The sequence below is a fragment of the Rhinolophus ferrumequinum genome, chromosome 22 (genome assembly GCF_004115265.2).
Source record: "Rhinolophus ferrumequinum isolate MPI-CBG mRhiFer1 chromosome 22, mRhiFer1_v1.p, whole genome shotgun sequence".
Classification (NCBI taxonomy): domain Eukaryota; kingdom Metazoa; phylum Chordata; class Mammalia; order Chiroptera; family Rhinolophidae; genus Rhinolophus; species Rhinolophus ferrumequinum.
Window position 1 is genome coordinate 18,155,842 of NC_046305.1, and position 243,822 is coordinate 18,399,663.

Genomic DNA, 243,822 nt, shown 5'->3' on the forward strand with positions numbered 1-243,822 from the left:
AGCTGGAAAATACCACATACTGGTATCCTTGCTGATATGAATTAATGGGGACACGTCCTGTGGTAGGCACTGGCTGGACATGGTAGATAGTATTCCCGTATAATCTTCATGACTCACATTCCAAGCTATGTCTTTTAATATAACTGACTATGTTCACTACATACACTAGTATCACTGGTTAAAACAGTTTTACTTTTGCAAGAGGTTGTTGAAGTTGGCAAGACATGGTACCCACACTCACAGTGCACTCATTCTGAGGAATCATTTTCACAGAATACACAAGTGATTTTTTTTTTATTAGAACAAAATGCCATATTTAAATACAAGATTACCATTTGTGAGAAAGCGCACCAAACTGGCCTTTAAAAAAAAACCATTACCATGACAGAAAACTTGACATATTACACCTTGGAGGAGCCTGTAACCCGGCTACATGGAAATAAACACACAACTCCCACCACTACACACACAAATATGTACAAGTTGGATAAGCAAAGGTTTAGAGAACACATTGGAAGAGAAGGGCAAACACACCCATGTGTGTACATGTGTGTGTGTTTTCCTTAAAAACAACATGGTTTTTCTTCATTTTACTCAGCTCAAAGAAATTCTCCATCTACAACTGTTTCGTGCTAACACGACACATAGAGAACATAAAGCGGAAGTTTACATTTTCCTGGGAGCTGTTAACTGGAAGTATAAAATGTGTTTTGCCTTTTTGTAGTGTAAAATACACACGCAAACGGAAGTTGTTATATAATGCCTCCCAGTTAAGTGTAACATTACCCAAGAGCTTTCTACACTACTGTTTACATTACGGAAAGGGCTGTCAAAGACGACCAGGTGATTAGGGCTTCCGAACTTACTTCTAACACTTCCAACGGGAGATCTAGAGTACTACGCATTTAGATCTGTGAGGAACTGTTTTCTTCCCACTGATCATGTGCTCCCTGACTAACGACAAGACCCTGGAGGCACCCTGCTTTCTAGTCAACTACTGCCACCGGCCAGGGGTCCTGACACATGAGGTCTCCTCTACTGGACCCTACAGTTCTCAGTGGACCCGGGGCCAGCTTCTGGGCTGGGCGCCAGCCGGCCTCGCTTGGCCCTCAGGCTCTCCCTGGGGCTGTCAGCCAAACTTCTCTCAGGAAGGTTACTGACGGAGAGCGATCTCGTGGTAGGTTCTCGGAAGGTGGTGCCCGAATCTGCTGGGCTTTGTTGGGTGACCTTGACCTGCAACACAAGCATCTTTGTTAGAGGTTTCAATCACGTGCACTTTTCTCCAACATGAAAAATACTTTATTTTTTCATCAAATCTTCTTCTTTAAAAACTATAGTTTTACTATTTCTTCTTCGCAAAGAACAGGCCCCACCTAACAGAGAAGCTAGGGGAATGTCTTGACACAACCTCTGACGTGTCACCTTGCAAACCTTCCTTGACACTTCTGATGGCCAGAGACGTGCTCCCAAGGCAGTGTGACATTCTCAGACCAGAGGGGAAACTCTTTGAAGGCAAAGACTATGTCCTCTTTACCTGTGCGTCTCTAGTGCTCAGAATATGCTTGACTACCTGGCAAATATTCAATATCCGCCTAAAAGAGAACCCAAACAAATTGAGCCCCTGCTTTCATTCAATTGAATATAATCCAAATGAGTAACACCACCATCGTAAGGTGGAAGCTTTATTTACAACATTTGAAAGACCTAACCTGTTCCTCATATAACAGCATTTCAATAATTCTCCTTACATTGCTGTTTTGTTTCCATATTGGATTTGGATTACAGCAAAAGGGCAGCTGTCTAATAATAAAATCCAGTGAGAGGAAATCCCCTTGCTGATGTTCTGTCTTTTAAAAGAAAGAAGGTGCTTTGAAAATGTGAGACAGAAGAAGCAGATGAGAAGGTGTGGTAGCTGGTAGAGTCAAGGTTTTTTGAGGTTTACATAGGAGTGAAAGATACGGGGTTCAAAAGAGAAAGAGGAGCAAGACAGATGAAGTACACAAAAGCTACACTTAACCCAAGTTAAAGGTAAGAGTTGATGATTCAAGAAGGAAGATCTTGAAAGGGAAAGAGAGAGAGAGCGCGCTTCCTTCACAAGGGCAGTACGTGTTCAGTACCGGTGCTGAGAGTAGCTATGTGACAGATTGCTTCCTGAGCAACTGACCTCCTGAAACAGTTAAAAAAAAAAAAAAAAAGAATGGAAATTATTTCCCTATTTATATTCTTTCCATAGGAAGTATGTGGTTTTAAAAGGCAGCTAAATACTTTTCATTTACAGAAAGCATAGCAAATCTGGCCAACAGATCAAATCCCGGGACAGCTTGCCTCTATCTCAGATTATGTGCAGGACACTTAAAAGGAACAGCCTTGAAGGATCAGGACTTAATGGAAAATTACTGTCCATGGAAAATTGAAGGGAAAAATAAAACACACAGTTTTACTGGTACTTTTTTTTAAGTAGAAAGTGATATGAAAGACAGGTGTTTCCCTTGAACCCATCAGATGCAGGAGAGTCAAATCTTTAGGTTCACCATTAAAAAAAGAGAGCAAGAGAAAGATCACACTGGGAAAAAGAATTTGAACTACTGAAACTGCTTATCCCAATGAAATAGCCCAATTCCACCCCTTGACGTCCACCTCTAGATTCAATTTCTCAGAGACTAAACCGAGGCACCTGTCATCTGTGATCAGAGTTTCCATAGTGGACTTGCCCCTCCTGTTGGGTAGTTAGCATCAGACGGATCTATAACGAGACGCCACCCAGTACTAAACGATCAAGGGCACCTCTACCCTAACGGTCTTACAAACCTCGTCGGCAGCCACAGTGGCGACAAGGTGAGTAAGCAGGTGGCTCAGAGAACGTAAACCTCATTAGTAGGGGGGGAAAAAACCGCAAGACCACACCAAACTGATGACTGGCCGATGCCGTGGTGATGGCATCACTGTCGTCCTCTATGATGGAGTGGCCGGGCCTCCGGCACTGACCACCAACCCCATGGTCAGATCCAGGGTACACACAATCATGATCCCTTGTGCCCAGCAGACTAGGAGCTCCTGGGTTCATTCATCCCAGAGACAGAACAGAATGATCCTCACCTAGTCTGCATTTTACCCATTTCCCCCTTGGAACTTGTCAGATGTCACTCAGGGTCCTGCTAAACGACCGAGGGAATGATCACACTCCAAACCCAGCCAGTCACTTCAGGTGAAGGCTCATAATCCTGAGTTTCTAAGCACGTGTGTTAGGAAATGATGCCTGGCTCTCTATTTTTTCAAACTGAATGTGAAATATGCTTCACAGATGAGGCAAGCATTTTAAAAGGCAGCTCAGAAAATGCTGAATTGAATTAAAAATCAATAGGCTGGGTTTTGAAGAGTTTGCATCTAATCACAGGGTCTCCTATCACTTCCTCTCTAGAGGAACCCCCCCATTCATTTGCACAAGTATGCAGAATTGCTTAGTATTTTATAACCGATGGTGCCTACTGCTGCCTGCAGTTCGTACAATGAGCACAAACCCACAGGAAACCATGGCTACGACTCTGTACTCAACAGATTCAACAGTGTGGAGAGCAGGCCCCCTAGTGTGCAAAGCCCTTTTTCCTAGAGAATAAGTCTGAACTCTACATGCAAACTGCCTTACCATCAATTTCTCAGAGGGGAAGGGAAAAATGACCCCTGTGGTGATTTCATGAGATGATTTCCTAACACACCTTTAAACCATCTATGGTTGCAATCACTTCAGGACATCAACAGCTCCATTCATTCAACAAGTATCTGTTGCATGTGTTAGACATGAGGACACAAGTAAACCAGGAACCTCACAGAACTCATACTGCAACACAGAAGGCAGATTTTGAAGCAAGTAATTACAGCGAAGTGAACTGGCGTAAAAGAGTGCAAGTACAGGTACTTACTACCTATGTTTCGTGATTTTCTGTTTTAATAGAGCTAGATAAATACCTGATCCCCACAAGAGTAAGACCAGCAGGAATGGATGTTAGTAAGAACTGAGCAGTAAGAAGTGGCTCCCAGTCACTGGCCTAAGGCGGTGGCCCCGCCCACATCAGAATCTAAATGTGACTCCTCCTGGATTACAGGCCAGGGGTTAGCTGGTGGTTAACAGTTCTAGTCAAGCTTGGAAGTTTCACTCTTTAGGGGCACTACTGCTTTATGGAAAAGAAACTGTTTTATGGTTACTGGAAAGTTAAGACCTACTCTATCAGAATACTCTCTTCAGTGTTTTGTTACCAGCTTGCAAAAGTTAAAACCAAATGTGGTGTGTGTGTGTGTGTGTGTGTGTGTGTGAGAGAGAGAGAGAGAGAGAGAGAGAGAGAAAAAGAGAGAGAGAGAGAGAGAGAGAGAGAGAGAGAGAGAGAGAGAGGGGGGGAATTGATGGGAGAAAATTTGCACAAAATCATAGAATATTTCTAATACAAGTAATGGATGTTCCTCACCCATATTTAAAACAATTTATTGTAATGTAAGTTATGAACAAACTTAATACTAGGTATAAATTCTTTAATGCTTGAAGCTCCTATATATCAACATAACTTTGCAACCATGTTCTTGTTTTGATCCAACTAATCACCAATGTCAGTGTATTTTGGTGCCCAAAACCCCAATGAGGAGACAACCTATTCATTTAAGAATTATTGCATTACACAAATAGGGGTTACTACACTTTCAAGGCTTCTTTTGCTGCTTCAAAGTAATCAGATTGCATACTTAATTAAACTCTGACAAGTATGCAAAAATTACAAAAGTTTAAAAATTCTTAAAGCGATTCTAGCAACTTCCAACAATCTTCCTGTGACCCCTAGTTTGCAAAAAACAAAAGAGCAAGACTGTGGTGCTAAGAGAGAACAGGCTTTAACTCTGGGCAGGGTAACTCTTCATGAGATTTATTTTCTTCATCCTTTTATAATACTGCTTACAGTGAGGGTTCAATAAAATGACAAAATAAAATGTGAGAGTTCGATAAAATGCATACACTTTGCATACATAAATGGCAATTCCTGCTGTGGATTACAGTAATGGAACAAAGATTTGTCAAGCAAATCTGTGTGCTTTAAGTAACATTTACCGGGCTGTTTACAAGGTACCGAGAAATCACTACAGTCTGAGCCCTCCCCACAACAATACAAAACAGCAAAATCCATAAACAGAGTTTCTCACTCAAGACATCTACTGAAACACGTGCTTTCTGCAGAAAGTAAAGGACAAATGATGAAAGACAAAGAGTCGGGGCTGGAGGTGAGAGCAGATAAGTAAGAGGAAAAAGCATGAAAGAGTAATGACCAATGCCTATGCCAAGAGAAAAACTACCTCCTCAAATCCTTCAAAGGGAATGCTTGAAACTTCCTTCTACGTCCTATGAGTACTGACCTAACAATGCCATTTCCCACCAGACTCGTTCTCAGTGGCCTGCTGGGTCGAGGACATGATTGGGCAGCAGGATAACATAATGCTTACCCTCGGGTCTGCTCACTACTGACTTATTTACCCTGCATGGAGGACAGACTTGAGAGAACTCCTGAGTCAGAGGGCGCAGGTTCAAACCCTGGCCCAGAGAAGGCTGTCATTTCCTGGATTTCAGACTGTAGATACTTTTTCACAGGCGTTTACCTTTTGTGATCTGCTGCCACCAGCTGTTGACTTGGAGGGCTCGGCGTTATTTTCTTTGTGGAGGCTCAGCGGGGATGGCACTAACTTCTGTGCAGCAAGGCGGGGGCTGGTCCGAGTTGCCATGGTTGTTCTTCGCAGGACGTAGGGGCTTGTCTTTCCTGTTGGGATATCAGCAAACCCTAAGGGCAAAAAAGCTGCCTGTCAACACTGCTAGGTCCCATTTTATCTACCATGGAAATGGTGTTCATTAGGTAAAGTTTCAACCAAGAGAAGTGTAACTCCCAAAACGATGTCTGCTAGCCACAGTGGGCAGGGATTCACTTCACGATACCCCTGGGAGTTGTCAAATTGAATAAATAACAGATTGTCTCTTATTAGAAACATAAAAAACCACAATGGGAAAGGAAGGGGAAAACAATATTAAACAGAAAAATTTGTTCCTGCTTCTTCTATGTGGATATATTAACTCGCTTTTTCTGAGATCTGAAGAACATACCAGCAGGCCCTCCTGTAAAATTTGGATTAGAGTGTAAAAAAAAAAAAAAATGAGAGGGTAAAGAGGAAAGGAAAAATAAAAAAGGCCAGCTCTTGTTTAAAGGGGGGGAAATGTAAAATGGTAACGGCTACCTCAGGTGACTCCTCTCATTTAGAGACTAGGCGTGGGGAGAGATCTGACCTTGCTAAGAGAGATTTCACTCTACACCCATCATCTCCTTCTGTCGAGGGAACTGGCATGACTCGTGATGACCAAGAGGATCAAGTCAAGCCCCAGGAAACTCAAAGTCAGCATATAACGTACACTTCAGCGCAGCATTAATGGCTAACTAAAGCAGCGCTTGTTTTTCATTTTGGTTTTAACCCTTTAACTACAAACAAAACCCAATAATGCAAAAGAGCTAATTTTTTGGTGGCTACTCTTTCTAAGGGAGTGACTCAGAACAGTGCTTCTCAAACCATCTATGGCAAAGAATCCGTTTTGATCATTTGGGGAAGGGGAGCAATAGAGCGTAACTTCTAATCTGCTGTGGAATGATAATTTTGTACAATGCAATGAGTCAATAGAAAAATGATTATGTCCTTGGATGTTGCTACAATGTCAAATTGCTATGAAAACTTTAAACTCTTACTCTTGATTTCTGGATTTTTTTTTTTTTTTGGGGTCAAGAACCAACAGTTCCTAGACTGGCCCCAGTCCTTGAGCAACCCTTGGGAGACCACTGGGGTTTAAAAAAAAAAAGTGGTAAGTGGCTCCAGCCAGGGGCCAGCATCATTCAGCCCATCCTCCAGCTTACCAGGGTCGGACGCGACCAAAGACAGGGAAGCTTGAAGGATGTCTTGATTTGGGGATTTTACAGCACAAAAGTGACAAAATCTGAACAGGTTTTTGACAGTCATGTTTCAAATGTCCCAGCACTTTCTGTAGTGTGACATGAGTAATTAGATCCTAGCCATTCTCTCATGGCGTAAAGGAAAATAAAGACCTTACCAATTTAAAAGTAGGCCATTGCTTCTGAAGCTGAGTTAGTGGCCGTTGCTTCTGAAGCTGAGTTAGTGCTGTTATGCAATAACCTAAAAACTAATCTTTTTGCACGTGAATTTTTATGTGGACTTTCAAAAGAACCCAAATAATTCTGTTTTTAAATTACGCACACCTTTCTTTACAACTTCCGGAAGTCCCTCAGGCTCAAACTCGGTATCTTCTGCAGCCTCCGCAGGGTGAACTTCACTTTTGACTGCTTTCTTGCTTTTTTTAGAAAATGACTCTGGTGTAGAAGACGCTGTTCCTCCTCCACTCTCCCGAATCCCACTGGACCTCTGTCGTTTGCCTGAAGCTTTATTTTGGCTGGATGGTAACTTCTTCTCAGTAACAAAAGGAGCTAGAGATGATCCTGGAACAACTGAATTCAGCAAAGGAGAACTCTGGAGATTAAGTTTAGATTGCTGTGAACTCAAACGAGCAACTTGTGTTTCTAACGTCTCTTTGGCTCGCTCCAACTTCTCATGGCTTATCAGTAGGGAACAGTACTTATCCAAGTATTCGTCTGCCTCCTTGCTTTTTTCTTCAAGGCTTTCCTTCAGTTCTTTTACCTCGGTCATTAATTCATCTACATTGGCATCCACAACAGTACCTGTCAAAAATAAAGCAACACATCATGTCCCCTGATGCTTCCCTAGTTGACACTGGGCACAATCAAGCAGGAAACTTTAGATGTGTTCTTTGATTTTTTTGTTTGCTTTTGGAGAAGTTGGGAAAATATAGCTACACACATTCTGATAGTTCAAAGAACTATCATTTGGGCGGTATCATATCAAGGTACATATTCTAGTTGTTTCCATACCTCTTAATAGGACAACTTAAGTAAAATCTACCAAAATCTCAAACTTGTATTTCAGCCAACCCATCACACTTTCTTGTAGTTATTCATGAGGTCAAATGAATTTAGCACATCCTTTATTTCACCCTGTCCATTCTTTCCATCGTAAGTGAATGAACAATAAAAGCAGGTAAACAATATGAAGTCCCAGTGGTAATGGCTTTGGGAGACAGAAGGGGACCAGTGACAAGTTAAGTCCAAAGAAGCTCTGAAAACCATCTGGAAACAATGGAGGATCTGGTGGACAAAAGCTTGGAGGACACTATAAAGGTGGGAGTCGTGGTCAACTTGTAGCTGCCATGACTGGTGTTCAATCCATTAGAAAAGCTCCCGGGAGCCCCACTACAGTCTGAGTTCTCTTCTCAGCAGGCAACATCACTGACATGGATGGACCCACAGGGCATTATGCTAAGTGAAGTAAGACCCTGCCAAGCTATGGTCCAGAAGACCCACACGTACACTTGCCATCACCTTTCCATTCGGTAAGAGCATTCCATTCTGGGGGCACAAGTACAGAAAAGTGACAAGGACTTTTGTCACTGCTTTTCTTTATTTTACCTCCACACCCCAAAATATAGCCCCCTCAACCTTTCCATTTAGTTGACCCACAAGGATGTGCCAAGGAAACCGGAATCAGCTGTTCATAAATTCCTACTGCCAGCTCAGATGCCAATCGGTATTCGACGTAGAACCAGGTAGGTGGGGACATCCATACGAAAAACTCTTCTTAGAATGGCTCATGAGTAAAATATGCTGCCAGTTTTTTGTGTGTGTTACAGAACAGAAGATGTGATTATTCTATTTCAAAATGCAGGCTTCCTTCCTAATCGTCGTATTAATGACCCCAAGCTGAGCACAGAATTCGGAAACTGGAAAAAGGATAACTGCTGAAAATCAGCACGCCATAATAGAACAGAGACTCCAAATACTTCCTGTGTACACCACCAGGATGTCACCAGAGGAACATGGTTTTGGCTCACTGATGTGCCCAGGTGACTCCCACCTGTTTTCTGTTTCTCTTGTGCAGCTTCTTCAAGGTGAGACAGCTCTTTTTGTAGCATTTCCTTTGCCTCCTCCAGCTGTTTACTCGATTTGATCAACAACTTTATTTTCTCCTGTAAACGTTCATTGTCCTTCTTCAGTTGATTTGCGTATTTTAGATTGTCCGTCTATAAAACAAAACCTTGAATTTAAAACCTTGAATTTCTCTTTATGAGCAAAAAAATAACTGACAAGATACAATTAAGAATCACATATTGTAAATTTAAGAATTACTATATTCAAAATAAAATATCAAAAGATGCATAAAACAATTCACCTTCTCCACTCAGTTTCCTAAGTTTCCCAGATAGACGATGGTGTCCTCACTCCCCTTCTTATTATCAGCAAGCATAAAGCATGGTTCCTAAGATAATGTTCTATTAAGTTGCCCACTGCCTGTGTTTATCCAATGAGAATCACATAGGGGGTGAGGTTAGGGGTCCGAGGACACAGTCTTTTTTATTTTAATTTTCAATTACGGTTGGTATTCAATATTATCAGTTTCATGTGTACCACATGGTGGTTAGACATTGACATACCTTACTGAGTGATTCCCCTGATAATCTAGTACCCACCTGGCACCATACATACTTATGACAATATTATTGACTATATTCCTTATGCTACATCCTACATCCCCATGACTACTGTGTGACGGCAAATTTGTACTTTTTAATCCCTTCATCTTTTTCAGCCATACCCCTAACCCCCCTTCCATCAGGCAACCATTAGTTTGTTCTCTATATCTATGAGTTTGTTTTGTTGGTTATTTTGTTTTTCAGATCTACATACAAGGGAAATCATATAGTATTTATTTGTCTTTCTCTCTCTTACTTATTTCACTTAGCATAATACCCTGTAGGTCCATCCATGTTATCACAAATGGTAAGATTTCATTCTTTTTCATGTCCAAGTAATATTCCATTGTATACATGTACCACCTCCTCTTGGTCCAGTTGTCTACTGATGGACATTTAGGTTGCTTCCATATTTTGGCTATTGTAAATAATGCTGCAATGAACATAGGGATGCATATATCTTTTTGAATTAGTGTTTCTGATTTCTTTGGATACATACCCAGAAGTGGAATTGCTGGGTCATAAGGTAGTTCTATTTTTAATTTTTTGGAAACCTCCATACTGTTTTCCATAGTGGCTGCACCAATTTGCAATCCCACCAACAGTACACGAGGCTTCCCTTTACACCACATCCTCGGCAACACTTGTTGTTTGCTGATTTATTGATGATAGCCATTCTGATAGGTGCAAGGTGATATCTCATTGTGGTTTTTATTTGCATTTCCTTGATGATTAGTGATGCTGAGCATCTTTTCATGTGTTTGCTGGCCGTCTGTATGTCCTCTTTGGAAAAATGTCTATTCAGGTCCTCTGTCCATTTTTTAATTGGATTGCTTGGGGGTTTTTTGTTGTTAAATATATTAGTTCTTTATAAATTTTGGATATTAACCACTTATCATATGTATCATTGGTGAATATCTTCTCCTATTCGGTAGGTTGTCTTTTCATTTTGTTGATGGTTTCCTTTGCTGTGCAAAACTTTTTAGTTTGATGTAGTCCCATTTGTTTATTTTTTCTTTTGTTTCTCTTGCCAAGGAGATATACCCACCAAAAAATATTACTAAGAGCACTGTCAGAGTATGCTGCCTATGCTTTCTTCTAGGAGTTTTATGATTTCTGTTCTTATATTTAAGTCTTTAATCTATTTTGAGTTTCTTTTTGTATATGGGGTAAGAAAGTGGTCTAGCTTCATTTTTTTTGTATGTATCTGTCCAGTTTTTCCAACACAATTTATTGAAGAGACTGTCTTTACCCCACTTTATATGCCCATGGTCATATTCTTGGTGAGTCAAAATTTCTCAATGAGAGAACTATGTTCCCATTTATAACCTTGTGCTGTGGCAAAATTTCAGTGTCTAAGACGGCATTCATTTTAATCGCACCAAGTGAAGGCTAAACAATATTATGGCTCACAATACAAATTTAAATTTTATAAGTAACTCAAACAGAAAGTAAATAGAATGTTGGGAGAACTGTGGCATTATACACTTCTTAGTAGTAAAAGTTCACAGTTCCTTAACGAAAAAAACAAAAAAAAAAAACCTTGAAAATAATTTAGAGGGAAAACTTGACCTGAACAGACATGCAGGTATTTATAGTCTTTATCCCACCTTGTGAGAATATTCATACATTTTGCTACAGAAATATGAATTTGTATGAAGTATTATCCCAGATCCTACTGGGATATTATATAATACGTGGCATATCCATTGTATTATGTAATATCTAAAAATTGCAGAATTCTGAAACAACCTAGTTCTAAGAGTTTGTGGAAAGAAATCATGAACAGGTAAAGGCAAACCAAACTATTTCAAAAAACAAAACAAAACATGAGCATCATATTCATGTTGCTAGTGATTTCATTTTTGTATATTTCATCTTAAGATATTTTATTAGCAATGTTGCAGTAAATCTGCACTTTTGAAATTTTCTATTTCTGATTCCAACCATAATTGGATTAGAGATTGATTTAATTCAATTTCAACAATGCTTATCAAATGGCAGCTCATTAAAATTACAAGCGACCTGGATACTCAACTAAAAATGCACCATTTTGTACCCGGTGTGTGTACACACACACACACACACACACACACACACACACACAGATTCCCCACAGTAAAACTGTCAAAGATTAACAAGGTAGAAACTGAGTAAATAAAAACGTATTTTTATACCTGCAGCTACTTCTTTCTAATATCTCTCATTTTGTAGCAGCAAAAGATTACTGATCATTAATGTTATTTTGAATTTTATTAGTTTTGTATTTTATTGGTATATTTTCTTCACCTTGATAATTGTATAACAGGTATAAACATAAGAAATTTATGCCTAGTTTTCAGTTTGAATATATTCAACATACAATTAAGATCACAATTTTAAACATTTAAATCACCCTGTAAGTAAAAACCTTTACTGGAAGGTATTTATTTTCCAGGTTCATTATTATACATTCTGGATGATATCCATTTTCTGAAAAATAGCTGTAAGAATCAAAACGGTCTCCCTTCCCACGTAGAATTACTGTAGTACCATCTACAGTCTAACAACCCTGAGATTAGGGTTTGCCTTCTTTTTTTCTTAAAGAAAAAAGTTTTATGATCGTTGCATGGGGAGAAAGAGGAGAATGTGCACGTATGTATGCCTGACCAGGTGCTTTGTCACACCTTGATCTCCTAAGAAGCCACAGGAAAGTGGGTTTGGTGATAGCAGTGAACTTGGAGACCAATCAAGCAAGACTTTGGAATTGCCCACCAAACTGTTACTTACAGCTGAGGGGTCTACCCTAGTCTGTTCTCGTCTTCATCTTCATGTCCATCTCGAGAAGGCTTTAACATCCTTTAATTTGAGGATTCACTAAGTAGTGGATAAAGTTTATTCAAGACTGCAGGCCATCTGCTGATTTTTAAAAACAACTCAGTAGAGAATTGATGACTATTATTTATGACTACAAAAAACCTCTTTCATGAAAATTAAAATGAAAGCTCGTAATTCAGTATCACTAAAACCACTATTATTCTGTATATACCATTCTAAGTCATGAAGTAATGAGAAGTAAACACACCTTGGTTTTCTTCAATCCTTCTAAAATCTCAGTGGTTGCTTTCAAAGAATTATTGAGTTCTTCTTTACTGGACTTCAAGAGGTCCATCTCCACTTTCTGTGAGCGGAGGCATTCTTCTTTAGAAGTCAGTTTCTCTCGATATGTCTGGATTTCCATTTCATGCTAGGGCAGAAAAATGGTACTTTAGCCAGGAGGCTCGGCTACTAACATTGTAAGGAAAACAAACAAAAAATAAAACTGCTGTTCCAAGGACCATTTCAAATGGTCTTTGAGACTCTCCTACCATGTTTCCCCGAAAATTAGACCTAGCTGGCCCATCAGCTCTAATGCATCTTTTGGAGCAAAAATTAATATAAGACCCGGTATTCTATTCTATTCTATTCCATATGTATTATATTATATTATATTATACCAGGTCTTATATTAAAATAAGACCAACCCGGTCTTATATTATAGTAAAATAAGACCGGGTCGTATATTATATTAAAAAAAGACCAGGTCTTATTTTATAGTAAAATAAGACTGGGTATTACATTATTATTATTATATTATATATTATATTATATTATATTATATTATATTATATTATATTATATTATATTATATTATATTATATTAAAATAAGACCAGGTCTTATAGTAAAATAAGACTGGGTCTTATATTAACTTTTGTTCCAAAAGACGCATTGGAACTGATGGTCCGGCTAGGTCTTATTTTGGGGGAAACACGATACTATTCTACTTAAAAATACTACCCAGGTGGGAACGTATTCTTAAAAATTAAGTTGTAAAATGAGACATGCAGGTAACTGGGGGAAGATAGTGAAGTTAACACGATGGGACCCTTCCTGAGGTCACATAGCACAGTCATAATGCAGAACTTTGACCTTCTTGCAAAAAATGCCACATTATCATCAACACACACTCTCCAGCCAGTCCCATAACCAAACCCAACGTTTTACCTGTTTGTTTGTATCTAGCAGCAAAGCCTGATGTTTCTTTTCAGCTTCCTGAAGCTGTCGCTGATATTCAGCTATTCTTCTCTCATCTTCTCTTGCTTTTCCATCTGGTCTTTGTGTACGCAATCCAAGCTCTTTTCAGTTCACTATTTTCTAGCATGAACTCCTTCAATTGACCCTAATGAGGAAATAATAAATCACAGAAAAGAATTAAGAACCTGGATCTGTATCTTAGGAAATATTGAGTACTGAGATGGGGGAAAAAATAGTTTACGGGAAGGACAAAACCTATACAGAACAGTGCTATAATCCTCAGCAATGTATTCACATTAAATTGAGGCCTCATCTCTAGTGACAATTTCCTCTGCTCCAGCCTAGCCACCCCCAAAGTCATATCCACTGGGACCACAGAATCTCTGAAACCTCAACTCCTGGCACCGTACCCTCCTAGGCTACTAGGTTTGCTTAAGTACTCCCACTGCAATAATTCCTTGACCTCATCAACAGCCCTGCCATCAGGACCTTCACGTTCAAGCCCTTCCAGACTTTGTTTTCTTCCTAGACCAACTTAGTTTCCACGTCCTAAGAATTTCCTTCCAAACTCCCCCAACCCTTCACTGTGCAGGGCTGACCCCAGCCCTGGAGGCATCTGCCTTCTCCGTGCCCAATCCCAAATAAGTGTTTCTATATGTGTCTGAATACGTGCTCTGTCCACTTCCTCATCTGACATTCGTTCAGCCACTCCAACCTGATTTCGTCCCATCTCCTCCTGAAATAGCTTTTCATGGCATCATCACCTCCACGTTGCAAATCTGAGGAGCACTCTTCAGTCCTCATCTCCTCTGACCTCTAAGTAGGTCTGAGGCGGCTGACCACTCCTTCCGTCCTCAGGCAGCCTTCGCTCTTGGCGTCTAGGACACAGCACTGGTATGCCTCCTCATATCTCCACATTTTCCTTGCTAGCTCTTCCCCTCCATCTCACCCTGCAGGCTGGAGGTCCTCTGGGCTCGGCCCTGAGCCACCTTCTCTTCTCCGTCTGTATTTTCGACCACTCCTATAATTTTTAAATACTACCTATGTTCTGAACTAGCCAAGTGAACATATCCACCCCAAATCTTTCCTTTAAACTCCAGCCTCATGTATTTGGCGTCACTTCAGATTTTATTGTGTTTCCGTACTATGGCCTTCCTTCCTCTCCAATTTTTTTCCTATCATTTTCCACCTGATTCCAGTCACATGACTTCTTTCTGATGTCTAAAACATACAAAGATCTTTCTGATCTCAAAGACTTTACCACACCGCTCTCTAGACCCAGAAGACTCCGTCCTCTGCCTGGTCCTGTGCAGGGCTGACTCCTCATCCTTCAGGCGAGTCTCTGACCACCTATCCAAATTTGGTTGTTGCCTTTCCCCACACCCCACTCGCCAACTATTCTCCAGTGAAGAATCTTGTTTCCTTTCTAACAGTTAACAGTTTATTATTTCATATGTTTCCTGTTGAATGATTTCTCATGTGTCTAGACTGTAAGCTCTATGAGTACAAGAACCACAGAATAGCTATGGTTCAACATTCTATCCTCTGACCTCAGTAAGGCTTATTATTTGCAGAATGAATGAATGAATGAAGCCATTGTAAACTACAACACATGTATGTATAAACTTGAGGCTGAACGCCTTGCTTTTCTTTTAAGTAGACCCTAAAAGTGAAATACAAATAACAATATACTTGAGATAGTCCCAAGCTGCTCTGTACCAAGAGATTTCAGCAGACGCAATACTTGAATACCATCCCTAAGAATTTCTTCCACACAGCATTGCCAGAAAATTCCTTAAGTCAATTGCTGAGATTAAATGCCAAACCTTAAGTTTTCATTAGCTTAAATGCAGTCTTAACAAAAAGCACCAATTTCCCCAATTTCTTCTAAAAGTATCAATTCAACTTTTTGTGATTACTCAGCATCATAATCACAACTATACTTTGCTATCCTTTTCGAAGTATTACTTGGGGGTGAAACTGCACGAGGACAATACATAAATACAGGAATGTTTACCATTTAAATGGGTTTGGCAAACAGGTTTTGTTGTATCTGTCAGCCCTGCACACGAAGTAGCTACCACCTGGACTCAGTGTTAAGAGATTCAGGAGAAAGGGAGGCGGCACAAATGAGCGGTCTGCTCTGGGGACAGCAGTGGGGAGCAGCAGCCCACATGCTATTGATCCGCCACATTAACCCTGCCCTAAAAACAGCACCCCTATACTGCTCTAACCTTGCATTTTCCTGAGGCTTCCTTTCTGCTATTTGGTTAGTTCTTAGCAAGATCAGTGCATCCGTCTCTAGCAACATTCTGGCTTGTAATCTGTGGCAGGCTAGGAAAGCAGCCTACTAAAATCTATTTCTGACGGGAGTGACTCTAATGCAAGGGACCTCTTCTATGAGAAACTATCTGGGCTCTGTGACAGGTACATTCATGTGTTCAGAGACCTCTCGTAACTCTTGGGCCCGTGACAGTGCTGGATGGTCAAGGTTACTCCAAGCCTGATCATGACATAAGTGTGGGCTTAATTTTTTCTAAAGCTAAAAAAAGTTTGATACATTACAGGTCTTACGAAAACAAACACGGAGAGAGTGCACACTGAATTACCAGTGTAATGAATCGGTCACAGATTAACTTACTTTGCTGCTCTTCGTTTCTTCCGACATCAAATTTAATTCTTCCGTTAGCCTATTTTTCTCCCTACTAAATTCTTCTTTCAACTCTGTCGTTTTCTGTACCATCGCCTGCATTTCCCTCTGCAGCTCAGTTTCCTTCGAGGTCATTGCGGTTACCTAAAAAGTAATCTTCCGTTAGAATCTGCTTTTGGTTGTGTTTTGATCAAATTAATCACTCTGATACAACATAGTCGTGACAGCACTTCAGCCTTCAATAATAACGGAACCTGACTAATCCTCCCTCTACTGTCCACTCAACTAATATTCTCAATACCTATCGGTGAGCTTACCTTTTCATCTCAGCAAAGAATAAAAGACGGCAATAAGGAAAGGAATGACAAGGAAAGATAATATTACTAAGTCTTAAAATCCTTCATAAAGGTATTAATTTGAATTAAACTTAAAAAAATCAGAGAATAGTATTTGAGGCAGCGTCTTAGATTTTTATCAGTTCTTGGATCTCTACTAATCCTCAATGCCATAGTAATCGGTAAGAAACATCCCTATAATCAGTAAAAGATCTATTGTTTGCATGTGCTCCCTGAAGTCGAAAGAGCGTGGTGTCATTTTTCTAATCATCTCCACCATAACTGCCATCTCTTGCAAGCTATCCAAAAGCTTAAAATTCTTGGAATGCAGTTATGATAGATCACATTTTCTTGACACTCCCTTTTCCTTTTAATATTTGCCCAGTAAAATTTTAATTTGAAGGAATCACTTTCCTCGATCAGTAAGCAAGCATATAGGACAAAAACCACAATTTTTCATTAATAATTGAGCCTCTTGATGGCAGATCTTCCCTTTAATCATCAGCTGACAAAACAGGAGACGGCACAAAGAAAAGGTACCAAAGAGGGAGCTGAAAGCACAAAATCCCCAGGACATACCCTTTGGAGCCATGAGGGTTCTCTTGGTGACAATTATATCACTATCTTTAATATTCTTTCTCCTAAAGGCAAAAAAAGGTAGGGCAGGGGCAAAGGGGATCCCGTCTGACGCTTACTAATACCTGTTAAACTCTCTATAGAAGTGGTTCTCACCTGGGTACCGGGAGGCTACTATTTTGCTGTAATGCAAGAAAGGCAAGTATAATTAGAACTAGGTAATGCACAACCCAGAGTTTCTCCTACGTCCAGGTGCCACAATGAAAAGTTGGGCCAACCCACACAAGTGCCCTGTGTAAATGTGTGCCAAAGCAAAGAAAGCATCACTACACTGCTGGAGCCAACCCAATGTCCCCAAAGTTTCAAGACCCCATAAACTTCAAGCCTTTACAAAAAATGGTCCAGGACTGCAAACATCACCCAGAAGGAAATACAATTCACACGGTGGTTTCCCTCCCTCCTGACAACATATACAGATGTAGATGAAGCTACTTACTTTTTCAACAAAGGATATTTTTTCCATTTTTGTCAATTCAAGCTCTTTCTCCAGATCTTTGTAAGAACTCTGCAGTGATTCCAAGGTATCTTGCAAAGTGTCCTTTGTGGACTGTAACACTTGGATCTTCTGCTCCAATTCCACCGTCAGATTCTCCAGTTCTGTTTTTTGCTTCTTCCAAACTTGCTGCTCTCCTTCCACCTGGGACAGTTTAGAGACAAGCTGCTCTCGGTCTTGAATTTGAGATTTTAATACACTGATTTCTTCATCCTTCTTCTCTAGTTTCCGTTTGCCATCTTCTACTTCTTGAATGAAGCTATCCACAGAAGACTGCAAAATAACGTAATTACTTTTGGCCTCCTCAAGGCCTTGCAGCAACTGAGCCTTTTCAAGTTCAAGATAATCTACTTGACCACTCAGATTCTGTTCTTTGACCTTCCAGGTCTCTTGATCATCACACAAGACTGCCACCTTCTCATTTAGCTCTTTTAATTGTGTTTGAAGGTTCTCCACTGCAATCTTAGATTCTTCTGTCATCTGTACTTTTTCTTGCAAGAGATTTTCAATTGAGGAATTTATTTTTTCTAATTCAGATACTCGTCCTTGCTCTTTTTGTAATTCTTTCATCAGGTGTTCTTTTTCTGACCTCATACCGGCAAGATGCAATTCCAAATCTCTCAGACTCGGGGACATCTCCTCTACTTTTGCCTTTAGGGTCTCCACCTCTGCTTTGGCATTCTCAGCCTCCAAAATCACATGCTCGTGGTTTTTTCTTGATATCTCTAGTTCTCTTTCAAGGTTCTCAACTCTGTCCTTAAGCAAATCTGCATGATGCTCACTTTCCTTCAGTTTCTCTAAGACATGGAGCTGCTTCTTTTCATCAGTTTCTAGGTGGACTTTCAGCTTTTCAATGCTGTTTCTCAGCTGATGCACTTCCTGCACTGGGGAACCCAGGCACTCTGGTTCTTTGACCTTGCCGGTCTCTTGGTCATCACACAAAGCTACCACTTCCTCGTTTAGCTCTTTCAATTCTGTTTGGAGCATCTCCACTGCAGCTTTAGATTCTTGTGTCATCTGTATTTTCTCTTGTTCCTTTTCTTCTAACAGATTTTTAAATGAAGAGAGTAACGTGTCTAACTCAGACAGTTGACCTTGTTTTTCTTGTAGCTGTTTTGTCAGATTTTCTTTTTCAGACCTTACCTCGACAAGGTCTAACTCTAAAGCTTTCAGGTGTTCGGTCATCAATTCCGTTTGTGTTTTTAGGGTCTCTACCTCTGCTTTGGCATTCTCAGCATCAAGAATCATCGTCTCTTGGTTTTCTTCTGACATCTGCAATTCTCTTTCAAGATTCTCAACTTTATCCTGAAGCGAGTCAATCTTACGCTCACGTTCCTTCAGTTTCTCTGAGACATGAAGATGTTTCTTTTCATCGGCCTCGATGCGGACCCTCAGTTTCTCGATACCACTTCTCAGATGATGCACCTCCTCCTGAGTTGAGCTCAGCCTCACTGCAACCTCGCCTTTTTCCATCAGGGCTGTTTCCAAGGCCGTAGCAACATTCAGCTTCTCCTGTTGCAGTTCACAGAATTTGGTCTGCAGGCTTTCGGATTCTCTGACAAGCAACTCTTTCTCTGTCTTCAATGGTCCGATTTGGTTTTCCAGCTCGCTTTTTGCCAATGACAGTGCCTGTGACTCCTTTTCTAAACTCTGCAGTTGCCCCTGGAGATGAGCTTTCTCTTTCGACAGCTCGCTTATGTCGCAGGACAGAGTCTGAAGGAGCTGTGTTTTGTCCTTCATCTTAGCTTCCAGCACGTTGATGTGATGTTGACACTTCTCTAGATGGGATTCGAGATCTTGTATTTGCTCCTTCATCTTTTCAGACATCAGATCCAGTTCTTTATTTTCTTTTGACAAAGTATCTAATTCTCCACGAAGGTGATCTCTCTCACTTGTGACCATGGAGAGTTCTTCCTCAAGACAGGTTATAACTTGCTGCTTCTTTTCATTGTCTTTTTCTAAACATAGCTTCTCTGTGTGAACTACCTCTAAGTCAGCTTCCACAGAGTGGGCATGACGCTCAACGTTGCCTTTCTCAGACTTGACCCTCTTCAGCTCATTTTCCACATCGAGAAATCTCTCTCTCCAATTGTCCATCACTTTGACTACACTGTCTTCAATAACTTCATGGGACAATTCGTTTGTACCCATTTCTGAACTAGAGTCGAGGCCTTCCGAACTTCCCACTCTCTGGCAGAACCCCTTACTATCACAAGAAAAGGATTCCAATTTTTCAATTAAATCTGATTTTTCTTTCTTAAGCTCCTCAACAATTTTCTCCAGTTCCATGCATGTTTCATTCTTGGTAGTTAGTTGCACTTCCTGTAAATTGAGTTTTGAGTCTAACTGTTTTATTTCACTTAGCAAAATTTCAACATTTTTGCCACGTTCCTCTATAATATGAAGTAGTCTCTGATTCTCACTTGATGTCTCTTTTACGTGCAGTTGGAGATTCTGAATGGTTACCTGATTCTCCAGAAGATCTATAGGTACCAAAGCATTAGGACCAGGAAGTGACGATTCAGAAATGCATTCTGAAAAGTCCTGGGCTTTGTCTTCCACTGGGGACTCAGAACTGGTTTCTGGGGACTGCTCCCTTGAACATTCTCCTGCAAGTTCACTTGCACCAGTCTTGGTTATTTCCTCCATCTGTCGACTGAGGTCCTGAACATCTTTTTCAAAAATATGATCAATGAGCTCCTTTAGTGCTCTCTCTTTAGTTTCTGAAGCACATTCTTCTGATTCTTTGATGTCACAGCCATCGTTTCCATGCTGAATATCCTGTAGCTGTAATATATAACGAGAATGCATTTTATTTTTCAAGAAGAATCGAAATACAAGAAATAGGCTTAAATACTACTTTATCGAAATTGGCCTCTTGTGTCTGCTAAACACATCATTTCAAATGACATATTTCCCACCAGTCTCTTCTCTCCATCCAAATATTCAACACAAACAAACATTCAGTAAGGGTTCTCTATGAGCAAGGCACTGGGTAAGGTATTTATCGTGAAGCCAAACTCTTCAGTTATTTGACCATCTACCCGGGGATACATTTAAATGTCATGTTTTTTTCTTGCTAGGAATAGTCGAGGTAGCCTAAATGTAAAATTTCTCCTTGTGACTATCAAATAAGAGACTAACAGATTCCACAGAAAATGTTCAGCTGCCACCTTCAGCATTTCTGAAATTCTTCAAGATGAAAAGGCAGGAATGTGTTGACCAGATTGCCAACCCAAGGACTTAAGCACAGGGCCAGCACTTACTATTTGTATTCTTAGATAATTTGCATGTCTGGATGTCACTTTCCTCTCATCTGTAAAATGGGGATCAGCTGCAGTGACTACAAATGCTGCCACTTCACCACCTGCCCTCTGACCTCACACAAGCAGAGAGAATGAAGTGACACTCGTCCATGGTACATGGTTAGTTTACCTGGTAGACTAGAAGGACTAAGTTATAAGTAACCAACCAATGTCACATTCAATAACAAAAAGAAATGTCTTCAAACAACTCATACCAAATCATAAGTTTGAATAAGAGCAAATTGTTAAAAATGACTTAATATGTAATAAACTCCTATGTTTACTTTCATGACTATAACACTGTAACATTAAAAATAGTCTGAAATGCAAAGAGGAAAAACTGAGGGTTGCTAGATGGGCGGGGGTGTGGGGGTAAAGGGGAAGGTGAGGGGATTAGAAAAGTCAGTAACCACAAGATGGCCACGGGGTTTTGAAAATTAATCTGGGGAACGTAATCAATAATGTTGTAAAGATTTTGTAGGGTATCCGATGGACACGTGTCCCATTTGGGAGACCACCTCAAGGATGATGTAGATGCCTGATCACTGCACTGTACACCTGAAGCTGAACAATAATGAATGCCAACTATACTTTTATATATATATATATGTATTATATGTATGTATACACTTACAAGAGGCGGAGTACAGCATTGGGAGTGGAGACAGTGGAAATGGGATGGCTCGGTGCGATGTCAGAGGGATTGTGGATGGGGGGTGGGGGGGGTCCACAGTGTGAGGGATATAAATGATAAACGTCTAAGTATTACTTTGTCTTGTGCACCTAAAACTAGTAAAAAAGAGAACTTAGAAAGATGGCCAGATAGAAGATAAGCAGTCGAAACTCATTATTTTTCCTGTATCCCAGTAACAGTCAACTGGAAATTTAATGGGATAAAATATATCTAAAAGAAAAAAAAAATCATTAAATATGTAGAAATAAACTAGATAAGACATGTGTGAGACCTATATAAAGAAAATGCTAGCTACAGAAAAACAAGATGTTCTAAATAATTGAAATGCTTCTGGAACTAAGGATCAATACTGTAAAGAGGACAATCTCTCCCAATTTATCTATTAATTCATTGTTATTTCAATTAAAACTGTGAGTAGGAATGGAGGAATAAAGAAATGGAACAAAAGAACAAAATAGAGAACCCATAAAGAGACTCAGGTATATAAGGAGATTTAGTATTTGACACAGGTAGAAAAATGGTGATTTGTATTATTGAATAAATGCCATTAAAACAAAAAAAAAAAACAAAAATAAAATAGTCTGAAATGGGCAAGAGAGGTTAAAATTCCCATCACATTATCATTCATAAGCTCTAACTTAATATTTAAGTGTGCTTTATTAACTCACAAAAATTGAAAGCATACAACATATGTACCCTGAAGATGACGTTCTGACTCCATCATACAATTTTCTCCAAGTGATTTTGAAAAACATTTTTAGTAATTTCCCATAATAGTGTTAAAATGAAATCACTGTAGCAATTACCACCCCACCCCAAAAAATGGTTTACTCATGTCCTAAAGTTCTGGTTTTTTTTTTAAAAAAACATTGGTATATTTTGTTTTTACGTCCTTGAAGCCTAAAAGTATTTTCAGTTCGATTCATTGTTGATTTCAGTTCAATCAACATTTACATGAGTGGCTAGTAGGCATGTAATTAGAGAAAGAGCATGTAAATCCATGTACTTACATCTTCGACGTCGGTGCCAAGCAAAGAACGAGTGCTTAAGTCCAGACCTTGCAGCTGGAGTCGTGCAACTTCGAGCTCCAGTGACAGGTGTTCTCTCTGTTTCTTTTCTGCAGCCAGCTTGGACTCCATCTCCACAGTCATGCTTGTCAGCTTCTCTTGCCACTGTTCATTTTCTGATAAGTGCTGCTTCTGAAGGCAGTCAAGCTCTTTCCTTTGAGAACTTAGTAACTGTCTGAGGTCTTCAATTTCCTTATTTTTCATCATCTCTTGACTTTTCATTTGCTCTTCCAGCTTCTTGAGGGACTGTAGGTACATCTGACAGAGAGCCTCAGGTTTTTCAGTGCTGTTCTCCGGGGCCGCTGGGAATGCTTTCAAAGTCAGATTCTCCTCCTCCAGACTGCTGCAAGGTACCTCCTCAACGATGGACTGGTTTGCGGAAACATTCCCTTCTAAATTATTGAAAAGGGATGTCTCTCCTATCTGTTCTAAGAGATCTTTGTAAAAAGACGAATCTCCCAAACTTGGAAGGCTAGGGCTGTCAGCCACATATGAGAATGACAGTGACAGTGAATGCCCTTCCCTGGGTTCCGGCATCGCTTCCTTTACCAAGTCACCTTGAGAGTTTCTCAGATTAATTAACAGGACTGAATTTTCGGCCTTTAACATGTCAACATAGGACTGGAGCTCTGACATCTTAGAGCTCATCTGACTGTGCTGATCGTGTAAAATCTTGTGTTCGCTTTGTAAACATGAGAATTTCTCCTGTAATTCAGCAAAGTGCATTTGGACTTCTTTGTTTGACAATGTCAAGTGCTCATAGAAATGACTGTCGTCCACAGGATTTAAGGGCTCAGACTTCTTTTCCTTTTGTTGCTCACCCAGCTCACCTTCTGGCATTTCTTCCACTAACTCGGCTTGACAAAGACCATTTTCATCATTTGATACTTTAACTTCATTGACTAGTTTATCTACATCTTCTGCCATTTTACTAGTTTCTGTGATACATTCTGATCTTGAATCATTCAGCTCAGACACTAGTTCAAACTTCTCGACCTGCAGCATTTCACACATTTTCTCTAGCTCGTTCAGCTTGCTCATCGCCGTTTGTAGGGAGCATTGTAGCTGCGCATTGTCATTTTGACTTGTTGACAGCTCTTGAAGCACTGAAATATATTTTCTTCTGCATCTACCTCACAGTCTTTAAGGGCACTAATTTCTTGTGACTGGGTATTTCCCTGAACGTTTCTAGTTTCTAATTCTCTTCTAATTGTCTGTAATTCCTGCTGCAGGCACTCCTTCTCCTCCTCACTTTCCTGAAGTTTTAATTCCATTTTTCTTATCTTAGCTTCTAATTGTTCCAAGTGTGCATTATAACTGTCTAGAGAAGTATCTTTATCTTCAAGTGCCATCGGAAGTTGACCATGACATTTATTTATCTCACTCTCTCTTTCTTTCACAGAGTCACTAACCAGTTCCAATTCTAGATTTTGATGCTCATGTTTTGTCTTCGTTAATTGCATCAGGCGCGCATTCTCTTGTAATAAGGCATTAACTTCCTTTAGCATCTTGCTGTGTTCTTCCTTTAAAGTCACAATTTCTTGCTTTAAACCATCAGCCTCGCTCTTGCAATTGGTCTGAATATCTGTAATCTCAGATCTCAAATCTTGCTGCAGTGCCCACAATTCTTGTATTAGATTCTGTTTTCTCTCTTCAGCTAAAGCTAATTTTGTTACAAATTCTTGGCGTTCCTCTGCAAATGTTTCCTTTAGCTGTTCCAATTCATTTGTTCTATTTTCACAAACACTAGTGCATTCATTTAGCAAGCATTCTAATTTAGAGTTCTTTTCTTGCACTGTTTTATATTTTTCACTAAGATCTTCAAATGCCTTTCCTGTTTCTTCACATCTTTGTAGTAAAATAAGTTTTTCTTGCTTGTACTGATTAGATAAATCTGAAATACTTTCCTCCCTTTCAACTATACACTCTGAAAAGCTCTCAGTTTTTTGGATTAAGTCCATCTTCTCTTGATTTAAGGTTGCATTTATTTCCTTGAGAGTCCCATTCTCTCGGGTCAGCTCTTCAATTTCCTTTTTTTTTAGAGAAAGGATAGAACTCATTTCTTTTTTCTCCAAGCTCAGAGTTTCAGACAAAAGCTGTAGCTCCTTTAGAGAATCCTGAAGTAAATGGTTGCTCTTTTTAAATTCTTGAATCTCTGCTTGCTCAGTTTCTAATTTTTCATTCAAAAGTTGCAGCTCTCTTTCCTTGTTCTCCAGGGCAACCAAAGTTTCAGCAACGACATTCCGATGAACGGAAGTGTCTTCCTGTAACTTACTAAGGCGTTGGCTTGTTTCAGCCACAAAACTTTGATGCACCTGTTCTGCTTTGACAAGATTTTCTTCTATTTCTCCTCTGATTTGCACCAACTCTTCACACTGCTTTTGCAGATCTGAGTTCATCTGCTTTTGAGACGCTAATGAAAATTCAAGAGAAACGACTCTGTTTTGTAAGATGGCTGATTTTTTTGGACTTTGGTCCACTTCTCCATGGCACTTGCTCCTTTCTGAAGGCAGGCTTCCTTGTCCTACAATTGTATTTGCAAAGGAATTATTCATTGAAGACTGCTGCTCAAAAGCCAAAAGACTTCTGTGCAGAGCCTCATTTGTCACCAAAGAATCACTGGATTTTAGCAGATCCTTGAAGCTCTGATATTCAGCGTGCAAGACTTGGTAACGTTGGTCTTTGTCCGTTATTTCACTTGACAGTAATTGAAGCTTCTGTCCTAGCTCTTCAACTTGTTCAGTAAGCTCAGAAATTCTTAAACCCATATTTTCTATTTCCTTCTTATGTTTCTGATCTGAGAACTCGGCTTTCTGCTGTAGTTTTACATAAGCTTGTTTCTGTGTCTCTACCTCCACGGTCCTGCTGTCAATCACGTTGTGAAGGTTTCTCATCTCAACATTTAGGTTTTCTCTTTCCATCTCTAGTGTCCTTATTCGCTCAGTGAACTCGTTGCTTTTTATTTGTTGTGTCTTAAGACAAGTTTCCAAGTGACTGATCTTACTCTGCAAGCTTTCCTTTTCTGATTCCATCTGCTTTAAAAGTGGTTCGTTTTCACTTTTCCAATGAGCAAACAGAGTTTTCTCTTCTTTCAATTCTTCATATTCTTTCTTTTGTAACTCCAAAGCACTCAATAAAGCTTCAGACTCTCTCTGTGTTTTGCTTAACTTTTCGCTCAGTTGTTCAATGTGATGTTCCCTTTTCTTCAAAAGGTCTTGAGAACAATCTCGTTGCTTTTCCAGATCAGCTATGGCAAGCTTCAGTTTCTGTAAAGTCAAGGAGTTCTCTTGCTGATTTATTTTTTCTTGAAGATCTCTTAACATGGTTTCCTGGAAGGTATTCTTAGCTATTAAAAGTAAAAAAAGAAAACAAAACAAAAAAAACATTGTCAATGTTTTAAATATTTATTCTATGAGAATTCTCAACTCAGGGGGGAAAAAAATCTAAACAAACAGCTTCTCAAGCCCTGTAAAAACTGACATTATTGCTCAATATTCCTATTATTCCTGACAATTATCTATGCTTATATGAAGACAATAATAGGGTCCTTTTAGGGATGGTAATACATTTGTTCATCTTTCAAAGCAGCTTAATAAAATGTTGTATAAAATACCAAAGGAGTATTTTCCTAAACACTTGAAACTTTCTTTTCTTCTTTTTCTTTGTATGTGTTTATGTATCTGTGTATGTTGTGGGTTTTACAAACTGAAGGCAGAACGCTTCCACCAGCAAAAAGATTACAACTCACTTTATTGCGGTAACTTACTCTATTGCGGTGGTCTGGAAGTGAACCTGCAATATCTCTGAGGTCTGCCTATATTTTTCATCTCTTTTGAAATACTTATTCAAAGAGAGAAAACTGTGACAAAAGCAGTACTGAAATGGAAATAATTCTGATTTCCCAGAAAAGGAATTCTGATTTCCCAGAACCATTTTAGCCAAAAACCCACAAGACTGAGCTTAAGTATAAAACAATAAAAGATCCCGTATCAGTAACTCCTGAGGCCTATATGTGAGTATAATTGAGGAACAACATCACCCTCATCCCAGCCCTTCACGGTAAGGGTGGTGCCTACGAATGTGAGAATCATCTGGAAGCTTTTTCAAACTCTATTACCACCTTGTGTTCTGCCCAATAACTCACCTCTACCCACTGGTCCCACCTAGTTGAGAATAACCTCAATGGTTTCATTCACCAGTGCTGGGAAGGCTTCCTCAAGTGTATTGAGGGAGAATAAAAGTCGAGAACCTACTAGTAGATGATAAAGGCAGCATGTATCCTAAATGCAAATATTACAATAAGTAGAAAACCACTCCTATTTTTAACCCACTAAGCTTAGTCTACTTACTGAGTGAAGGCTCTCAGTAGCCCACAAGGACTATCAATCACCTCTGCTTATGAGGACTTCCAACAATGGCACTGGGGACCAACACTGAAAAACGCCTGAATCCTGCCTTGTCCTGTGGTTTTCTTTCAAGAAAGAATGACATCTCTACCTGCTTCTGTGGACAAACTGAAAGCTATCTGGGTGAGATTGGAATTTAAAAAAGAAAACAGTCACAGAGAAGTGTAACGCACAATCCACAGGTCAGGTTAAGAGCAATCCTAGATGTGCAAATACCCGAGGTGAGAAACTACCTTTAAGTAAAAGACATATCGTATACACAAATAAACGTGAAACAATGGATTCATTTGGTGTGTATAGCATAATTCTTTGGCTTTAACGTAAAGAAATAAAATCATTCAGTCAAGTAAGTCATCAAAAAACAATGGTCATTATCATTTAAGGGCTGGGACAACATGCATTTAATATAGGGAGTTTCCATTATAGGGGGGTTGTAATGAGTGAGGAGCTGAGCTGTCGGGATGTAACTAACACACTGGAGACACACAGAATAGCGCTCTGGGGCAAGAGACAGCACTGACAATTTACTAAATTGTGGAAAATATTTACCCTTCTGGTTTCAAAGTGCTGAAAACCAGGCATCTGGGGACTCGATGTGTTCCAATAAAAAACAAATGTCCAACTCTCACTCTGGAAACTACAAAGGAGGGAAAACTTTCTCCACATTGACTGAGGACATCTTTCTGGGAGAATACATGGAAAAATTCAAAGAAGTTTCTAATGCCATCCATCCTCCCTCCTGGGAACATGAGTTCGAGAAGTAGCTCTAAAACACTAAGTTCACGTACCCCTCATTTCTTCTGCAAAATTCTGGCTCTGACTCAAACACTGTTTGGCCTTCTTCAGTTCCTCCTGCAGGTGGCAGACTTCTCTGGCACTTTGCTCTGTCTGAGTTTTCAGGCAGCTGTTTTCATTCTTCATTTCCTAAAGCGCACATTTACTTGGTTATAATCAAAACAAAGGCTCAAGCAAATGATGACTTCTGCCTTAGTAAGGGTCCCTAGTGGAACTGTTTTGTGTATATTACAGGGGGGAGGAATCACGCTTTCCCTTTGAGTCCTTAAGGAAATTACACATTCTTACTTAAGCCAAGTGATTTTATGAATAGAAGTTACAACAAAAGCACAAAACCCAAATCTGATGATAATCTTTTCCCTTCAAGAAATATGTTTCTTTGAACTTTCTAGTTGTCCCTAAGCTTGTTAAAGAGTTAGCTCATAAGGAAAATCCTATTTACACAAGCTCCAAGTTCCTGAATGATCTAGTAGATCTTTGCAAAGACGTGCTAAGGAACCAAAGAAATTCTCGTGACAAATTTTTACTTTTCACCCTAAAACCATCTTAAGGTTCACTGTTATGAGGATATCTTTACGGGTAAAATTACCTTCAGTAAATGTTTATCAAGAAAATCTACAGTGGGCAAGATGCTGAATGGGCATTATAAAAGATGTGAATGTGAATATAAGTAAGACAAAGTCTTTGCCCTCGGGCCAGGGATCCCCTCTCCTCTCACCCGGTGGGGGCAGATGTGATACACACCAGGGTATACTACGTACTGAAGAGAGGCTGAGTGCACTGTGGGAAGGCTGGAGCACAGAAGGAAGAATTCATTCTAGATGGGGGAATCTGAGCTTTCGCAGTGAAAAACAGGTTCTTTGGGCACCTGATTAAATGAAGTATCCATGCATCGAAGTGCAAATCACGTAACAGAGACACATATGCAGTCCCATTGTAACATGTAGGGAGACACGTATGTTTTTCTGAATCTTAAAACCAATTAATATTTGCATGCCAAATAAAGATACCAGTGCTGATTAACCACACAATAAATATCATAAATCCTCTATTTCCTCAACCTGTTTTTCAACCTTCAATGATTTTATAAGTACCTCAGCCTGTATTATATGCCACCTTCTGGACCACAAGAAATTGACATAAATCATTACAAACTGAGACAAAAAAGCACCTCACATCCTTGGGGGGTTAGGGGGGGTGAATTCATAAGGCTAACTTTTTAAAAACCACACTGAGAAGTCGGGGACATTTTTGAATCTTAAAGAAACAATTAAGAGCCATCCTCCAAAACCCTACTGCACCGTTATTAAACAGATGGCCCTGGCAGGGCTGTGCTGGAAGGCTGCCTTCAATTATCAGTCTGGTTACTACCAGCAGATGGGTACCGAGGTAGCAAAGCCAAATTCAAGAAGAGGGAGAATCTGGCGAGTAGAAAATACTTGAAAACTTGCTGGCAGCTGCTGTGTTCATGTATATATGTTCATTTCATCATCAGAACAAGTAGTAGCTCTACTCCTGTCTCCTTTGTCCTAATCCTGCCTCCCTTCCACAAGCTCAGTGAAGGGGCCGCTCCACCTGATCTCAGGGCTGAGAGGCTGACACGCACATCTCAGGGCTGAGAGGCTGACACGCACACCAGTCCGTGTTCAGTTCTGCAAAGAAGGATCATGAAGGTGCAACAACGTTACTGACTTAACACCACCATCAGTAAGCTTCGGACTGTAATCGCTTGTTTGCTCTTTGAGCTCACGATAATCACCAGGTCACAGATGTGAAAGGAAAAATACCTCAAAGCACTTTCATAAGAGGAATAATGGGGGCATTATTAGTATGTCTTCCAAAAATATAACAGCAGACAGACCTGATCATTGCTGTCAGCTGATGAGTTCACTGTAAGAGAGTAACTGGAATTTCACCTCCGGGGTTGACTTAGCATTATTACTTTGCAACTTATAAAAGATTTTCTTACCCTAAAAAAAAAAAATCTATCAAATCAAATGGCATCTCCATCTGGAGGCATGACAAGAAAGCTGAGAAGACACCATGGGCAAAGCTGGGTGCACCCCAGAGAGGGAGTGGGGGCAACTTATGTTTATGTGTCTGTTGATCTCCATCCACCTCTGTCCATAAATGGAGACATTTAAATGAATAGCAAGTTAAATGAAAAGATTAACACGTCTTCTCTATTCTGGCATTAGCTCCATAAATGTTTATTTCTAACGAAGAAAAGTTCAGCCAATCCTTGGACCCCGCAGGCTTCTAATGCTACATCTATGACCAACCCAAGAATTTTAAAAGGCCAGAATTTAGAAAATGAACATCTGAAAACGGAGCTGTAGGCTGCCACCCATTAGCACTTAGTTTGCTGCTAGGCTACAGCCACTTAAGACTTGATTGGATAGCTCATTATCAACAATGAGTTAAGCACGCAAGGATACATTCTCCTATGCATCTCTTACATCCGCACGTGATTTACAAAACTGGGCACTAGTCTGGAAAAATGCAACCAAAATCCCCATAGCCACAAGCCAGAATTGGAGCTTAGCAAGCTCTTCCACCCAGATCAGCTTTGGTTTAGGAGCAGCAAGGGGGCATCATTTCCTAGGGCCAGACAAAACAACTTTCAGTTACTGCGTGGTATTTCGTGATCCCATCCACGAACGAAGCTTAACGTGTCCCCTGCTGAGGCAGTCTATATCGTGAACAAGGAAGGGATGGCTACAAAGGATCCATCTCCTATCTCATTATTCTTGCCTGCCAGACCAAGCTCCTTAGAGGACCCCATGCTCGGGAAGGTCCGCAGGCGAGTGTTCCCTCACCTTGGCTGTCACATGATGGAATATTGTGGCCTAACCCCAAAGCGACGGGGCTGGCACTGGATGTTGGACGAGCACTTTATCTAAAACCTCCATTCACTTTGATACTAAATGTTAACTTTACCCTTGACTGGGCCATTAAGTCACGTTTCCACAACCGATCATTTCTCATTGTGAGCCGCATGTTAGTTTGCTAAACACGATCAGGGAAAATGTCAGTACAACTGTCACATTATTTCGGCATCCAAAACCTATCAGCGTGCTAAGCTTGTTTGTACTTACTTATAATTAGATACAAAAAGATACCCAGAGTGATAGAATAGAACCGGCACAATTTTAAATGTGAAAAATCTCAAATGCACTGTCCCCTGCTCATCATTCTCTGTGCCTATGGGTGACAGCAGACAGGTCATAACAGATGTGAAAACCGAGGCAACGAGCAGGTGGGCTGTAATAATTTACCGAGGTCTAAGCACTTCACATACAATATTGATTTAATCATTAATGGAGCTTTGGAAAGGAAAAGTATTATTAGTCCCCAATGCAGAGGAGGAGCGTCAGACTCAGAAAGAGCAAGTCATGGTCCCAAGGTCACACAGCAGGTAGTGGAAGAACGGCGATACAATTTCAATCTCGCTCAAGTCTCAAAGCCAACCAACACTGTACCATTACGTTATACCACCACCCTTACTGGGTATATCACTTTTCTGATTCCTAATCCGACTTCAAATGCAAGAGCCAGCTATCGTCCTCAAAGACGAAGAAACACATACACACACTGTTAAGACAAATACGAACCAACTACCTGGCCCTGTGCTGGGCACATCTACACGGACTGCCCTCATTGGCCACAGAAATCAATGAAATATAGGCAACAGGGTAGACATTTAACTCCGCTACAGGTGATACTGCTCCGTGGACCGCTCTACAGCTAAACGCCAGACCCTGCGGGAGTGGACACGTTCCTCAGAAACACCGGCAAGACAACGTCCAGGCCCACTACGGTGCCTCGGCCAACAGACAGTTTTCAAAGTGTTTGAACCCTCTTAACCAGGCGATTGCTTTTACAAAATGCTTCCACCAGGCAGCGAGTGGGTCGCGGGGAGTTCCTGGCTGAAAGGACGCTCACAGAGGGAAGAGCTCGGTGCCCAGTCTGCCTGTGGAAATGTCAGCAGAAGCATCTGTTGGTTGGTCCCCCAATGGCCAAAAGGCAAACATTTGTTTTTGCTGAAACAAAACACTTTCATTTGAAAACGTTCGCTGATGAAACCATCATCTGATATGAAGTTCTCTTCCACTGGGTTGGGGAGCTGTGGCGTCCTATCTCCAGCAGCATTAGCCCTCTGGGGTAAGCTGTGTTAACAGTTACTTCTTTGCTACTGACAGATGTTCTGATTTTACAATCATGCAACACTCTTCAAAGCTGGGGGGATAAATACATTTAGACTTTCCCTATGTACATAACTGTTCTTTAGAGAGAATTCAACATCTTTACAGTCTAAAAAAGTGACTGCAAAATAATCAAAGAATAAGTAGGAAATGGTCTTTCCTGTGACATTTGATGGAGCAGAAACATCTACCAGTCTGCTGTGCTTCTGCGTAAAATTACAGCACTGACTTATGGCTCTAATCAAATTGTTTCAGTCTATTACTACGCATCCCTACATGGTCCTTAATTAGTCCCTCTAAAAATAAACTCGAGTACACAACATAACTTCAGAGAGAAGCCAAATTAAAGTAAGTATGGATAAAATCCTATCAAGAAGCAACATGAGGTTAACCCTTGTATCCAACCCCACTGGAGGCACCTTGTCCACGCTTTGCATAAAAAACATAAATCTACAAAGACACCGTCAACCATCCTTGCAGATGCTCAACGCTAAGGCTAGTGTTGAAGCCAGAGTGACGTGATTTACAATTACTTGATGTTTTTGTAACAAGTGGAAATCTAGAAACCCTTCATCTGTCATGACTTTTGTTTATTTAAATCTATGACTTTCCACAAGGATTTTAATATTTGATGACTCAAAAACCAACCTTTGGGAAAGGGATTTACATTATATACCTCGTCACCAATTTTGTTTCTAGAAAATTCCTTGTTTCCTTCCCTTCTTGCACGGTAGTAATTATATTAGAATAGAAAGTTAAAAAAAAAAAAAGCACTGTGTCCTATGTCATAGGTTATATACAAAATATTTTGTAATACTTCTGGCAAATAAAAAACTACCGTGTTTCCCCAAAAATAAGACCTAGCCAGACAATCAGGTCTAATGCACCGTTTGGAGCAAAAATTAATATAAGACCCGGTCTTATTTTACTATGATGTAAGATTGGATATAATATAATATAATATAATGTAATATAATATGAGACTGGGTCTTATTTTACTATAATTTAAGACCGGGTCTTATATTAATTTTTGCTCCAAAAGACACATTAGAGCTGATTGTCCAGCTAGGTCTTATTTTCGGGGAAACAGGGTATATATGGTCATGATAAGCTACTGAAAAACGGTGTAGGAATTCTCTCTGACCCTCCAACTTCATCCTGAGCAGAAGTTGATAATTTATCAGCTCTGCTTCTCACGTACCTCACTGCTTCTCCTCAGCTCATTTTCCTTGGTCTGACTCGCCTGTAATGCGTGTTCGGTTCTGCAGAACGCTTGCTTAAACTCTTCCAAATTTTTTTCTAGCTGGTGCTTTACTGATGTGACCTACAAAGAGAAAATAAGGCCAAGTTTCAGTTTTCTGTTCTTTACTTTTTAAATAATCAGGTACTCTTCTGTAATAAAAAAATAATCATGGAATAAAAGAGTCGATGCCATCGACTTTGGTTGCGACTATCACACTGAGAGACGGAGAGAGTTTCAGGCAGAGGAGTGACGAGATCTGACTTAGACATTGAAAGACTCACACCAGCCACTGGTTGAAAACAGACTGAGGAAGAAGAAGTGCAGAACAGGGAGACCGGTGAGGAGGCTAAAACAGTAACCCCAGTGGGAGATGAGGTCATCTTAGATCAGATACAGCAGCAGGGACGGTGAAAGCAGTCATTCAATATAAAATACAGATAGACGTAAAAGTCAGGTTCGTCCTTAGGGAGGCATGTAGCACGAGAAGCATTTCTGGGATGGCTGACAACATTCTACCCCTGACATAGATTATGCTTATAAGAGAGCATACCTGATAATAATTTATTGTTAAACATTTATTCTATAGAGATGTGTTTTAACACAAACAAGTTTAAATATACTTTACACATAATGCACACACACAAACACACATGTGCACCAATATACATATGCACACACATATACACAGATACACACACAGGCGCGTGTGTGTAAAATAAAGATACAGTTGGTGGAGTTTTAATGGATAACTTCGAGGTGTGAGAGAACAAGAGATGAAGAGGACCCAGAGGTTTTGGCCTGAGACATGTGAAGAACAGACCTGTTATTTACTGGGATGAGAAAGACAAAAGGAGGAGCAAGTTTGAAAAAAGTAGCCGGAGTTCCATTGTTAACATGTTAAGTGTGAGAAGCCTGTCACACATGCAAGTGCAAGTATCAGGTACACACCCATGAGTCTCAAGTTCAGAACAGGCGTCCAGGCTGCAGATGTAAATGCAGAAGTCATCAGTATATGGACAGTGTGTGAAGCCATAAAACTGAATGAGATCATTTTTGAATAGTGTTAACTAAGTAAACAGATTATAATTTCCAGTGCTTTGACAATTTGGGGGCATAAATTACTTGGGATCCCATTCGCTGACATGACTAAGAACCACCTGAATATTAGAGACCTCCAATCATTCAGATCTGGGGACCTCATTCGCTCTGCTCTTTCTCTAAATGAGAGAACCCAGACCCAGGGAAGTTCAGCTTGCTCTCCTCTTTGATAAGTAAGGAAAGGGAGGATAGAGCATGTTTTCCTTAAAAGTATCCCATGTCATCTGTGGTGGGGAAATAACATGTATAAGGAAAGAAAGGGTTACTAAGGGGAGAGAAGAAGTTAGCACCCTACTTTATCCAGTTCCGCCTGGAGGATATTGTGCGTGTTCTTGGCTTGCTGTAACTCCTGTGTGAGTTTGCCTTTCATCTGAGTGCACTCTTGGTCCAGTGTTTGGAAGGAGCGCTGCTGACGAGACACCTCCTAAAAAAGCAAGACACACACATCAGACTGTCGGTGGTGAACAGGCAGATTCCAGGATGAGCTGCAAAGATCCTACAGGAAATGCTATAGCGACAGTGTAGGAAACAACACGGAGCCAAGCGGACCATGCTCTTAACGAATCCGCCTTAGCAGTGATCCCGGTAATTAAATCCAGGTCTCACAGGGGTGGGGGAAGGAATCCGCCCGTTGACCACACGGAGGGGGGCCTGTCTCCACCTCACCCCTACTCTTACATCAATCATTTCTGTTTTGACGTCTCCAGGGACAAAAGAGTAGAGCTGACCTGCCACTATCACACTTCGGCTGAGAAATCAAACACTCAAAAATGGGGCTTACCATTTCAAACACCATATACCACTTACATTGAGAACGATAGAAAGCACGTGCCACCAATGAACTCTGGTAACTGCATTAGGATACCTGATTAACATTTGCAGTCGCTCTTACTGGAAGACTATACACCCTCAGTCCATGTGACACACTTTCAGGCTAACTCACGGGACACTGGCAGCTATACCTACGGGAGGGCATCCTCAGCCCTAACTTGTCTGCCAACATCTTCCCCCTCACACCAACTACTGTTCTCATGGATTTGCCAACCCTCGGGCTTAAAAAACAGCCAGAAATTGCCTTCACAATAGAAGGAAAAACAGAAATGTGATCCTCTCCTACTCAGTATCGAATCTCAAACAAATCAGAAAATATGGATGAAAAAGAACATTCTGACTACTAAGTTCCTTCTCCGATCAAAAACGGAAAAGATGGAAAATGTGATGGAAAAAATACAGTGACCTTTTCTTAACAAAGCGTTTCCCCTCTGGTAGAATATCCCAAATAATGACCAACAGCTCTTCTTTTAGAATGATGAAACTATGAAATGCCCCCAAGAGCCTTCCGGACAAACTCCCCATGAATCCATTCATCTTACCTCTTGAAACTCCTTTTCTTTTTCCTTGATTTTTTGTTCCAGAGAACATCTGGCACTTTCTGCATTTTGTCGCTGGCAACTCAAATCTTCAGTTAATTTTTTCAGTTTTTGTTCCAATGCAGTACACTAACAACAAATAAAAATGTGCGATACAAAACAAAATTAGTCACAGAAAGAAGCAATATTTTGAATTTTAGAAAAATTAGTCCCAAGTTCTGGTTCAAGTTCACCATTGTGTTTTGACAGTTTTATTTTTTCATAAAAAAATGGGGTGTAAAACTATAAGCCATATACCAAAACCACTATAATTATTTTTGCATACATAAAATTTACGTTAGGGAAATATTAGGAAAGATGTAAAGCATTAGACTATTTAAATAAATACGTCATAATCTGCACTATGAAAAAAGCAATCAGTACATCTGAATAAAGATTCATGTAGCAGTCTGTTGCACGGATATGAGATTAAAACGCAGCAATGCTCACCTATGTACTAAGTTAAAGACTGCAAACCATCACAAGGTTCCCATTACTCTCGTATGGTAGTCAAGGATAATAGATTTTGTGGAAAATTGTGAATATTAAAATGCTTCTTTCCACAATGCACTCACTATGCCATTTTAAATTTCTGGAGGTTCACAGCACTCCAGAGAAAATCATAACTGGTTTTTAACCAAGCTGCCATAAGCGACACAAAGTACTTTCTTTTGCTTTTTCATAGAGTCAATTATCCTTAAAATATTTTTTTAAACTATGAACTACATCAACATTTAGGATACTCTTCTAAAATTAAACTGGAACAAAGTGGTCTAAAGTCTTCAAGCGTTAAAACCCATTCCTCTAACTTCCCCACGATGTTCCTATCCCTAATCTGCCCTACAAAACAACTTTGAAGTTCTAAGGAAGAACAAGAACACGTCACAAGGGTGGAGGAGAACTCCCTGGTTCAAAAGAAATGTGCCCCAATTTAGCAAATCTCTCTATTAATGTATGTTTCTGAGACTCATTATAGTTTTATTTAAAACTATTAGAAATCTAACAGAGAATTGGGAGAAAAAGAAAACACTATGTAATACTTTGCCAGAAGACCGATCAGATACCAATTATTAATGAACCAAAAATGAAGAAAGCAAAACTGGTCATTAATGACTAAATGATTTTGTAAATATCACGCTTTTAAAAATACCAAACTCAAAAAGTAAAATATTGAGCCAGTGGTTCAAATTAATCCACTACCTTAAACAAGACACCTTTGTCATTATCCATATTGTTCTTGAATTTTTAAATCCCCAAGGAAAAGTATTACACAAATTATTTATAATAATAATACATATGAATTCAATAAATATTAATTGAGGGCCTACTATATGTCAAGCACTGTGCTAGGCAATGAGGATACAATACAGCAGTAAACAACTCAGATAAAAACCACTGCCCAGGGCTGGCCCGGTGGCTCAGGCGGTTAGAGCTCCGTGCTCCTAACTCCGAAGGCTGCCAGTTCAATTCCCACCTGGGCCAGGGGGCTCTCGACCACAAGATTTGCCGGTTTGACTCCTCGACTCCCGCAAGGGATGGTGGGCTCTGCCCCCTGCAACTAAGATTGAACATGGCACCTTGCTGCTGAGCTCCCAGATGGAGCTGGCTCAGTTGGTTGGAGCATGTTCTCTCAAATACAAGGTTGCCGGTTCGACTCCCATATGGGATGGTGGGCTGCTCCCCTGCAACTAGCAACGGGCAACTGAACCTGGAGCTGAGCTGCGCCCTCTATAACTAAGATTGAAAGGACAACAACTTGACTTGGAAAGTCCTGGAAGTACACACTGTTCCCCCAATAAAGTCCTGTTCCCCTTCCCCAATTAAATCTTTAAAAACAAACAAACAAAAAAAAAACCACTGCCCAAACTATCACCCAAAATTTTGATGTTTGACAATTCTCAGGGGAAAAACCCACGTAGTACGGTAGGGTAGATCAATGTACATTTGGCGCACTCTGCTGGCCTTCCTTCAAACTGCAACACCTTCCATTAAAGGGTCTCAGCATCAACAAATTTTTTCTTACTAGAAACAGTAAGGTAAAAAAGAGCTTTGGGGGGTATTTATATTTTATTTAAAATTTTTAATGACACTCTGATATTGATGATGCACAATCCATGTACGAGTAGCTGACCACTAGGTGTCATGAATGTTCCATAAGATTTTAAAATAGTGTCCAGTGCTCAAGTCCTTGAAAATATGTACCACATGACCACGGCACTCAGCACTCTGGGCCTGAGTTTTTCATCTGTAAAATGTGGGTGTTGAACTTCAGGTTTGCTGCCAGCCCTAATGCTCTGTTTCTACATGAGCTCAGCTGCTTTTGTATCCGATATAGTTTATAAATACTTGGAAAAGAAGCATACCAGGCACAGCATGTGTTCACTAAAGAATACGGTATTGATTTGGTAAAATTAGTCCATTTTATTTAATAGGTAATTCTAATGGTAGCTCAGGGAACAGCATAAACAACACATAATTTGATTCCAGCAACATATTGACAAAGTCATACTGTCCTTACAGGCATGACAGAGAAAGGTAGGCTGAATTTTCAGTTAGGTGGATTTGTAGCTCACTGGAAACACGGAAACCAGAAAACAATGAACAAATGAGTCTTAAGAACCTGGAGCCAATACAAAGAAAGCCAGAGCTGTGTTCTCAGAACTGCTCTAGTCAAATATTTTAATTCATGATCTACTAAGAAGAGACCTCATCACATATGTTAGACAGAACAAGGATTCAGTGATCTTGTCACAACAAAACCAACAAAACAAAATGTGAAAGGATAGGAAGGCCTGATAGAAATGCAACAAAGCTGAACTGACAAGGAACTTGATGTAATAATAAGTAATATTATTTTAAGTTCACCATATGCCAAGGCACTATGCTAAAGCTGTTACAGAAACGATCTCAGTCTTTACAATGGTCCAATGACACGGGCATTAACACAATTTTATTGATTGGGCAACTGAGGCTCAGAAGTTAAATAGCTCCAAAAGCAACATAATTGGGATGTGGTAGAGCCAAGGCTCAAATCCAAGTCTTTTTAACTTAGAAAACCAGTTTACTAACTCAGATGGCATGAAGAGAGTAACTATATGGATCAAGGTAGGTCACGGTCCCATTGACTCTTCCTCCACTGCACCTTCATACAGCTGGTCAATATGTATCAAGAATCTCTCTGTGCAAACCACTGCACTATGAGAATATCTAAAAACAAACCTGGACTACCACTTCCAGGAAGACAGAAGAGATGTACATTTCCTTATTCCTCCAATCAAGAATAATTAAAAACCCTGAATGTTAAACAGACATAAGAAAGTTCTGAAAGGAGAAGAGACTGATTGGCTGGGACTTCAGGAACCAAGGGAAAAACATAACGCTGCTGAAAGAAAAGAACTGTCAACCCAGAATCCTTATACCCTGAAGAAGTATCTTCCAGGAATGAAGAAGAAATCAAGATATTCTCAGAGAAAAAAATACTAAGAATGTGGCTAGTAGACCAACCCTAAAAGAATGGTTAAAGGAAACTTCCTTTCTCTAAACCAAAAGGAAATGATGAAAGAAGGAAACCTGGAATGAATCAGGAAGAAAGGGGAAGGTAAGCAAAAATATTAGTATTTCCTTCTCCTCTTCAGTTTTCTTAATTATGTTTTGATGGTTGAAGCAAAAATTAGAACACTGTCTGATGTGGTTCTAAACATATGTAGAGAAACCACTTAAAATTATATTATAAGTGGGGGAGGATAAAAAGATGCAAGGAAGTAAATTTTCTGTAATTCATTACAGCTGGTAAAATGACAACACCAACAGACTGTGATAAATTGTGTGTACATATAATGTAATATCTAGAATAATTATAAAAACTCTACAAAGAAATACACTCAAAAAAGCTATAGATAAATCAAAATGGAATTCTAAAAAATGTTCACGCAACACACAGGAAGGCAGGAGGAAAAAAAACAGAAATGGAAAAAAAAAGAAACAGAAAACAAAAATTAAGATGGCAAACTAAAGCCAGGACCTATCAATGATTACACTAAAAGTAAATGGTTTAAATATGCAAGTTAAAGTACAGATCTGGAAGACTGAAAGAGTGAATTAAAAAATATATCCAACTATCTGTTATCCACGTGAAACTCATTTTAAATATAATAATATAGATAACCTGAAAGTAAAAAGATTAAAAAAAATACATCATGCAAACATTAATCAGGTAAAGTAGACTTCAGAATAATGAATATTAGCAGGGACACTGAGAGATATCATATAATAAGGATCAATCCACCAAGAAGACAATGCAATCCTAAATGTCTATGAACTGAACAACAACTACAAAATATCTAAAGCAAAAACTGATAGACCTGAAGTGAGAAGTAGATAAGTAACAATTATGCGACTTTCAACTTCCGTCTCTTAACAACTGATAGAACAACTGGACAGGAAATCAGGAAGACACAAATATCAGAAACAAACAGGGAATATCACCTGACCTACATACTTCAAAAGAATAATGAAATACTACAAAAAACTCTATAAACATAAATTTGTATTTATGAAGAATTCAACAACACCATCAACCAACGGGACCTAATGACACTTTTAGAACTCTCCACTCAACAACAGAATACACTTATTTTTCAAGCCCATGAAACATACATCAAGATAGACCATGTCGTAGGCTATAAAACAAACCCAAACAAATTTAAACGAATTGGAACCATAGAGTATGTTCTCCAAACACAATGGAAACAAATTTAAAAGAATTGAAACCATAGAGTATGTTCTCCAAACACAATGGAGTGAAATGGAGTCAAACTAAAAGTCAAAAACAGAAAGAGGAAAATCTCTAAACACTTGTAAACTACACAAGGTATTTCTAAATAATCCATGGGTCAAAGAGGAACTCTCAAGGAAAATTTTAAAAAATATATTGAACTGAATAAAAATTAAAATACAATATACCAAAATTTATAGAACAGTACTGAGAGGGAAACCTACAGCATTAAATGCCTACATCAGAAAAGAAGAAAAGTCTCAAATCAATAATCTAAGCTCCCCATCTCAACAACTTAGGAAAAGAAGAGCAAAATAAAGCCAAAGCAAGCAGGAAATGAAAAGCAAAATTCAATGAAATTGAACACAAAAAAATAATAAATAAAACCGATGAATGAAAGAGCTGATTCATTGGAAAGATCAATAAAAGATCAACAAAACTGACAAATCTCTAGCAAAACTGGAAAAAAGAAAAAAAGATTAGACACAAACATCAGAAACAAACAGGGAATATCACCTGACCTACACAGTTCAAAAGAATAATGAAATACTACAAAAAAACTATACATATAAATTTAACACTTTAGATGAAATGGACCATTTCCTCTAAAACTACACCTAACTCATCCAATAGGAAATAATTTTAATGAACTTGCAATTTTAAAACATTCCCTCAAAATATCTCCAGGTCCAGATGGTTTCATGGATTTATACATTCTACCAAATGTATAAAGAGGTAACACCAATTCTACACAATCTCTTCAAAAATTGAAGGGGCAAGAACGCTTCCCAATTCATTTTATAAAGTACCTCTGATACAAATATCAAAGACAGTATGAGAAAAAGAAAATAGCTGACCAATTTCCCTCATGAGTAGACACAAAAATCTTTAACAAATTATTAGCAAATAAAATTCAGAAATATATAAAAAGAATTATACACGTGGCCAAGCAGGGTTTATTCCAAGGATACAAAGCTCATTCAAATATTTAAACGCAATCAATGTAATCCACCATATTAAAAGTATTATTTTGTATAACTATATATGAATTTACAGTTATGTTAAAAAGATTTTTTAAAAAGAAAAGAACCTGCCTCCAGGAAGCCAATAGGAGATATAGGTCTACATACTATAGTGTTTTTTACCTACTGCCTTAGAAATATCTAAAGAGTTTATTAAAAGTTAATTTCTTAAATCTAACAGGATTAACTTTGCAAGGTTCTCAGTGATTCTGACAATTAGCCAATGTGGGAACACAAATAACGACAATAAAAGGGTCTTTAGGGGACGCCAGGAGAAAAGATCTCACCGCATTAAGAGACGAGGGAAGCAGCTCACAGGATGAGGAACATGTTAACAGTATTCCAAGAGGAAGGTATGCCAAGCGAAAGGCAAATGGGGGCAAAACACTGGGCCCACATAAAGATTAGGCTCAGGAAACACTGAACAAACACAGATGGTCCTGGAAGGCAATTCATGTTTCCCCACACTTATCCCCATGTGTCATACTGTCTACGTGATTTATGTATCTATGTTACATTCCTCATTCCTCAATGCTCCATCCCCACGTCTAGATCCCGACATATAATAGATCGTGAATATGTGAATGAATGAATGAATGAATAGAAAAAAGAAAATACCAGAGAGGTAGGTTGGGGCCAAAGAAAAAGCAACACCCTAACCATCCCCAAATAAAAAACCTCAAACAACGAGCTGAGAAGCTTGGCCTTAATTGAAGCCTTAGGATTAAATGTGAGAAGTACACATACTGGATCCCACGAGTAGATCAATTACATTCTATCACAACTCCTAACCCTCTTTTAAAGCTCCATTACTTTAAGTGCCTATTCTATGTGCCAGGCACTGTACCAGGTGCCGTATATACATAATCTTTATTCTTCACTACCCTCTGAGATGTAAGAGATCAGTAACTTGCTCAAGTCACTTGGCAGGAAAAATGTGCAGTCCAGAATTGACCCAATCTACCCAACTGGAAAAGAACTTACCAGTTCAACTGCAACATGCCTAGTATATGTTAATAAAGTTCATTACAAACATTTACTTCATAATTTAAAGTATAAAGTACTCTTCCCAAAGAATTGCATGATTAAAACTGGAGATTTTTCAATAACTCATGAAAGTCAAGTACCTTGGTTGATGCCTGGTCATACTGTGCTGTCATTCTCACAAGCTCATCCCTACTTTTATTCAAAACTTTCTCCTTTTCATTTAATTCCATTTTCACTTTCTCCAGTTGGAGCTGTAATTCTTGACATTTATTCACTTGGCCTTTCATTTCTTTTTCTTGTCCTTGCAGACGTAGTTCCAACTCATTCATCTTGTTCCTTAGCTCTTAAATCACAAACAAAACCCACACTTCAATTAATACATATTTTTCACAAAAAATTTTACAACTAAATTCAGAATATATCATTTATGTAACTCTGCTCCAAAATCTTTGGTGAGCCAAATATGTCAATTAACATTAAATACAGAAGCTACTTTAATTGAATTTAACTTCAATGTGTAGTCTCTATCATTGTTTGTATTCGAATATCTGATAGAAAGCAGGAGAAACAAATCCTGTTATCACAGAGAAACTTGGGGGAAAAAAATGCTTTCCTAAAATCGAGACTATTACCTGATCAGGGATGCAAAAAGTGCATCACTTATAAAACCCTTATTTAAATTACCACTTGGTTTTATACACTGGCAGACTAATGTTTGTTTTGTGCCCATATCAATGTAAATAAGTGATAAGCAGTGAAAAATTCACCCTCCCCTATTCTCGGGTAGCCTTACCTCCAGTAAAGATCACGACAGTAGGAGCCTGTTATACTGCCAAAATTAACAATAATTTTTTTTCATTTTTTTCCCCCCACATACACACAATATTGGTTCCAATGGCATTGGCAGTGTGACAGCTCTCACCAGTGAACACTGACGGTGATTTTCAATATATCATAGCACTGGAAATTATCGCAATCTGCAGACTAGATTCCAAAACACCACCTGGTACCCTTGGCTGTCAGCTGCAGTGTAGTACAACGGCCAAGGTTACAGGTTTGCTCCCATATGGACAACCTGGCAATGCAGAGCAAAGCTGTTGTGCAGACAGACACACAGGCCACACCTCGGGCCAAAACTGGCCAGAACACAGGCTTTTTCCAAGGGGCACAAGAGGAGACAAAGAAGGTGGGAGTTTGTCAACTGTAACCAACTTACTCGCCCTGCTTCTGGAAGGACAAGTCAAAGCCACTCATCCTACTTTGGAAGGCTTCAGGGCACCAGCTTTTTAGTACAAATAAAGGTGCACTCCAAAATTGTGGTATCTTTTCTCATTATCAAAAAGACAGAAGTTCACATCACCAGAATGGAACGTTGACCACTGACGTGTTTAACAAAACATATAAGCACTTTCTAGGATTAAAAATGTCTGCAATCACCTCTGAAATTCTCTCGGGAAAACGTAAACTTGAACTCAAGAAATTACCTTGATTCTGGGCTTTTAATTGATCCAAAAGGTTAGAACTGCTAGAATTATCACAGAAGCTGCCATTAGCATCTCTTTGCCCTACTTGCAAAGTTGACCTGCTTGGAGTCACGTCTTGGTCCCCAGAAAAGTGAGATGCAGAAAACTCCCTCCTACTCGGAGTTTGTAGGGCACTGGATGAAAGACGACTTGGGGTCTTTTCCTGTTGCCATGAGAACACAGACGATGAGGCCTGGTGTCGGGCAATGTCCCGGTGATTCATGGTGTTTTGGGGGAAAGCCTGGCTCGCTTTCTGTAAAGACAGGCACTCTTTAGACCTTTCTAGAAGTCACAATATTCAAGACTACTTATTTTCAAATAGAACATAAAGCCGTGCCAAGAAGTTAATGCTTCCACTGTGTACCAAGAAAGAACCTTCATCCAGTCAGGGGAACGAGTGAGTCCCAGCATACCCAGAGAGATTTTCTAGTGGTCAGACTTCAGCACTAAAGGGTTAAGCCAGTACCAATGAGACTCAACTTATTTTAAATGGGTTCAGTTTTTGTATATATTCTGTATCCCTCAAATACTCCATTAAACATGCGCTGAGTATTCACTGCCATTTTGAGGTCTAAAATTTTATTTTCCTGGGCCTACCCTGGGTCACCTCTCCCTGTGGCTTTGCCCAATGAGAATCAAAATTGAATATTAACCTAAAAAACTATTTCAAAAATCTCACTTTCCACCATACCACTCCCCCCAAAAATGTCATGTAAGGTATTTCATGTTATGTAATATGCATTTGTGGATATTCTACTGCTTTGAGTTCTTCTTTTGTTCTTTTTCTGCCTCCATTCTGACAAAGAGGTGGCTGTAGTCGCTGCATTATATTTTTATAGCAAGTGCGTTTCTTGCCACAGGGAGAGGCTTAATGTTTATTGAGACTCACATTCCTCCACAAAATAACTCTGGGAATCAAGGTCAGGGGCAGAATTGGCACAAATGACTGAACTGGATAACGAAACACATATTTTTAGGACAAACCAGAGAATTACTCTTTAATTTTTATTCACCTTGATAAGCAATGTGTTTGCTATACATCAAAATTCTGTGACCTCAAAACAAAGGTTAAAGGCACAAAAAGAATCAAAATTGTTAAATCTCTAATAGATACTTTTGATCTTCAATATTTAGGTATCTACTTACAAATTCAGCCTTAAACTGTTGGCTGAATTTTGCCATCTCTTCAAGTTCTTATGTTTATTAGAAATACAATATGAAGTGCCAAACTGGATTTTTTCATAAGCAAATAACATCCTGTGAGAAGAAGTGGTAAAGGAAAATTCTGTAGATACCAGGTATTTTCGGGGTCAGTCGCTAAACTAGAAACAGAGGTTTCTAAAACCCTGTATTTTGTTGACTAAGCAAATTTTTTCACCTGCCTCTCGCTGCTTATTTACCCATGTCAAAATGGAGCTTAAAACTCTTGTCAGCAACTTATTCAAAAGAATTGGGGAGATTATGTTGATGACAGTCTCCTCTGAAATACACATTTCATAAATAAGGATTCTCAAACCCCAGATCCCTGGTAGCAATCACCACAGTCCATCAGAAGAACTGAACAATTTCCTCCATGTGACAAAGCCAAAGGGTGTCAGGACTGACTGGTCCAACCCTCTCCAAACGTGTTTCTTATCATTAGCTCTTAACAGAGAAGTAATTATATTGCTAGTGTCCATGGAAGTTGGTGAACATGTAACATTTAGGGATAAAATAATCTCCCCACTCCACTTTACTCACTCTTTGTCTATTTTTAAATTAAGAAATATCATAACCGATGACCGGGAACTTGATTTTATCAGTGTAAGAAAAATGTGCCATCTCTATGTAAAGCAGATTTTTCTCTTAACTTTGTTCTATCTTATATCAATGTATTATACTTCTTCAACTGCATATTCCGTGAGAAGGCCCATAATTAACTTACTTTTGCTTGCAAGGCTTTCACCTCTGCCTCTAATCTTTTTCGTTCTTCAACTTCTTTATTATATTTTTCTTTTAGATCTTCATATTTGGAACCTAAACACAGACAAGGAGATAGTTTTATTTCAATCATTAATTTAATGAAGGAATTCACAGATTAATAATCATGACAACAGTCTAGAAATGATTATCTTAGTACACCAGAAGGAGAGAACACTTATTAGGGTAACAGATATCAAATTATTCAAGCTTCAACATACATGGAAACACAGGTGTTTTGAATACTCTGAAATGTATCGCAGAAAAATAGAGAAGAGTTTTAAAGGCTGAACCTAATGGTACAACGCAGTTCAACAGATACACAAATGTATATAACCAGTAGTTGCATTTTCTTTTTTTAATGCCCAAATTAGGAGTTGAATTCAAATTGATAATTCCTTTGGGAGAATTAAAATCTCTGTAAAAGAGCTATTCACACAAACAGAAAATATCCTTACCACTGTAATATTGACTTGGGGTTAGCGGAGTTGTAAAAATTTTTTGTGGTGTACTGCATGGATTCAGAGACACATCTGCAGACTGTGCAGCTTGTTGGCTTCTTTCAAGTTCAGATTTACACCTGTTAGAAAAGGACCCAAGAGGATGATGCCAAATCAGAACAAAAGCTACAGAACACCAACGCCACGCGTTCCCAGAGAGCAATAAGCTTACAGAAAACCCACCTTCTAAGAATTCTTAACTCTTCATTCACCCAACAGACATTTAATAAGAACTAACTTATGTGACATAAACTCAATCCAGTCTTCAAAGGAACTCAGTCTAGTTAGGGAAACACATATAAACCAATAATTACAGTTATAATAAAGGCTATAATGAAGAGCTGACACACTCACTATAGTACAGAGAAGAGGAGGGGAAGTTGGGGATAATATATTCCAAGCAAATTTTGTATTCTAAGCCAAAGAAAGACACAGGGATATAAAAGAACCCAGAACTTCAGAAACATAAGAAGAAGCTGGTGTCCCTGCAGCGTGGGCTCAAATCACAGACGTGGACGGCATCACTTAAGATATTAAGTCATGACAAAAGCATAGACCTGAATATACATACCGTGTATTTTATGACATTTTTAAAACACAGATATGAACATCAAGTTAACATAATGCATCTAGAAAATAGATCGCTGGAAACAGTTCCAAGGAAATGGGGAAAGTAAGCTATATATTGTATATGTGCACAGAATATCCCTACCATTTAAGCTCTGAACACCTTTCAGAATCAAACAACCGAAGTTAACAGAGGATTCAATCCTTACAAGTCTCTAGCGTCTCCGAGTTTGGCTTAACCCAAGAAATAAAACGAACACCCTCTCAGTATGGTAATGACGAGCACCACTGTCCTTCCGCAAAGAAAGAAGTGCAGAAAGCGCCTTAGTGCCCTAGCTCCCTGCAGCCGCAAATTCAATCTGGGCAGAAAGAAGCAACGTATGAGCTGAAAATGACTACTCGGCAAATCAAAATATCACAATCAAGGAGGTAACAGCACTGTCCAAGAGAAATGTTCCATTAACAGGAAAAAAAGGAACACGAAATAAGAGAATTTCATCTTAACATTTTATTTAACTCAATGTTTTCAAAATACTATCATTTTAACTGGTGAGCAATAACTCTGTTTTCAAAATACTGCCATTTCAACTTGTAATCAATACAATGTTATTAAAATGCTTTACTTTTTTGTACGAAATCTTCAGAATTTGGTGTGCACTGTGTACTTACACCACATGTCAGTTCGCACTAGCCACATTTCAAGTGTCCAATAGCCACATGTAGTCAGTGGCTGCCATATATGTATAATGCAGGTTCAGACCACCAAACGTGTAACAAGAATGGTGATACTAGAGATGAATTTTGAACCTTGCAAAATTGGTGTTTCTTCTCCTTCTCAAATTCACCTCTGCCTTTCTCTTCCCTATTCTTTCATTTAAAAAAATAAATAAAAGTTCACTATTTTCAGTATTAAATAAAAGTATACCCTATTATTTTTGTAAGTTTCTTTTCTTCTTTTTCCTAGGGAGAAAAATACAAACTTCTACCACCAAAAAAAGCACTATATTAAGCTGTTTTCTATTAGGTTTAACTAGACGAGATTGCCCGTACTCAACAGTTTTCGACAAACAGTTCAACCTCACTTGTTTGAGACGTTTCTAAAACCGAATCTGTGGCCGCTGATGGAGAATTTTACAAACTATACTCACCAGTTTTTGTAGTCCATAGTTTTTATACTCTTAATAGTTTCTATACTATAGAAAACCATACTCCTAATAGATGTTATAGTCTAAAATATATTAACATATAGTTTATAAACTTAGATAAACATCTGCACCCACATCATAGATAATAAGAATATTTTTAAACTAAATGTGCTATGGGGGCATCCTAACTCCATGATGATGATGATGATGATAACTAATAACAGATAATAATAATGCTAACATTTAACGGTCGCTATATATCATGTACAACCCTGAGCACTGTATACCAGCAAGTCGTGCTACCAACTGGCATTTCACAATGAAATATACAAACATATACAAAGTATCTTTTCCTTAAATGTTAAAATAAGTGTTCCTTAAATGTTACTTAAATGTGTTCATTAATAAGTGTTCTTTAAATGTTAAAAAATACAAACATTTCTGTCTAAATTATTAAAACCAGTATTTCTAAAACCAGCAGCCAAAATGTGCTTTCCAAAAAAATAATTACTCCAGCATACTGAGGCGAGTTTCCTATTTCCCTAGCACCTGTTTTCCAAAATGAATACCTACCTTTCATTCATTCAATAAATCTCTGAGGACCTACAACTGCCAGGTGGTAAGGATAGTGAGGAACAAGACAGACGAGATTCCTGTTCTACAGAGTTTGGGATGGCAGACAATGAACAAGAAAACAAAAAAACTCAACAAGATAGAAGTGTATTTATCATTCTAACATGCACCTGATAGTCACCTTCCTACGTGGACAGGAAACAAAATTAGAAAAAGAGTTGAAACTAAGAAAGCATCAACTAAAGGCAAGTGGAATTCTGGGTCAGATCCTGGAACAGAAAAAAGCCGTTACTGGAAAAACTAGTGAAATTCTAATAAAGTCAGTAGTTCATAGTATTGAATCTGGTTTGGTCATTGTCCTTGAGTTGTATAAGATGTTAACAACTGTTTCTGTAAGTCTACAGTTACTTCAAAATAATTTTGTTTTAAATTTCTGGATGTGCATTTGCAAACTCAACAATGGAGCAATTCCTCAAGTCCTTTTTGCTTTGAGCCTTTATGACTCCTTGTTATTTTGACAAAATGCCACTATTAAAACACGATACCATTCATAATCTAGCAGTGTTTGGGTCCCACTAAGTTTGATAATGCCTCTAGTGTTTTGGGGGATTTTTTTCTTTTAATGGAAAAATAGCAATAAGCACCTTTTCATTGCTTCAATATGGTACCGAAACTGGCAGATTGACTATGTAATGATTCAGATCCCTCTCAGATGGGGATCTCAGGAGGAACCTCTGCCTGCCTTCGCTTCCCTCCCTTTCCAGCTTAGATTCCATGGCACAGGACTTTACCCACTCTCTTCCCAATATCCGCATGCATTCCACTGTCTTCTATCCCATTGCTCCAGCCCAAAACAACCCTAAGTCAATCCCGTTCACCGTCTCAGCATTTACATCCCAAAAGCAAAGGGGAAAAAAAACCACATCCAACTCTGTAGATTGGTCCCATTATAAATTCCTGGTCTCCAACTTCCACTGGGCCCTCAGGGTTCCTCAGTCCTTTCGTAATTCTCTAGTTCTCTCTTTCTCTACAACAGCGTTTCCACTCAGAGAAAACATAAGCCACCTGGATAAGCCATGCTTTAACTTCCCTCCATCTTTCCAGCAACCACTGTGGATAGCTTTGGTATTATCTATTATTGTATTACCTGGTAACACCATGTCTGGCACATGAAGCAGCTTAATAAACACATACTGGATGAATAAATAAGTGAACAACCATTTCATCAATTCATATTGTACTGAGCCATGCAGTGATAGGACTGAATTATACAAGAAAATAATTTCCCTCAGATTGTTTATTCCACTGGAAAAAATATATATACAGAGGGTGCCAAAAAAAAGTATACATATTTTAAGAAAGGAAAACTGTATTAAAATTGTAATACTCAATATATACCGATTAACAAAAAATGAATACAAGTCACGTCTGACTTCTGCAATTACCAGAGGTGCTCAAAGTGGTTACCATCAATGTCCAGACACTTCTGATTACGGCGAACTACTGCTTGAGCAATGGTGACCAAAGCGTTCACTTGTATACATTTTTTTGGCACCCCATTTATATAATCACAATGTATAATAATTACAGCATTAAAGGAAAAGATAAATGCATCTGAATACATACAAAGACATCTGTACAAATACCATTAAAAAAAATTTACCTTTTAAGTTCCTGTTCCAGTTTTTCTATTTGTTTTTTGCTTGAATTCAGTTGTCCTTCCTGGAAATTTACTTGAGACTCCTTGACTTGAAGTTCATGAGAAATCTTCTGCTTAGCCTTCTCCAGATTTTCACATATTTCCATCAAGCTTTGGTTCTCCCTTTTCAGGTTTGTACCCTCAGTTTTTTCATTCTCAACCTAATGGGGAGTGTTCGAAAAGGAAAGAGGTCCCTTATTTTGTTAATTTACTAAGTATTATTTGTAAATCTGAGTTTAACACTGACAATCAATTTTCTGATATGGCTGTAATAATCCAGCTATCCATGCTTGATGAATGCAGATATTTAAGATGACCTCACTTTAAAGCCTGTAGAGAGAAAAGTTCTACAAAGTTATGTGTTATTTTATTTGTGATCAGGGCTACATATACCCGTCCTAGAAAAAGAGGTTTTGATATACATTTCAGAATTTAAAAAATAAAATAAGCCCTATAAATCTCCCTTAGCAATTCATCACCAAATTTGACTACTAAAGCCATTTATTGTCAGAAACTGGAAAATACTCCCACTAGCAAAACCATTTTAGAAGCAGTGATTGTATCACTACTTTGTTAGTTAATGCAAAGGGAAGAAAGAAGTACTGTTTAAGTTTTCATTTACTAGTCCTAAGGAGACATGGTCTGGGAATATCAAGGTGAAAAGCCCACTCCCAGGAAGTGAGAGCCATTTGGACTGCAAAGTGTAGTAATACTGTCCCCCAGAGCCCCTGTTGGTATGGAATGCGAAAGCAATTCCCAATTCACGGAAGTTACAATGGAACTCAGCAGCTGTAAACATTAGCAGGTAAACAGAAATGAGGAAAGAGGATAGAGAAAATGAGATAATTAAAATGACTCAAAAAAGGAGGGGGTCATTACCACCCAAAGATAGCAAAATCATTGTTCTCTACATTTAAAATGAAACAATCCAAAGAATGAGTGAACAGTGTTACTGAACTGTTTTATTGAAATACCAGCATTTCAATGGTACCTTCTGTTTTTGCTTCTGCAGTGCAGCCTCCAGACTTTCAAGCTGAAACTGCCTTTGCTGCCTTTCTTTCTTCAGTTTGTCAAGCTGTCCTTCGAGCTCTTGAATTTTCTGAAGAGCTCTTGTAGGCAGGCCTTCTTTCCATTCTTCCAAAGCCCAGCTCATTTTGCTCTCCTTTCTTTATGAGTCAAACATTTGTAAATAAACTGAAAAGAATAACAGACCGTTGGTTTTACTATACTGTATAGTAAAAGGAAACTTAAAGCAAGTCTACAGAACCACCCCTAAGAATCAAGTTTGAAAACTTCACATTTCAGAAGATAACCAAGTATATCATCTATCTTCTCCATCCTCTGAAAGGTGATTACCAATAACTCTGATTGTGAACCACATCCTATGCTTGTTTGGGGTCCCCTTGCTTTGAATTTTTCTTATTTCTCATTTTTGACTTCCTACTTATATGGCTACCTGCTTTCTACTGCTCAGTTTGTTTTCATTACACAAAACATGGATATTTTGCCATAAAGTTTCCGGTAAAATAGGTCCTATAAACAAATAAAATGCATGGCAAGTTATTTTGCAAATGTCCCTTTCCCCTCTTCGTATACTTAATTCCCAGCGGCTCTTGGTCCCTCTTCCTCATGGGAAGCCTTCCCTGGGGAGATCCATAATCTGGTCATATCTCCTGGTCACAGTCTCTCATGGCACAGGTACCCCACTGCCTTCCAAGAATTAATGCATGAATGAACCAAGGGTGAAAGTCATATTAGTACTAGAATCACTACAAAATGTGGCAAAGTCATGCTCCGGACAGACCTTGACCAGAAACAGGTGTATAGCCTCAGTGATTCAAACCTCAGCTCAGCCACCTACAAGATCTGTGACCTTGGGCATGTTGTTTAACTGCTTTGTGCCTTGGTTTCCTCATTTGCAAAACGGGGGTAATAGTGGTGACACCTTCCGAAAGCCTTAGAAGGATATCTCCTGATAAGCTATGTGTTAGCTATCATATTAGTCCTTAAAAACACTTTTTCATATCTACATTTCAGCCTATGGTACCAAGAGGAAAGTGGCCTACCTCTTTCTCTGCCGCATCTTAGGAAATTTAAATCAGCTGGGAGAAAAAGCATGGCAATTGTTCTTTATTCATTAGCCTTTAGCACTTAAGTAAAAGAAAAAGCGTTCATTTTCCAGTTATTCTGGCAACAAGGTGAGAATCCACTTTTTACTAAATGAAGTCCACAACTATTTCAGTGTTGTTTCAATTGAATTTATCAATGAAACTTTTTATCAAAACTAATAAATAGTTGATGAAAGTACTCAGAGTGATAAAAAGATTTTCAAAAATTAAGAGACAGAAGCAAAGACCTTAGAAAACATAATTTAGATATCAAGCTTTGGAAAGCTGTGTTTTTTCTGCTGCCTTAATTTCTTTGTTTCCAGATGTCAGTTCTTTGAACACAGCATCTGAAACTCCCTCCTATTTGCCCAAAGACTACTGAAGCGAGTCTCAAGCCTTTCCACCAACCAAAGGACAATTTACACTGTCCCAACAGGCTGTTGCATCCGTTCCAATCTAACTTACTCATTCAGGGTTGGGAATACAGTACCCCAAAGGCACACAGCTATAACTGACATCAACAATCCTGCCAGTCACTGAAATCATTACATTGACTTCATAGCTAACCAAATTTATTTAAAAATAAAAAAAAGGAGCAATTGAGAAAGATAAAGAGAAATAGAAGACTGGCACGTTTCCATTCCAGGCTAAGACACAGCTATAAATAAGTGGTTAAAGCAATTGTCAGACAAAGCTAATTTTGATTAGAGCAGACTTTGACTGATTAAGGCATCAATCGTAAAGAATCTGTATGGAGCTCCTGGGGCAAAAGGACAAAAAAAAAAAAAAAGTAAACCAAAAGTAAGGTATGAGGGGCAAAGCACGGAAAGAGGGTGGGGGAGATGGTGAAGAAAAGCCCTGGGAGTCAAGGTTCCTGCAAGTAGGATTTGCAGGACTATGGTCCTTTACAGAAAATGCCCTAAGTTTCTGTCTCAAATACGGGCAGGACACTCTTCATGCCCATATCCCCCAACCCTGTAAAATCCCCGAGGAAGCTCTAGTGTTAGTCAACCACCCCCAGCACCGCAGGCCGCTTTTCACTCTTTCCCTTTATTATAATCCCCACTCTCCCCAAGAAACCCGGGTCCCCGCCTACAGTCATCCCTGAGCCAGTTAACGAAAACTCTGCCCTGCTCCTCTACACCAGGCTAGGACAGGGCGCAGATCATTTATTTCTGGGCCCTCATAACATAGCAAAGCAAGGCGCACAGACGCTTCCCAGTGAAAGGCAAGAGCAAGGCAAGAGAGAAACACTCTCGCGACTAAGGCACACCAACCCGCCGCCTAGACCAAAATCCCAAGCTTGCGTTTCCTCCGTGCAACAAAGGACCGATGTCCACATTGCAAACAGGAGCCACTGGTTCCTGGACCTGGAAAGCTGCTAGGCAATACCTGATCTCCAATTATTTTACCTGACAGGGTTGGAAACTGATCCCCCCCAAGGTGCGAGTTCGCGATTTAGCAGGGTCTCCGGACACTGGTGCGAGAATAACTTTACTGGGACCAGATTCTCCCGTCGGGTCAGGTGGGAGGGGGCGGTTCGCGATACCTTCAGGACCGGGTAGGGCCATCCCACAAACACCTCCGCCCACTATCCTGCGGCAGAAGGCCAGCGGTTCCCCCACGCCCGTAGCCGGAGCCGGGACCCAGGCAGGAGGCTCACCTTGCCAGCCGGGAACGGAAAATACCCCTTAGAGAGTCGGGTTCCGGTGAAGCCCCCGCGGCTTGGAGCCCAGGTTCCAATTCAAACGGCCCGCGGCCGCCACCCGTTTCTGATTCGCCCACTTCCGGTTCCGACGAAACTCGCCTCCACGCCTATTGGTCACTGTGAGCAGCGGTGGGCCAATCCGCTTCCGCGCACTCGGACTGCCGCCTTTGATTGGCCGTTTCGGATGGATTTAAAAATCAAGTCCTCACCACCTGAGGTGCCGGCGCCGGAGTTACAGAGCTTTTTTGTTGTTGGGAGGAGGCGGAGACCACGTGCTTTTGCTAAGGCTGAGGGAAGTTTTGAACCGCTATTTCCGCCAAAGCCCAGAAACTGGGCGGCTGACTGGGAGGGTGTGGTCTATCGCCCAGAGCCAGCGGGAGGGTGCTCTCTGGTGAAAACTCTTAATACGGCACATACATTTCGACTTATTTATTAAATATGTAAGTTAGGGCGGAGATACTGGGTGCTGTGCTGGCTATGCCTTCTTCATCCAGTGGCATTCTTAAAAATCTTTTCAGGTAAGTCTTCTAATTTATTTGAAAGTTAACTGCGGCACATAGAAGCTATGGAATGTGAAATTAAACCTAAAACCTGAAGGACCTCTTAACTACTGTCCTCTGCTGATCATTTTCTAAAGAGTGATTTAGGAACACTTGTTAGCTGAGGTTCCACGGCAGGACTTTGTTAACCAAACTGGATGTAATCTCTCCCTTTTATGAAGCCCACTGTTCTGTGTGTATTTACATACTTCTATTTCCCTATTCAACTAAAAAGAAGCTTCTAAAGGCAAAAGCAAATTAATACTATATATCTGATGCTGTTGTCTCCTGGCTAGATTCCAAACTTAACATAAACCTCTCTGTACCTTTCATTAGATGGTCCCTACCTTTCACTGAAATTCTGCTCCTTCGGTACCTAATTCAACTTTCTTCTAAAACCTCCCTATTCTCATCCACCCCTTAGAAATAATTATTTCCTAGAAATATAATGCTTATACATTGTATTTGGATCTATGTCTGCCTACCCCATCAGACTCAAAAATACCTGCAGAGTAAAATCTGTTTTAATTCACCCTCGCATCTCTAGTAACTACCTATACTTTGCACATAGAAATTTAAATATAAGGCCATCTTGGCAGGTAAAACTACCATCTGGAGAAAAGCCTTGTTTTCTACTATACTTGACTCCCCAAGGAAAAAGAGGAGGGAGCAGGTAGGAGAGAAGAACTTTTATTGGACACTGCCTTGATCGGTTTAGTAGCTGGTCATTCTGGGATTTGAACCAAATTCTGACTCCAATACCAATTATAGTTCCATTGCTTCCCCAGGTCAATTATTCAACTATTTATCAGCTGCCTAAGGAGAGCATAACTGGAAAGACATGTAATAGAGGATTTTGAAGGTTTGAATGAGAAGTTTACATTTACTAGTTCATTCATTCATTCATTCATTCATTCATGTAGCAGATATCTATTGAATGGCTACTGTATAGCCAAGCCTGTGCTACATTCTTCTATAATAAACAATAAAGAAATACATTCACTTCTTGAACAAGGGAATCATGTGATGAAGACTGTTCTAGCAACTAATGTGATATTTCTGTGATTTCAATTTTATGGTTCCCTCTATTTTTCCCAGTTTTGTTTTTTGTTTTGTTTTAGGGGCTGAAGGGGGTGAATCCCATTCAACCAAATGTAGATGTCTTCTGAGAGTCCATTTTCAGCTCTCTGCCCTTCTCTTTTTAAATCCACTCTCTCACTAAGCCAGTCTACTTTCTCTGTACTGTTCATACACCATCTCTACTTTCTGCCTGTGAATCAGTGCTCTTTGGTTCCAGCACCAGGCAAATAAATTAGACCAGTTGATGCTGGCCAAGGATGGGGAAATCCAGAATGGGTGGTAGAGCAGAGAATTGATGAGTATGAGTCCTGGCCTCGGGACCAGTTGTAATAGCAGGGATTCTTATTCCACTAATTTTCCTGTACAGTCTTTTTTAGAGATTGTGGCCACCACGTTGAAGGTACAATGACAGAGTGAACTTAATACAGGGACAAGTGGATCTAAGCAGGCTAAAGTGTGGTCTACAGCAAGTACTTTTATGACGTCCCCGTGGTCCACCTTGATAGCAGCCACAGCTGTCGTAGGTAGACTGTTCTGTGTGGGCTCTGACTCTTTCTACCTCAAGTGCAAGCCATGGATCTGCTTCTGCAAAGCTGAAGGAGGCTGCGAAGCCAGTACACAACAACAACCAGGAAATGTGGGGGCAGTTACAGCTTCTGGGGCAATCCTCAATGAATGGGTCAGGAACTAGGAGATAAATGAGTACCTCCTAGTGTTACATCTTTCACATGGGCAATTCTGAGATATCCTGGAAGAATCAAACCCCTGGCACCTACTGCAACAATTGTGAAATGGCACCCTTCTCCTGGCTTTTCCTCCTTCCCTGTCTCATTCTCCCTGCTCCCCACTTTGCTTCCTGGAATCACCACCCAAATAAACTTCCCCAAATCTTTATCTGTCTCTGCTTTGGGGAGAACCCAAACTAAACAGGAGGTATCATACACATGTGATTTATTATTTTTGGCAAGTGAAAAATCCATCTTGGTTTTCCAAATGTTTGAAAAGCTTCTGTTATGTAGGTGAAACCTCAGCTACCTCATTTGTGAAATTAGAAGTGTAACCATAATGCCTTGTGCTGGTGGTTTTAGACTGGGGGTTTCTGGAAGATCAGGGTCATGCTTTCATGCTTGTTTTGTGCATATCTGGGCTTCTTTTGACTACAGAACCATGAATTTAACACATTCTTTGGGACAAGAATGTCAAAGCTTGATATTAAGGGATTTTTTTTAATCTCTCTAGGAAAGAAAGGGTGTAAATATTACATAACATATTATTATAGTATGATTTAAATAAAGTTGATTACAAGAAAATAAATATTCAACATCTTGGTATGTTTTGAGTAAATTAATTCAAACGATGTGGACACTACTCAGTGGTATGGACTAAAGCACAAGAAAAAAGATCTTAAACTTTTAAAAAGCTTTTTCTATTCCCACCACTAGGTGATTCCCTATGCCTTGGAAAATCTTTAAAATTAGCTACTGTCCTACAGTACATACCCTGACTCACTGAATTCTCTTTTCTAGCTCCCTCTGTCCCTTCCCTCAGTGTATCTAATGTCCTTGTTTACGCTCTTTAAAATAACATTTGCTTGTTTAAAATAGAGGAAAATAACAGAAAAAATAATGGTCATTATCTTTTTTTTTAATTAAAGTTTATTGGGGTGACAATTGTTAGTAAAGTTACATAGATCAGGTGTACAATTCTGTATAATGGTCAATATCCTAATGCTTATATAATCTTTCTTATCAACAAAACAGTACAATAATAATAACACATGTACATAATAAGAAATCCCAAACATTTCAAAAAGATATAAAAGATGAATTTGGGAAAACAGAGTGAACATTAGATATCCACTAGATTACAATCCTCACTTTGTAGCTGAGGTCAGTGAGATTAAGATATTTCTAAAAATTCACACAAGTTACGGGCCAAAAACAAATAAGGAAAGCAGTTTAATCAGATAAACCTCATCATTCTGGGATCAATTACCTTACAGAAATTCAAAACACATTCTAATGACCCTTGCAATAGTAATTTTTATGAATGAAGTAAAATAGTTTGTATAGTTTTAAACTTTCAGTACCATTTTCTGAAAAAAAATGCTTATCTAGTGCTTATTTCTTCTAAAGTATTACAATCAACGTTCATTGTATTTTCTATTCCTGTTTGAAACCTGATTCTCAAAGAAAGTGGCTAATACAGATGCAGGTTTCCAAAAACACAATGATACAGCCACAAATAAATCTCCCAACTTGCATGACAAGTTTGCTCAAGGAGATGATAGTATTTATTATGACATGAATAAATTTCAGTTCAATAATAGTTTGGATGCAGGTTAGTTAGGTTAGCCATGAAATAAAGTGTATGATTCTCCTAACCTCTATGATCAGGTGTTTGACACCTTGGAATAAAAGATGAAGGAATTCTCTAAGCTAGGAATAAAACTTTAGTGTCCCAAAGAATATTAAGGAAAGCTTTTCTAAAATGCAAATTTTGAAGCTATACGTAGTTCTAATTTAAAACTTTGGGGTGGAGTACAGAAATACCTTTATGAATCACCCTGTGGTCGACAGATAAGGTGAATATATTGTCCTGGCATGTCTGTTTTAACGTGTTCCAGAGTTGTTGTTGTTATTGTTGCTTTTAACAGAATATTATTATCAATAGTTGTATTAAAATAAGCCAACATGGGTTCGGTACATCACTTTGTACTGCCACATTCTACCATGGTCTTCTCCAGTACTGTGTGAGATACATATGGAGTAGGCAGAGGTCAACATGTAACAAGTGGTTAAATCTGAACTATCAGTGATAACCCCTCTTACATTTTCAAAACCTTTCTTGACACAGGAAACTAACTCCTCCACTTTAAGGATGGCATAGAGGATGCTGGCTGATAAACTGATTGTGTTTAGGTGGCTTGAGACAACTAACTAACTCCTAGTCCCAGGTGATGAGGGAGAAGTGTTTGTTGTTGCTGCCCCTAGTGGCCATCTGGTGTATGAGTCACTTGCGCCTTAGTCCAGAGTGGGGCCTGCAAGATGATGAAGTCGTTAGTCCGCCAGTGGGCCAGTCCATGGGATCACTGAAAAGTGGGAAATTAGAAATTTGGTGAATGTGAAATATACATGGGAAGTGAGGGTTAAGCATGCCTGCATAGAGCTTTAGAGTGTGGTGTAAACAATCTTGCTAAAATGGTTTTGTCATAGTCTAGATAACATAAATCTACAACTATTTACTTTATTGTTTGTTTATTATTGTTTATTATTGTTTAATCTTTTTAAAGATTGTACAATGAATCCTCTTAGCAGCAATGAGCTCAAGAAACAAAACAATAAAACAAAAATGCATGTTTACAGAAAAATTAAGTACACAATTTTCATTTCTCAGTAAAGTTTGTGATGAGTATAGAATGTATATAAAATGTTTGCCAACATTTACCATTCACCATGGGACCGGTAGTAATGGAAACTGCAATTTATAAATATACTATAGAGGCCCCAGAATTTACTTTAAATCTTAGACATTATTTTAGACAAGTATGCAATATGAAGCAATAGCTATTAATGTATTTGGTTTAATTAGCAGAACTCTACAGACAGCTAAATGACTCTTTTTATGTATCAACAGATGCTTCAAATTAAAAATTAATTCCAATAATCAATATTTTCATAAAATCAAAATTAAAAAAGTTTATCTGACCTTATTGTGAATGCTATATAAATTCAGTTAAAATATTTAACATTGAAGATAAAATTATTTGTTTTGTGAGACTCATATTAAAACAAATTCTGCATATACTCCTCTTCTTGTCAATAAATTTCTTGCTAAATAAAAAAATCTACAGAGCAGAAATGTTCTATGAAATTTTTAGAGAATTGTAGTTATTAAAACAAAATCGGGGCCTACAAGAGATTCACTTCAGATCGAAAGACACACACACACAGAAAGTAAAAAATGGAAAAAGATATTTCATGAAAATGGAAACAAAATAAAAAGCTGGGGTAGCAATACTTATACCAGACAAAGTAGACTTTAAAACAAAGGCTACAACAAGAGACAAAGAAGGACCTCGTAATCCCACTTCTGGGTATTTATCTGAAGAAACCCAAAACACTACTTCAAAGGGACATGTGCATCCATATGTTCATTGCAGCATGTACAATAGCCAGGATATGGAGGCAACCTGGGTGTCCATCAGTGGATGAATGGATAAAGAAGAGGTGGTACATATATGCAATGGAATATTACTCAGCCATAAAACAGAATCAAATCTTGCAGTTGTTGCCATCTGCAACAACATGGATGGACCTAGAGTATTGTGCTGAATGGAGTAAGTCAGGCAGAGAAAGACAAATGTCATATGATTTCACTTATATGTAGAATCTAAAGAACAAAATGAACAAAACAGAAACAAACTCATAGATGCAGAGAACATTTTGATGGTTGTCTGATGGGAGGGGGGTTGGAGAAGGTGGGAGAAGGTGGGGAAGGGATTAAGAAGTATAAATTGGTAGTTACAAAATAGTCGGGGGTGTAAAGTACAGCATAAGGAATATAGCCAATAATATTGTAATAACTATGTATGGTGTCAGATGTGTACCAGATTTAACAGGGTGATCACTTTGTAAGTTATATAAATGTGTAATCACTATGTTGTACCCCTGAAACTAATATAATATTGTATGTCAACTATAATTGAAAATTTTTTTAAATTTATTCAAAAAAACTAAAAAAAATTGTACAGAAACTTTTAGCACTGTAATCACAATAAAGATCAGGAATTAAAAGAAGTTCAAATGTGTAGCTTACCCTCAAGTTCATTCATTTCAATAAACATTGTTTGAATCCCATTAAAGAAAAAGAAAAAAAAATTGGAAACGGGGAGATACTGAAATTTATCCTATAAAAAGAAAAAAAAATTGAATATGTTAAACACCGAAAGCTTAATTAATTTAATTTTGAAATAATATAATTGTGCCTTGGACTATCCATACTTGTGGAATAATATTTTGATAGGGCTTCTTCTTTTTATTTCATAAATGTATATTCTGTCCCTGAATGGAATGAAATTGTGAAAGCTAACAATTTTGAAGCATCTAAATTATACACAATATTTTAAAGAAATATAAATAGAGACAACTCACTGACAAGTTTTGTCTTGTAAATGCATTTGTTTAAGAAAATCTGCTCTGAATGGAGGCAAACATAAGGCATCTGTGAAAATACCTCAGCTGAAGTATTTACACATTTCAAAATAAAAAGAACAGAATTGAGAATCTCCATTTAGCTGGATTTGTTCTGAGCTTACCATAAACCTCACCACCTGAAGAGCACTTTCTCAGTTGGAAATATTGTGGGTTACAGAGAAGAGTCAAATGAAAAAAATGTGGCAAATTTATTTAAAAAAAAAAAAAAAAATATATATATATATATATATATATATATATATATATATATATATATACACACACATATATATATATAAAATAAAACCATATTGAAACAACACAGTCTTCAGAAATATCTCAGTAACAGAGTATTAGCAAATGATAAAGCTAAAAAACTGAATAAAGTATGTACATATATACCAACAAGAATTATTCTGCTTATGTTATTTTTAATATTCAGATAATATAAATATGTTTCTAAGTTTTGCTTTAATATACATAAATATATATTTTTTTAAAAGAATTCTACTTTTGAAAATAGTTTTTACTGGAACTATGTTATAGCTACAACAACATAAAAAATGTGTTAGTAGGGGCGGCTGGATAGCTCAGTTGGTTAGAGCGCAACCTCTCAACAAAAAGGTTGCCAGTACAACTTCCCACGTGGGATGGTGGGCTGCGCCCCCTGCAACTAAAGATTGAAAACGGCGACTAGACTTGGAGCTGAGCTGCGCCCTCCACAACTAGATTGAAGGGCAACGACTTGGAGCTGACGGACCCTGGAGAAACACACTGTCCCCCAATATTCCCCAATAAAATTCAAAAAAAAAATTGTTAGTCACTAAATGTGTTAAAAAATATAAGGTTTTAATAATTTAGCCCTTTATTTTATTCTAAAAAAATATCTTAACTTGGCAACTAAATTGCATATCACTCTATTTTAAGCCCAAATTTGAGAAACAATTAAATCCTTTATGCCCTAAATTGGTGAGAATAGATCTGGAATATTTTTAAATGGATAGAGGCTCTTTTGTTGTTATTTTAGGATATGGGACGTTGAGAAAAGACCTGAGAATGTAACATTTTAAAACTGTCTCAGCTGATTCTAAACAAAATATAACCTTACATGTCAAGGTTGCATAGGCTTAGCGCGTTGAATTTCAAGGAGCAATTAGGATGACCAATATGACCACTGTCCAGGAGTAATGGGCTTGCCAGGATATGGGACTTTCAGTGTAAAAACTATGACAGTCTCACACAAGCTGAGATTGATGGTCTCCCTACATCTATTACATGAATTCAGATCCCAGTGTGTTTAAGTGAGGCCTGTTGGCACGTGGAGAAGGGAAATCATAAATACTGAGCCTCTGAGTTATGGTTTCAGAAAAAGTACTCATTACTTTCAGTACGTCACAAAATAAATAGATGGCAAATTTTGTGGCTCCCGTGTATCCCATCCTCACTTCTTAAGCCAGCAAACCGCTAGATGAATATCTTATGCTTCGCTTCCTTCCCCTCTCTCCCCAGGCAAGTGCTGACTTCAGCTTCTTCACACTCGCAACCCTAAAACTACTCCTGATACTGAGAGTAGATGCAATATTTCAACAGCGTCTGGGGCCTGCCTGACGTCATAGGAATCCAGTTCTCTGTGTAACCACTGAAAACAAAAGAGAGCATTGAATCCTAATGCCTAGTTCAATGCCCAGCGCATAGCAAATTTTCAGTAAATATATGTAGAATTTGTGAGTGGTAGATCAAAGGGTCCCCAAATAGTGGAAACCCGTCAAATTATACTTTCCCAGCTAACTGGTGAAAATCATCAGGAAGGAAGGGAGAGAAAAAGTTGGAGAATAACGATTTCCCTTTCTGCCCCACCCAAGAGCTCAGTGGATGAGGTGAAGCGCAAATGACCCACAAAGGAACTGAGAAAAACTGCAGTGTTTCCCGAAAATAAGATCTAGCTGGATAATCAGCTCTAATGAGTCTTTTGGAGCAAAAATTAGTATAAGTATGGTAAAATAAGACCGGTCTATGATATGATATGATATGATATGATATGATATGATATGATATGATATGATATGATATGATATAATATAATATGATGTAATATAATACCCGGTCTTATGTAAGACCCGGTCTTATATTAATTTTTGCTCCAAAAGATGCATTAGAACTGATTGTCTGGCTAGGTCTTATTTTCGGGGAAACAAGGTGTTTTTTCCTGTCTTTGCCTCTTGGAAGTTGGAGAAAGAGGAGCAGCTGAAGGAATCTAGTTTTTCTCTCTTCGCTGGTATCCATGAGCCAGATACCTGAGAGATAAAGGGTATAAAATTACCCCTTACACTTTCCCTTCCAGGAGAACTGGCTTTTGAGATCCTAGAACCAGACGACAGGAACCCTGGCCTGTTTATAAAACAGGTAATCAACACTTTTCAGAGTTGCATCTGATTCTGTAATAACCAACAGAAAATGTATTATTTCATGAACGTCAGACATGACAGAAGATATATTCAGGATGTATAGAGGTGACCTGTTGACCACAGCAATGAGAAGTGTGTTCCCTGTCATCTAGATTCCTATGTTATCTGATAACCAAAAGATCGTGTGGTGAAGGGATGTAGGTATCAAGCCAAAGAAAATCCTAGCCCCACCACTTACCAGCTGTGAGATGAGCAAATTAACCTCTTTACCCTAGGGTTGTTTTGAGGATTAAGTGAAATAATCTGCTTGTATGTAAATCTCTCATCACCATGCTACATGGTAAGTCTCAAAAGATAGCTATTGGTACTATTCTGGATAGGTTGTGTCATCTAATCACCTGTAATTACTGCTGGAAAAACTAAGGTAATTTTTACACCTCATAGTAAGTTTATAAGGTATATTAATCACAAGAAAGGTTATATGATAAATTGGTGGTTGCCTAATTTGATGAGTCAGGTTGTTTTTTTCACTTGTGTTGGTAATAGAAATTTAGGTCAAAGTTTTGCTTGAGGCAGGAAAGCCTTCTTAGTTCGTTACCTGCCTGAAATAAGCAAGTAACACTTCATAATGTTTGGCCGCGTCTCCAGCCTCATGACTGATATTTGGGAATCTGAAGCAGGAGTCTTGAGACAGAGTCTGTGGCTCTTAAGCCAGGAAGTACAGACTAAAATTTAATTTAGAGTCTTCTATCTCCAAGCCCACCTGAATTGAAATATTTTACAACCCAGAACACCAGAATTCTTTGGTATTTAATAGATGATTGTGGGGACAGAGCCCCAGAAAGCAGTTTCCAGGCTCTCGGCCTCACATAGAAAGGTGCTGGCTCAGGTAGTAAATGGCCGTCGACTGTGATCAAATGGCCATCAGCTGTGGCTAGTTGGCCGTCAGCTGTAACCAGTGAGCCATTGGGCGTTAATATAACTGTCGTGGCTAGGCTAGCAGAAAAAGGGGGAGCTAGCAAGAAGATGGTGGCTGAGTCTGCAAGCGGCACAGTGAGGGTTGAGAATTGTGTTGCTCCTGGTTCCTGTGTCTCCAACCCAACCGCCAGTGAGAATATAGTGGTATGACTCCCCTCCCTACCTATGGCTCCGTGGGTGTTCCTTTTTGGCCTAGCCATGTCATGCGTTTTTATGTGGGGAGCGGGAGCAGAGACCCCGCCTGGCACCCCGCACGACAATGATCTATGGTTGTGGATGGTTACACCAGAGTAGCGCTCATTACTTCACTCGCCTAGGGGTGCAGTGTCAGGAAAGGCAGAAGAGAAGGCATTTGATAGAAATCTCGAGGGTTATGGGAACATCCAAAGTGGTGTTCCTACTAAGAGCTAATCTAAAGAATTGCTCTGATAGGTTTCTTGGTTGCTAATGACCGTATAGCCCTAATCAGCAGTAAATGAGCACCTGTGTAATTGACCCATAGTCCTAAGGTAGCAAGGTGAAGTGCCCTATGTCATTACCACTAAGTGAAATAACTTAACATTGGCAGATTTTCATTTTCCCAATGTTCTCCTTGGTGCATGAAACTGGGTGCAGGCTTAATAACCTCAGGCCATAAAGTACTGGAGCATGTTAGCTCATGCTGGGTGGCAATAGGTTTGTTTTCCATGATTATGTAATCTGAATTTCTTTTCCAAGAAAGGATTTGGAAATGAGCTTGTTAAATTGAATTGCCAGGAAGCATATAGTCTAAATGCACGTCTCTGTTACCTACGGTAAACTCAGACCCTTACTGTCAAATGGGCCCCTCACCCCTATATGAATCTATAAACTGTGAGTCAAGTGTGACCCACGAGCAATGTTGTCCTGTAGCTGACTGAGGTTTGCATAAGGCATTCAAATGCCTCCTAAGGCTTTTTAGAGGGTATTTGATCTGCTCAGTCTTAAATAGCGACCTAATCAGCCAGGCGACCTGGGCATTCTGTACCCATATTAGATTGGCTTTAAAAACTAATATGATGTTAACACATTGCATAAAGGGTGCGCTGGAATGAATTCAAAGACTTTAGGTGCTAGATGGGTATTTATTGACTAGAATGCTGTGGAGAAGAGAGTTCACATTGTTATTAATTGCCAGGACAAAGCTTAAAACCACAGCAAGTAATTGCTTGGGGGTTTGCATTCCATCGTCCTAGATTCACAGGCAAGCTTCCTGGTCCCTACAGGCTGGCTGACCGAAGGGCAGATGATGAATGGTTTGATTCTTATAGTTGGAGAATCTACTCTGGCTTTCTGCCCTTAAGGTTCTGGGTGCCAGACCAGGTGTTTGTGTGTGTTTTTTAAGTTCCTCCTAGAGATTTGGATTGGACTTGAAGATAACAGCAGAACAGAATTAGGTATTTGGGCAAAGACCATATCTAATAAAGATCCACACACCCATGGATATCCCAAAAAAGGAGTGTTTCAGAATCAACAAGAACAAAACCTGGACAACTCTTATCATTCTCTGAGATCTTCTTGGTCGGTTTCAGGAATTAAAAGGGAAAAAAAAAAACGAAGAACAATACAAGATTCTTGGGCCAACATGATTTTTTTTCCTGGGGGAAATGGCATATATATTTTAAGTGGTATGCTAATTCTGTGATTTCCTCCGCAACTTGTGTACACAGCCATATTTTACTGTGAGCAGAAAGTCAAATGCTAAGATTTCCTCCACTGCCTTCGCCAACCAGTGCTATTAAATGGGCCCCAGGTCAGAACCTACTGGAAACTGTGAGTGACGGAGATAGGCTGTAACTCTGTCTGCGTGTGTGTGTGTGTGTGTGTGTGTGTGTGTGTGTAACAAAGAGAAAGAGAAAGAGAGAATTCCAGAACTTGTCACTGTATGGAGTAGTTATGAGTCTGCTTTGAATTTTAAGTGGAAAACAAATCAAGAGAATACTAGAATACTGGTTGTTTAAATTATTTGTTCAGGAAAAATGTTAACCTTTTCTTCTCTCCCTCATTATTCTAGCAACTTTAGAGGTCTTATGGCCAAAGGACAGGATCTTGAAGGGGTGGAAGTGGTGAGGTGAGTTGAATTTTAACTCAGCAGAACTGGGGACTAATTTCCTTGGCAATTCAAAAGCCTTCTTAATGAAGGTTTTCTGCCAGACAGAACCAGAGCAGGCCACTACGCAGTCACGCGAAGGCCTGTCCCTAACCCTCCTTCAGAGAAGAGGAGGCTGCATCCTTCTCCTCTGAGACAGCCCCTCCCTTGGGGAAGGCAGACAACTTTCCTCAGTGCCCCCACCCAGCACCACTGTGCTCATTCCGATTTTTGTGTCCCCTTTCAAACTCTGCTTGGAATTCTCTCTCCCCACCTCTCTTCAACCCAACCAACCTTTCACCTCCTTCCAGGCCCAACTCTAGGTCCTCCAAATATACCCAACAAAGGACCTCCACCCAATGGCACTCTCCTTACCATAAGCCATCATCAAGCTGCCAGTGTTCACTTCTGGTAGAATCTTTGAGCTCGTAGATGGTCAACTAGAGACAAAAGTCCTTCTCTTTTATTTCCTGGCTATCCTTTTCTTTCTTTTCTTAAAGCAAAACAAAACAAAACAATTTTATGATCTCTCCGCTTTTGTCATAATTTACTGTTCCCACAGCAGAGGTAGAACGTGACTGACTTTCACTGCTGTTGCATCCAGGCACAATGCTATTTCGACTTTTCAGTCCACTGCACATCAACCCAAGCCCATATTTGGTTTTGCAGTTCTCCGACGTTAGAATTTAAAAGCATTCCGAAAGAATGGAATCTATTTCTCCAAAGGAGGAACTGAGGAAGAAATTGGTACATAGATGGTATGTTATGTTACTTACATTCTTCTGCTCTGGGGAACATATGCAGTGAAGTAACATGGAGGGACTTTTCAGAAATATGGTTCAAAGACATTAGGGAAAACCCCTTCTCTATGAACAAAAATGTCTTCAAGGCTTTTTATAAGAAACAGAAAGTAGAAATGTTTTTCTACTTAGGCTTCCCTAAGTTTTTTAATCTCCCTTAAAAATAATAGAGGTGGATACAGGGCATAGATCTTCCAAAAGAGAGAAGTAATTCTTTCTCATGAGTTTAGACTTCTCCACCCAGGGGAGTCGAAAGGAAATTGAGAGCAGTCAACCTGCAAGGGTGTGCAGAGATCGTTGAAATGCACTGATAATTCAGAATCTCATTTCTGCTTCATTAATTCCAACCCCTGTTCCCTTCTGTTGGTACTTCTAAAGAAAGTAAGGTAGACCAAACTGAAGATAATATCCTGTTCCCACTCCTGCTTTCCCTCCCCACCCCCGAGGTGCTCAGTCAGTGGGGTGGAAGAACATTATCCAGAGCAGGAGGCAAAATGAGTGGCCCACATGATTCACAACCCAGCTAGTCTCCCCTCCATCCCTTAACTGTGCAAAGACTGCAGGTGATTGTCACTTCTTTAATACTGACGAGAATTAATATAAAAATCATTTCTGGCCTTGATATGTTTCCCATTGGTCCATACCCTAGGTTTTGCCAAGTTTGGGAACCTGCGCATAGTTATGGCTCTAGAAGTCACTTGATTACAGTTAGTGAACTTGTGCCTTTTTATCTCCCCTACACCCATTCTTTGGGGAGGGTGGCATTTTGTATCGTTTTCAGTAAGATATGCCTATGAATGATTGCCTACATTGGAAAGTCATGGAGGCTCTGTCTCTTCCAAATGTTTTCCTCTATCACTTTACAATGTATACTGTTCTTACTATTGTGCAAGAAGAAGGGTGCTTTACTAAGTCATTTATATGGAAAAAAAACCTATTTTCTTGCAAGGAAAATTTCAGGATTCACAAATACTAGCTAACATCTGGATGCTGATTTGGGGAATATGAGACATTAACTAACTATTCTGGAATAATCAGCTCAAGTGCAAAACAGAATATTCATAGGAAGCTGTGGTGAAGAGAGGAGGAAATTAAAGCAAAGATATAAGCGTAAGAACCAGAAGGGAAAAAGGGTCAGAGAAGGTAGTTTTCTGTGACAGTCAGAATAAGTCCTACTCAAAACTGTGCAGCAAACCTCACTTTCCCCTTTCCCTTTCCTTACCAAGACCAGCTTAGGATTTCCAATAGTAGAATAATTATGACTACTACTTATACAGTTTACATTTTGAAAGTATTTGACACTTAAATATTATTGTTAATTGGCAAAAGTTTAGACTGGAAAAATCCAGGTGAGGGGGGATTTGTGGGAGCAGTAACCTAGCCCAGAAATTTTATCACATATCAAGAGCGCCTCAGACCCACCCTGGAAATAGTAATGAGGAAAAAAATTCTAGACCCTTATCAAGGTACCTGGTGTGAGGACACAAGATGCATACGCCAACCACATAAAAGTAAAGATGAAAAAGAGTCAAATACTTCTAGAAGGGTGTGATAGTTTTTGGTGTCAATTTAATTGGGTTATTTTTCAATTAAACACTAATCGAACTGTTGCTGTGGAGGTATTTTAACCTGTAGATGTTAACCCCATCTACAATCAGTTGACTTTAAGTAAAGGAGATAATGCTGGATAATGAGGGTGGGCCTCATCCAATCAGTTGAAAGGCCTAAGAGTAAAACTAAGATTGCACTAAGAAAGATAAGAAATTTGGCCTCACGACTGCAGAATCCGCTCCTGCCAGGGCTGACCTACAGATTTCAGACTTGCTCCCCCCACCAACACACACACACACACACACACACACACACACACACACGTGTCTATCTACCTACTGATGGGCCCCTCTCTCTCTGTCTCTGTCTCTCTGTCTCTCTGTCTCTCTGTCTCTCTGTCTCTCTGTCTCTCTGTCTCTCTCTCTCTCTCTCTCTCTCTCTCTCTCTCTCTCTCTCTCATCTCTTATTGGTTCTGTTTCTGTAGAACCTTGATACAGAGAGTAATCAGGGAAGGCCCGAGGAGGTAATATTAAACTGAGCCTCAATGAATAAGGAGCTAACTACATGAAAAGTGGAGGTTAATATGTCCTTTGCATAAGGAAGAGCATAACCAAAGGCCCTGAGATAAGAAAGAGCTTGACATAAATAAGGAAGTGAACAGGAAGTGAGGGTGTTTTAGGCACAGTGAGCAAAAGAAAGATGGCCCAAGACGAAGCTGGAGAGCTTTGCAGAGGTTAGATCATGTCGGACCCCTAGTAAAATATTTCAACTTACTTTTCAAACTGCTGTAAGAGGCCATTTAAGGATTTTAACCTGGAAAAAAGGTGGCTGCTGTGTGGAGAAGAGGATGTAGGGAGACAAACACTTAGAAGGTGCCTGTAGGGGTCCAGGTGGGAAACGATAATAGTCAGTGTTTTGGCAGAGGAGACCGGAAGCTGTGAGCTGATTCAAGGTTATATGATAGAATGGATGAAGAGGGTGGGAGGTGAGGGTGTCAAGAAGGCTCCTATGTTTCTGGCTTGTACCATTAGGTGGATGGTGGTGTTACTAAATACAGTAGCATAGACAGGATTGAAGAATGTAAATTAAGAGTTTAGTTTAGAAGAGATTTCAGTGTGAGATATAAATTCAGGAGGCATCATTGACAGATGGCATTTGAAGCCACATGAATGGACATGATTAATCATGAAGAGAAGGAGCCTACTCAGGGCAGAGAGTGCCCACGACTGACCCTTGAGTAATTCCAACATTTAGAGAATTACAGATAGTGGGGAGAATGAGTGGCTAGAAAGATGGCAGATGGGGTGGGAAATAAGAGTGTGCCAAGAGGGGTTGTGTTTCAAGAAAGAGGTCGTAGTCAACGCTGTGAAATGCTGCCAAGAAGCCAATACAGAAAAACAAACAGAGAGTTTGGGACCATGGCCCAGCACCCTGAGTCCTGATGTCTAGTATATATGCTTATTTACTTGATGCTTTCTCACTTAACCATTCACAACACAATTATAATAGGCAGACCACTATCACTGCTACTAGTTCCAGGGGACACTGGATCGCTTAGGTATTGGTTTTCATAATTGGATGTACAAGGGGGCCTATTTCTTTTGTTTGTCTATCTGTTTTTTCTGAAGAAGGAAAAGAAAAAAGAAGTTGGTACCTGGCACCTGGGGATGAGGAAGGAAGAGAAAAGAGAGAGGGAAAAAGGAAGGACAGGATGTGCTGCATTCCCCAGCCTGGCTTCAGAGATCACTGATCTCCAAGAAGCACCTGACATAAAAGATGAACTGGGAGCAGCTGCACGGCTCAGTTGGTTAGAGCAAGAGCTCTCAACAACAAGGTTGCCAGTTCAATTCCCACTGCACCCTCCACAACTAGATTGAACGACAACCACTTGGAGCTGATGGGCCCTGGAAAAACACACCGTTCCCCAATATTCCCCAATAAAAAATTTCTTGAAAAAAAAAATGATGAATTGTTTGAAGATTCAAGTACATCAAATTCTAGGTTAGGAGACATATTCTCTCTCTTAATATTGTTTTTCCCTTTTATTATATCTAGCACAATTTATAATTATGAATACTTTTGGTATAATAATTTACTTAATATTTATCTGCACTAGCTGTAACTTTCATGACACAAAGAGCCTACCTGATATCCTCTTGTATCTAGTGTTCAGGTCAAGGCCTGGCACATGGTTCAAGATATAGGTGCTGAATTAATAAATGATAATAGTTTATGTAGGAATAAAAATTACAGGTTTTGTAGATTCATTAGTGTTGAACCAGTGCTTTCTCATGTGTCAATTCTTTGTATATGCTTTCTTTTCAGATGTATTAAACAAACAAACACCCTTCAAAAAATTATAGCTTTAAGTTTATAGGCATAAATAAATTAATGAACTTAAAGTCAATGATTTTCTATGTTTTTTCATATATATTAATTTGCTACTTGTTCATACTGCTATCTTCCACTAATAGACAGGTGGTAGCAGGCACTGGAAATTTAAGAAACTATATGGGAGAAACACAGGAAATTGAGAAAGTTTTACATACCAACTTGTTTTTTTCAGAGATTTTAGAAAAGACAACCATTATTATATTTTACCTGTAGAATACCTCAGTAATTACATAGAATTCTGTACTGGTGTTTGAGGATTGAAAGATTAATTTGTATTGATCCAGATGTCCAATAACCATAGCTCTAGAACCACAGGAGCTCTATCACTTATGTAGTTCCTGGAGCATTGGTCAAAACTATTACTTCTCCATTACTTTCTAAATGGGAGCTTTGGGGAAGGGACATATGAGGGAACTGTATGAATTTCTCATGCCACTGATCCACAAGAAGAAGATATCTTAGAGAACTATCAGAGAATCATTCAATTTTAGAGGTAAAAGAGGTTTAAGGCCAATTTCCCTTACTGTATAGTTTGGGAAACACAGGCCTATAAATGAATTGTAGTCACACTGCCTGTTGTTACAACTTGTAATAACCTCATGTCTGACCTCGGGTCCTGATCTTAAATTGTGTGTGTGTGTGTGTGTGTGTGTGTGTGTGTGTGTGTGTATTTAAATTTGTGTAAATATTGAATTCTTACTTATAATCAGTACTGGTGCACATAATTAAACAAGCTTATGGTTATAGCTTTGGTGATTTACCTTGAATGAGAAACCACCCCAAATATACTTATTTCATAAGTTTGGAATTTTTAATATTAGGTTTTCTTTCAAGTGAGGCACAGCTGAACTACTCTGATGAAATCCCAATTTTAGTACAAGTGAAAATGTCACTTTCTCCCCTTACAAATGCTTGCTAAGATATTGGTGAGCTCACCATGTGTCACACAGTTAGGTCAGAGCCACGTGCTGCAGTGGCCCAGGCATGGCTACCAACAGCTGAAGAGGAGGGTCTCTTATACATGAATCATATATTGCCATCCTGCCAATTTTTTATGACTTGCTTATTTTTGTGCATTTTAAAGGAAATTGATAGTTTTGTAAAGGCCATATGTTCTTATTTACTTTCTTAGTAACAGAATTTGGTTAAGAAATGACTGATCCTCCACAAATATAGGGAATTTTCTCAGATTTTTTTTCTAGAATACTTGCTTTCTACACTAAAATTGGTATGAATTGCTTTGCTGGCTGCAAGTCAATAAAAACAAGTATTTGGTCCTGTATAAAACACACATAAAGATGTAACTCACTTTGCTTCAGAACAGCTACTATTTAGATTAAAACATTTTGTTCCTTATTTTACCATTTTTATTCCTTTGTCTGATTTTCAAATTTTAGGAATGTTAAAGTTAGAATCCATTTATATCCATTTATAGATCTTACAGAAAAGTGCTATTTTAGCCAAAAATGGTGTTTCCCTGCTCCTTCTAAGAATTGCTTTCTTAACTCTTAGTCCTGTTTTCAAGATTTGATGATGTCTCATAATAGTTTTTGAAGTTTTATGCCAATATCATTAAATTTGAACAATTTTTAAAATTAAATAATACAGAAAATGTGGTAATGCTCTCTCAAGAAAACTAGCTATTGACCATTTTCCCCATATTCTATATTTTAAAAGCCACACCCTTCGTCTTTATCAAAAAGCATGTATTCACTCAAAATTCTGTGTTAAATACAGGAAGGTATCAGTCTAAATATGGAAGGTGTTTAAAAAGTTCCCCCTAAAACATGTTTTACTCAACTGTCTATTATCAGCACTCAGCAAACAGTAGGAGTTTATTAAATGTTTTTGAATTAATGTTAATATCAACTATGTACAGAGTAAAGAATAATACTCAATAGTCATCTGTACATAGACTATAATATGTAAGATTAAATTCTACACCAATACCGTCATATAAGTGTTTATAAGGAGGTTGTAGAAAAACTGAGTAGAAAAGATGCTCTCCTTAATTGGAACAAAAATTCACAAAAAGATTGCATTGATTTTATAGAACATATGGAGTTGGCTTGGCAGATGGGTGGGAGTAGGTGGTTCCTGGCATGCAGAGGGGCCCTATGAGTCCATCTTCCTGCTTTTTGTCAGTAGAGAGAGAATAAGATGGATGTACATACGAAGTGTTTCTCTGTTTTCAAATAAAGGTCCCTGAAGCTATGAGACGTGGTCTCTATAGTTTTTTTCCTTGCTGAGTTTTCTTTTTTCCTCTCTTTCCTGGACTAATTTACTGTGGTTAACTTATCAGCTAGTTTAATGGAATAATTCTAACTGAAAAATATGGTTTAAAAACTGAACGGCGAGGAATGACCAGTTATTTTGGTGCCCTGTACAGAGCTTAGCTAAAGACTCAGGTCTCCTGCCTTCAAATCCAGGTCATGGACCACGGGGTGTGTACATGTGTGTACGTTTGGAAAGTTATGTATAAATTTAATAAAATTTAAAAATCCAAATCGGTAGTAGTATTCACAGTTAAAGACATCCCTGGTTACACTAGGGATGGTTAATTGTTTTTAGTGACGATTCCTTCTACCGAATCCAAAACAAATGTGTTTCTGAAGCTTGGAATTTTTATATTGTGTTTTCTCCATAAAGAATCTTTGAACTTACTCTGATAGGTTCAAATCCCAAATTTGGTACAAGTTAAAATGTTATTTTTTCCTTCTCTATTGTTAACAGTTTGGTATATATACTTCCAGACTTAAAAAAAAAATGTGTACGTGTATATGTCCCACCCAAAATGTAGGATGATGACAGTCAGCATTTTGTAGTAGCTAATGCTTAAAAAGCTCAGTTCTTTTTTGTTCTTAAAAAATATGTATACGTCTGTGTGTATATAAACATAAAATAACACTATGTATGTATGTATGTGTATCTATATATATGCAATAACATTATATATATAAAAAATAACACATAAAACCTTTGTCAGTATCAGTACAGAATTAAAGTGATTACCTCTGGGCAATGTTAAGATGGAAATGGGATATGAAAACAGACAACCCACCTTTTAATTATATACTTCAATATTGTTTGAAATGAGAACATATTATTTTTGTAATATATTTTTCTTGTTTAAACTTTTTATTATTATGAGGGTTTTAACTTTATTACTTTGTATGAATACAAAATTAACCAGAATAGTATAATGAACTTCCACATACCCACCACCTAGCTTCAACAACCATAAACTCATTGCCAACCTTGTTTTATCTATATTCCTATCCATTTTCCACCTCCTGTCTTATTTGGAAGCAAAACCCAGATACTATATTTCAACTGTAACTATTTCAATACTTAATTCTAAAAGAGGACTCTGTTTTGAACACAAACACAGCATCAGTTATCACATCTTAAATGGTTCATAATGATTCCTTAATATTGAATCGATATTCAAAGGTCCTCAGAAATGGCATAGACAGCTTTTTTATTTCAGTTTGTTTATTTGAGTTAGGAGTATTCTCTCCCAGAGAGATGCCACAGGAGATGAGGGACCTCAGAACTGTCTGTGCTCAGCAATCAGCTGCAGATAGAAGTAGATCCGGTCCACTGGCAGGGAAGCTGGCCAGGGGTGGGGCGGGCCTGGGGTCACAGATAGGGACCAGGTTTGGGGGAAAAATGTTGTAGTTCTGCCCCTTCCCTCTCCCTGGATTGCCTTAGGGAGATTTCCCCTCCTTTTGGAACTGCGGAGGCTGGATATGAGAGTACAGGCTAGAAGCTGTGTGGCAACTTCAAAGCAGAGCTTTGAGCTGGAATGACTATGAGCAGATGGCAAGGAATGTAGCTGGTCTGCCCAGTCCCTGGAATCCCCCCTCCACACACATCCTGCTGCCAGCCCCATGTGGGCATCCATTATAATACAGAGTGCTTGCCTCCAATAAAAGATGATTGGGAGATTCTTCTGAGACCTGTTTGAGCACAATACCCTGCCTCTCCCACAAACGCACCCAGCAACAAACATATGAAGTGTGATCAAAAAATACAGTGAATGTTTAAATTAAAAAAATTTATTACAGGAAAAGACACATTTCCATTAATCCCCCTCAAAATACTCCCCCTCGCTTTGAGCACACTTATCCCATCATTCTTGCCACTTTCTGAAGCACTTCTGGAACTTCTCTCCTGTGAGTGTCTTTATTTCATCCTCCATCCTGACAACGCTCTGTGTCACACATCATTTCTGGTATGGTAATTTCTGTCAAGTAAAAACATTACGGTGTGCCCTCATCTACCTTATTCACCAGATCTGGCACCGTGAGACTTCTGGTTTTTTCCCAAAGTTAAAATGATGCGGGATATCCACGCAGCCACAGCAGTGCAACTAAAGACACTCACAAAAGAGGACTTCCAGAGCTGCTTCAGAAAGTGCCAGGAATGATGGGATAAGTGTGTTCAGAGCAAGAGGGCGTATTTTGAGGGGACTAATGGCAATGTGCCTTTTACTGTAAAACATTCTTTTTTTATTTAAACATTCATCTTATTGTTTGATTACACCTCGTACATACCAATTCGCCTGGAGAAGCACAAGCTTACTGGACCTCTGCCCATACCCACAGGTGCATTTTACTTATCAGGACAGCTCGAGGTCCTGCAGGAACGTGGAGGAACTCAGAGGGCAAGTTCTGAGAACGGTAAGCTTGAGGAACAACAAACTGGGCACCCTATACCAGAGAATGCAAAACTTATGGAAATCAGAAAAGGAATTTAAAACTAGAATAACAAATTATGCTTGAAGAGATGAAAGAAGGTACTGGAAACATGAAGTGACAATATGTAGTTCAGTAAAAAAATTAGAAATAGTAAGCATGAATCCTGCCAGACAAAGACAAATACTGCATGGTATCACTTAGAAGTGGAATCTATAATAACAAAACAAAACAAAACGCTCAAATCATCATGTTGTACACTACAAATATCTTAGTTTTGTCAATGATAGCTCAATAAAGCTTAAACAGTTAAATTAAAAAAAAAAAGAATCCTCTAGTTAGTAAACAAAGAATTCAATGGATAGCTGAAATAAAGTAGTAAATATGAGAGCTGGAAGATTAGGTTTAGGAGGACCCCACCAGGCATCAGGAAAGGGAAAAAAGAAAGAAAAGAAACTTGGAGACTCAGATAAGTGTCAAAGCCTATTTCTTAGAGACACCAGAAATAATAAAGGACATGGAAGGAGGCCAATGGTTCAAGCAACAATAACCAAGAATTTCCTAATGCCACACAGCTAGCAAATGGCAAAGCCAGGAGAGATCCAGCTCGAGTATATAGCCTTGACTCTCCTTTACCGTGTTAGATCTACCACATCAGATGCCGGTCTGGAGGTGGAGAACTAGGAATAGGGCATAGAGAGGGAAAAATTATAAAATAAGCAGAAGAGGGGCAGTGAGTGAACTGAGGAAGTGTGTTAAGAGTGGGGATAAGTCTGGATGTCTCAACTCAGTGTGACTGAGGTCCTGAAAAACAAACATCAAAACCCCCAAAACACAGAAACCACAATCTAAAAATAACAACAACAACAAACACGTTACTTCATCTCTCTAATCCTCACTTTCTTCATCTATAAATGGGAGACTGTAACCCCTATCTAATAGGGTTGTTGTAAAGACTATATAACATAAGAACTCTGAGCACAGGAAAATAACCACATACACTCACATAAAAATAAATTTATTCAAACATTCCATAATTGTTAAGAATCTTCTGTGCACCAGGCAGTAGAACACACTCGTGAACAAAACAGACAAAAATCTCTACTGTGATGGAGCTTCTGGCGGGGAGGCAATAAACACACAAAAATAAAGGAACAAACAAACATAAAGAGATAACATAAAGTGAAGGGGCATGAGTGCTACCTAGGAACTTAGAAGAGTGTAAAGGACTAGAGATTTGGGTGTGAGGAGGTGCAGATATTTGGGAAAGGTCTACCCAAGGAATGAAGCCAGGAAATGGAGTGCCTGGCAGAGAACAAGTGCAATAATCCTGGGGTGGGAGAGTACTTGTCATGTTCAAGGAATGGAAGAATGTCGGTATGATAGGGGCAGAATGACCCAGGGAAGAGTAGTTAGTTGCAAATTAGATCAGAAAGGTAGACAGTGGCCAGATCATTTGGGTTTTCATCTATCACTAAACCTTCAGTTTCTCTGTTACTATTTGAAAACTTTGCCCTTGCAGATCCCAGGAAATCTGAGGTGACTGTGATGGAGGTGCCAGCACATGCCTTCTTACGGTAGTAAACATTTTCTAGCGCCTAAGATTTACTATGACCGAAGATACCTCGGCCTCCTAATGGTAGCCGAAGACACTTCAAAATTAAGCTTCCTAGGGAATTTGCCTTTCCCTGCTGGCCACAGAAAGGATCTTTCAATCCTCAGTGGTCATTCCAACCCAGTCCTCTAATTGCCCTTGTCCAGGTCCGTGGGAATGAATCGGAAATGTTTGAAGTCCCAGAGCCAGTCACACTCTGAGTCACCCCTCAGTCCAGGGGAGGCAGCCAGGAAGCAGCCCCGTCTTGGGGGAGGTTTTGATTTAGTGCTGTTGGACTCTCTTACACAGCGCTACCCATACCGGAGGGTAACCCTATCTCACCACTGCAGGCTGGGGTGTCCATGTTCTTTAGAAAGGCATCCCAAACATGACCCAATCCTTCCCTCCCCCAACAAAGGTTGTTCCTTGTCGCTAATCACAGAAGATTCCTTTCATGTCCCATACTTTTCAGAGGGGTGTTGTGGCTACAGCTGCCCATGTGAGAATCGAATGCACCCGGTTGTTTTCACTTCCCAGTCATCTTTAAATTTGTAATCCATCTGGCAGGCTGTCCAATTTTTACATCTATAAACTTGGTAGTTCAGTGTGCATTATTATTTTTTGACAACTTCATCTACGTGTTTAAATTACATTAAAAAAATAAGCCCAGAACTAAGGAGATGAGGGAAAAACAAACAAATGAATCGCCACCTGTGGGGGCTCTATTTAAATTTGGCAGCTAGGACTACTAGAAGGAGAAGAGTCTATAACATTGGAACCCAGCTTTCTCAGGCTGCATGTAGTTTCAGATAATAATTTTAGAGGTTTAGTGTAGCTACAAATATTAGCAAACACAGACAGTATCAGAAGGAGGGCCATATCTGGACTGGCCCCTTTATTCTGAACACCGTGATTATGAGAAGGTAAAGACACACCCTAGCTCCAAATATTTTTCTTTTGAGGTGGGAAAGGACTGAAAAATGTATACAATGAAGAGGGGAATCTATTGACTTTTTAACTCAGAAATGTCCTGGCTGACTTGACTTCTTATAATAAGGGGCCTAACCATACTTAATTTTCTATGAACAATGATTTTAAGATTCCACTCAGAATTTCTCTATTACAGTTATTCTTAGCAACCTGGCACCTGTTCCCACTATCATGCCACAAAATGGCAACAGGCAGATATTTTGGAGATTAGATGGGGATAATTACAGCTATCATTTACCTGCCCTCATGGAACTCCATGAAGGTGTTGATGGCTCTTTGGCCAGCCATGGTAAATTCTAGAGCTGTGTACCTTCCTAAGAGCTGGCCTAGGTAGGGATAAAAACAGGATGAAGAACAGTTTAGCTCAGTTCATGCATGAGAGATTCATAACTAACTATTCTTAGAAATTAGGGTATTTCTGACCTTTTGAAATTGATGTCATGAACAGAAACGACTCCACACTCCCAGAAAAGTGTAACTTCATGCCAATCAAAAGCTACCTCCTTTATTGCTAGAAGAACCATGGACCCAACTTGCCACTTCTTGGACTTCACAAAGCTAAAAGGTAAGGATGTTGACTCAGGAAACTTGGGAGCTAATAACGAGGTATTAAAGTTCTTCAAGGGGCGGCGGGTTAGCTCAGTTGGTTAGAGCACAGTGCTCTTAACAGTAAGGTTGCCGGTTCGATCCCTGCATGGGCCACTGTGACCTGTGCCCTCCCCAACTAGATTAAAACAACTACTTGACTTGGAGTTGATGGGTCCTGGAAAAACGCACTTAAAATAAGTAAAAGTTAAAAAAAAAAGGCCCAGGTTTGAGTCTTGATTTTACCATTTACTTAGGTACTTAATATCACCATACATGTCTAAGTACAAGATACTTAGGTCTCAGTGTATTTCTCTGTTAAACAATAAATACTACTAACTTCAATATATCAGTCTGCTCTTGTTGCTGTAATAAAATGCTACAGACTGTGTGAATTAAACAACACCTATTTATTGTCTCACAGTTCTAAAGGCTGGATGTCCGAGATTAAGGTTCTGTCAGCATTAGTTTCTGGTGAGATCTCTCTCCTTGGCTTGTGATAGCCTCCTTCATGCTATGTCCTCACATGGCCTTTTCTCTGTGGAAAGAAAGAGCTCTGGTGTCTCTTCCTCTTTTTATTTTTTTAATTTTTAAAAAAACTTTTATTTATTTGGGTTTTTTCAGAACCCATCAGCTCCAAGTCAAGTAGTTATTTCAATCTAGTTGTGGAGGATGCAGCTCACAGTGGCCCATGCGAGGATCGAACTGGCACCTTGTTAAGAGCACTGTGCTCTAACCCACTGAGCTAACTGGCCACCCTCTTCCTCTTCTTATAAGGACACTAGTCCTATTGGATTAGAGTCCCTCCCTTATCACCTCATTTAACCTTAATTATCTCTGCAAACGCCTTATCTCTAAATAAATATTAGGACTTCAACACATAAATTTTGGAGGGACACAGTTCAGTCCACAACACTTAACACTGTCACAAGGATTACTTCCAATTGTGTATATACAGGACCCAGTCTTGTTCCTAGTGCATTGGAAGCGCTCAGTGGTTATTGGTTCCCTTACCTCCTGCCTGTGTCCCTCACCTCCCAAGTGGGTGACTTTCTTTTCTACACATGAAAAGCCATCTTTGCATAGACCGTATAAACAGTTACAGAGTGAACAGAGGGATTCCCAAGACTTCACTTTGGTAAAGAACTTTCTCCCTTCCCTATTGGTGTGGTTTCAGATGCTCCCCTCGGCCACTCACTCCCTTCTGGGAACTGTCCTTCCCACCCACAGGGTTAGCTCAGCCACGGCAGCTTGTTCCTTCTCCAAGACCCAGACTGATAACTCAAGCCATATTCTTTCTCTTGGGAATTTGGATTTGAGATTCAGTTCCTGCTGAAGGAGAGAAATCCAGTCTGGAGAGACAGAATGAGGTTGACGATTTAAATAGGTAACATTGAGGGCTCAGTGTGTAGTAGGTACTGTTCTAAGGGTTTTTCACACATTGACTCATTCGATCAGTACTATAACCCTATGAGGTAAATATGTTCATCATTCCCCTTTTTATAGGTAAGGAAATTCAGGTGTGAGAGCTTTAGAACTCTGTCCGGGGTCATGTAGCTACTAAACCTAGATATGGGCACAAGTAGAGGATGGTATTCCCAGCCAGAGGGAGAAAAGCAGAGGATCCCCTTGGTTCTCTGGTCCCACACTTCTTCTCGTGGATTCCATGACATGTTCCAGTATCCCGCCAATATATTCCTTTTTCACTTAAACAGCTTGAAGTGGGGTTTTGTTCCATGTAAACTGAAGGAATTTGTGCTAAGACGATTGGCGCTGCTTACCAGATCTGTTACACCCAACATTAGATTATGTTTAACAACCATAAGTAAATGACTGTGGAGAGTGTTTTTTTAGTGACTATTCCATTACAAAATCTAAAAGTGTTGAAATCAAACTGAAGAAGCCCTCAAGAAAAGATTTCAAGGGGTGGACAGGTGGCTCAGTTGGTTACAACGCGAACTCTGGGCAATGGGGCTGCCGGTTCGATTCCCACATGGGCCAGTGAACTGCGCCCTCAACAACTAGACCGCAGTCAGTGAGCTGCCGATCAGCTCCAGGTGGCCAGATGGCTCAGTTGGCTGGAGTGCGGGATCTCAACCACAAGCTTGCCAGTTCGACTCCTCGACTCACACCAAGGGATGGTGGGTTCCGCCCCCTGTAAATAAGATTGAACTCGGCACCTTGAACTGAGCTGCCGCTGAGCTCCCGGATGGCTCAGTTGGTTGCAGCGCCGGCTCTCAACCAAAAGGTTGCCAGTTCCACTCCTCGACTCCCACAGGGGATGGTGGGCTGTGCCCCCTGCAACTAACAACAGCTACTGGACCTGGAGCTGAGCTTCACCCTCCACAACTAAGATTGAAAGGACAACAACCTGACTTGGAAAAGTCCTGGAAGGACACACTGTTCCCCAATAAAGTCCTGTTCACTTTCCCCAATAAAGTCTTTTTTTTTAAAAGAAAAGAAAAGATTTCAAGAGTAGTAATGCCTTTCCTGGATAATAGATGGTTTCCAGCAGTAAGGGGTAGGTGGACTCTTCAGTGGCTGTGTGACCCACAGAGGATATTGAATGTCTTTGCTCAGGCGAGTGTGTAAGGAGACAAGTTGTGTGTTCACATCAAGCCCTGGAAGAGCTGGAAGGCAAGGCTGGGGCTGGTGTGTGTGTGTGTGTGTGTGTGTGTGTGTGTGTGTGTGTTTGGGGGAGACAGCAAGATGAGTCAGAGGCATATGATCAGGAAGCTTATACATTTAAGACATGATTCAAAGTCTGAGACCTAAGTTGAAATTAGTAGAGAATTATAATGAATAGATTGAAACTGATAAGACACTTACTAGTGCCCAAGTTTTATTTCTTTTACATCATGCTGAAAGTACCAATGCGTGTGAATTACCCTTTCCAGAGTGTACTTGATTAATATATATTGCTGTTGTATGGAATTTTTAGAGTGAACAATTGGCCGAATCTTGTACTTTTTCATTGGAAAAACTTGTGAAATGCCTCGAGTCTGCCTGACATACCTGACTGTGATATCATTGCCATGGTGCCCTCACCCAGAGGGAGAAAAGCAGCTGGTCACCGCAGTTGCCATGGTTGTTGGCACAATGTCTTAAAAACAGATTCATCTTTCTCCTCCCTACTTGAAAAAATACAACCTAAAAAAAATCTTTGACATTCTTTCCAGAAGGAAGTAACAACGAAATAATTCACTTGTGGCCTAGATTGGCAGACATGAATTTGGAGGCCCTCTCTCCTCTGACTCAGGTCCCTTTGGAAGGCAGGAAGCCTTTTCTTGAGAGGTGGATAAAGGTAAGAGAAATGAATTGGAGAGATAATAACCAGAAGGCTTGGTGGCTAGTGATGAGAGGGCATCAGGAATGAGAGAATTGAGATATTAGGAAAGATGATGAAATGGAAACAGTGTGTGCCATAAAAGGGGTGCAGGTATGGAAGACCTCCAAGAGACTGGAGAGCAAACACAAATAAACATTTTGCACTTTCATCCTAGCTATGCCTCCATAAAATTCATCTCTCATTTTACCAATAGTTGAGAGTAGTGTGACTTGGCTTAGTCAACCTGGAACAAGGTTGGGCCTCTTCTCTTCCCCAAACTGAAAAACCTCCAAGATGCAACCTGGAAGGAAGAAGAGCTCAGTCTTCTGTGGCAGTAATGATTCTTCCCAAGCAGATACCATGAAGTTCTCTTTAAAGGGAGAAATTATATTATCACGGATACCACACTGTGCAACTCTGGGGGTAACGTTCACACTGTAGACTATTTTAGCTCCTGGAGCGGTGTGTGCACTGTGTGTGGCTGTACATGACAGGTCTACATCATCATATAGCTTTTTTAAAAAACCACTAGATAACAATGAGTTCATATTCCAGTCAATTTCTTCCTTTGTTTTTATTGATAAGAAGCTCTGAATGTATACTACCATTACTCTTAAATATGGCTGTTCTAAAATGTTCTCTTCATTTCCTTTTCCCTGTCACCTAATATTTTTTGAGGTGTTAATAATATAGGTTTATTTTATTATATTTTTGCTGTAAGTCAGTGGTTCTGAATTGAAGGGGGCCAGGCGTAACAGAATTACTCGGGAAATGTTTTCAAACTATAGCTGCCCAATATATCAATGGGAGAATGAATAAGCAAATTCTGACAAGTACGTACACACACACACACACACACACACACACACACACACACACATTGTAATTCCATTTATATGAAGTTTGAGAACTAGCAAAACTACGCTACGGTGATAGAAGTAAGCCTGGAGAGGTGATACTGAGAAATCATACAAGGGAAATTTTTGTGGTGATGGATTTCTGTATCTTGATCTTGGTGGCAGCCACATGCATGTATCCATATGAAAAAGTCATCAAGTTGTATGTACAATTAAGATTTGTGCTTTTTATCAAATGTGAATTATATCTCAATAAAATACTGTCTAATATATATATATACATACATATACACAGACACACACACACACATACAAAGTGTGAAAAAATGTATACATATTTTAAAAAAGGAAAAAACTGTATTAAAATTGTAATAATATATACCAAAAACAAAAGATGAATACAAGTCATGTGTATACATTGTTTTGGCACCCTGGTATATATACCAACCCAAGTCTCTACCCTAGACCCAGAAAATAAGATGAATAAGATATGGGTGCTGGGGACCCAGAGAGGATGTGTATTTTGAAAAAAGTGCCAATTACCTGACCATTGTGCTGTACACCTGAAGCTGAATAATACTGTATGTCAACTATAATTTAATACATGTATATATATACACATATATATATAAATATATAGTCACAGGATATGGAGTACAGCATAGGGAATAGAGTCAATGGAATTGTAACAGCTATATATGACGTCAGAAGGGCAATAGATTGAGGGAGGGGGTTATCATCACTTTGTGAGGAGTGAAATGTCTATTACATTGTTTTGTACACCTGAAACTAATAATAATAAAAAAAGAAAACATAAAATAAAAAAGATAAAAGATAAAATAAAAAAATAAAAGATAAAATAAAAAAATAAAAAGTCAAAAAACCCCACAAAACCCCATTTTCCTTCCCTCCATTACTGCCAAATATCCTTCTAGGAGTAAACTGCCAAATATCCTTTTAGGAATTGGAATTAGGCTGAGGATAAAACAAATAAATTATTATTATTATTATTATTATTATTATTAATAAATGTAACTTAAAAATTTGTAGAAGGCCCCTAGAGATCATCAGTTTTCCTAAGAAAGCTTGCTTACTTTCCAGTTTGCTTTGATTGAGGAAACTTGTTTTGCGTTGCTTTCAGTGATTTCAATATTTTGAAGGTATAAAATTCATCAATTCATGTGAGGCACACATTGGAGGTAGGAGGAATCATGGAGGCCCATGAGATTCCGCCTGGATTTGTAGTTTGAATCAGGCTTAGAACAAGTTGAAATATTTTGGAGGATATTTAAGATTGACAAGTTCCTAAAATTACGACGCTTTAAAGTAAATGTGTAGTGATGTGTTTGGGACCAAGCTCCTGCTCAGTGTGATGCTTATTAAGGAGACATGAGTGTAGGGAATGGCTTTTTTCTTTTTTGAAAGAAGCTTGTGACTACCTTTTACATATTTACCCAGAGAATGAAAGACTTTTTTCACTTCAAGTTGGACTTTCTATTTAAAAACAATTCTTCACCTGAAACTAATATAATACGGAAGGCCAACTGTAACTGAAAAATTTTTTTTAATTAAAAAAATAAAAATGAAAAATATTCTTACTTGCATTGCCTTTCTGTGATCTAGTCTAAAGAAAGAGAAGTGTGGCTGGTCAGATGCACTTTATGGGCTTTTAAATTAACAGTGTGGTTTTTAACGTGTAGAAGTAAAATTCTTTAAATTAAAAATGAGTCCACAGGGTTAGTACTAAATCTTAGCTTTTTCCCCCATTGAATGCTCAGCAACAATCCCAACATTCATTTTTGATTCTGAAGGCAGTGTGAAAATAGTTCTTTCACTAAGACATCCTGGCTTTATCACTTAGCTTCCTCCCCAGGCATGCTATCTGCCTGGAGGAGTACACATTCATCCAAGCTCAGACCTGGAAAAGACCCCAGAGATAAACTAATTCAACTAAACTCTGAACCTCATGTCACACTCCACTTAAGACATAAACTCAGGCCTAGAGGTGAGGTGGGTTGCTCAGGGTCACACAGCTGGTCAGAGGCACAACCAGAAGTCATGTCTCTATGAAAATGCTTTGCTCACCCTTCTATACCACACTTGTCTTAGCACGCTGTTGGGAGTTTGGTATCACAGTGATTTTAGAACAATACACAAATGCTACTGCCTTTTCTCTAAGACCCCAAGAGGCCTCTTATCTTGGGGGGGCGAGGGGGGGTCGGAAATGAAGAGCAGGAAGTTGGGTTTTACCTGCCTGAAGATCCTGAAAGTATTTCCGGTATCTTTAACCTTAATGTTGTTTTGGTCAAATTTTGAAGAGCTAAGTAGCTTGCATTTTTGGGCCAGACAGACTAGGCTCCATTATCGTGTTTCACTAGCTGTGTGACCCTTGGTGAGATAGGCAATTTCTTCACCCTCACTTTCCTTATCTAGGAAATGGGGATAATATATAACAACACAGGAGCACAAAATGCTTTCCACACGTCCTGGACCACAGTAAAGCACTCCCTAATTTTCTTTGGAATTCCAGCAAGTCCACATTGAAGACATCTAGCGAGTTCCTTGAAAGGTTGAGAAACAGATCTTCATGCCCTTTATACTTTCCCTTCTATCCCTTTCGGGTCTTCTCTACTTCTTATAGTTCTGGAGACTGGCAAATGCTCAAAGCAGTGAGTCACCACAAATTCGCATATGATGGGTACAAGAGGCTTTGCTTTTAGGTTTCCCATGCTCTTCCCCAAGAGGCCCAGAATTTTTACAAGAGTTGTGGGACACTGAAGTAATTTGGAACAGTATCTTCTATGACAATGACTTCAAGGATCCTAAGAAAGGCTGAAAGGACTGGGCTTGAGTCCTACCAAGATACCAGACTCTAAGGCATGTTTTCAGTAATGCAAAAGACCACAGAAATGAAGGCAAACCCTTTAATTTTACAGCTACAGAAGCCAAGGCTTTCAGGGGCTGGAATACTCAGTCATCCAATCGGTTACCAGCAGGGCAGGGCCTAAAACCCAGGTTCCCTCTCCAAGCTTGGTGCTTTTTCCATCATACGAGCTGCGTCTCATTAACTCCACCTCCGAAAGTGCTAAGGAAGTTCCCTCCCAGTGCCTACCCTGGCAGGGTGGGGCGAGTCTGTGGCATGGAAAGAACCGGGAAAACGACATATTCCAACTCCCAGCATGCATAAACTACTTTTGCGATTCCATGAGGGGGTGTGTGTGGGGGTGGGGTGGATGGATTAAGACTCCACGTCCAGTACCCTGAGATTCCAGGTGTCCTGGAGAGAGAACTCTGACATTGCCTGCTCGGTGAAACCACCTTACTCTCCGCTGGTCTACTTCCCCTGTGTAGTGGCTGCATCAGGACGTCCTGCTGGGAGGGTTCCCCAGTGTAGGATGGACTGTGGTCGGTCCAGGACGGAGTGGGTAAATTGTGGCCGCTGCCCCAGCCCTGCAGTTTTCCGAGGTCTAGGTGGGAATTTTCCGCCTTCCCGCTTTTCGCCCCCGCCAGGAGCCGCACGAGGTTGGAATGGCTGTGGTCGCTTTTCCTTCACTCCTGCGACTCTTGCTCCGGGGAGTTTATCCTGTCCGCCCTCCTCAGCCTCCACCCTTTTAAAATGTTTTCCAAACCTACCACGTTAAAAGTGCGCGACTTCTCCCGGGCCTGCAGAAGGAGCTCCTGCAGCCCGACATTCCTCGGATTCCAGCGCTGTGACGTCCCCCAGAGCCGCGCGCCTTCAGCTCGGGAGCTGGGGCTCCACGTTTCCGCGCTCCCCGCGCGCGTCCCCGCCAGGCGCGCCCCCGCCCCGCGCGCGCCCCCCCGGTCGCATTCCTCCCGCCCCCGGCCGCGCGCCCCGCGCTCCCTCCGCCTCCCGGCCCCCAGCGCCGCGGAGCCGGGCCCGGGGGTGGGGGAACCGCGGCCGCCGGCGCCTGCTCCGTCCCCTCCCACTCGCACGGCCCCTTCCTCCCTCCTCTCCCTGCTGCTTGCGTTTCCTGCCGCTCGGGTTTTCCCGGCCCGTAAAAGTTCTTCCCAACTTTTCCTTCCCGAGCGGGCTCAGCGGGCGCAGGCAGAGGGCAGGTTGCTGCGCTCCTGTTCGCTCAGCTGCCTGTCCTCCCGGCTCAGGTCCTCGGGGAGCGGCAGACACAAAGTGGCCGCTGGCGGTCCTTCCCCTCCCACCTCAGCCATCCTGCCCGGCCTCCTCTCCTCGGCACCCCTCCCGCGGGACAGCCCCGGGCTTAGGTGGCTGTCCTTTTCCTCCGGCTCCGTGCGTTCCGGCGCTGACTCTCGCGCCGGGATCGCAGCGGAAACCTCCCTCCCCTTTCGCCTCCTCGGGCTCCTACCCTCCGCCCCTCCTCCGCCAGCCACTGGAATCAATTCCTTGGGGAATCGGGGCTCTGCCGCCGCGGCGGAGGACAGCCTTTCCGTGCGGAACTCCAGGGCACCGACCGGGCCATGTAAGCAGGTAAACGCCGTCTGGGGCGGAGGAGTCGGGCCCGCGCGGTTGGGGGCCGCCTCCACAACCCGGGCGCCTTGCCGATGATTTGGGCAAAGGCTGGCAACGCCAACTTGGGATCGGCGGCCCGGGACGCGGACTGGGCAGTGAGGGCGCGAGGTGGCCGGGCCGCGGGAGTTTTCTGCCGCGGTGGGTGTCGCCCGCGGTGAGGCGCACAGCTTGTCTGGGGAGTTAGGTGGAAGGTGAGCGCTGTCTGGAGAGTTTGTGGTTAAACCCACACCGTCGCCCCCTCCTCTTCATTCCCTTCTGCTTTTGGGGCACCTGAGACGGCCTAGAAAGGGCAGCTGGAGATACCCAGGGGTTGGGGAAAGGAGGATGAAAGAAAACGACATAGCCGTAGCTCCAGCGGGAGAGGGACGCTGCTCCCCAATCCTCCTCCGCCTCCCTCCCCCCGGGACAGGATCTTAGCAAGAGAGAGGAGTTTTTAATGCCCCCCGCACGAGGCCCCAGCGGTGCCACCAAACTCCTCTGCTTCTTGGCCCTTACTTGGGTGGTTGGACTGGCTCATAGGGAAAATCTGTGACCACATAATTTCAGAGCAGATCTCCACCTCAAACTTTCAAGGTTCTGCGTCTTAACAAGTTCTGAGGCTGTTGGTAATACGCTCACTCCCCTTTCTCCCTGGCATGACCCCTAAATCTGGGTTTTGAATACTTGTAAGTAGGCTTTCCACCTTTTTCAGGGAGCGGTGAGGTAGCGCTGCCCCTGCCCCCTGCGTCCGTTTCCCCTCCACTTCCTTCGGTTCCTGTCACCCCCACCCCCAACCTACCTACAACTTAAGGAGACTGTGGGGTTTGTCCAGGAACTGGCTGTCGCAGGCTCTTTGTGAAGGTGAGGAGTCTACAAACTGCAGGCTGCCGCGTACACCGTTAGAGGGTTCTCACCAGTGTGTTAATTTCTTAAAAAGGATTAGTTCACCCATTCATTCAACAAACATACTATTGAGCTTCTACTTTGGGTTGGGGACAGGGGAGAGAAAGGTGCTACAAGAAGATCTAACTGTAGCCTCTTGGAGGAAACCCACAGGCTGGTTGAGAACTGCAATGTTGGGACAGCCTGGGAAAGCTTGGTCCTGGAGGTGAGGGGGTGAGGTGTGCCCTGAGCTCACCTGGAGGAGTGAGTGATTTGGAGAGAGCATTGCAGATAGAGGAAACAGCTTGTGTAAAGTAAAAGTCATCCAACACAACGCATACGAAAAGGTCCTATCTATACGGGGGCCGCAGGGGGATGTATGACCAGGTTGGTACAGTAGACAGCATTTTTTTTTAATATATCAGAAATGAAACTGGTAACATGTTACCCACTTAGGAGAACCAGATATCTTCCAGAGGAGCACAGTCTCCTTTTGGACATACCTCCATGCCTGATGGCTGTTTCTACAAGTACCAGCAGCAGTGCTACCCTCTAAATTTTAATTGACACTAAGTGGCCTAAGCCTGGTTGTATTAAATGGTATTGATTCTCTTTTAAAGAGATGCTTGACTGCCATTGGTGATGGCGATAAAGCTGCAGCATCCGGACCCTTGTATTAAGGTTACCTTATCTCTGGGTGGTGGTGTTCAAAGCTTGTGTTATAGCAATGATAGCCCTAGTGTGTGGGACCTGTGCCCTTTTGCCCCATCTGAGTGGGTGCCATGATGTGCAGAATGACTTTATGTATGTGTCCCTGTGTTTGTTAGAGTACGCTCTACTTTTAAAAGTCATTATTGCTTCAGCACAGTTGTAAGGACTAATTTGCCTTCCTCTGAAACTTCATAAACACAGAATATCTTCTAGCAGGTTGTTGTAGCCCGATGGGCCAGGACTCAGCAGATCCTGCCTAGAAAAATTCCTTCTAGTGCAGTAGCATTCTCTGCATGGTTTGCCTTTCAAGGGTGCGTCTGCACTGGGCTGGAGTGGTGGTGTAGTATTTTTCACAGCGGCTGAGTCCTGGCTGAGGTGGCAGAGGTCCAGCTTTCGGTGACCTCAGGCCAGTACATCAGGGTGGGAAGAGCACACTGACTCCCTACAATTTTGAGTGTTGATCCAAGCCCCTCCACACATACCTTATCTCAGGAACAGCCCCCGGACAAGAGGTTTCTTGAAGGTATAGGACCCGCATGAGAGAAATGGTCGAAGGAGAAGCTCTTTCTCACTAATCCCACCACTTCCCAGCTTCCATCCGTTGGCTTAAACACAGCTATTATTCACACCTTAGTTATTCAAGTTTGTGCCTACTGGGTGGCATGGACGGCTGTCTTGGAAAGAACAGTTAGACTATTTTAATGTGGAAGAACCTAATGAATTCAGAGAAAAATCAGATTTTTTAGGAGAGTTCTTACTTGTCCTGAATGGATGGGCCAGAGGTGGAGAACTATGAGGAATTTTCCTCAAGTAGTTTAAGGGCTGATGGTTTTTTTTTTTTGCTCTTAAAGTGGGAAGCAAACATAAACTCTTTTATGGCACATGGTAGCCCACCTGGGTTCCATATTCTTGTCCTTTTTCACCCGCTGTCCTGCATGTGAACTGACGTCGTCACCAAGCGCTGTGTCTTTTTCGAACTCACTCTAAACCTCAGAACAGTGCTGTACACTTTGTTAAAGATAGTGCAGGGGGGAAAGAGATAAGATGGAATACTTAATTAGCCAATTAAATTATTGCTGTTTGCGCCGATTAAAAAAGAACAAGGGGAAACAAGTTTTGGTAACAAGGAGGTTAAAATAAATATCTAAAGTAAGACTTTGTGATCCCTTCTTTGGAATTATTTACCTTTCCCCTGTCTGAGCCCCAGGGAGGCTCAGACATTGTTTTTATTGAGTGGCCCATAGGGTTGGGGGTGCAGGTTCTGGAGCTTTCCCAGCTATCAGTGTGTTGAGTAGGTGAGAGTTCGAAATATACCTAGGTTTGAATTCCATGTCTGCCATTTTTTAGCTGTGTGATGTGGGACGAGTTTCACAGCGCTTGAGAGTCTCAATTCTTTTCGTGTACACGTTGGGGCCAGTGGTGTCTAGGGCCAGTGGTATCTAACGTGGCAGAATATTTGTGGAGAATTCCATGTAATGCTGTGTGTCCCCCTCTTAACATAGAGCTTTGCACAGAGCAGGTGTTGAATTAAGATGGCTATTTATGTGTTCTAGGAGTTCTCTGTGGGCATGAATGTGTTCTTGGTGTCATTTCCCTCCAAGCAGCCTGAATTCGCATGTGTGCCAATATACACATAAAGCTTTGTCTTTGACTTTTTCTGTTCTTTTTTTTTTTTTTTTTTGGTCTGTTGGCTCAGAGCAAACGTGTTGACTGGCAGCTGCCATGTGGCCCATCCTATAGGAGGAGGAGGAGGTTGAGAGTTGTAGGATGAGGTAGTAGGGAAGCTTGAAGAGGCAAAGCTGCTTAGAGAAGGGTTGAGAAAAGGGTCCTTTTGTCTGTGTACTACTTACTATAACGGGTCTCGTGCTAATATAAAGACCTTGGTATTTCTAAGGTTGAAATCCAGTTAATTAAAGAATGTTCGAATAAAGCTGCCTGCCTTTATCGAGTAGCAAGAGGGCAATGGAAAGCTGATCTTCTCAAACGAAGGTCTTTGCAACCTTGATTTCCTTCTTTGAAGCCCAAATATAGAGTCAACTTCAACCCCTCTAGTGGAATGCCAGCCTCAGGTCCCTTGAACTTTAATGTTGTCTTTCATCTGCGAAGCCGAAAGTATTTGACAAACATCAACTCCTGGATCTTCACATCATCCTCCCAGGAGGAGAGGATGTTAGAAGAAAGGAACCACTCAGAAAATATCAGTCGGGCAGGTGTGTAGTTTGTGTTCTTGAAACAGAGTGGATTGTTGTAGCCGAAAATTGGTTAAATCCTACATGCAGTTTGCGTGCAGGCCAGATCATGAAGGCGTTCCTTTGAGAGGGCATGGAGAGAAAGCCTAGGAAAAATGCAGGTCTGGGTGGGATGTTTGCAATGAGAAGGGAAAGGAAGGCCACGATGTCCATACCAGCCATGCCTTTGCCATACATTGCATACATGCTGCTTGTGAAAATAAATAACCTCTGAATTATTTATAATTCTGAATGAAAGGATATGATGCAGTGCTTGTGGGTAAGAATTAGAGTTGCTGATGATAAAAAAGGTAATAGTGATTAAGTACCTTCTTGTGGAATAGGGGTGGTTATGTGTCGAAGTTGGATTATAAATGGCATATTAACATTGTTTTAATTTCCTTGCCCTTTTTCCTGTTGGTTCTATGTTCCTTGGCATGGTTTTGTTTCGCTCTCCCAGCAGGCTTTTGTTTGACTTGCTTATGGTCTTTGCTATTGGAAAAAACACATTGTGGCCATTCTTAGATCAATCTTGTGTGTAAAATGTGATACGTGGGTGATTTAGCTTAGTTCCTTAGGGGACTAAATTAGGCCCAGCTCAAGGGTTTCATCTTGAGCCTGGTCAATGAGCTTGACCCAGAGGCCTATTGCGTATCCTGTAACTCTAGGAGGCCATCCCATAAATGCTTGATGTTGGTCAACAGGGAGGTGTCTGGGGAGAAAGTGAGAAAGGGATCGGCTGGTGCTGTGACATCCTCTGAGAGGCAGAATATCCCCTTTACATTCGTGATGCTTGAGATTTGAGTACCGAACGATATTCCGAAGTTAGGAAGCTTTACCCTGTACGCCACTGACTTGAAAGTCATGTACCTCGCAAGTTTGTAGCTCCCAGGGAAAAGTCACTCATTGCTGAAAGTTAGCAACAGTTCCTAATGCTTATCATTGTGCAAAGTGTGTCCTTTACTAACGCTTCATTTCCTCAAGCCTTTGGACATACTTCTTCCTGGATGTCTTTCTTTCACACTCTGTTCCCCTCAAGTAGTTGGGACATTAGCTAAGGCGACAGGCCTCCAACGCCAGGGAGTACCAGAATGACCTGCAGGGCTTGTAAGAACACAGACTGCCATCCCCCAGGCAGCTTCTGATTTAGCAGGTCTGGGGTGGGGCCTGAGAATTTGGAACTCCCAGGTGATGCTGATAGTGCTGGCCGTTGACCAACTGCATTTTGAGAATCCTAGAGCCAAGGACTCTTGTTTTGGTCCATCCACCCCTGTCCTCAGGCATGGTATGTAGTCACTTCAGTTTTTCACTGCATTGCTTTGAACGATTCTGTACCTGGTTGTTGTAGAGCTCCAGAGAAGCGGGGAATCACTGAATGGCCACTCATCCCCACCCCAGCCCCTGGAGAGCATGAATTTGATGTTTCCATTTTAGTGGATCTGCTTGGCTATCATCTCCAATCCAGACCCCTCCCCTTGGTTCCAAACAGTTTGGTTTATCTGGTACTTCCATCCATCTGGATATTGGATATACTTGCCAAATTCTACGTGTCTAAATTGAACTCACTAGTTTCTTGCCTCTACTCTGCTGCTTCTGTGTTTCCTGTGTTGTTAGTGATACTACCACCATCTATTGCGTGAGCTGCGGAAGCCAGACACTTGGAGTTCTCTTCATGTCACTCTTTCTTTCCAACCCCCCTCCCCCGCCCCCCACCACCACCCTCAGACACCGATAACAAACCCAGTCGGTCCTTAGATCCTTTGAGTTTTCATCCCTAAAATATCTTTAGTTTCCTCCCTTCCCTCCATCTCCACTGTCTCTTGGGATTGTTCATGAGTTTCAAAGCCTGTTTTTTAAAACATGTTCTTCATCTACTTTTAACGAGTTTTTAAAAAATACAAATCTTTATACCACTTAAATTCCTCTCTTGCTTCTTGTTACCTCTGTGATAAGGTTTCTTTATCCCGACACCTTCCCATTCTCATGTGGTTCCCTCTCCTCCTCTCTCCGTTTCCCCTTCTCCCTCCTCACACTTGGTGGTGTTTAATTCCCCTCCCCTTTGTTACATTCCCCCCACTGTGACCTCCCCTGCCTGGTCAGCTAAAGGTTCACCTTCCCTGACGCTCCTTCCCACCTCCAGCATTCCGTTCTTTATAGTTCCATTGCGCTTGCCTTCACTGGTAAGCTGCATCTCACCGTATTATACATGTATTATACCCCGTCTCCTCTGCGAAGTTATAAGCGTCTCCCTGCAGCATTCACCTTTCACTTGGCTCAGAATCAGAATCTCCTTCCTCTCCAGAGGTTGGTAAGCGCTAGCCATGTCTTACGTCTATTGACACGGACTCTAGCCCAGTGTTTCCAGCGTGTCAGATGATTTTATTAAATCTTTCAACAACCCTGTGAAGTAGGTACTATGATTACCACTGTCTTGCAGAGAATGAAATGGAATTGATTTTTCTTTGTTTGTTTTTTTTTTTTAAGTGTTTATGGATCCAGGAGTGAATGCGTTTCTGAAATGCTGACCTGAGGGTCTAGAACTCAGCCGGGTTTGGAATCTCTTATTTATTCTCTAATACAGGAGGTGCAGCGCTCTGGGAAAATTACATCATGTTAATGACGATTGTGATTTTAAAAATTAAACATATCAGCGCTATTTATTAAACACATCTTATTTGTTCATTTGAGGAGGTAAATCGCATCCTTAAGCTGTGTTCTGAAATTACTGGCACTTAATTTTTTTTTTTTACTTGGATAGTTTTTTTTTACTTGGTTTTGTTTTACTTGGATAGTTTAAAAAAAATGTGATAATTTCTCTGCTCCTTTTTCAAACCTAGAAAACCTTGCAGATATGAAAGTAGTGTTCATATCACAGAAGAGTGAATAAGTAGGAACATTTTGAGTTAAGACATGGGACAAAATTGTCTTTGCAGGTTTAGATAGATTGATTAGAATATGCTTAATTTCCTGTCTACGCATTATTTTCTTTTCTACCTTATACTGAAGCGGAAAAGGCAGAAATACTCATTATTCCACCTCTGAGTTACTAGTTTTTGACAGAAGAGTGGCCCTTCATGACTGACCACGTCACAGTGGACTTGCCAACCTGCCTTTCACCATGACGGCCTGTTATACACCTAGAATGATATACACTAAGCAGTACTTGCATCATTGATGTTATCCCCTAAATCACCAGGAGGGCTCTCACCATTATTGTAGTTCTCCAGTACAAGGGATGCAGGCGGATTTCCTGGTCATGAAAGTGAATTTGGTTTGAATTACACGTACACCGTTATACACACTTCAGCTTGATATTTAAGGTTCTCCACACGTAGGCCGCAAACGGTCCTCTGATTTCTTCAGATTTCTGTCCCATGATTCCCCAGGGTTCTGCCAAGCTGCAGCTGTTTCCTGAACCGACCCCATAATTTTCCTCCTACGGTTATGCTCTTTCCTTGCCTGGGGATCGCAGCACTCAGCATTGCCTGTGAAAAGCGTCCCTGGAGACCCACTTTAAATGTCCCCTCTCTGGGTGTCTTCCCCGAGCTCACTCCCTGGTCACTTTGCTCTTGGCATTTACCTCTTTGTGCTTTGTGCCCCGGTTAACCTGCCTCATCCGCCTCGTTGGCGTGTCCTCTACCGCTTGCCACCTACCTCACTCCTCTCCCCATCTCTCCCAGGGCTCAGCAGACTGTCGCTTCTTGTCTGCTGCTGGTCACCTGTAACTGTTTCTTCGGGTCTGCCTCCTCTTGGCCCCGGGAATGCCCTCCAAGGAGGATGCTGCCCCTTCTCGCTTCATTATGACAGCCCTTCGGTGAAGATAGCTGTCTCAACATCTCTTTGTCACGTGTCCCACTGCTGGCAGTGGGGAGACCAGACCACCCCCTACGCTACAGACTCTTGTTTGAACAGCACATCTGATATCTTTCCTCTCCTGCTTGAAGTATTTCTTGCCACTTTATATTGTTTAGAGCAGGGGTGTCCAAACTTTTTTCAGCGTTTTTCACCAAGTGCCATATGCGGTAAAATACACAAACAGCCAGGCTTCTCACTCGAGGTGAAGTACGTATTGCCTCACCTGGTTTACTTAAGTAAACTAAATATATTTTTGGAATTTGCTGCGGGCCAATTAACAATGGATCGCGGGCTGCAGTTGGCCCGCGGGCCGCAGTTTGGACACCCCTGGTTTAGAGATACATATATCTGTCGTAAAAGTTACAGTATATGTCAGAAGGGTAAACACCAAACACAGGGGTTGAGATGGGGGAGGCAGTGAGGACGGAGATGTGGTGTAGTTTTATTTCCTAAGCTCGGTGGTGGGAAACGTGCGTGTTTACTATATTCTCCCATAGGTCTAAAGTATTTTATTTTAGAAACACACCAAATCGCCCGCGGTTGAATGCAGATTCCCTCGCAGAGCAACCAAGGCTCTGCATGCGTAGCTCTTGTTCCCACCTAACCTAACTTCTAGTCTCGGCTGGCCTCTCTTGGCTCCCTGTCACCATCCCCAAACATTTCTCACGGCTGAAACCTTGTGGTTTGACTCATGTCGTTACTGTTACTTCCCCCTTGAATTCCCTTCACACCTGGTCACACAGTACTTCCTCCTCTGTTCTTTAATGTCTAATATGATTTTTACATCTTTGTAGATGTGTTGTCGACATTCCCTTTGATCATTACAGATTGTTCATTGTCACCTGATCTGCCCTTTCGTGATGCTTTACAAGCTTTACTGTGATATGCTTCCCATTGTGTTATGCTTTGTTCATCTAAATCCTTAAAGTTGTAAGCTCTTTGAGGGCGTGTTTTGTGATTTAGGTATCTGTGGGTTCTGTCACCTGCTGCTAAGTAGATGTTCAATAAATGGGGCATTGTTGAGTAGTAGATGTAAGATTGTTTTTCATTGGAGATATATATATATATATATATATATATATATATATATATATAAATATAAATATATATATATTTAAGTGTGGCCAAAAAAGTTCAAAGCAAATTAAGTATCTCTTGGACTCAGTATCTGAAACGTCGGCTATACATTGAAGGGATTTACACATGGATTTCCTAATTCAAGCCCCTGATTTGTTTGAGAAACTATTTCTTCAGCTTTTCCTTATGGTGATGGTTTGGTGTTTTGGGTGTGTTTTTGTAGTTTGGCCCCTCTGTCCCCCCACCCCGGCCCATCACCATGAGGCGTGTTGATAGTTTCTGTACTGGTGTCTGCGGGTGTGTGTGAGCCTAGGTTTGGAAGTAGATCTGGGCTGTGAAGTGGTACCACTTGTAAGGGTGACGTCTGCCGTCGACACTACTTGCTCTGGGGTGGAGAGCGCCACATCCATTAGATGAGAGGTTATTTTTGTGGCAGACGTGTCCCACTGCAGAGGTATAATAACTGTAATGAAGGAGGATTATGCCGTATTAGGTTTATGAAGGGTGTACTAGTCTGCTACCAGGGTCAGTGTGACAACTCAAGCCAGCAATTAGGTTTCATTAAAGACTCCAGCAAGCAATTAGCACTTCACTTCTGCCAGTGAAGTCCTGTGATCTATATTAAGCATATTCTTTTTCATTGTGCATTTTGTAAAATGTGCTTTTGATGTTGAAGGCACACATTTTTCAGACATACACAAGTCTCCAAGTTATCCTTTGCAAAATGGGCTGACTTTTAGATTCCTTGTGTTTTACATCTGTGGGATATACTAACATTCTGGGTGGATTGTGCTGATTTAGAATCTGTACATGTGAAAAAGATCATATAAATTCTTTTATTTAAAGGAATTTGTTACGGAGTATTAGATAATTATGTGATCTATGAGGGAAAGCAGTATGACTGCTGTGAAACGAATTAAAACTCCAAATAATGAAATGACACCTACCGGTCCTTAATTATATTCTTGAGAAAATTATTGTTTATTTAAGAGGCATCTAAAAATAAAGGCTGGAAAGGATGATTTGTGCTGTGCTTTTGCTGAGCAGCTGTTTTGGTTATTTTCAAAATGAGGCTTATTTTCCAAGTGCCAGGTTAGGTACAAGTGTATATTTCATGTCCCTTCATCCTTTTGAATGTGTTTAGGAATTTAGCTTTGCCAGTGACTATGAAGTGATATTTACACTTACTTACCACGCTATTCAAAGAAATTTCCTCCCTCCTTCCATCTTCCCTGTTCCAGCCCTTTCGCTCCTCCCTGCTTCTTTCTTCCTTCTCCTTCCTTCCCTTCCTTTATAATACATTATCATCATTTGGAAGGTTACTTACTGTATAGACTAATTACTGTATATGTATTCAGAATTGATATTAGGGATGATAAAAAGGAGAAATGCATAGTGCACACAACACAATCAGAACAGAAAGGCAGTGCAAAGGTCTATAAAGGATGTCTGTTTCATGGAATCATTAAGCTATTGCCTTATTGTTTGATTCTCGATTCACATTATTATTTTTCTCATTTGTAGATTGTTAAAACGGTCATAGTGGGGTGGCTGAGTGGTAGCAGTTTGAAATCTGTGTACTTGAGTGTATTAAAGACTCCAAGAAATCTTGCAGTAAAACCAAAGTGTCTCAAAACCGAATTCATTTTAGTAAGGACTATTTTTTTTAAATTTGATTTTATGGAACACATGTCATCTCAAGGAACACTATTATTATATAGAATATTTTCTAGAAACGCTTGGTTGAGGAGGTCCCTGTAATAGAAGATATGTTTGTTGTCTTTAACAAACTCAACATCTAATTAGAGAATACAGGGACTTGGATTAAGATAAGTAAACATTTAAAGTCTTCATGAGCATACCAGATTAACTTATTTCTTTTTATTAATTGGATTGTTTTGAGTGGAAGGGGAGCACAGAACAAGAGCAGGTTTAAATTAAAATATCAGGAATTTAGTCACAAAACCAACTTTCAGGGAAAGTTTTAGGACAGAAAACATTTAGTCTAACTTTATGTATTTATAATACATTGAAGAATACTGTGCAGGTTAAATCTGAATTATTACAAGAACCTCATCATTCAGAGAAAGATCCAGATGTATTCAGTTGTCCGTCTTCTTGAGGCCAGAAGCCTCGATATAAACACTCCTGAAAAATCTTGGTTCTCCCCATTCTGGAAATCAGTCCTCCTCCTTCTCCCTTACTTCTAGTACTGCCAAGAAGAAAGCAAATGGGCCAAGGTGGTAGAAACCTCTGAGGGCTTTGGAAATGCCATTGCAATTATTTTATTAATAGCAGCCACTGTTTTAAGTTTTGTGTAACTGGGCATTTAGCAAAGGTATGGTGAGTGCAAAATACGGATAGTTTTTCTCCATCATAGCCTCTTTATTTTCTGAAGCTAATTTGTTCAGTCTTTCCCGCATCAATTTTTCCTACTCTGGTTTCCTGACCTTTTACAAAGCAGGGCTTCACATGTGGAAATTTCTTTTCCTCTACAACCTTTACACTCCTAACAATCTTATGAAAGAGATGTTATTTTTATCTATAGTTTGTCCTTGAGAAATATGAGTGTGAAAGAGGTTATTTGCTCACGTCTCACAGCTAGGAAGTGGAAGAAGTGAGATTTGAACCCATTCTCTCCAACCCCACAGCTCAACTTCTGAACCACCATATTAGGCCTGGAGTATATGCAGGTCAGGAACAGTGATCTTCCTTCTCCTTTGGTTCTTTCCTGCATCCATCAGTTTGTTTAATAATGCATTTTGATATTTTTTTTAAGATGTGGATGTTTTTCTGTGGTCATAATTTTTAGAAGAATGAACAACTAATAATGGACCTAATGGCCACACATGACACTGCGACACTTAAAATGTGACTAGTTGAGTTGAGACATGCTTTAAGTATCCAATACACGTCAGACGTTGCAGACTTGGTACAGAAAAAGAATGTAAAATATTGTCATTTTTTTAAATTGATTACATGTTGAAATATTATTTTGGAGATACTAAGTTAATAAAATCTACTATTAAAATTCATTTCTCCCGTTTTGTTTTTGAAGTGTGGACTCCTGGAAACGTTAAAATGACCCACGCGGCTTGCATTTGGGGTCCATGTTCTATTTCTCTTGGACAGCACTGTGATAGACCATTATCAGACTATTTGTGGGAGCGCTAGTGATGCGGGGAACAGTGGGTAGGGACAGAAAGTAGAACTTGTTATTGGAGACGGGAAGAAGCTCGCTTGATTGTGACACCGTCGCTGACCGGCAGAAAGACTCATATTAGCTGGCATGTAGTTACTGCTTACCGTCTACAAGTACTTTGTCAAGCTCTTTAAGTGGATTCTCTTTTTGATCCTTAAAACAACCCTGTGAAGGAAGCACTCTCGTAGGCTTATTTTAGAGAGGAGAAAATGAGAGCTGAGAAAGACCGAGGCAGGCACAAGATCCTACAACTAGTAAATAGTCGTTTGCTTTGTGACACCCCTGGCATGGCAAATACTAGTAAATGATGGAGCTGAGAGGTACATTTGGGCATGGATCCAGAGCTTGTGCTGGTAACCACTGGACTTCACTGCCTCTCAAAAGCGAGAGAGGAAGCATTACCCAGAGCTGATCTGGAGCAAGTCCTTCTGTTCATGCAATGTCTATGAAGGGTGCACATTCTTTCCAGCACTGGCACATGTCACCTTTGAATTAGGGACAGTACAATAATTGATGTTCCTAAGAATGTTCTCAAGTATCAAAAACTGATGAAATTGCACTTGCAGATGGATGTGTTACAGAATTGTACACTTGAAACTTACATAATTATTAACCAATGTCACCCAATACATTTAGTTTAAAAAAACTTTGACTGTATATGAGAAAGGGGAAAAAAATGACAAAATTATGCTTGATATACTCCATTTACTAATGCAAGATTGTCTTACTTAGAAAGCTAGTTATCAAAATTGATTTTAGAAATTTTAAGCACACTTCAGATTGCTTTATTTTCTGCAGATTGCTTTTTAACAGACAGATATTGATGTGCTTTATAGCAAGTACAGACTTTGTGAATACAAGCTTTAAATCTTCCTCTCCTCAGTATACTCAAAAATACTTTAAAAACATTGGTAAAATCTACCCACAAATCTTGTTCCTAGCTGTTTAAAAAATTTTTTATATTTTTCTAGTCTTTGTTCGTACTTGGAGGTATTTTCATAGTTGTAGTTTATATACTCCTTCACATATATGTGTGCTTTTCATACTTATTTTCTTTTAATTAATAGTTTAGTGTATCTGCATATCATTAATATACTGTAAATCCCTTTGTTATTTTTTTATTGAAAACACATACATTTCCATTTCTTGCTATCCCATAGAGGTTGACTATGAGAATCTTCACATTAATAGTTGTTGAATTTAGGATACATTTTAGGATAAATTTCCATGAGTGAGGTTGCGTGTTACGATGCATATTTTTAAGATTCTTGAATCATACAAATGTAATGGAATTTTGAGAGTAGGTCATAGTGATAAATTCACAGGTACCATCACTTTATTTTCAGATAGCTGATATTCTTTCAGCTCTTGCTTTGCATAATGATTGATGACTAGGAAGTAACTTATCCCAGTAAATAACGCTGGCTTTCGCTTGTTTTTTTACAGTTTCTTTCCTTATAGTCTGAGATAAGAATTGAGCCCTAAATTCATGCAAAGACTGAATACTGACACATGGACTAGGTTCACTTTTGGCATAAGTGTTTTGCTAATCCTTACATCATGTAGAGCAGAAAAAAGTGTGTTGGATAGAATTATTTCTGTTATGAATATGATATGTATAGAATTACTGAAAAATACATTTATAAAAAGGTAGCACTTAAGTGGGAATTAAAGATATTCATGAGTAAATACTTTGTATTAAACCATTACATCATTCTAAGTTAATTTCTAGCGCTTGTTTGCTAGCCTTCTTGTATATAGATTTCATTGGTATCTACTTTTTTACAATATGTTGTCTTATATCAGCTACTCTGTAACATGCCATGTAGTGGTGACTTCTATTAGTTTGTGCTTTGGTAACAAAAATGGTTCCATCATCTTAGTGGCTTCCAACACAGACATTTATTTCTTGTCTGTGTTACAAGAGTACTGTTGGATGGGCTGCAGCTCTTGGTGGCTGGAATGGATTCGGTTCAGCTCCACATGTCTTCTCATTTGGGAAGCCAGGCTAAAGGCAGCCCTTCCTGGGTCATGCTGTTCTCCTGGCTAAGGGCAGGAATATAGTGAGAAGCTTGCACTCTCCTTGAAAGCTGCTTTAATGGAGGTGGCAGAGATGCTGTCTGCTCACATCCCATTGGCCAAAGTATTCCACTTGACTAACCCCCAAATCAGTGAGTTGGGGACCTATGTTCACCCCACAACATTTCTAGGCAAGTCACAGGGACATGATGGGATGAAATATATTACAGGAAGGGAGTAAAGAGTTGGGATTATCCATCTTTTATACTTCATTGATTGAACTATTCCTTTACGGTTTGGTATTTGGATTGTTTCTAGTGTGAACAATGATAAATAGCAGTGCTCTAAAGATTGTCGAACAAATTACATTTATTTACGTGGAGAGTATTTCCTTGGGATACAGTTTCCAAAGTTGGCTTTCTGGGTCAAAGGGCATGAATTGCTTATAGATCCTGTTACATATAGCTAGATTGCTCTCTCCGAAGACTATCAGTGTATAGTAACTTCATCAATATTTAAGTATACAACTTTCTTTAGATCCTACGGGTGCTGGGTTTTGCAGTTTTCATTTTGTTAGTTTCATCATTGTTTAGAGCTTGATTTTCATAATTAGTAATGATGGTATTTTAAAATGAAAACTATCAGAACAAATTGTATCGTTATTCATCCGTTATTGAATAAAACAAGGGCCATCTATAATTTTCTTTCCTTGCTTTTAAAAGTCAGTGGAAAAATTACTCACGTTCATCCTCTCTTTGTTTTGTTGGCCCCATATTTTTCTCAGTGTACTGTTTCTTAAATACATTTTTACCCTGACATTAAAACAAAACTGAAAAAAGTAAAAACAAAACATATACTCGATTTGAGATTTTACAACTTTTATCTGAATCAAATTATAGTAATTATTACTATGGACCTGGATAAATGGCTGAACCTATTCATATTGCTGAATTGAGTTGCATATTTTCAAGTCTTGGGAGAGGGGATATATTATGTTTATTGTCCTCTTGCCTAACATTGGATGGCATTAATTCTATAGTTTTCAGATTCACCTATTGCCCTAGAGTTTATAAAGCAGAAAAAAATAGCAATTGAAACTTACGAACCAGGCTTTCCTACAGTTTTCCCTCTCAAACTGTAAGCTAAAACTTTTATTACCAACTGTATCCTCTTGGTTTACTTTACAAGTGTCATGTTGCCTGCTGCTACACTTCTCTTTGGCTTCTGCTTAGAATAATGGTATCTAGACATGCCCATAAATATCCTTGGTTCTGTTTCCCTCATGTGAGGCTTTGAGACTTCATAGCAAAGACAAAAACACTTGCAGGGGAGATAAGAGAAATCTTCAGGCCTATAGGTAGAATGGAGAGAGAGAGAGAGAGAGAGAGAGAGAGAGAGAGAGAGAGAGAGAGAGAGAATGGGAAGTGGTGCTAGCCTTTGGGAATGACAGTTGGGTTTTGCAACTACCATTAGAGTGCAGATACCTCCCACCTCATTTAGTTGAGGAATGTCAAAAATCCTTGGAACTGAGAACTCTATTCTCTGTGTTTTTAGACACAGACTGCTAAAGCTTGTAAGCAATGTTACAGCCCGGTGGGAAGCAAGTCCAAGTGTGGGAGAAGCAAGCTGATGCGTGAACCAGACATTGGTGTGTGAACCAGAGTTTATTTAAATAGTAGTAGTTGCTGACAGCAGAATGTTAAAAAGTGTGTTTAGAATATTAAGTGTGCATATTTAGACTCCAGTTAGCATTGAAATAAGAATTTGAATAGGTTTGCCATGCAAGTCTTTAATTTTTGTTCCTGAAAAGGGTTTCTGATTTCAATTTAGTTCATTTTGTATAAGTCTTCTTGGGATTTGTTGCAGATTTCTTTTGGAAGATGAAGACCCATTGGTTTATGAAGTTTTGATTTTGTAAACTTTTGGGGAAACTGGATTCTGGGGCTCAAAGTGAGAATGAGGATGCTTTACGGTAATATAGAGGAAACCAAGTAATTGTAGAACAGAAACTTTTAAAATCCAGTGCAGTAAAATAGGATGCTTGTTTACATTGAATTGTTACATTTTTAGGTTGAATTTATAAAAAGAAAGTTACTACTGAACTCTTCTCAAAGGTTGTCATGGGCATTGTAAATGTTTTCTTAAGCTGCTAATAGTTTTAAAGACAAAAGTGCTTCTCTTTGCAGGGTGTTCTGCTTCACTGAATTCTGTATTTGGGGAGAGTTTAGGCTAAAGGTGTAAAATGTATTGTATGCGTATGTGGCTTTTAAATCTGGGATTGATGGTTCCCCCATATGGGACCCTGTATGGTGTTGCCCCAAAGCAGATCGTGTTTTTTCTCCATTCTCTTCCATTTTCCTTCCCTCCTAGCCGGTATGTTGGCTATGAGGCGAGTCGAACCTACTTGTGTGGTGCTGTGGTCTGAATGTGTTCCCACAAAATTCGTATGTTGAAATCTTAACCCCCAACGGTGATGGTATTCAAAGGTGCAGCCTTTGTGAGGTGATTAGATCATGAGGGTGGAGCCCTCATGAAGGGGACTAGTGTTCTTCTAAAAGAGACCACACAGAGCTTCCTAGCCCCTTCTGCCAGGTGAGGATACAGCTAGAGAAGCCTGCGACCCGGAAGAGGGTCCTTGCCCTTGTGGGAACCCTGATCTTGGACTTTCAGCCACCAGAACTGTAAGCGCGAATTTCTGTTGTTTATAAACTGTCCCGTGGTATTTTGGTATAGCAGCCTGAATGGACTACGACACTTGGATTCACCTGATGGATGATTGTCAGGTAAAAAGTTGTAGTTGTTTACCCGAGAAGATATGTGACTACTAGACTCTTGGACCATACCTGCATCTGTCTGACTCTGTCTTTCCCCAACAGTGAATATTCAATGCAACCAGTAGCTTTTAGACATGTGACAAACTTGTGGTTCTTATAATCTATTGTTTGTGATGCAGTAATTAGTACCTGTTTGTTGATATCCATGAGTTGTTCAAGGTTGTTTATAAGGAGGGCAGGGGCAAAAACCTGATAATTTCCCTTGTATCTCCTTGCTTCAGATTCCAAGGAAAGCATAGGCAGCACTCTCCATTTCGCTGGTGTGCTCAGTTGTTAAATACAAGTGCATTTGGGGGAACCCATCTTGTGAGTGACCCTTCACCTTCTCTCCTTGGCTTCTTTGATGACCTTGATCTCACAAACACATACTTTGCTTGTGATTAGGTATCCATGACACGTGGATTAGGAACCATCATTCTTGACTTCTTTGCCAGTGGGTATCACACTGAAGCCCCTTTTTTAAAAAAAACAACCACCGTCCTGTAGTTCTTAAAATGTCTAAGAATCTTCCCATCAGTTACTATTCCAACACTCAACTAGCCACTGTGTTTTTATATTCTTTCTAAACTTTATGTCGACTGTATAACTATAATCTAGTCCTAGATATAGAATAATAGTCAAATACAATTATATATTGGGAGGATACTTTTTATGCTGCTTTTTCCCCACTTATTTTTTTAGGCATTTCCCTGGTTCTATACAGTTGTACTGTATGTAGAAATTTAATGGAAATATTAAATTCACTGAATTAATTTGTTCTAATTAGCCATTTCTGTTTGTTGAGTACTTGGGTTATTTTCAGAGTTTGGCGTTATTATAAATAAAATGCCATTAACATCTTTGTACAGATAATGTCTTTCTTCTTTCGGATTATTCCTTTGTGTTGAATTTCCAGGAGAAAGATTAATGCATCACAGGAAGTAATATATATATTTTTATGTTTGTTGGCAAAACCATCCTTTCGATGATTGCCAGATTTTATGAGTTATAAGGCTCAGACTTAGTTATTGTTTTTTTTTTTTAAGATATTTTTTATTGGGGAAGGGGAACAGGACTTTATTGGGGAACAGTGTGTACTTCCAGGACTTTTTTCCAAGTCAAGTTGTTGTCCTTTCTGTCTTAGTTGTGGAGGGTACAGCTCAGCTCCAGGTCCAGTTGCCGTTGCTAGTTGCAGGGGGCACAGGCCACCATCCCTTGTGGGAGTCGAATCGGCAACCTTGTGGTTGAGAGGACGCACTCCAACCAACTGAGCCATCCGGGAGCTCACCGGCAGCTCAGCTCAAGGTGCCCTGTTCAATCTTAGTTGCAGGGGCACAGCCCACCATCCCTTGCAGGACTCGAGGAATCGAACTGGCAACCTTGTGGTTGAGAGCCCACTGGCCCATGTGGGAATCCAACCGGCAGCCTTCGGCATTAGGAGCATGGAGCTCCAACCGCCTGAGCCACCGGGCCGGCCTTTAGTTATTATTTTGTTTTATAGATTAATATTAAATATTTATTATTAAGGTATTGTTGACTTGATGTCAAGGTCTTTATTCCATTATTGGCCCTTTGTAGGTGCTCAGGAAATTTTGATTAATTGAGCTTTAGGGAGAACTGCTTATCAGTGTTAGTATTTCCAATATTGTAACTATGTATCTTTATGTTTACTTTACTAATTTTAAATGTTGGTTACAGCGTTTATTAAAAAAAAAAAAGCTATGAAGAGAAAAAAATTTAAAAGCCACTAGACTGCACTTGGCTGACAAACTGTAAGCTTGGCTTAACTACTTTCCCCAACTGCCTTTTCGATTTTTCTACTTGATTATGTTTAGCTAGCTGTCCCTCAACCTGCATTTCTGTGCTACTGCGAAAACCAGTCCGTTTTTTAACAGACAGGGCGACTTAGAATCTTGGATGTCCCTGCTGGTAGGAAGTATTGTTATACTGATAGGACTTTTTGGTTAATGAAAAGGAATGAAAAAGAAGAGTTAAAAATGTAATGAATGTTTGAAGGACAGACTCCCTGAAAGGGCAACAGAAGTAACAATGCACGCCATAGGCTATCCTCCTGTTATTACCCTTGGTTGGGTGACTTAATTTCGTTTATTCAGAATTTCTGAGTACGAAATTGATTTGCCCAGACATTAGTCCTTTTGGGTTGAGAATGAGCTGAGTCCCCTTGACAAGTTCGGCTGCTCAGTATAATTTCTGAGCTGGCATTGTCACTGCTGCTTGTACTCGTAAAATCAAGTTCCTTAACAGGCAAAGCAAAAGACGGGACCTGATGTGTGGACAGAAACCTCTGTTTGCAACCAGACGGAACTCTTGAGATACTCTGAGACGTCTGGTCTGATTCGTCTGTCTTGACCAGGACCTTCTTTTACTGAAGGCAGGGAGATTTCCTGAAGCCCTCTCTAGGATAAGATACACTTTTTCGCCTTTTCCTGCTTGCATCACTTGCTCTCTTTATTACTTTATTACTTTCTTTTCTTCTCATTTTCTACTTTTTCTCCCCTTTCTGTCACTTCCCCCCCACACACATCCCGGGCTTAAAGGAAAACAACAACAACAACAACAACAACAAAATCCCCTGGATTTTCAAATGTTTTGCCAATCATAATGGCCCGTCTTCTCTGCTGGGCCTGGGCTGGTCAATACTGTGCTATAATCTTGGTTTCCTTTCATTTCTGTATTTTGTTTCTGGAGTGGTGTTGAAAGAACTTCTTCTCTGCTAAAGCTCGCACGCGCGCTCTCTCTCTCTCTCTCTCTCTCTCTCTCTCTCTCTCTCTATATATATATATATATATTTTTTTTTTCTTTTAGTGTCTGGGGACCTTGAGTCCTTACTAAACAGATTCTAGAGGTTGTCTCCTATAGTGCATATTTTACTTGTGACTGAGTACATCAAGAGGGTATTTTTTCAATCTATTAATTACTCTCTGACCTAGAAAACCAAATAGTGACTTCTTTGAATGGTATTTGAATTACTGTTGGTATGTATACACTTTAACTCCAGCTTGGTATTAATCACTGTGATCACACATATGTCTAAAAAAGCAACTACCCATTAAAGAGGCAGCAGCACCATGATGAAGTGACTGGCTTGTTACATGAGAGTCCCTTAGGCTATGTAAGATGAAACCACTCTGGGCAGATGTGTAATGGGCCAAGTCCATTTTGAATTTTTGCAAACTCTCCAACCATCCCCCATCGTCACCCATGTGGTCTAGTGGAAAGTGCACTCCTGTGGAATTTCAGAAACTTGAGTCCTACTTCTGCCGCTAATTAGCTATTTTGGGTTTTGGCAAGTTACTTAGCCAGTCATGACTCAGTTTCCTTGTCTTCGTCGTGAGTTAGCTGGTCTAATAGAACATGGTTTTCAGGATCCGAGCTCCACACTTCTTTGAAAATTCAATAGCTCTAGAAAACTTTTTGTTCCAACTCTGCGGCTGAATTTGTGGCCAGAGTAAAGAAGGAAACTTCTGTGCTGGTATTCAGAAGAAACTACTAGTTGTTTGATTTACTTTTGTCCAGGGAGAGATTCAAGGAGTATATTTAAAAATTAAATTTAAACTTTTTTTTTTTTGCAGTGATAGTTCATTTTATTTGGCATGTGCTTCTGATCCTTCCCATGAAATATGGGGCTGTAATGTATGCAAATACACTTGTTACTTCATTCATTTAAATGAATAATTTTGTTTGGGTATATTTTCAGAGCTTCACCCTAGTCGTTCAGGTCATTTTAGACAGTATTAGATGTTGCTCTGTCAAAGGTTGGAAATCTCTGGGGTGAGAGGAGGTGTGGAATTTAGCAGAAGTTTCTCTGTACTGTGGAAAAGGATACGTATCCTGCTGTCTGTCCATTGCCCTCTGCAAAACATACCTTTGATGATAGTGTAGCATGACTTACCCCTTCCGGGAGGTTTAATGGCAGGTATCGCTGTTACTGCGTAGGTCTTGAAAGTGGGTTTCTGTATGTTACATATGTGCCTCTTTGGCTTCTCCTGAGCTGTGATTTGTCTCCTCATGGGAATTGCAACATCATCTCCAAGGTTTTAGGTTTCCTGACACCCTCCACTGCAGATTTCTTTATAGCGTACGCTTATTACATTGATTTGTTTTGAGAATTTCATAACTTATTTTGAAATAATTTGAGACACTCAGGCGTGTTTCAGATTTTGGACGTCTCCAGTCCAAAAAGCAGTATGTGATAGACAAGAGAGAAAAGAGAAGATTGGGAGATCGGTCAGTGATTTCCAAACAGAGAGCCATGGCTGACGATGGGTAGGAGGTGTTGGACAGGAGTGTAGTTGAAAGAATAGACTTCATAGTATATACATTGCTTTTCTTTTTTGATCCTGTTATAGTTTGAGTCCTTTCATATTCTTAAAAGCACACCTTAAGTTGCTTACTTTCCACTCTAAGTAACTGGATTTTAATTTAACAAAAAAATCTTATTTATTTTACACACACACACACACACACACACACACACACACACACACTGAATTTGTCTTCATTGATACCAGTTGTCGTTCTGTCCCTTTTACTGCCTTGAAACATGTATACTGTTCTCACTTCTAGGCCTCCTTTATCAAGGATTGGTTCCAAAAGTTTGTTTGTAAATCAATTAGCCCAAAAGCAGGAATTGATTTTCCTACAGAAAGATGTTAAAATTGGTGCTTCAGTTCTCAGCTACCTGGCGAATCTCACACAGCTTGAGCTTGCCAGCTACCTTGCTCAGTGACAGGAGCCCTGAGGCTCCCGTCAGCCCCAGCAGGAGGAAAGGCTACACACAGGCTTTGTGCTGTGGCCAGTGTCGCTAGGCCAGCTGCTTGAGGAATGCTGCTGGCCACCTGGGCTCCCGTTCCCCTGGGTGCTTTCCCAGAAACTGCCCTCAGGGCCCCTTCTTGTGGAATCCGTGGAGCCAGTTAAAGTAATTACTCTGGGTTCATTCTTGGTTAGGAGACTAGCAATACAGGATGTATAAGGAAAATGGGAAGATAGAGGAGGAGGTGGGCAGCAGCAGCGCTCCTATGAGAGATTATGTTGACCTTTGGCTGCAAGGTCCAAGGTCACACTGCCTCTACAAAGATGGATCATGCCTGTCCCTGTAGATCCTGTACTGTAAAAATGTCAGGATCACGCAAGGATTAATAGCACGTCAGTCTCCTGTAAGCTGTTAGTTTCCTCATAAGTGTGATTGAGTCTAAAAAAGTCAGAATAATTTCCATTATTTAGTCGGAAATAATTTCCATTATTTAGTATGTAGTCGGCTCCTAATCACCATTGCAGTTAAAAAAAAATCTTGCGTTGGTATTTCCCTGCTTCTTAATAGCAGGGCTGCCTGCTTTTTCCTCTGTCTTACGTTCCGAGTATCTTAAATGTTACTGATATCTCCTGTAATTTTATTAAATGTTAAATGCGAGGTTGTGTGTTAAATCATTAAAAAAACGCCTTGTCCTTCATTTTCACCATTGGTTACCTTTCGTTTACAAGTAAAGTTTTTACAGCTTTCTTGCTGTTTTTTCTTCTGGTAGTCTTCACTTATACTTTTCGTGTCCTTTATTTAAAATAGCCGGGAATCTGCTAACTGCACTCTAGGCAACCTTCTCCATTTAGCACCATTTGGTTTAGTTAGACTCAAGGATTGTTAGCATTTTTGTTTTGTTTTTTAAATGCTGGTTTAAGCCACATGTAGTTGGGAAATTGAGTTTCAGAACCTGATGCGGACATGGATTCCGTGTGCATTCTTTGGTTACATTCTACTGGTCTGGATGTTTGTGTCTGCTTGTTCCTTCTCGGAACATAGACAGTTATTTGAGTCCATTGAATTAGCTAACTGTTGGTCAGTCATTTTGCAAGTAATCTTTTTTGAAAAGGAGATACTGGCTTAAAAGCTTGCTGTAATAGTGATGGGTAGTGATTTTACCAACCCCCACATCGGCTCTTTTGTATTCCATTAAAGCTACTACTTTTGAATCTTTAAGAGGCTTCCTTACTTATATGAAATCTGTCACAGTTGTGAAAAAAAATGATCTTTATATTTTCTTGGAAATTAAATAAAAACACAACCAAACAAATCTCATAAAACATGGTTTTAGGTGCCTTTGACAAACAATGAGAACACATGCTGGATCAACATTGCCCATACTTTTCCTAATTGCTTATTTTGCATTTTAAAAATAGATTTCGTATTGCACTCTTCTTGCTCTTTCTTGTGCCTCTTTATTTCTACTGTCATCAGTTTAGTATTTATGCATGTTTTTCTCACATGGGAGGGATCTGCTTTCTAATTGTATTAGTTGTTTTTTTCAGTAAGCTTTTTTCTGTAACTGGGCCACAACTCCTTTCATCACTAACTAAGGGATTGTCAAATACGTTATGAAAACAACATACATGTGTATGCATTTATATGAGACATCTTTTTATTCACGCTGTTAACATGTCACATGTAGCACGGGCCTTGTACTGATTCATGCCTTTTCAACACAACTTTTTAAAAAAACATTGCATCTAGCTGTTATTTTTTTTAAAAACTGCCACTTTCAAAGATAAATTTCATTCTCTACTTAGAGAAACAGATGACTCTCTTTCCCTATAATTCCTTCTGTGAAATGGCATCTGGACCTGGCAGCCATTGTGAATCTGTTTCATTTTCCCCCGTGTGTTACTACAAAAAGCTAGGAAGGCATTTCAGTCCCTTTAAAGAGAAACAAGCCTGGGGTAAATAACAATTGAGCCCAGGTGGGTAGACAAGAATGCTTATGACATTCTTTTCATCGGCTCCATGTGTAACCTCCAAGCAGGAGGTCAGGCAGTAAAGCATTTGAGTGAACTGGTGAAATGTTGTGTATTTATTTACAAGACTCTTAATCACAAGACTGATCCCAGTAAACTCAACAAGTCTCGGTGAGGGAGGAAAGTATATGAGGCGTGCAGAACAGTAAATGTGGGGACTGGTGGGGCCTTTACACTGTGTTTAGCCTGCTCTTCTGTTCCCACTATGGAAAGAGGCCCATCAGATTCTTTGGTGCAGGGGTCAGGAGTGGCTCGGATGAGGAATGGAATTATATCCATTCTGTTTCCACCTGCTGCTGAACTGCTGGACATCTAGGTTCCGGATAGCCTGAGTGTTCGAATTCCGTTTTTGCTGAAAATTCTCATTTCTTTGTTTCTTTCACTTTCTCTACCCCAAACTTCCTTTCCAGCATTCCTAGTGTATTCTGAATTTCCTGTGGTGCTGGAGTTGATGACTTGATTTCATCGGTTATCAAAGTCTGATTTCAAGTAAAAGCATTTTTATCCCTTCTAAGTTTTGTCGTTTTTTTTTCAAAATTGTTACTGTATTTTTAAAATTTTGCTTAGATATAGCTTGTAGAGAATCAAAAAAAAGGAAAGTGGACAGTGCCTCCAGCTAAGAAGACCGAAACGTTTTCTACCCAGAAGGTCCTCCACACACGCAGTCGTAAGCTGTGGCACCGATAAATGTTCCCTCATCTTTCCTGCAGCCTGGCCGTTCATCGTCTTACTGCATCTGCCTCCACCACATCATGGGGAGAGCTTTCATTCATACCTGACAGCTCGGCTTTTTTCTATCTCAAATGAAAGATGTCATGGGGTAAGAGGTTTAAACTCTTTGTGAATCTTAAGATCCAGATTCATTTGAAAGAACTTTCATTTTATATGTTACTAGGAAAACAGTTTTATACAAGCAAGTATCTCCCTCGCCTAGCAGAAGTCTAGGCAGGATAGATTTCATGAGTAAAGAGGAATAAGTTAGTCTTAGCTTGTTATATAAATCAGAGTGCTTTAGTGTCTGCAATAAGATTTTGTTATTTTTTTGGACATTTCTTTTTTCAAACTGTCTCTAGAGTGTATTAATGAATATGAGGAAGTCACTTCATTGTGGACCCATATCAAGTATTATTGAGAATTTACTATGTTGCAAGTATGGAAGAGGGACGGTAGCAATGAATAAATTGCTCCCAGTTGGGAATGAGGGTGGGAGAACAGACTCATAATCAGGTCATTTTAATAGAATGGTGAGGGCTTTGACCCAGAATGCAGTTAATGCTGCTCCGGGAACATGCTCCCTCTTTTTGAGGTTTTTTTTTTTTTTTTTTTTTTTTTTTAAGGCACTGATCAAATTAGGGAAGTAGTTTAAAACCAACCTTTCTGGAATATAAAACAGAACACAGGGCACACATTCTTAGACATTTTTGTCAGGTTACCATTTATTTTAATTTGCTGTTTGAATGTAAAGACTGTACATCTTATAGTTTAGTTTTTTCATTTTGTCTCTGTTTCAGTTTAACTGAATTTAACTTTACTTAAAATGAAATGAATAGCTGTTGTATTTAGAGATAGAGCAAATAGACAACTCTATCCTTTCCTTATTCTCTCTCACTTGGACCCAGCTCACCTAACTGTTCAGTGGAGTTTTGGATGGTTTGGATGGTTTCTTTTGAGTCCTTGGCTCAAGAGAACCCATAGGAAATTTCATTTTCGAAGATTTCATCCTCTCTGTGGGAATAAATTGCTTGATCATTACCTACTGTTTTTCATTCTTTGTGAGATGCATCATCTACCATAAATGGATGATGGAGAATAATAGTGTGCTAGACAAAAGCGCTTATGTTTGGAACAGTTAGTGTAATACATTGAATCCACTTAATGACCTTAATGAATGAAGAAGTGAAATAAACTCTTGTTGTTCTGGAAAATCGTTGATCAAAGTCTAAAGAAGATTGTCCTGAATCTACCTAGAAAAATCTTTTTTTTTTTATTTTTTAATCAGTCCTGGTAAACAGAGGTCAGTGGCTTTGGTAGGCTGGAGTCATATTTTCCTTGGGTAGAAATAACTAACATTTTCACATGTTATCATGCTTCTCCATTCTTCCCTCCCACCCCCACCAGGCAATACATAATATCTAGGAAAAGAAGTCCATCAGTCCTGGATTTTCAGTTACAGTACCCATCTCCATCTTTTGACAAACATTTGTTTACCGTGTACTAAGTCAAGTGGAGGTGGTAGTTGAGGGGTTATGAAAAGGTGTGAAATCATGGTTCTTTTTTTAGAGGATTTTATTACAAGTTCTTTTTATTTGAAGTCCCTTTTTTTTAGTGGACTTTATTATAAACTTTCCATATTTCAAGGCTTTTCTCTTTCCTTCCCTCTTCCCCCTGCCTTCAATTATTTTTTTTCTTTCTATTTTATCTTCGAAGAAAGATGCGTTTTGCTTTGCTGGTGTGTTCTTGCATCTTTGCATTTGTGGCTCCTGGTTATTGCTATGATAAGAGTTTTGGAAGTAGGTGGTTAACTAGTTCTTTCTTTAGCGATTTTCGTTCTCATTATCGTTAGATTTGGTGAGTTGACCTAGCAGCATCATCTTATGTGTCTTCTTTAGATTCAGTGTACCGTGTTTCCCTGAAAATAAGACCTAGCCGGACAGTCAGCTCTAATGTGTCTTTTGGAGCAAAAATTAATATAAGATCTGGTATTATATTATATTTTAGACTCAGTCTTATATAGGACCCAGTCTTATATCGTATTATATTAAAATAATAAAATAAGACCTGGTCGTATATTGATTTTGGCTCCAAAAGACGCATTAGAGCTGATTGTCCGTCTAGGTTTTATTTTTGGGGAAACCCAGTATGGACTGATTTTATCTCTAACTAGTCTTAGCCTTGATGGGAGGCTTCTCCCTTCTCCACTTAGGTTCCTGAAGTTTTGGTGCAATGATGAATTCAGAAAAGAAGAAATAGCATGCATTTTGTAATGCATACATACACTTTGCTTTTTGGGAAAAGTTACAGTGTAGCTCCCGTGCTTTCACAGAAATGGAGGCCACACTTAATTCATACAGGCTAAGGTGACTGTAAGTTTCCTTTCCTGAAGCAGGTCTCTCTCTGAATCTCTTTAGGCAGGTGAAGGGGAGGTAAACACTCTTCCTGAGTTTGTTGGGATTTAATTGTTTTTAGCTTGAAATAACCTGCATGCCGGGGTGGCACATGCTGGGGAGACTCACTCCCGACCCCCACATGACAAAGGAACGTGTTTGAGTTTTCTATTTGGAACAATAAGAATTTTCCTAGATGGAACACTTAGTACCTGCCTGTCTCGCTCAGTTTTTTTTCTTGGATCAAAGTTAATCCGGTGTTTTCAAACACAAGCTACTTTTCTATTTCCATTTGATTCTGTCCCTGAAGAAAACCAATATGTACAGTCCTGGTGGGAGTATGCATTGCCGGGGTTAGCTTTCAGTAATAGGGAATTCTGCAAACACACTTATCAAACCATTTTGTGTTTCTTTTGCTCTGGTGCTAATCTGGCAAGAATGATATCCCACAGGAAAGTCAACATATCTCAATAACTCATGTGTTTTACAGGAATGCTAGGTTTCTGGCAAATGTAATATCTGCCTGGCATACATTTCTCGGAGATGACTCTTTTAAATTTGTCCCAGTGGGGACTGTGCATATTTCCTTGGTCACTGCTGTCCTTGCAAAGGATAGTCTGAAGTGCTGCGAATTCCTTTTCAATTTGTGTATGTACTTCATTCTACCCTGTCAGCATGAAAAACAACAAAACAAAACAAAACAAAACAGAAAACATCATACAGAAATTATTCCTACCTCTTCAGTAGTGCGGCCTCACCTGTTAAGGGTGGGTGGGGAAGGGTGAGGAAACTGGAGAGGCAAATCATTTGTTCTTTTTTTGTGGCTGGGCTTGTCAGCTATGCATGTGCCGACACACAGAGGGACATTTTTCTTGAGAATCTGCGGGTGGGGGTGGAGTGGGTGGGGTGAGTCTGACTCTTCTGGCGTGAGGTGGAGGGAGGTGTACTTCCTGCTTTTATGGTTTGGCAAGAGGAATTGAGGGGAATTATACCCAGATATTAGGAGCTTCTTTGTAACGTTGGTTACAGCCTTCTTTATCAGATACAGGATAAGGTCTAAGTGAGAATATCAGCCCAGCTGTAGTTTGGCCAGGAAATTTGTAGTTTGCCAAATGTTACTTTTCCAAGGGCAGTGATACAGCAAGACATTTTTGAGAGAAGGAAATAAAAACCCATTTTATAGGATTAAAAATGTAACGAATATGCTGAACGCAGTTTGTCAAAACTCAGTTAAATTGTATATACATTTGTCATTGTTAATCCCTGAGATAAGGCCTTTTTTGCTCAAGGAGGGATCTTTGGAATTTTGGCTAGATGACTGGTCACAAGGCATTGCAGGGATGCCATTCCCTGAACCGTGTTGCCGTTTTATTAAGTTAGAAGACGTAATGGGAGGAATAATTTCTTTTCTTGGCGGTTGGATCTATTTGGTCATTGCCATGGATGGTGGAGGGAGCCTGGAGGGAGAAGGATACTTGCTCGTTGTTGAATGGAGGAAGGGCACTTCCAGGAGACAGAACAGGGCTGAGGGTTTCTGCTTCTTAGGTGACTTAGCACATCAGTGCCCGAGTGCCTGCTCTGGTCCTCACACCCAGCCTAGGGGCACCCAGGTGCTCTGTGATACGAGGGTCCTGAGGGCACACACACCGTTTAGTGTCCCAGTTGTGTAGTTGTGTGCACAGTGGCTCAGGGCAGTGACTGGTTTGAGCTGGGGTGATGGGGTGAAGGCTGGATCTGATGATGGAGAAGTTGGCACACTTCAGGATCTCAGAGTAGTCCCAGCTCCACCTGCCTGGGAGCACGTGAAAACTAGGTTCCTGCGGCGGATCCCAGATGGGAGGAAAGACACTCTCTAGTTGTAGAGCCTTGGAATCTGCATTTTAACCAATTCCCTGGGCAGTTTTTCAGTTGCAAAACCACTGGGTCATACTTTCCTATCCACAGACGACTGCTCTAAGCCCATTTTTGCAATTTTGGAAAATCTTTCTTCAATGACCCAGTTCGAAGATGGTGGGTGAGTAGCCCAGAGCGGTTCTTATACACCAACAGGGCTCCTACGTGCAGCATGTCTTCAAATCATGGTCACTTCGTGCTATCTTCGCAGAGAGCTTGAGAGTCTATTCAAGCACTTTTAACATGGGCTGTTTTATCCTGTGTTAAGGACAACCTCAGACTATTAATTTTGCTCCCCAGGGCTATCTGTTGAATATGCTTGCTGCTCTGGAATTTGTATCCTGGGAACATCCAGATGGTAAAAGACTACCTGGAGTTCCTAAGTCAACTCTCAAAATTATCCTGGATTAAAAAAGGTAAAGGGTGGACAAGAGAAAATTTGTTGGGGGCCAGGGTGGCACAAAGGAAGGAGTCTTTCCCAATTGGGTGGGTCAGAGAATTCACTCCATATTTTAATTGTTTTCTGGCAATAACAATCACGATGGTGCTGGTGATGTGAGAGTAATAAAAAAATCAATAAAAACTAATAATGAAGCAAGTATTTAATGAGGACTTACTCTGCGCCAAGCACTGTGGTAAACCCTTTGCCTACATTTGCTCATTTAATTTTTTGACAACCCTGTGAAATAAGTACCATTCTTATCATGCCATTTTGCAGATGAGGAAACTGAGGCAGAGAGATTAGCGCACATCAAATAGGTAGTAGAGGCAGATGTGGGATTCAGACGCGGTGAAGACTGACTTGGAAGACCAGGCACAAAATCCTGTGCAGATTAAAGATTCAAATGCCTGTAGGGTTAGGCAGGAAGAATAAATGAGTGAAACACGCCTGTAGTCACACGGAATGGTGGGGACCATGGCCGAACCGGAGTGTGCTTCCCCGTCAGTGGGGTAGTTACTTCAATCCCAGCTCGTTGTTGCTAAGCTGAAATTCAGCTCAGTGCTCTCAGTTTTTTTTCCCCCCCAGGAGTTCATGGATATCTATATTTTTGTGTGAAACATCTTGATGTTTAAATAGTGGCGACACGCTCAAATTTTAAAATAAAATTATTGGGGCCAAACAAACAGCAGAATGTAAGCAAGGCTTTCAATGTTTTGTTTACTATCGTATGCACAGTGTCTAGAACCGTGCCTGGCATATAGTAGGTATGCAGCGAATGCCTGTTGAGATGAATGAATGAATGAACATTTGTGGGCCGCATCACACCTTTAGGTTGATGCGGGTTTTCAGCCTCTGCTCTTCTGCTTTCCCCAACTACATTTTAGGTTTTTCTGCTGCTTTCTGTTCCAGGCTAGATAATTGTTTAGCTAAATATGAAAATCAGAAACACTAAAAAGGTTAAAAATCCCCTAGAGTGAGTTGATATTTGGACCAGCATTCCTGTTTCAAGGGTTTTTTTGGTTTGTTTTTTAAAATTATCTTTTAAAATTTGTGGTGAAAAACAAAATTTGCCATCTTAGCCATCTTTCAGCGTATGCTTTCCGTAGTGTCAAGTATACTCACAACGTTGTGCAACAGGTCACCAGAACTTTTTCATCTTGCAAAAGTGAAACTCTGTGCCCACTCAACAGCAGCCCTTTCTCCCCGCAAGCCCCAGGGCGTGCCACCATTCTGTCTCTAGGAATTGGACTCTTTTAGGCACCGCATATAACTGGAATCATACAGAATTTGTCTTTTTGTGACTGGCTTATTTCACTTAGCATAATGTCTTCAAGGTCCAGCCACATTGTAGCCTCATCCTTCCTTTTTAAGGCTGAATCATATTCCATTGTATGTCTAGACCGCATTTTGTTTATCCATTCGTCTGTCAGTGGACACGTGGGTGGCTTCCACCTCTTGACTATTGTGACTAGTACTGCTGTGAACATGGTGTGCAAATATCTCTTTGAGAGCCCGCTCTCAATTCTTGTGAGTACGTACCCAGACGTGGGAATCATATAATTGTTCCATTTTTAATTTGGGGGGGAACCTCCATCTTGTTTTCCAGGGCAACTGCACTATTTTACATTCCCAGCTGCAATGCACGGGAGTTGCGATTTCTCCACATCCTGCCAACACTTGTTATTTTCTGTTTTTTGATAGTGGCTATCCTAGTGGGTGTGACGTGGTGTCCATTGTGGTTTCGATATTCACCTTTCTGATGACTAAGGATGTTGAACATCTTTTCATGGGCTTCTTGGCCATTGTTTTGTATTTTCCTATTTAGTAGCTTCAAATCTGTGAGTTTTCAAGAGATGTAAAAATGTATTTCCTACTGTTGCTTTGGTGTAACATGGGAAAATTTTGTTCGGATGATTGTGTTCTCTTCCTGCACAAAGACACAAAAATTTATCTAACCAGCCTAACTAGCAGAGCCATTAAAGAAACCGGGAACTAAAGCTAAGTCCCTTAACTGCTTGGAGAAACATGGCAGAGGACCGACTGTGCTCTGGCCTAGGCTTCGACCTACCCAGAAAAAGTGCAAACAGATTGAGAGGATCCTTAGCTGCTGGTCCAATGCAGAGGAGTCCCTTTTCATCCTGAGAGCACTGTTCTGTGAAATATGATTAAGCTTTTTGAGGTGAGGTTGTGGAGGGCAAGGAAAGTGAAAAAGGAAAAGGTGAAGTGACTGTGAGCGTTTTTCCAGAACGCTGAACCACCTCATGGTGGCAGAGCTTAGTGTACTTAGAAGGACTGATACACTAAAGTAGCCGTATAAGAAAAGGAAACAAATGATCCTTTTCCCTGCTATACTGCTAGTTGGTACTGACTGGAACAAAAGAAAGTTGGTGGGATCAATATGGTGAAAATAATGGTAATGTCTAAAACCCCCAAATCCTGGAGAAGAGTGACTTATAACTCTGTGACAGCTGCTTTGTAGTTTCAGGGTTAAAAGGTGTTATGTACACCTGTTGAAAATTTCATTTTAGGGTTTAATATTCTAGAGTGAACCCCTGTGGACTCAGGATTAATTGCAAAAAGGTACATATGTTGAGGTCTTGACTTCTGAGATGTCCCTTACTGATAGAGCATTCTTGGGGGATTAACCGTATCTGCAGACTTAGAGACAGGACACATTCCTGCCTTTTCACTGTCTGGTTTGCAGACCTGAGGGGTGGGGAGGATTGTCCGGGTTACTGTTAGCCAGTAGGTTAATGGTTAACTCCTGCAGCATGCGAGACATAACACCTAATCTTTGATGAAGACCTGCTGCTCAGAATGAATAATGGTTAACCATTCCTTACTTTTGACTAAGACCATATACCTCCCATAGTTTTTTCTCTTAAGTATGTGAGACTGTGAAGGTTTTTTTTTTCTTTTGCAAATAACATTTACATAGCACAGAAGTTTTATGACTCATTCCTTGCAAAGAAAGCAGGTGGTGTCCATGAATAGTTTACCATCTTTCAGGGACTAGGAGAATGATTGCTACCGAATTTTCGAATTTTCGTTTAACTTTATCACTGTGTAGTTAGAGACCAATATAAAATGGTCCTTTCTTCAATGTAAAAAGTAAATATATATATATATATGTTATATGTATATATTATATATATATAGTACCCTTGTTATCAGACAAGTCATTTAAAAAGTCTGCTGTGTTGCATATGACAGTGAGATTTTCTTATTTATGGGGAACCACCATCGGGACTGGAAAAAGATAAAAAATAAAAACAAAGGGAGTAAAGAAAGATCTGAGTTCTCCTTCCCCTTCACAGGGGCTGCTTCGAGCTGGGTGCATTACCTGGTGGACTGTCTCTGAGGACTCAGCCGCCTCATTCCTTGTTCACCAGGTAGAAGGCCTGCACCATAAAGATGCAGCTTCAGGCTCACCATTTGTTATGTCCAACTGAAGCTTTTGGTGCCCTTGCCCACTTAAGAACATTCTATAAACATTAGAAATAGCCTTTTTATTTTTTAAAAAGGTTGGCTGTGAAGTAGTTTCTCCCAGTTCTGAGAAATGTGTTCTTAATGATTCCACACTCGTCATCAGGGTCGTAGTCTCATTTCTTAATAATGTATATAAGCCGTTGTTCTCAGTTTCCTTTCTTCATAGGGGTGTGTCTGTTGTCTCAGCTGAGGATGTGTGGCTGCCATGGCCAGCATGTCTCTGGCTTGGATTTACCCCTGAGAGTTCATTGTAAATCTGTTCTGAACTGACACTTTCATCTGGGTTGGAATATGTCTTGCTTATTACAAACTCTTAAGTTAGAAAAATAAAAGACTGTTTTATATACCACATATCAGTGAAATCATATGGTTCTCAACTTCTTCTGCCTGACTTACTTCGCTTAGCATTATAATCTCAAAATCCATCCATGTTGTCGCAAATGGCACTATTTCATCTTTTCTTATGGAAGAACAATACACCATTCTGTATATATACCACAACTTCTTTATGCAATCATCTGAAAACAACAAAAGAACAAGAAAAACAAATGAAGAAACAAAACTCATAGTGGTTACCAGAGGGTAAGGGGGGAGGGGGTTGGTAGATGAGGGTAAAGGGGATCAAATATATGGTGATGGAAGGAGAACTGACTCTGGGTGGTGAACACACAATGTGATTTATAGATGATGTACTACAGAATTGTACACCTGAAACCTTACATCTGAAAAGTTACATCTGTAACTTTGCTAATAATGTTCACCCCATAAAACCTTTTTTAAAAAAGTGACTGGTCTCTTTCCTCTGTAGCTAAGGTTTTTGAGAAAGTTCTGAGGGCTGGCTACATCTCCCAGGCAGGCTTTGGCTTCGTGCTCGTGGCTGGCATCCTTACTTCTCCTCCGGCTCTGCCTTTGGCAAGAGGCCAGACATTTCTTAACAGCCGCAGCGCATAGTTCTCAGTCCTTATCTTATTTGACTTTCCTTTGGAATTTGACATTGACCGTGGCCTCTTCCTTGAAGCATTACCTTCGTGGTGCCCCCTACCCCCCTTGTTCCTCCTCCTACCCTGGGTGTTCCCTTCCACTGTCCTTTGAGGGTTCTCCTCCACTGGTCACCTGTTGAATGCAGGTGTGGTCTAGCACCTGGTCCCCTGCCCTCCTGACACTTTTCTCTGGGGGCATCCACACCCATATCCACGACTACTTTGAGCTTGTCTGTAACTCAGTCCCCTCTCTTCAGAGCCCCCACATTCCAGCTGCCTACTGGATTTTCCATGTGATTGACTGCAAACGTCTTCAGCTCAGAATATCACAAACAGAATTCATTCGATTTCTTCTCAGACCAGTCCCTCTTCCTATATTCCCTACCTTGGTGACGGTGTCCCCTCCTATCGAGTTGAACAAACTGGGTACTTAAGTCAACTTAGTAAACTCATTCTTCTTCACTATTTTTTTTTTTTTTTGTCATAAGCACCAAGGTAGCTATTTTTTCCCTAATCCAAGCCAATCCTCCTAGCCTTCAGAGTCATCTGTACCTTACCTCCTGCAGGAAGATTCCCCAGAATTCCGGACCTAGCCCCTTTCCCTGGGTGTAGTAAGGCTTGTTTACCTGTTGGTTTCCCCTTGGTTGAGTTTAGCCATGGCTGGGGCCGTGCCTCCTGCACTGTACTTTCCCCAGGGCCTAGCAGAGTGGTACCTTGGAGATACGTAACTTACTGGCAGTATCTGAGAACTATTCCAGGGCCCGTGGCTGTGCTACCTCTTACATTCGGAAATGGGGCTGGGATAACAGTGTATGGACGTTCTGGCCCTCAAAGCTCAGTTTCTGTTGTGACTGTCATATGTTTGGTGGCTTCCAGTTGGATATGACAGCTGTGGGAAGGTGATAGAGGGCAGGAGGCAGTTTTGGTGCAATGGGAAGAACACAGACTTAGAGAACTGTGCTGTGAGGATTAGGGAAGGATAATGTATGAGACGCTCCTGATGAGGAGCTGGTTCTCATATGTTTGGGGCGGCTGCCCAGGGGCTAGGCGAGGGGCTAGCGTGCAGCAGGGACAAGAAGTTTCCCTGTCTGGCTAAATGGCGATCGACTGAGGTCACAGTCCTCATGTATTTTCTGACTCCCCCGAGTGCGGTGTTCAGGTCTTCTCAGACGTGGGGCTCAGGGGAGGCAGTGGCAATGGCTTTATGTTCCACAATGTAATTTAGAAGACCGTTCTTGAGTCTTAAATGAACTTTCCCACATTTCCATAACTAGTGGGGACGAGCTGGGAAGTGGTGACATCACTGGCAGAATTCTAGTTACTAATTCCTCATTCTGCAGTTTGGAGAAGGAACCTGAGTTTCCTATTTCTCACACACCCTCATAAAGGGAAAGGTCGATATACAAAATGGTTCGTTCCAGTTGCTCTAGGCTTGTCCTTACCGTGGAAGCTCAGAGAGTCAACTGTGAGCTAAAATAAACAAAAAGACATAAAGGGAAGTCAGGTACGTTTGCTGCTGAACAGGTAGAAATATCTTATGTGCAGGTAAAAGGAAACACCTCGTCATTATTGCTGATATTAGGCCGTGTTCTTTGTGTGGCTGAGTATGTCCCATAATTTTCTCTAATTGCTCGGACAAATTGTTCATAGACCAACATTACATTAGGAGGATTAGGACACCACATATTAAAGTGCTGCACTTGGCTCTGCGAGCGGAAAGAACGAGCCCTTAGAGAGCTGGTGGAAACGTTTAACAGTCCTGAAACGAAATTTGAAGTGAAAACTGAATGCTCGTTTTGATTTTTCTGTTTTATAAACTCTAGTTTTAAAGTTTATTTTGTCTTCCAAATATACACCTGGATATTGGAGATAAGAATGGAAGAGGGGCAGCTGATGAAAAATTGATGGCCTTGTTTCAATAAGATTCACTCCTGATGACTGAGCTGTGTCAAAGATGCCATGTCTTTCAATGTCTTCCTCCCCTGCGCCTCTCCCAAACCCCAATGTTTAGGTCGGATTACCTCTTACATGTCATTGGAGATTATTCTGAAGATTTAATGAGTTATTATAAAGGATTTTAGAATAATGTCGGCCACAGTAAACACTTGTTTTGCCATTTTATTGGGGTTTTTTTATTGTTTATCTTAAATAAAATTGTATTTAAATTGTACTTTTAATGATATGTGTCTCCAAATATAAACTAATATTATGATTTTCGTAACCAGGATTTAAAACTCAAGAATCCCTCAATTAATTAGATTTTGTCTTTTTGGATGGAATTTTCTTTTTAGGTACTTTGTCTACTTTTTGTAGGTTCGGCTGCTAATATGCATTATCCATAATCTATACTCATAGGGTTTTTAAATTACAAATTTGAACAACTGATTTAATTTTTCTACAATCTTTAAAAACTTTTAGGGAAATCTGGTTACATCCTATGCGTATAATTGGTATAAGGACAACACCACCATTTCACTTGTTTTTCACGTATATATTTTCTATTATTATTTCGAATGCCATTGTGCTATGTTTCATTGAGAAACACTTTTACATAACCACATAAGTCTACCTTTGTTTTCAATAATTTCTTCTAATTTCTTGACATTCAGATACTGTGTTTTCTCCGAAGCTTAAATGAAAATGCCTAGCATTTTCCTTAGCTCTGAAATGGTGAAAATGTTTTAAATAATATTACAAATATTCCTCAGGGCCTATGACATGTCAGGCACTATTTGCATATATTTTTCTGGTTTAATCTTGACCATCTTGTGAGCTGTCTTATAGGAAGCTGAGGCTTATTTTTCATCTAGGGAAACAGGCTTAGAAAGTGCCTCCCATATCATTTGCCTCCCTAGTAAGAGACAGAACTGGATGGAACCCAAGCTCTGTCTCTTGAAGCCCAGGCTTAGCCACCACATGAAAACACTTTCAAAATAATAGCCCTTAGAATTCATTGAGTACGTACATGGCCTGAAAAATGGATTTAAGTTCATTTTCTCTATACTACACCTGGTGATCCCAATTCATTTCCTTAACAAGTGTTTATTAAGCTCTTAATACTCAATACTGTTCCAGGCATAGTATTAGGTAGAATTCCACAGGGATGAGGCAGGCACAGGGTCACTTCTTGCAAAGTTTATAGCAGCTTATTGATAGAATTCTTACTATGTATTCATTGATTAAGTGTCCTATGTTTAACCAGGTCTCTTATGGCGTTTGAGGCTGTAATATTATTATAGTTACATTATAATACTATTAAAACATGAAAAGACAAATTTAGCATTTTTGCCCCATTCTGCCACATGAATGTCACCATTTGCCACATGATTCCTTGAACTTTGGTATTTACTTAAAGTTGCACAGCCTATCAACTTAGAATACATTTTTATAATATTTGCTATATTTAGTTTTCTAGACTGCTGCTGAACATGGCGGATCCTTCTCTGTCAGTGTTTTACATAGTTTCTAACAGTAATGAATAATTACCAAGTAATTAAATCTTTCCTCTGACACTCACCTGAATGCATGTGTTTTTCTCATATTAATGACACAGGGACCTGAGGCCCCACAGGCCCACTGATGTTATAGTCCCAGGGCAGGCCTCTGCTGGCTTCAGATTTCTTTCCAAGTTTCTTATGAAGACCTTCAATAGACTGTAATCAATTATTCCTTTGTCCCCTTCTGTGATAGCCAAGGTTCCTTATATACATTGAAATCTGGTGAGACCTGTGATAAATGGACTACTGAACATTTCTTTCTATCTGTTCCTCGGTGGTTCTGACACCTTGGGATGTGTTCAAGAGAAATTGCTCTTGTATTAGGAATAGCAAAAAAAAGTTGTCATTTACTGAGTTCCAGGAAGAGGGTATTGGTGGCTGTCATCTGTTGCTGACAGGATGGCACTGATTCTAAGAAGCTTCTCGAATAGAGAGCTCTCGGGAGAGGTGAAGCCATCCCCGATGGAAGGACGGGGGAAGTCGAGATATTTGAACAAAGTTTGATTTGACTTGGGGATGTTGTAGATTTGGCTGGGAAGGGAGCAGGGTGGATCTATGGCCCCTTCTCATTGGAGTCTGGAACCATCTTTGGTCCCAGGCTGCTAAGATGCGTTTTTAGGTATCTTTGGTAATTGCCACAAATACATCAACCATATTGACACCTGTGGATATGTGTTACTTATCTGGGAGACATTCTGCAGACCTTTTATTCTCGGACACATCCTCATTGATGTCTCAGAATAAGTATAAAGCCCAAATGCCATAAACTGGAATTGTGAGTCATTGCTTAGAATGAGAAAATACCACACAATAGTTGCTACCAGGAACACTAACAGGTAGAACCGTTTTCCCTTTCGCCTCCTCGAGTGGCTGGTACAGATGTGTCACCAAGAGCAACAGTTCCTGTAGGAAATATAGTGGCTTTTGAAGTTGAGTTTCCTGTAATGGGATGAGTGTTTCTATAGTGAGAGATATCAAACAAAACTGAGTATTATTTTCTTTTTAGGAGTTATCTCGTAGGCATACTATAACAGCTTTACAGAGAGTTTGACCGATTAACCATTTAAAAAAATTAGTTACTTGAACTTTGGCAGACTTTCCGAGTTTATAAAAATGGATAAATTTTTCCATGTAAAGTGTTGGCTTTGAAATTTCACGTTGAGGGCAGAGATAAAATGTATTACATTTAAACTTTAAGTTATATTTATTTTTGCTTGACTGGATGAAAGATAAACAATGCAAAATTTTAAAAGTGCACAGGATTATGCAGTAAAAAGTTTTCATTCTACCTCTGTTCTCTAGTCTCAGATTCCCCTCTTAAAGGTCACAGTTAGTAGTTTTTAATATAGTCTAGAGATATTTTGTATACATACAAACATACATATATCCCTCGCCCCCTTTTCCCACACGTCTAGTGTACTTCTGCACTTATGCTCTGTATGGGTATTGTCTCTTACCCTGGAAGCCGCTTTTTTTCAGTGTATAAAGGGTCTCCAAATTCGTTTTTCCCTTATGTGGATGTACCATTATTTACCCTGTCTTCTATGGTGAAGTTTTTAGGTTGTTTCCAGATTTTGAAATTACAAAAAAAATGTCCACCCATATATGAGTCTTGGAATAAATTTCTAGAAGTGGAATTGCTAGGTTAAAGGTCTGTGCATTTGTAATTTTAATAGGTATTGCCACATTGCTTGCCGTGGAAGTTATACCACCAACAATGTAGTGGGGCACCTTGTAGATTTTTGGCTTTGAAGTCTTTCTCTTGGGGGTGGGAATTGGAGAATTTGAAAATGTGCATATTTAAATATGTTTTGATGTACATTTTATTGTTGTATAGTCACATTTCAGTCTGTTTTTGGAAGCTAGGTGTTTAAGTGGCAATTTTGAACATTGACAGCTATCAGATTGAGAAATGAAGACTAATAAAATAATTTGAAGAACTTTTGGATTCCTATTCTCTCTTTTTCTCTATGCCCCTCTGAATTCTTTAAGATTCAGCTCTTAAAGAATTGCCTTCTTCCATGAAACCTATAATTATTCCAGCTCTTGTTGAATTGGAACAACATTTGGAGCCTGTGTTCAATTATATGCTTTTTAAAAAATTAATCTGTATCATGTTTGTGAGCCATGTCAGAAGAATCAGTGTTAGAATGGAAAGAGGAAGGTGCAGTTTAACTCTTGGCTTTGCCCTTGGATTTTTGTCTAGTTCTTAGGACAGAAACAATAACGTTCAATAAACACTATTTTCTCCAGTTTTTAAAAGCCCTTCAAGCACTTCATTTTAAACATAACTCAATATTTTTCTCATTATAAAAGGAATAATGATCATTGTAGAAAATGTAATATAGGAAATTTTATAAAGCAGCAAATACAAAAATCACTCGGAATCCTACCTTCCATGGATAAATCACTCCATCAATTCTTTTATCCTTCTTTCTCTTTCTCTCTCTCTTCCCTCTCTCTTCTTCTCTTTCCCTCTCTCCCTGCTTAAATTGGGAACAACATGCTGGTGTAGTTTTGTATTTTCCCCTTTTCACCCTACCAACAACTGACAGTTTGTGTCCTCCCAGAACGTTTCCTATACACATACATACATAATATGAAACGTAAAGTTTTAGAAAACAGACGAGAAACACAATTATACCAAGCATAATGCTGCACCTGCTTTTACCACTCAGTACTTCGATCAGCTCTGTGTCCTGTGAGGATGCACAGATCCTAGCTCTTTTAAACATTTGCACCATGTTCCACACAATATCCTGGTGGTATCCACTTTTGCCTATTATAAATAATGCTGAGGTGAACATCTTTTTATGTAGATGCATTTAGAATCTTGTACGATAGATTCCTAGACGTAGAATTACAGGGTTAAAGGCCACGCACACATAAGTTTTTACAGGTAATGCCAAATCTCCGCTTAAAAATACCTTCCCTGTGTATATTCCAATAAAAAACACTTCCATATCTTCGTCATCACTGGAAATGATCAGTCTCTTTAATTTTTTTTTTCCTAACTTGAGAGAGAAAATAATGGCCCCTTATGCATGTGTAATTGACATTTTACTGATAGTGGGGTTGAAAAACTTCATATGCTTCTTAGCCCTATGTCTTTCAGCTATAGATTGCCTGTTTTTTATTGTAGTTTCTTATTATTGGATTTCTCTGATACTGACTTTTTTTCTGTTAGATATATTGATTGCAAGTATTTTCTCTCAGGTGGTGTTTGTCTTCTAAGCTGCTTTATTTTGTCTTTAGCCATACAGGCATTTTAAATTATGTAATGAAATCTGATCTGGTTTCTAAATTTGGGATCTTACTGAGGAAAGACTTCCATACATTCATATTTATAATGCATTTTCTTCTGGCACTTTTATTAATTTGTTTTTTTCACATTTAGACTGAGCCAGCTTGATTTAATACTTTAATTCTACTATTCCATTTGCCCTGTAGTTTAATCATGAACGTTGGGATACTTTTGAATAGGACTTTTAGGATTTACCGAAGCAGTCCCATATTATAATAATAGATCAAGTTAAAGCTGAATGGTAGAAATGTACATGTTCCAGATAAAGTTTTCTTGAGGATTTTCTAATTGTTCTCCTGTTCTCATTTACTTTGTCTTTTGAAATCCTATTCCCTGGTTATTTTAGGGGTCCCAGGACTTGCGACTGGGGGTGTCACAGAGGATACGCGGAGTATATACAGTTCTGCTTTTATTGTAATGTTTCATTTGAAAATAAAGGTGTTGCTTCAGGAGAGAAGCAGAAAACCAATGATTTGCTAATCTGTTTGAAGTTTGGGAAGCTGGCAGGTCATAGTAACTCATTTTCCCCCAGGGGTTCCAGTGTGTCGGTGTTGGTCACGTGTGCGGTCAGTGTGTACTGCAGCTAGAATTCCTTGCCTTGAGGACCTGGGCTGAGCTCCCTGGGCAGGGCTGGGCTCAGCCTCACTCTGCTCCCAGCCCTATCCTGTTACAGTACAAAAGTATGTTCCGTAGTTTGACCTTCTGCTCTAGAATACTTTGCATACTAGTATTCCACATTTCCTCTTAGATGCCTTTCTCATCTGTACCCTGGGATCTAGTGATGCAGAAGCAATAAATACTTCAGAGCATAAATATTTTGGTTAAGAACTGAAGTACATTTCTAAATCTGTGAGCCCAAAAGTGAAATGGAAAATTACTGAGTACATTATGAGCTCAGGATCAAGAATGCCACGAGAGTGTTATTTTTATGTTTAGAAAAGAAACATGAAGCGTTGTTTATCAGTGGGTGTGACAAATATATTAAAAGAGTGTATCATAATTATTTCAAACAGAGTTTTTCCTGCCCCATCTTAATTGGAGAACTTAAGTCTTATCCAAATACATTTTCTTGTAGAGTGGATTAATGCCACGTTATTTCTTACTTGGACTCCTTTGAGTTACTACAGATTTTTGACCATTTAATTTTTGTTCCTTACCTTAATATTATAGTTGACCCTCAAACAATGTGGGGGTTAGGGGCTTCACCCCCCGCACAGTCAAATCTGCATATAGCTTTTGACTCCCACAAAACTTTGCTAACAGTGTACTGTTGACTGGACAGCCTTACCAATAACATAAACAGTCAATTAACACGTATTTTGTATGTTATACATATATATACACACTGTATTCTTACAATAAAGTAAACTAGAGAAAATAAAACATTATTTAAAAATCATAAAGAAGAGAAAATACATATACAGTACTATCCGTATTATTGAAAAAACATTCATGCGTAAGTAGACCCACACATTTCAAAGGTCAGCTGTATTTAATTGTTTTTCAGAAGGTATCAAATACATTTCAGTTCTTAATATCACCTTTCAAATCTCTTTATTGCTTGAATGTTAATTTTGTGCCATCTTTCCTCCAATTGGAATAGCTATAATAAAGATAACTTATTAGGAATTTATCTGTGGTCCAGATACTCTGATAACTGCTTTACGTGCATTATTTCATTGACTCCTTCCAATAACTCTGCAAAGCATAGTTCCTATTTTCATCTTATATATGAGGAAACTAGCTCAGAGGTTCGATAGTTTGCCCAAGATTTTAGTTTGTTAAAACTCAAACTTAGTATTCAAATTTAGGACTCTTACTTCAATGCCCAAGTTTTAACTATTGTAATGCATTTAGATTTTTGTCACCTTAATGAGTAACTGGTTGTGACTTCATCTCTTTTTGGGCTGAGGCCAAGGAGAGAGAATATATCTCACCACAAATGCTGGTCCCAGTTTTCAGACAGTTGCTGCTTGATCCAAAGCGAATTGTGAGGTAATCTCCAAGACCTGTTTACCATGTTTCCCCGAAAACAAGACCTAACCGGAAAATAAGCCCTAGCATGATTTTTCAGGATGACATCACTTGAACATAAGCCCTGATGCGTCTTTTGGAGCCAACCTTAATATAAGACCCGGTCTTATTTTCAGGGAAACACTGTAGTTTCGTGAGTCGAACAAGAGCAATTCCAGGTCTCACAGGTATCTCTTTCCCTTAAGTTCATTTGTGGTGACAATTACACGAGGCTGGCGTGCCTAATTATATCACATTCCTTTTATCCTCGAAACTCGCCAAGGAACAGAACCACCCTCCCTCACCCCCTCTCTGCCCTCCACTACACAGTGTCGTAGTGACTCTCGGCTTTAGAAATGTCATGAGAGGCCACTCTTTCTTTAGACTTCCACATATTTTGTTAGCTTCAGTTCTCTCTGCCTTATTCATGGAAGAGTTCCTCTGCATGACCAGCTTCTAAAATCTCCTCTTCCCACTCTATCAGAAAACGAACAGCTCTAGCGTCTTAAAGTTAGATAGTGGAATGCAGTGGAGTATTCCATTTACGTTGGTTAACTCGGTGGGTAAAGAGAAGTAGATCCAGGGTTTGCTCCTGTATTGATCAGAAAGCCTTAAAACATATGTTAGCGTGGCAGGAATCCCCAATCTCTGTAAGCTTGGGGATGCTAGCCCAGGCAGTTGGGCTGGCAAAACCACTGATGTAATGTGTAAGGTCAGGAAGAGAGAAGGGAGAGAGAGGAAAAGGAAGGTGCTAGAGATGGGACAGCGGACCCTGGTGGGGTGTCCCAACACTTCATTTGGTTATCTTTGCAGAAGTTGAGTGCCACCACCTTAAAAGTTGTTCTTATTTTCTCCAAATACCTGCTTACATGAATATGTTCTGTAAAAAATCCTCCTACTATAATCATTCTGCCCATATTTCAGATTTGAGCAGTCTTGATCACACACACACACACAGACACACACACACACACACACACACACGCACACACACACGCCCTTATATGTAAAACTCTTGGGTGTAACGTGTGTCAGCATGTCAGCTTCTATCATCTTCACTCATCCCACGGTGCCTTTTGAGTAGATTATAATTGTTTATACGAGTGAATTTCTTGCTTAATGTTCTGGGTTTTTAGAATAAGATTTAATTTAATAAATAAGCCTCTTTTTTTGGACGAGGGGATATAAAAGAAAAATGAATCATGGAAGGAAAAAGGTGGATGTTTGCTCTGGCAGGCTACTCAGATGAACTAAACTCTTGGGAAAATCCTGTGTCCCCATCTCATCCTTCAGTCTCTTTCCAAAACCAACTTTCTAAGTTTGGGAGTTTTCGTGGTAAGCCCAAAGGGGAATACAGTTGTGCATATCAAGACTGGTGAATAAAAGTTGGAATATCCCAGCAGCACTGGCAGGATGCAGCCACCATAGAGCTCTCATATTGCAGTTTTATCCAGGAACTAATATTACACTGCAGCATCGTGAGCACATATAAAATGAGGCTTGAGTTTAGAATTTTTCCAGGTCATTACTAGTCCTACGTAATCATTAAAATGAAATCTGTAGATTTTTAAAAACCCATGAAAGAAAATGTAATTTTAAAAATAAATCGTTCACTGAATATGGGGTTAATACCATATTAAGCAAATTATATTTCTTAAAATCACCTAAATATAACTATGAATTCTGACGTCTTTCACAGTATTGTCATTTATATATGCAAATGGGAAACACTTCTGGTGTCTGATTTCTAGATATACACACGGTGTTTTGAGGAAAATGGCATGAAATGACTACGATTTTTAACAGTGGTCTAGGGATCTATAGATCTAGGGATCTATAACAGTGATCTAGGGATGGTGATCTGTCAAAGGTGAGTTTTAACAGTAGCGAATTGCTTTATTCTGCACTAGGTCATCAGTTCTCAGGGAAACGCTTGTCTTGGGAGAAAGGTTAATTCAAGGTTATATATGAAACTTTTCCCCTCAAAGCTTTATAGAAAAACAAATGATCTTTAAATCATTTTAAAGATTGGTTGTGAAATGGGGCCCGGATTGGTTGTGAAAATCATCCCTCCAGCCCCATTATAGGAGGAGTCACTTTTTATTTGCTTAGAGCCTTGAGATTGGAGGGGAGAGAGGAGCTGGGTACCTAGTATTAGAGGGTTGGTTTTGACCTATACTTTACAACTAATAGCTAAGACTTACTGAGCATATACTGTGTGCCACTTACTGAGCTAAGCTGCTGAATCTAAATCCTCCGAACAGCCTTTTGAACTATACGCCTTCCTTTTATAGAGGAGACACTGAGACTGAGAAAGATGAAGTAAATCGGTCAAGTTGTAAGAAATGGAGTTAGAACTTGAACTTGGGTATCTCTAGCTCCAGAGACTGTCCTGGAATAAGCCCCTAGCTTCAGTTCTCCTATTCATTTATTCAGTCCACCAACACAAAGCCTGCTATGCGTGAGCGCTCTGCTAGGCTGTGGAGCTCAACATTGAATGTGAAATAGCCCATGACCTTGAGCAGCTCGTGAATTAATGGCACATTGGGATAAGGGGTGTGAGAGAGGGTCCATGCCCAGGGCTGAGCAAATCCAGAGAAGATACATCAGACCTTAGAGAGGGGCAGTCTAGAAAAGTTTCCTGGAAACGTGATACCAAATGAGTTCTGAAAGACAGGATTGGAAGGTAGGGCCTCTCAGTGTCAATAGTACTTAAAGGGTTGGTCAAAAATGGCATGGTGGGTTCTTGCCCATTGCAGATGATTGGTGCATGTGGGGAAAGGGAGACGAGGGAGGGCACAGTGCACTGGGTGAGTATTTGGGTTTGGCTCTGCCACTTCCTAGCTTTGTGTCCTGGAGCAAAGTCTCAGCCTCTTCAGTCCTCAGTTTCCTCATCTGTAAAATGGGGACAAATAATGTACCTATCTTACAGGGCTGTTGTAAGCATTAAATGACGGAATGAACTGGCACTACTTAGCACAATGCTTGACACAATAAATGCTCAAGCTGCAATTATTAATCTTCATTATTATCACCATCTTATTCAGGTAGGCAAGGACCAGATCCTCACAGGCCTTCCTCATACCTTATTTAATCTTTAGGAGTAGCCTTAGCCACACCATGGATTCGGGAAAATTCCAGTGTCTTGGCATGCCATAGTGGGCGGGTAAAGTAAATTTCATTTTTTGAGAAGTGGCAGCAAGCTCATTTTGGGGTGAAATGCATGCCAACATAGCCGAGAGGTCAAGAGCTTGTTCTGATGTCTGTGCTTGTTCTGGGGAAATCTGTAAGGAGGAAAAGGCAATCATAGTACTTGGTGTCACTTTTGCAGAAATCTTTTTAAACACAAGCTGTCAAACGCCTTTCCTGAGAAGGCCATTTGCCCTCTCCGATTCTTAAGAATTCATCCTTCCTAGTTTATGAGCTTCCTGAAGACAAGAACCATGTTGTACTCATTTTTGCATCTGCGGTGTCTCTGACAGCTGCTAGTTGCTCAGTGGAAATGAGCTGAATGAGGGAAAGTTAATGGGATTCCTTAATAATCTGGTATTTGACATTTAAAGAAGGACAGATACTGTTCAGAAAAAGGTAAGACCCACGCTAGTGCGCCATTCGGTGATGCTTATGTGCTCAGCCATGATATTGCCCTGCTTCCGTGCTGTAGAGACTGTGATTCTTTTGTGTGCCAGAATAGACAGCTGTTTCAGAGACAATTTTGGTGTTTCATGGTAGGTGAACTGTGTGAGCACAGCACAGCTGTGTCTGTGGTTTTATCCCTGCTGTCTAGCATAGTGCTCGGCCCGTCATAGGCCCTTGATAAATGCTTGCAATAATGAATTACTTTTACAAATAAGGGTTAGGCCATTGTCCTGACATATAGTCTTAAATTAACAGGGACAACACATTTGACTCTTGGCCTTACTTTTCTTGGCTCGTAAGTGAGAGGATTGCCTGTGGTCGGTACAAAATTCAAGTTGGAGTGAAAATGCTCTTCTGTTTAAAAGGCTGGCTGACATGCCGTATGGTGTATACAGAGCCTTTGCTTTCTCCCCTGGTGCCATTCGTGAGTGTCACGTAACGAGGGCAAGGTCTTTGGGCTGAAGGGGCACAGTGTTTTAGGGCATGAACTCTAGGCCCCAGCTCTGCTCCGTGTCCGTTTGCTCTTGTGACTATGGCTGGAGGTAGGTTTGGGTCGACTAGAAAAGCTATCCTTTCATGCCTTCCCCTCCCTGTCTTTCAGATGCAGCCGTTTATGTAGCCTAAAGATCACCTCGCAATGTCTATCTTCCCTTCCTAGGCATGTTAGAGAGGGGCCCCCCGCGGGCTTATCTTTATGTCACTGTTCAGCGTGTTATCTCGTGAAAAAATGCTTTCAAACCTTTTTCATATGTTATGTGTAAAGTATAGGGTGATGGAGGTTTTGTCCCCTGTTCCTCTTATAATTGGATTTAACAGTCTCTGATTCACCTTCCTCAGTTCTGGTCTGGCTAGGTTTTGAGACGTCTCAGTAAGATGTTTGTTCCCTCCTCCTTCCTTCACGTTCCTTTCCTTTCTCTAATTCTGTGTGAACCTACCCATAAATCAGTGACAGTAAGATGCAGATGCCTTGGAAAATAGGTATAATTTACTTGAGCTTTTTTTAATACTTAAGAGGAATGGGTGCAGTGCAATTTGTGTTCACTTCTGCACTTACCATGAAACTATAAAAGCACGTAGTTTTATCTGGTATTATTCTTTTTAAAAAATTCTTTTAAATTTCAGCTATATTGAGGGATAACTGACATATAAGATATTTAAGTGTATATCATGGTGACTTGATATACATACATATTGGGAAAGTATTTCCTCTTCTAGGTAATTAACACATCCATCTGTCCTGGAATAAGCCCTTAGCTTCAGTTCTTTCTTTATTCATTTAAGCAACCCACCAACACAAAGCCTGCAATGTATGAGCGCTCTACCAGGCTGTGGAGCTCCAACGTTGAATATGAAATGACCCACGACCTTGAGCTGGGGCCTAACATCCATGCCCTAAAACTGTCCCATTCAGCCTCACATATTTATCTGGTATTTCTTACTTTTTAGGTAGAGCGAAAAGATCTTTGGGGAGTCTGACCAAAGTGCTGAAATGCATATGGATAGGTAGCATCTGGAGGACAGTGGGTCGGCTTTTCCAGATTTCCTGAGAAGTGCCACAGTTAAAACGTGGAATGTGTGAGTTTGTCATATAAATGTCTGAGCACTTTCCCACATTTTGCTTTATTTTATTCAGCACCGCACTATCAAGACTGCCCTCTGTTTCCCACTGGGAGGAGTGTAAGGACACAGGGGATTGTTTTCTGTTTATGAAACAGGAGGAACAATGCTCGTAAACGCCAGGCGTGCGTCTAGCGCCAACACCAGGCACACATCGAGTGGACACACTGGTTTTCAGCCCTCTACTCTCTCTTGTCTTAGTTTTCTTTTTCTTCTGACCCTGCGTGGTTTAGCAACTTTGTTCCTGTTGTCTGAACCCTACGTTCTCAAAGAACATATTTCTCTAATGTGATAACTAGTTGTATACAGCACTGTCGGTAGGTCGCGAGCTCTCTATTTCCATTGGTGGAGGTTGACTTCCTTGTATTCCTCCAGACTCTATAGAAAAGTCTTCCTAAAGGCTTATGCTTGTAAGACACTATGGAAGATGGGAGACCACGTAGCCTAATGGAGACTGTGAGTGCCGTCACTAGCTAGTGTGTTGTCTTAGTAAGTTACTCATACTCTGGAAGCTCCAGTTTACTCACCTGTCAAAATGGGTGTAATGTCTGCTGCAGCACTGGTGATGTGAGTACTGGAAATAATACATGTATGTCGTGGCCCACGTGACCAGGAGGGCTCTGCCTGAGGGGGAAGGGTGAGGAGATTGAGAAAAGACACAAAGACAGGAAAGCTGGGATTGGGAGGTCCACCATCCATGGATGGCGGAGCAGTGGCGCAGTTTTTATTATTCACACAGTTTTATACTATCTTAGAACAATAGTCTACACAAGTAAGTATTCTACACAGCCCGCTCCCCACACATGTACACAACTTAGTATGGAGGCAATGCTCCATACGTGGCAACTAATTTCTGGTAAAATGAGGGTGTGGCCTTTGGCTTTGACCAAATAGTGAGCATAACTCATTGACCCTCACAGAAATACTGACCACGGTGGTGCCAGCCTTGAGCACGGATGTCTGTGCTCAAGGCATCACCACGTACAGGTAAAAGGCTGGATGTGTTCAGCCCTGGGGTCACCCCGCTTCATGGATTTAGGTTCAGTCCAAAAGCTGTCCCACATTTGCCTTTAGATGAACCTTCTGTGTTATTTGAGTGGTAGCGTGGGGAGTTGGAGGTCTAGGTCAGTGGTATTTTAGATTTCTCTTCAGGTCCACGCCTCCCAGTTCAGTGTCCATCGGCCCTTCTTGATTCATCTCTTCTTGTCCAATGAGGCCTGGCCCCAGCAATTATCACCGACTTCCTAAAACTAAGGGGGATGCTGTCTTCTTGCTGAAAGAATTCCAAAGGCTGCCAGGGCATTCAAGGGGAGCTTTCCTTCCTAGAGAAGCACCCCTGCCGTCTCAGGCTGTATGGTACCCTTTGTGTCGTGACAGCCTCCTGACTCCTGGGAGAGACACGAAGTCCCCTGATGAGTGCTCAGAATAAAAATGAGAAAACACAGAGAGTGATGTCAGCTAGGATGGTGGGAGTGGGGGGAGGTAAGAATTTACGCTCGCTCAGTGACATGCATTTCCCTGGTCACCGTCCTTCCAGGGTCATTAGCAGCATTAGCACCCTGGCGAGCCGGCACCATTTCACTCGCTTGGTTTTCTTTAAACATCTGACTGAATCTTCCCACACACCTCCAATTGCCTTATGACACTCCTCCTTTACAGTTCTGCACATGACCCAATCTTGTCAGATAATTTCACCCCCACTTCCCTCTCTTTCTTTCCTCCTGGAGACATCCCTCTTGGAGCCCTCTGACTTCCTGTTCCATCTGGACAGGCAGGGTTAACACTTCCTTGTAAAGACATTCCAACAATTCCCCTACTTTGAAATCCTTACCTACTCACAACCTACACACTTTGCAAAACAAAACCACCTACCCAGCTCACAAAAAAGAACAAAACACCTGCTACCTTGGGCCTCTCAAAGTTAAATTTAAAGAGGCTTAACTCTAATGCAGCTTGCTCTCCTAGATTTTTCCCTTCTGCATTTATATTATTTGATGTGGGGTTTCTGAAATTCCCTTGTTTCATCAAACATGGAATTTTAGCTTTTGTGTCTTGTTCCCCTCCTCAATCCGAAGTGTGTTTTCAATTGGGAAAAGGGTGAAAACATCTTTCTTTTGACAATTCAAACTCAGCAATCTCCTAGCCTCTAGTTCCAAATTTCTAATTATTGACTGGATTACAAGTCACCAGACAGAGCAAGGAATTAAACCCAGATATTTCAGACCCATTATATATATTTTTTCTTTTGTCCTGTTCTTCGTCGTTATCTGATACAAACGAGAACAGACTTAGATTTTATTTTGGTGTCTTCCTTTGGAGTTTTTCTTCCTTCAAGTAAAGTTTTTATGGGCAAATCCGACTTGTGTGCTCTATTTTTTTCTGTTGAATAGTAAGCTCATCTCAATGAGTTAGGTTGTAAAGATAACTAGTCTCATTTTAGTTCTGCAACTAAAAGAAAACAAGAAGATAGACTTAATAGGGAACCACAGAGATAATCAAAGGATGATAAACTGGTACCTGAAAAGAGAAGGTAAGAAGGGTAGGATTATTTATGTTGGAGAATCTGAGGCAATGAGTGTCATAATAAGAGAGTTAAATATTTGAAGGTAAAATATATGGTCGAGAGGGTGGTTCCCAGTTGCCCTTCTCAGGGGAAATGACTTTAAGAGGAAATAGATAAAATTAGCAGTAGAGATTTAAGTATATTTTACAAAGAAGACATTTCAACACTGTGAAGAGTGTTACTGAAATGAACCCTTAAGATAGGGTCCCCTTGTGTCATTTTTCTTTGATGTGGTTAGCCACCCTTTAGAAGTGCTAACCTAGTATGTAAGTGACTAAGTACCCTTACATTTTTTCCAAATCAGTAGGATGAAATCTTCATTCTTCACTAAGTAGCCACGGCTTATTTCGGTTGTTCCACTAGAATCCTCGTTTACCAATCGGGCTTAAGTACAGTAGTGCTCTTGAGAACTGATGATTCTGGCTCATGTGTTCGCTTAAATAGAACAGTTAAAAAAAATAAAAACTTATGCCACAGTGAGATGTTGGACTATTTTAATTTTTATTCTTGTCTCGTGGTGTATTTGTTTGGACCTCCCATTGCTTCTGTTTCGAATATTGCATTGATGGAAAATAAGATGAGGTTGGACATGATCTTCAGCACAAACCTCTCCACACTCAAAGCTCTTCTTTTCTTCTTGAGCCGTGTACCTTTGCCATCTCCCTTTCTACCTTTTGTAGAATATTCTGAATCCTAACACGGTCTCCAGATGGTTGGTGTGCATTTCCATCCATTCCTTATTTCTGTCTCGCCTTGCCTCTGGGCTCATCTCTTCCCAGTTGCCCAGTGTACCTGCCTCTTGTTGTTTTTATCCTTACCTAGCATGTTCTATGACTTGGTAGGCAGAGAAGGTGTTTTTACTTGTTCTGTGGGATACCGATCACAATCAGTAGTCTGTGCTGAATGAATAATAGTGTTTTGAGGAAATACATATATATATAATATGACCATATATGTATATATATATATATATATATATATATATACATATATGGTCATTTGTTGTTTGGGCCAAGTCATTTCCATAGTTACGCTTGTTGGAGGGAACATGTTCTCTTTCTCAAAAGCTGTCCTTAGAACCACTGCACCCGAGCATGTGGTACTATGACACAGCACTGCAGCTGTTGAGAGAAGGGCTCTGCTGCCCAGACCTCCTGTCACATGGCATCATTGGGACTTTGATGTATCTTGAGCTGAAATTTCTTGTACTGCCTTCTTGGGGAGTCATGCTTACTGTAACCTATTAAGAAAAAAAAAAGCTATAACTTGATCTCAGTTGTTTTGACTCCCAAGTTTGATTTCTTTCTGGTTTACATTATGCATGCAGCTTTTTATTCAAATAATTAAGAAAACACATTATTTCAGTCATTTTACAGGTAAAGAAATGGAAGTACTAGCAATTTGCCCTAACTTCTACGTTTGAGAGTCCTTTCAGAATGAATTTGGGAGTATTCAATAAGAGACTTCTCAAAAAGGAATAGCTTTTGACTTGATAGCAATCCTTAAGAATCTGCCCTAAAGAAAGAATCAGAGGTATAGGCAAATCTTTTTGAACCATAGCAAAAAATTAGAACCAATCATATATTTCAACACTGGAGAAAGGTTAAATAAATGTTGATCTAAAAGGTTAAATAAAATGATGAATATTATGCAACATTTTAAACTTGTGTTTGAAAAATTTTCTGTAAAATGGCACAATAAGCAGTAATCAAAAAGAGTGAAAGATATCAAACAATGTAGTACAATCCCAACAATGTAAACAAATTTTCAATATGTTTAATTAAAAGAACGGGATAAAATATGCAAAAGTTTTAAATTGATCACCTCTGGGTGGTGACATTATGGCTCATTTTTATATTTTCCTTTTAGTTTTCTATAATTTCCTCTTTCCTTATAATGAATTTATGATCAGAAAATATTAAAGATTATTAAAATTTTAGGTCAGGTAGAAGAAGAATGACATTTTTCACCCTAATAATTGAAAAGAATGAAAACTCATGCAAGTTCCAGGATTTAAGTGGTTTTAATCAGTTCTAATTTTGAAAATGAATTTGCTTCATTGCAAGTGATTTTGTTTTAATTTGCTTTTGCTTTTAGTCAAAGTATGATTGTATATGCTGCGGAAAACCATGTGGTTAATGAGCTCGTGCTGTAAATATTGCTATTTAGGAAGGAGACATATGTGGCAATTGTGCATCTTCCAGAATAATCTGATGGTGACAGACTGGGCTTTGGAGCCAGCCTCTGCCACCCGTTAGCATTGAACTTTGGCCAGATTATATAGTCTCCGTTTCCTTATCTGTAAATTGGGATTGTGAGGATCAAATGATACAACACATGTAAAAGTTTTTAGCACAGGTCTGGCTTATAGTAATCAGTCAGGTGATGTTATAGCTGAAATGACAAATAGATAGCTAATATAATACTACTCTCTAAGGAAGACTTAGTCCAAATTTTCTTATATATAGTATTTAGGAAAGGCAGAGATTAAGTGGTTTAAAATATTTTTTCTTTTCTTTTTTTTTGTCTATTGCAACATTAATACTCCAAAGATTGCATGAAGACAAAATAGAGCTTTCTGTTTCACCTTTCATCCCTTTGAGGACAGAACTATTCCATACCTTTCTCCATGTTGTGTAAGCACAAACACCAGATGACTGGTTTTGCTTTTTTTTTGCAGTTTGTATTCTGCAACCTTTCCCACTTAACAGTAAACCGCTCGGCTTGTGCTCTGAGTCAATAGATTCAGATCTACCTAATTTTTAATAACTACATAATACCCTAAATAATATCCTATGCCAAGATTTATTTGGACATAACTCTACTATGGATTTTCAGGGTGTTTTCAGTCCCCGACCCTCCACTACAAATACTGTTGACTGTGGCATCCTTATACATAATCCTTAAGATTTGTTGCTTTTATTTCCGATGAAAGTTTCCAAAAAGTAGCATTGCTGAGTCAGAGTACGTGTTAATTATAGGGCAAAGGGATTTGGGGTTGCGAATCTGTATAAAACTTTGTTGGTTCCTGCCTTCTTACAATCTAGTGGAAGAACAGATACGCATTCTTTTTCCCAGGATTTTTTTTTTTTTTTTTACTTATTTACAAAGTTTCAGTAGATGGTGTTTTTTTCCCAGGGAAGTTTGAAATCCTTAACCTTCTGAAACCTAGGTATACATCAGGAGAGCTTCCAAAGGGAGCCTCTTGAATTAGGTTTACACTGTGTCGTATTTGCTGTATTAATTAGCTATGAGTGTGCCAGAAATTGTACATGTTTAAGTTTTTCAGTGTTTAAGAGCTAAGAGTCCAACTTGAGAACTGAAGCGTTTGACATTTGCCCTCCTGTTCCTTACTGTGTTCGCACCCTCGGGGCTGTAGACACCCCCACGCCCGCGAGAGCCAGTCCCACACGCAGCCTCTTGTTTCTGGAGGCCCAGGCTTGCTCAGCACTGAGGCAGGCAGCTGAGCAAACCTTCAGCTTGAGGTCACCGATGGTGACAGGAAGTTAGGAAGCATGCTCACTAACAAATGGTTTTCCCAACAGTAAAGTTACCGCACTAGAGGCGGACAGGTAATGTCACTTCTTTGTAATGTCACTGAGAGCTACTTAGCACCACGTAAGTTTTTCCAAGTACCCACTTAGGTCGAGTGTGTGTGTGTGTGTGTGTGCGCTACTAGGCAGGGGACAGAGAAGAAAGGACGATTACCCTGCGTTTGTTGTGCGTGTGAGTGCATGTGTGTTTGTAATCTATCTGCATGAAAGTCCCTTCATGTCGCATAAGCATCTCTGTTTAGAACTTCTGTTTTCTCCCATTAGTAATTAACATTTAGTTACATCAGTTGGGATTATGCAACTCTTTAACAGCTGACACTCGTTCATACCTGTTTTCGTTCTGTCTCCCCTCTGATTCAGCTTCTTGGCTCCACACACGCGATTGCATTATAATCCCTCAGAACCCGCTCAGTTCTATTCCCGACTCACTGGAGTGGTCACATATCTGAAACCCACTGGGTACCGTGTCACGGTTCCCAGTAAGCGGGACCTGTACTTGCTTGTTTTGCATTCATGTTTTGTCTTCTTATGAGGAACAGCCTTAGCTTCAAAATTTCTCTAGCTATTGGCTTTGTTGGAAAGCAGTGTTTACTCTCGTACTCTTCAGTAGGCCCTCTGTGTTTCCTTGGGCTTCCTGTAATATTGGGTGAAATAGTAACAATAATTAGCAGTGCAAGTAAACACTAACTCCTGTAATCCTCCCACCAGCTCTGTGTGGTGGGTGTATTATCACTGCCATGTTATACATGCAGAAAGGGAGGCAGCTTCTGAGCCCTGGTCGTACAGCTTGTAAGTGGCTTATGCCCGGCAATTACCCTGCCTCTGGGTGAGGCTGGCTGGTGGGGCTCAGAAACCAAGGCACAAGGAGGTGTGTGCAGGGAAATTGGGCGCTGGATGTGCAGACCCAGTTGGAAAGAATTGGCAGAGATGCTTGGCTGCTGCCTATGTTTGGATAGGAAGTGACACAGATGAGTCCCTCCCATCCGACAGCCCTGGACCTGCGAGGGAAGTTAAGGGAACTCAGGCATGGGCAGGAAGGAAAGGGAGGAAAGGGAGGTGTGGAAAACTTTGCCAAGGGAGGTCACTTGCAACAGCCTCTCACGTAGAGACCCTCTCTTCATCAGTTTTGTCCCTTGAGGGCACACATCGCAGAGGAGGGCGAAGCAAGTTCGAGGGGTGTTTACCCTCAGAGAGTTTCTTCTGTTTTGATGAGTGAGTCACATGACCAAGCTGGAAAACCTCTTCGATTGCTCTTGTGATTGTGTTTTTGAAATTCGTTTTTGAAGAGCTCATATGCGCCTTGCTAGGATTATCCCGGTCTGCAGCGCAGACCAGAGCTGTACAAGGAAAGCCGTCTAGGTAAGAGGCCCTTCCTTGGTGGGGTGGGGGTGGCAGGGGCAGCACTCTCATTCTGTGCCATGCCCTCTGGACGGATCATCCCAGGGCTGAAAATGGGTCACCAGCCTCAGGGTCCGTCTCTGCCATACCTGAGTAAAATCCAGTGTGGGTGAGCAAAGACCGACGGCCAATGGGGTATCGCAGTCTTCCTTATCCAAAGTGGGTGCTGGCTATAGTCACGTTAGTTTTATATTACCAGGTTGTAGTGTCCAGCCTTCTTTCTGGGTAATACTATCAGCATAGTTCCTGACCATGGAGTCAGATAACATCATTAGTATCTGTATGATCTTGGGCAAGTTCTTAACCTTTCTAGTCTGTAAAATGGGGGGCATTGGGAATAACCCAAGGGGAGTGGGGCTGTGGGAGAGCATGCTCAGCAGCTGCCCCGTCTTTGCATCTGCTCTGAGAGTGGCGGTGCTCTTTATTGCCTTCTTAGTATCTGACAATCGCAGGAGTCTCCCATTCTGGTTCCTGGCCATAATTAGCTCCGACATTCCAGGACACACATCACCGTGGGTGTAGATGCTGACAGCAAAAAGAACTGGAATCGGAGAGGTGCAGATTCTACCTTCTCAAAGCAGGGTGGAGTCTTAGGACAAAGCATTCCTGGCATGACTAGACAGAGAAGGCTCATTTGAGAAGTAAGCGAATCAGGTATTCTGATTCAGTAGAGTGTGCAGGTTGGCCTGGGGAGAGTCCCTTACCTTCTGCCTGATTGATTGTTCTTTGCATTTTAGCCAACCTGTCGCCTTACCTACAAAAACAACGTCTCCTGCCATCTTTTATAAAACTGAAACAAAAAACTCTGTCCATTGGATTTAGTTAAACGCAAGTTTTATTTCAGAAGGGCAAGAGGGATTTGATTGGAGGGAAAATTCTGACCCATTTTATTCTGTTACATACCTTTGCAAAGTAGGCACTGTTTTCTGTTTTACCAGGTTACTTGACAAAGCACCATTTAGGAAGTACTTTTTATTTAAAACAAAAGTTTTTAATATGAAAAATTTCAAGCATGTACAAAACTGTAGACAAGGATACGAGCCCTGACATACCTGGTCTCCCATCTTCAACAACCATCAACATGGACAATATTCTTCCACTGTCCCTCCACACAGTGATCCCACCCCATTATTCTTAAGCAAATCCCAGACAACTATTATTTTACCCATAAATATTCAAGATGTACCTTGAATGCCTTAAAAGTTCCAGTAAAGTCAAAACTGGAAACTTGCACATTGTAAGATCCTTCTCGTGGGAGGTCATGTCTCTTTAGAAACCTCAGGGCTTTAATCCTCACAGCAAGGGGTGGGGATATGATTTTTGTTTGAACAATTACCTGTCCTCCCAGAGCTTCCCATTTTGCCTCGGTAGAAAAATCTTAGCCTTTGATACTTTGTGGTACTGATTTGCTTCTGAGTGTTAGAGCAGGAATAAAAGATGGAACCACTGCTCAGGGGGAAAAGGTGATTCCAGGTAACAGAGGCTCAACCTTTCAAGAACCACTTTTTTTTTGTTATTGTTTTTAACCACCATGGATGGGACTGTTTGAAAAATATATTTATGGGGCGGCTGGTTAGCTCAGTTGGTTAGAACGCGGTGCTCTTAACAAGGTTGCCGGTTCGATCCCCACATGGGCCACTGTGAGCTGCTCCCTCCACAACTGGATTGGGACAACTACTTGTCTTAGAGCTGGAAAAACACACTTACAAATAAATAAAAGGAAAACATATTTATTTTCTGCCTTCTTAACCAGAGTATGCTGGATATTATTTCTTAGTTCCTAGTTATTACAGGGCATTTTTGACACAGTCTCCCATGCTGTGGCGTGCTTATTTTTATAGTTTACCAGTGACCTCTCTCATTGCAAATTTTATCACCCATCAACGTGCTTTTCCTTGTCTCTCTGAAATCTGCTAAGGACCAAGAAGCAAAGTCCTGTATGTAAAGTTAGAGTAACCTCTTTTCTGCTCTCTTTTAAGGGGGAAATCAGATAAGACATTTTCACTACTCTTTTCTTTCCCATGTCCTCTCACCCCATCCCTTTGAAAAATTCTCCTTAGGAAAATGCCATTAATTTTTCAAAATCGAGCTGTGCCTTATGCTGGTTTATACACAGGATGGACGGGTTGCATCAATTTTTCCTTTCTCACACCCAGACAAGGGTTACATAGTTTTGTGAGGTGTGCTTGGGAGTTGTAATAATATGGAACGCTGGAAAAATTCCAGAGACTGACGGTAAATATACTGTGCAACTGAATAGCAGTTAGCTTCTGTTAGTGATTTCAGAACTTTAGAAGAAAAAAAACAAGGCATGTATAAATAACATAGCATGGGAAATAAAAAGAAAGTATGATGACCATGTTTAAGATTTGGATTTTAATTTCTGTCTTTCATTTCCCTAAAGACGGTACAGGTAAGTCAATAAAGAGGATTAATTAAGCTGTGTTTGGTTGATATTATGAGAGATCTCCGCACTTCTTACTCTTTAGATTTAAAGATTTATTAGATCAGCCAAGCGACTGTTTCTATACAATGAAAAAGTTATCTTTGCTTTGTGTTTATAACTCTGCAGGTCTTTCACTGATATGTTTAGGGAAAAATGGAAACTTACATATTAGCGCTTTTAGGAAGCTGATTGACGAGGCAGGAGTTTTAGAAGTGACTTTGAAGCTTTTCTGTATGTCTCTCCCATGGTAGCCTATTCTAGAAAAGGTGTTTAAAATGTGTTGTTTACAGAGCAGACATCCCAACAAATTGCTTGCGGCAGTCGTAGGCACACTGGAGCACTGTTTCCTGCCTTGGTGGTGGCACTGTAGTTTTTGCGAAGAACTTCCATGAGATGTGGCATTTGTCTGGCCTTTGAGACCATTCCCAGTATCAGACACATCAAGGTCTGGAAAAGAGACACCTGTGTGGTGGAAATGTTCTTTTAGAAATCTCGGTTCCCATAGAAATGTTCGTTTAGAAATTTCGCCCCATAAAGAGCACCAGTGAGCCGAGTCACTTCTCATTCCTGTCTTCCACAGCTGAAGCCTCTCTTAAGCCTCCAAAAGTCAGATCTATCTAAGGTTCCGAATTCCTCAAGTGTCACTGAGGTCACCAGGAAGCCCTGCCCTACCTTGGCATCAGAAATTCAATTCTTTCAGGGTTCATTCTTTCTTTCATCATAATGACAAATATTTATTTAGCTTCTCGCCATGTGTAAAGCTCCACTTTAGGGTTTATAGGAGACCACAAAGCTGAATCTGACACAGATCTTACCCTTAGGATTCTAAGTGAGGAGCTAAGACACATACAGGGGTCTCTAGTGCAAGGGACACTGATGTGCCATCAGCTGTAGAAACTCAGCCATGCAGATTATAAGACCAAAGGCAATTTGGAACCCGTTTTCCACTACCAAAAAAGGACTGTTCACTCTACACATATTACCGACTGAGATAAGGCTGCCATATTCTTACCCACCCGATGGGCTCGGAATAGGACATTTTGGCTTATGAATAGCTCCTTTCTGCTCCAGGTCAGCGTTTGGGGGGTGACAAGGTGGCAGTGCTGGGAGAACGCATGGTTCATGTTCACACTCATTCAAGTTTCCCCATGGAATCGTCATAGCTGCGTGTTAAACTCTATTCTTTGCTTTGCCTTCTTTGTTTTTCTTTTTGAAAGATTTTCTCCACAGTAGGTGGTAAGGTACCGAAATCCTCCTTTTCACTAACTTACTATGGGGGGGAACAGGAAGGGACGGTGTCCACACCTCTGCTGAGGGCCCCGCGGAAACATTTTCTCATTTACCTCTCACAGACAGGTGAGTAAACTGAGGCTGAGAGAGGCTATAAGCCAGCAGTCACCCCAGACCTCCCTGGTTAAAGCCAGTTCTTGCTTAAAGGTTTGCACGTATTCTTCTGAGAGTAAACTTTGGTTCTTAGAACCGCTCAGGTCAGCTGCAGTTCTCTCTCCTCCTGTCAAGTGAGTGCCTTTAACATTCACTTAGTATTGGCTGTGCTGAGTCACTGACCTGGAGCTAGAGAGTTCAGAGTGTGTGTGGCCCTTTCCCGGTCATTTTCTTCACTTTTGCTTCTTATTCCCAAATTATACTACTACTCATACTACTGAGCATACTACTAAAGGCTGGGGTGCAACTCCCTTATCTGATGCGACTTTTCTTTCTATGATACGCCTAAGAAAAAGAGGATCAATAGATTATATTTTGAAATGAGAATGAATGACTGTCTTGAAAAAATAAATCGAGAGTCAGTCCCGTTAGTTTTACCATCTATATTACCGTACAGATGGTTTACCATAAAGTACTTGTTTTAACTTCCATGAATGGGTATCAGCAACAGGGGCAGCTTGATATTATTTACTGGATATGTTCCTGAAGAGGAGATAAATGAAAGTCTGTATTTTAAGTGACTTTTTATTTTTAAAGGAGCTTTCCATTGGGAAAAAAAAAAAAAAACATGGGGCGGCTGGATGGCTCAGTTGGTTAAAGCACAGTGCTCTTAACACCAAGGTTGCCGGTTCGATTCCCACGTGGGCCAGTGAGCTGCACCCTGCACAACTAGATGGAAAACAATGACTTGACTTGGTGCTCATGGGTCCTGGAAAAACACACTGTTACCCAATATTCCCCAATAATTAAAAAAAGAAAACACAACACAAAATAAACACCTTATTGTAAATAGGATGATGGCGGCCTAATTTGGTCTCTTTTGAAAAGTGAATTTCATCAGGGAAATCTTGAGAAAATGGCATTTAGTTCTAGGTTTTATAATGTGCATGTGATTAAAATAAATATGATGAGCCCCCAGAGAACCACATGGGGAAATCAGAAAGGTACTAGGAGCCAGGCTATTTAACAAAGGACATCTAGTAGACCTCATAATCAATTCTATTGTGTAGTGGGATATCGTAATCTTTGCTCTCTTTCTATCAAGGACATAGCAGAGCAATTGAGCTTAAAATACAGCAGGGAGCTGGGTTATGTATAAGGTAGAATTGTATGCCTCCATGGGTAGTTAAAAGGTGAATTAGTGACACACGTGCTATGGATTCTTCAAGAGCTTAAACATGGCAGGTAATTCATCCACCTATAATGGTAAAACTGAAAGGACTGAGATCATCTTCTCTAACCCAGTTGTTACAAGTTAGTGTCAAACAGATTGTTTACCTGGGATAATTTAGGTGTAGCCCTTCCTAAAGGTAAGGAATGTCTTAAATGAGTGCCTAGAAGTTCTTTCCAGAAGCACAGCTCTATGACCACACAAGTTCTGGGTGTAAATGCCATGAGCTTTTAATTTAGGTAAATTATGTGTGTTTTAAAGATAGAGGAGTTTAGAGTCAAAAATGTGCTGATACATCTAACATAAATTAGATTGATACATTAAAATAAGCACATATGCCTGGGAGTTCAGACAATGAAAAGGAGTTCAGAGCAGTCCATTGAAAGAGGCCGCAGCATTTAAAACGAGCCATAAGGAGGAGTAGGTATGTTTGGAGCTTACTTAGTAGCTGCGTAGAGGGTTGCCTTTTTTTCCCCCACCTTTTGATTATGAACAGGTATACAGAAAAGCTAAAAGAATAGTGCAGTGAATATCTGTACACCTACCATCCAGATTTAACAACCATTAACGTTTTGTCATACTTGTTTGAACGCTGAATTTGTGTACGTGCTTATGTGTATGTATGTGTTGTTTTTCAGTAATTTGTAAGTAAGTTGCAGGCATCATGACATTTTCATCCCTAGGTATAACCACTGGTATCTCCTAAAGACATTCTCCTACATAACCACAATTCCACTAGCCACAACAAAAGACACTGAACAATAATACATTAATGTCATTTAATCTCTATTTCAAATTTCCCTAATTGTCCGTGTCTTTTATAGCCATTTTTCTCAAACCTGAGTTTGATGAAGGGTCACACATGTCATTTTTTTAAAAACAGATTTATTTTGTTTTGTTTTATTTTTGGGGGGAGGGGGAAGAAGACTTTATTGGGGAACAGTGTGTACTTCCAGGACTTTTTCCCAGTCAAGTTGTTGTCCTTTCAATCTTAGTTGTGATGGGCGCCGTTCAGCTCCAGGGCCAGTTGCCGTTGTTAGTTGCAGGGGGCACAGCCCACCATCCCTTGAGGGAATCAAACCGGCAACCTTGTGGTTGAGAGGACGCGCTCCAACCAACTGAGCCATCCGGGAGCTCAGCGGCAGCTCAGCTCGAGGTGCCGTGTTCAATCTTAGTTGCAGAGGGCGCAGCCCACCATCTCTTGCGGGAGTCAAGGAGTTGAACTGGCAACCTTGTGGTTGAGAGCCCACTGGCCCATGTGAGACTCGAACCGGCAGCCTTTGGCATTAGGAGCACGGAGCTCCAACCGCCTGAGCCACCAGGCCGGCCCGGCATTTTGTTTTTATAACTCCTAAAGCTCTTTTACTCTAGAGCAATCCCCTTCTGGTCCCACCTGTTCAATTCTTGTTTTATAATGTTGACCTTGAGAAGGACCAGACCAGTTTTCTTATAACTTTTTTGTTGATACCTTACCAGGGAAGTTTCTTGCAAATTGAAGATTCGGAACGTTTTTAAAAATTTTAAATAGTCAGGTATTTTGTAGGAGATATGTGTCCAGGTTGTCAGATGATGCCCCCATCTACCTTTTTCAGTAGCTGATGTACTTTAAATGAATCTTTATGTGCAAAAATAATGTGAGGTGTTTCTAAAATGTTAGAACAGCTCAGACAGACATCTATAAAATACAAACGAGAATTCTATTTAATGTCACTGCTATACAGCCACGATTACAATTAATCATTTTAACTGTGAACTTACTTCTTTCCCATTTGTTCATGTCGTTTGTTTATTTGTTATAAAAACTGTGATCATCTATACACGTTGTTGGGCAGCTTAGTTTTTGTTTCACTAATTGTGAATTATGGACAGCGTCCTGTAGAATATGTAGCAGGGTTGTTTTCAATAGTGGCTGGGATAAATGTGTACTAAGCCAGCCACATTCCTTCATAGGTGTTTAAGATGAGACACACCCAAATGTAAAGTGCCTGGCCCAGGAATGGAAATGTGGCTTGTCCCCACAGAGCAAATATTTTTCTCTGTTTGAGGCGCCCTGGCTAACATAGGAATTGAATCTTGATGTTTTCTGCCCTGTGTTTCAACAAGTTGAGGGAATGCATGAGGAGTAAACTCTTAAGGGCTCTGTATTTGAATTCTGGCTCTCTTTTTTCCTTTTTTTGGGTGGGTCCCTCCATATTCCTTTCAGGAGATATCAGGAGATCATCAGGTTGGCCTACCTTGAAGGTAAACATGATCCTTTGCCAACATAAAGTGATTTAGAAATGTTAATATATTTTACCAAGCCAACGTCTCTACTAGCATGTGTATTTTAAGCCACCATAAAACATATCTGTCATGCTGAGGAATGTGCCAAAGGCAGGCATCAAAGACTGGCCGAGGGAGTGTGGGGAGTGTGTTTTGCTGTGTTGTAGGGTTGTGCCCTGACAACTTGTGTGAAGCCTGGGATGCTGGCACCAAGTGGTTGCTCAATATTGAAGCCATTTTATTTATTAATTCAAGAATTCCTGCAAGTAGTTATTCATATTCGTCTATCCAAGTGTTGGGGGTGTGGGGGGGAGGCTCAGAGGTAATTCTGTGGATGAAGGATGTGAAGACTGGCTGGACCTGCCCGACTTAGGGAATCAGGGTAACAGCAATCATATGAGCCAGAGATGGCCCTTAGAGCTTGATGGAGATGGAAAGTTGAACAGAGAGGCTGTCTGGGCATCTCTGCCTTCTTTGGAAGACAGGAGTCTCCTGGTGAGAACATTGCTGGCTCAGGGTAGAATGGTGATGGCACTTTTGCGGTTGTTACCTTATTGTTGTGTTCTCCATGGCAATAATGTCATCACTGGCATTTGGTGGGACAACAGGGTGTCAGTAAATCTCGTTATTAGTAAGTTCAATTATCTGTAATTGGGTGACAGGGTTTTGCATCAAGCATTTCATAAAAAGAACAAAATGATGGTAGGGTGGTTCCCCACATCTGTCTAAATATTTGGTTAAAAAAAAAAAGTGGACAAGAAGTTGTCATTTTGAGTGTATTAAAGAATTCATCCATTTAAAAATGTTTTTAAAAAGTAGAAAGTTGCTGACTCTATTAAATGTGTAATTTCCTCTACCTTCTACCATCTATTCTAAGTAAATAAATGGACAAGAAAATAAGTAATAAAATAAATAAAGTATTAAAATCAAAACGGTAAATAATGGTAATGAAAGTAAAGAGGCAGTGTTACAAAGAGAGAGGAGGAACAAGATACAATTTTAACTTCAGGATTAGGGAGTCGTTTAAACCATGGAACCTCGAACTGGTCATACAGTCTACACCCTAGGGTTGTTAATGAGGTTGAAATGAGATAATATATATATTTAGAAGTTTAAAAGACACTATTCAAATTTCACTCCTATCTCTTGAGCAGTGAAAAAAGCATGTGAATTGAAGTTGCAGAGACACTGGTTTGAATTCTATGCCATTTAGTCTGTGCGTTCTCGGATGAGTTCTTTGAATCTCTTGGCATCTCCGTTTCTTCAGCTGTCAAGTAGATGTTCCTATCGTATCACCCTTGTAAGATAAGATGAAGTACATGGACTCTCCCAAGTGGCCTCCGGTTCTGGAGGGTCATCTGTTGTGGGGAGGGGGTGGCGTCTTGTGTGGAAGACGGGCCATCCCTCCGCCCGCTTCCCTTCTAGCTCCTGACCTCGCTGCTTCTTTTCTGTTTGCAGAGCTCCTGCAGAGTCCCACACTGGGCATGGCCACCTTTTCCTGTGTCTGGAGGAGCACGGCTGGTAGTACCATCGCCCAGTCCCGAAACTGCTAAGGCCATCTCAGGCACGTGGGCGCCGGCACCCGAGGGCCGCGTCCGAGGGCCACAGAGCCATGCCTTTCGGCCTGAAGCTCCGCCGGACACGGCGCTACAATGTCCTGAGCAAGAACTGCTTCGTGACCCGGATCCGCCTGTTGGATAGCAGTGTTATCGAGTGCACGTTGTCGGTGGAAAGCACAGGGCAGGAGTGCCTGGAGGCTGTGGCTCAGAGGCTGGAGTTGCGGGAGGTAAGAAGACTGTGTGTGTGGTGGCTGTATGAGCGAGACCTCACCCAAGGGACCAGCCACCTGGGTCTTGGCACCTGCCATACCGTTCAGCCTCCGCCTTGTGTTTAGAAGAATCCTGTTCTTCTTAGCATGGGCTTGTTCTTACACCCTTCAGTGGATCAGGAGACCTACTCTGATGTGAGAAACAAGGACACCACCTGGAGCTTGCACGGAGTGGCAGCCTCCCTTTTCGTTTCTGCCGGCGAGGAGGTTTGCAGGGTGAGGGGAAGGGTTAAAAATGAGCGACTCTCTCACCAAAGTCATTTTCTGTTCTTAAAGCAGTTGAGTGGGTAGCTGGTGTTTGGCGTTCCCGCTGCAAACCAAGGAGAGAACTCCCACATGGAGGGTAGATGCAGCTGCTTTTATTTTTTGCTTGTTAGTTTCTGTGTTTTCCTCTTCAAAGGGAAGAAAAAGAGAAAAAGCATTTAAAATGAGTGACCAGTGAGGCTTTTTGTGGGAGCTTGCAGAATGGGGGTTTTGTTCCTTTTGAGAGTCCCCACGACCCTTGCTGCCTTTGTACTGTCTGTGAGACTTCTGTAGGCTTTAAGCAAACCTGGGGTTGACCATTAAGACAGTCACATTGCCACTCTTTAGAAGAGACGCTTACTTCGTACAGTACATCCCTTCTAACAAGCAAGCCCTGCTTTTTTCAGTCTTACAGACATTCCAGAGAAGAGACTTGGTGAGTAGCCCCTACCAGCATTTGTGTCGTGAGAGCCATGTGGCAGATTGGCTGTGTGTAAGGTGGTAGGGTTGAATGATTGCCAGTGCTGAAATGACTGTGGGTCCCTGAGATTCAAGCCTTCCTAAAGACAAGGTAAAGCTTTGTAGTCGTCCTAGGCCTGTGACATCATTACCCAAGTTCCTCAGGGTACTGGAGAAGGGGCATGGTGGTGCCCGTTGGGAGTGATGGTGTTTGATCAGCCTCCTCATGCCTCACCGTCTTCTTCCTTTCCATATGCACAAGGGAATTTGGGTGAGGGAAGGTCGTCCTCCCCCCTTGACGTCTTCCTCAGCCTGATTCTTATCCTCTGGGGGACTGTTCTACTTGAACTCTTCTGTCTCATGCTGGTCTTCATGTTTATACTTTGGTTTCGGTGATCAGGTCTTCCTTTGAAGTTTAGTTTCCTGTGTAGGAGACTGTCCTGCCCGACAGATATGTGTAGCTCGGTAGCTGACACAATAGAGTAAACACATGAAGTGTTCTCACCTTGCTGGTTGATAGCTGGCTCTGTTTTGCTTATTAGTAGCCCATTTGGACATGCATATTTAAACACAGGGACGTGCATGGGTATAAAGGAAAAACCTTAATACTATAGGTTGGTTGGGCAGGACACTGGTCTAAATTCTTGTAGAAATTTTAGTTATAGATCATTTAAAAATACATGACTCTCAAGTAGTTTTACTTTTGAGTATCACCAGTAACTCACATTCGAGTGATTTAAGTAATTGTTCACATGCATTGGGAGGCAGTACAGCATGTGGTTACATAGTTACAAGTGCACGCTTTGGAGTCTTGGATTTGGGTTTAAGTTATAGTTCTGTCACTTGTTAGTTAGGTAACCTGGGAAGTTTCTGCATTTCTGGGCATCACTTTGGTCATCTGTAAAATGGGAATAATGACACTTGCCTTACTTACCTTAGATTAGAGGGCTGTTGTAAATGTTAAAAGAGATACACCGTGGAAAATGCATAATTCTGTCTCTACTAATATGTCACTGTTCCAATTTGAGAGTCTTTTTTATTAAACAAAATCTTGGGACTTGATGAAATGAAGGTCAATAAAGCACAGTTTTGTTTTTAAAATATGCACAGTTGAGTCGGGGAGTCCAGCATTTAAATGAACAGTGAAGGTCAAATGTAATCACGCTGAGAGGCAATGCAGGGGCAGCAGTGGCTAACCTGGGAGTTGTGCAGTGCACAGCCTGCCCCACTGAACACTGCAGCCCTGGCAGGGGAGAGAGAACCCCAGAGAAGGATGAACAGAGCCTTCACCAAGGGTATAAAAGAGCAGGTGCTATTTTTGGGGGTTGAGAAGCCACCTCTGCAAATCACCAGTTAGAACCACAGTGGAAGGTACAAGGTGAGGCGTGTCTGAGATGTGTATGGTAATAACTGCTCTCAGCAGACTATTGTTTCTGGCAGTGAGAGGGTAAAGGTCGACCCTGGATTATCCCACAACAGAATTGTCAGGTAGGATTAAGCCGTGAAGTCCAGATTCTGCTGTCAAGCATGTGTTGGCAGTGTGACTGATCTCCTAATGCTGAGGTGTGGTTTGTGTTTAGTGCTGGCTTTATTTTGACGTGCCCCAAACGGGTGCATCCACATTAGAGCAAATCACTTTCTTTTTAATTGTGTGCTTTTGTTCTGTGACAGGTGACATCGAAGGTATGGCCTTTTGTGCAACAGTCCTGTAGCTACTTCTGAACTAAAGGGTCAGATAGAGCAGTCTAATACTTTCTTCTTTCGTGCATCCACACCTTAAGGAGGAATGCATTCTTCACCCAGTAGCAGAAGTAGGAGTGGTTGAACACAGGGTCTGCTCCACACACTTGACTTTGGATTTGGGGTCATTTTCCAAATGATGGTGCTTTAGAGGAGAAAATGGAAATCCACCTAAAATATAACAGACTGTTTAGTCTTTATGAAGGTTTGGAAACCAGATTATGATGGCTATTTGACTTTGCCACTACAAGTGTCCTATAGTTTAGGTGTATCCTAAACTTTATAATAGCTTTATATTAGAAAAGGAAAATTAATTTTGATATAATATTTAATCTACATTAATTAGTTTGTGTTTTGCCACTTCATTTTATTAGATAATTTAAAAATAATTTTATTTTTAAAGCAGTTCGAGGTTTATAACAAAATCGAGTGGAAAGCAGAGTTCTATATTTGCCCCCCCCCAACTTTCATACCCTCCCCCACTATAAACATCCCACACCGGAGGGGAACATTTGTTACAACCGATGAACCGACATTGATATATCATTATCACCCCAATACCATAGTTTACATTGGGGTTCACTCTTGGTGTTGTACATCCTGGGGTTTTGACAAATGTATATGACATGTATCCACACAGTAAACTTTTTGAGGGTCAAATCTGGTTTTCAGTGCATTGGTGTGATGCCATTTTGAATGGTGTCCAGAGGGCCAACGCCTGGTTCACATGGTCAGCAAATGCAGTCAAGCCCTGGGAAGCTGAATATAATAGGGTCCCTGCTCCCAGAAACCCTAGAGGTTAGAGAATAGGACAAACAAGCAACATAGCAAAGGGAACAGCCCGTGCCGAGGTACAGAAACAGGAAGGCACATGGGATTCAGGGAATGGCAGAGTTCAGTGTGCACTGATCTGTTTGTGTGTGTCTGGGGGGGTCATGGCGGGGAGAGGCAAGAGTGTGGAAAGGCTGGCGGGAGTCTGCTTTGTCTCTGGCTAGGAAATGTTAATTAGATCCTGTAGGACTTTGTTTCTACAGTGTGTCACAAAAAAATAATTAAAATAACCACCCGCTTTTACTGTATCACCTATCATGCTGAGCACCTTCCATGTATCAGCTCATTTAATTCTCATAACAAGTCTGTCAGGTGGCTTCTCTTGCTCTCCCCATTTTATGGATGGGGGTCCACAGTCCAGGGTGAGCTGCCTGCCACTCCTGGGCTGGCTCAAACCCAGGCAGGCTGACTCCAACGTTCTAATTGCCAGGGATGTGTAGTGGCAGACAGGGGCTGTGGTAAATGCTTTGGCAAACACTCTCGTAAGTTCTATAGATGACAAAAAAATGTGTTGAACTCAGTATTTCACACTTATTTTAATCTTCTAGTAAGTACTCTTGGAATTGTTTGGGGAATAAAACACTGCTATGAGATGGAAAGCCATCAGAGGATTTCAAGGTGTAACGTGACATGATCACCTTATGTTTTAGGAAGAGAACCAAATAGTAGAGAAAGAATGGGGCTGGGTGATAGGAGGATCGGAGATGCTAGTTAGGTGGACATAACAATAATCCTGGCGAGAGGAAATAAAATTAACTCCTTAGGGGAAAAAAATCTGTTTAATTGTTTTAAGTTCTGAAAGAAAAAAAATTAGGTATGAATTTCTGGTCAGGACCTCTATGAAGGAAAAGATTTAAGAGATACAGAAGGCTCAGAAAATTAGAATTTGGGTAATATAGTTACAACATATTTGGATCAATGGGTTTCACCCTTTTCCTTTTCCCCAAATGAAATCTTAGGTGGAACTTGAATATGTAGAATGGAGCTATTCTGTTTGCAAAGGGGATGGCTATCTGGCTGGAGTTCCATTTCCTTATGTCCTTCCTATCCCCCAGTTGAAAATCACTGTTTGAAAATCCCTGATCTAGATTAAGAGAGAAATAGATACAACAATGTTGCTTTATGACTGATTCTCATATTTTAAAAATAAATACTTGGAGAAGCAGCAGAGTTTAGTGGCGAGGAATATAAGCTTGGATCAAACTGAGTCTGACCCTGGCTCTGCCACTTACTAGCTGTATAATCTTGGATAGTCCTTACCTACCCTGTGCCTCTCAGTTTTCTCACCTGTACATGGGGATGGTAATAGTAGCAACCTCCATGAGTTGTTGCGGGGATTAAATGAGTTAGTTTTTGCAAAGTTGTCACAGTATCCCAATGCCTGGCACATAGGAAGCTCTCAATATGTCAGTCTCCTCTACAAAACACCACACAGGCTATCCAGACTCTGCTACCGTCCACACAGCCCTTCCAGAGACTGGACTCTCCCCCTTTTATAAGTCCGCTTGTTCTGTTTCTAGGCTTTGATTATACGATGCTGTAATCTTACATTGGGCCACAATCTTTCAATTAATTGAACAGTTATTATTAATTTAGGATCGTGCTGTCCAGTATGGTAGCCACCGGCCACATGTGGCTACCGAGTAGTTGAATTGCGACGCGTTTGAATTAAGATGTACAGTAAGTGTAAAATAAATATACATCAGGTTTTGAAGGCCTCGTATGAAAAAAGTTAAAATATCTCATTACTCATTTTCATATTAGTTGCATATTAGAAGCATCATATTTCGAATATATCATTTTAAATAAAATTTATTAAAATTAATTTCAGGTCTATGTACTTTTTCAATGTAGCTACTAGAAAATTGAAAATTAAATATGTGGCTCCCATTGTATTTCTACTAACCAGTGCCGTTCTAAGAAGGGCAAGGAAGTCATGCTAATAGTAATAAGTAACATCAAGAATTCCAATAAAATGTAAAATATGAATTATTTCCTTTAGGGATAATCTTGACTCTACTTTTAATTAAAAAAATAAATAAATGGAGGAGGGATAAATAATTTAACAAAGGTACCTGAGATACTCTTCAGGGCTAAAGTCTATTCAAGATAGAGAACTGTTGCTGTGTTAGGAAGTTTAGCATTCTGGGCATTGGTGAATTTGGTTAACTCTTGGGCCTTTCCTAAGGCAAGAAAGATTAAGAATGCTGGTTTTTAAAGGCACCCCTCAAAAAAACAAATCCATAATTGTTTCATAGGGTGAATGATTATCCTCCAGTTTATTCCCCTTTTCTTTTGCAAATTTGTATTTTCGTCTTTACTAAAAGCTGATTTGTCCAAAGTTATTAGCTGTGGTAGAGATGCCCCACATTTTGCTATTTTCATAAGGGCTAGAGTTTATAAAGATAGGGAATCTTAACACGTATGGCCAGCATCAGAGAAAAGCTAACTGACATTAAGGATATTTCTATGGTTTGATTTTATGCTAATCTTCTGGGAATTGGTAATTTACATATGAGTATGGGAGTACTTGATTAAATGGCCCTGTATTTTATAGCGTGCTTAACCACATCCATATACGGTTGTATGTGCAGAGGACTAAAATAATCAATCCTGATGAAGAATCGATTGGAGTAGTCTACTGGGGAGATTTTTGGTCTTTGAATTTGTACTGTTTTTTGTCTTTGTAAGGATAATAATGTGAAATCTTCATGTCAGTTGTGTAAGATAAATTGGCATGAATGTCTGTTTTCTAGACATAGAGGTCTTCATCCTTTTGTTTATTCTAAGTGAGCTGTGCAACCTCAAAGTGTGATTTTTCTTGACTATGAGATTTGCTTCTTGGGTCTATGTTACTCTACAATTTCTTTTCCTGTACTTTTATGAAGAGATTGGCTAGGAAAATGAAGATGGTGCAGTTGTTAATTATAGACGGGTCAGTTACAGAAATCCCAGACCTACCCAAAGTAGAGGTTCGTTGCATAAAAGTTGTTTTTTTACAGTTATCCAACTGATGTACAGTGGTTTATTTTCCAAAGCCATTGGAATGTAATTGCATGAAGTGCTGTTTCAGAGTCTGCTTATGGTCATCTTTTGAAGTATTTTGCATGCCTCAGTAGGAGTTTTAGTGCTTTATGTAATTCCTATATATTTTACGCGGAGGCATACCAACTCTGTTTCTTAGTTTACAACTGAAATACTGGGGACTGCAGGCAACTTATTACAACTTAATGCCAGAAATTTTAAACTTTTGCTTCTGGATGATTAACTCCCCAAAATGCTTGAGATAAGATTGTGAGTTTAATCCCCAGTAATTGCTGAGACTGTGTCTGTAACCCTTACAAATGGTTTGCATTAGAGCTGTGCCCTTGGTGGCAAAACTGGAAAAACAAAACCCTCAAACATTTTTTCCCCCCATTAATAGCCAATGTAGGGGATAACAGCATCTCTGTACACAAAGGAACAAATGAATCAAAAATACCCAAACTGTTTTTAAAGGCCATTATTCACCATCATCTTTTCATGATGCCGTAAGAGGGATCTTACTAGGAAACTAAGGTACCCACACACCACTCTGCCACAAGAAACTAGCATACTTTGAGTGTGGGCATACTTTTATGCTTCCTCTGTTAAGATGAAAAACTCTAAACCAAGTAAACCAGGAAACTACTCATATGAAAATGACAATTTAGTGTGGCATTTTTTCTTAGTGGTACATTTTTAGTAATTCAGAGATGTGGTTTCTCTCCCTGGGAACCAGGATTCTTCTGTCTTCTTTTCTCATCATTGCAGTGAACTGACTGCAGAATTCATGGCACCAGAGCTGTTTGCTAAGAAAATTTGAGAAATAAAGTGGGATTTATAGCTTACCCAGAAGTTTCCTGAGGTTGAGATGGACCTGGCTTCTGTTGGGTGCTGCAGAGAGAAACCAAACAGGTGTCTCTGGCATTTACCTGGGCAACACAATGGGATCCTTTTTGGTCGTGGAGGACATGATTTCCATTTGGAATCACCCACCACATTCTCCTCAACCATGTGGCAATATTTAGGAATGAAGCTTGCCTTCGGAATTCAGCTGGAGTTGAAACTGGCAAGTCATTTATGAACAGGCCTGGTGTGGTCCCAGCTGGGCCTGATGGTATTAATGATCCCTGGGCTAACACACAGGAAGTTGATTGGTGCACATGGTAGTTTCAGTGACCTGTTAGGTTCTGATTCCATTTCCGGTGACGCACTGTAGACACATGGCAGAATAAACCTGGGCTGCGTTGTAAGCTTGACTAGAGCAGGGCAAGAACTTTGAGACAGTTTTTCCCCTCTACTGAACACTCCAGAGTAGGGATAGCTGGAGGAAGAATGAGGGAGGTGTGGTGGGAATGGAGGAGGTTACTTTGGGCATAGCTTCACAGAACAGGGTGCGAATGGGAGTCTCATAAATGGACTTTCCTTCCCACTTGATAACTGAATTCAGCACTTCTAAAATTAGGTTGTTCTGGCCATGAGCAAGTAAACGGTGTCTTCCAGGTTCCCTATCTCTTCCGTTTCTACCCTGCACTGGAAACCCTGTTTTTTAAGTAGTTCTGAAATTATTTCATTGGCTGTATACATGGGGAATCACCCTGAAATATCCTGTGTCTTATGGAAAAGGCTGTATTACAACAACCAAAAAAATCATGCCATGAGTTAGATTTTTTGCGTTCGAAGTAATTTTCCTTGTTATTTAGAGCTCTGTACTAATATGTCTTAAAGTCTTAATATATGTCTTATGTCATATCACGATTTCCCTTGTACCTTTTAATCCTCCTTTTCAATGTATGCACTTGTGTGTATGTTTTGATTGTTTGGTTTTTGTTTTGGAAGATCAGGTCTGGTTTAATGATTTGGTGGGTGGGAAAGAGAAAAAGAAATTTAAAATTTTAGCCTTCAAAGCATAGGAGCAGTAAAAAACATTTTTTTACACCTTCTTTTGAAAAGTCAACTGTAGGATATTTATGCAGTTACTGCGGACCTTTTAGAATTTGAATGTTACTAATTTGAATGAATGACTGTTATAATTTGAATAAAGTATGGACCATAAAATTATACCCCCAAATGTCAAGATTACTTTTAGTGAAAGATAATAAATCATGGTTGGCCTGTTAAGTAACTGCAAAGTTTGCCCTCCCTTTCTCCACCCATGCTTATGAAAGAACTCTTTTCCAACTAAAATAATTATTCCATAGCATAGCACATTACTGTTTACATAAATTACCTCATTTATTATATGCAAACTCGCTGCCAGCCATCCAAAGTACAGTGGAATACCCTTCCAAGGCACTGTGCTCCAGAAAGGAACTCAGTATAATGCAGAACTCCCTTGGCCCTTTTCCAGACAGTTTATTCAATTAAGTACCCAGATTACCTCATTTTAGGATTAGCCTAAGCCTACATCATAGATCCCTTCGGACAGCACCGAGTGATGGTCCAGTGTCCCATTAACACCTATAATGAGACTCTAAAGAAAATCTTAGGGAGGCACTGCTTCGTGACGGTTTTTTTTTTCTTATACCTTTCAGATTTTTATGTTGTTTCTAGGTCTTCCATCTTGTACCGTGGCAGCTTGTTCTCACTTATTTCCAGATCACCTCTGCTTCCTAATTCTGTGGTTCGTAGGGATACCAGTAGTGCGGATGACAAAGATTCTTGAGGCCTGATTTCATTTACTGATGATGACGGTGATGATAGCAATGGTAACAGAAAGCTGCATTCATGGAGTAGTTACTTCAGAGGTGCGTCCGTGTCCCCCTCACACACCCACACACACACAGTTGACAAGCGTCCCTTCATTTAGGCCCCTAACAGTCTGTGTGTGATCATCATCCCCATTTTACAGATGAGAAAAGTTTGAAGGCTCTGGGAGGTTCGGTAACTTGGACATAGTTACTGAGTGAGTGTAAAAGCTGGGAGAGGAACTGACTGCAAAGACTGTGTTCTGTCTGCTCAGCCACGTTTCATTTCCTCCACATCATCAGTCACGTTGGAACAACTAATGGCTTCACTGGAGCTGGGAACGGAACAATAGGGTCAGCACTCACGCAGGCAAGTTTGTCTCAGTTGACAGATGTGGAACCTTGGCTTTTTGTTGGCCTTTGGTTGCTCGAGAAATGCATCGACTTCTGATAATGAACTTGCCCTTTGGGACATCATGAAGAAAAGGTGATCAGATCACTTTTCCCATCTGAAAGTTTCATTTAGAAAGAGCCTTTCGAGTATTTGGGACTGTAGCTTTATGGGGTCAAGGACATGTCTGCTTTGCTAGTAAAGTCAGAGTCAGAGCTTTATTACATATTCTGTTAGGGCTGTGGCAGGGTTGGTCTGTGCTATGGTTGAGGGGGCAGCCAGCTGGAATGGGAACATCTGCACAAGCGTGCCTTTGGAAGGGAAGCATTGTAACGAAAACATTCTTTTGAAGGCAGATTTCCAGGTGTGCTGTAAAGCGTTCTAGGCTATAATTGAAATATAAAAGAATGCTTCAAAAGCAGTGATCTATTTTTTGGTGATTGTTGTGCTAATCCTGAAATCTGAGCATTAATTAATATAAAGACAGGATTGGATGCACAAAAGTACCTGTTTTAATCAGTGAGCAGGTTGCTCAAAAGTAAACTGGTTGAGGCTCCAAGTCTAAGGGTGAAAATCTCACTTTCATCTGTCAAATCCCACCCTAATCTGCCAAGAGCAGCCACCGGGGGCCCCGGTGGCAGCTGCGAAGGGGACCCTTCCACTCTGAAAGCTTGATATGGGGAGAGGTTTGCTGTAGTTGAGGTATAATAAAGTTGTGGAGGGTTGTTTTTTTGTTGGTTTGTTATTTTGGGTTTTTTTTTTAAGTACTCCATTAAAGCTCAAAAAGAATGAATCCGTTTTCAGTTAAAATCTGGTTCTGGATGAGAATAATTCTCCACTGTGGGGGCTTTCAGTTGGCAAAAGGTTTTGTCTTAAGACTTGAGTAATCAGTTACTTTGTAGCAGGTGAAAGAACTGTGTTTGCCTTTGCTAGCATGCTCCATGTGAGATCACCAGGCATTCAGAAGCCACAGGAAAGTCAGCCTTGAGATCTTAAGGAACACGTGGTCACTGTCGCCACCCTGCACCACCACCTAACCTAGCATAGGGGAATCGACCTCAGGTGTACAAACAGCAGCAGTGGGTATGAATACTGCCTCTGCATACTCGGTGTAGATGACAATATTGCGTGCATGTGGCCTCTTTGTAATTTGTCCTCAAGGTAGAAAGCGAAAGTTGGACCCTTGTGTATGACCTACGGAGCCAAAGGTGCCATGAGGTGCTGGAGTCTTGGTTCCTGTGTGGTCTAATGATGGCCGTTTTAGGCATGAATTGATGCTATTTTACCCTTTTTATCTAGACGCATTACTTTGGCCTTTGGTTTCTGAGCAAGAGCCAGCAAGCACGATGGGTGGAGCTGGAGAAACCTCTGAAGAAACATCTGGACAAATTCGCTAATGAGCCTCTGCTTTTCTTCGGAGTCATGTTCTATGTGCCAAATGTGTCATGGCTTCAGCAGGAGGCCACAAGGTAGGTGCATATTATCTGGTGTTCCATATAAGGGTGTGGATGAGCTGTGGGGATTCTTATGAAGTAGATGAGCTGATTGATTGGAGGGGAAGAGGGAGGGAAAAGGGGAGGGGGCGGGGGAGGGAGAGGGAGGAGAAGATGTAGTGGGGAGAAGGCAGGGTAGATGGGATTGTTTACCAGTTGCTTTGCAGCTTTAGAATTTTTGTTTGAATTCATGTAGCTAACCCCAGTGGTTCCCTGTAATGCTAGTAAGGTAGTAATGATCCTGAGTTAGGCAGAATTTTATGTCCAGCAGCATAGAAATATTAGTTGGAGACTGTGGATAAAATATCCTAGAATTTAATCAAAAAAATAGCTACCTGTTTACTCTTTAGTTCACCCCTTCACTTAAAATGTCCCCACACAAAATGTACTGTCGTGCAGGGAGTCACGCGGGGTCTCTGGTCCTGCTCCCCACGTAAGAACGCAGGATATGGTGAGGCCAAAAAGGAACACCCACGGAGCCATAGGTAGGGAGGGGAGTCATACCACTATATTCTCGCTGGTGGCTGGGATGGAGACACAGGAAGCAGGAGCCACACTATCCACAACCTGCCGTCCATTTGTCTCTGCCAACCAACCAACCCCACTTGCTAGCTGCAATCCACTGTGCTAACTGCAATCCGCTCTTGCTAGCTCAGCCACCATCTTCTTGCTAGCCCCCATTTTGCTGCTAGCGTAGCCACAGCAGTTATATTAGTGGCCAGTGGCTCACGGGTTGCAGCTGACGGCCAACTAGCCAAGCTGATGGCCATCCAATCACAGTTGATGGCCATTTACTGCCTGAGCCAGCACCTTTCCACATGAGGCCGAGAGCCGGGAAACTGCACTCCTGGCTCTGTCCCCACATGTACCATCAGACTTTGGATTTGAGGATTGAGAAGGTAACTGAAGATGAGAGTAGAGTTGAGGAAAATGTTGAGAGGGCAAGAGTTTTGATTGTCTTAGGTTAAATAAGAGGAGACAGGAAGCCAATAGAAAGGAGGAGCCCCAGGAATGGGTCCCTCCCCCCTGTGCATTGGCTGCTTTACCTTGGAGAAAATCACCTGCCATCTTTGCAGTATGTCTCCCTTATCTGTAAAGAGAGGGATTTGGATAAGTTCCTACAGTTCTGATAGTCTGAGAGTCTATGAATGAAACAGTGCATTTTTGTTGGTGGTAGTACAGCTCATTTATTGGTAAGAGTTTCCATTAAAATATGCTGGAGGAGTGTCTTCTTATCAATTGGTTATTTTCAGTAATAAATGGGAATCACACAAGCCCTCTGATTTTTGTCTTTCACCTGGATCGTGCCGTTCAGAGTACATGGGATGCAGTGCCAGTGGCATCCTGAGACAAAGGAACAGCATTCTGCTTGATAATTGCACGTGTCGTTTCTTAGAGTTTAAATTTCTGAGATAAGGGATGCGCTTGAAAATTTTGTATATATTTTAAGATAATAGTTTCCATCATCTTTTTTTTCCTCTTTTTTTAAATCAAAAACTATTGTTAAATAGGTGGTGATTCTGTAAACAGAGGCCATGAGGTAGCTTACAGTCTGACGCGGAAAATTATGTTTACTCTTTCCGGTGTCATTCATTTGAAGCTCTGGGTCGTATACTGTGGTGCATTGTGTTCAAGTTATTTCACTTATGTTCGTCGTTTGTGCACAGGAAATTGTTTACGCCTCAAAATGGGACAGTTTCCACTGGCTTTTGATTCCTCCTTGAGTAGTTCACAGTACTAAGAACACAGCATTAGGTTAATAAGTGCTTGCTGACCCATGGCTCTCAGACCAGTCATTAGGTACAAGGCAATGAGTAACAAGGATGAAACACAGACTACAAATGAATGCACATTGGAAAAAATTCCATCTGGAGAAAAAAATGAAGTGTCGTCACTCGAGACAGACTTTTTCTGTAAGGTCTGTGTTTGAGGAAGAGCAGTTGAAATGGCGAGGGCCTCAGAAATTGTGCTCTTAAGAAGTTAAAGAAATAAAGCAGTTTAAGCTTAGAAAAATGAAGACTTGCAAGGGTGCAGTAGCTGCGTAAGGATATTTGAAGACTTGCGGGAAGGAATTCGATGTCAGCTCTGGAACACAAAATGAGTGAAGTTCAAGGAGCTTGAAAGACGTTGGTGATTTGGCTCAACAGAAGAACACAGTTTCTAATAATTAAATCCATATAAAAGTGGAACAAGCAGACATATAAAAGAGTGAGAGCCCGGTTTCTGGAAGTGCTGTAGCACAGAGTGGATAGTCCGTGTGGCATCCTGTAGAGGAGACGGCCGTATTGGGTAAGGTGTTGGACTGGAACAGTGCTTCTCACTGTTACAGACGGCCTGCTGTATCCTAATTACCTGTCCCAGAAGTCTGCATTGGAATGTCTAAGGCTGGGATCAGGAGGATGTATTGTTTAAAATAAATACTATTCCTCTGGTGGTTCTGATGTTCATCCAGACTTAGGAACCAGTCAATGAGGTAACCTCTAAAGCGCTTTACAGTGTTAGATTTTCCAGGTAAGTAACATTAAGGATGCATTATTTGACTGTCAATATTTGTATTCATAAGCTGAAATCTTAAAATTTGAGGTAGAGAGAAGAATTTTTGGTGGTGGTGGTGATCGAGGCTGGGGATTAGGAAGCATTTCTTTCATTTTCCTTTAGTATTTCTTTTTGCTCAGTGAGCTTGGTTCATTAAGATGAAATTTGATAAGGAGGGACAAAAGTGTTTTCCAACACAGGATTTTGCAGCCAACTGTTAACTGTCATTTCATCAGAAAAACTAATAAAGAAAATAAAGTTTTGAAGGGCATTTTTAAACTGAAACTGTGTAGATTACAGCTGAACTGTGTAGACTGCAGGTATAACCTTCTCTTTATGACAAAGGATGTCTAAAGTTAGGAGCTGGTGTGTGTGTGTGTGTGTGTGTGTGTGTTTTCAGCATTGTAGGAATTTTTGTTGCCCCAAGGGAAAACTAGAATGTGCCCAGGGGTGTGTGAGCAAGTCAGAGACGTACTGGGAAGATGGAGAAATAAGAGACAAGAGTATTGTCAGTAGAGAAGGGAAAATTTATAGAGGGAGAAAGGAAAGCGAAAGGGAATAACATACACTCGGGAAGGTGGCGGGCCACCAGCAATGCTACGGTGTGATTCAGTCAGACCTACTGCAGGTGGTAGGCACGTAGACGAGAATAGAAAGCAGACCTGATGTGGACAGAATAACATGTTTAAACGCTCAGGGTTTCTGGATTTGATGTTAGAAAAGAATCGATGAGGTGAATTCCAGGTGACCAGTACTACTCAGAAGCATTAGGAGCCTTTTTTCGGGGGTGGGTATCTGCCTTTTTGGGAGGTTTTAGAAAAACATCTGGGGTCCCATCTGAATATTGAAACTGTCTTCCAGGCAGAGCAGCCAAGGAGAGGCAGTGGTGAAGGGGCAGGATTCCAGAGGAATGTTTCGCAGGAGGAGGAGGGTTGGTGACTAACTCTCTAGCCATCCGCTGTTACCTGAGTTACCTTACTGGGCATCTCAGGTGGAAGATGGGCTTTGGCATCTCAGAGCACCTGGGATCTGCCTTGTCTGACACAAAACAGTTAGTCTTTGTGATGCCCTCAGAGTCAGATATTTGCATAGATTAGAAGTAGAAATCTGCCTTTCATTGTGGGCAACCCGTTGGAGGAGGCGACCATTCAACCATCTGTGCTTAAAAAATAAGCCTTTGTCTGGAGCCAACCAAACTTGTTTTTACCTAACACATGTTTGCAATGGTTTGGCTACTTCTATTTGAGAGTAAAACAAGTTCCATAGCATTAGTCATGACTAGCCATCTCTTCTCTCTTGAATAAAGACAAAGTGTTCAGAATTAATACTTTGGGTTTTTTGTTTGTTTGTGGTATGTGTGTGAACCCATATATATTAAGACACATGGGATGAAAGGAAGATATACTATTTAAAAGGCTTGTATTTCATTTCTTGTCCCCAAACAATCCCATCCTTGAAAACTTGCATGTTAATAGAGTGTTTGGAACAGCACAACAGAAGTTTGGGAACGATGTTGGTTGCAAATTGTTTTAGAAGGCAATGGACTTTATTAAAATGATCAAATCCAGATTTTTTAAATTAACAAATTGAGAAGCTCTGCTTCTTGACATTAATTCTGACATTCTGTGTCTCATCTGGTCTCCCAGCTATGACTTTTGAAGAACAAATCTCCTCATAAGCGAGGGAAATCGGCCAAGATACTATGATTGAGTTGGAGAAGAAGGGACAATTCATGCCCTAGTTTTGGGTGATAATTGAATGAGAAGACAAAAGATATCAAAAGGGGAGTACACACAGGAGTACATAAAAGGGGGGAAAAAACCTCTTGATATTCTTACGGAAGTGTGAAGAAAACTTGTGAAGAGGACACACTAGTAGACAAAGGGAGGATGAGTCATGAAACCATAGGAATTAAAAAGATTAAGAAGAGCATAAGGCACGTTACCTTGGGGCTTTAAAAATCTTAGTTTTCCCCTTTTGGTTAAAATGACTAAAGGGATGGGGCCACCATAATTTTTTCCCATTTTGCTTTTTTTTTTTTTTTTTTTTGCTCGTATTCCTTTTTGCCAGCTTTTCTGTTCAGTGAAGGGACTCTCGCTAGCATTTCATCTTCCCCCACTATGTTCTCCTCCTGACTCAAAGGAAAGATTTTTGTAATATGTTTTAATGATTTGCATAGCAACAGGCTCATTATAAACACATGGTTTTCAGTTTTTTCTGGACACAGAAAGAAAAAAAATGGCTTGTGAAGAGGTGGAGAAATTCTTAGTCAAACAGAAGGATACTTAATAATAGCAAGGGGAAGGCAGACAACTGCTGGCCAAGATCACTGCTTTCAGTTCAGGTCTGGGATTTTCCAAGTCTTTCTCCAGTGAGGAAGTCCCTCTTGAGTTTTTTTCAGTACTAAAGAGAAAACTTTTAAATGAAAAAGGAATTTTTGAGGAGTGAATTTAGGCTTCAAACGTTTAAGTTGCTGACTGCATGCATGGTTTGAAAAAATGTTTAATTCTGGGACATTTTGCTTTTACCAAGACGTGTTTGTTTTTACATTACTCACTGTGGGATGGTATGTTTGCCTAGTGCAAAGGAGCTTTTAATTGTCCTAATGAGGTAGGTCAAATAACCTTTCCTTTTTTTCCAGGACCTGTTTGTAGCCCGTTTTTCAGGTGGGGCTGGCTGCCCTTCTAGTGGCGAGCTCCCTCTATAGGAGCAAAGCAGTGGAACAGTAGCTGTAGCCAGCATGGTTACGCTACAAACCAAAGACAGTCTTCAAACACTCATGTATCTGGTGGAAACTCCTGGTCTGTGGGGGCCTGTCCCAAGCTCCCTCTGTCTAGCGGGTGCCACCTTGGTATTTTCTGTACATCTCCCAACATCTCTATAAAGTACTAGACTGTGAGGTTCTATTCTAGTCTGCTAGGTTAATCTGCCTGGTGTTATTCCCAGAAGGATAAAAAATACTTAATCTCTGTATGGCACTGTACGGGGACATTCTTCAATGTTAAATATAGTTCCTGTCTGGGAAGAACTCACAGGTAAGGTGTCATTCCACATTGAAAGCTGTACTGTTTAGGTCCCATAAAGAGAGTAAGTGCATTTTTGTTTGTGTGATGGTAAGTGACAAGGGAATTAGGTTATTACATGTTTAGCCTATGATAGGGGCCCCTTTTCTGGGCCAGTGGCGTATTAATGGCAAAGCCAGATTAGGTGAAGTCTTGCATCCCCATAAAGGCCAAAACGGTGTTTTTATTTTTATTTTTTATTTTTAACTAGGTTGCAGGATGTAGTTCCCATGACCTTACAAAAGCTTTCTTCACTTTTCCTTTCTTGTAAATACTGATGCTGTCCCCATTCACACCCCTGCTTTGACTGCAGTTGTAAATAAGTCTGGTCCAACCAGGGTTGAAAGTGTCTGGTTTAAAAGCTCTAATTATGATAATGTTTCCATTTCCTTTTACAACACCATTTATTTTGTTCCTCAGGTTCTTTGAGTTCTTTTGTTATTTTGAAATGTCATTTTAGTGGCTATTTAAAGTGTTCCCCTTGACCTGGGAAATAGGGACTACCTTCAAGCCCGACTTAAGAGTCAGCATGGGGGTGGCCGGTTAGCTCAGTTGGCTAGAGCATGGTGCTAATAAACCAAGTTTGCTGGTTCGATCCCTGCACGAGCCACTGTGAGCTGCGTGCCCTCCTTAAAAAAAAAAAAGAGCATGAATTCCCCATGGATAATATAATTTGCTGAGAATGGCAGGTCCTCCTCCTGGCCAGCTCCAGCAGGTAAATGGGAACTTGTTCTCTCTCTGTTGATGATTGAGAACGTGGCTGTTTCTGCCAGATCGTTCAGATACTAGGATTTAATCCCAAACGTTATTCTGTGTGAGTAATATAATGTATGATGAGATAACAAAGGAAAATGGTTGTCCATAACCACCAAAGCAACCTTGAAGGCAAGAAGAATGGCTTTCCCAAAAGCAGATTAGTTGGTGACAGTGTTAGCTGCCATTCTCCATGCTTTTCATTTCAACCTTTATTAAAAAGCGCCTAGTCCATGTTGGACGTTTTGCTAGTCAGTGGGAGCGTGAGAAGCAACAGACCTCACCACTGTCCCTGCTCCGCCAAAGAGCTCTCTCTCTAAGCAGCTTTCATTTCATTTCCGTGTTTTTGACTTATTGGCGAATTATTTGAGTTTGTCCCTGAGAGCCTGGCAGGTGTCTCCCACAACCGGGACCAGAACTGGGGCCAGCCTCGGGCCTGCGACCTGCGCAGTTAGTTGCACAGAGCCCCGTGCTCAGAAGGACTCTGTGCGTAGCTTATTGCTCCGCTTTTCTCCTCGTGAAACTCTAATAATTTCTGAACAACAGACCCTATGTTTTCATTTGTCACTAGGCTGCAAATTACGGAGCCAGTCCTGCCCAGGACACCCTCCTACTTTCCACCTCTGCTCAATTCACCCTGCTTGTTTTGTTGGTACCTTGTGAGTTGCTCTTAGCTGGGTGGATCTGAGCCGGCTGTTATGGGTGTGATCAAAGAGAAAAAGTAAATAAATAAAAAAAAACTTGCAGAGGAAGAAAAATAAAATTTTCACTATCTATGCAAATACGAAAACAGAAACGTGGCGCTGGTAACCATTTCTGCTGCTGGACCTGACTCACTGGAAAATCCTCCAGAGTCTGGGGACCTGTTTGTTATAAAATCAGTTCAATTTCCTTAAGGGAAACTGATTGGTTAGCTTTTCTCAGTCCTCAGCTAGGATTTCCTCATGTTTTACTGTGAGGAGGGGACTCCACAAAGTTTATACTTTTCTTAATAAGAGTTTGTGAGTTTCTACCATGTGCAGGTTTTCCAAATGCATGGAGTTGCTTCTCTTTTTTGCTCTCTGGGGGGAAAAAGATGTCTGCAAGATATGCAGAGAGGTGGTTAGCTATGGAGGCAACCCACTGCCAATGGAACAATGAAGTATAGACAGATATAATGAAGTTAACCCTGAAACAGAATCTGGTATTTCTTTACTATTCTTTCCCTTTAGGGGAGAGAAAACAAAGAGCAAAATAAATCAGTATTCTTTAGTAAAACCACTTGACATTATTATTCATTGTAGGTGCTCCATAATTGAAGGGGGAAAAAAATCAGAATTTCAAAAGAAAATGCATAAGAGGCATCAGTTATGTTTCCAAAGGAGCTTTCGTGGAATGTCAGCATTCTTGAATGCATCTGACATTCGATTTTCACCCTTTGTAAAGCAAGATATGCTTCTGTGTGTTTTACCTGTTAGTAAAGCAAAGTTTACAAAAACCAGGTGAGGAGGTATACTTCAAAAAAAAATTTTGCCTTTAAAGTGTTAAAATGAGCTCATGTTTAATCATATGGTTAGTGTGTGTTTAGTAGTATTGGATGATCTATTCTGAACTTCTCAAAAGCAAACAAAAATCGTGTGTTTCTGTTGAGCCATTTGGAAAATAATTTCTTTAAGCAAGGATATTAATTTTAAACTTGCGAATTCCTTGATTTTCAAAGATACATTCATTCATTTGTTCATTTGCTCATTCATTGATTCCAAGTGGTTATCAGTGTGACGTAGCAGAAGACTGAGAAAGATTCGACATTTGACCCATGAAATTGTAAAGCTATGTAGTAGAGTATGGAGTAAACTATTAGGTTGTTCTATTTTTTCAAAAGCTGGGTAGGACATGATGATCCCACACAGCAGTGTTTACCTTCAGCCAAGGGGTGGAGAGAGGGGAAAAACAAGCAGAAGCTATGGGAAGAGGTGTTTTGTCATGTCAAAGCACGCCAGCTATGCTTTATGAATTTTTTAAAGACGTCTATTTCCTTAAAAAGGATTTTTCGGATTTGTAGGGGTATCATTATGATGGGTGGGATTGGGAATAGTGTGTTAATTTCAATAATGGATTTTTAAAAAATCTTGGGGAGAGAAGGAGGCACAGGGAGTGGGTGTTCTAGAATTCTTTACTCCACGTTATTCCTGGAATCTCAGTGCTGGGACCTTGAGTTGGGACCTTGAGTGGGTGGGGAAGGAGGAGGGAAGTGACAGAAGTGCCACATTCACTCGGTACATTGGCCCACTGTCCAAGCAACACCAGGATCTAGAATGCACAGAATTCTTTTTTGTGCTTTATGGTGTAGCTGTTGCCTGACCCACAATACATGACCTTAAACCTCCGCAGCCTGAGGATAGTATAATTCTGTGATGTTCTGTGGAAGAACGTAGCTTACATTCCATCACCTGATGCAATTTAATAATAACAATGGTAGCAGCTAGTATTTAGGTGTGAGGTGCTGCACTAAGGAAGCGTCTCACGTGATTTTCAGTCCTTACTAGGACCCTGTGAAATGGGCACTATTAGTATTCTCTTCAAAAGGATGGGTTTTTTCTAATAGAAGTTTTATTACTCACAAGTGGAGTTTTCATCCGTTAAATAAATGGAATCTTTTATTTACTTTGCCAGGGAAATATATACGTGCCCCCACCCTTAGCTTTACTGTAGTAACAAGGAATTTAGTTTCTATTGAAGTGTCAGCAAAGAAATCCAGAGGGCTGAAGTACCTGTAAGGTCATAGGGTATAAACTGGTCCCATGAGGGCTGATTCTGGTCTATAGGTGGGTTTTGTTTCACCTGGACTCATTTTTAAAGAACTGAATTTGGATGCTCTACAGATAAGCATATACTGTCCAGTTGGCCCCAGTTAGTGACTCGCCAGTGTTAATCAGCAACATTCACTCCTTCATGTGACTGCCTGGCCCTGCAGGCATTTAGGTTGTGACCGCTGATACTGCGTTTTCATGTAACTTGGAGTGCTTCTTAGTAGTGGATCAACCCATCTCTCTTCACTGGCCCAGTTAGATTTATGCCACTCAGTGTCCAGCTGTCTTAACACTTCATCCACCTACAAGCGACTGTAGATGGTCCAGCTGGATGTGAGAGTCTCCTGTCCCTTAAGTCCTCACTTGAAAACTTTGTTTCTATGTCACATCTCTCCAGCGTGCGAGATGCTACATGTCCCTGTACTTTATGTTGTGGAGATGTGGCTCAAGTTTTTCCGATTTCCTCTCTTTACTGCTTTTAATATCTGTGTCATCTCTGACTACTTATAAAAGGTTCCACCTATCAGAAAAGTACCAAATGTCCCATAAGCTAAAAAACATCATCTAAATCTTAAACAGACATAGCCTGTTTGAGAAAGTACAGTTTGCTGTCTGTCAAGACAGATGAGGCTTTACCAGAGTCATAGTTTTCTATCTAGACATGAAACAGCACAGATTACAGAGGCCAGTTGCTTTATTTCTGCAGATGAAGAAAGTGAGAACCAGGGAGATAAAGGGACTTTGCCCATAGTCACACAGCTGCTTAGTGACAGAAGCCTGGCTCTTAAGCTGGTACTGGAGTGGTCTTAGGTGAACCAAGCCTGCAGACATGGGAGAGTCCATAGATAGGATTTATTTAAACTTCCAAAAAGCCATTGCCCATCCTCCCCTCCCTTGCCCTGCAATAGCAAAGACAGGCTGTGGTATTGGAAGAGATGCTGGGTTTTTTCAAAGGGAAGGAAGTAGTTTAGACAGAAGAAAACAAAGGGTAAGGGAAAACAGGCACTTCTTTGAATGGAGTCGTTTAAATAGTGAGCATTATGTAGAGATTGGAACTGAGATGGGTTTTATTTAACGTTTTTATCAGTGATCTGCAGCCCTGGGCACATGGTGAAGGTGCCAAGCTTTCAGATGACACTAAGCCCTTTAGAAGAGTGGAAAATTGAGACATTGGAAATAAACAGTAGAAAGGTGTCAGCAAGTGTCAAGTTACCAGGTGTGACTATGAAATAATGATACTGCTTTCTGGTGTAGTCTGTGAAAGTAGAGGAGGAGTCATCGTTGTGGGGATGTGTTGCAACATGTTTCAGCCGAACTCTCTTTCAAGGTCAGTCTGTCAATCTTGTGCCTGCAGCTGGGGAGAGTGCCTAGAGGTATCGCCAGCACAAAAATGTGTTACTCTTTTTCAGCACAAAGCCAGCAAATTTTACGTAAGTTGAACTAAAATGCAAGTCAGATAGATGATACTTTCACAGCAAACATGGAGATGACACAATGTTAGAAACAAAAGTTTTTAACCAGGACAAAGGTTTTGAAGAAGGTAGTCAGAGGACAAGTAAGATGATTACTCGAGAGAAACCAGTTGCTCTAAGGAAAACTTGAAAAGGTCAGTAATTTGGATCCTTGAAATGAATGACCACCTGTGAAAAGATGAGAATACTGATGGGAAAATTTAAAAGCAGGTTATGTATCTGCCAGACTGTGTTGTATAGGATGATTGATGGGATCAGCAAAGAACTGGCATTTGGTCTAATCATCAAGGGAAATAATAGCTGGGAATAAAATGTAGTTCAAAACGAAACTCTGCTGTAGTAGGAGCACAGAGTTGAAGTCAGAAGACCTAGCTCTCAGTATTTGTTTTTTTGGTCAGGCTCTGTAAACTCCTAAAACTCAGCTTCTGTGTTGTAATCAGTCAGGAGATGATACTGGCATAGCTCTCGTGAGGATTAATTCAGAAAGCACCTATTACTGTGTCCAGCACGTAGTAGGTATTCAAATATTTTTTTTTTCAATAAAAAAGATACGCTGTTAATAGAAGGTAGAGAGAAATTGCTGGGTTCCTCAGGAAGCTGTGTAGGTAGGTGTTAGTCACCTGGTAGAAGAATCAATCCTGACCCTCACTAACTGGAAACATACAGGGATGAGCATTCTGGGAAATGTAGTTCAGCCTGGTCAAGTTGAGACATTATAGTGCCACCAATGGGCTTAGCACATAACTGATGATTAGCAAAGCCCAAATCACTATAAACCCTGTTTTAGTAGAAACTACTGAGGACAAATCTGGTACTGACATCTGAGTTCCAAAAATCCAAATTACTCTCAAAAGACAAAGGATTTGATGTTGTTGAAGATAACAGCAGATTTGTCCCTTATTATTTGCCCCTTATATGTAAAAAACTAATTTATTGTTATCATAAACATGTGTTTTCCAAGGAGGTTCCCTGTCCTCACCCCTGTCTCACACAAGGGAGCAAATCAGGTCCAGAGAGCCCAGGCTGGGTCTGCTTACTGCACTGAGGTTATCAGGTGAGTGCGAGGAAACTGGATCAGGCAGACCTGGCCACACAGCCTCACAGATGGTCAGAGCAGCTGTTCAGGGTCTCAAAGCCAGGTTGGCTGTCGCAGGAGGGGCCAGGCTGACCTGAGGTTAATCTGTCAGTACTTGTAACTTGAAGAGGGTGCAGTTTGAGGAAGGTAAACAGATTCCAGTTAAAGATTGTTTAAGGTTTGATGGACTCTTGGTAACTAATGATTATTTAAAAAATATATATATATATACGAAATTGGGGTCCTGTTGATTCTTTAAGTGTGGTCCTTAGACTGAGTGTATCAGAATTTCCTGTGGCGTTCTTTAAAAAATGCAGTTTTTTTGTGTTCACTCCTCGCTTCTCAAGTCAAAATCTGTTTTTAATCAGTGCCGCAGGTGATTCTTACTCTTAATGTTTCGTTAAATGGAACGCAAGTATATCCTGATGTTCTTTCAGCTACAGCTGGTGTTTGATGTTAATAAACCGATGTTACAGACTCTCGGGATGGATTTTGAGGAACTGGGAGGGAATTAAAGAGTTGCAAGGTTTGGGACATCTGGTTTAGGAGCTCAGAGGGTACATGGTGTGTTCTTACTTCTTACTTAGTAGAGTAACTGTGGGCATCTTTATGGGGGTCCTGGAATGGACACAATGGAGGGCCCTAGGTTCTGCCAGGAGTTTGGCCAGTTTGTATTTCCTCTATTTCAAAATATAATATTTTAGACTTTTAGTTATTAAACTTCGATAATGCATGATAGATTATGCATAATATAGTGTAGTATGTTTACATGCATACATATAAGTTTAGGGGAAATATTTATTGTACAAGGATTTAACTTTATGTGCATCCTTAGAAAAGTAGCAATAACAAGTGACCTGAATTGTACTACTGTAGGACTCTAAAATCTCCAATAAGACCTCTTCTCCTAGTCCCCCAGGCTTTGAAATTGTAGATTTAATTTTAAAACGTGAGAATTTTTCAAAACTGAGAATTCTGTGTATGGATTCCAGTCATTGTCTTTCCATCCTCTGATTTGTCAATTTCTACTACATTGAGATAACTGTAAGATGAGACAATAGGCAAATTGAGAAACAATAATAAAGTCATTTTAGCCAGATAAAATTCCCAAGTGGTGAAAATATTTAAGTTTCTTTTCATGACTAATTTTTTTAAGAAAGACATTCTTTAGATTGCTTCATGGACTCCTTGATTCCAACTACTAACCAGAGCACAGTATATTTTCAGTAAGAAAAATTTAAAAGTATAAAGGCTCAATTCTAGATAATTTTCCAAACGAACTTCTGTGACCACCTCTTTACTGTTGACATTCCATATCATGTATGTCAAAGAGCTGCCTGTCAATTTTTCCAAAAATAAATCTTTATCTGAAAATTTTATTTTAATTGCTCAGGCCGAAAAATTTGCAGTCGTCCTGGAATTCTCTCTTTCTCATACATGCTATATTCAACCTTCAAAATACGTCCAGACTGTGATCCCTTCCTTCCACATCCACTGCTACTGCTCTGCCGTCATTTTTCCCAACTGGTATCCCTGCTTCCACCCTTGTCCCCTATAGTCCAGTTGTCTACACAACAACCGGTACCATTCTGTTCAACATATGTCGGTTTAAGTAGCTCAGCACCTTCCACTGGTTTGCCATCTTAGCATAGTCAAAATCCTTTCATTTTGCCCTAGAAAGACTCTGATCTAGACTGTTCCTTGCCTCTTCCCCGTCGCCCCCTTCTTTTTGCCTTCATGCTCAGCCTTTGCTCCACTAGCTTCCTTGACATTCTTGAACACCCCACCGTACACTTTCCTGCAAGCCTTGTATCTCCTGAGCTAGAATATCCTTTCCCCAGATAGCTCTATGGCTAGCTCCTCATTTCTTTCAGATCTCTGCTCAGAGTTCACTTTATCAGAACGACGTGGCCTGACCGCCTCCCACTTTGTTACTCCCCATATCTCTTATCTGATTTTAATCTCCGCAAACTTATTTATTTGTTTAATTATTATTTGTTGTCCTTGATGGAATGTCAGTCCCTTGAATGGAGAACAGAGACTGGGATTTTTAGTTCACTGCTCTATCCCTAAATGCTGAGAATACCTCCCAGCATGGAGTAGGTACTCATTAAGTTTTGTTGGATGGATGAGGAAATAACTGAATATATTTACTGGTACATTTCTAATTTCTTACCAGTAAAGTGGGTCTAAGTTGGTTTAATTATTAAATAAAAGTACTGTAAGAGGTTAAGAAATCATTGTAGTAATAGAATTTGACAACTTTTATGATGATTTCTAGCCAATAAATTTTGTGCTGTTTTAAAATATAGGACGCCATATATTTTCCGCACTCATAGTTTTTAGGAGAAGCTTACTGAGCTTTTTGTTTTAAGGGGGAATTTGAGTACCTACTTAGTACTTCTCTTTTGTAGGCATCCTGTCCTTTGAGCATGCCCGGGGCAGCCATTGAATATCCAAAACTGGTACCCTTGGTCTTACACCCCTGAGGTTTTGGTATGTAACAAGACATTTGATGTATTCCCATTCTGGCTTCTAATGAAATACTTCTAAATTCTTAAACATAGACTAAAAAGGAGGGATGTGTTTATAGCAGCCTTCTTTGTGAAATGGAAGAAATGAGGAACGTTTTCTGATGTGATTATAGTTCTCTGCTTGACAATCTGCCTTCCTTGTCCCCATACCTAAACAGTGGGCTTCTTTCTACCTGTGTGTACTCCCTTGTCACTTTGGGTCATCAGTTTCTTCTCTAAGAAATGGCACTTTCTTCCTTAAAGTTTACTGCGTATTGTGGGTTGTAAAAGATCGCCTTGTAGAGACTGGGGCAGTTAGAACACTACAACTCTAAAAGAAGAAAGGACATCTGAAATTATTTTTAAATTGCATTCGACAAAAAGAGGATCTAGTCCTTTAATCCTAGAGCCCCGGAAGGAGTTTGAAAGGAAGAGTTGTAGAGCTATTTCCATGCCTGAAATATTAAGCACAATTTTGGCAGAAATCACAACAGGAAGATGCTAGATTCTTGGGCAGTGAGATGTTTGCTGGTTTGGTATTTTATCTTTGGCAGTTGTGTCTACACTTGATATCCTCAACTGCTTTTGAAGATTCTGCAAAAGAAAAGTATTCGTTTCCAGCAGTAAAAATTCAGTAAAAGTCAGTGGACTCATGTGGTAATGTGTTTACAACCTTCTGTCGTTTTTTTCTTCCTTTCAATGTTTCCTTTGAGATTTATGCTCCAGACTTACAGACACTGCAGATTGTGCCAGGTTACTACACAGGCACGATGTTGTAACGAAAGAGCCCTTGACTGTGAAATCAGAAGACTTGGCAAGTCACCTTGCCTCTCCGAGTCTCCATTTCCTCAAGGATAAGTGGGAAATTGTAGTGACTCTCTAAAGGGTTGTTGTGAATATGAAATGACGTGAAATACGACAGATGGGAACACTTGGAAAACAACTCTAGGAATGGAAAACTCGGTTATTATTAAGGATTATTTGAATCTTCTGGTTTCTTAATGTCTAAGTTGATTAAAATTTCAGTGGTGGAGGAGAACTCTTCCAAAGCTTTTGATAGACATGTGGTGTTTTTATTATTCCTTTCAGAGTGCCCTTGGAACAGTGCAAAGTTGCTTTCAGCCAGTACGTAACTGGCTGTACGTAAGACCACATCACATATGGCTGCCGTGATGTCTTGCACTAATGTAAACATACAGTGAATACCTACTGTATGCTAGATGTTGAGAGGAAATACAGAGAGGAACAAAAGAAGTTTTTAAAATAGCCAAGGAAACAAAAATAGATATACATAATTAAACAAATTACCTAACCGATACCATGTTAGAGTTACAAAATGCAGTGGGAACACAGAGGGTAGAGTGAATTATTCCATTTCAGTGGCTGGGGAAAGACTTCATATTATACAGTACCTGGAGTTTAGGTGACTTGGGATTTTTTTTGGTGTTGTTTTTCTGCTGAGTCCAGTATTGTTTCATGCCAGCTACTTGGGTGGCTAACTTCCAAAAAAAGCATTCTTTTTACACATTGGCTTTCTCTGAGTCAGTAAACGATCATAATGCTTTCTGCGTAGTTCCCAAGTCTAGGATTGTCAGCTGGGTCTATGGACAAAGAGGGGTGGTCCATGCCGTCAAGTTACGTATGGGCCTCGTAGAGATGGGTGAGCCTATTATCATGAGAAATATACAAAATCTGTGATATTGAAGTGCTGTGATTAGAGAGAGGTTGAACTTGGATCTTACTGGCCAGATAGAAAGAGGGCTGGGAGGGGGTGGGCACTTGTTTCAGGACAGGTCCCATAGTGTGGAAATCAAGGTCATCAAGCAGGATCTCAAAGTATCGCCTCGTTTCTGGGAAGAAATAGCTATTTTGCTATTTCTAATGAACATCATATTCAGCTGTGTTTTTTCCCCCATCAGTGTTTTAAGATATGCTTTTGATAGGGGTCCTTCTTTCCGTCCTCAGACATTTTAAAACTGTGAATATCAGAAAGTGTGCATTAAATGACTAAGAGAGCACAGGGGCACCTGCAGAGTTCAAGCATTAAAGCCCAGTGATTAAAAATATTTAAAACTTCGATTGGTCAATAAGGAACAACAGCAGCCAGAGTGTAAAATTAGACTTGGCTAGCTCTGAGTGAGGGACAGAACTTGGGTGGGGTCATGGTTTCGATTGCAGAGATTCCAGAGGGAAAGATATAGATAGACTCGCGCACGCGGAGTACTGAGGTGTCACAAGAGTCCAAGACAGGATGGACCGAAGACAACTAAAGGATTCTCAGCTCACTGCTGTGAGCAGGAAAAAAAATCACTCGATGACATCATTCCCTTCCAACACTTATCTTCGACTGGAGGTCCTCACAACTGGAAGGTGTTCCCTTGGCCTGGCTTGTCAGCTGCTTTTTGTCTAATATAGGTTGTTTTTAAGTCCAGCCGATGTGTGAGAGTTGGGTAGACTAGCACATTCCATTTGTAAGGGCCTCCTCTCATGCTGTCCTGCTCTGATGGTAGGAAACTGGTTTGTACAAGATAGAATCCTCGTACTCAGTGGTCTCCTCATTCACCTCCATCCACACTGCATTTCCCGGTCTCCAGCAATGATCAGATACCCGTGTGTCTAGCCCTCTGACTTAACATAGGCTGGGAACTTCCATTTCCTTCATAGTCTCCAGGGATATAGAATTAATTAATAACTTTCATTCCATTATTCATTCATCAAACATGTATTAAGCCTGCAATCACTCTTTCCTGCTCATTTCTAGGACATGACTTCATTGACAGAAGTGGCTTCTGAGCAGTTGTTCACTTGTGAGAAAGTAGGAGCTACCTTTAATTAGGAATTACAAGGCAAAATTCATGCCAGTCCACAGAAATGCTCCTCTTGCCTCATTTTCGTTGATTTTTGTTTTCTCCTTCAGACCAGGCATATTGCTAACAACAGCGCTGCTGTTCCATCTGCCAGCTCACCAAATTTTGAAGGATATGATGCAAAGTTCTTAGCCACGAACCTGGCTTGTTACCAGGAAGACAGATCTTTAGGCAGTTGACTCACCCCGCTTCCAGATGTAATTTAAGCTCCTCTTTCCCACAGTGGAGTTGCAGGTAATATTATGAACACATGGTTTTCAGGACCGGCAGGTGTGTGGTTTGAGCTGATGAATTAAGACACTTATTCCTAGTGGAAGAGGGGCACGGCTCCAGCCTGTACAGTGGCAGTACAGAGGAATGGTTTTGGCCATACTGATCCGCACGCAGCCTTGTTCCTCCGTGAGCTGTGTGTGCTGCTTTCGCCCACCATGAGGGTTTATTTCATGCTGTTGTTGGTCCTGGACTGTGATTCATCCCTGAGTTCCTCCTTCGCTGCTTGGTAGCTCAGAAAGCAGTTTAAGTCATTTACAAGTAAACCAATGGTTCACACTGAAGGAGCGTATTTTGGGTAAGACTTTTTTTAGAGCAGTTTTAGGTTTACAGCAAAATTCAGGGAGAGCTACAGATTTTCCATGTACCCTATGCCACCCCCCAATTGCATGGCCACCCCGTTATCAACATCACTCACTGGAATTTTTACCCAGAATGACCTACACTGACATGTCATAGTCACCCCAAATCCATGATTTACCTTGCGGTTTAATACATTCTGTGGGTTTGGACAAATGTATAATGACATGTATCCACCATTTGAGTATCACACAGAGTATTTTCATTGCCCTAAAAATCCTCTGTGCTCTGCCTGTTCCTCCCTCCCCCATCCCCTGGCAACCACTGATTGTTTTCACTGTTTCCGTAGTTTTACCTTTCCCAGAATGTCATACAGTTGCAATAATACAGTATATATAGCCTTATCAGGTTGGCTTCTTTCACTTAGTAATAGGTGTTCAAGGTTCCTCCATGTCTTTTCATTTCTTTTTAGTGCTGAATAATTAATTATCTTTTGTCTGGAGGTGCCACAGTTTATTTATCCATTCAACTACTGAGGGACATCTTGGTTGCTTCCAAGTTTTGGAAATTATGAATAAAGCTGCTGTAAACATCCATGTGCAGGTTTTTGTATGGATGTAATGGTTTCAGCTCCTTTGGGTAAATACCAAGGAGCATGACTGCTGGATTATGTGGTACTAGTGTATGTAGTTTGGTAAGAAACCACCAGAATGTCTTCCAAAGTGGTTGTACCATCTTACATTCCCACCAGCAGTGAATGAGCGTTCCTGTGGCTCCACATCCTCACCAGCGTTTGGTGGTGTCAGTTCTGGATTTTAGCTAGTTTAACAGGTGTGTAGTATATCTCACTGTTGTTTTAATTTGCATTTCCCTGATGACATATGATGTAGAAAATCTTTTCATGTGTTTATTTGCTAACTATTTTATCTTTTTTGATGAAGTATCTGTTAAGGTCTTTGGCCCATTTTTTGGGTTATTTGTTTTCTTATTGTTGAGTTTTAAGGGTCCTTTGTATATTTTGGGTCAGTCCTTTCTCACATGTGTCTTGCAAATATTTTTTTTTTCCAGTCTGTGGCTTGTCTTTTAATTCTCTTGATAACTGCCTTTGGCAGAGCAGAAGTTTTTAATTTTAATAAAGTCCAGTTTATTAATTATTTCTTTCTTGGATGATGTCTTTGGTATTGTATCTAAAAAGTCCTTGCCATACCCAGAATCATCTAGATTTTCTCCTGTGTTATCCAGTAGGATTTTTGTGGCTTTGCATTTTGCATTCATTTTGCGTTAATTCATTTTGAGTTAATTTTTGTGAAGGGTGTAAATCTGTGTCTAGATTTATTTATTTTTTATGTCAATTCACAGTTGTTCTAGCACCATTTGATGAAGAGACTCTCTTTGTTCCATTATATTGCCTTTGTTCCTTTGTCAGAAATCAGCTGACTATATTTAGAGGGGTCTATATCCGGGCTCTCTCATCGATTGGTCCATTCTTTTACCAACACCACACTGTCTTGATTACTGTACCTTTATAATAAGTTGTGAAATCGGTAGTGTCATTCTTCCAACTTTGCTGTTCTTCAATATTGTGTTGGTTATTCTAGTGCTTTGAAGGAATTTTTATTCCTTTTGTCTAAAAACAAAAGTCTCCTTAGGCTTCTTGCTGGATGTGTAATGGATTACATTTCTGAAACTTTTAGGTGCCTCTTTCATACTCTAGAAATAACATCTGATAATCTTACTATGAGGTGATTAGTCTTCCTCCTTTCCTCCCCCCCTTCTTCCCTCTTTGTTTCTCTGTCAGTATTTCATCTATACAGAAGTGTTTATTGAGTGTCTATGTAGTACCGGGTACTGACATTAAATGATAAGTCCCTGGTCTGTGAGCAGTGGAGGAGGTGCAGGAGAGGCCTGGATGAAGTACTGTGGGGGCTGGGAGAGGGGTCCATGAACTGCTTGACAGGGTTTGGGAGGCCTCAGGAAAGGAGGTAAACTTCAGCTGAGCCTTAGAGGGTGAGTAGCTGATCCTCCAAATGGAGACAGATGGGCAAGAGCATCCAGACAGAGGAAACAGGGAGGAGGTCGGAAAGAACATGGTGGGTATTAGAAAGCATGGTAAATTTATTGTTACATCTCATGCTTGTGGTGTGTGGTGAAACAGGAAGTTGGAAAGAAAAGTCATTCTGAGGGGATCATCAAGAGCTTCGTGTGCTGTCTCAGGAGTTTGAGCTTTTTCTTGATTAGGGTTATTGGATGTTTTGTGGTTGAGAGAAAATTCACAAAACATTCACCATTTTAAAGTATACAATTCAGTGGTTTTTTTCTTTCTTTTTTGTATATTCACAAAGTTGTGCAACCATTATGACAGTGACTGTCTAGTTTCAAAATGCTAGCATTTGTTTTCCCCGTCCCCCCACCCATGTCTAGCAACCACTAATCTATTTTGTATGGATTTGTCTATTCTGGACATCTCATATAAATGGAATCATATACTATGTGGCCTTTTGTGTCTATCTTCTTTCTCTTAGCACAGTATTTTCAGAGCTCATTCATGTTGTAGCATGTATCAATACCTCATTCCCTTTTATGGCTACATAATTTATTGTATGGATAGAGCACATTTTATCTGTTCATAAGTGATGGGCATCTGGATTGTTTCCTCTTTTTTTCTATTATGAATATGTTGCTATTCGTATACAAGTTTTGGTGTGAATATGTGTTTTCAAGTCTCTTGCGTGGAATATACCTAGGCGTGGAATTGCTGGGTTATATGGTAGCCCCATATTTAACTTTTTGAGGAACTGCCAAACTGTTTTCCAAGTCGCTGGAGATTTTTAAGACAGAGCAAAACCATCTTAGATTCTGTTTTAACATCACACACTTTAGGACAGTATTTTCTTTTGGGGGTCTAGGTAATTCTCCTTTTGTTGCCATATTTTCCCTAGTTCAGGTCATTGCAGCCCACAGCAGTGAAACTTACTGGTTTTTAAAAATCCTATCGATGGGATTGCTGTCAAAGAATCTGTACCCACTAGCATAAAATGGGACAGAAAGAAGGGGTGTCAGAGTATTCTCTCTCCCTCTAGAATGTATTGCAGAGAATGAGTTTTTCTTTTTTTCAGAAGAGAACCCCTGATTAAATGATAGGCTATTATTAGGGAGTTTATCATACTTATAAACTATACTTGGGTTCCCTGTAATTTGTTATAATTAATGCAAGAGTTCAAGAGCAGAAAGCAGGGATCAGGTTGTGGCATGCTTTTCTCTTTTGCAACACCTTGCTGTCATTGGCCTTTTTTTCACTAGTAGTTAAGGCCTGTGTGTGTTTATGAGTATTTAAACAAACATCGTCCTTTTTAGGAAAGAATTGCAATCCTTTGACTCACTGAAACTTCAGGAGTCTCGGTAAGAAGTTAGGTGTCTCTGGAAAATAGGGTACTTACTGATCGATGAATGTTGAAAACTTCTGGAGTTGAACTTCTGCCAAGACAGTCTTGTCTGTATGTGTTTGCGTGTATTCACGTGTGTTTGTATTTTCATGCATGCACACGTGTATTGGCTTGTGGTGTGAAGAGGGCCAGAAGAAAAACTTTCCCTTTTAAGGGGATCTTTGTTGAGTTACAGTTTTAGCTTTTTCCTTCCCCCCACCCCCTCCTTTTGGGTTATTTCAATTTTGCATAGTTGCAGGAGTGTTGGCTTTGTAGTCTTCTTGACAATGCAGTTTTTATTGACTGTCAACTGGAACATTCATTAAATATAAAAGCTTGTAGATAGTGCATGGGCCAGCTACCAAACACATGATTATACCTGAATCATCATAAACTGAAAATCTTCTCAGGGGTTTTGAGGATGAAGGGACAGAGGGAGGGAGGCGTTCAGGTTTATCTGGTTGCCTGCCTGCCTGCGTGCGTGCGTACTGTTTATCTGGCCCTGGCAGATGGAGCACTGGCGGAGGGTGGCGGGGGGAACCCTGTCCATTATCGGGATTTACAGCTGTGAACACCCTTTGGAATGGCCGAAATGTGCATTTTCTCTCCTGTTGGTATTTCTGTCGATCTAAGAGTTAAAATTATGCCCTGGTGCTGTCCTGTGCCCCCAGAATTCTAGGGCAGTTTGTCCACAGTCCCCTCTTTTTTGTCTTTTATAGTAGAGGAACTTGCACATTCGTGGCCTCTTGGTCCAATATAATATCAACCAGAAAGTAGTACATGTGCATTGATATGAACTGCACCGGCCTGGGACCACTGGGTGCTAGCACATTCGAGCAAGATTCTTCTGGTAGTGCTGATTGTGAAGGAAGTTTTCTAGTGAGGACAGGGCATTTTGAGTCTTACCTTTTTGTGAATAACAATCACAAAACAAGGGCGAGCTCCCCCCTCAGCCCCCTCCACCTCAGTAGTTTTGTGGAAAGGCTTCACAGACAGAGGAGTCTAAGGGTGGCATTGATACGCCCCTTTCTCTAAATTGTCGCATCCCCACTGCCCATGCATATGGGAAGGGATAAGTTGGCTTGCCTGACCTTGAACTGCAGAGCAGGGAAAGGCAGACAGAGCTGTCTGATAATAACAGTGATGCTGCAGGTCCATGGTTACAGCTTACAGAGCCTGTTTTTAACTACGAAAAGCCTTTCCTTTCCGCCCCAGATCTCCCTGGGCAATGGAGATAAAAAGAGCAATGCACGGGTGATGTAAGCCGATCATACACCTTCATCAGGTGTCGTTAAGGGAACCACAGAATGGAGTCTGGATAACTTTTTTTATGGTCCGTATCGATGAAAGTATCTTTATTCAATGCAAGAGTCAGGCAAGACTGTGTGTGAGTCTGATGACGAATTCCAATTTACTTTTTTTTTTTTATTAATTTATTTTTAATTTATTGGGGTGACAATTGTTAGTAAAATTACATAGATTTCAGGTGTGCAATTCTGTATCACATCATCCATAAATCACACTGTGTGTTCACCACCCAGAGTCAGCTCCCCTTCCATCACCATACATTTGATCCCCCTCACCCTCATCCCCCATCCCCCAACCCCCTTACGCTCTGGTAACCACCAAATTACGTTCCCCAGATTAATTTTCAAACCCCGTGGCCATCCTGTGGTCACCGACTGCCCTCCAATCCCCTCACCCTCCCCCCCACCCCCCACCCCTCCCGCCCATCTAGCAACCCTCAGTTTTTCCTCATTGTCTCCCAAACTGTTTCTGATTAGTTCATTCACTTATTCTTTTCTTTAGAATCCGCAAATAAGTGAGATCATATGGTACTTATCTTTCTTTTTAAAAAATATGCATTTGGAAATTCATACACTTCAGAGCACCGTTTATACCTGCTTCTGGGTGTAGCCTTCTCTTCCAGGTAGGAGCCTACCCTCAGAGACCCGGTCTCCGGATTCTACTTTATGCCTCTATGCATCTTCTCACGTTGTTCACCAGCAGTTGGCATGCATAGCTCCATCTTCTTTCTCCTCCTTCTGCCTCTGAAGAAGGAAAGCGGCACATCCCCGAGACTTTGGCTGGGGGAAAAAAAACAGATCTGAATAATCCATTGCCAACTTACAAAATGCATCCTGTAATACCTGTAACATGTTTTTTTCAGAAAAGCTTCTCATGTCAGTGTTTGCCTCAAATGCTGTGGCACAGACAACCTAATGGGGGCAGGAGGGCAGTTTGGTTATCGAAGACCCTCCTTCAAAGCATTGGGATCATACAAATCACCCGGTAGTGGTGTTTTTATAATGTTTTCATTTTTATTAGGGAAATTGATGACTTGCCTGCGATGGCGGGGAATAAGGTCCTACTCTCATCACCTGGGTGGTTGCCATGAGGGAGAAGAGCTCCAAACTCTTGTCTGCTCGGCCCTGCCTTCAAGGAGCAGTGTTACCTTGAGCAAGTCATTCTCCTCCCTCAACAAAGTTTCCTTCTCTAAACACAAAGGGGTTGGACGGCCTTTTGAAATCCTTCCCTTATTAAATAGCTTAGGCTAACTCGTGCAGGGACAATATATAATTCCCAGACTTTTGTGGCCTTCAAACACAAAGGCTTGTTTCGGGCCCACCTTACATGTCTGCTGTGTTCACTGCCTTCTGTCCCCGGGCTTGAGGCTAACCGCGCTGAAGTCCCTACCTGGACACTGCAGATCTCAGGGCAAGGGAAATGGAGATGGGAACCAGGCTCTGCCTCGGAAGGCTTCTGCTCGGGAATGGCACGTGTCACTTCCATCCCCAGTTGATGACTAGACTAACTCAGTCTAGTTACAGTTAATGAGGTAAGCCGGTATGGCCGTCTCGGAGGGGTGGCCCCGTGGAGAGCAGCAGCAGACATTTGAAGCAGTAATAGTGGCCTCCCACCCACTGGTCTCTACCATCCTGTGATTTATGCTGAATATGTTGAGTCCTTAGGTAGAAGCATAACCAACATCAGATCTTAAGGCTTTCATATTTTCATGGCTATTCCCCATTTGAGGCACTTCTGCTGAATTGGACTTGGAATGAATATTTCGCTTATGGGAGGGGCGGGGGGAATATTTTAAAAACAGCACGTACTCAGCCTGTGAGCTCCTCCCGTCTTCATTGTGATTCTGTGCTAGGACAGTCCATACATTTCAGAACATCCCATGGAATTTCTCAACCTGAGAAGTAGTAACAGACCTGCGAGTAAAACATAGTTGCATAAATGCTTAGAGAAATTCCTCATATGTGAATTAAAAAGCAAGATTAAAGACCTGTGCAGTATATCTGTAAACGTTGGGGATAAAGTTATGGGGTGTAATTTTGAAAGAGTTCTCTGTTACCACTGTCAAAAGTACTGAATCCCAAGATTTGACCTGGGATGGTGTTTTTTAAAACTTTCTTTTCCGAATTTCAGGGGGAGGAAAGAACATGGAAAAATCACTTATTTTCTTGAGATTGGATACAAATGTTCCAGATAGATGAGACTTCCAGAAACTGGTTTGTAGTATCTGTCAGGGGTCCAGTTGTAACGTTTAATAGCACTGATTGCTGGGGAGGCTTTTCTGTTTCATCCAGAGAAACCTACATTTAATCCACAAATTAATCTTCTCTGTAGCTCCAAAACAAAACAAAAAACTTTGAAAATAGAATTTTTACCTTTATTCAACGCGCATAATTGTGTTCACCAATTCTTAGAGGGAGAGCAGAATCCTAACCTACAACCACTCGTTGGACTTCAGCAGTCAGATGATTTCCAGGTCTTTGAATATGTAAAATACTAAAACGTTTTCCTTGTGAGCTTGGGTATTCAAAGAGGATCCCTTCGGAAAGTTGGCAGATACTTACTTTCCTGGCACGAGGATTCGGGTTTTTTTTTCTTTTCCCCTCCACCCAACACTATGACAGGGTGGAGTATACTTCCATGAAATTGCATGTTTCCAAAATAGGACTCACTGTTATATTTTACTGCTGTTAGAATCGAATTGCTAATCAAAAATAAGCAGAAACCAAACATTCTAGAAATAGAATTTCAGCTCCTATTCTCTAATTTAGTCTTCATCCAGGATAGAGTTATTATATTTTACAAAAGTGCCCTTTGAGCAAAAATGTGGCACACAGTTTCCAAAGTGATCCAAATTTCACCCTCGTTTCTGAAAGCTTGTGTAGTAATCGTCACAATCTCATATGGTAGTTGTAGCATTACCGTTCACGCAGCTCAGATTCTCTTCTAGTCTGGATGGCTTCCAGGAAAGGGCACTGCGTCCTTCAGCTCCTTGGTTTTGTATACCAATACAAGTGCACATCCCACCAAAACGACCAGGAACAACCCTGCGGTTCCTTTGCTAGTGGGTTGGCATTCACTGTGGCCTAGGATGGGTGGGTCTGTAATAGAACTTGCTCATGCGTTATGGAAGTGATAGTTATAGAGGGAAGTTGAGATCTGCATGGGGAAGAAAACGTGAACTATTGTTTTGCAGGATCCTGTGGATTAATTAGTTAGTGGTCTGTTCCCAAAGGTGTCAGCTGGTCATTTTCACTTTCAAGATTACATGTAAAAAGTCTCTAGTTATGGCAGATCATGGCAGGATAACACCTTTTAAAATGCTTTACTCGTTGATTTTTAAAAATTGAACATTTAATAGTGCACTAGAGAAACATGACAGCAGTGGTCTAAGAGAGGATGACCACCTCTGCAAGGAAAGACTGTCGCAGACTTTCCTAGGACGTCCCTTGGCTTCCAGGAGACTTGGTTTCAAGCATACAGGAAGTGCTTCATAAGTGTTATATACATTAATTGACTTAGTCAAATGATGTGGACAGGAAGTAAATGTATTGATTCCACCTAGGTTGAAAGGATGGGAATAGGGAAAAGAGATTCTTTTTCTATTATGTTTTAAGTTTGACTAAAAAGCATTTTTAGATAACTCCCAGTGTTCATCCTTCTGATTTGAGTACAGGTTTCTACCACCAGAAACTGACATGATTGTCTTTACCCTGCCCAGTAGACCCAAGAGGAGAGAAGAAGTAGAGACTAGGCTGGAGTGGGCGGAGAGCCTGAATATTCTAACAGGCATGAGATCACTACGGAAGGATAACCATGGTATCAAACTAGAGCCAGCAACAATTAGCTCTTAGTGTTGATTGCTTCTCTCCAAAGGCCTTGGGCTTTGGTTCACTTCAGAGTTCCCTTGATTAATGTATCAAAGTTGAGACAAAGTAGAGAGTTACCGTTAGCAGCAGCAAAAAGGTTAGCGTCTGCCAGGAATGAATGCTGGGAGAATCTGTCTGCTGTAGAGGTGACTGTATTTTAAGATTGTGGTTAAAGGAAGTGTAGTCCTGTGAAGTAAAGGTTGGGGGTGAGGAGATTTTTAAATGTTTAAGTAATGCTAAGAGTATAATTTCCTTGGCAGGGAAACAATACATTGTGTTAGCTTCTAAAAACAGTGGTCTAGTCTGAGGTTTGATGCTGTGTACGGACACATTCTGTCCGTCTGTACGTTGGTTTGAGAATGTACTGCGGGTTAGAAGGCTCCGTATTGCATGGGATTAGATTTTTGTGAGTCATCGACATGGAGGGTGAACCTGGCTCTGAAGAGTTTTATCCCATCCATTAGCAGAATTCCAAATATTTGGCCAATTAGTGATCTACTCTACCCAACTTTTGAGTTTAAAAACTGATGTGTTTCCAGAATTTGTTCAGGAATGCACACTGGTGGATGTAGCGCTGGCAGCTGTGTTGTTGTGGGTCCAGGTGTGGAGGGGTATTTTCAATCTCGGTCTCTGTTTTGAAGAACAGGTCCTTATCAGTCATTCATCCTGCTGGCCCACAATGAAATGATTTGCTGAGAACGCTCTCAAACTCAGAAACGAATGGGATGTGGCACCTGCCACATCAAACAAAGATAAACACAGGCAGAGGTCACTTTCCATCTTTTAGAGAGCTGACCTTTATCAACATCACCTGTGTATCGTGCTGTGGACACAAGGTTTTACATCTAGAGACATCGATGTGGGAATATATTCCAAGTATGTGTTTTTAAGGTTATTCCTTCCTCTGTTCCCATGAATAGATATCAGTATTACCTGCAAGTCAAAAAAGATGTGCTTGAAGGACGATTGCGGTGTACATTGGAACAGGTGGTTCGGCTGGCCGGCTTAGCTGTGCAAGGTAAGAGATGGTCATGACCACAGTATATCTTGCGTTAAAAATGCAGTTAGTGAATTTTAGTTGCAGGATGGTGGACTTCGCAAAGCTCTTTGCGAACTGCTCATGCCTGTATAATTTATTTGAAGAAATAGCAACTTTCATTCTGCCTTTAATTCAAAGTACATTTCAGGGTTTATGGAACGTTTTCTCAGGATTACTCCACTGTCCAATGTGGTCATGTTTTGTCGCTTGCTGCTATGACTCTGTGACTTTCACATTTCAAGTGTGATAGCTTTAAACATTATAGTGTAATTTATTCTTACATAGTTAAAGAGAGAAATTTAAAATGCACTTTGTAATGTGAAACAACAATCCTGTACTGGACTAAACTTATCTTTCAACCTATCCTATTTAGATTTATCAGATAGCTATTTTTTAATCTCTAAATTGTTACATATATTTTCACATCTATTTATGTTACATATATGTTACATAATTTACATGTATTTATATATTACTCTTTATTGAGTGGTAGTTTAATTGTCTTCAGTCATATTCCAAACAAGAAGATAAAAATATAATTATTTTAAGAGAAATGTGTTTCCCTTTCAGTTGCTATTTTCTTTAAAATCAAGTAATGTCCAAATGTAAGCCTGCCAGCCGCCCAATCCTTGCTATGTGGGCTGTTATTTTAGAAGCTGTGAACTGCACTTTAGACTCTGAACTGCAGTTGAATCTTTTGGGTTCTAAAATTTCTAAAGAGGCAGCCTTCCTTTGACCTCTTTCGTTCTGGAGTACTAGCAGGTTGGTGATTTTCGTTGGCCGAACAATTCCTAGTCATAGTACTTCCCTTGAATTGTTACCCTGTGGATTGAAGGACAGAAAATAATGTTGTATCCCATCTGTCCACTTAAAGACTGGAAAAGGAAGGAAAAGTGCCCAGAACAATGTAGCAGTCAGTGGTTATAACAGACAAATCAGTAAAATAATGGAAAAAGACACGCTTAATGGGGAGAAGAAAAAGAACATCCAGTATGTCCCTCATCTTGATATTGGATCTTTCTTTTTTAAAAAAGCTTCCTTTCCTGTTCACTTTATTTGCTCTCTTTTTCTCCCGCTCTCATTCTTGAACCATTAGGCTTGTTTCAGGCCTTCTGGATACTGGAAGACCCTCGGGCAAGCTTTCAGGCCGAAGGAAGTTGGTGAACTTACTCTGGATCCCCTTCTCATGGGGTCCTTGTGGCTCGCCTTTCAGTCTGATGAAAATATTTGTAAAATCATTTTCCTGAGAGCCCTTATTGGGCAGTTAGAAAGACATATCAACAGAGATATAAGTTGTGATGAAATACGGTAACTGATGACTCAACTTGAAAATAGGCAGAGCTCGTGATCTTTGCTGTTCCCGAAGTCCTCACCTACTTAGTAATTAGTCACGTGCATCTTTTCACCTAGTTGGTGATTAGTCACGTGGATCTCTGCCTTCTCAACAGTGTCTTCCAACTGGCCTTCTGTGTGGATCCTTTATCTCTTGTTACCTTAAAGTTACCTGAATCCACTTCTACTTGATGCTAAATCTTTTACATGAAATTAAAATTCCATGCTCCTTTGATTTTTTTTTAATTTGAGAACAAATGGGATTAGAAGCAAGGCCTTTATAAATTTATGGTACAGGCTCACTTGTGTTCATTTTACACTGGCTCAGACATACCAGGGTGAGATGAAAACAGGACGAAACAGAAATTTTGGCATCTTGCACCATTTTAGTAGGAGGTGTAAAGATTTTTGCAAGGTTGCTTGCCAAGGGTGATTTACAGTGGGAATTTCCAGCTGCAAATATATGAAGAGACGGAGATGGGTTTGGCTCTTCAGTTCTCTAAATTAACCTTGAGTTAGAAAGTCCCCTTGGCACATATTCTTAAGATATATGTTGAGGCAAAGTAAACAAAAAGATAAATAGAGGTTTGGTTTATATTTTAAAAATAGCTTAGGAATTACTTTCAAATTTCCCCATTCTTTCTAGAAAATGTGGGGCAGTACTGCTAAGTAAACGTGGTAACAATATTCAAACACATCTCGGCACTGTTTTTATTTAATAATAGTGCAGAAAGAGGATGACGTGGGAAGAATGAATGTGATGAAATATGGTAACTTAGTCTACCTTTAATTTTATATGTTAAATGCGACCCCTCCCCCTTCTTTTCAGCTGATTTTGGAGACTACAATCACTTTGATTCTCAAGATTTCCTCAGAGAATATGTGCTGTTTCCTATGGTAAGTGTAATTTCCTTTTTCATAATTAATTTTCTACCTTCTTTGGATGTTGAATTCTTTCCTTTGGAAATCGCAGAGCGTTTTACACACACACACACACACACACACACACACACACACACACACACATTTCCTGGGGAGGAAAGTTCATGAATTTATAAAGTACATACAAGTTTTGTAAAACACTGAAAACATAAAGATGCCTCTCTCTTCTCAAGACAGTTCTCTGTCCCCTAACACCCGCTGGCATCACCGCCATCATCACGGCCCTCCAGGCTCCTTTCCTTTCTGGACATACCCAGCTTGTTCCCAAACCAGAGACTTTGGATTTGGGTTCCTTTTGCCTGGAGAGCTGACTTGTCATTCAGGTCTTGATTCAAATATCACCTCCTTAGAGAGAACTTATTTTTTCTTTGACCAACTCTATGATACTCTCCAACCATCAACCACTTCCTACCAAATCACCTTTCCTGTGTGTGCTTCAGAGCTCTTTCGGTAGCTAAACTCTTTTCCCTTTCTTTGCGTTTCCTTTCCCTTTCCTTTCCTTTTCTTTCTTTTTTTTCCATTTTTTTTTTCTTTTTTAATTGGGGAACAGTGTGTTTTTCCAGGACCCATCAGCTCCAAGTCCAGTCGTTGTTTTTTTCAATCTAGTTGTGGAGGGTGCAGCTCACTGGCCTATATGGGAATCGAACCGGTGACCTTGGTGTTAGGAGCCCAGAGCTCTAACCAACTAAGCTAACCAGCCACCGCCCCTTTTCCTTTTTCTTTTCCTTTCCTCTTTCTTGTCAGCTAGAATGTCATCTCTCTGATCCTTAAGCAGGGACCCTCTCTGCCTAGCTTATAGCCTGTGCTCATAAAAATTAATTGAATGAGTCATGAAGTAAAATGTCTATTCCTGGGTTAAATTAGGGATGAGTCTAGGTTTTTAATCCCTAGGGAATCTTTGATTGTTTGTCTTTTGGTACCTTTGGGGTAAATGAGAAGAGCTTGAATGAGGAAGGATTAATACAGTTGAAAAGCATTGTTAGGGAAGAGCTATACCCACTCCAACATTCTGGCTCTAATCTTAGAAATCATGATCATTCACAACTTAGTTTTTTGATCAACCATTTGGCCCAAAGCACTGACCTGGGTAACTAACCCCTGGGGGATGAAGTTATATAAAAAACAGGGCTGTTTTCAGAGAGATAACAAAGTGGATGAGTCAGTCGGAAGTTTGCAAAATCCAAATGCAAGGCCAAGAGTAATAAAGAACATCACAATTTTATGTGGGGAGAGGTTATGTGTTCATGGGGGATTAGGGAAGGTTTAAAGGCTAATGGTGTGTGAGCTGTGTTTAAAGGGTGGGCAGGATTGCCCAGAGGTAGGGAGCAAGGAATGATCTAGAGAGACAGGAGCAGAGGCAAAGTGGTACAAGTGATTGGGTAAGAGTCAGTGCCCTGACTGTCACTCAGGGGTGTGAGAGGAGACCTGAAGGTGGTAGGTGAGACCGACACATCCGAAGAATTAGAATACATGGGTTCCATCCAGGGCTTTTCAGGCCCCACGCTTCGAGAACTGCTAGAGTAGAGCAATGGGACCATTTGTGGGAGGAGGTCATATGAGAATCTGTTGTGGTTTCTCGGCAAGAGGAATGAATTAGGTGTTAGCAGTGAAGATAAAAACAAGAACGCAAAGCAAGAGCGACTTTGGAAGTATAATGGGTAGAACTTGGCATCTGATCTGCTGCAGCATCTGGGAGAAAGTAGAGTGTCTGGTGGCAAAGATTTTGAGAGACTAGGAGAAGCCAGGCTGTAGGCATTACCCATAATTGGTGCATGAGATAACTTTCAGTTGGTCCAGAAATGACCTTATTCTTATAGGTTAGGGAAATACTGCAGCATCTCTAACTTTTCGTGAATAACTCCGGTCTTATTCTTTTCCCTCCAAGAAAACAGCAGTTTTCTGTGCCGAGCCTGCTGGTTTTTATGTTTTATTAATCTACCCATTAAATCAACCTCCATTCAAAGAGATTAGCATATTACTTAGCAGAGAAATTCTTCACAGGATTTAGTGTCAACATGCTTGAATCAACACCTCTACCATCTCAGAAGCAACCCTGAAAAGTCAGGATGTTTTCTAGTATGTCTGGTGGGAGGAAAGGGAAGCTCATACCTTAGAATTGTAGACAGTGTAGATAGCGTGCTTTTTTTTTTTTTTGGTCTCAAATGGAGGCAATGACTTAGGTTGAAATTTTCCTATAGTTTGTTTTTTATCCCCATCTTTCGTTCAGTAGCAGCTTTCCTCCCATAGCCTTTAAGCAGAGACCAGGCTTGGGTGCTATTTAGAATTTTCGAAGGTGATGATCAACATGATATTTATGAATTTGTAGATGGTAAAACGCCTTGACAGGTTAAAATATGAAGCAGTAAAGGAGTTATTCTGTGTATCGTACCTTTTGCAGAATAAGACTGTCTCCCCACTGGGCTGTAAGCAAATCGGATATTTAAACAGCATGGACCTTGTTAAAGCTCACAATAGACAGACACATACTGATGTTATTCTTGGATCTCAGACTTCCCTCTTCAGGCTAGTAGCTACTAGTGGCCAATGGCTGTTGACATTCAAATTTAAATTAATTAAAGTTTTTAAATAAAAATTCACTTCCTCAGTTGTGTTAGCCACATTTAAAAAACACTCAGGGGCCGGCCCGGTGGCTCAGGTGGTTGGAGCGCCGCGCTCCTAACGCCCATTCGATTCCCACATGGGCCAGCGAGCTGCGCCCTCTACAGCTGAGACTGTGAACAGCAGCGCTCCCTGGAGCGGGGCTGCTGCGTGCTGTCCTGACCTGCCGGGAGCAGCTGGCGGCCAGCGTGAGCGGCCAGCAGCCGGCGAGAGCTGCCGTGAGCTGCCGAGGACTGCCTCAGCCGGGGGGAACGCGAGGCTTATAATCCCAGCGTGGGTCAGGGAGCTGTGTCCTACACAAATAGACTGAGAGACAACAGCTTGAACTGGAGTGGGGGGGGGAGGCGGAAGACGGGGGAGGGAAGTGCTCACTAGCTGCAGATGGCTGGTGGCTACGGTGCTGAAAAGCTCGAGTATAGGACATTTCCGTCCTTTCTGAAGATGCTACAGCAGAAGCTGCCGTCATATCTGAATAGTGAATTCTTGGGCTTTTGGCATCAGTCATTTATATTTCACAGCCCCCTTCCCTGCCCCTGTAGCCTGTGATCAGGAGGTTCAGAGCATAGGATTCAAGCACTAAAAGTGAGGATAAGCCTAATTCGATTGTGAGGATGAAAGGAGAGAATACATGTGAAGCAGACAGAGGACAGGCAGACGGTACGAACGATCGTTAACCAGCTTTGCATAATTAAAAAATCTCGTTTGCCAATGTGAAACTTGCACGTTGCATATTAAGATGAGTTCATGAAACATTTATCGATCACTTATTGTATGTTGAGAGCTTATAAGCTGCATTATAGAAAAGCCCAGTGATAGGCCCCAGAAATGATCTGGAGAAGAACGGCTGAGCTTAGGTGCCTAGCACGTAGCAGAGGGAGGGAGACGAGGACGAAGGGTACGATGAGTGTACAGGTAACTACCTAAGAAAGATGGTAGGCAGACCATCTAAGGCCTCTAAGAGAGAAACACAGAGCAGGAGAGGTAGCCCCAGAAGAAGAACGGTTTATATCAAGCTCAGGGGACTATGGAAGCCCCGTCAAAGGGAATGGTAGCTGAGACGGGATCTGAAGGCGCAGTGACATTTCCCAGGATGTGATGTGATGGACCAGAGTGGTTCTTCCAGGAAGGGTCGGCACAAGTGTGAGGGGTCTGTCTGAGGAAGAAGAGTTTGCCTGAATCGGAGCCCTTGAGAGAGGAGGTCTGGGAGGGAAGGCTGGGTCGCAGGGAAGTGGTCTGAATGCCAGGCCCAGGTGCTGACCTAATTGAGTAGGCCGTGGGGAGCCATGGCAGGTTGTAAACTTTCTGTTTGGTTCCAGTAGAGCTTTGAAAGAGAAGAATGCATTCCGTTAGTGGGGGAGGGAAGATGGGATGAATGGCTGTGTTTGATCTTAAAAGTAACTGAATTTGTCAAATGGCATTTCTGCAGCAGAGAAAAGAACAAAGTGAAATACACAGGGCGCTCCCCAGGTGTGCCGCTGTGTACAGGCATGCACTCTGCCATTTTTCATTCGTGCGGGGCCCCTCTCACCCGTCTCTGTGGCCGGGGCACATACCTCAGGGAGGCCCCCAACACAGATTGAGGCTGGTGAGCGAGCACAATAGCAGAGAGGTACCTGTGGACATTTTCTTCTTTAAAGGTAGGAAGCAGAGGTTTAATGGAACACGTTTTGATCTTCACTTAATCTTTTTTATTTTATTCTATTGCCACATGCCTTTCATTAGCTTTTCAAAATTATCGGGGCTATTACTACTATATTCAATGCCTAGATGCAGACAGAGCTAAATCTAAGCCATAGAGTACTTTTGTTATTCCACAACATAAAACTGAAAATGTCGAGCTTATTTCCGATCATGACCTTGAGTCATTCAATGGATGGCTAAACAGGAAACAGCAGATTAATCAGTTAACACATGAAAAATAAGAACTGCCAGGAATTCCCATCTTCTTTCTCTAAGGTCTTATGACCATCTGCAGAGCAATCAGATTTCTAGTATATAGTTACACTCTCATTGTCCAGCTTTAAACAATGCTGATTTTTCACATTTTCATAATTTGAGATGGGATGTTTCTTGCAGTTTTGAGATGTACTTTTTTGGGGGTAGTGTTTCATCGAAGAAAAGTGGTTAAATCGGAGGTAATCTTTCTTTATATAAATGGTATTTTAGAATCAAGGGAACGAGGCATTTTGGATGTTTTCTGCCCAAGTAGTAGCCCCCATGCTCCCACCCCCAATGTTACAAGGAGCCTCAGAGGGCGTCATCAGGACACACAGTACAGAGCCCCTTCTGACACCCCTCTGAAGCTCAGAGGAAAACGGGGCACATCCATGCCTTCCTCCATGCTTAGCAGCTTGGGAAGGTTGGAGGCAGCTGGCCCCATGGCTTGAGCCTCCACAGGCCACCAAAGGGGATAAGACAAGCTCTAGAATCACCACATTTGTCATTGTCTCAGGAACTGGTTGCTCAGGTCTCCCTGTCTTGAGTTTATTCGGCCAGACTCCATCTCTCCATCACAGAGTTTTGCTGGTAAATGTTTAACAAGTCCTGTAAATACTTCCTCCATCATTGAAGGGGAGTTGGGAAGAGATGTGTGCAACTGGGTCTAATCCTGTGGGTGCCAACACACCACTGGTCCCAGCGGCTTGGGATGTAGTTGCTCAAGACACCAGTTCGTCAGCTACACAGCTGTTTCCTTACAGAGCTCCCTCGAGGCGTTTTAGCTGTCATGGCCTCTTGCTCCCAAGGCTCCATAGGGTCACATCTGAATGAGCCTGCTCTGCTGTCAGGTGGCTCTGACTCAGTTTGTGGGTATTGTGCTAGTGGACAAAAAAGCCATGCACAGTCCCTTCCTAGGCTCAGCTTTTAAAGGGACGAGGGTCTGGAAACTCATTTGCCCATCCCCGGATGGTTAAAACAATACGAATACTCAGAAAGCATTTTTAATAAGAGTCTGAGAGGCAGACAGGGAAGAAGCGGAATGAAAAAAGCTATTCCAAACCCTACAGAATTTAGGTGGCAACCCCAAATACGCAGTGGAGAGCCATGTTAGAAAAGTAAAAACGAACCCTCAGTCCTAAAAATTACAACCTTTAATTCGAAGGAGTAAAGGTGAGATTGAAGAAGGGGGCCTAATCAGGACACCTTCTGGAGAAGAGGGCTTTTAAGATTTACAAGCAAAATAGTAAATGACCTTAACTGCTTTCTGTGTTTTTAGGATTTGGCCCTGGAAGAGGCCGTCCTGGAGGAGCTAACACAGAAAGTAGCCCAGGAACACAAAGCCCACAGGTAAGGCAGGGGCCGCGGGGCCCAACACCTGGCCCCTTACTCCCAGCCCCTGACTTCAGTCAACACAGGTCTCTTTCTTCCAGTGTGTGATTCAGCTCCACCCTGAGAGGTGTGTGTAGATTTGAAAACTCTGAGGCTTTCCCTCCCTCCCCTTTTCCCCTTCTTTTCTCCCATCTCTTTCTCTTTCTCTCCCTCCCTCCCTCCCTCCCTTTTTTTCCTCTCCTCTCCTCGCCTCTCTCCTCTCCCCTCATCTTTCTCCCCTCTCCTCTCTCCTCTCTCTTCTCTCCCCTCCCCTTTAACACCAGCAAGCCCACACAGATACAGAGTTAATGGCCAGGAGAATTCCTCTCTGTGACCTTCCTAAAACTGTTGCCAGACCTGGGAAGTCTGGGCTGCTTGTGCTAAGAGTAGAGGCCTAAAAGAGCTACTTTGGACGGGAAAGTCAAGATCAGAAAGGAAAAAGAGGGTGACTGTAACTTAAGGAAGCACTGAGAGTTTGGTTTCAGGGCTACTAGAGCTTTTTGGGACCAAGGGAAAATAAATGTCCTCCCCTTCTAGCCTCAGGGGACCTGTGCAGTGGTCCTAGCCTCCCTCATCTTGGGCACAAAATACCATCCTCATAAACTTTTTATTGTTTTTTACCTTTTCCCTTTTTTTCTTTTTAACAGTGGAGATTGTTTTTCCCAGGTGGGAGAAAAATAACAATACCTTTTTTTTTTTTTTTAAAGCCGGCAGCATTATTCTCAGGGATGTCTGGAATAACTATTTCGTCTTTATAGCACTGCTGCTCTTAATTAAATACTTCACCTTCCTCTTATTATTCCCCAGTGAGTAAAAGGCTACTGGGGAATATGTTAATGACTTGCTCAGTAATGTGTGGAGCCCTCACAGTTCGGTGATAATAGCTCTTCCCAGAAGTAAACCACAGCTCTGGAATTTTGCTATCAAGAGGGTAGGGTCTTCCACTGACTTTGTTTACCCTTAACCATTTCCTCCTTTGATGCTTTTTGATTTTAGTGGAATCCTGCCAGCCGAAGCTGAACTTATGTACATCAACGAAGTGGAACGTTTGGATGGATTTGGACAAGAAATCTTCCCTGTGAAGGTAGCATACCCTCTCTTTTCCTTGGCTTGGCCTTCTCAGAATGGCGCAGACACTTGGAAAACCAGTGTTGATAGCAGCAGGCCAGTACGACTTGGCTTTCTTACTGCCATGTGGCATGAGTTGGCAAGTCTCGTTTACTTGAGTAAAGCAAAGCTTTTTCCATAACTAAGAGATGTTGAAGTTTTCCATGGCCTTCAGCAGAAGACTGTCTCATTTATAAGACAACCGTGTGAGTGAGTACCAAACACCAGCCCGTCCAGCGCCGTGAAGGTATCCAGGCACACATCCAGCCTTACAAGGGACGAGTAGCCGAGGTCACGTGTGCCTTAATGAAGACCTCATGCTCATTCTCTCTTCTCTTCTTCGAGCCGACACAGAGATTTTTTGTGAGGTAGAATGAGACATTTCCTGTACGCAATTCTGCTTTATTTCTCCTGCTCTGTTGGGCCTCTGTTGTGGGTTTACAGCTCCGTTGGTGTTTTCTGGAAACTATGTCTAGGAAATGGTTACAGCACATCCCGTCCTTTGCAACAAATCCACCTCGTGAAGTGGGTGTGGCTGGGGGGGTCGAGGGGGGTCACAGTGCATGGGCATTCACAGAGCTGAGCCTGTAACCCGACTTCATTTTCCTTTCTCTGCTGACCAACTTGGAAAAGTCGGAGTTTTATCAGAAACCTTAAAGCCAGTGGCACATTTCAGCAGTTTGGGAGACGCCTGCAATTTCAGCACAAACATTTCACTCCAAACTGGCTCGGCTGGCTGCTTTATAAGTGTTCTGCTCCCCCTCTTTTGCACATTTGCAATTTGCCTTAATGAGAACTGTCCATGTGTATCAAGTAGAATCGAGCAGGGTGGCCGCAGCTTGCGAAAAGGGCTAAATGGCTCTTTTTTAGATTTGTTTAATTTTCTTTTGCTTCTCTAATGGCTGCCCTTCGTCGGGGTATAATCCATTTTCCTTGCAATAATGCCTTATGAAGCCATCTGCATCCCACTTACATTTCAGCAGCCCATATATAGTCATGATATTTTGGGTTATTGAAAAAAATCAGAGTAAACTTTTATCCATTTCTAGAGAACTGACTTCTCAATCCCTGGAAGTGGAGGGTTTTGTTGTGGTGGTCATTGCTTGTTTTGGTTTTAGTATTTCTGAATTGTGGGAAATAGGGGCAGTGGAGATAGTGTTGAAATCCACTGGTTTTGGTCCTGATGCACTTTCTAGTCTGCTCTTTCGTGGGAAAGTCCAAGGGGGATGCTACACCTTACCCTCAGTAGGCAGACATGCACTGCTAACTCACTGCCAGTGGGTGCAAATTACCTGGATTTCTTTTTTCTTTCCCTCTACCTATCTATTTAGGACTAAGGGGACCACCTACAGACCATATGATTGCTGGCAGGCCCAGGAGGACAGGTGGTCAGCAGTACCCGTGGGGGAGTGATGTGGTCAGCTCTGAGATAGTGAAAAAGTAGACGGGGAAGTATGCAGGTCCAGGCTGGGAGTGGTGATGGAGTCCCTTTGCGTTAGTACAGGTCCTTATTGACCAAGTAAAGAAAAAAAAGCATGGTATGGATATGTCCTAAGGGAAACATTTACATTTAGTGGGGGCTTTTCTGTGAGTGGTTCCTCAAGATTTTGCAAGACTGGTGGAGGACCAGTCTGTTTTCTGACAGGTCTGCTATCCTCTTCCACAAACACAGGTGTGGCCATGCCTCAGTCGCTCCTGTATTGTCAGAGCACAGGGCCATGGGGAGAGTGCTTGTGGGATGAGTCACACAGAGTCTGGAGCCTTGATTCTTGGCGAAGCTGAAACTTTGAGCCCTTAAGTTTTGACCAGTGCAGGGCCTCAGGCATCCATTCTGGGTTTTTCCCATTGCCCCGCCCTGATGAACTGCTTTTCCTGTGTCGCCTATCAGACTTGGGCACCGATCTAGTGGCAAAGTGCCCAGGGAAGTCTTTCCACAGAATTTTCCTTCCTCTTCCCATCTCCCTATCATCTTTACCCACATGTATTTTTCTCTTGTATAACTTACCTTTTAATGTCTCATAATTACCAAGGCACCTGTTTTCCCTTCCCACTTTTTTATCTCCTAACACCCTTTCTGCTTTGGCCACCAGCAGTTGCCTCACATTTTCTCTATTCCCTGTAGGAAGACTCCTATTCCACTGTAAGCTTTGGTAGGTGGGTTGAGAAGAGGCCACCAGCAGTTGCCTCACATTTTCTCTATTCCCTGTAGGAAGACTCCTATTCCACTGTAAGCTTTGGTAGGTGGGTTGAGAAGAGGTCACTGAGAAACGACACTGTCCGCGTCTTAAACGGGCTTAGTAGCAGTTCTTCTTTTCCGTCCTGGGCCTAGTTATGCAGGCTTTCCTCTTACTCCACAAAGAAGACATCCCCTCAGTGCAAGCAGGGGGCTGAATGACAGTTTACTCCCTGGAGGTGGAGCCTTGTTCCCACTCTGCTCTCAAGAACACTGGCAGCCAGGTATGCTCTTCCCGGCAGGCGGTTGGAAGCACCTGGCTGGACCAAGAAACCAGACTGAAGATTAGACATCTGGTTTCCTCAACACAGGGCGGAGCTGATTGCCCGCCAGTGAAGTCTGCAGTCTACATGCCCCTCCCATGTCACAAAGCTCTCAGTCAGCATTTAGTATCACACCCTGGAACATGAATAGGTAGCCAAGCATCACCCTGCATGATACCCTAATGGGAACCACAGAGGCCAAGAGAATGACAACAGAGCAGCCTGGAAGACAGAGACCCTGCAGGGTGAAGAACCACCTGCCCAAAATATACCATCCTCTGAGTCCCAGAGATTAAATGTGTATATCCTCCGTAAAGGAATTGATTCCTTTTAAAAAGGAACATATTCTCAGAAATTAAAAACATGATATCAGAAATGGAAAACATAATAGATAGGTGAGAAGATAAAATTAAGAAAATCTCACCAAAAAAATGAAGTAATGGAACATGGGAGGCAGGAGATAAAATAAGAGGGCCAGACCAGGATGTTTAACATCCTGGGAATAATGGGAGTTGTAAAAGGAGTGAACAGAGGAAACAGAAGGTATAGTAAATTTGAGAAAATATCCCAGGACTGATGAGGTTCTAAATCAAAAAGCCAAGGTATGGTAGATACACATACTGTGTTTCCCCAAAAATAAGACCTAACCGGAAAATAAGCCCTAGCATGATTTTTCAGGATGCTTGTAATATAAAATAAGGCCTACCGTATTTCCCCGAAAATAAGACTGGGTCTTTTATTAATTTTTACTCCAAAAGATGCATTAGGGCTTATTTTATATTACGAGCATGCTGAAGAATCATGTAGTGCTTGTTTTCCGGTTAGGTCTTATTTTCGGGGAAACACGGTAGACACACACTGGAGCTTTAAGTCATGGAAGCTGGTGCCTCTGATGGAGAGGAGATTGTTGGACCTGGACTGCTGTTGGCTTCTCTGCATATATAATAGCACTTAATATAATATGCATGTATAATCAAACTATGTGCATGTACAGTTTTGATTTAAATAATGAAAACTATGGTTAAAAAAAGTAATAGTTGTTCATGAAAGAGAAAATCTGCACTACTGACAAATCCGAGAACATCCTAACATTCTTTTCAGCAGGAAATGTGTTGCAACACATTGAGCAAAAGGAAAAAGTATATACGCACATAGTCCATGAGGATGTTCGGTGGGGTGCGTCCCCTCAGGATCTAGTTGCCTTATTGCCCTGATGCTAACTGTGATTCATTCCATTTATAGGCGAGAAACAGGGCGTAGTCCCCAGGGCGAGGCTGCCGCCCAAGCGCTGGGCACTGCCAGACTCCCGGCGGTCTTTCATCACAACTCTCTTTTATTGATCTTGTGCAGGACAATCATGGAAACAGTGTGCACCTGGGCATTTTCTTTATGGGGATTTTCGTGAGAAACAGAATTGGAAGACAAGCAGTCATACACAGGTAATCTGATTTGCCCTTTTTTCCTTTTTCCCCTTCTAGGGACTCTAGAAAAACCCACTGATTATGTGAAAGTTATACAAATGAGCTAAGAGTCAGACTGCCAGGCAGAATCGAGCTTTTCTCAGCTCCTTTCAGATCAGCCTCTATGGGATTTAAGTGGTTCTGGTGAAATTCATCTCCTGGAGGCCTGTTTGGGGGTGGGGTGTAGGGGAAGATTTATTCCCTCCTGACTCCAGGAAATGCATTGTTGAACCCCACTGAGCCAGGAGAATGGGAACTAAATTTTATGAGTCTGGTTGGAAACAGGTTCTCCAGTCCTTTCCTGCTGATTACCTGTGCTGCAGCGATATCCATGACCAGTCATTAAAATCAAACAGGCTTCTTCCCGTTGACCTGCACCCTCTGCCTAACGACAGGTGTGAGAAGAATGCAAGCTAGTTTTTATATTCACAAAAGGGAATTAGTTTGGAAGGTGTGTTTCGAAAAAGCCATTGGTTTGTTGCACATTTTAAAACTGGTATTTTTTATTGACACTTTCACCCTCTTTTCCGTTTAACATGAGTTGAACCAGTATAGGGGGTGTGGCAAAGTGTCCCCTCCATTAAATGTCAGTGAGCTTGCTTTGTACTGCTGCCCATGATTCCATGTGTCTACGACCTAAAAAATTACATGCTTGCTTTTATTTACAAGGGAATATGGCCAGTTGTTTATTGGAAGAACAGCTTTCTGCGTGTGCGTCTGACAGGCAGAGCTACGCACCTAGGGCAGATGGTCAAAGACACATCTTAGAGGGGAAGCACAGTCTACATTCTGGAAGCAAATCGCTGTCAGCCATGTCCTCTGTGATCAGCAGTTGCTGCAGGTCATTTTGAGAAAATTTTCCCCAGCAAAAGCTTCCTAATTGGCTTTTTTCTTCCCTAGGTCCCTACCCTGCCATTATTTTTGTCCATTTATTTGCTCTTGCTCTTTGAATAGAGACATTATTGAAGTGGGAGTGGGGAGAGAGAGAGGGCCCCAGAATAAAATTTGACTTTGAGACATAGTCAGTCAACTCCAGTATGCCTACAACAAATGATAAATTGAGTAAAATATAGATACATGTGCAGAGTTGTAACTATAAAATTTTATGCCCATTTAAAGCTCTCCAGAATTTTTGTCCCTCCCCGTTCTCCGTAAATAAATTAATGCTTCATTTTTTTTTTTTTTTTTTACTTGAGCCTGAAGAAGCAGGCAGGTCTTACATTATAGTTGTCAGGGTTAAATAGACGAAAACAACAATTTCAAAGTTTGCTGATCGTAAGCCACTCGCAGTTTCCTTAGGAACTTTTCAGTCCTCATCCTCTAGCACTTAACCTTGAAAGCCCTGCAAGGTGGGAATTTACTTCTATAAGGTCGTGTTAATTGTGCCACTAGAGGAAGTCCTGTGGTCGAGTGAGGAGTGGATTCAGAGTTTTGGCAGTTGATTTGAAGGAATGGAGCCAGAGGAAACCAAATATGTCTTATCTCTAGAGACCGTCACTGAGGAGCATGTAGCTAGAGTCCATGTAGATGTAATCTGATGGAACTGGACGTCGGCAGACAGCTGTGCTGAGCACCTGTAGCGATCATGGCCCCAGCAGATGAACGTAAACACAGTTGGTACTGGTGTCATGGAAAGGTGACTGGAGGAAAATCTGGTATAGAAGTCGTCCATTCCCAATGATCAGAGTGAATGTGGCTGAGACATGTCCTCATTTGTGCCTAAATTGCCCCATCTCCAGAGTAGGAACAAAATAGCTGCCTTGTGTGCCTTCGGGAGTTGATAAAAGCACCGTGCTCCGTACAGATGGGAGGCAGTGTTATCACTTTTCATTCTTTCAGCAAACATTCATTGCATGCTCTGTGCCAGGCCCCTGGCTCAGTGCTTGGAATACAGAGCTGACGAAAGCCGAATCTCCACCCGAGGCATGAGGCCTATGGTGTAGTTAAGGATCTAGTCACAGAAATAAACACTTATAATGTAACGTGGTAACTGATAAAGGACGACACACGGTTGTGGATGGTTGAGGATGAGGGAGGGTTTCCTGGAAAAGGGGTCCCCTGGGCTGAGTCTCAAAGGAATCCTCCAGACAAAGGTAGAAGTGTAATGAGTACAGGCATGGTGGAGTGAAGTCAGTGGGCGGGAATTATAGGTTGGGGCACGAGTGAAGGGTAGGTTGTGGTAAGAGATGGTTAGAAATTGGCTGCAAGTAGAATAGGAAGCAGGAGCTTCCCTTCCCTTGTCTGGTCGTTATTTCTGTGTATCTCATGTTAGATAAGATAGGTCTCCCTGAGGAAAGAGAAGGAGTGTGTGTGTGTGTGTGTGTGTGTGTGTGTGTGTGTGTATTTTCACAAAAATGTAGGCACATTAATACTTACCCCCTAGGCACTTTTTTTCCTAGGTGGCATAATTAATAATGTGCATTACAACACAGAATCTACGTGGATTCTTCAGCCTAGATTTTGGGAAACACGTGACTTAAATAATGTGCTCCTCCATGATTAAAAGCCAGGATCATGGGAAATACTTTGTCCGTTTGGAATTGTGAAAAACAAGGTAGCAGAAAGCCATTGCAAATTTTCCTTATAACTAACCAGAAAGGAAACAATACTTTATGAACAACAGTATCTGGACATAGTTCACGTAGGATATTTAGCTATTTCAATAGATGCATGTTGCATTTTCTGTACTTTTCTGCCTTGAGAGAAGGAACGTGGAGCTTTTAAAAACATAGTTAATCATAATTTGTAAAATTAGACTCAGCAGTAGCAGACGACCCTCCTGTGCAGGTTTAGAACTGCATGGACGGGCTTGGGGCAGACACCGCTGCCTTTCTTTTGACCAGGTGGAACGACATCGGGAACATCACTCATACCAAGTCGACTATTCTAGTGGAGCTCGTGAACAAGGAGGAGACGGCGCTCTTTCACACGGTAAGCGAGGTGGACAGAGGCAGGGCCCAGCAGGCAGCTCGCTCTTTGACTTCTCAACTCCTAAGATCCTTTCCTTGCTCACCGTTATCTTGAGAGACTAAACATTCTGTTGAACTGATACCTTTCCAGTACTTGCCCAGGGCTGTTGTCACTCGTTTCGGGATAGTGGTGGTGATTTCATGTTCAAAACGCCAGCTTTCCGAGCTGAGCTTTGACTCTCAGATTTAGAGATTTCCTCCACCCGCCTTGTTTGTGCTCCTCGATCGTGGTGTCTGGCGGGCCTCGAACCCCGCACTCTAGTTACAGCCCTCGTCAAGTAACCCCTGATTATGTTGCTGACTGCCCTGGGTTTTCTTTCCCATCGTAGCCCAAGCCTCATCTGAAGTCAGCTGAGTGATTGCCCTTCTGTTGAGGGCCTCCCAAGAGCCAAGGCTGTTCACGCATCTCATTGCCTCTCGTTTACTGACGCTTGGTGTTCATTCCATGCTCTGCCTCGAATCTTTTATTTATTCTTCATACGCTGGGTTTGGAATTCTGTGAGGACCAGCCAGTTCATCAGTGTAACCCCAGCGCCTTGGGCATCAGGATTCTTTAGCAGACAGTCTTGTCTGTCCCTCTTTGGTGAACTTCATAGGCATGGCCGCCGCTGCATTTCAGCATGATGGTTTGTGGCCCAGGGTGTTATTTTGTGCTTGACATGCAGGGAGGAAGGGATGTGTCCCTGTTGAGAGGAATCTTAGCGCAATGCATAGACAATCAAACAACTACTTACTGTTTTCTCTGTCTCTTCATTCCCAAGGATGATATTGAAAACGCCAAGTATATTTCTCGGTTGTTTGCTACACGGCACAAGTTTTATAAGCAAAACAAAATCTGCACTGAGTAAGTACACATATAGTCCTCCCTCTCCCCGGATGGCTTGGTCAGACTGAATTCGTGTGTTTCAGGGATGTCATAGATTGCTTTTTGCATTCACTCTTTCCCCTCATTCCTTCTGGAAGCTAAAGGAGTAAGCGAAAGTCGGGCAGGTGAAAGCACTTTAATGATGAAGAACATGTGGTGTAGGACTGTGTATGCCTAGAAACAAAATAATTCGCAAATTGACTGTGAGTGCTTGACTGCCTGGATGGGTTGGCTCACATTAGTGCCTTTCCAACCTCTGCTATGAGTTTGGAGGAGCTGAGCCGTTGCCCAATTTGCCAGGGCGCCCCTTCGTGTCAGATGTAGAGGCTGTTCAGAAGTGTGTAACACAGTGACGAGCCAACTTGAAAGAGAAGAAGCTCCTGTCATCCGCAGCCCCGTTTCGCTTACACAGTTGGGTAACCCTGCGTGTGCTTCTGGGTCATGTCATCTGCCTGTAAATGAGAGGCCAGGGTAATTAGAGGAAAACTTGGAAGACACTAATAGATGTCACAAATCCGTGCGTGTGTTTTAAATTTAATTTGGAAATAAAGATGATAAAGGGATTCTGATGAGGGAACTTCCATGTGACCTGACCTTCGGTACGGCGTGCTGGGCCTCATGCTATCATTGCCTTTACCTGGGTTGCCTTCAAAAGGTGTCCCTTAGCAGAGCACATCAGCGGTTGGGGCGCCCAAAGTGTTTAATTTTGTTTCAAAGAACTTCGGGGATGTAAATGCAAGAGGAGAACTGCTTTTCCACTCCCCCAGTGGACACATCCAAGAGTGTCGCAGTATTGTCCTAAAGCCGTTCCTGCTGAAGAGTGCGTTTTAGAACTGCATCATCAGGTTCTGCCAGACTTTTTTCTCTTCGTGATGGAGGCTCTTTCAAACCAGTCACTGCAATCGGTCACTGTCAGAGTCTGAAAGTATATTTGATAATAACAGATCTGCCGGCAAAGTTTGCAAATGTAAGTTCGAAGAGCACCGATCAGGGAGTGGCCCCTTAAGTAGCCAGATCTAGGGTAGGGACGCAATGCAGGTGCACACGCCATCAGGTGCACACGCCAGTCTTTTGAACAGATCCCCTTTAGGTCACTTCGTTGCAGTTCTCCTTTGATTTGTGAGGGTATCTTTGACATGAACAAGAATTCTGTAGTGAACTTCTGTAGGGTGAATTAAAGAAAACTATTTTGAGAAGTGTAAAATTCTGGTTTGACCATATCTCAACAAGTGGCATTATTATAAAATTTACTGATTATTTGTATTTCTTTTGTGGTCTTCTCTTCGAATATTTAGCAGGCATCATGTGTTAGTCTAAAACTAAGGAAATTATATATTTTTTTTCTACTTTTGTAATAACCATTCCTTTTTTCTTCCTAACCAGACACGAGAGGTTCCTAACCTCTTATCTGGTAAAAACTGCGAATATCTTAAAAGTACACACACACACACACACACACACACACACACACACACACACACACCATACCCCACCACGTACAGTAAATTCTGTATACAGTTTCAGAGTCTCAGCACAGGCTACATTAAGACCTGGGAGATACCTCTGGAGTTTTATGAAACTAGTATCATCTTAATAGAATCCGTCTCCAGAGGTCTCCACTCTGACTTCTAAAAGATTGCCATTGATGTTTGTTTTTTTTCCCTAACAGAGTCACTACTTGTCACCTGCGGATACAGTTTCAGGGAGTGGTTCCCGTATTTTTTGGCTTGGGGAGAAAAAAATTGGGGGAGGGGAGAGGAAAAGATGTTTAACAATAGGTCTAATAATATTGCATTTGGCCAGTTAAAAAAAAAAATCCAATATAACTATATTGGCTCCATCATTTCATTAAAAAAAATCTTACCACCAAAAAGGTAGCAAAGACTAAATATCAGAATAAGGAGAACACTTTAAATTGAAGATAAATTGCACATTTTCTAATTTTAAGGCCAACAAAATTTGAATTGATCCACTTTTCTACCTAACATTTAGCTTGATGGAAAACCCTATATGTTCTTTTTTAAAAAAAATTATTTCAGTGAGGATGGGGGAAAATTTAATCTGGAATTTGTACTTGTTTCTCAAAGGCACCTTTGATTTCAGGTCTCAAGAATTTGATAATACTCAGTTCCCACTCATTTTTATCTCTATATTAAAAAAAAAATTCATGTTGATTCTGTCTGGAAAGGATGTGATCTGATGAATATTTGCAATATGTATTTTGTTCATTAAAAGTACCTTCATACCTCAAAAATATTTAATTTATTTTGGATTTTCATTTCATTGGCAGCATCTTAAAAATATGTTTTGTTCTTTTTTTAATTATGAAAGTTCTTACACTTATACCAAGGTAAAAAAAGAAAACAATTTTTTAAAATCAAAGTGTAATGGTGAAATGTGTCAGTCTTGCTTCTTTCCCTCATCTTTCTTTAGAAATAAGCTTTATCCTTCTAATATTGCTTTGTAAAACTTATTAAAATATTTTTTATGTCCCAAACATTTTGAAAATAAAAGAGGAAATCAGAATTGTTCTGAACTTCACCACGCAGAAATAATGTCTTGTTTTGTTATAAGTTTTACCCATCCTGTCTATTTCCTCCTCTTCCTCTCTTATCTATCTATCTGGTCTTCTTGTATCTGGTAAATAATAATAACCACCCTCATTTTTTCAACTTTTCATGTAGACAATCAAATTCTCCACCCCCCATCAGACGCCAGCCCACTTGGAGCCGATCCTCTCTGGTATGTATGAAATACTCAGTAACCAAGTCGTCTGACTATTGGGGATGGAGTGTCCTTTTGTTGCTCATTTGAAGGGAGAGGTGACTAGGGTATTATGACCAGATAAGATGTGGTGAGAACACAGAGGGGCATCAGTCTGCCAAGCAGGTGTGATGCACATCCATCTTTTTCCCACTTGTGCCCATGCATGTCCATCACTTCTCTAAGTATGACTCAAGGTTCACCCCCCCCCACCCCCCACCCCCTGGAGTAAGTCTTATTCCAGGCTGATGAGACCATGTTCCTTCATCTTGCAACCTGCTGTTTCTATCGACTTGTTTGCATCTGTTGTTTTATCACTGTTTCTGGTTGTTGCATGTAGATGTGTCTTCATTTATAAGCCCCACACATTCTTTTGTGTTCACTGCCATAGATAGAGCTTAAAAAATTAGTCAGAAATGCTTTTTAAATGAACAGAAAATGAATGAGCCTGGTGGATGGTCTCAGGTAGAGTATTCGGTAGGGAAGATTAATTGCACATTTTCTCATTTTAAGGCCAACAAAATATGAATTGATCCACTTTCTACTTAACATCAGCTTTTGGTTTGTTTTTTTAACTGTTCCTTTCATCACGTGCATAAGGAAACACAGCTCTAATTTTAATACATGTGTTTGTCTTAGGCTGTGTTCTATTTTGAGAATGACTTAAGGGTAATATAATGGAAAGGTGTGGAAGACTTGGTTTCCTTTAAAGTTTTCTACTTGTTTTAATTCATAATTCTTTTAGATTATGACTTTTTTACACATAATCAAAATAATGTAACCTTTTAGTTTTTCATGGTGAACGGTTCCTTCGAGTTGAGAGAAGAATAAAATTGAATTTGTCTTCATACACAATATATGTAGGCTATAGAAGTATTGTATATCTTTAACTTGTCTTTCAAAAGGAAAGTTTTGAGGAATTTTTTTTTCCTGGAAAATGCATAGACATGAACTAGAATCCTAGAGTTGGGCCATTAATATCATCACATAATTCCTGAGAACCCACATGAGGATTATTAATCTTAACACTATCTACAGTATCTCACAAGTGGCCCTGGCCTTACAGACCTGGGGGGTCACTTTGCACTTTTTCTCTGGTGCACCAATGGATTCGTTGGTGGCACTGGTTTCTTTGTTAATTACTTCTTTGTTAATTTCATTTTCCTTTTCCCTTCTTTAGAGTCCACGTGTCTTTTTAAATCAGTGAGATAATTTTTCATTTATGTCTGTGATGCGCTATGGTAGGCAAAGTGCTTTAAGGCTGTCTTGTGATCTGATCTCATCCTAATTATCTAGAGAAGATACAGAGACATTCCTATTTTATGTAGATGAAGAAAGTCTACAGGAAGCCAGATTCATGGCTTCTCCCTACCCTTTGCCCTTTAGGATTACACCATTTCACCAAGGGTTCCTTGGGATGAGTAAGAGGAAAACCAGATAACATTGTCTCCTTTTGGCTTCCTTGCTGATAACCACTACTGATCGCTGTTTTTCTCTTGTCCATCTGCTGCCTGTATTATGGCATCGAATTGGTTTCTGTATTAGCAGGTCTGGAAAGAAATAGAATAGCATATTGGAATATATAGGAGATGGAATAAATAATATAATATAATCCTGATATGCTGTTGGAAGGGTTAGTTATTACCGCCCTTTGCCTGTATACCTATGCCAGTTCATCAATGAATGGTTCCTGACTTATTGGATTTTCTTTCTTTTTTTTTCATAAGCAAGAGAAGTCAGTGAGCCAATTTGCCTTGCCATGTATTTCTGTTCCCTTGTAGGAATCCCTCCCCGCGGGATTTTTTTTTTCTTTTTTTTTTTAAAGTCTAAAACTGTCTGCCCAACGCTGGAAAAATTGAGTTGAATTTTGTATTACCAAGAAGAGGAAAAATATTTTTAAATTGCAACACAAAAACCAGCCAAAGGGAGATTTGGGAATATTTAGGGGAACTCATGTAGCACCTTTCCTTTTCCTTTGGTTACCCTGAACTACTTTCTTAGATTAATTTCAATTCTTTAGTTCTTCTCCCGATTCTTTGTAATTTTTGGAGGATCCCTTGTCTTCATTACCTTCTTCATTTGCCCTTTTGATGCTGAAGCATTAGTTGTAGCAGGTGATGTTAGATGAGTTATTTACACAGCTTCAAACTCTGGGGGTTGTTCTTCTGTTGAGGGATACTGAGAAAGTGTGACCCCTGCTGGCTTTGGGTTTTTTTTGGCTTGATCTCAGCTTCTCTCCTAAAGCGGTAACATTTCAACTGATACCTCTAAGGCTAAGTTTAAAATAATCAAATAGAAATATAAGAGATCACCCTGTTTGGTGATTTATAAGTTTAAAGTTTCAAATTTTTTAACATCAAAACTCTTTAAACGAACTTTCACCTGAAACCCCAATATATTAAAAAACGGATCATGTTTGAGGTAGGCGGAGGGAGGAGACTTGATTTGATGGACAGGAAGCTGAGACCTACTGAGGTTAAATGACTTGCTGTGGGTCACATTAGCGACTAACCATATTTGCTCTGTTGGCCCACCAAATATTGAATCCATTTAAGCATGTTTTTGTTGTTGTGTTCTTTAAAAGTTGTACCCGCCTCTGCAGCAGGAAGTTATTCAAATTGAGTCTGAAATGGCCCTTTTTAGGAACCTCTGCAATGAGAGGGTCAATATGTGGTCTTGAGAACTTACACAGTCATTGTTGTCGATCACGTTCACATTTGTATGTACACGTGCAAGCGGGCCCCGCCGAACACTGCGCCGTCCCTGTTTGAGGCGATGTGGCACTGTGAGCTGGGGTCCTAGGTGCAGCTAGGACGACGTGTATGAGATTGTGGCTCCAGGAGCGAGCCGATTTTGAATAGAATGAGACCTGGTTCCTCCTTATTCTCATTATTTGTCAGGTGGACCATAATAATGTATGTGTTCTGTGTTATTCCTTTTATGAAAGAAGGGCATTGGGAGCTTTGCAAGTATATTAGACAATAAATTACAAATAGGTGCGTTCCTTCATGGTGATTGCAGCTTCTTTCTTGTCTTGAGCCAGCCTCCTTACTTCTCCCTCCGAGTTTCTCCAGCCCTACCCTTAGTGATGAGTAGAAGAGGGTCGGTGGGGGGGGGGGTGGGCAGGAGGAGCAGTGGGCTTCCCTGCAGATGCGGGTGACTGATGGGGACTGTCATGTGCTCGGCTGGCTCTCCGTGAGAGTGGGCGGCCATTTGTGCCAAGACCTTTGCACCTGTGCTGTGTTCTCTGTTTCAGCCCCGGCAGCAGCCGTACATCTTGCCTCCCATGCACGTCCAGTGTGGTGAACACTACTCAGAAACACACACTTCGCAAGGTAAGTCTGGTTTGCCATGTTCCCTTCCTAAGACAAAAAGTTGGGTATAAAAGAAGCCTTTTTTTTTTTTTTAAGATGACAGTGATGCTATCATTTTTAATCTTGTCATTATCTGAATGGCAGCAGGCAGCAGCTTCGATTTCTGAAAGGCCTAAAATATCGTTTATCCCTGAAAAAAAAAAAAATTTCCCCAGAACTGGCTGCGAAGGGAGTTGGGAGAAGGCAGTGAGCAAGTCCCTTCTCTCCTCCCTCTCATAAGTGGGCTTAGAGAAGAGAGTGACAGCCAAGCCCGATGGAATACACTTCACCCTCATTGCCAATATCAGAAAGCTTTTAACTGTCAATCAGGTTTTCATGGTGACTGAATACAGGTACCCATAATAATTGAAAAAAATACACAAATAATCTCAACCCTTCATTTTAGCCATTGGTTCTCATCTCTCTCACCAGCCCCTTTCTCTGTGCACTTGTTATTGCCTCAGAGTAAATTTTTCATTCCTCTTTTTTAACTCCCATGCAAAATGTGTGGGAAAAAAAAACTATTTCAATAATAATTATAATAATAAAACAATTAACATTTATAGAGCAATTCTTCTCCTTAAGCACCTGCAGTATGTGGTTTCACTTAATTTTCAAACTAAACCTACGAGATAGGTATTACTATTATTTCCATTTTACAGATATAGAAATTGGGATACAAAAAAGGGTCTTGGAGGAGCTTGAATGTAAAAATTGGTGTCTTGATCCTCAAGCCAGTGATCTTAACCGTGATCCTAACTGCGTCTCAATACGGGATGGGATTAAACGTTGAATGTTTACAATGTTAAATGCATAATTCGTTTCTATGTTATCATATGAATGTCTCTACACTGTCAAAGTGTGAGCATGAAAACTAACCTAATTAAGACTATTTAATAAGACGCTATTTTTAATAAGAGATTAGCAAGATTACCCTGCTTCTGTGGGAAGGCACCCAACCCCATTAGAGGTGGATAAATGCAATCTTTGTGTCCGTTGTTCTGGTTTTTCTTGACTGCCTCATCACATCTGGTGACCACGCCCCTTCTCATCAGGCTGCTGAGTGTTTTTAGTCACCTCTGCTGTTTTTCACCTTTCCGGCTTTTGCCTTCCTCTACTTTGCTCATGCTTAAACCTGTAGTGTGAGCGTGATGTACTTCGCCCACAGAAAAGTGTTTTGGCAAGTGGTTGCCTTCTTAGGAGAGGGGTGTATGTGTGTTGTGTGTGTGTGTGTGTGTGTGTGTGTGTGTGTGTGTGTGTGTGTGTGTTTCAGGAACACTGGACACCAAGAATGGGTCTGGCTTTACAAATCTGCTTTTTGTCTTTTTAAGTCCTGCTTTTAAACTATTACTAATTTTTCTGTGAATTGGCCCCAGTGATGAAACACCAATTTTAGAGGAGAGTTTTAGGCAGTGGCTAAAAGAACTCCTGATTCTTATTTGCCCTCCATTGGTCGCTGTTCAGAACCAGCGAGCCAGGCACGCTGACATCCTGGCTGCATTATTTGTCTTGTGCCTGTGTGGACGCTCCGCTGTCCCTCGGGTAAAGGGGCCTTTCCCATTGTAGTCAGGAAGATCAGCTCCAGGTACACGATAACTTCCAATCTATTGCCCTATTAACATTCTTGGCTTTCAGTCCTGTTGCTGAGCCCTGAACAAGTGGACAGACAGGTCTATCCAACATGAGTGCTGTTCTTGGTGCCTGATTTCAAAGCGCCTGGTGAAATCAAGAACTTACCAAGGCAATATATATCCCAAATGGTCATTGCCTTCTTTGTTTAGGCTCCCTTTTTCTTTTCAGTATGCTTTAGCATGTTCCTTTTGTATATTATTATCTCATCCAAGTAAATTTCAGTTTTTCTGTGGAACACGTGGGCAGAGACCATGGGATTGTACTTTTTAGGACTTCTTTATATTAAAAAATCCCCCCCAGGAGTGTGAGGGCGATCTTAGTTGGAGCAGGATGGAGTGGAGGTTCATGTGCCTTTGTTTGACTTCTTGTAGACAGCATTTTCCATGGGAACGAAGACGCCTTCTATTGCAACTCTCACAACAGCCTGGACTTAAATTATTTAAACGGCACCATCACCAACGGCAGCGTGTGTAGCGTTCACAGCATCAACTCCCTGAACTGCTCCCAGAGTTTCATTCAGGCGTCTCCCGTCTCTTCCAACCTCAGTATCCCTGGGAGTGACATCATGCGGGCTGACTACATCCCCAGCCACCGGCACAGCGCCATCATCGTGCCATCTTACCGGCCCACGCCCGATTATGAGACAGTCATGCGCCAGATGAAGAGGGGGGTCATGCATACGGACAGCCAGAGTCAGTCTCTGCGCAATCTCAACATCATCAACACCCATGCCTACAACCATCCGGAGGAACTGGTGTACAGCCAGCCCGAGATGCGGGAGAGGCACCCCTACACTGTCCCGTATGGACCACAGGGGGGCTACAGTAACAAACTTATCGGTCCATCTGACCAGATAAACCCAAAGAGTAATTCGGTGCCCAGCAAGCCGGGGGCAAGTGCCATCTCACACACGGTGAGCACCCCAGAGCTGGCCAACATGCAGCTCCAAGGCACCCATAACTACAACACAGCCCACATGCTCAAAAACTATCTCTTTAGGCCGCCGCCCCCATACCCACGGCCCCGCCCTGCCACCAGCACCCCAGACCTGGCCAGTCACCGCCACAAGTATGTCAGTGGCAGCAGCCCCGACCTGGTGACCCGCAAGGTGCAGCTCTCAGTGAAGACCTTCCAAGAGGACAGCTCCCCGGTGGTGCATCAGTCTCTGCAGGAGGTGAGCGAGCCCCTCACGGCCACCAAGCACCATGGCACGGTGAACAAGCGCCATAGCCTGGAGGTCATGAACAGCATGGTGCGGGGCATGGAGGCGATGACGCTGAAGTCACTCAACATCCCCATGGCTCGTCGCAACACGCTCCGGGAGCAGGGGCCACCCAAGGAGGTGCCAGGGGGCCACGAGCTTCCCCAGCTGCCCCAGTATCACCACAAGAAGACTTTCTCTGATGCCACAATGCTGATCCACAGCAGCGAGAGCGAGGAGGAGGAAGAGGCTGCAGAATCGGTGCCGCAGATCCCTGGGCTCCGAGAGAAGATGGAGTACAGTGCCCAGCTGCAGGCGGCCTTAGCCCGAATCCCAAACAAGCCCCCTCCTGAGTATCCTGGCCCGAGGAAGAGTGTGAGCAATGGGGCGCTGAGACAAGAGCAGGTTAGCCTTCCCCCAGCCATCGCCAGAGCCAGGGTGCTGAGGCACGGGCCTGCCAAGGCCATCAGTGTCTCCCGGGCTGACCAGCTGGCCGTCAATGGGTCCTCTCTTGGTCCATCCATCTCAGAACCCGACCTGACAAGTGTGAAGGAGCGGGTCAAAAAAGAGCCCGTGAAGGAGAGACCGGTGTCCGAAATGTTCTCCCTGGAGGACAGCATTATAGAAAGAGAGATGATGATCAGGGTAAGTGTCTTCCTCAACCAGGGCATTTGGGGGTGGGGGACAGTTACACACGCTGGTCTCCCCCTGCAGCCTCCTTTGCTCCTTGTCCATGATTCTGTTCAGAGTGTGAAAACATACATGCTTCAGACACTGAAGAACTTGTGAGGCTTATTCAGGCAATGTGTTAGGGACCTAAAGAATCCCTTGGCATTTAAACAGGTAGTATTTCATGTCACAAAAATGTGGGTTTTGCACCTAAATCTTCCGTTCTCATTCATGGATTCTAGAATAATAGGTACACTTGGTACTAAGTGTACCAAGGACGGGGTTAGGGTGTTACAGGTTGTTGAGATCAGTGTCTAGGCCAGCAGTTTGTTGTTTATTCCGGGTCAGACTTCCTATTCTGTGAGCTGCTAGGAGCTTGCCTTCCTACTCCTCTTGGTGTTTTGCTTTTTTCTGGAAGGAGAGCATTTCCCCCCCAATTAGATATTAAAAGAGCGACATCCATTCAGAGCACAGCTTTTCTGTGTAGATCTCTGTGTCAGGATGGCCCACCAATATTGACTAGACCATGGTGTGTCTAGCTTTACCGTCAGATTTTCTTTCAGTAGGTGTTTAACACAAAGCCAAGAAAATTACAGTGAACTTGGAAGTTTGTCGTTGAGCTTCAACTCCGCATGACGCTTAGTCTGTCAAGGATTGAGGTACATGCATGTGAAAACACACATACAGACAGGCACACACTTATAACATCTGAGGATGCCTCGTATTAGACCTAACTAACCTTCTGAATGTGCATCACTCAGAAGGCCCTTACGTTGTCGGAGCGTGAGTGTGCCCATAGAACAGCAATGTGAGTTACCGCTCACAAATGAGAAAATTCCTAGGTTGTGGTTGCTACTTTAAAAAATATTTCACAACACCATCGCTGCTTGCCCTGGAAATTTTCACTCCTTTAAAAAACAACAAAAAAAAATCATTGTATTATAACTAATCAAGCTCAGGTTGACTTCTCCTCTGCAGGCACCCCATCTGTACCCTGAGATAGCCGGGCTTATTTTAGGAACGCCAGGACAGTTGCAGCTTAAAACTTGCTATGAAGAGTTCATTAGACTTCCTTCATTTATAAGTCTCTCTGATTCTCCAGTGGGGATCAACCTGAAAAGAGGGCCAACATTTTAAAGAAGCCAAGTTCTGGGTTTGGGAATCTCATCCGTAATGACTTTATCTCTTTAGACAAACCTTAAGAACATTCTCAGCCTCACAATTTTGGCCATTTGTAGACTAGGGCTAAGAATTTGGTTCAGGCATAACTTTTCCCACTTTTTACAAACCTAGAGGGAAATTGTGAGTTACGTGCTCGGGCCTCTGGCAAATAAAACCATTTGGCTGGGAGATGGCATGTAATGTGGGATCGGGTTGGGGGAGAGCTTTCCCAGCTTGGAAAAGGAATTCACTGGTAGGAAGGGATTTTCACTGGTAGGAAGGGAGTTTCTTGGCCCCAAACTCCATGAACACAGCTCAGCATCGTTAGACGATAAGTCTAAGCATTCACCTTTGCTCACTTGATATTTATTGATACCTCCATGGTCCCATAGCCCCACTTGGATCATTCATCCACTTCTCTTGTTGCCTGTATTAAACACAAGCCCGTAGCCAAACTCATGGCATGTTTCCCTGCGTAGAGCTTCATGCATTATCACAAAGCAGCAAGGGGATTTTCCACTGTTTCCGTCCCATCCATATGGGTAACAGTGACTAGCTGATTTTACCCCTTTCCTTGTACCTCAGAAACATCATTACCCCCTGTGGATTTTTATTTCCAAATCCTGTGCACTCTGGAGTTCAAGGACTATGACCCTTGACTAATGTCCTGACCTTAGAGCAGGTTTAGGAGATTCAGTGGCCAGTGTGCCAGGCAAGATGGTGACAGCGCCAGTGGCACTGAAGCTTGGAATGGTTCTCCATCTTTTTTTTTTTTTTTTTTTAAATGAAGAAATTCACCCCCGCGCCCTCCGCACATCTCAGATGCTTCTCCCCTCCCCACCAGTGGGCACTTTTACATGGCTTGCTAGAAATGAACAAGAAGAGAAGGCTGTCAAGTCCTCTCTAGGATAAGACAACAATGAGAAAATTGAACCACATGGGAACTGGAGAGGGACCGGGATGGTGAGAATTTGCCCTGCAGGGCCGACTCTCCATAATTCTAGGGCTGCTTATCTTTGATGGATGATTCCGGCCTGTTGTCAGTGATAGCTCCTCCTACTGCTGCTGTGAAGACATTTCACTGCACGTAGCCCCCTAACCCGAAATCAGCTGCAGGGAAGAGAAAAGGCCTAATCAGATCTTTGAGTTACTCATTTCTTATTTCTGGTAATAATAGGGCATGTGAACTAAGAGAAAAGTTGATTACTGGGGTTTCAGTTCTCACTCGTGAGTAGTAACCTTTCCTGAGAAAGGCAGGTTTGTGACTACTCACCTTAGGCCCAGTTAGGGTCACTTTCCAGAGCAGTTGGGAAGGAAGCAGAAGGACTGTCGAAGGGACCTCGGGACCATTTTTCCAAAATTACTGCTTTCTCAAAACTTTACAGAAGAGGGAAACAGATTCTGAACTAAAGAGGTAACAGGAAAAAGAAAAAATTTTCCCTCACGAAAACAAACTAATAAACAAACAAAACCCCCGAAATTTAAACTCAAAACCTGCCTGGGATCGAGAAACAAGAGCCACCATTCTTAAGACTATTACACCTTTTGGCTGAAAGTTCATTGGTCCTTTTCTCACTTTTTCACAGTTAATCCTCCTCTGCGGTGCTCCTTTTGTTTGTCTGATGGCTTGGTCCTGTCACTGGACAAAGCATCTTATCTTAAGGGCAGCGTCACTCAAAAGACCAGGACTCCATTCTGACGTCAGGTGGCATTGAGGGGATGAGGGGACGTATGTAGCGGTGTGATGCCACCCCCTCCGGCCACGATTAGAATAATTTGCTCACTCTGTGTCATCTACAAACACCATAGCTTTATCAAGACACCTCTCTGGGGAGCACATTTGTAACTGATAGAGGGAAAAAAAAGTAGCTAAAGGCTTGAAAAGAAACCAGGGAGAAAACGACGTGTCTGTGGTAGCCAAAGGAATCTACAAATTGGTTTCACTCCTGTTTGGATCAAAATCTGAAACTGTAAAACTCATTTGTTGGTGTACTTTATGAAGTTCCTCTGTTCTTCTGACTTCTAAGACAAAACAATTTGGGGGAAATGCCCTAATTGGGTTGCCTGAGGTGAATCAAAGGAGATTTTCTTCATGCCTCAGTGGAGAGGACTCGAGCAAGCACAGCAGTAGGCCTAACAGCTGGAGCATTGAGGCCTCCAGGAGGCATTGATCGGTGCACTTTCAGGGTGGAGGTGCAGGTAAGGGTAGAGAGGCAATGAAAAAGCCACAAAGGCCAGGGGGGAACATCTGAACCTTCCCCTAAGTGGTCTGCTCAGCCCCCACCTCCATCCGTATTCTCCCACAGCTGAGTCACATCAGTGAGGACCGCCACCATCACTGGAAGTCACGATGTCTATTCCATCCTTTCTCTGGGTGAAGCTCGAAGGGAATGCCTGGTGGGTCATCTTAGATGGCCCCAGGCGTTGGCCCCAGGCTTTGGTTTAGTCAGCGAGTTGACTAAACCACATCAGGCTTTATTCTAGGAATGACATTTCAGGGACCAGCGGTTCAATACAGGATTGACCTCCTCTGTCTTAGAATGGAAACTTGAGCAGGACTTTCTCTTCAATTTATGTATCCAGATCTCTTAATCATGCCTTAAAGAGTTTTTATGTTGTTGTTGTTTTTTTTTTCATTTGATCTGTATGAAAGGTCCTTCACTGTGATGGGATTAGATGATTCCTGAAACTCAGTTTCTCTTTTCCTTGTCCTGTCTTCCTTCAGCCCTTGTCTTCCTAAAGTGTCTTGCTTGTACAATGTTTTTTTTTCTTTTTTTTTCTTTTTGTGAGCCACCCCTTTTCCCCATCCTGTGGAAGGTTGTATGGAGTCTTTGCTCTTACATGTTTGTTTGTTTGTTCATTTATTCATCCATTTTTAAATAAAAGCTCAGGAGCCCGGGCTTCCTCAGGCATAGTGGGAATTAATGGGAAGGCTGTGTTTGAATTTGCCCTACTAATGGTGATTGTCTGCATTCCTTGGCTGGGGAGTTACAGATTTGGGGAGATTAAAACACATTCCAGCATTCTATTGGCATTATAAACAATGAAAACATGCCTTTTCTTGCCACAAGAATCTAGAGAAGCAGAAGATGGCAGGCCTGGAGGCGCAGAAGAGGCCGCTGATGTTGGCAGCGTTGAATGGACTCTCAGTGGCTCGTGTCTCAGGGCGGGAGGAGAGTCGCGTTGATGGCACCCGAGTTCCCATGGACGAGAGGGTAAGCGCTGGGCTTGTCAATCATGTGATTCGCTCTCTGTGCTCTTAGGATTCCAAAGCTCTCTCCTTGCCCAGACATGCTAACACGAAGGCCTGTTAGAGGCATTCATTCTTCCATTTGAGATGAGCAAGACCTGGTCTAACGGTGTTGTACTAAATTGGTTCCTTCCAGCATCGAATGTTTGTCAAGGTGGGGTGGTAGTGCCTGCCTGAAGAGACCAGCTTCTGACAAGCCGTGTGGCCTCGGTCAGGTCACTCAATTTCTTCGGGTCTCTTCCCCTTTTTTGTGAAATGAGAAAGTTAAACAATTGCTATAGCTCTCAATTTCTATGATTTTTGTGAAGGATGATGCTTTATTAGGAAGTGAGGGTTTTACCCAAGCTTTTATATAGAATTCTCTTAAGGTGCTGTTGACGTTGCATGTTAGTGTTTTAGAGGTGATGAACAGTATTCCTTTAGTTCCTGAAATTGCATGAGGGTAAAACAACAGGTTTAGAGTGCTGTTAGGTTGGTACAAAGGTAATTGCGGTTTACAGGGTTAAAAATAATTGCAAAAACCACCATTACTTTTGCACCAACCTAATAATATGAAGGTTTTAGATTCCTGCCAGTATACATGAAGTTTTGGAATGTCTCTAAAGCCAGAAGGGACTTTAGAGGGATTATTTAATCTAGTCGGTACCATGTTACTGTAGTTAGTAGTTTGGCCATGGGAAAAATAAAAGGAGAAGGTATTTAATCCTCAGAACTACAAGACTGTGTACCAATATCATCTTAAACTTTAGTTCAGTAAAAAGGACGCGCTGTATGAGTGGAGAAAAGGCTGTTTGGGTAGTTAACATCAATAATCTCCTTATTGCTAAGACTTTAAACAGGTGTTGTAATAAAACATGCCAATTTTGAATTTCAACTCTTGCCTGGTCTCACAGATTTGTTCTGTTTAAGGCATGGGTGAGAAGGAAATTGGTTATTGGACAAGAGAAACTAGAGATATGGTTAATAATGGGCCCAAATAATCAAACATTGGTTGTGCACCTTGAAACTAACTAACCCTACCACTAGAAATATCCAAGGATGTCTGGATGTGGTGTTGGAGCTTTGGGATAAGACAATTCTGTGAGCTGAAGGTTCATTTCGGTTGCAGTTCAGAACCTTGAAGAAGAAGCTGGAAGAGGGAATGGTGTTCACAGAATATGAGCAAATTCCAAAGAAAAAGGCGAATGGCATTTTCAGCACAGCGGCTCTGCCAGAAAACGCCGAGCGCAGCCGGATCCGTGAAGTCGTCCCCTATGAGGAGAACCGAGTAGAGCTGATCCCGACCAAAGAAAATAACACCGGTTACATTAATGCCTCCCACATCAAGGTAAGCAGGGTAGCGTGCCGGGAAGGTGTGTTGACTGATGGCTGGGTTAGAGGTGAAAATGCAGGGAGAGAAAAATGTAGGTTGGGCTGCCCCTGTGCATGTTGGCTTGTCCCCAGACCCCAAGGGAATGGTTTTGAACTTCTGGGCTTTTCTTCAAGTCAACTGGGAGGGCATACCTAGCACTGCGGAGAGAAGGAGGCCTTAGCAGCTTCCGGGAAATCCAGGTCAACTCTTGCCAAAGCTTGCTCGTGACAGCGGATTTAACTTTTTCTTCTCTCTGTGGGTTAGCACTCTCCCAAACACTCACAGGAAAAGCTGAGGATTGTCCTTTCCGGTTTGTAATTAGCGATGATGGAGACTTTGGAAGTCAGAGGCATTTTCTAACTGTCGTTGACGCTTCTATGTTCCAGAGCAACAGAAACTTACCCATTCTCCCTTGTAATAGTACAGGGGATACATTTCATAGCCGAAGTCTCAAAGTTGCATGATATTTAGAAGAATGGACAAATTTAAACATAAGACATGAACGTGTGCTTCATAATGCATCTTGCAAGATTTGCCACATATAATGCACTATTTCCATTAGTGTCATTAAATTTTCATTACTACCGCAGAGACTTCAAACCTTGATAGCTCAGCATTTCATAGACTTTACAATTAGTTAGCTTAGTTTGACCCCAGTTAGAATTTAGAGTGATGGATACATGTGTACATATAATTAAATGTTTCCTGAATGGCTTACTTTCTTCAGCGTCTCTAACAGCAGAACACATTTGTTTAGAATGTCACCACTTGCTCTGCCCTCTGAAGTAGAAGAATTATTTATGTACTAATATTAAAGCAATTGTTACAGGACGGTTTTAAACAGCACAAGGTTCACATGAATAGTCTATTAGGATCAACAATCTTAGAAACCTGCTTCTGGCTTTGTCTAGAATTATTCCTTTTCTTCGTTGGACTTTTCAATTGTAGCTGCATTCTTGGCAGGTTCCTTGGAGCCTCCAAAATATAGCCAGGTGTGTGCACATATAACAGTTTTGATACAAAATATAAAAAGTGTACCATGGTTGTGTATAGTACTTTTTCACACAGAGCCTAACTATATATTTAAGTATCAGAAAGTCCTGTCAAATGAAATATGAAAGAGCACTGTCATGAGTCGTATTGTGTATTTTACTCTTATTTTCAAGAGTGAGACCCAAAACAATAAAAAAATGAACCCCAGGAAACTTTGAAGTACACGGACAAGAGTGAGTTTCATGGGTTTAGTTTAGGTAATGAAACAATGGCCAAAATAATGAGCTCAAACAAAGATGCGACTCACACAGCTGCTTCTTGATAGAATGTGTATGAAAGTCTTACAGAGCTATATTATACTATGTTCTTCTTTTGGCCAAATCCCCTCTACCATTTTCCATCTGCTCTCTGGAAAAAGCTGTCAGTCTGCATCAGCTGTGCCCATTGGGTGTAGTTAACAGGAGCAGTCTCGTCCTCAGTGTTCTCCGAGGCCCACATTTCATCTTATGGATCCGGGTTAGACATGGGTGCGTTTTATAGACCCATAGAGCTTGTAAGAACTTGCCCGTGGTTTTGGAATAGAGCTGTGTATCTTGCCAGTGTTTTCTCCCTGGGTTCCAAGCAGCCATTAACACAGAACAGAGATTTATTTGCTCCAGAGGTGAAATCACATCTGTGAAATCTACCTCCGTAGCATTGGTTGTTGTGTTTTTAATGCAGTTTTTAATACCCTCCTGTCAATATTTGGAATTTGCTGAAAGGCCCCAGGCAGCAGCATACTCTGGAAGTATTTATGGTTCCTGTATGTTGGGTGCCAGAGAGGCTAACGTTTGAAATCACAACTCCACAGATAAACCAAACTCCTAGCCAGCCACAAATACATGAATGTTATCTCCCACCAGTACTTGGAAAATGGATTTGGCTTGCCAGCTTTGACCTAAACATGCCTTGTGTACTGAGACAATCACTGACATTGTTTTTGTTTGAATCAAGTTAGTATATAGTTTCATAAAATAAATGAGGGGGAAACGTTTCAAACAATGGTCTCTTCATTGCTCCTAGAGCTATCTAGAGATCTGCCCTGGTGGATGTGGAAGGGGGCCTGACTTTGTAATGCTAAGGCCCAGGAATGGAAGGGGACTCACAAAGAATCCTTCCGAAGGCCACCATTTCACCCTGATACGGCCTTGAACACTTTGGGCACAGCTTCTTCTGTAGGATTTTCTGCCGCTGGTATTTATAGCTACAGACTTCTCCCAAGATCACCCTGAGCTGTATGGGGTAATAATTTTATTATCCAAACCATCTCATGGCTCTGAAGTTTAGTTGGAGGCTGTGGTCCTGTACAGGGAGAAGTTAATGACAAAATAGCATGTGTTGTTGACCTAAGCGTCTTCGTGACACCTCTACCATATGGGGCACAACAGAGTGGCGAGCATAGCATTGGTTTATAACGCATATCAGGGCAGCGGGAGAAGGACATTGCTCCCAAAGGGATGTTATTCTGTGTGGACTCTTACTGTTTAAAAGGATGCCACAGAGCACTGTTTCTCAAACTGCAACACCATGTAGTTGTACGAGTGTGAAATCAACTTAGTAGTCAGGACCTCAGGACCCAGTTTGGGTGTTTTGTTTGGTTTGGTTTTTAATGAAATTGACTAGAATAGAGAAAAGAATGGAATTTATTAGACTGCATGGCACATGGTAAGCATAACTATTGTTTCTATAACAAATTCTGTTAGGTTATACACACACATATATTCATGTAATAGTGTGTGTACATGTGTGTATGTATGTGTGTGTGTTTAATAAGTCCTGGTTTGTACATAATTGTTATGGGTTGCAGATAAACAAAGATTAGGTGTATTTTAGTAGCATTTTCGTGTGAGAATGGGTCACTATCCCTGTATGGTCTCAGGGTTTTTGACAATGGCACTAACCCATTTGGCCTAAAAAATATTATCCAAGGTTTTTAGGTGGATACACATGGGCCTGTGGTCAGCAGGTAGTTCTGTGCTGGATTTGGGGTTCATTCACCTTTGCTTTCCTTGGTTTCCAGGTGGTGGTTGGTGGGGCAGAATGGCACTACATAGCCACTCAGGGGCCCCTGCCACATACGTGCCATGACTTCTGGCAGATGGTGTGGGAGCAGGGAGCAAACGTGATTGCCATGGTCACTGCAGAAGAGGTAAGGGGAATGGCCATACAGCCATCTGTTCCTGGGGGAGGGGTGGCCGTAAGACGGGTTTTGTGTCGCTGACTTTGCTGCTCCATCCTTCTTCCTGCAGCACGGTTTCTCTGAAAATCCTCTTCTCTTTGGCATGCACATGTTTTCTCTTCTTCCTTCTCTGTAGATTTGTTTTGTTTCCCAAAGATAACGGATTGTTGCATCCCATGTTAAAAGAGTTTTTAAACTCTTTTCCTTGCATTGCCACAAACAAAAATCAAACAAACAAGTGCACACACAAGAAGCAAACTTCCGTTCAGCCAATTCCCTTTTGTGTGCCAAACAAAACCGTAATCTTTCCCCTGGAATTTGAGAACCTCGGGCCGCTCTGGGTAAATGGGCACATATCTCCAGCCCGGGGACGTGGCCCACTTACATGCATGGCGCTTATCAGCTGCAAAGAGACCAGAAGCTGTTGTTCCCATAGAGGTCTTTATCCTTTGGGGAGAGAAAAAAATCTTTTTCTTCCTTTGCCAAGTCAAACATAGTTTTTCTATTGTAACTAGAGAGCTCTACGTGGAGTTACAAAGATGGGCGTTCGCCTTCCATCGGTCTAACCGGTCACTTGGAGCTTGCTGTCTTTGGGGGAAGACGTTTTGTGTTTCTTTTCTTGTCCCATCCTCAATGTTTTATTGCAACCACTTCCTTTTTGCCCTTTCATTCATTTTAACTTCTTTTTGAAGTCATTTAAGGGACTAGCGTCATCTGTTTTGTTTAGTTTTGTTTTTACCAATATCTATGCTATTGCATACGAACTGAAAAAAAAGTCCTATTCCCTTCATTGAATCTTCTGAGCAGTTGCTTTCCAGAATAGCCCATGAGAAGATAGTGATGAAAGGGACTTCATGTTCTTTAAAGCCAGGTTGTACTTCTCTGGGCTGACTTTCTATTGGGCCTTCCCACGGAGTAAATTCTCCTAAAATCTCTAGAATAGTTTTCTCACCTATGGAACTGCATCACTATAAGGGATTCACATAACTTCATGCATCTGTAGGGCCATCTGTGCTAACCTAGGGCCATGGTGCTAAACGAGACAGTCCCGGTCCCTGTCCCCAGGGAGCTTACATCCTAGTAGGAGGGATGCTAAAACGTGAACAAATAAAGTAAGCTCGGATAGTGGTCCGTGCCATGGAGTAAATGGAACCAGGTCATGGACTGGGGGGCTCCTTTAGATTAGATAAGCAGCCCAGGGCCCTCTTAAGGATGTGGAATTTGAGCTGAGACCTGTGTGAGAGAGGAGGCCAGTATTATAAACACAAAGTCTAGTGATCTGTGAGGCAGCCGGAGGCTTAGAGCCTCTTGAAATTTGTAATAGATTTAGACACTCAGCAATATAAATTCAAGCCCTCAAGTAAACCTTCTGTCACAGGATCGGTAAACAAATGAGTCAGGCATGCCTCAAACTTAAGAAGACTCAATTCAACCAAATAAATCCGGGTGAGATTTTTTTGTATCACCTAAAGATGTGTTGCTTTGTAAGAGGCCTAGTGGCCATCAGGGCTTCTCTAAGGCACAAGTCCCCCTAGCGCTGGCTGCTCACCCCCTCAGCTCAGCATTTCTCCTCTGTCTCTACCCACTCACTGCCCTGGATCCCCTTCTAAACCACCATCTCATCCACACCCTCCGGTGGTTTTAAAACTGTAAAGCTTAAAAATAGATCCCATTGTGTAAATGGTAGCGAATGCATACCCTTGGAAAAGATTAGAAAATTAACAGAGGGAGAAAGGGGATATAACAGTTGTTCTCTGTTTCAATGGTCGATTGAACTAAAACAAATGGGTCAGGCTGGAAAAATGTGAGGTTGACACAAGATGATGGAGACAGTGTCAGCAGTCAGTGTGGGCTGAACATCAGAAATGTGGAGCGTGACCTAGAACGATTACTAGAATCTGTCACTCCCCTGCCTCAGGTCACTCCATCACGTTTGGATGGCTTCTCACTATCCATGGAGTAAAATCCCAACTCCCTACCATGGCCCTTTCTGACCTCCTGTCTCCCACCCACCTCCACCCTCACTCACCCAACCGTGCCACACTGAACACCGCTCTGTTTCTTGAACACACCACTTATTCCTGCCTCTGGATTTTGCACTGGTTCCTCTCCAGAACATTCCGCTGCATCTCAGTTGTGAATCTTTTAAATTTTCCATTGATGTAACTACTGTTGCACATCTTGTTATTGGTCTTAGCTAACTTTTATAGGATCCACTCTGATAGACATTGAACAGTGCTACTGAGTTGGTGACTTAGAAGCTATTTGCATTTTCCTCTGTCCTCAGATTTTAAAAGTAAGAGGATAAGAGCTTCCTTTCTCTGACTTATTTCCAATTTTGCCTTTGTGTGTGATTCAGGAGGGCGGACGAACCAAGAGCCACCGATACTGGCCTAAACTGGGTTCCAAGCACAGCTCAGCCACCTATGGCAAGTTCAAGGTCACCACAAAGTTCCGAACAGATTCTGGTTGCTATGCAACCACAGGCTTGAAGGTCAAGCACCTTTTGTCTGGGCAGGAAAGGACGGTGTGGCATTTGCAGTACACTGACTGGCCAGATCACGGCTGCCCAGAGGATGTCCAAGGATTCTTGTGTAAGTTTTTTCTTCCCCGCTGGGGTTTTACCAACTGTGTCAATAGTCTCATCTGTTGGAGGTGAAATGGAAAGAAAGAATGCTTCCTTTTTAAGTGGCAACAGTATTGTTCCATTGAAGTAGATGTCCTTTCATATAGTATATGTAGAACAGAGAAGACAGATACAGGTCACTTGTCATGTTCTCTTTACCTTTCATGCAAATAAGCTCAAACTGGGGTAAACTAATTGTTTCTATTTTGATTTAGACCTTTAGCTGCTCGTTAATATATAACAATTCTGATACGTGCTACATGTCTGAACCTTGAAAACATTATGCTAAGTAAAATAAACCAGACACAAAAGGACAAACACTGTATGACTCCACTTATGAGGTACCCAGAGTAGGCAGCCTCGTAGAAATAGAAGGTATAATAGAGGTTACCAGGGGCTGGGGGAAGGGGAACAGGAAGTTATTGTTTAACCTGTAAAAAGTTTGGGACGACAAAAACATTTTAGAAAGGATAGTGGTGATGCTTGTACAACACTGTGAATATACTTAATGCCACTGAATTGTACACTTAAAAAAATGGTTAACATGGTAGGTTGTATGGTATGTATATTTTACCACAATAAAATAAACCGCAGAGCAATAAAATGTTTAAAAATATTTCTTTTTTATTTTTTCATGGAAGTTTGCTCTCACAAGCCATGTATTTCCCTATAGTAGTGACTCTCAATCGGGACTTTCTTATAACTATGGTTAAGATGCTAAGAATTATTGAAATCAATTTGTAGTTTTTAAAACTGTCATTTTTGGGTTCGTTCATTTATATATGTATTTTCAGGATGTGCTTATCTTAGAAACGAATTCACCCAGCTTTTACGCAGTACTTTATTTGAAAGGCTGGAAGCTGGGTGTGTGCCCACCACGTGCCAGGCAGTGGATCAGGCTCTTAGAACGCAGAGATGAAACGGTCTTTGTGTTAAAGGCACTCGCGGTCTCATGAGAAAGCCAGGCCAGTCAGATCGATAGTGTCACGTGCTTTTTGGTGATGGCTGCAGCGCTCCCCTTTCCTTCCCACAGCCTTGCTTAAATGTCCTGCATTTGACGGGAAACCCCAGTCCTTCCTTACCCAGCAGGGAAGGAGGTCCCAGGGCGCTCTGCAGATGTATTATTATACCCGTTACGTTGCTGACTCTCCAGCTGGTGGAAAACCTGTGATCCATCATCCATGAAGGAACCATCATCTGGATGATGCATAATGTCAACATCTTGATTTTATTTTGATATTCCTTTCGAATGGGAGGCGGGGTTGGGGGAAAAGAGACAGGATAGATTTTCAAGTATCGAGAGGTACCATCTCACAAATTCGAACAGGACGATTCTGCTGCATACTTACTCGTTGATACAGGCATTTAATTTCCCATTACAGTGATGGAGGTACTGGGGGAGTTGGGCACTGACAGAGAAGAGAAAGAGAATTGGAATTAAAGCATCTAGAGCGTGATCTAGAGAGGGTTCGTGATTTGCCTGAGGTCAAACGTGCAGCTCAGATATTAATAGGGAGGCAATGACTTTCACAGAATTCTTTCCTCATAACAATGACCTTCACAAAACTCTTTCCTCATAACAGTGTTCTTCCTTTCTGGTAACCTTTTGCTAATTGAGTGATTAGAATTTTCTCCAAGATGCAGAACATGGAAACAATAAAAGTAGTTTGGTTGGATGAATGGCTAACAGCTCTGATAAAAAGTTGAGTTAATAAAGTGGTAAAAATTATAGCCAAATCTTTTACATCTGAACCAACTGAAGGAAGGCCAATCTAAAGTACTGAAAAAATAGAGAATATTTTTAAACAGTATAAATTTATTAATTTACATTTCTAAGAAACTCAGGACAAGTGTGCTGAGTGGGGTCTTAGAAGGGTTGGCTCTCTAGATTTTGAAGAATGCAGGAAGATTTTTGCCTTTACAGTGGTACCTCGGTTTTCAAACATAATCCATTCCGGAATACCGTTCGAGTTCTGAAACGTTTGAAAACCGAGGCACAGTTACCCCATAGAAAGTAATGCAAAATGGATTAATCTGTTCCAGACCTTTAAAATCAAACCCTAAAACTGCAAAGTTAGCGTGAATTTGACTATTGGATGACACCATATATCCATAAAATTTACGGTGTTTGTATATCGAAATGTTTGTCAATGGAGATGTTTGAAAACCGAGGTACCACTGTATTAGATTAGATTACCCGGATACAGAGGACCTATGCCAAATTGTCTTCCAGCCTCCAGAGGTCTTCACTGAGTTACAGCTTTATTAATGTGATTGCTAGGAAAAGCATCCTTTTAAATCCACTTTCTCTGTGTTTTATGAAACTCCATTTGATGGTGGCATCTGCCTTATTGATCATTATTTCTTTTACTTAAATTTAGCACAAGAAAACCCTTGTCTCTTATGTATGAACATTGCGTGTTGTCAGACAGAAAATGCTCAGTTACCCAATATATTTCCCCTTGCAAAAAAAAAAAAAATTGGAAGAAGACTTTCATGCACAGTATTTTGCTCATGTTAGTACCCGATAGCAACTACTCTGTCTAGTCGTCTCAGGTTGTCTTCCATCTTTTGTTTTGTTTTGTTCTATTTCATTTTACGATACTGCTGGTGGTGCTGGTGGTAATAGTTTATTTTGGTAAACTACTTCAGATTACTTTGTAATTATATAAACTTATAAAGGAAAATAGTAGTTCTTATTAATTGTATGTAAGCAGATGATTTTAAATTAGCTAGAATGGTTTGAACACACTGTTTTCTCTTCAATTTGAGCATCTCCCCTAGTCTTAGGTACATTGGTGCTTCAGGATGAGATTTCCTGATTGTGAAGAACCTTCAAATCTGTTTCTCTCCTAAGCTAGCTTCTACAAAATCTCAATTACAAATGTACTTTTTCCAGTTTTTAGACTGTTTGAAATTTACATTTATATACTTTTCTTTGGTGATCATGAAAAAAAGTAATTAAGACGGGTATGCCTGTAATTTTTCACTTGTGCCCAATTGGAGCAGTGAACGGACCCCTGCACAGTCCTGCTGAGCTAGGCAGATGTTGGAAGGGATGGGGGAGGTGGCTGGACTCCCTCCCACATGTGGCCTCCAGAAAGGGGGTTGGGGGTGACTCATCTTGAACTACTCACACATCACCACGTGGACTCCAAACTGAAAAGCAGGCCCCCCGAAGTCTATTTTAAAACCTAAAAATGAAGTCAAGCCCCAGTTGACATTGACTCATTCAGTGAGGGGAAGGAAAAAGGGGCAGATGGATGCTCTTCCCACCATAAATTGGCTCTGACAGGCGGGCATTTCAAGGGGATCTAGCTGGTGTTCTGATCCCAGTCTGTTAATAGTAGGAATTGCTGTAAGTAATGGCGAGAATCATCTGCTTGGGGGACTTTGGGATTTGCAGAGGGGAAAACAGAATTTAATTTTTAAAAAAGAACTATTTAATTTAAAGAACAAATTCTCCCATGGACTAATTGACTCCCAGCTGGTCCTTTCTGGATCCAGAACTGTACAGTGGGTACCAGCCAAATAATTAGTGTCTTGTAAGAACTGTAAATTATTGTCACTTAAAAAAAAAAAAAGATTCACCATCATTGTCTTTCCCCCTGGCTTGTATGCAAAGCCATGTAGGACTTTCGTGACAAGATTTGCATTTTGTCTTACAGCCTACTTGGAGGAGATCCAGTCGGTCCGTCGCCATACCAACAGCATGCTGGAAGGCACCAAGAACCAGCACCCTCCCATTGTCGTCCACTGCAGTGCTGGGGTGGGAAGGACCGGCGTGGTCATTCTCTCTGAGCTGATGATCTATTGCCTGGAGCACAATGAAGTGAGTCACTCTGGGCTTCTCTGTATACCCCACCTTGGACACAAATCTCCACCACGGCCGAACCTTTGCCTGTGCCCTTCCGTTTCCACTGCCTGATTTCCTTTGTCCTGACGAGATTTTTCCAGACCCCTGAGTCCTCCTTGGACTCTGACATTTACAGCCTCTCTTATCTTTTGCCTTTCACGGCTCTGTGTAGACATCCAGATAATACGCAACAAGAGATGGAAGTGTGAGATAGGACACGTTTAGAAAGTCTGACCTTAGTCAGCATCTACTTCCAGAAGGCTGCGGTGTTTGGTAGACAGTCTGGTTGTATTGTGAGTGATTTTCCATGGTGGGTTATTCGGTCGCATGTAGTTTAGATGCATCTTGCCTGTCTAGGATGTGTGTTGGCGTAAATCCTATGTGCAAATGGGTGTACTTTAAAATGTTTTTCGCTCTTCAGAGGAGTTTTGTTTAAAGGGGGTTGTTGTTTGCTCGTGTCTACACCGGCAATGGAGTCTTATACCACAGCAAGACAGAGCATCTGAGTGCTTTCGCTGAGGTGTGCGCCCAGCTCTTCTCCCCATAGAAGGGACTGTAGCTGAGCTTGTGTCCACAGGGTACGTGCCTTCCCCTTACTGCTGTGGGTCCGCGAGTTAACGCTGACGGGCTTTTGATTTCATGGAGTTGAGACAAAGAGCAATCAAGGCTAAAGAACAATTCTTCTGCCTTTTATTTACAGGGGGTTCTAGAATGGCTTTCACGCTTTCTGTTCTTTGTTGGAGTCCTCATAGCAGCCACATAGAGGAGCCAGCTGGGCACATGTCCGTCCTCCTGCCTCAGAGATGAGGAAACTGAGGCCCAGAAACAAGTTCGTGACTTGTCCAGTGCCATGTGGCTTCTAAGCAGTTGGTGGCAAAGTGACAAGTGAGATCTTCTACCTCCTGGCCCTGAATTATTTCCTGTCTTCACTCTGCCTTTAAGCGTCGAGTGTCATTTAATTCTTGTTTATTTTCCAAATTATACAGCTTGGAGAATCAAAGGAAACTTTCAAGGTTGTTTGGTAGTTTTTAACTTAGGAAATGTTATAATGCATGTTCTGTGAAGGAATTTATGTAATAATAGACATATTTATTCAATAGCATCATCAGTGGTTTGAAAATCAGATCAAATATTGCCCCATGAAGTTTGTTATATTATGACTTCCAGGAAAACAATAAATGCTAACTTTAAACACGTTCAAAGGATTTTTAAAAGTTCCTGCCTACGAAAAGTTAATTTGGAAACTTTTAGTCTGTACATATGAATGTTTGTGCCGCCAAAAAGTAGAAGAGGGGTTTGGTATAATGTAGCCTATTATACATTTTTGAAAACAACAAACATTCCATTGATGAGCAAAAGGCCCCTCATGGAAACAGCTGAGACTACAGAACAGATATTTCATCATCTTCTATGAGTTTTTATCCCTTTGTCTCACATGAGATTTCTTGTTTGCTTCCCTGTCACTATTAGAAGTCGCTAGTAGAGTGAATAGCTTGCCACTAAGTCCCAAATCCACTCAGTGCTGGGAAGATGGAATAAGATGAAGTGGAATCAGGGTACACATGGCTGGAGCACATCCAAGCTCCACTGGGGACACCCCTGGGTCCCAGGGAGGAAGAAGGGCCTCGTCATCCCCTCGCCGCTCAGATGTCTTTTTGTCCCCTGTCCTATCACTTTCTTTGCCACATTCTCTTCTCCATTCCCCGTGCTGTCCTCCTCTGTTTCCCCTTCTTCCTTTTCAACTTGAGAAGCTATTCTGTCCGTCTTGTCTGACATGAAGGATTGTTCTGTTCTGGGCTCTTTGGAGACCCATCGACAGCCAAGCCTCAGTAATGCGATGACATGAAGGCTCATTGATCACCAGATGTTACTGGCCCAGTAGAACATAAACAACACATGTCAGAGCCAGTATGGCGCACAGTGAGGGGTTCGGCCACGAGGGCCCCACGTGGACTGGTGATGATTAAATTCTCTCTGGTGTGTCCAAACATAGCGGATTTCCTCAATGCCCAGTTGCATGCCAGAACATTCTTTGCTGGAATGTGGTCAGTCCAAAAAGGACTTCTGTTCCCATTGATATTCAAAGATAGCTAGATGACTCATAGTTTTCACTTCCCTTCCCCAGCACAAATATAGCCAGCCTTATCTGTCCCATTTCCCATAATTGCTATTGGTAGATGTCCGAGGGAGAAAAAATTTCTCTACTTTGTTCTGCTTCAGGCCTGGCTAGTAAGAGTCAAACCCTTATTTTGGGAGAAGAGTGAAACATGTTTAGTTTGTTCATTTGTTTTTTAAGCAAAGGTTTTGACAAATAAATACGAAATTGTGTGTCCCGTTTTTCTCCTGTCTAAACTTTCCTGTCTTTTTCCCATGGCTTCTGGATTAAGCTACTTTATGTTTTATTCTATAATCCATACAGTTTTAATTTTGTCAGTGAAATGCTTTTTCTTTTTCCTGGAACAAAGATGCTTTCAGTGAGGTCAAGTAACTGTGAGGTGGGGGTGGGAGGATTGTCTCCCCGGCTGCTCCGAGAAGCTTCCTTGTGGCCCATTGCTTTTGGTCACTGAGTGTTAGCTGCAACATATTAATGCCCGTACATTTTTTTCACAAAGCACTAGTTTTTATGGTTTGCAATACTCTCTCGTGGCCCTCTGGATTTAGCTATCTATCCCAGATTGGCTAATTACAAAAGACCAGATCTGTACAGCAAGATGTATTGATCTTGCTGTTTTTCTGAATAAGTTTTCCCTCCTTCATAGAGTAGGGAGGAGAAAAGGCCTTCTAAGCAAGATTGAGCAAGGTTCAGCTGCCTCACGATTCCTTGGGTTCTGGACAATGGACATCAGAGCCTGTGGGAGCGAATCTTCAAGATCACTGGGACTCTCTTCGTGGAGGACCAGGAGAACCTTCTCTGTCTTGTCTCCAAACTGCCTGTTATCAGATAATATATCATCCTTGGGGCTGAGTTTTACAGGCTGTTGAGATGATAATGCTCATGAAAGTGGTGCAGGTGGGAGTGGAGGTGAGTGAGTTGTTGGGGGTTCAGTATGGGAGAGGTGAAGGTGATGATGATGATGACAATGAAAATATAATAACAGCGAACCTGTATTTAGTGTTACGATGTGCCGGCACTATTCTAAGAACCTTGACACTCAAGTAGCCTTCACAGTAACTCTATAAGAAGGGTCTTGTTAGTACATTCGCATAACTAAGAGAAACTGAGGCACAGGTAGATAAAGGAGTGTGTTCACATCCCACAGTCAGGAAGTGGTAGAGCGGAATTCAGCAGGTGACGCCTGACCCACAGCTGGCGCTCGTAACTCCTGTGGGCCCCTGTCTCTGTCAAAGCCTTTGCTGGGAATGGGAGAGGAGCAGCCTTATTCTGCCCTTCTATCTTCAGTGCCCAACCCAGAGTAATGTTGATCAACTGTGATGATAGTTAAGTTCATTATTAGGTGGCTCGAGGTTGCATATTATGATATCGGTCACTTTGGAGTAGAGTTTAGGCAAAGACCCACTAGTTAACATCAAAAGTTTATGGTCTAGGGTCTGTATTTGGACTAATAGTTTGAGGATCCACATGCCTTTTCTCTTTCCTTGTTATCAAGGACTTGACTTTTTCTAAAATCTGTGATATGCATTACCGAACTGGTTTTGGAGACCTGTGATGAGTACGGATGGTAGGTGTTGATCAGAGGTGTACGGAGTTTGGAGATAGCTGAACTGACTTTTGAAAGTAAAGTAAGAAAAGGCATACAGCGGAGTTTTTGTTATTTTACTTAAGATGCTTTCTCGGTCCTTGATAACTTCATGGGTGCGGTTGTTTGCCTGGGTTAAGAGCTCTCAGAGCAGGGGCTGTGGCCGAGGCCATCATGGCATCATTGGCTTGGTGGTGCTTCTGCCCTGGCTGGTCCAGGAGGATGGAAATGATGCAAGTGAGGGGACACCAGGAAAGCTTGTGGTCTGCTCAAACACCAGTGACCCACCATATTAATTCTCTTCCGTTGACCATAGTTCTGTATTCGCACAGAATTTACACATAGGCGGTCTCATTTCTACTCACTGTGTTTTCAGTTAAGGCTTTCACTACAAACATGCATGCTGTTCAGAGGTTGCGTTTTGACAACAGTGCTTTGTAAAGAATTACATGTAAATGATCTCACTTGGTCATGACCGTGATCCTGGGAGGTAGCAGAACGGGCATGATTGCTCTCATTTCATTAACATTAATAAAATGAGAATGAGTAGTCTTCATACAGAACTCACTGTGTGCCAGACCCTGTGCTAAATGCTTTACGTGCTTTTCTTCCCATGATCCTGTGAGGTGGATACTATTGATTCCCCCGTGTCATTCCTAAGGAAACGTCGCTGTCTTGAGCAGGGCCACATTGCCATTAGAGGACAGCATCATTATCCTTAGTTACAGGTGAAGAAACTCAGGCTGAGGTGTCTTCAGTCCAGCCCCGGGACCATGATAAGAGTTGAGAGTTCCGATCCTTTTTAATTCCAGCCTCTAGTTTTCTCTAACACACTGGTCTGGATTAAAACAGTCAGGATCATGTGCTTTTTCTCTTTTCCTGCAGAAGGTGGAAGTGCCCATGATGCTGAGGCTCCTCAGGGAGCAAAGGATGTTTATGATCCAGACCATCGCTCAGTACAAGTTTGTCTACCAGGTCCTCATCCAGTTCCTCCAAAACTCCAGACTCATTTAACCTCCCGCCCCAGCTCCTGGAAGAGGGACCCAGCTCCATCTTGCAGATGGGAAAGCACCTCCAGACAACATCTTCTCTCTCCTTCAGCAGGGAGCGGATGGCCAGAGCCGGCAGGCCACGGGCTCCCTGAAGAAGGAAGCCAAGTTTATTCATAAACATCATGTATTATTTTTTATGAGATAATTTATTTTTTTCCCCTTTGGAATAACGTTTGTGAATCATGGTAATGCAGTTTTCACAGTAATGTAGTACTTTTCATTTGAACCACATTTTGACTGATCTGCATTGTAACGCATCAGTGGGGGGCGGGGGTTGCCGGGTGGGCCATTTGGGGGACAGAGGCATAAGGGAATGCATCTCTTGTGAAGCTGCAGCCAAATTTGTAACCAACCCTGAAATTCTTCAGCTTCATTGTTCATGTCCAAATCAAAGATGGCAAGAAAATGAATTCATCCTAGAATATAGAGATAAGGGCCAAGACCCTTTCCTGCAGGGAAAAAAACCCACATTGTTATATTTTGGACTCATGAGCCTTGGTGGACAGGTTTCTTCCTTCTTCCTTTCTGTCATCACCCTCAGTAGTCTCCTTCCCTTTCCCTAACCCCTGACCTTGGGTTAAAGACGGAACAGCTAGAGGAAGTGCTGCCATTACGGCGTAGTAATTGGCATCACCAGGTTGAAAGAGAAGATCTGTGTTGTACCTTTTCCAACCCCCCCCTTAGTCTGGGCTCTGGAGCCTGTGTTTCCTTGCCAGGAGCTGCACCCTCAGTATTTGCTGCTTCTCCCCATTTGCTCAGGGGGTCCCCAGCCAGTGGCCTTTGAGGCCCTGGGCCAGGCCATCTGTGCAGCTAGGCCTCTCTTGCCTGATTGAGAAGATAATGAAGCAGAGCAAGAAGAGAAAGGAGACAGGCAGGCACTTGATACTGTATTTAAATATGATACGTGTGCTGGACAGAGGCCTGAAGGTCAAGGTGATGGCTGTATTCTGTCTTTCCATCAGTCACCAAATCATTGGAAAGATTATTAAAAAAACAGTTGGGAAAGCTGATTTATGGGGGTTGTTTGGCACTCAGGTAGCAAGGGCCCTGGCCAGGAGACACACTGAGTGTGACCTCACTGTGCTGGTATCACCTCTGGGCTTTGGTCTATGACAGCAGAGCGAAGCCCATGCAGGACCCTGTCGTCCTGATCTTGGTCCACGTGACTAAAGACAGTGGAACTCGTCTCACACAAGTCCTGTGGTGGTCTCCTCTTCCCATAAACCCGCTCTGTGGTCACGTGTGGTGTTAACACTGCCCTCAGTGTGAGCTGTCTCAGTCTGTCTCTTTCTGTGCCTTCATTGGTCACTGTCCTCAATTCTTAGGTTAGTAGTAGGTGCGATAAAAAAATAGGTGTGAAATAGTAGTAGGTGTGAAATGAATGTTTAAATTAAAAAAAAAAATTATTACAGTAAAAGACACATTGCCATTAACCTTCCTCAAAATACTCTCCCTTGCTTTGAACACACTTATCCCATCGTTCTTGCCACTTTCTAAAGCAGTTCTGGAAGTCCTCTTTCATGAGTGTCTTTAATTGTGCTGTCGTGGCTGCCTCGATGTCCTGAATTGAATCAAAACGTTTACCTTTCATGGTCATTTTGACCTTGAGGAAGAGCCAGGAGTTGCACAGTTCCAGATACAGTGAATAAGGTGCATGGGGACACACTGTAATGTTTTTATTTGATTGAAATTGCCATACCAGAAGCGATGTGTGACACGGAGCATTGTCATGATGGAGGATGAAGTAAAGACACTCAGGAAAGAGGACTTCTAGAACTGCTTCAGAAAATGGCAAGAATGATGGGATACATGTGTTCAAAGCAAGAGGGAGTACTTTGAGAGGGATTAATGGCAATGTGTCTTTTACTGTAATAATTTTTTATTTAAACACTCACTGTATTTTTCGATCACACCTCGTATATAATACATCGTGTTCCACACATTTTCCCCTCTTGCTGAATTTTGGGGAGTTTTCCTCTGTTTAGTTTTTCTTCAGTGCAACTTTTAAATTGTGGTTTTGTGCTTAGAATTGATCGCTGTGGTGTTCCACCAAGTCTTCCTCCACTGCTTTTTTTTTTTTGTCTTCTCCTGAACTGAAAATACAAAGAAAGAATGGCATCAACTCCACCAGAAAAAAGAGGGTGCTTTTGTGACTTCTGTTCACTACATACCAACAGATGGGCGTGGACATAGTTCCAGACGAACTACTTTGGCCTAGGAATCAACCCAGTTTCACATCTGGCCAGCTGTTATTGTGATTATTCCCTTATTTAGACTCAGACTATCTGGCGATGGAGGGCCTTCTGTCTTCTCCTCCAGAGTCTGAAGAATCAGTCAAGGAGTCCAAGAACTTCAGCCGAGCTCTGTAGATTCCAGAATTTGCGTAGATGTTCTGAAAAAGAAAATCGTTAGCATGACATGCATTTCCAGTGGAACCGAGCTCACAACCCTTTTCACTATGAGATGCTCAGAACTTGGATCGTCAACAAGCAAAGAGGTATCTGTTTCCTTTAGAGACGGTCTATACTTGGGATACTCTGCCGTGAGGGTTGTTTTAACAGTTGGTCTGCAGTTTACTGCTTTATTGTTTGATGAACATCAGTATTTCACTTTCCTCTCTCAGGCCCCAGCAGGGGCACTGTTGAGATGCCTCATGGGGGCGGCATGTAGATCTGGTGTCCCTTTGACCTCCTCATTCATGGTCCTTCCAGCCTGTCCACTGTTGCCACCTTGGGCTATGGAAACATTCATTAATGCACAACATGCAAGAAAGAAATAGGTTTACTCTCCAATTTCCTAGCCGGAGTTGATATTGAAACCCAAAGGAAACATTTAAAAGTTAGTCCACATCCTTTTTAAAAACAAATGCGTTTGATCTTTTAGCACATTTTGCATTCCTTTTCACTCAGGCAAATGCCAACGTATCTCCTGTTAAATTAGCAGCAGCCATTTAAAGTCCTTTCAGTGGCATCTGCATAATAATTGCCCAGAGATGCTTTATATCTGGGAAGCAAGCCAAGGAATAAACCTTGAAGCAAAGTGTATTAAATTAGTTATCTAGTTAGAGCTTTTGGAATGAGTTCCTGATGATGTATCAAGTCTGAAGCTAGAGCTGTTGGGGTCTGTTGCTGCAGGTTGGGTTCGAAGGGAGAAAATTAAAAATGTAGGGGGAACAAAAAGGCATCTCACTACAGAGCTGTCCAACACTTTCAGGCCTCTGGTTTTGAAGTTGTCTGGTTGAAATGTTTTCTTTCTTTCATGCGCACTCATTTGGATGCACCCCCCTCCACCCCCACCCCGTGTTCATCCTTGTCTTGTCTGGTCGAGGAATCGTGGGGATGGAATCTGATGTCTTCATCCTGGAGCCGAGCCGAGCCTGTGAGCTGTGTTGGTTTCGTTAAGCTCTAAGGAGACACCACCTTTCAGTAAGAGTCTCTGGTAGCATTTCCATTAATACACACCTCTTTCCCTGGACAGGAAGTAAAGGAGGATTTGGCTGCATTAGAAAGGGATGTCAAGCATCGATTTCTTTTTAAGATTTTTTAAAAAAATATAGCTAACGTACAATAGTATATTAGTTTCAGGTGTACACAACAGGTTTTCAACGTTTATATACCTAAAGAAGTGATCACCATTGTAAGTGCAGCAGCCATCTGACACCATGTCATGCTATCACAATATTATTGACACTGTTCCCTGTGCTGTACATTACGTCCCCATGACTTACTGGTTTTAGACATGGAAATTTCTACCTCTTATTCGCCTTCACCATAACTATGTATGGTGTCAGATAGGTACTAGATTTATAGGGGTAATAAATGGGAGGGGTTCGGGGGCCGGGTGGAAAAGGTGAAGGGATTAAGAAGTATAAATTAGTAGTTACAAAATAGTCATGGGGATGTAAAGTAAAGCATAGGAAATACAGTCAATGATATGGTAATAACTGTATGTAGTGCCCGGTGGGTACTAGACTAGTCAGGGGGATCACGTCTTATATAAATGTCTAATCACTATGCTGTACACCTGAAATTAATATAAAATAATATGGAATGTCAACTGTTACTGTAAGTCAAACATCGATTCCTTTACAGGAAAGTAAGGAGCTCTGAGCTCCTCTCCTCAGTTGGGGGGGAAACAGTCAGATCCGGGAAGAGGTAAACATCTCCACATGCAATATTTTGGAGTAATAAGCTTTCAAGGAGACGAAATAGAGAGAATTTTACTTTTATAAACTTTTTAGTCCTAGACTGAGAAGAGGAACTAACTTTTTGATTGGCATCCATCTGTCCTTTTTTTGGCCTAAGAGTCACGTGGTCATCCCCGGCCCCTTTCTCCATCAGCCTGGACGGGGGGTAAAGCGGGGGCTTGTGGCCTCTGCTGTTAGACTTGACCACTGGCTTGCCCAGTACTCACTGAACCTTTGTCCCGCCCACTCTCAGCTTTTGTGCTACAGTAATAAACTCCAGTGGGTACAGTAGCTCAGCATTTTTATCGAGCTGCCTACTTTTCTTATCTTTTCCAGCTTAACATAGGCCGACCTGTATGAAATTTCTAATAGTTGGGCCATATTTTACTTACAATAACAATAAAGAAAATTTCCATAGATCAACCTAATACGTACAGTGCATTTCTTCCCCTGCCTTAGTATGGATCCCAGTACACCAGACGAGGTCGGACAGTGAAGTTCGTCAACTTTGCACCGTGCACTCACACAGTGGAATGTTGGTGAACTTCATTGTCAGAACGTGTATGTCGTCTCTCCAAACAGGTGCTAATGTACATGACAGTGTGTGCGATGGGTAGTTTGTCTCTTTCTGTGAACATGCAGCCTTGCTCTAGTGACTCTGGCCTCCCTCGGTGAGTGGCCTGGAAGTCACGCGGGGCTTGGAGGTCACTCGGCAGACATTTTCGTACACCGTTGATTCTGATAGGCAGAGCTGGCCATCGGGCACATACATCAGTGTGGGGTTTTCAGCCGCCGTCCTTTTCTTGATGTACAATCTGTATTAGCTGACCTCAGCCCAGAGGTCATGCAGAGTGATGTATGGTGTCCTCCCTCAGAAAACAGAATGTGCTTTCTAATCTCCCCCTAACTTCCAGTGGTGTGGTTGATGGGGAAAACGGGTATAGTTACTGATTTTCTTTTTGGGGAGATGTGTCAATCCTCTGAGGTGGGCAGTGGGGAAGGTGCAGGACATTGTAAGATGTGTGCCAGGGAGCTCAGACTTGGGATAGGATTGGGTCAGACCCACGTTAGTGATAATCTATCCTTCATTCCACCTCAGTGTCAGAAACAGTTGGGCTCCTAGAGTAAGAAATTTCCAGAAGCAGTAAATAATCACTGTTGGGCTCTTAAGGTGGCCTTTTGTGGGAAGCCAGCTTCCTCTTGTTTTACCAAAGAGTCTTCTGCTGTTTTATATTGTTTCGTATGTCTTTTATCAGACACTTGTCATGCTCTTACTGATTTCTTTTTGTGAGCAAAATAACCCATCTAGCTCTACTTTCAAATGGAGAAACTTGGGTTTTCTGTGGACACTGCACAAGTTTTCCAGTGGCTCACAACTTTATGGGTAACATACTAGTTGGCCCTGTAGGGTGGAAATCTCTAAGATGTTCAATTGTGTTTGACACTTCCCTTGAACTCTGAGCAAGAAAGCAGAATGGTTCTTGTCTTTGCCTCAGCTTCGAAGACATTTGGGAGCAAACATTTACGGATGCATCAGTTGAAAGTAGCAGCAACATGCGTGGGAGAAATGTGAGGGTGTATCCAATCAAATTCAGCCAATCCAAATGTGTTGCACCCAAAATCGCCATGATGCATGGGGTCCTGTGAAACTCAACGGCCAGCTTGCCTGACACTCAGCCTTTATCCTGCCTACTCTCAGCTTTGTCATTTCACTTGTAAACTTGAGGGTAAGCATTTTTATCCAGCCACCTTTCTTATCTTTTCCAGCTTAATATTAGCTGCATGTTCTTTCTCAAGGCCAAACTTCCCGTTTGCTAAAGGCTAAAAAAATTCTGTTAAAATGTCCATGAGTCTGGCATTGAGAGTCTGACATCAATTGATTTCACAAGAGCAGATAATTTATTATGGTTTGGTGCCATAAAGGGGCGGGTTGTGCATCAGTTCGTACTATTTAGAGCTTCAGCCAGCCCTCCCATTTTAAAAATAAATTCAAGGACATTTAGTTACAAGGCTGGAGAGCCAGAGTTGATGTGCAGCCCGAATTTGACAAGCATCTGCGTGAAAAGTCACTGTTCCTTCTGCCACTCTTTGGACCATCAGGATCATTTTTGCTGGAAAGTGCCGGAAGCTTGCTGAGAGAGGAGCTACACCTGGGGAGAGGAGGAGGGAGGTTTTTAGATCAG

The 243,822-nt window shown here is 41.1% G+C and overlaps 2 protein-coding genes across 4 annotated transcripts; one reads left to right on the forward strand and one right to left on the reverse strand.

Annotated features, from left to right (window-relative positions):
- Positions 1-277: 277 nt before the first annotated feature.
- On the reverse strand, positions 278-54,651 carry CENPF (centromere protein F). Its single transcript, XM_033093093.1, is given in 23 exon segments — positions 278-1,233; positions 5,629-5,807; positions 7,281-7,757; positions 9,007-9,172; positions 12,687-12,848; positions 13,648-13,721; positions 13,724-13,783; positions 13,786-13,822; positions 16,319-16,471; positions 17,735-20,578; positions 22,801-23,978; positions 23,981-26,203; positions 28,052-28,187; positions 33,465-33,587; positions 34,900-35,028; positions 35,978-36,103; positions 42,937-43,139; positions 44,281-44,572; positions 46,244-46,335; positions 46,737-46,858; positions 50,727-50,923; positions 51,754-51,956; positions 54,534-54,651. Coding segments are annotated over 22 exon segments (9,333 nt in total). The 5' UTR covers positions 51,916-51,956; positions 54,534-54,651; the 3' UTR covers positions 278-1,035.
- A 33,026-nt stretch (positions 54,652-87,677) lies between these two features.
- Positions 87,678-238,878, forward strand: PTPN14 (protein tyrosine phosphatase non-receptor type 14). 3 transcript variants are annotated; one of them, XM_033094102.1, is made up of 19 exons: positions 87,683-88,143; positions 152,029-152,356; positions 163,070-163,239; positions 190,416-190,513; positions 192,696-192,763; positions 198,642-198,712; positions 199,730-199,817; positions 203,687-203,775; positions 206,640-206,727; positions 207,527-207,609; positions 210,315-210,372; positions 213,650-213,728; positions 215,750-217,224; positions 221,481-221,624; positions 222,768-222,986; positions 226,063-226,191; positions 228,581-228,815; positions 232,516-232,679; positions 237,287-238,878. In XM_033094102.1, exons 2-19 carry the CDS (start codon positions 152,183-152,185, stop codon positions 237,413-237,415), a joined length of 3,561 nt encoding a protein of 1,186 aa, XP_032949993.1. In that variant the 5' UTR covers positions 87,683-88,143; positions 152,029-152,182; the 3' UTR covers positions 237,416-238,878. The 3 variants fall into 3 exon arrangements, with proteins under 3 accessions (XP_032949995.1, XP_032949993.1, XP_032949994.1); XM_033094103.1 differs by lacking the exon at positions 87,683-88,143 and adding an exon at positions 143,070-143,209; XM_033094104.1 differs by lacking the exons at positions 226,063-226,191; positions 228,581-228,815 and having other exon boundaries at positions 87,678-88,143; positions 237,287-237,425.
- Positions 238,879-243,822: the final 4,944 nt, after the last annotated feature.

Coding starts and splice junctions, on each gene's coding strand:
- PTPN14 (XM_033094102.1), top strand. CDS start 152,183: ATGCCTTTCGGCCTGAAGCTCCGCCGGACACGGCGCTACAATGTCCTG. Junction 210,373..213,649: donor CTTGGAGCCGATCCTCTCTG/GTATGTATGAAA, acceptor TCTCTGTTTCAG/CCCCGGCAGCAGCCGTACAT. Junction 217,225..221,480: donor AAAGAGAGATGATGATCAGG/GTAAGTGTCTTC, acceptor TCTTGCCACAAG/AATCTAGAGAAGCAGAAGAT.